General features: G+C 35.0%; 1 protein-coding gene across 7 annotated transcripts; it reads right to left on the bottom strand.

Annotated features, from left to right (window-relative positions):
* Positions 1 to 110,865: 110,865 nt before the first annotated feature.
* On the bottom strand, positions 110,866 to 247,425 carry TTC39B (tetratricopeptide repeat domain 39B). Of its 7 annotated transcripts, XM_051987159.1 has the most exons (22): positions 246,987 to 247,425; positions 246,604 to 246,666; positions 241,004 to 241,079; positions 191,793 to 191,827; positions 161,583 to 161,687; positions 159,056 to 159,187; positions 158,131 to 158,207; positions 153,903 to 153,970; positions 151,140 to 151,204; positions 148,865 to 148,970; positions 148,000 to 148,065; positions 146,908 to 147,016; positions 145,830 to 145,897; positions 145,674 to 145,733; positions 144,568 to 144,729; positions 144,079 to 144,170; positions 140,661 to 140,784; positions 137,659 to 137,770; positions 134,379 to 134,465; positions 129,641 to 129,758; positions 123,034 to 123,150; positions 110,866 to 119,494 (listed from the first exon to the last, which is right to left on the bottom strand). In XM_051987159.1, exons 5-22 carry the CDS (start codon positions 161,675 to 161,677, stop codon positions 119,398 to 119,400), a joined length of 1,755 nt encoding a protein of 584 aa, XP_051843119.1. In that variant the 5' UTR covers positions 161,678 to 161,687; positions 191,793 to 191,827; positions 241,004 to 241,079; positions 246,604 to 246,666; positions 246,987 to 247,425; the 3' UTR covers positions 110,866 to 119,397. The 7 variants fall into 7 exon arrangements, with proteins under 7 accessions (XP_051843119.1, XP_051843129.1, XP_051843099.1 ...); XM_051987169.1 differs by lacking the exon at positions 241,004 to 241,079; XM_051987139.1 differs by lacking the exons at positions 241,004 to 241,079; positions 246,604 to 246,666; positions 246,987 to 247,425 and adding an exon at positions 230,790 to 231,689.
* Between the last annotated feature and the right edge of the window lie 40,933 nt (positions 247,426 to 288,358).

Raw genomic sequence — 288,358 nt, 5'->3', positions numbered from 1 at the left:
CATGACATTCTTTTTAACCTCAAATTAGTAGCACTTTTACAGCCACTAACCTTGTTTTACAATGGGACTCTGGAGTGGGAGGAACATACTTTTATTATAACCCTTTGAAGTAGGCCAGTGCCCTATGGAAGGAAGATGGGGAAAGGGGAAGAAGGGGAACTGAGAAGGCAGAGATAATAGCTAAATGTTAATGCCTTTTTCATAGCAGAATTGATTAGGAGACATTTCAAATTTTTGATCAAGGATCAAATATAAAGTCCTCTGTGCTCCATATAAAGCCTTTCATAATCTGCCTCCTCCATACCTTTTCCATTTTTTGTATATTTTAATCCCCTAACTACACACTTTCCTATTCAACTTTAATGCCTTAAATGATGTTCCTCACACATGATATTCTATTTGTTGATCCCACGCATTTGTACTAGCCGGCTGTCTCCCATAACTGGACTGTTTCACCTCCTCAGATCTGACACTATTTTCCTTGGTTTCCTTCAAGACTCAGGTAAATCCTACATTCTGCAAGTTTTTCCCAGTCTCTGCTCTCTCACCATCTTGGTTGAAAGAGCCCTCCCCTTGAAATTATCTTCTATTTACACTGTTTATATATTGTATATACAGTTATAAGCAGGTTCTCCCCTTCATTAGAATGTGAACTCTTTGAAGACAGGGACTGTGGGTTTTTGCCTTTTTTATATTCCAAGCACTTAGCACAATGCCTGGCATATAGTAATTATAGACTAGCTTTCATTCTGACTGGTGTTTATTTCAATCATTTAGCAAAAACATATTAAGCTCCTATAAGCCACCATGCTACTCAGTGGGGATACAAAAATAAATGGGTCTTAAGTCTTTAAGACATGACCTGTATGAAGATTTATTAAAATAGAATGAAAAAAGAGCTGGCAAACAAGTAAAAAAAGAACCAGGTTAGTGTAGTCAAAACTTAGAGTAAAAAGACTATCAAGAAAAGGTTGGTTAACAGGACTGAAGACTACAAAGATGTCAAGCTGGATGAGAACTAAAAAAAAAAAAGTCTTGAGATTTAACAATTACAAGATCATTGGTTCTATAAGAAGTGTTGAAGGGAATGGTTTCAGAAAAACACGGTAAGACTTATATGAACTGGTACAAAGTGAAGTGAGAAGAACCAGAACAATTTTGCACAATAACAGCAATATTTAATGATGATAACTTGTGAGAGATGTGGCTATTCTGATCAATCCAATGAGAGAAGACAATTACAAAGAATTCATGATGAAAAAAAAAATGCTATCTATCTTCACAGAGAGGACTAATGAATTCTAAATACAAATTGAAGTATTAATTTTCTTACTTTGTTTTTCTTGTTCTTTTTGAAATATGGCTAAAATGAAAATATATTTTGCATGAATAGTTGATATTGTTTTGCTTGAATTCTCAGTGGTAAGGGAAGGATGAGAGGGAGGGAGAGAATCTGGAATTCAAAAACATTTAAACAGAAAAGAGTTTTTAAAATAAATAATAAATTACTTTTTTAAGTCATTGGTAACTTTGGATAGAACAATTTCAGTTGAATGATAAAGTCAGAAGCCAGAGTGTGGAAGCAAGGAAGCCATGGTAAGTTTGAGAAAGGATAAAATAGGGTTTGGAAGCAATGCTGTGATGAGTGTGATAGTGAATCAATTAGAGGGGTGAAAAAGAATTGCCTTGCCACAATCCGTTCAACTGAGATTATGTACCAGAAAATTGTAATAGACCCAGGCCTTATGGATCATTATAATTTGATATGACTGATTGGATCAGTTAATTCCTAAACGATAGAAACTCATGTGAGCTTTTATTTTTCTTCTGCCCTGAGGTTACTGCCTGAAATCTCATCCTGGAATAGCAGGATATTCTGGAAATATCACTATATTTGTGATTCATGTTTCCATCTCTCAGGATTCGAATCTGGAACTATATCATTGATATAGTGCACTTTAGGATAAAGAAACTCAATGGAAAATTCAATACCTTTTCTTCAACGTACAGCCTTGGCTTTCTAGAGCATTCAGAGCATAAACAGCGTAATTCTATAGGCAGTGATCATCTGCAGATAAGGAAGTCAGGGTAGTTTAGTGTATAAAGCACTACACTTGGAATCAGGAAAACCTGAGTTCAAGAACTGCCATAGATACTTACTGTGTAATGTAATGACCGCGTGTTTAAAGTCAGCCGGAGTCAGGAATTCAGGTTAAGGGAAAAATCTTCAATATTTATTGAAGTGAAGAGGTGAATAAAGATTGCTATAGCAAATATAGGCAAGAAAGATTGCGATAGCAAATATAGGCAGTTGCGACAGGAAGCCAGCTAAGAGAGAGCGACGGGAGCCGAGCCAACAGTGGAGCCAACAGTGGAGGCAACCGTGGCAATGGCCGTCCCAAAGGTCTCTCCTCCCCTTCCTTCTCCACTCCCCTGCCTCCACCCACCAAAATCGTCATTTCCTATACAACACATCAGGACTTGCACAAAGAGTGGGTGGGGGCCATTCTCTCTCCAAGCTTATCTATTAATAGAGTATGGTCCAATTACTATTTAGCCTCATGTGCTTGGGACCTCAGTGCATCAACTCAAGCCTCAGCCCATTACATCTCCCGCTTTCTTTTGTTTTAGAACACAGGTGATCATGCCATCCCTGACTCTTCAGGGAGGTCAGAGCCCCCAAGGGGAGGTGATCACACCCTCCCTGATTTCTCAGGAAAGGAGGTGAAAGCACCGAAAAGGAAGTGATCACGACCCCCCTGACTTCTCAGGAAGGGAGGTGAAAGCACTAAAAAGGAGATAATCACGCCCTCCCTGACATCTCAGGAAGGGAGATGAAAAGCACCAAAGGGAAGTGGGGGTTGCTAGCAGGTTTCTGGGCTCAAGGGTCTTATTATGCACAAACCCATCAGCATGGGAACACATAGCACATAGCAACAACGCAGAGACTATTAGTGATGACTCTCCCCACAGTCAGTGCAGGCTTGATGTGGTGTAACAAACATGAATTATGCACCCAAGTAACGGTATAACAAACAATATAAATCAACAGTATGATGTAAAAGATTGCCAGAAGTCCTAGAAGGAGAGTATGTAAACAGCAGTCACACATACACCTCTTCAGCAGCCAAGAGATAGTCCAAAACCAGTCTAATGTCCATTGCTTCACATATCAGGGAATCCAATGATCCCCCCAAGTTTTTGAAGTCCAGCAAAAGTCTTTTTATGTCTTAGGGAATCCAATGATTCCAGCAGATTTTGAAGTCCTGTAACAGTCTTATCATTTCTCAGAAAATCCAATGATTCCTGAGGGCTTTAAAGTCCTACAACAATCTTATGTCTCAGAGAATCCAATGATTTCTGAGGGTTTTGAAGTCCAATGATTTTCTATGTCCATGAGTCAAACGCCGTAACTGCCACACTCTTTCAGTGGTGGGCACAATCAGCAACAGAACCACCCGATGTTTCTTGGGTCTTCTCCTTCGTTTCAAGGGTCTGCTCCGTCTCTCTGCGATGGACAAGGCGAATACGGCTCGTTGGCACCCATCTGATTCCTTCTCCACCTGTAGAGATACAAGCAAACCCTCTCCCCCAAGCAGTTAGCCTATCTGGTCCCTTCCATTCACCACTTTCTGGGTCTCTCCACATCACCTGGCGATTATCTAAAGATAGTGGAGCTGCTCGCACTGGACATTGCCCTTCCGGTGGGTTATAAAACCTGTCTGCCGGAGCCAGTGCATCTTTGTCAAAAATCAAGAAGTTAATAGTATAAAGAGCTAGATTTAGTAGTTCTCTAGGGTTACCTGTGGCTCCCCCTTTCTTTTGTTTTTGGAGCAGCGTCTTAATATCTCTGTTTCTCCTCTCTACTATTGCCTGTCCTTGAGGATTAAAGGGTATGCCAGTGGTGTGTAAAATCTTATACTGTGCACAAAAGTGTGCAAAATGTTTGGAGGTGTATGCAGGACCATTGTCTGTTTTTATTGCTTGTGGCACACCCATAATGGCAAATGCTTGCATGAGAAATTCAGTGACCACTCGGGCTGTCTCTTTTGCTGCTGGTATGGCAAAAGTGAATCCTGAAAAGGTGTCTACCACAACATGGATAAAAGACAGACGACCGAAAGATTTATAATGGGTCACATCCATTTGCCAGATTTCATTGGGTCTCAAACCACGAGGGTTCTTCCCTGGAGGCAGTGTAGGAGCATGGAAAGGAAGGCAAGCTGTACAGCTTTTTACTATGCTCCTAGCTTCCTCTTTTGTAATCCCAAATTGTAAACGCAAAGCTCGAGCAGCCTGATGGTATTTAGAATGGGATTCCTGGGCCTCCTGAAATAAAGGTGTACTGGCTAACATAGTTAAAAGGCTATCTGCCTTTGAATTCCCATCAAAAATAGGGCCTGGGAGCCCACTATGTGAGTGGACATGCAAGATATAAATCTTACCTGGATGTTTTCTCACTTGCTCCTGAAGTTCCTTAAAGAGCTGATATATATTAGAAGCTGCAAATTTTATTTGGGCTGTGGCAATTCTTTGTACCACACCTACTGAATAAGCTGAATCAGATATTATATTTATGTCTCCTGGGTAATAAGTGAGAGCTAACATGATTGCATACAATTCGTTCTGCTGAGTGGACTGAAAAGGAGTTCTGACTACTCTCTTTATGGTTAAATCATGAGAGTATACAGCACAAATATTGTGTTTGGATGCATCTGTAAAGATAGTTGGTCCTTTAAGAGGAACTTTAGAAACTTTTTCTTCAAGAATCCATCGCCAATTATGTAAAAGTCTGGTTATCTTTAATGGAGACCCATGTATAAAATTAGGAGCCATGGCTAATAAAATTTGCCACTCTGGGATGGTCTCACAACACACATTAATTTGTGTATTGGTGTAAAAGGTGTATATCTTATCAGGTCTTGTCCCAGATAATTGTACTGCTCGCTTAATGGCCTTTAACAAAATTCTAGCCACAAGCACTGGGTAAGGAGTAAGGCTTTGTTCTGGTTGTGCCGGGAGGTTCACCCACTCTATCACACTGTCTCCTTGATGAAGGACTGCTGTGGGTGCCTCTTGTGTGGCAAAACTGTTATTTCCAAGGGTTTTTGAGTGACTCTCTCAACCACATTGGATAAAGCCAGTTCAACTTCTCTCAAAGCCTCTTGAGCTTCTTTTGTAAGCTGGCGTGGTGAATTTAAAGCACTGTCTCCCCTTAAAATATCATATAATGGTTGTAACTGATAGGTAGTCAAGCCTAACACTGGTCGCATCCATTGGATATCTCCTATCAATTTCTGAAAATCATTTAAGGTGTTTAGCTTCTCTGTTCTTAAGGACAGTTTTTGTACTGTAAGCACCTTAGGGTATACTTCATATCCTAAATATTGAAAAGGAGCATGTCTTTGAATTTTCTCTTCAGCTATATATAATTTGTAGTATCTTAGTGTTTCTATGGTCTTTTGTAGACATGCTTCTAACATTTGTTCCTCAGGTGCACATCCCAATATATCATCCATATAATGTAATAATATAACTTTTGGAAATTCTTTTCTTATTGGAGCAAGAGCAGCAGCAACATACATTTGACACATAGTGGGGCTGTTTTTCATTCCCTGTGGCAAAACTGTCCATTCATATCTTTTATAAGGCTCAGCTAAGTTAACGCTGGGCACTGAAAAGGCAAATCTTTTCATATCTTCCTTATCCAGAGGGATAGAATAGAAACAATCCTTAATATCGATGACCCAAAGAGGCCACTCTCTAGGCAATTGAGTAGGAGATGGAAGTCCAGGCTGAAGAGTTCCCATAGTTTCCATCTGTTCATTTACTTTTCTTAAATCAGTGAGCATCCTCCATTTTCCTGATTTCTTTTTTACAACGAACACTGGGGAATTCCAAGGACTTAGAGAAGGTTGTAAATGTCCTTGTTCAAGCTGTTCCTGTACTATATCTAATAAGGCCTGAATTTTATCACTACCCAAGGGCCACTGTTCTATCCACACTGGTGTATCAGTTTTCCATTGGATAGGAACAGGTGAAAGTGTTGGCAGGCCTTCAACAGCAGCCCTGCTTAAAAAACCGAAGTACTCATTTTTAACCCTAATTGTTGTAAAACATCTCTTCCCCACAGATTGATGGGGAGTTTTTCAACTATAAAAGGAGTAAAAACTCCTGTTTTGCCTTCAAAAGTCCATCTCATAGGGGCAGCACTAACTTCAGCTGCTATTGATCCTCCTACTCCAGACATATAGGTGTCTGCTTTAATCTTTGGCCAGTGACTGGGCCAATTGGCACCTCTAATAACTGTACGATCTGCACCTGTGTCTACCAATCCTTCCAATGGTAGGCCATTTATATAGATCGTGAGCATAGGTCGGTCAGCTGTTACAGCTGCTGTCCAGTAAATTCCTGGATTTTGTGGTCTGGAGTCAGAACCTGGGTGACTATCACCAGGTTGCTTATTAGGATTCTGTATGAGTAAACCTGATGCTACTACTTCTCCTGGGTGATAAGTCACACATTGTCTACCTGTATTAGTGACTGGGATATTATCTACACATTCCCCAGTTTCCCACATCAGTGTGTGGATGGACACTGTTTTGTACGTACAAAAAGGAGGTGAAATGGTCAAGCCTACTGTGCCTGGAGGTAAGGGATCCATAGGCTGGAGAGGAACAGATTTCACCTCTCCAGGGGGTATCTCAGTTGTCCCAGCTGCGTACAGCTCTATTCTCCCCAATTGTAATTCCCTTCTGCCATCAGGTTGCTTCCTGGCTGGTTGACTGTGTAATCCCCTTCTCCCATCATATGGCTTTCTGGCTGATTGGTCATGTCTGGATACTGGACTTCTAGGCCCTCCCTGGGTGCACCATTGGCTGCCATCATGCCCCAAGTGTTTTTTGCCTTGGGCCCTGGGGCTGGGCCCCTCATCCCGTTTCCCTGAATCTGTCTGCATTCTGAGGCCCAATGGAAGCCTCTGTTGCATTTTGGACATGGGGTTTGGGGTCTTGTTCTCCCACCTTGTTTTCCCATTCTATCTCTATACCAACATTGAGCTTTCAGATGCCCTACTTTTCCACACTGAAAGCATCTACGAGTCTCTCTGGAAGTCCCTTGCCAAGAGGGATTCTGTCTTCCCATGTTTGAATTTTGGGAAGTCTGCACCATAGCCTGGGTATAAAAGGCACCTGTGTCCACTGTGGCACAGCGTCTTATGAGTTCCTCTAAAGGAGCATCCCTGCGCAGTCCTAGTATAATTCTTCTGCAAACCTCATTAGCATTTTCCTTAGCAAGTTGCCTTATCAAAACATCTGTTATTGGATTTTCTCCATTTGTTCTTGTGATAGCTGTCTGCAAGCGTCCCACAAAGTCAGCAAAGGGTTCATTTGGCCCTTGTGTTATTTTTGTGAAGGCCCCCCTCTTGTCGTCTTTATTGTGGAGGGAAGCCCACGCTTTGATAGCATTAACAGCAATTTGCTCATATGCTGCTACAGAATAATTAATTTGTGCTGCGACATTTGCATAAGGACCTGTACCTGTAAGTAGGTCATAGGTGATTGCAGCATGAACTCCACTTTGACTATTTTGTTGGGCTTGTATCCTACAGAGCTCACTATATTCAGAAAGCCACAAGTAGTTTTGTCCAGGTTCTAGGCATATCTTTGCTATAGATTTCCAGTCATTAGGGGTCAAGATTTCAAAAGACAAATTTTGTAATAGCATCTTAACATAAGCTGATGTAGCCCCATAAAGAGTGCAAGCTTTTTTCAGGTCTTTGAGGATATCTATATCAAAAGGAGAGTATCTTCTACTTTCTTGACCTGAAGAATCAAACTGTTGAATAACTGGAAAAATGTGGTGTTGGATTTCCAATACATTTCTCCCTTCTTCTTTGGCCTTAATTAGCCCCTTTTGCAACCTACTCAAAGGAGCAGCTGGACGCTGTGGGGGAGGGGCTGGATGCTGGGGGGGAGGTGCTGATGCTGTCACTGCCCCCCCCACTACCCCTCCTCCCTCCATCCCGGAGGGTGGAGTTGATGGAGGAGAGTCAATTACCTGCTCCTCAGGTGGGGCTAAAGCTGCCTCAGATTCACCCCGCCCTTGAGCCTCACTTAAGTCCTGTGTCGGCAACTGAGGCAATGGCCGTCCCAAAGGTCTCTCCTCCCCTTCCTTCTCCACTCCCCTGCCTCCACCCACCAAAATCGTCATTTCCTATACAACACATCAGGACTTGCACAAAGAGTGGGTGGGGGCCATTCTCTCTCCAAGCTTATCTATTAATAGAGTATGGTCCAATTACTATTTAGCCTCATGTGCTTGGGACCTCAGTGCATCAACTCAAGCCTCAGCCCATTACAGTGTAACCCTCGGCAATTGACTTAAGCTCTCACCGTCTCAGTTTTCCCATCTATAAAATGGGGATAATAGTGGCACCTATCTCAAGGGGTTTGTTGGGAGAATTGAATGATAACATAATTGAAGTACTTTGGAAACCATAAAACACTATATAAATGTTCTCTCTTACTAGGGCCAAAACTGAAATGCCAGATTGAATTTGGACTTTCTTTATAGACTACAGAGCATCATTGAAGATGCAATCATGCCAGAAGGCACTGGAAACCTAGCAGCTACTTGGTCCCAAGAATTCAGCAGAGCAGGCCAATAGGTCTGGCAGGAGAGCCAGATTGTTGTCTGGTGGCTATTTTAGGATGAGGTTTACCCAACATAGAATGGAATGATCTTAAAACTTCAAGCAAAAAAGATAAATGGGGGAAAATATAGATATATAGATATATATTTTGTTTCTTTCTTGAAAACCAGCTGCTCCTTAAGTCACAACAACTTTCAACAGTCTGCCAAGGCAATCTGCACCACTAAGGTAGGAGCACCCAAGCCAGCCTGTTGGCAGCTGCTAGAGGCTTCAGAAGTTTGCAAGTGTTTGTGTTTATTTTAAGTGGGAGAAGAAAAACAGTGGGGAAAACAGGAAGCAAATATTGAAAAGGTGACATTTTAGAAGTGCCATCGTGCATGCCGAAACCAAGAGACAATTTTGGAAAACATAGACCTTCTCGGGGTATCTCCTTCTGAAGATTCTGCCTGGTAACTTACTGAGGGACTGGTCATCACTAGGGTTGGGATGTCTGGGTGCTGAGACGGCTGCGGGACCTTAGCTCAGCTCTAAGGAGAGAGTTGCCCAACATAGTTCTAGAGGTCCCAGAAGAACTGCCACATCAGGGTGATATTATCCCAGCAAATGACCGAAGGGGAGAGTCTTTGCAAATGGCTTGTTTTGGTATTTACTTAAAGGGGATAAAAGTGGCCATGTAACAATGGTTAGTGTATATGGTGACTTAATCATAAAGTTAAAACCAGGAAGGATCCTAAAGATAATCTGGTTCGTCCCCTTGATTTTACAGAGCTGAGACCCAGAAATGGGTGATTGCAAGCATCTGTTAGCACCAGGCACTGTGCTAAGTGCTGTACAAATATTATCTCATTTGATCCTCACAATACCCCTGAAATATAGGTCCTTTGAGGCTATTATTATCCACATTTTATAGCTGAGAAAACTGGAACAGACAGGTTAAATGAGTTGTCCAATGGCTCAACTAGATGTATCTGAAATGTGATGTCACTCATGTCTTCCTGATTCCAGGGCCAAAACTTTACTCACTATACCACCTAGATTCCCAAGGATTAAATAACTTCCTGAAGGTCATATAGTTAATAAGTAGTAGAATATGGGTTTGAATACATCTTTTTCTTTTTTCTTTCTTTTTCTTTTTTTGCAAGGCAATTTGGATTATGTGACTTGCCCGGGTCACATAGTATTAAGTGTCTGGGATCAGATTTAAACTCAGACCCTCCTCACTCCAGGGCCAGGATTGTATCTACTGCTCCATCAAGCTGCCGCCATATTATTTTTCCAAATTCAGTACTCTTAGCTCACTGGACCTCCCTTTCCTCCTCCTCCTCCTCCTCCTCCTCCTCCTCCTTCTCCTCCTCCTCTTCCTCCTCTTCCTCCTCCTCCTCCTCTTCTACTACTTATAAAACCTAATAGTCTTACTTCACAGAGATGTTGTAAGATTCAAATGTATGTAAAGCTCTATGAAAATGCTAGTTAACAGGATTATTGACAGATTCCCTCTAGGTAGTAATCTTGTCCTATGTACCCTCCTCAAATTTTCCCAATGTACTTTGTCATACTCTACTCTTCTTTACACCATCGCATTCTATCTTATATCATTCTTATCTACAAATAGTTTCAGTGTAAGAAATATAAATCATCAAAAGCCATATGAAAAAAGCCTTCAATCACTTATCCCTAATAATTAGATAAATTAAATTTAAAGCAACTCTGAGATTCTAATTCACATCTATCATATTGCCAAAGATGAAAAAAATAAAATGACAAATGTTGGAAGAAATATGAACGTATATATCAATGCATTGTAAATGGAGCTGTGATAAGTACAAATATTTTGGAAAGCAGTTTTGAACTGTATGTCCAAAAAGTGATCAAACTATGCATATCCTTTGACCCAGCAATACCAGTAGTAGCCTATACCCCAAAGAAATCAAAGAAAGAGGAAAAGGATATATATATATATATATATATATGTATTCTTTTTTTATGTTAGCAAGGTACCAAAAAATAAAAGGGATCAATTAAGTGGGGAATCACTGAAAACTTATGGTATAAGAAGGTACTGGAATAGCATTGTCCTAGAAGAAATGATGAAGAAAACTGTTTGAGAGAAATCTGGTAAGATTGATATGAACTAATGCAAAGTGAAGAATAATCCATATGTTACCAAAGCATTGCAATGACTAACAATCTTGAAATATTTAAGAACTCTGATCAATGTGATAACCAGTCACAACTGCAGAAGACCCATGATGAAACATTCTGCCTACATGTTCACAGAGAAGTGAAGGACTAGGGGTATAGACTAAGACATATTTTTGGATATAAACAATATAGGAATTTGATTTGCCTGACTAAATATTTGTTACAAAGATTTTGTTTTTTCTCTTTCTTTTTCTTAGGATGAGAGAATTGAGAAAAAGAAAAAAATTATTAATTTTTAAAATTACATATGAATCATTTCCTACTCTTCATAGTAAATTATGCTATGCTAGCAAGAATTATGTAGTTTTCCATCTTTGTATCCCTAGTGACTAAGATGATTCTTATGGACTTTAAGAAGAGTATTACCACTGTACACTATAGACAATGCCAGTCCTGGACAATGCTATGCTAGAATCTTTTAATAACTTAGGATTTAAAGATAGAATATTAAAGTTTCCCAAATGTTTCTCTGAATTACAAATGATGTTCTTCTGTCTTGAACTGGAAAAGGAAAACTTGCCAAGTATGTATCAAGTTAAGAGATAACAGAAAAGAATATCAAGATTCCTCAGCTGATGTGAGCCAGAACTATACAAAACAACAGGAGTAGGAAAAGGAAAGAAAGTTATAGGCAAAGAAAATGTGCATTCAAGAAAAAAAAGAGAATGTAGAGTCAAAAATGTCTCCTGCACTCTTTCCATGAAAATGCAATAACTCAAAAGATTTACCAATTGGTTGATTGCTATTTGGTCCCCAAGCCAGTGTTCATTAATTCAACCTGATCTTTACAAATATAAAAAACCTCAGAAAAAGTCTTACCAAATAATCTACTGTGATCCTCTTAAATTGTAGTCTCACTGAAGGAAATTACATTGACATATCAAAGACCTCTGGATTCAAATTTAAAACACTATTTACAAGAAAGTAAGTTTTGCTACTTTAAGTCAGTGTACTCCAGTTAATTACTCTTGCCTTTTATGAAGAAGGGTAAAAATGGCTTCAAACAAAATAATTAAAGGAAGCTGGACCAAAGTTACAATTTACTGAGAAGTATGTGCAAAACTGTAACTAGGAATTATTTAATGAGGAATAAAAATAATTATGGTAGACAATATTGCCATTGAAAAAGGAAAAGGAATACTCTAGAGAGTCTTGCCTATATACTCCAATGCCAGTGCTCAATAACAAACCCCTTTATTGCCCCATTTTTATTATCTGAGTGTTTCTTTTTTCTTACAAATGTCTTTTGTGTTATTTGGCATGTTAAATAACTCAAGAGTATCAGGATATATTGGAGGGTAGAAAAACTTTCTAAGTCAAAATAAAGAATGGCAGGTTTACTAGAAAGCCAGCTGCAAAACTGAGTCAGATTATTTCCTATGAATTGTCTGAACTTTCTACTCCCAAAATCAAGAATTCAAATTGTGAATTATATAACCCTTGGAGAGAGAGTTCGATTAATATTTTCTCCAACTTACATGAACTGATGCTAAGTGAAATGAGCAGAATCAGGAGATCATTATATACTTCAACAACAATATTGTATGAGGATGTATTTTGAAGTAAGTGGATATCTTCGACAAAGAGAAGATCTAACTCAGTTTCAATTGATCAATGATGGACAGAAGCAGCTACACCCAAAGAAAGAACACTGGGAAATGAGTGTAAACTGTTTGCATTTTTGTTTCTCTTTCCAGGTTATTTTTACCTTCTGAATCCAATTCTTCCTGTGCGACAAGAGAACTGTTCAGTTCTGCACACATATATTGTATCTAGTATATACTATAACATATTTAACATGTATAAGACCACCTGCCATCTAGGGGAAGGGGTGGAGGGAAGGAAGGGAACAGTCGGAACAGAAGTGAATGCAAGGGATAATGTTGTAAAAAAATTACCCAGGCATATGTTCTGTTGATAAAAAGTTACAAAAATAGTAAAAAAAAATTAATATTCTCTTCAAGTAGAGTACAAGCTCTGACTTGAATGTAAATTTCAATAAAACTTTCCTTAAGGCTGAGTTATTTCCCTGTTTCATCTGACCCTTATAAAATATAGTTTAATTAGCACTCCCATTAAGGAGTTTCATACTCTGACAGGAAAACAGTGATGGGGTGCTTTCATATTAATCTTTCCTAGGCCTGGACCTTGGCAAAATTGTACTGAAGATATGCACAAATAAAAGTATCCAAATCTCAAGAGTTGTGATTTCCTTGTTACTTGTGAGCAAGATAAAGGGAGAGATTCAGAACAAGGTAATATTGAGAAAGATTTATAAGCACACCCTAATGTTTCCACATTATTATTTTATTGTGTCTACCTGGATATTCAGACAACAGTTGACACAATTTATTAACGGTATTCATTCTAATCACTTGTTATTTCTTGCCTAGAATTCCAATAACCTGACTTCCTTAAGTTAGTGGAATACTGTCTCATGCAACCTGTGCCCTCTACCTGTCAATAACAAAATCCAGTTTCCTCCCAGCATCCAGTGTTTGTTCATAGAATATCAGGGTGAACTGATTTATAGTATATGATAAGAGCAAGGTAAGAGTAATGCTTCCATGAATTTAAGGAAGATAAATTATAAATTCTTGCTTAAAGTAATTAAAAATAAAAGAGAAATTAAGCGTCACTAATAATGAAAATTGGAGAAGAAAATGGCAAACCATTCCAGTATCTTTGTCAAGAAAACCCCATAGACAATATGATCTATGAGAGTGGTCCACAGAGTTGGACACAACTGAATAACAGACCAACAACATCAATATTGAAAATACAAATAGTTACTGATAAACCTTAGTTGGTCCTTTTGATAGAGGAAAGTATATATTTTATATTGTCTGTAAGGTATTCTGAGAGAAAAATAGTTCCATAAGCAGGGGACTAATTAGTGCCCTCATCAGTTCATTTACTTTCAACACCTTGCAAAGTATTAAGGATCTTGAAAAATAGCAAAGCTTATTCAATCATACTTGCATCATTAAAAATTATTGATGATATTTTCATGAGAGCAAAAAAGGGTTTTGAACTATTAACTTAAAGTTAGAAATATTTTAAGACATTGTTTCTTTTTATCTTTATCTTTTTATGACTTATAATATGTACATAATATTAATGTAGAAATACATGTAAATAATTTATAAATATATGTGATAATGTCCATTTTTGTTTTGTTTTTTTTTACTGATAAGGATTCACAGTCAGAAACATTTGGAGACCACTGCCCTAGAACACTGTTCTCTTAGCTATCCTCCTTTATTCATTCCTTCCCACAACTAGTTTTTCTTTGATTCTATGTCTTCCTGGACTCGCAATTCTGCCCCTTTCAGGTCTGGTTCATCTTCTCACAGATATATCCCTGGTTACAATAACATTTTCCAAATGGCATACATTCTAAATGCCAAGAACATATTACTAATTACATATACATTACAATTGGAAATGTTAAATAAGGTTACAAAAATGTTTAGTCAAATACTCTAAGATATGTTGATAACTACATAATAGAGATGTCAAAGTCAGAAAAGGATAAGATGAACACTTTGGAAAATCAAGTGTTTGATGATTATAAGAATAAATATGGGTAATAACAATACAGAAGAAACTAGTTCAATTCTCAAAGTATAATTAAAAAAAGAAAATGATTATGGAAAAGGCTATTATATAGATATCCCTTGCATTATAGAATAAATGCATTTATTCAAAGTACATTATAAAGTTAAGAGGATGAATGGTATACAGAGAATGAGCTAGCATTGGAGGCAGGAACATCTATGACTATGAGATTTGGGGCAAGTCACTTAACCTTTCATTCTGTTCTACCTCACGTCCCTACAGTGGAACACCAGACAGTTCTCTAAGGCCCTAAACTGAAGACAAAGTGATGATCTACCTGGTAAAAGGAATTCCTCACTTGAAATTCCCAATAATAATGAATCACTAATACAAGTTGTTTTTTTTTTTTTAATGCTATAAAATACACACCCATCTCTAGGTCTGTCTCTATGTGTGTGTGTATGTTATCTTTAAACTATATTAAGAATTATATATATATATATGTAGCAAAAGCTCTGAAGTCAGAAGCACCTAAGTTCGAATCTAGCCTCAGATACTTAACACTTCCTTGCTGTGTGACCCTAGGCAAGTCACTAACCCCAATTGCCTCAGGGGAGGAAAAAATACACTCTGACATAAGTAATGGGGATATTTTTATCTCCATTCATTAGAGGAGAAAACAATCTCAAGTTGAGTGCAAGATCACATTACATATTACATATTAGATTACATATTAGAGCTGCACATTCATTAGACCACAAGATGCCTCTTTAAAGAAAAGTTTGCTGTTCCTTTGACTTGTATCAGAAAATCAGAAGTATTTTTCATAGAGAAAAAAAGTACCCTGGATTAATATAAAAACTTTTGATTAATAAACTTCTAAATTATTTATTAACAAAATAATTAAGACATGACAATACTACTAAAATTAATTTATAGATTTAGTGCTATATCAGTCAAACTACAAATAGGATTCTTTAAAGAGGAAGACAAAATTCATTTGGAAAAACAAAGAATAGAATATTAAGGGAAATAATTTTTAAAGTAGGAACAAAAGAAGAATAGCACTATTTTCAGACCTTAAATTATTTTATAAAGAAGTAATTGTTGAAACTGTTTGATACTGTTTTTTAAAAAGTAGATCAATGGAAAAGTAAATTCTAGATAAGGAAAAATCAGAGATAATTGAATTCCATGTTTTATAAACCTGAAAACATAAATTACCTAAGAAAGATTTTCCTTTGATAAGAATTACAAGGAAAATTAAAAACTCAATTTGACAGAAATTAGATTTAAACAAAAATTTTACAACAAAATACTATAACAAATCCAAAATAGATATGTCTTAAATATTAAAAATAATACAATAAAATTGAAAGAAAACCAAGTCATATCACTTTTATAGATATAGCTAGGAATTGAATTATTTTTTAATAATACTATTTTCCCTCATATGCAACAAAGTTTTTAGCTTTCATTTCTACAATATTTTGAGTTCCAAATTTTTCTCTCTTCCTTCTTCCTTCCCTCTTCTCCCTCTCCTTCCAGTTAAAAAAAGGTAGGCAGTTTGATCTAGTTTGTGCTATTATGTAAAATGTATTTCCTTATTAGTCACAGTTGTGAAAGAAGAACCAGATCAAAAGGAGGAAAAAAACACAAAAAACAATAAAAATAATAATAAGTGAAAAAAATATGCTTTGATCTGCATTCAGAGTTTATCAGTTTTTTATCTGGTTATAGACATCATTTTTCATCATAAATCCTTCAGAGTTGTCTTTGATCATTGTATTGCTGAGAGTAGTTATGTCATTTGCAGATAATCATTTTAAAAATATTGCTGTTATTTTGTATACAATACATTTCACTTTGCATCAGCTCATGAAAATATTTCCAAGTTTTCTGAAAGCTTACTGCTCATCATTTTTATAGCACAATAGTATTCCATCATAATTACATACCACAATTTATTCAGCCATAGAAATTGAATTCTTCACCAAACAAGTGATAGAGGAAAGTGAAAAGGTAAAATAGATCATTTTAATTTGATGAAATTAAAAGACTTTTAAAATTTAATTTAATTTAAAGATTTTTGCATGAACAAAGCTAATATAACCAGGAAAAAGAAGGGAGTGATGAAATGGGGAAAAAAATTTTGTATCAAATATCTCTGATAATGGTGTTCTGTCCAAAATATGTAAACAATGTAAATATTTAATACTAGAAATTATTCCCCAGTAGAGAAGCAGTCAAAGTATATATAAATATAGAGTTTTCAAAAGAAGAATTGCAAATTATTAACAATAATGGTATGGGAGAATGTTCCAAATCACTAATAATAAAAGAGCTGCAGATCAAAACAACTCTGAGACTTTACCTCTCACACAGAAAATTGGCAAAGATGACAAAAGGTTGAAACAATGAACCTTGGAGAAGCTACAGAAAGATGGGCACATAAATACCCATTCTGAGAAACAAATTATGCAAAGAGAATAACTAAACTATCCATACCCTTTGACCCATAAATTGTTCTGCTAATATATACCACAAAGTGGTCAATGATAAAGACAAAAAAAGGTCTCATATACACTCAAATTTTAATAGCAGCACATTTTAATAACAAAGAACTGGAAAGAGTAGATGCCCATCTATTGAAACAGGGCTAAATTGTGGCATATAAATCTAATGGAATAATACTATGCCATAAAATGACATATATGTTTCATATAGAAAAGCATGGAAAACATATATAAACTAATACAAGGCAAAGTAAGCAGAAAAAGAAAATCATCTGGCCCCAAAGAGATAGGAGAAACTAATTCCCGATCTATTTCTGCTTTTTTGAAATAATGAGGACTATGACTGTGGAATACTGTATAATAATAATCAAGTTTTCTAATATGTTGGTCAGTTTTGTTGAAGGGGAAGAGATATATTAGTAAATATAGGTGATATGAAAACATATGGTATAAGTACCATTAAGGTGTTGACCAACTATCAAATGCTGAGAACATTATAATATAACAGTAATCTGCTAGACATCATAGACATCACCTAGTGTTTCCTTTTCCTTAATAGTACTCAGAATTTACAGTATGTTAGCACTCTCTAACACTTTCCAGACTTCAGTATCTTCCCTAACTCATACCCCATCATTCCAAGATATCCAATAAATATTTTTTCTTGTGTCTGAGAAAATCTAGGATGTCAGTCTAATCAGGGCTGTAGTAAACAGTCAGCAAAGATCTGAGCAAACAAATACTCCATTTATCTTCAACATTCAAATCATAAGAATTCACAAAATTCCCAATGATCAGGCAAGTTCCCCTTATCTTCTCATTGGAAATCTTTTGGTTTGTCTTTAGAAATTTATTGTTGACAGAACTAAGCCAGTAGTAGAATTGAAAATATTTGAGCTAACCCCCATAATCCTATAGCAACTGGAGCTGTTGTATGCCAAGATACTGTGGAGCAGATCTAAGGCAACAAGATCACTTTGCCCCTGATTAAAGTTATATAGAATCTAACTGTGGGTCTTTTGGTTAAGGCTAATATAATAAGGATTTTAGCAAGGAGCTTCTGAGGCCCCAGGAAACTTCCTTCAATCTGTTTTTAATTTATCTATCAGTGACTCTTACTTGTTCCTATCTACCTTTTGGATTGCTGATCTTAGGGATGCTTTTATTTATGGATTGCTGAATATGTTTTTTTTATCAAAATAATATCTGAATATCTAAATATTTGAATATCTGAACCTCAGGCTCTATGTGATCCATAGTACCAGAAATGGTACCATACCCAACATACCATCCCTCCTGAACTCATTTTCCCTACTGGAGTTTAGGCCATGGGATCCTGTTGATCATTTCTCAGATCGCTTTGAAATCTGGTCTCCCAAAATCTAGAACCAATGCATTTTACAAAGTAAAAAAAAAAAAAAGAAAAAAAGAAAAATGGGTAGAAGTTGCAAAAGCAAATTTAGGTTTAAATTAAGTTAGGATTTCTTAGCAACTAAAGCCATTCCAAAGTAGGATGGGATGCCTCTGATAATACACAATGGGTTTCCTTTTGCTGGAAACCTTGTTGTATATGTTATATAGAGGATTCTTGTTCATATGGTTGATTCCTGTTATCCATTCTAATTCTCAGATTCTCTGATGATGCCTGGCTTTCCTCTTTTTCTTTATCTCAAAATTTAAGACTAATCCCATCATTCCCCCTCCTCACCCCAAAAGGCTACCAGTTCTCCTTCAGCAATCATTTTCTTCTTTTTTTGTCAGAATCAGGAATAAAATAGCAATTCCTTTCATTGCTTCCTTCATCTTTTTCAGGATAAAATCATATATTAAAACTATTATTACATATTTTAAAATTGTTATCTAATATATCAAAATATTATTATATATTTTAAATGTATTATTAAAACAAGGCAAGAAATAATAACTGCTCTATCTTTGGCAGAGTGTGTTCTATCAGATGTCTGAATAATTGAAGTTCTTCCATCACTCCTATATGATGATCCTATGCCAGGTTTGTGATATTTTCTAAAGGTGACATCTGTTTCTTCCTTCCGTCCAGACAGACTGTAGTATACTATCTTAGTGATGTGCATGATATGAATGTCAGTGAATGTATATGTACACAAACACTCACATACACAACTTTCTCTCTCTCTCTCTCTCTCTCTCTTTCTCTCTCTCTCTCTCTCTCTCTCTCTCTCTCTCTCACACACACACACACACACACACACACACACACACAAACACACACAGAGATTTATTTACTCCCTCCTATTCATTTTCAGTTTTAAACCCTTCTCATTAGATATATAATACTCCAGACTAATGTATTTTTACCAGTTTTTATTAAATGCTTCAATTTCTTGTCTAGGATTTCATAATCTATAGCAATTCTTTCTAGATGCTTTCTAGTACTATCTTTGACTTCTGTGTGAATTGCCAAAAATTGTGATGATTACTAGGTTAAAAATGTCATCAACTTTAGAAGATCAAAGACCAAGGGACAGAAGGGACATTAGAAAGAACAATCCAACCTCCTCCATTTTATGAGTTTGGAGCTCCTCCATTGTCATTGGGATGTAAGTTCCTGAAAGAGAGAAAGCTGCATTATTTTTAGGTAGGACTGCTAGCCTGCTCTCTGATACTCTTTCAGCAAATGAAGATGCAATTCATCTCTTCTTTTTTTGACTTATACAAGATGGTCTGTTCCCTAAAGTCCCTGTGGAACCACATCTTCAATCCTTGGACCCTTCCTCAGCACTTCTAGCTCCTCACTCTATAAAAGGAACCTGCTAATTATCACTTAACTCTGAAACCAACTACCACACCAGAAGAGACAATAATAACAATAAATCATACAAGAGGTAGTCAGTGTCAAAATGAGGGATGACAGCAAATCAGATGATTCAATTCAATTCAGTAAATATTTTTAAAAGAACTACTATAAAGATATATGCTAGCTGGTTGGGGCTCTGAAACTGAAAAAAAGGCAGTCCTTGACTTCAGGACTCTTACAATTTCATGAGGAAAAATACTGAAATCTGTTTCTTTATGTTCCTAAAGTTAAGAGTGATCTCAGAGAAAGTAGGTAGCACACACACCACCCAGAATTGGCATGTAAATTAGGAGATTCTAGAAGATCACTACACTTACCACAATAACAAATATTTGCAAACATGATTCTTACTCATTTTAAAAAATTCTTTTTTTAGAAGGCAGGAAAAATATGGAATATGTTTTACAATGACTTTCGTCTCAAATGAAAATCAGAGGCACTTTAATTGTTCTAGTTTCCATTATCCAAAAAATCAATCTTTGTGTTGGTGATCTAGAATTAATGGGATCATCCAATAAAGAACTAAAAAGGAATTTGAAATATAGTTCTATGGTAATGAAAATGAAATTATTCAGAAAAGTTAAATGCTTTGTCCATCATACAGAAATTAAATAATCAGGGTTAGATTTTTTTAACCCAATTCTGTTTATTCTAAATCTAAGGCTTTTCCTATTATATCACATATATGTAGCTGCATTTTTACATTCAAATTCTAAAACTCCCCTTAAGAAAGAAAAGCTGAGACAGACCAGGCTGATTAAATCTGACAGCCTCAGTCTGGTTTTTAATCTGGTTCTCTCTACAAAGCAAGCCAGGAAAATGTCCAGGTTGTCATGACACTAGTCAGTGTTTCTAAGGATGGACAGAAAATCTGATTGAATCTTCCCTTCCTGGCAAAGGGTCAAAGGAACCCGGATTATGGAACCTATACCCAATTACCCTTGGAGAGGGAGCCCCCCAAATCTTCTTTGGTGTTATAGAGAAAAGATTCTGCATAGGCTAGGCTACATAATCATGATAAACACCTGAGAAACAAGACAAAAGAGAATAGTACTTCCAACTAAGTTAAAAACTTGGAAAGGATTTGTGCATATGTGCTTAAAATATTAATGAGAGCAGGGTGGCTGCTCTGAGTTGGAGAGGAAGAAAGAGGCAGAGAGGAGTGTAATGAGGTTTGAAGAATTCTGAAAGGAAGTCTGATAAATAAGGTCAAATTGAAAGGGATAAAGCAGCTCTACAAAAAAGAGGGAAATAAAAAGCAGCCTTCTTCATCCACTCTCCATCTACACACAAATTAGTCTGAGCAAGGCTTCTGTGGGAAAAGCCAATTAATGAACTCAAAATGAACTGTTCACAAAATATGGGAAATTTCAAGCAATGATAATGAAACAAATAGCCAAGAGTTTTATAAAAATCATTCTAAAATTAGGGTCAGAGAAAGAATTTTTAAGATAACAAAAGGTATAGTATTGAAAGGATACTGTGAACTAAAAGCCAGCAAGGAATGTGAAAGAACTTTGAAAGTAGCAAGTTATAAGCATTCTTATTTCTTTCTTCCAGCTTCTCATTCTACAAGCCAATAACAAAGACAATTTCTAAGCAGCACTTAGTCAAATATCTCAAAGAAAAAAGAAAAATAAGAAAAATGAAATTAAATGGATGTCTCTAGATTCTTTCCCTCTCCTAGTCTCAGTTGGTTCAAAAAGGGAAATGAAAACCGATGTTTTAATAAAAGTATGCCTGAGCTTCTCAAGTCTTAAAAGTCTGGTGACCTTTACCAGTACTTAAAGTGCACCATACACTCCCACCCCAACATTTGGCCTTCATAAAAGATTCAGATGGATGATAAAGCAAAACATGTGTTCCATCTTCTAACCAACCATAGTTTATATAGTCCTTTCAATATGCTCTAAATCAAAGGAGCTACAAAATTTAAGACCAAAAACTTTATTAGGACATTGATTCTTTAGCATGGGGACAATGTACCTTTTTGCTACTAGCCTACTTTGGTTTAAAATTATGAGAAATGTATCATCGCCAACTAGATCATTATAATTAATATTATTACCACCATACATTTTCCTCACATTTCACTGTATTTTGGAAATCATTTATCCTGCTCATAGAGAATAAGTATACTCATTATAAAATAGCAGAGGAGAAAAAAACAGATACAAAACTCAAATTAGTCAATAGCTGAAGCTAGCATGCACTAGGATATAAGAGAGCAAAAATTTGAATTAACTTTTGTTTTCATACTACCCTTTCTCAGCACAGTGACATAGGTGCTTCATAAATGTTGGCTTTATTTATTTGAATTAACTGAAGGTTTGAGATCTTTGATCTTTGATTAGCTAAATCAAATTAACAAATTAAAATCTTGGTGCAAAAAACACTCTCTTCCATTTGTCCATTTGTCCGACTAAGACATGCCTGTAAATTTATCAGTACCTGAAAGGACTTGCACAGACCCTCCTCTATCAGCTATCTAGTACTTCAGCCATTCGTTCATCTCATTTAGGATCCTCACCCAGATGATGCTAATAATAATAAATGCCTTACATATTACTTCAAGATTTGCAAAATACCATTTGTATATAGATATAAACTCACTAACTCACACAACCTTGTCAGGTAGTTGCTATTATTATCTGCATTTTACAAATGAAGAATATTAGTCTGAGCAGTTAAATGACTGGCCCAGAGTCACACAACTAGTAAGCATTTGAAGCTAAGTAGAAATAATGGAATTCTTGACTCCATTATACTAGTTAGCTGTCGTGACATCTGAATATCCACACACCAACAGTTTTCGTGGGCTCAGAAGAACTCAACAGAGGAATAAGAAGAGGCCAATAAGAAAACAAAATACAGTTACCAGAACTATAATTGATTTTCAAGGTCTTTCTTAAGTTATTTCCAAGATTCTATGGCTACATATACATATATGTATATGTATATATGGGTGTGTGTATGTGTGTGTGTGTATATATATATATACATATATGTGTGTGTGTGTATATATACACACACATACACACATACACACACACATATATAGTGCATACCAGTGTCATAATATGGCTTAATGCCCTTATCTGTATGCAGACATTCAATATCTAGGCAGGCAGATGATTAGAGGTAGGAGATATGCCTATTTTTTTTAATAGAATGAGCATTGGAGATAATCTATAAACTTTACTCCCTCTATCAAGAGCAACTTCTTTATTAAAGTCCTCCTCCTTATAACATGGAGATGACCATGGGCTTTCAAAAACAAATCCTAATCAAGCTAAAAAAGCTGTGTATGTAGCCCCAGCAGTAAAATATATGTCTCTTATCCAAGCTAAGTTTAGAGAGGGTCATATCAAGTAGTGAAATAGTCTGCTATGAAATGGATTGGTAGGTGTAGTATATTCTTGAATAAAATCATTAATTCTCAAAGGATTGTATATCTATGCTATTTATAAATAAGAATTATTGTGGTATAGTGGATAGAATTGCCAGTATTAGAGTCAAGGAAACCTGCATTTCAATCTGACTGACACAGTCATAACTTTAGCATAGTCTTGGTTATGAAAAAGTCACTTAACTTCTCAATATCTCAAGCAACAATTTAAGACTAGAAGTTAGAGTCGATGGTTTGTTTCAAGGTTCCCCATGCAAATAAAACCACAGATATAGGCTCAAATATATTATCTAAATCCATAGAAAAGTTACTTAACCTAGAGTTCATGAAATTATTTTAATATTTTGATAACTGTATTTAAGCATAGTTTGTTTCCTTTGTAATCCTTTGAACTTTATATCAATCATTTGAAAACATTATTCTGAAAAGAGTTCAATAGGCTTCACCAAATTGCCAAAGAGGTATGTGACAAAAAAATAGATTTAATGACCTCTAATCCAAAAATATATAGAAAAAAAAATTTTTCAATTACATATATATGCGTATATGTATACATATAAATGTACATTAAAAAAGAAATTTGAGGCTCAAGAAGACAGAAAAAAAACTTAAAAAACTAATTCTGGTAGATTATTTCCATTCATTTGACAAGAAATATTTATTGAATGCCTACTGTGTGCAATGGCTTGAGATTCCAAGATAAAAATGAAAATTGACTCTTAAGGAGTTTATAATTTAATGGGGGGGAGGGAAACAGACATAAATATCTCTGATAACTTCTTAAAGTGCTGAAAAATGACCCTGGCTCCATTCCTGAACTTTTGATAACTTTAGGCCAGACTAACCAAACAATTCCACATCCTATTTCTGGGAGGAAATTAATTCTCTAATGAATGCACTGTTAGGCAGAGAGCCACCAAAAATATTAAAACTTTCAATGCTGTTTGAGTTGACTTGGTCTAAGTCGATGGTAGAACAGGTAAAATCCCATCACTTGAAAAGCCGCCAGGCAAGGAGAGGTAGGCACAGATGGCAATAATTAGAAGCCTGGGTGACATGGGTGAGCACTGATGTTTACATTCTCAGCATCCTCTGATGCTATCTGATGTAACCACAAGTAAATTGCATCTAACAAATGCTTTTCAAAGGGTTTATGAGTGTTCAAAGTTCCTTCCCCAGGGCTATGACTTCAGCATCTTGAATATCCATATTAATAAGGATCCCTGGCTTTAATTCTCCTGGATTAACCACATTGTTTCCTGTGCATAGACCAGCTGAATGTCATGAACAAGAATTCAGAATGAGGCCCTGATTTTTTTCTAAACAATAGGTCTTATGTGCTGACTGACCTATCCATGTAGATAAATTCAAAGCTGAAAACCCCCTTTTTGCAACAGAAATAAAACTTTTTAAAACACACAAATGTGGTGACCACAATCCAAGACTATGAATTCCCCTAAGGACTTCCAGGTGAATTGTATGAAACAATATTACAAAATGATTAAAATTTGAACTTTTAGCTATATAGTTTTACTTTTGACAGGTGGGAGAGGAGGCAGGTAGGTGGCAGCTAGGTGGCAAAATGGACAGAACACTAGACCTAGATTCAGAAATCTTGAGTTCAAATTTAGCTTCACACACAAGTCACCCAATCTCAATCTGCTTCAATTTCCTTAAATGTAAAACATACATAATAGTAGCATCTATCTGCCATGGTTGTTATGAGGAACAAATGAAAAAATATCTGTAAAACAGTTAGCACAGAACCTAACATAGTAAGTGCTTAATAAATGTTTTTTTTTTCCCCTTTCCTTTCCCCTACCTGAGAGCTAGAAGACTTCACAACAATCATCAAGTACAACTTTCTGGCTTCAAATAAAGTATAAGTAAACTGAAACCTAGGAAGACTGATTAAGATGTACATGAAGAATGGCTGAATGCTAGGCATTTTTTTGGTTTTGAAATTCTATTGGTCTTCCACATTGAAAGTTTTCCAAATAGCTGTTGTACAACCTACAAACATAAGTAATGTTCTAACGTCTATGCTAAAGAAAATCTGGATGCTGGAGTTCTGGTTTAAAACTATCCCTGAGGTCGATCTGTAGTTTTATAAGTAAAAAAATTAACTTCACAAGTATAAGATGAGGGAATGAAGTCATATTCTTAAAGTTTTAGTGGACTACAAGTTCAATATAGTTTAATAATGTCAAATGGCAGGTGAAAAAAACTAATGTATTCTTGGATTGAATTCAGGGACAGTACTCAGGGTGATCATTCCACTATACTCTTTCCTAGTCAAATGACATCTGGAGTATTGTATTCAATTCCAGGTGCCACATTTTAGGAAATACATTGATACACTAGCAAGCTTCCAAAGAAAGGCAAGCAGAATGGTGAAGAGCGCCAAGAATATACCATATAAAGTTAACTTGAAGAAAATGACAATGTTTCATCTGAAGAAAGCAAGCCTTGGTGGGAAGTGGGAGGTAGTAGAGAATGAAAGTTATAATGTTACCTTCAAGAATTTGAACGTTTGTAACATAAGAGATCTGTCCTTTTTGTTGTTATTTTCTCCCCAAAGAATAGAACCAAGAACATGGTTAAAAATTACCCCAAAATATCTTACTTAGGTTTGAAGTAAGGAATGCAAAAATTCCCAACACTTAGAACTATCCAAAAGTGTGCTAAACTGCCTCAGGAAGTAGAGAGTCCCGCTTTGTTGGAGATCTTAAAGAAAAAGCTGAATGGATGCCCCTCAGTTAAGTGGTAAAGGAAACTCTTGTTCTTGTACAGACAATACTAGGCAATACTCTGAATAGCAACTCTGAACTTCTATGATTCTGTAAACCTGTGAGGCAACTAAGACAAGTATTAGCATTTTCATTGAATAGATGAAGGAACCAACTCAGAGAGATTAAGTGACTTTTCCATAGTCATACAACTAGTAAATGTCTGTCATGGCTTAAAACTTCCTTTAAAAGCATCTATATACAATGTCCTCTAATACCATCATACCAAAGTCAGTTTTTCTTTCCCATATAGAACAAAAACAACTTTATAACTTCATAAGAAAGTTAGCTCATTTTGTGTGGGTATTCTTTCATTGTTTCTAGTTGTGTGCCCAACACGCATCACAGTACCTGGTTCACAGGAGGTATTTAATTAATACTTGTTGATTGATTAATAAGAAATTGCATTTCGATGAAGCTGAAGAAAGCCAAGTATTCCATGAAAAGATATTCCTTACTCAGAGACATAGTTGTTGTTTACAGAATTTCAAATCCTAATAAATGTCATTATCAAGATATTTTTCCTGTATTTAAATATAATTTTGGTCATTTGATATTTCTACCAAAACATATAAAAGATAAGAAGTGCTTTATTTAGGAGTAAGCAGGGACAGGTGACAAAAAAAGGGGGTACTATTACAGAGAATAGAGAATAGGACCAGAGAAGTCAGCTAATCTAATAGCCTCATTTTACAGTTAAAGAAATTGTGATTTAGTTATTTAGATTAGAGATTTAGAGATTAGGTGACTTGCCTAAAGTAGCATAGGTAATAAGCAAAAGAGGTACTATCTGAATTCAGATTGTCTGAACCCAAATCCAAGACTTTTCCCTTTACCATATGGTCTCAAGATGGAAGAAGAAGATAAAAAGAGAAGGGCTCAATTCCAAAAGGATACCCAATTCACCATTATAACACTTCCCAATCCCCAAATCCATTCTGTTCAAATCCATTTGTTCAGTTACCCTTTTTATAGAAACCATGACAGAAAAAAGAGAGATTTCACCAAGTAGATTAAAAAAAAAAAAAAGGCAGATGAAGTCTGCCTGGAATCATGTTTATGATTCCATCTTATATCCTCGAACCAATGAAACAGACTATTCAAAAAACAAGTGACTTCTGAACCCAAGGCCACTTCCAGTCATCCTGATTGGTATCTTACCACTGAAGGGGAAAGTGAGACAGGTGACACACAGCCTTCCTTCACTTAAATCCAATTCACTTGCCTTTCATGACATCACTGCCTGATGTTATGATCCTCTTGGACAATGAAGGACAAACAACAACATACATTTTCAAACTGCCATGTTCCAACCAGCCAGGGTCAAAGGTATTGAAAATTCTTAGGGGACAGAGTCAACTTGGATTCCTAGCCAATCTCCCTGCAGCTGCTACAAAATGGATTTGGACATGTGAGGATTTGAAGTTTAGAAGAATGAGAATACAAAGCCACCTTTTTCCTGCAACGTCTTGTTCTCCCTTCCCCCAAGTAGAGGGAAAACAGCCAAACAATCGACCTGACCAAGGCCACAGAAAACATCCATCATTTCCAGTGCACTGCACTTTTAATTAAAAGCTCTGCATTTGGCAAGGAAAGCATTTAAGTCCTTTAAGAAACCAGGGATATTTGAAAATAGGCCTCAGTGGCATTTACATTGAATTTTACACAGGGTCATAAAGTTTAAATAAAGGCCAACAGTTAATAAAACACATACTGTACTACCCAGCAAGACTAAAATGTAGGCGTCTACATCATCTTGTAATCCAATGTTAATAAAGCCAGAGGGAAAAGACTAATACTACCTTCAAAAAAATGTTGCTCCCCTGACACAGCAAATAACTCTAAAAACAGATTACTGGGTTATTTTTAATGGCAAATTATATCTCTTATCCTTGGCTCCCTTCCACTTAAGGCATCCTCTGAAGCCTCATTGTGGTATGGAAGTGACTTCAGGTTCTAGAAAGCTATATCAGCAAAGTGCAGATGCTTTCAGGTTCTACCATTCTGGAAAGGTTTGGGGAAAGCAGTGTAAAAAGACTGTGTGGTCTAAATATCAGTGTAGCTATCACACAGAGGCTAATCACCATAAAGCAATGAATTTTTCAACCACAGGATCTCTTGAAGATTGTGGACCAAGTCATAAAGAGGCCAGCATCTGTATCAGTGAAGGAACACACACATTAAGTAAATCACTGATACTTGGACTGGTAATGTGACCCTGACATCAAGAATAACAAAGCTATACCTCCTAGCTGTGTGATAATAGGAAAATAATTTCACCCCTTGAGCCTCAAGTTCATCCATAAAATAGGCCTGATAATATTTATTTTGGTACTACTTACATCACAGGGTGATTGTGATGAAAGTGATTTGTAATCATAAAGCAGTATCTGCCTGGGAGCTGTTATTGTTCTGATAGCTTCCTAAGCAAGGGCACAATCCTTTGTGATGATGAAAATTTTAATAGCAATCAAGATTTTTGTTTCTTGGGATATGAAACTTAGGCATTTTATCTCTGAGGCCATTGCTTTATTCACTGTTCTAAACTGACTCCCATTCAATATCATAAACAATTCTCTAAGACATAAGTTAATATGAGTGGCTGATCTACGTTAATAGTTTCCTCACCAATGAAATCACAGATCTAGACCAAAAATCATAACTGACATTTCTATAGAGTTTAAAGGTTTATAAACCTTTATAAAGGTTTTCATTGTATCATTTTTTTCCTTCTATGATCTTTTGGAATGAGTACTATGGTAATATTTGATAGATACAGAAATGGGCTCACTTGCTGAGGGCTACACAAAACAAGTAGAATTTGAACTTCGGTCTTACTGCCACCAACCAGCAGATAAACAATAAAGCGCTGGGAGTAGAAGTGCCTTCTACAAGCCCAATCCTGTTTTTTCAGAAAAGTTCTCATAGCTGAGAAAGTACTGCTGCTGTTTGTCCTTTGTTCTCAAAGAGAACCAGGACATTAGGGAGGTGATGCCATGATGTGCAAGTGAATTGGATTTAAGTGAGGGAGGGCTGTGCAAGGTCACCAGGTTCATTTTCCTCTCCAGAGCCATCTGGGTCCAGTGGCAAGATATAACTCCAGACAACTGGAGATGACTCTGGATGAAGTAGGAGACCTTAGACATTTTTTAAGCTAAGGTCTTTAACAGGTCTCAGTTTTCCTGAGGCTGTACCCATTCAGTGATTAAGGCTAGGTAGTAATTGAAGGAAAAATCTCTTCTTTCACCTAGTTCAAAAATAACTCCTATTGAGAAGAGTCCAGCCCTCCCCATCAACTGCGAACCAATTGCTGTTCATGGAAAAGAGGAAGATAGAGGAGAAAGTATGATCAAGCAGATCGGACATCCACAAATATCTCCTCTAAGACCCAAACAGCTTAGGATCATGAATCTAACAGCCATGGGAGTGGCTATACTTTCAGCCTGGTACCCAAAAGTCATCTTCTTGATAAGCAATCCCTTGGAGACTCAACCTGGTAACTACTTCTACAAGTGCTCTAGACACATGTATCAAAATGCCAGGGGAAAAAAAAAGTTCTTGCTACCAAAGTTTTTGGCACTGTCAAATGAATTAACATCAGAAATATGAAAAATTGGGATTTGATCAGTGATGACATTAAAAATGTATTCTTCAAGGTCAGTGATCTATTCCCTGTGCCATCTAAGTGCTCCAAGAAGATACTTCCAAGAAAAAGTACTCAATGTATAAAGGAGGTATCAGATAACAGTCAAGGATGTTGTGATAAATGTTCAACAATAAACTTTCCAGGGGGGGAAATATTATAATACACTTTTATGTTTTATTTGCATTAACATTTTTAATGTCAGTTTTGTAATTTTAGAAAAATATATAAAACAATAAAAATGAAGAGATTAGCATCTGTTTTACTCTTACACCCAAAGGCTAAGGTCTTTCTATCTGAAACACTTCCAATGTGTTATCTCCCTCATTTTGAATATCAATCCCTTAAGAGCAGAGATTGTCTTACTTCCACATAACTCGAGTTTTTACCAGAGAGCTTCATTCTTTCATTTATTTTTTACTCTAAGACTAGTACTTTATTTACTGTCTAATACTTCCTTTCTAAGCTGCTTTATAACATAATATTCTCTAGAATTTTATGATATTTATCCATATAATTTCATGCTGAAGGTCAGAAGACTCAGAGTTAAAAAGCTTGATATTTAACTCTGACAATTTTGAAGTCATGCATAATTCAGCTACATAATCTGGGAAGGCATTCCAAAGCCAGTCACTTGCTAAATTGTTTGAGCTCCTTCATGGAAAATCTCTCAGATGAGGAATAGGATTCAGTCTTTATGGAGTTACAAAAAAGGTAACTTTAATAGTGTTTCAAGATGTTTTCAATAAAGAAATCTCTGGTAACTGGACAAGCTCTTTTCACATCAGAAAAGACCTTTTGTATTTTTGTTGATTGTGTGGGTCACCATAGCCACAAAATACATTATTTGATGACTTACCTATAAAAAGGCAAACCTCTTTTTACTCAATCAAGCTGACAGGCCCAAGTCATTGCTGGGCCTGTCCTCAAAGTCTTTAAAGTTTGGTGGGACCTATCAGAGCTGGCACTCCATTGATATAACCTTATAGAAGACAGAAGCAAAAAAGGGTATTATCAAATATGCTGGAATATAAAAATTAAGGTTCCATATTCTCTGATTTACTTCACTTTGGCAGTAATTTCTCAAATGTTTCCAAGAAAGTTGACAGCTACTCTCTCTGTTTAATATCTTAGCTTTAAAATTTTCTAGCCCAAGTGGGTGAAAAATTAAAATAAGAAAAAGAGAAAATTATTATTCGTATTTCAGAATTTTCAACAGCAGTATGCACTATCCTATAGAAAAGGGGTGAGAAAGTATTAGGAGGAAGAGATTCATATTTGAATAAAATCTATTACCCTGTCAGGTTTTCTGTTGAGAGAGCTCAGTGAGAAGTTCAGGATAATGATACCCAGAGCAAAACTGAGCAGCTGCTATGAGGATCACATTGAGTCCAATTATCCTAATTGCTTCCAGGTCTGGCCTAGCAAGCGGAGATTTTTCCAGTCTCAGGATGGATGAGACTGGAAAAAAAGCCCTAATACATGAAAAGGAAAAGGAAGAAAACCAGTATACCAGAAAAAGTATTTTCAAAGCATTCATGGAGAATATGATGATTCACATAGGCAGCTAGAAGCACAGTGGAAAGAACATTTGACCTGGAACCAAGATTTGAGTTCAAATACAGCCTCATATACTAACTGCATGTTTTTAGGTGAATCAGCTAAACTCTGTCTCAGTTTTGCCTGTTATAAAGTGGGGATCATAACACCCACTTCACAGGGCTGTTGCAAGGCTCAAATGAAATAATATTTACAAAGTGCTTACATAATGTCTGGAATATAGAGGTGCTTAATAAATGCTTGTTTTCTATTCCCCTTCCCCTTTTAAGTTTTGAGTTTCATTTAATCCTAGGCTCATAGAATCTCAGAAATGGAATAGACCTCAGAGATAATCTCATCTAGCTCCTAAACTGATCATGAATCACATCCATAGAAATCATTCCAATAGCTCTTGCACCTTCTATTTTCAGAACTAGCAGAAACATGTACCTTTTAATTCCATTCAAATCAATAAACATATATTAAATAACTACAATACTTTATACTGGTCATTAGGGATCAAAAGTGAAAAAAAAGTCTCTGAAATAGTTTTCTGCTCTCCCAAAACTTACATTCTATGAAGTGGTTTACAATATATATAAAAATACATAAGTATTTACAAGTTAATATTACATAATACTGAAGTAAAACACGCTGAGAAATGATGAGATCAAGGAAGGTCTCCTTCTCTAGGAGATTGTACCTGAACTTTGAGAAGTTTGCAGGAGGCATAATTGTAATAACCATTCTTGGCTTAAGAAAAGAGATGAGAAAATGTGCCTCTCTTCTTTCTCCAAGATATGAGGTATGCCTAGTCAGTTAAATTTACTGTGTCATTTGGTTTTGCTTAACTACTTTATTACATACAGAGGCTCCATGGGTGGGTTTGTGGTGGGGAAGGAAAAAGAACAATGAGGAATTTTCAAAATGATTATGATATAAAAACTAAATATATTAATAAAATTTAAAAATAAAATATAATTTTTAAATAACTAGAGATGTAACCACGGTGGTTTAATTTTTCCCACCCAGTTACCCTTAGTGCTGCTTTATGAAGTCCTGAATGCTATGTCTGTGAGTAAGGCAGTCAGAAACTCATGTGACAGACCAACTGTTATCACCAGGAGCCTTGTGTGAACCAAGGATGGGCTTTCAGCTCTTTTGGAGGCAAGACACAGGGAATATTCAAGAAGGATTCTAACTGGTAATGACATAAGAAGCCAGACATGATCCTATACAACTGAGCTTAGAGTTGAACTAGAAGCATAGACAGATCTGATCCTCCTCAACTGAACTGTGTTCCCTATCACTGAAGAAGACTTCTAGAGATGAACATTTTCAAGACTTAATAAAACTCATGCTCCACCAAAAGAGACAGTCATGTAGCATTTATTCATTCATTCAAAAAGTGTTTATTAAGAGCCTACTTTGGATATAAAAACAAAAAATAATAGTCTTTGACCTTAAGCAACCTTAAATCTATTAGGAGAATAAAATACATAAATACGTGATTAGAACACAAAGTAGGTTGTGGTAGGCACAAAGGAAAGTCAAAGCAGATGTGTGAATGTGGATGTATGTTTGGAAGTCTCAGAGAAGTGACATAAACATCAGGTTCCAGGTAGAATAAATCAAAAGGTCACCTATCAAAACCCAGAATGGTTTCGGGGCAGAGTTCTAGATATGGGTAGAAGAAGAATGAGATGGATGGCTGAAAGGCAGGCAGCATGGTTTGGGAATGAAACAGAATATATGATAAATAAATATATATATTTCATTCCCAAACAGAATATATGATAAATATATATATATATATATACACACCCAAAATGACTATAAAACTATGTATGTCCTTTGTCTCAGCAATAATACTAGTAACCCTATATCCCAAGAAGATCAAAGATAAAGGGGAAAAACCTACATGAACAAAAATATTTAGAGCAGTTCTTATTATTGTGGCAAAAAGTTGAAACTGAAGGAATGACCATCAATTGGAGAGTGATTAGACAATTGTGGTGTATGATTGTGACAAAATACATTGTGCTATAAGAAATGACAAGCAGGATGATTTCAGAAAAACCTGAAAAAATTCATATGAACTGAGGCAAAGTGAAGTGAGCAGAACCTGAATAGCATTGTCCACAGAAATAGCAAAATTCTAAGGATGATGAACTGTGAAAAACAACTACTCTGATTAAAACTATAATCCAAGACTATTCCAAAAGACTCATGATAAAAGCATTTCATTATCCACCTCCAGAAAGAGAACAGATGAACTACAAATGCAAACTGGAAGCATACTTTTCTTAATTTATTTGCTTGGTTTTTTTTTTTTTTAATCTGTGTTTTCTTTTGCAATATGGCTAATAGGGAAATATGTTTTGCATGATTTCACATATATAATTGATATCAAATTGATGCATTCCCCAGGGGTGGGGAGGGTAAGAAGGAGGGAAAAGATTTGGAATTCAAAAAAATTGTTTAAAAGAATGTTTTAAAAATTTTTTTTGCATGTAATGAAAAATGAAAAAAAATTAAAACAACTTTTTAAAATCCCATAACTATCCAATTAACTATCCAATTACACAATGAAATAGCCGCTAAAGTTAGTTCATTCTTTTTGGTCAGGACCTTTTTTTTCTCTCTGTAAAGAACAGAATCTGCAGATAAACTGAAGCTTTTCAAAGAGTCACAAAGTCATGACTCAAAAAACCAGTTGTATTTAAAAGAAAAATAGGTCTTTACTCCTGAGAGCAACTGAAGCAGGAATGAGGTGGGAGGCTCCATCCCTATCACCATTCCATCCAAAGCAATGAGTGGGAAAGCAATTTGTTCTGTTAGGGAAATCATCTCATAGCCTACGATCCATGAGGAGTCTTGGGCATCATTTTTATTTATTCCTAAAGGAATGAAGTTGATATATCTCCCCTGTTCTGCCCTTTCCATGGACAATTGGTAAATTCCAAAGTTAACTCCCCAACTGGACCAGCTGGAAATCATGCTGAGAGCTTTAAAGTAATAGGAAAAACAACCACAACAAAGAACAGTGAGGTCTTCAGAGGACCCCAGCGCAAATGTTTCTCCAGAGTAGTGCCCAGGAGAGGGAAGAGGCAGTCTGTGCCGCAGGCTTCTTGGCAAGCATATCAGTTGACTGTCTTTTCCATGACAAAAGCCAGGCAGTTCTCAGCACGGAAATGTCTATGAAACCAGCAGCAGGAGACTAACGTGCTTCTAGCCACTGAAAAGTTAGGGAGATAGGAATGGGGGGAAGGGATCTTGAAAGTATGAAATATAGAAATAGGAGATAAAATTTAATTCTGGGTCAGCTCAAGCTGGGCACTGTCACACAACTGTACATAAATAAAGCCCAACTCTGGCAGCAGGGAATCCAAAGGGAGGGGAGGTCTGATGCTTCCAAATGATGAATGGTAATCCTCATCATAGTTTAATTTATAGAACACTTCAAGATTTTCAAAAGTCTTTGCAACTGTTATCTTACTTGCTTTTCAAAAAAAAGCAACCTTGGGTAATACAAATATTCTCCCCATTTTATAGAAAAGGAGGCTGAGGTTGGAGAGGGTAAGCAACTGGAAAAGATCATAGCAAGCATATATGGCAGAGCTCAGCTCTATATCCCCCTGAGGCAAAATTGTGAGGTAGGCAAAGTCTATTTTCTGTAAACTTTTTGGACTTTTTGGATGCCTACTAGGCAAATCCTTATATCAGCAGTTACGATGAAGAAAGAGATTGAGGCACTCCAAACATGTGTGATTCATAAGGCTTAATATGTTATTCTTCTTACTATTAGTATTAATCATCTCTAGGATTTTTTGTCTTTGTTTTTGTTTGGGGGTTGTTGGATTTCTTTTTTATTTTGTTTTGTTTTTATTTTTTTAATGCCAGACAGCAAACAGATAGGTGAAGAGAACCAAGGAACTATGAGTGAGTTGAAAAAGCTGGAGATGGGAGAAGAAAGAACCTCTTCATTAATTCTGTTGTATGACCTTCCTAGGATTAGTCATGGTGTTTGAAGTCAAAGTCGGAGGATTGTGGAGAGAACAGGAAGAGTTCCCTTATCCCACATTATTCTATAGAAGAGAAAATGAAAAAAGTTCAGAAGAAATGAAGAAGTAAAAGGGGGAGGAAATTGAAAAATTAGGCCAGGATACCATACTATACAACACAAAAACACAATATAGTACAATATTTCCAGGAATCTTTGACTTCCTCCAACATCAATTTAGGTGTTCCTCTCCTAAGTAGCATGTGTAATTATTTTTCACATTCTTCCAATAAGAGACCTTCTTCAAGGATCTTTTTAGATATCAGTACAATTCTTTTATGTTCGTTCTCACTGAGTGACAAGCTTACTTGCTTTTCCAACCATACACTTTTCTCTATTTCCAACAATACTTGTTGTATATAAATCATCATTAGAAATTTGACAAATCTATTAAGGCCCACAGAGGTCTTTTCACTGTCCTTTGAGTCACCAACAACCTTGAATCATCACAGATAATCCTCTTAACAAGATGTAATACCAGATAACATAATAGGGAGAACACTTGTATTTTTTTTAATGAGTCTTTGCTCTATGGAGGAACTTTGGAACAAGGCTATATCCCGAAATTAAATCCACCCAACTCTCTTCTATTATTTCTAGGCTCTATTTACTGTCTAATTTCAGTATCTGGTGAATTTCCACATTTTGTATTCTCAATACCTTACACAGAGTTTTGCATATGTAGGTATTTAATAAGTCTTTGTTGAATAGAATTGAATCAAATTTGACAAACTGTATACCCACAATGCACATCACAGTCTGTACAATACAATTTGTTCATCTTTTTTTCAATAATCATTCATTTATGAGGATGATTAATACTGTTATGGGTTTGATTGGCCAGCAAAAATCATTTTTAGACAGTTGCATATTGAAGAACCCACTAGTTATAGAGAACCTCCCTTCTATTGTACTATATGTAAAATGATCATATTTTGTGAGAAAACATATCCCTGTTTTATGCCTCACTTGATATTAATAATCAGAGGCTTATTGAACAGAATTATTATCTTTAGAGTTGCATCTATTAACAAATTATTTCAGGTCAGAATGTTGATGGAACTGGGGAGGCCTGACTTAATCCTCCTCACCTAATACCCTGTACCCCTATCTTAATACTAACTAGGAATATTGTGAGAAAAGAATGGTATAAATCTGGTACAGTTTGAATTAACTTTACCCCCAGATGGCTTAATCTGAGATCCAGCTATGACCTATTGGGGTCCAAAGAATATAAAACTGGTTTCTAAGACTCTGATGGTGAATTTCCTGAGATCCTAGGGAACCTCGTAGTCAATTGCTTTAAATGTCTTCACCTGCCACTTAGGCCTGCTCCTACTTTCATGAACTTTCCTTTAATTTTCTGGGGAATCAATTTTATCTGAAGCTATGAATTTATATTTTATTAAAGGTTTTGATTATTTGGATCCTTGGGCTCCAAGTGATCTTCTGTACCAGATACATAATCTACTACCTGGACCAAAATCTTCAATAATGTTATATATTCAAATGTCACGAAGTTTTCAATCTGCTCTCCCAAAGCAGGTATGGTTTCTTTCTTTCTTTCTTTCTTTCTTTCTTTCTTTCTTTCTTTCTTTCTTTCTTTCTTTCTTTTTCTTTCTTTCTTTCTTTCTTTCTTTCTTTCTTTCTTTCTTTCTTCTTTCTTTCTTTCTTTCTTTCTTTCTTTCTTTCTTTCTTTCTTTCTTTCTTTCTTTCTTTCTTCTTTCTTTCTTTCTTTCTTTCTTTCTGCCTAATAGTCAACAAAAAGAGTGAGATCTTATATTCTCTGAATCTTTCCATCTATTGTGTGGCTGTAAGGATGTCCTCCATTAGAGAACTTTTTTTTATCAGACCTTATCTGTATCTTTCTCATATTTCCATCAAGGATGCACCCCATACATATGTAGAGTCTCACAGAGATTTTTATAAAGGTCTAAAAGGCAGTAATTATCCATTTTGAGTGTAGAGATCTCATCCCATTATTTTTCTCTTCTCATTTATTTGTTGTTATTTTCTCCTTCTTGAGATATCTTGTAAATACTTTCTAGATTATATGATTTACAACACAGATTATCTCATTATGTATGTGGTCTCATTTAGCCATTTGGTCCAATTTAGACATTCATATAAATACTCACATACACATAAAACACACACTCACAAATTGTATTAAGTCCTACTTTGTGAAGAGCTCTGTGCTGGGCATTGGAGAAGAAATAATATTTATAAAAGACATGGTTGCTATCCTTATGAAACTTTGAGTAAAAGGCTAAGATAACAGCAACAGTGGGAAGACAATATATAGATGCCTCTTTTTAATGGGACCTACAACTTCATTGAAAGAGAAAATTTCTCATGAAAACTATTCTTGACTTCTCTATAATCTACAATTGCAGAGAGTTATTGAGAGAAGAGAGCACTGAAAGGTGCTGTGAATTGTCAGGAGCACATAGCCAGTATACATCTTAAGATTCAAAAGAACCTTTCCTCATTGAGAATCCAGCTCTCTATCCACTAGACCACTTTCCTTCAACAAATGAATTTTAAAGTAAATTTTAAATTTTTTAAATTTAATCTTTAAAGATTTGCAATTGCTTGGATTTAACATATATTTTTAACATGTATAACATATATTGGATTGCTTGCCATCTAAGGGAGGGGGTGGGAGAAGAAGGGGAAAATCTGAAACACAAGGCTATGCAAGGGTCAGTGTTGAAAAATTATTCATGCATATGTCTTGAAAATAAAAAGCTTAAAAAAAGATTTACAATTATAGAATTTAAAAATGTATAAGTATTCTCTGAGGGGTGTGGATAGTTTCCTGAATGTCTCTGACATACATCTGAGACCGCTGTTCTGGAAAGCAATATGATGCTGTGGAAAGAGGCTAATTGAGGAGTCAGGAGACCTACATTTAAATCGTAGCTGAGTTACCTACTGCCTATGTGACCTTAGACAAGTTATTTCACTGTTCTTGGAATGAGTTTCCTCATCTGTAAAATGGGATTAGCCAGAACAAGAGTCAGCAGACTTTTTCTATAAAGGAACAAGATAGTAAACAGTTTAGCCTTCATGAAACAAGAGGCAAAATTGAAAATATTGTGTAGGTACTGAAGAAACAACAGGAAAAACAAATTTCCACAAATTTTAATTGACAAAATTCTAAAAATAATCATAATAATTGAATATAATTATAGCACAGGTCTAATAAGAAAGAAAATATAATTCTTTGGGGGAATGATGTGACACAAAATTAAGGTTCCAACTTAGTCATCAAAACTGACAGTCAATGTTCACCTGTTAATGCTTAATTGTATTTTACAATTTTTTGTAAATTTTACATATTTTAACTTTAAAATATCTTTTCACACATGTAGATACTGCTAAATATTGATACCAGACCCTTAATGTAATTTAAATTAAGCATATTCATAGCTTGACAGGCATTTACAATTAGGCATTTAGGTTCTCTCAATAGTTACTTGTTAGCATGTCATTACATTGTATGTAATCACTTGTAGCTGAAGGTTAGATAAAAGTTCTTCAACTGCACAGTTAAAAGGTTTTGAAATTTGGAAATTTCTTTTCTTTTGTACTTGCATCAATGTCCAAAGTATTCTATTGCAAATTGTAGTTTGAGCTCAGAAAATATATCTTCTGCAAATCTGTGTAAGAATGGAAATCATACTTCTTGTTTTAACTTTTTGATAGCATGAGTGTCAAAGATGACAGAAAAAAGTAATAATGAATGGTGGAGGGCATATGGGAAAACTAAGACACTAAGGCATTGTTAATGGAGTTGTAAACTGATCCAGCCATTCTGTAGAGCAATTTGGAACTAGGTCCAAAGGGCTATAAAATTGTGCATACCCTTTGAACCAGCAGTGTCACTACTGGGTCTGTACCCAAAGAGGGATAAAAGAGGGAGGAAAGGTCCACATATGCAAAAATGTTTGAAGCAGCAACTTTTTGTACTCACAAAGAACTGGAAATTGAGCGAATGTTGGGTAATGGCTGAATAAGTTATGATATATGAATATAATGGGTTATTACTGTTCTATAAGAAATGATGAGCAGGATGATTTTAGAAAAACCTAAAAAGATTTATGTGAACTAATGCTTAGTGAAGTGAACAGAACCAAGAGAAAATTGTACATAGTAACAACAAGATTATTTGATGATCAATTGTGATGGACTTGGCTCTTTTCAACAATGAAGGTGATTCAAGGCAATTTTAATAGACTTATAATAGAAAGTTCCATCCACATCCAGAGAGAGAAATATGGAGACTGAATATGAATCAAAGCATAGTTTTCACTTTTGCGATTATTATTTGTTTGCTTGTTTTTTTTCTTTCTCATTTTATCCCTTTTGAGCTGATGTTTTCTTGCACAGCATGATAAATATGGAAATATATTCAGAAGAACTGCACATGTTTAACCTGTATCAGACTGGGGGAGAGGGATGAGGAAAAAAATTGGAACATAAGGTTTTGTAAAGGTAAATGTTGAAAACTATTTTTGCATGTATTTGGGAAAAAACATACTAAAAACATTTTAAAGAAAAGCTCAATTTTAAAAAATCATGAGAAAAAAACCCTTTTGACAGCATGGGAAGTGTACAAGGCAGTCTGATATTACATGTGGTTCAGTGTTGATGATCAAATGACTTTACTGCAATATGTTGCACACATAAACACAATTTTGTCTTGTCATTTTAGGTTAAATTCATTTTAAAAAATCATCATGACTGTACCAATAGCTAATTTCCAAAACTATTCAGCGTTCAATAGTAGTAATTGAAAAGAATTCTCATTCAGAAAAATTTCAATTTTATCTCTGATCTCTAAGAGCATAATAAAACAATTTTTCATATCTTTTTTTTGGTTTCGATGTGATAGTAGTAATGCACTAATAATTTTTAAAAGTGATAGTAGAGAGATAGACATTACATGTGAAAAACTATCAAGTTATAATTTCATTACTGCAAATAGATGAAAGTATTACATAGGATCTCTATCCCAACTATTTTGCTCTGCTATTGTAACATGAAAACATCCATAGACAATATGTAAGTGAATGAGCATGTCTATATTTCAAAAAAACTTTAATTATGAACATGAAATTTGGATTTCATATAATTTTCATGTGTCAATGAGCATTATCTTTAATTTTGATTTTTTATTTTGTTTGGTCTTTTAATTATTTTTTTCAGCCACTTATAAAGGTAAACATTGTTCTTTGTTTGGGGCAGCACAAAAACAGATAGTGGCCTGGATTGGACGTATCCACCATATCTGGCATGTGCCAGCTTCTGGACAAGTATCCTATGATCATTTATGTGGGAAGACAGAGTTGAAAATCACAGTGTTATATCCTTTGGAGCTTCTGCCCCTCAAGAACTAGGGTCACCAAAGAGCCAGTATCTTGTGTATTAATATATTTCCAGACCCCCAGCTCTTCTGAGCATGTCCCTCTACCCTTGAGCAAGCCACAGGGTAACTGTGACTAAAAATAGTGACTACTTTTAACACAATTGTCCACCCCGTCTTTTACCAGGGTTTTTCTTCTCCTGGAGATGGGAAAGTGTCGGGGTTCAAATGTTGGAGTTCTTGTTCTTCTCAAAACACAGCCGGTTTAGCTTAGAGCCCTCCGAATGTCTCCAAATCCAAAGGTTCTGTCCTTCAGCCTCTGCCTCTGCTTTCTTCAGCCTCCGACCAACACAGAGATGGAATGAATCTCTTGTTTCCTTCACTTGGGGCTCGGCTAGCTTTCTGGTGAGTCTTTCAGACCAGCTTGGTCTCAGAGGGGGAAGTGCAGAAGCCCAGCCACCTACCACAGTGGTGTAAGATGAAGATGAATCTGGTTGTCCATTGAACTCTCGACTCGTAGCTTCTTCCTCTGAAAACTCTTCTTCTGCCACCAGCCAGCCAAGTGGAAAATATTCTCTCTTGCCTCGGAGAGAGGGCTTCTGGCATAATTCTGCTGAAATCTCCCAAAGTGCTCTGTGTCTGCACCAGAGTGCTGCTCTCCAATCCAGCTGAACTCTCTTCTGCCACCAGCCAGCCAAGTGGAAAATATTCTCCTGAATAGCTCTCTCTTCACTGGCCTTATATGTGAATCTTCTGAGAGAATGGGATTATGGGTTTTCTCCCATAGTGCTCTCTGGCCCAAAGAGCTTCAAGGGAGGTGTGAACTCACAAAGTTACAAAGTTTACTTTGTGAAGCTGGCATACTTGTGAACTCCAATGAGTAAAGGTGCAAACGCAAGCATTGTACTAATTAGTTCTACTTAGTGCCTTGTTTCAGGTTCTGCCCAAAATATCTTCTTGTAAGATCAGATCAACTCTAATTAGTTAGCAGTTTGTAAGGATTCCAACAGGAAAGAAAGAGAAACAGGGCTGTGGTATATAATCTCTTAGAAAACATAATTACTATCAAGTTCAGTGAAACAAATTTATAAAAATTCCTAAGCCCCCCTAATTTAGACCATTTTAACATCTATTGAAACTCAGTTGTTTGTGTAATTAAACCTTTAATGTAACTCCCTCCACCAAACAAAAGAAATGAATGAAAATAATGGGAATTACATAAGATTTATCAAATAAGTTGAAATAATGTGGAAAGGTAAGAAGAAAGTTAGAAGATTAAGTGAGGGCAGCTTGAGAAGATAGTCACAATAACACTGTTCATTTTGTGAGGTATGGACCGTGAACTTATCACTACTATATACCAGCAAATTATGAGTACTCTGAGGGGAGAGTTTAAATTAACCAAAAGCCATTTACACAAGGCATGATTTACAGCTGCAAAGATGACCCAGCTTTTACAGGGTTTGCCAACTGGCAAAATGCAAATCAGTCCTCATAAATGCTAAGAAACACCTAGTGAACTCAAGTAGGAATATTAAATGAAACTCCTTGAAATCCCCAACCTTAATGGCTTTATGTTGGAGAATGATTAATAACTCACACTTAGTACTTTAAAACTGTTGACCTCCCTTGTAATAAACATCCCAGTAAGGCAGGTTCCATGAAAATTATTCACCCCATTTTGCAGAGATAGAAATGAAAGGTGACTTACCTATCATCCCAAGATAAAATTTGAGACCAGGTTTTCTCACTCTAAAGCTCGCTATCCTATGCTGCTTTTCAACTAAGCAAGATGCATTCTTCAATGGAAGAAACTTTTATGTGAAATAATAAGCAAACATTGATCTGACCACTAAAACCATAGGTAAAGCCATGCTCAAAGGCGAATTTAGATCATTAACTTTGTCCCCAAGCTTTTTGTGTGTTTTCCAAATGTTTCCCAGCCACACTAAGGCAAGTATTTGGTCAACTTCATTGCTTCATGAAAAATGGGAGTGAAAATACTTGATTTTTCTATAACACTGTGATGAAACAGTGATCCTTTAATTTTTCCCCAACACCACCACTGTTACCCTCTTTTTAATAATTTTTAACTTGTTTTACATGACTATGTATAAAAATTACAGTAAAGAGGAGAAAGTGATCTTCTTATGTCTAACACTATATGAAATAATTGCACATTTTGTGGTTTTTTAATAAAAAATAACATTTTTTATTTAAAATTTTCAAAAGATTTTCCTTTCAGCAACAAAGTAGGAAGCAAGAAGATTCTTATCCCAAGCAACCAATGAATCAACATTTATAAAGCACCTACTGCATGAACACAATGTGCAAGGTACTGGGGATACAAAGACAAATAATGAAACAAGCTCTGTTTCCCAAATGGAGCACTGAGGTTCAGTGGGGTTAAATTACTTATCTGATGTGGCATAGTCAGAACCAGAATTCAACTAATTTCAAAGCCACTGCTTTTTCCAGAATACCTGTTTTATTTCTTTCATTTTTCTTTTCTTTAGTTTTCAAGAAATCTACAAACTAATAAATAATTCAGAATAATAGAATTAAAGGGGCTTCAAAGTATCTTTATTTTATAGATAAGGAAATTGAAGTCTAGAGCTATTAACTGGCCTGCCCAAGGTCACAGTTAATTAGCAACAGATCTAAGAATTCCTATCACAGTGCTTTTCCCATAGTGCCACAATAAATGAATGTTATGTACTTTTTTCCTTGTCTGCTATGATTTTATTATCTGTAGTAGATGAAGAGGAAAGTGGGGGAGTCAAATCTAGGGCTAGCCCCTGTGGTCTCAAAAGAAAAAAGCCTACAGAGGAGCAGGTGAGGAGGAGGAGGGAAAGACTGAAAGGGAGAGGAAGGAAAGATGAGGTCATCTTTAATGATAAAAGGGGTTTACATTGATGAAGATTTCTATGAACGAAGAGAGATGATGAATGAAAAGAGATGCATGTCTTCTCTAACACCTGTAATAACTGGCATTGTTCTAGGTATGAGGCATAATGGAATAGGATAATCCATGAGGTAAGTTTTATAAGAACTGCCTAGAAAGGAGTGCATAGAATGATATCTTAGAAAATTTGATTTCATGAAGGATAGAGAGAGTTAAAAGGGTAATAAAGCAGAGAATGAGGGCACAGAAAAAACAGAGAGGATTGATATAAAAAGAATGAGAGAAATCACTTTTGGAAAGGGTAAAATAATTAAATTTTAAAAACTAATTGGAGAGGAGAAGAAGAGGTAATCTACTTTAAAGTGAGGTACAATTATATAATCACATAAAAGCAGGAAAGAAAAAAAGGTGCTAATAAGCAAAACCCCAAAGGGAAGGGGGCAACAAATGAGAGAAAATGATCAGGAGTACAAGGAAGAGAGTCAGTGGCAATAGGACCTCTTGAAAAAAAATTAAGGTAAAGTAGCTAAAAGAACATGCTATTATATTTGCAACAGAAGAGAGGGAAAAATCATAATTTTTAAAAAAGACACAGATGGATGAAAATATAAACCTAACTCTCATAATTTTAAATGTGAATTGATTGAATGATCCAATAAAATAAAAAAGAGTGACAGATTGGATAAGAAAACAAAACTACAATCTGTTGCTTATATTAAACACATTTAAAAAACAAAGATATATACAACATAAATCTGAAGGGAAGAAAAAAATGTACTATGTGTCAAGTGAATCCAAAAAAGCTGGCATTGCAATCATGCTATCTGACAAAGCAAAAACAAATATTTGAAAAATAAGAAAGATAAACAAAAAAAACTGTATTCTGCTGAAAGGAACCATAGACCAAAAAAAAAAAAAAAAAAAAAAAAACCAATCAGATATAAACTTAAATGCAGCAAATGCCTTAGCTTCCACGTTTGTAAAAGAAATATTTTCCGAGCTATAAGAAGACATAAGCACTAGCATAACAGTGACAGGAGACTTCAATATCCTTCTCTCAGTTTTAGATAAGCCCAACAGAAAAGTAAGTAAAAGTGAAAAATATAGAACTGAAGAAAATACATCTTTCACAATACCACATGGATTTTTTTTAAAAAATTAACCACATACAGAGATTTTGCAAATAGTCATCATATATCCATCTATTGCTCATAATCCTCATTCTATGATTGACTCATCTTCTTTTCTGTTCATATATCTCTACCATGACATCCTTTAATCTATTTCTATAAAGTTCCTCACAAGTGGTATTTTGCAGCCTGTTGTCAAAAATCACCTACCTCTCCATTATTTTCTAGGTGTCCTTGAACTTTAATCCTTCAGCGACTATAACTCATAGCCATGAAGCATTGCCATAAAAATGTTGTCATTAAAAGGATCTTTGTTTTAGGAAGAAGCTTGAGGTCACTAAAAGCTCTACATTTTCCAAAGGCAATACATCCAATCTCCTCTTTTCTCCTTTTATTCTATTCTGGGGCCTTAGTTATTATCCATTTACAGTATTAACTTCAAGGCACAAGAGCTGATCACTCACATCAAAGAAATAATGAAATCACTTCTTGATCATTATTCCACATACCACCTCACTAAATCAGGAAAGTGTCAGAAAGTGAGCTTGGGGCAGTATTTAGATAACACAATCTAGAGATGGAAGGCAACTTAAGAAATTAGCCAATTGGGTCAAGTGGATAGAATAATGGATTTGAAATCAGAAAGGAATTCCACCTACGATATTTTTTATGTAACCCTAGACAAGTCATTTAGCCACTCTAAAACTCAATTTCCCCATTTGTAAAAATGGGAATTAATAGTAGCATTTACCTCACAAATTAGTTGTAATAATTGTAAAGTGCTGACTAAACACAGTGTCTAGGACGTAACAAATGCTCTAAGTGTTGTGATTATTAGAATCAAATAAGATAATAAATATTTATACAGCACTTTACAAACATTATCCCATTTGACTCTCACAAAAAAACTGGGAGATATAGTATTATTATCCCTATTTAATAGAAAAGGAAAATGAGGCCAGCAGAAATTAAGTGATTTTCCCAGGCTAGTTAGTAAGCATCTGAGGCTGGATTTGAACTCAAATCATCCCAAGTCTGGTGCACTATCTATCCTGCCACCTTTAGACAAGATATATAAAACACTTTTCAGATTTTGATAGCACAATATAAATGTGAGGTACAATAATATCTAACTCAACTACATCATGAAACTGAAGGCCAGGGAATATCACTCAGTGACAACTTCAAAACTTTTCTAAATATTTTAGATCAACATTCCCTAAGGCCCTAGTCACTTTCAAGCAATCAATAAAACCCTTGCTAATCATAATTACTAAGTTTACTTCCAGGAAACAAGAGGTTAAATACTCCAAAGTAAATGCTCACATCCTATTTAAATATTGTTTTATTGTGTACCAATAGAAGTCTGACAACTTTGGCCAGAACAAATTAAAGATATACTGACTTAGGAAAGTTTGATTCATTCCCATGTTGTAAAAATACCATATTTAATTTTCTTGTAGCCATGTAAATTTTAATTAGATTTAACTATGATTTAACTAGATTTAACTATGATTAGGAGAATAGAATTGATTTTATTCATGCTTTCAAGTGGCAATGATCAGCTCCAAGCAAAGTTAATGACCAGTCTTGAACAGGAAAAGTGGAGCTGCTTCTTACAGTTAAATAGGTGCCCTACAGGCAGCTCCTTGTTCCTTTGATTGGTAAAGGGAGATACAGTAAAATGGAAAGAAAACTAGATTTGGAGTCAGAAGCATTCAAAACCCCAGACCTGCCTGCATTTACTTCTGTTACTTAACTCTCCAGGCTTCTTTTCTAAAATATAAACTAGTATGCTACACCAGACAACTGTGGCATAAGGTATAGATTAATGTGACTTGAAGTGAGAAAGGCTTGGATTCAACTTTGTCACTCAGTCATACAACTAACTAAAAGGTATAGAGAATAAAAGATTCTGACTGTTTTTAAAAGCATTTGATTTTTTAAGAGCAAAATTAAACATTAAAGGTTCTCATCTAACATAGAGTCACAAATGCATATATACAAAAATTTCCTTAAAAGTTGCATTAACATAAATGATTTTGTTTGACAGTTCCTTGTTCAATATTACATGAGGCATAAGCTTACCAGAAGGGTTTACCACCATCATGGATGATGTCCAATGTTGACTCCAAATGGAAGAGATATTTCCTAAGTATGGTGAAGTTCACTAGATACTTTTGTTTATAGAGGACACTGTGCTAATTACATCCAGCACTGAATTTGCAGAATCTTTTAAATGAGATGAATGTGAAAACTCAAAAGAGTTTGGCTTAAAAAGAAAAGATGGACAATTCAGAACACAATGTGTAGTGTTCATTACATACATTTACTTGAAATGGAAATTTATTGTTTTATATTTTGAATCCTTTCTTATGCTCTGCTGTGCACAAGACAATGCTTTTTTCCCTATTTTGTATTCAAGTTTTAAACTAACTAATTAAATTAACTAATAAAAATACAAAAAAAAAAAAAAGAGTTTGGCTTAACTATCCATATTGAAAAAATAAAAGTAGAAGAAGAAGTCCAAATTTCTAAATTATGCCTTGTGATTGAATTGATCTTCCATACTTCTGATCAATAAGTGAGCATAGATACCTTAGACAGATACTGTCAAAGAACAATAATTGGACTTACAATCAAAAAAGAAGAAAGCTATCTTGCTTTGGAAAGGTGAATAATGTTTTTAATAACTGGACCCCAAGTTTCATTCTGCAATAAAATCCCATTCTTTTAACACTAACATTCTTCAAGCAATGCTATCTTATCTGTAACAACATTACAGAGTACAACATTAAAGTTGCCTGTCAATCAAAGATCAAAGAAGAAATGAATAGTAAGTATAAGTAGGGCTTGAAGTATTAAAATAAGGAACTATGAAGTACAAGTAGACTAAAAGATATGATCAGAGAAATATCAAACCAAAAAAGGAGATGAATTAACCAAATGGAAAGCAAGACATGACTAATACACCACCTATGTATTCCATTGGTATCCAGAGCATGTCAAGAGATTTAAGGAATAAAAATATTAAGTGGATTCCCTGTTGAGGACAGGAAGATGTAGACAAGAAATTAAAAATTCTGGATGGATTATGATTGGTACCAATAAACAAAGTATACATATTGGTAAGATCACAGATTCATCAATTCATGGAAGTATTTAATTATCATCATCATTAACCAGAGAGGCAGCTTTATCAGATTAGTGGGAAAAGCCTCAGACTTGGATTCATAAGAAATTCCCACAATTGCCAATTCCATACTAATAATGGGCAGTATTAAGAAGTGATATCAGTAACTTTTACTTCTTTTTAACTGTGACCTAGACAAATCATTTAATCTCTCTTCACTTCAATTTATTTGTTTGTAGGGTTGTTGTTGAAATCAAATGAGATTCTTTTTGTGAATTTTGTCAAGTGTTATACAAATTTAAGGTGGTATTATTATTATTAATAATATTTATTTACTATTCACATACCATTTCTGGGAGAGACCAAGAGACAGGGAGAAAGATAGAGACAGAGAAAGGTACAGTGAGAGAAAGAGAAAGAGAGAGAGAGAGACACAGAGAGAGACAGATGGGAGAATAAAGAGGGAGAAGGGGAGAGGGAAAGATGGAGAATGAAAACACAGGGAGCTTAGACAAGTTTCTCTTTATCTTTCATTTAATTTTAATTCTTGCAGTAAATCTTTCTGTAAGGTGAATAACCAGCTCTAATTGATTTTTTCTTTTGAATTAGCATTTCCTTTTATTGAAATTTCTTAAACTGAGGCATGTATATATTTTTCTAATAACTTTAAAAAGTGATTCATATTCAAGTATAGCCTAGATTAGATGATCACTGGGGCTCATCCAACCTTTGAGATTTTAAGACTTCATGATTCAGAAACATAGTGAAAGAATTCCTTCTTACAACCAAATCCCCTTGGTAAGCCTAATAATCCAAGGATTTAGTGAGCAGTTTAATCACTTTGGATTAATTATCAACAGGATGAAGAATATATTTGGAAATAATTCAGATAAAGAATTTAATACAGCTCTAATCCATGAAACCCCAGTTTGTGCCTTTTGTAGGTTTTAAAGGCAGGTGGTAATGGCAAAAGGAAGAATTCCAATACCTATATTTGTATATATTATTATTATTATTAAATAAAATGTAAAATGAGTATATCAGGCTTTTTATTAGGTAGTAAGATCATTCATAGGTGAACAGAATAAATCTGTGTTTCTGCTTTACTGAATGACTCAGAATTATTTTTCCAAATACATTAGTCTTAGAAAAGCCTCGCAGATTATTTCTTCCATCTTCTTAAGTCCACATTAATTTTCAAGGAAATTTAATTCATATGTCTTTGTCTAATTTTCACATAAGTCGAAATGTTCTCCAGTAGAGGATTTATTTATATTTAAGAAAAGATTCGGTTAGTTGGTTGGTTTTTACCAGACTAGTTGTAAAGAGGATTTTTTCAGATCAGGGACAGGAATATAAAAATAGAGAAAGGGCCATAATGAGGAAAGAAAATGAGAAAGATCATAGAATCATAGAATTTAAAACTAAAAAGGATTTCAGACAGTGACATTTAACCCAATGACATGATAAAGTGGAAAGAGTCCTAGATTTAAGGTGAAAGAACATAATTCAGATCTAGTGCAATCATTTATTGTCAGTGTCACTTAATATCTCTGGGTCTCAGTGTCCTCATCTGTAAATGAAAAAGTCGAACTAAATGGCTTCTCAGGTTGCTTCCTGATTATCCTTAAATACTACAATGTGAGAAGGGGGCAAGCCACTAAATGCCTGTCTGCCTCAATTTTTTCAGCTGAAAAAAATAAGGATAATAGTAACTACCTTCCTTCCAGGGTTTTTTGTAAGATAAAATAAGATAATATTTACAAGGTGTTTTGTAAACCTAAAGCTCTATATAAACAATAGTTGTCATTATCATTATTATTATTTCATAATTCCCCTCATTTTAGGGATGGAGAATACTGAAGCCCAAAGATATAAAATAACATGCCTGAACTCACAGAACCTTTACAAAAATTTATCATTCACCAAGGCATTTAAAAAAGCTCATGAACAAATACAGAAAAAATACATCAGTTACAGGTTACAATGTAATAAAATTAAAATTAATAAGTGGTATATGAATTAAGTATTTCTATTTAAAGGCAAGCAAATCAAGGAAACAATTTATAATTATAACAAAGAAAATAATATGGAAATAAACCAAACTTTTAGGGTGCAACCAAATCAATCATTAGGAGAAAACTTCTATCTCTAAACATTTTCCAACAAATTACATAAATGAAATTAATTCATTTGGATAAGCAACTAAAAGTAGAAAATAACAAATATAAAAATGAATGAACATAAAAATGAAAATTCTAAAAATAAAAGTTATTGAAAACATTATAATTGAAAACAAAAAACTGCCAGTTTGATAAAGAAAACAAAAATCTTCTTTATTGAAAAAATTAATAAAGTAGTTAAACTATTAGTTTAATTTAATCAATGAAAAGAGAGGAAAACCAAATGAACAAAAGAAAAAATTAAAAGCAGAATTTGCAATCAATGAAAAAAAAATGCCAACAGAAATTGAAATTTCAATGAAAGGTTTAAATAATTTTAAAAAATGTAAAAGTTAGATTGAAAAAATAAGATGTTTGAAAATATTTAAACAACCAAATAACAGAAGTAGAAATAGAACAACTTGAAACAAACTCCCAAAAGGAAAAAAAAGGCCGGGGGAAGTAGGGGAGGAGTTGAGAGCAATAGACTTACAACTGAATTAAATAATCAACTGCAATATTACATAAATTATTTGTAAAACAGAACAAATTTTACCAAACTTTTTTTTTCTAATTCACATATGGTCCTAATAACCATGCCAGGAAAAGATAAAGCAGAAAAAACTATAAATAAGTATTGTGGTGTTCTCTTCTTTTGTATAATATATAATATATAATAATATATAGCATTATTATATTATATTATTATGTATTATATTATAATTAATATTATATATAATATATTATTTATATGTAATATATAATATATTATATTAATTACATGTAATAATATATAATATATTATATAATATATACTTTGTATAATATATAATGGTTCTCTCTGGGATCTGCATGTCTAATTAATATTGATAAAAATTATAGCAAAGAAACTAAAACAATATATTCAAATTTTATTTACTGTATGTGGGTTGTATTTATATCAGGAATTAAAAGTTGAAATCAGTGGTAAGGAAACTGTAGACAAAATAGACCTTATTAACATAACAATAAAAATCATATGATTATATCAATAAATTCAAGAAAAACATTTGACAATATACAATTCATTTAATTTAATATTAGAAATTCCATAACTAAACAGATCTTTCATTAATAGGATAAATAGGATAAACCCTACCTAAACCCAGAACTATCATGATCTATAATGAAGAAATACTAAAGGTCTTTCCAATAAGATCAGAGGTAAAACAAGAGCATCCATTGTCACCTTTACAATTTGATATTGTACTCTGAGTGCTGTATAAAGCAGAAAAAAGTAAGGGAAAATCAAAGAGAAAACAAAATTAACACTTTGCATATGATAAACTGATTTACTTAACAAATCTTAGTGATTCAACCAAAAATTACTTGAAACCATAACCTCAGTTAAGTAATAAGATATCAAATAAATATAGAACTCACCCATTCTAATATCTATTATTAAAAAATCCAGAAGATAGGGCCTAAAAATAACCACAAAATATATAACATCCCTAACAGTCAATCAACAAAGATACAATTAGAAATTAGATGAATACAACTACAAAACATTATTTGCTGAAATAAAGAAACATTATGAAATTAGACAAAATAGTAACAAATTTCACCTAAAGATATAAAATATCAAGGATCTAAAGGAAATTATGAAAAAAGTAGAAATAAAGCTTAGCATTAGCAGATCTCAAACTTGAATACTAATTCATAATAAACAAAACTATTTGACACTGGATTAAAGCTAGAAAATCTGGCACTGACAAGTGAGGTCAATGGAGGAATGGCTGCTAGTAATTACAAGTGTAATTGATAATCCTAGCACTAGCTCACAAACCCCACCAGTGTGTGCCCTAATAAGTCAGACAGTGATTTCAATTCTCTAGCAGAGTCATTTATTCAAATTGTTTACAAAGCAATATCCCTTAAAACCCAGGGCACACCTTCTGGCAAATATAAACCATCAAGGTAAGATGGGGCACCAATTTAAAATAATATGGAAATGACATATGGTCAAGGCAACTTAATATCATAAAACTGCAGAGCCTTAATTTTGGGAGATTGGAGTTTTGTGGGTCATGATGTTTGTGATGGATGAGTTGTTTTGCTACCTGGTTTGGACTGGTTCTTCAGAGGGTGTGGTATATTGACTGGGTAGAAAAAGTTGATTATTTGACCTACTATCTTGGCTCTTCCCAGACTCAATTACTGTTGGGTGGGCCATGTTTTTTCATCACTGGACTTGGTTGCTTCCAGGATGTGGGATGGTTATTCAGCTGCTGAGGGTATACTGGATTGTTTTAAACAAGGTACTTTGTTATCTTTATCACTGGCTTGGATGGTATTTTGCCCTCTTTAATAGCTCTTTCAATTAAGGCAACCAGTTTTTGTTATCTATGTGTCTTAATCCATGATTAAGAAGGCTTTGATTCTCTTGAAGTTTGAATCTGAGTTTTTCACTTCTTTTCATTTCTAAGCTAAAAATCTAATCTCACCTATTCTTTGGTCCTCTTCTGTCCAAAAACTCTTGCCCTAAATAAGGCACCCCACTTTGCCATGGAGTGTTCATTCTCTAATTCAGTCAGTTCCACTTCCCATCCTCTTTCTAGGATCTTATACATATGAATGACTAGAAAGAAAGGCAAGAATGCATTCTGGACCCTATTCAAAAAATCAATCCATATTTATTAAGTGCTCACTATGTTCCAGGCACTGCTAAACACAAGAGATACAAAAAAGAGGCAAAAGATAGCCCCTCCCTTCAAGGAGCTTATAATCTAATGGGGGAGGCAACATGTGAAAAAAAATATATATATATACAAAGCAAACTATATGTAGGATAAATAATAAATAATTAACAGTGGGAAGATGAAGTAAAAGGCATTGGGAATGTGTCTGATAGAAAGTAATCTTAAAGGAAGCCAAGGAGATAAGTAGTTAGAGGAATGAAAATATTCCAGGCATAAAAAAGAGACAAAGAGAATTCCTAGAGTTGAAAGGACTATCTTTTTGTGGAACAGCCCAGGAAGCTAGTGCCAACAGATCCAAAAAATACATGTTGAAGCATAAGATCCAAAAATATTGGAAAAGTAGGAGGGGGTAGGTTATAAAGAACTTTGCCAAGCAGAGCATTTTTATATTTGTTCTTGGAGACAATAAAAAGCCACTTGAGTTTATTGAGTAGGAGAGTAATGTGATTAGATCTGAATTTTAGGAAAGTCATTTTATGTCTGAATAGGGGATGAATTGGAGGGCAGAAAGATTTGAGGCAGACTGACCCACCAGCAGGTTCCAAAAATACTCAGGATTTGAGGTTATGAAAGTCTGCCCAGAGATGGTGACAGCACCAAAGGTGAGGAGGGGATGTATTAGAGAGATGTTGCAAAGGGGAAGTCAATGAGCCTTAGCAATGGCTTAGATAATATAAGGAAAACGAAATGACTTTTAGTTATTGGGAAATTGGTGTTGCCCTCTATAATAATCAAGATGATAACTGGTGGGGTGAGAGATCTGGGGGAAAATAAAAGGATTCTAGGCAAGTTCATTGTCTCACTACCTTTAGTCAGTATAATTGTACTAAAATTGTACAACTTCTCTTTTCTAGAATAGATATCTATTTAAACTTGAAAGCCTTCATTTTATATTTAAATATTTATGTTGTTTAGTCTTACCAGACCCACAGCTTTTACTGAAATCACATAGGGCAAACGTCTTACACAAGGAAATGATAGAAATATATAAGAACAGGAACTATTCCCCATTAGGTGAATTGTCAAAAAATATTAACAGAGAGTCTTGAAACTAAGGCATGAAACTATTAATAATCATATGGAGTAATGCTCCAAATACGCATAATAAAAATTGTGAATTTAAAAACTAAGTTTTCACCTTCCATCCATCAAATTAGCAAAGATTGAAATGGTAAATGTTGGAAGGGTTATAGGATAGCTACAATAATGCACTGTTGGTAAACTTATGGATGGGTATAATATTTTAGAAAATAATCTGGAATTCTATTTTTAAAAAGTCACTAATTTGTGAAGAGCTGGAAATAAAATGAATCTCCATAATTTAGTAATGACTGAACAAACTGTACTATATCAATTTCGTGAAATAATAACTGCTTTCTAAGAAATAACCAACATGAAGAATTCAAAGAAAAATTAAAAGGCTTGCATGAATTAATGCATAGTAAAATGAGCAGAACCAAGATAATGATTCACATGATGACAACAATGTAAAGAAAATAGAGAAAGACTTCAGAACTTGGATCAATTCAATTGCTAGTGATGATTTTAGAACTGATGTTGATGTGTGCCTCTAGTCTTTTGTCTGAGAATTAATGGATTAAAAATGCAGAATGAGAAATGTATTTTTGAGAAATAGCCAATGGTTTGATTTGTTTTGCTTAATTGTACCTATTTGTTACAAGAAAGGTCTGCTATGATAGGGGCAGAGAGATTGTGAATTAGTGGGACAATGATGGGGAGAGAAAGAGACAGAGACAGAGACAGACAGAGGGAGGGAGAGAGAGACAGAGAGACAGAGAGAGAGAAAGACAGAGAGAGAGAGAGACAGAGACAGAGACAGAGACAGAGATAGAAAGAGAGAAAGAAAGAGAGACAGACAGAGAGAGACAGAGAGAAACAGAGACAGAGGCAGAAAGAGAGAAAGAAAGAGAGAGAGAGACAGAGACAGAAAGAGAGAGAGAGAGAAAGAGAGAGAGAGAGAGAGATAGAAAGAGAGAGACAGAGACAGAGACAGAGACAGGGACAGGGACAGACAGGGAGAGAAACAGAGACCGACAGAGACAGACAGACAGACAGGCAGGCAGAGACAGAGACAGAGACAGAGAGACAGAGACAGACAGAGACAGACAGACAGAGATCACTAACAAAATATTTAAAATAGAGAAGAAAACAGCCAATAGTTCTGAAGATGACACAAACAAGAAGGACATTTTGTTACTACCTTGCTAAATTTAACATGTAATTTTTAAATTATAAAATAGAAATGGAAGGTTTCATACGCAATTCTCTTTTTGGTCCTTTATTCATCAAAATTCTGTTTGCTGATGATCCTTTCAGTTCATCATAAAAAAGTAAAACATTTATTAAGTACTTACTATAAATATTACAAATGCAAGCACATAAAAGTCTCTGCTTTAAATGAGCTTATGTTCTAATAGGGGAGGAAAAACACACAAAAGGGAACTGGAAAAGAGAGGTTTAAAAAAGGATACAGAAAGCTTAGTCAGGAATGAAGTGAACATTGCTAGGGCCTCCCATGAAATGATGGGAAGGGAGTCACCAGTTATGAGTGTGCTGAGGGCACAAATGTCTCCAGAGAGGAAAAGCTGAGTGTAAATATTTGTCTGGCATCTCTGTTAAAAAATGTGAGGTAAACATTGGTTTCTCATCACCCCCTCATATACATGCCATTCATATATCTTTTGTAGTATTATAATCTTAGATATAAAGGTACAATTTAAAAATAATTTACTCTAATCCTTTCACTTATAGATGGAAAAAGTTGAAGACTTAAGAAGTGATGTGGTCTACCTAAGGTCCTAGATTAATAATATTTTTTAAAAACAGCACAACCAAAAAAGGTAGTTTTTCAAAACTAGGTCTAATATGCAATGTCTATTACTACTAGATGTCAGATACAGTTGAAGACATAACAAAAATCCTAAACTCTTTTTCATTCCTTCTTTACATCTGAGACACAGAAAATAATTTTTCTTTCAGTATAAGAAAATATGCTTTAACCAAAAGAAATATTAAATTGGAATTGTCATATAAACTTTGTTGGGTTTTTTTTTAACATTTCATGCTCTTAATCACAAATGTTATGATGCTATTTCTGCATTATTTCTTAAGAATGAGCCAGCTGCAGGGGAAGCATGTGGCAGCTGTACAGTCCTATCCAGCTACATTTAGATTCTCAGAATAAGAGTCACTGAGTAGTGGAGTGGATTACTACATAAAATTAGAAGGCTGCCTTCTCAAACCAGCACAAGAAGAAAATAAGCCTTGGAGTCAGACAGACCTAAGTGGCTTAACTTCTCAGAGCTCCAGGCAACTCTCTATAACTATAAGTAACAGAGGAGAAATAATCTGCACTGGGGCAAATTTCCACACTGGGAGTTTCCCACAAAAATTAATTCAAGAGTCTAACAAAAAAAAAAAAAAACACAGGCAAACGCTATTGAAAATGATATTTTAACTGATCTTTGCATTGTCAATTACTTTATTTAATCAAATAATCGTGTTTTAGAATCACAGTACCTTTAGATTCAGGAAAAGTAACGTTGTACTCCTAAAACACACACAATTTCTCTCTCTCTCTCTCTCTCTCTCTCTCTCTCTCTCTCTCTCTCTCTCTCTCTCTCTCTCCCCCCCTCTGTGTGTCTCTGTCTCTCTTTCCATCTCTCTCCCTCTCCTTTTTCTGTCTCTCTCTGTCTCTCTCTGTCTCTCTCTCTCTCTCCCTCTCTCTCCCTCTCTCTCCCCTCCTCTCTCTTTCTCTGTGTGTGTGATCTTGACCAAGTCATTTAACTTAGTGCCCTCAGGCAAATAACTAAGACTATATAAGATGAGAGCACTTAGTCCCTCTGGAATTTCCAAACACCCATGAAATCACAGTTCCTCACCACCTCCTCCAAAAAGAATAAATAAATAAATAAGGAGTCACAGTATAACCCACAATGCTCTTCCACATCTCCTCTACAAGACTAGATTGATCTACAAATAGGGAGGCAAAGTGGCACAATGGGAAAAACCCTCCTTCTCTGATCATAGAATTTGCCTGTAAAATCCTCCCTCTGATTTTCCTATCTGTTTTAGTAAGTCATGTAACTTCCTCTGTTTCCTTCTCTATAAAGTGAGAGCCTTTGACTTTGGGGTTTCTAAAGTCCCTTCAAGCGCTGGTTCTGTAATCCTGATTCCCTTCCCTCTCCTAGTTGTTAGTGCTCTCTTCAAAAGCACTTCATATTTATCTTGGATTTACTTATCTATGTTTATGTTGTTTCCTATCAAGATAATATAAGCTTCTTGAAGACAATGATCATTTCATTTTTTTCCTCTGGCTCTCCCATGCCTAGCAATTGCCTGGCACATAGTAAACATTTAATAAATGCTTGTTTGATTGCATCAAATTGAATTGCTTAGGAACCTTCAACAACTTCAGTTTTTTAATCTGCAAAATGGGAATAAGTATATAAGAATATAGCTAATTGTACCTATTTGTTACAAGAGAGGTCCGCTATGATAGGGGCAGGGAGATTGTGAATTAGTGGGACATGGTAAAGATGGTGGGGGGAGACAGAGACAGAGAGAGAGAGAGAGAGAGAGAGAGAGAGAGAGAGAGAGAGAGAGAGAGACAAAGAGAGAGAGAGAGAGAGAGAGAGAGAGAGAGAGAGAGAGAGAGAGAGAGAGAGAGAGAGAGGGAGGGGAGGGTGGAGGAAAAGGGAGAAGAGAGGACAGGGGAGGGAAGGGGAGGAGAGGAGAAGGAAGAAAAGGGAAGGGAAGCGAGGGGATCGGAGGGGAGGGGAAGAGAAGAGAACAGAGGATGGGAGAGGAAAGGAGAGGAGAAGGGGCAGGAGGGGAGGGGAGTAGAAAGGAGAAGAGTGCAGTGAGGTCTCTTTCAGAGAAACCAAGCTTGTCTCAACACCCACCAAAGGCAGAGAGGAAGTGCTGTAAACTGCAGCAAAAAGAATTTGGTTTAAGTAAAAAAAAAAAAAAAAAAAGAAACCTCTGAGAATGGAAATTGGTGGACTTAGGAATGTGGGAAGCTGGAGAAGTTCCTTCTTGTGGAGGAGGAAGAAACTTATTCTGACCAATCTAATTTAAGTGTAGCCTGAGGCTGGGAGGATAGGGGGAGTCTGTGATGCTTCCAAGTGCCTAACCAAAGAGAGCATCTCATGAGGTATACTGCAGGGCTGAGTTCCCACCATCTTTCAGTGCATCTTGGAAAAAATACAGGAAGTTCACTAGTTCCACAGATCAAAATTAAGCAATCCAAGAATTCCACAGCATTGCCAAGAACCTTTTGAGTTTATTAATGAATGTTAAGGATGAATGAACAAGCTACAGGAGGAGGGGAAAAGAAAACAAGCTGGTCAAAAGCTTAACCACGTTTCCAAAAAGTTCACTTCTTCTCCTCTCTCTAATCATACCTTCTTCTAGCCTTCTTTCTTCTGTTGCAGTAGCATCTTGAGAAATAATGGTATCATGATGTGTGATGGCTTGTCTTTGCCTCCATGCTTTTACATCCATCTCCCACTCTTTATTTCTACTGACACCATCTTGGCAGAGTTCCTTATCATCATCCTCTTAGACTCTCAGCCTTTCTCTGTCTCTCTGTCTCCCTCTGTATTTGTTTTCTCCTCTCTTACCATATTAACCCAGAAAAGGTTTCCTCCTCCACCCACCATTTTCAACTCCCTTTTGGGTATTCTCTGTGTAAGCTTCTTGAGGGTACGGACAGTCTTGCTAACTTATAATTATATCCCAACAGGTTGGCACAGTAAATGATAGTAAATGTTTAAATTGTGTTTATTCTCCATTTTCTCCCTTTCTTCCTTCTTTTTCTGCCCGTTCTCCTTTTCTGTCTGTGCTTTTTCTCCTTGCTAAGTCTCCCCTGTGCTATCTCTCTCTCTCCTATGTGCTACCAGACTAATCTTCACATATAAGGCTGGTAATACCTGTCCTCCACTCAAAGTCCTTCAAAAGGTCATTTGTTGTAGGTGTCATAAAGAGCCAATTCTGAGCAGGGATGAGATGGACTAAATGACATATTAGGTCCAAACTAATTCTAATATCTTTTGAGTCTTTGTGAATCTATAAGACTGGAAAAAAGATTCTATTCATTATAGCTAGTTAAAGAAAAAAGCAAGAGGAAAATTATAAGGAGAGAGCAGAGAGCGGAAAGAGGAAAAGAGAGAGTGAGAAGGAAAGGGAGAGAGAGAAGCACACTCACACAGAGAGGAAGAAAGACAGTTAACAAAGGAGAACTGAAAGGCAAATGTACAGACGTAAAGAGCTAAGAGAGAAGAAGAGACAGAAGTAGAGGGCAAAGTGGACAGAATCGTGGTAGTTTCTGAGATGGGTGTTCACAGATTGCTCTTGTCATACTCTGTTGTTCACTTGGGCTCTAGGCTTTGTAGAATTTTATTAATACTTTTTTTAAGTTGTAGAGGTGGTAGGTTGAAGGATGTCTAGAATTGCGATTTCTCCAGTTAAGGGAACTCTCACTTTAGAAATTCCCATCTCCGTTGCAGAGCAACAACTCCCCATAATGTATGATCTTACAGAGTAGGATGTGATTATAGAGAGATTATGCCTTTGAACTCAGGTCTTCCTAGCTCCAATATCAACTCTTTATTCCCTAGATCACATTTCCTATTATTAATTTTCTTAAAGCTTTCTTTGACAAGACTAATATCGTTCATAGTTCTTGAACTCCCTTTAATGTTCATTGATTTTGTTCAGACTCCATCCATATCTTCTCAATTCTGTAGCACATGAAGCTATTTGATTTTTCAATTCAATCAATATCTATTAAGTACTCACTAGATACTTACTAGCTATGTGATCTTGTGTAAGTCATTTACTCTTGACTGCCTCAGTTTCTTTGTTGATAAAATGGACTGGAGAAAGACATGGCAAGTCACTCTAGCATCTTCCTCAAGAAAATCCCAAATAGGGTCACAAAGAATCAGATGTGAATGAAACAAACAAACAAGAACTTAGGTAGTGTCTATAAGAATAGAGTCCAATTCATCCTTGAAAGAAAATAATTGACAAAGGTATTGCTTTTCTTTAAGGAAAATGTTAAGAAATAGCATTATTCAAAGTCCTTGGTCTCACATGAATATAGAGTTTTATCTATACGAGACATAAGAGGCAGTATTAGCCAAGCAAGTTAAATCCACCATCAGCACATTGACCACCATCTCCCCTTAGTCTCTGATAGAGACATCCAGGAACTCAAGAGCCTTGAGAATCCTTATATTAGTCATAGTTTCAGGCTCAAAACTGTCATCCCAGAAAGTAACATTTATGGACACACAGCCTGTCAACTGCTTCTACCAGTGCCATAGCCACCCCTACTAAAGATCTAGAAAAGAAAGTTTCTTCCACTAACGTCCTAAGTACTATCAAATGGTTCAACATTAGAAACTGATTGTCAGTGGAAACGGCACTGCCATTTGCTTTACTGTTCTACCTTAAGGACCATGGGACATGTCTATATAATTTTTACCTGAAACCTTTTCTACCTCTTGTCTCTTTGAGAGCAGGAGCTATCTTTCTTCTTCCTTTTGTATTCCCAACCCATAACCCAGAGCTTTGTTGATGGTAACTCTGACATCTTTCATTAATTCTTTCCAATTTTCCATCTCAGTTCATGGTAGGGTGATGGCATGCTACCCAAGGGAAGGAGAGAATTTTCCAACCTCTCTTAGTCTCTACAGGCAACTTCACAGATTTGTATCACAGGAAATAGGCTTTCCAAAGCATGGTTTAGTTGCTGTTGAATTGTCAGAAAGTCACCAGATGTTGCTATTACAGTGAATATAAAACATTTTATCTAAATGTGTATGTGATTAGATCTGGGGGAAATACTCTATCATTACAGTAATGGGGAGAAATTTTTTTTCCCTATAAAGTTTAGTTTTTTTCTACTCAAATCTTCTTTGAATGGAATAATTTCCCATGTGTAACCAAAATATTGTTGGTGTCATTGTGCTTGAAGCTATTTTTGCTCAAATTTACCCACATGGAAATTTCACCAAAAATGTTCCTTGACAACAATTTTTGTGAGTAAGATAAAAGCACTTGTTTTAAATAGAACCACTTGCTCCTTCATCTTCAGTACTTTTCTTGAAGCAAATAAGCATCCCCAGCTGCAAGATGTTTAAAGACACATTTCCTATGGAGGACTGGAATCCCTTGTTCACTCTGATGTAATGAGCTGATGTTCTATTTTGCAATATAGGAAAACTAAAGCCCACTTCCAGGCAGCAAACAAGCTAACATTAAAGGAAACAAAATTTAAAATGCATTATATTTTTTGTGAGGCAGCTAAGTGGTGCACTGTATTGAGTACTGCGCTTGGAATCAGGAATCATATTCATAAGTTCAAATCCATCTTCATACTCTTACTAACTGTGTGACTCTGAGCAAGTCACTTAACTCTGTTGGCCTGTTTCCCCATTTGTAAAAATGAGCTAGAGAAGAAAATAGTATTTCTGCCACAAAACCCCTATGAAGTTATAATCAATCCAATTTGACTAAAATGACTGAACAACAACAATTTTTTTTTTGCATTTACCTGCCACTGTTCCCTTTCCTTATTCTACTACAAGTATCATATTTCAGTTCAGTCTAGCAGACAATTATTAAGCATTTACTGTTTGCAGGATATTGTATAAGATATAAGGAAGCTATCAAATCTGCACAAAACACAATTCCTGCCCTAATAGCATTTTATCCAAAAGTGGGTTAATCTAATAAATTGACATTTAATGAGGGTCTCAAAACTTGGGTTGTATCTTCCCCATAAGGGCAAATTGAAGGAGGCAGAATATGAAAAAAATGTAATTTAACATTTGGAGATTTAGAGGAATGCAAAGTTAACATAAATCAACAGTATAATATGTGAACGAAAAAACCCTAATCCAATAAGATCTGCATTAAGAGAGGAACAGCTTACACAAATAAAGTAATAGTAGTTTCGTTATATTCTGCCTTGGTCAGACCACATCTGAAAGGTTGTGTTGAACTCAGAACATTACATTTTAGAAAGGAAATTAATATGCTAACGATTGTTCAAAGAAAGGTAAACAAGAAGACAGAAGGCCTTGAGACCATCAAATAATTGTGTCTGAAAAAGAGAAGACTTAGAAGAATGTATATTTAAGCATTTAAACAATTTTTTACATGGAAGGGAAATTAGCCATTGACCCCAGAAGCCAGAAACAAGAGCAGTGGGTAGAAGTTGCAAAGAGGTAGCAAAATGTTAGGAGAAACTTCCTAATAACTGGAGCTTTCCCAAAGTAGAATAGGTCACACCTCAAGGGATAGAGAGGTCTCTTTTACTGTAGGTGTATAAGCAATATTTAGATGAGATTCTTTTTTAAGGTACAGGTGGACTGAATGACCACTGAAGTCTTTCAACAATGGATTTCTGTGATTCTGACCATCCATCCTCAGCTTAAAGACTTCCAGTGAAAGGAAACCCATTACCTACAGAAATAGGTCCCTTTACTTTGGAGTAGTTTTAATAATTAAGAATCTTTTCCTCATATAAAATCAAAATCAGTTTATTTGCAAGTTCTACCCATTATCCCTAATTCTGTCTTCTGGGGCAAAGCTATATATAAAATTCCAAATCTTCACCAATACATCAGACTTTATAGTTGAAGAAATTTATCACATATCCCTTCTATCTTCTCTTCTCCATGCGAAACTTTCCCAATCCTTTAATCAATTCAATTTAATTCAACGTGGTTTCCAAACCTCTCCTCCTCCTGGTCTGCATCTGATACAGTTTATCATTGACATTCCCAAAATTTGATAGTTTATCATTGTCATTCCCAAAAAATAGAACTGGATAGTATTCCCCAGATTCAGGCTGCTCAGAACAGAGTACAGATAAGCCATTCACTATCCATGTTCTCAATACTATGCTTCTATTATTTTATTAAATTTCTTCTTATTAGATTTAGCCCATTTTTCTACTCTGTATTTATCCTAATCAGTTATCTGGTATGTTAACCATGTCTTGCAGCTTTGTGTCAGCTGCAAAATAGTTAAGTATGACATCTGTGCTCTCATCCATGTGTGACAGAGATGCTAGACCATCTCAAATGGAGATACCCATATGGGAGAGACAAGGGATGTGGTTCATGTGGAGTTGGTGTTTTGAACTCATTAAATGCTGCCTTACCAACTCATTTTTACTTAGGGTTCCAATTCACTTTGAAACATTTTTGTTATACCTTTCCTTGGTTCTGCAGTAGTTAACTGTGTTTCTCTGTGCTTTACCACAGTGCCAGGAATATATTAGTTGTTGTATTCTGTGCTGGCCCAAAAGTGTCATCACTATGTTGGGATCATTGTATCATGTGTCTGATTATTGTTGATCAGATGAGCTCAGAAGGTTCTATCACAGATCAGGTACAGGTAGGAGGAAGTGGAGGAGGAAGAAGAGGAAGAAAAGAAGAAGGAAGAGGTAGGGAAAGAGAGAGACACATGATATATCACTGATTTGGATATGATTCAACCCATAAGATCACCAATGAGTCAAGGTTTGCTGTTTTTTAAAGTTTCATTAGAGTTTTGTTAGGTTGCTCTTTATTAATGGTACTGGGTACAATGTGTGATTAGCTCTTATTTCAAATTTAATCCCATCTTAACATACATATTACAAAATCTTTAAAGATTCAAGGTAGTTTCATGATAGGTAGGGTCTGCCCAATTCAGATTAATTAAATTCAATAGACATTTACTATTCACCTACTATGTACAAGGAAAGCACTGTACAAAATGTTAAGAATATTGTTGAAAATGTTGAAAACCATTGTTCCTGTCCACAAGGTATTTATGATCAAATGGAAGTGGCTAAATAACATATCTACAATTAAATACAAATTAGAACATCATTCAGTGCATAGGATTAACCAAAGTACAATGAAGGATTTGAAGAAATTGGGATCAATTCTGGCTAAGGGGATCAGGAAAGTGTTTATGGTGGAGAGACTTAAAAGGAGAGAAATTCAATAGGTGAAATTGTAAGTATATCCTTAATATAAAAGTATCCTGCGTGTAATTAATAATAATAACAATAATATCCAACATTTATATACCACTTTTATGGGCTGGGCACTAAAAGCTATTCAACATCTTTAAATTATTATCTCATTTGATCCTCAAAAGCCTGGGAAATATGTGATATAATTATATCTTCATTTTACAGATGAGGAACTTGAGGCAAACCACAGCTATGTGGTTTCTTGCCAGAAGTTAAGTGTAACTGTCTGAATATGGAAACATGCAGAATTTTAAAATAGGAAAACACTATTAAATCAGTATGGCCCAACCATACATGTGTGAAAGGTTATAAAATAAGACAATTCTACATAAATAAATTGTGAAAATATGGAAGAGAGCTTTGAATGCCAAGATAAAAAATTTATATTTTTTTCAGAAGGTACTGAAGAGCTACTAAACATTTTAGATTGACTTGAATAGACAATTTGGGGGAAATGAATCAATGCAAAGGATTAATATTAGAGGAAAGAAACTACAGGTGAGGAAATTAGTTAGGAGTGTCTTTAACTGTCTAAAAGTATACTTCATTAGACACTAAGATGATAGCAGTAAACATGGAGAAAGTATAAAAAAGGAGACAGATACACAAAGTATTACAAAGATAAAAATAACCATAATGGTATAAAAATGACTGAATTAAGCAACAACAACAAAGATCTCCATTCTAATGCTGCTTCTTGATAATGTTTCTTACTGTTTAGATGCTCGGTATCATGTGCCCCAAATATGCTGAGAATATGTTGAATTTTCACTTTTTAGATGGATCTTGCATTATATAGCCATACCCTCCCTATTCTTCCCATTCATTTTAAAGCAGTTCATTTATTTGCTAATTCTAAACTAATGAACCTATAAATGAGCATGTTTTCTTAATGTAATTTCATTTCATATCATCTGAAACTGTGTTCAAAGATATTGAACAATCTTTGGTCTGACTTTAGCTGACTTTGTGTGCCTAATATGTGGCTGGCATATGGTAATCCAATCTAGATGAATGGTTCTTGGGAACCATTTTTAAAGCCATTAGGGAGAAATAAAGTATTAAAAGGGTAGATTGTTGTTGTTTGTCCTTGGTTCTCAAAGAGGACTATGACATCAGGGAGTTGATGCAATGACATGAGAGTGAATCGGATTTAAGTAAGGAAACTACTTAGATTTGACCCAAATTGCCCTAAGGTTAAGCAGGGGGGATTTGAAGTATATAAGAATGGTGGGACCCAGACCCACATTAGACATTATAAGAAACAAAGAGCCTCTGTGAGCTTATGGATTAATTATGGAAAATTGATTGTGAAGTAATTTTGATTCTTTTAAAAATTACCCAAAATTGCTGTTGAATATTTTCCTTTAGTATGAGTCTCACCCCCAGCTACATATATATTCACACAAACATGCAAATTCATTTGCATGCCTTTAAAATCCTGTCATAGGGTCATTCTGAAGAAATAAAAAGAAAAAACATTGAATTTGTCATAGGAGTGACCAAGTTAAAAATAAGTGTTCAATTTGAAAATATACCCAGCCAGTGGCTTTTGGGAGACTCACAGATTTAACCCCTCTGGGCCTTGGTTTTACTCATCTATAAAATGACGGTATTGGAACAAATGTCCTTTGAGGTTTCTTCTAACTAAATCTAAGGCCCTGTGATCCCATGATTACTCAACAAATGTCTTTTAACATGAATTCAGAACATCATATGAACTCTTCAAAGGGTTATGCTCAGGAGACTTTTGAGAGGAGGTTAGTGTTCCTGCCCCAATCTCAACTGAAAGAAACCAGAGCCTGACATGATTTTTTCACTAAATTTTCCTCTTGAACCTTAGCCTGTGGAAAGAGCACTTGAAATCAGAAGTCTTAATTTTGGATCCTGTCTCTTGATTTAGAATCAGTAGGTCCAAGTTTTAATCTAGGCTCTGCTACTTGTTCCTTATAGGTTCCTCTCTAAATTCATGGTCCCACTTATACTTCTGTGATCTAAGACATTAATCCCTTAGGTTTCCTCACCTCATCCTTGGGTTACTAGATGGTCTTTAAAGTCTTGCATAATTCTAAGCCTACTGTTTTAATAATCAGGCTGTCTAAAAGTAATGTATGGTAAATGAAAGTGAGATTGTCTTAAAATCCTGGGTATCCTCAGAAATGGATATTTTGTTAATCAGAACTCAATTTGACTGAAACAAAAAACTTATTTTGTCTTAAAAAATACAATGATAAACAGGGTATTCCAACATATGCAACTTTAGACAACTTTTAGAGTTGTGGTATAACAGTGCTGATGACTTAACAGAAACTCAAGAAAGCAGAGTCTGATAGATGGATCCACCAATTGGTGCTAAAACAAACAAACAAACAAACAAACTTATGATCTTATTGTTTTAATCAACTATTGAAACACTATACCCAAGTTAGAAGCGTTCCCAATAAGATCAGGAGTGAAACAAGAATGTACATTATCATCACTATTATTCAATATTGTACTAGAAATGTTAGCTTTAGCAATGAAAGAAAAAAAATTGAAGGAATTAGAGTAGGTAATAAGGAAACAAAACTATTACTCTTTGTAGATGATATAATAGTATATTTTTTCTTTTTTATTGAAGCTTTTTTATTTTCAAAACATATGCAAGGATAATTTTTCAACATTGACCCTTGTAAAACTCTGTATTCCAATTACCCCCCTTTCCCCTATCCCCTCCCCTAGATGGCAAATAATACAATATATGTTAAACATGGCAAAATATACGTAATATCACACGTATAAGCATACATATTTTTACAATTATCTTGCTGCAGAAGAAAAATCAGATCAAAAAGTAAAAAGAAATGAGAAAGAAAATAAAATTCAAGCAAACAACAACAAAAGAAGTAAAAATGCTGTGTTGTGATCCAGATTCAGTTCCTACAGTCCTCTGTCTGAATGTAGATGGCTCTCATCACCACAAGATCATTGGAACTGGTCTGAATCATCTCATTGTTGAGAAGAACAATATAATGGTGGTATATTTAAAGAATTCTAGAGAATCAACTAAAAACTACTGGAAACAATTAACTTTAGCAACATTGTAGGATATAAAATAAACTCAAACAAATGATCAACATTTCTATATGTTAGCAACAAAGCCAAGCAGCAAGAGATAGAGAAATCCCATTTGAAATAACTGTAGATAACATAAAATATTCGGAAGTTTACCTTTCAAGAAAAACCCAGGAGCTATATGAACACAATTACAATACAATTTTAACACAAATAAAGTTTATTGAAAGAGTATCAAATACTCATGAGTAGGCCATGTTAATATAATAAAAAATAAGTAAATATATAATAAACAATTTAAAATATAATAAAAAAATACAATTCTACCTAAATTAATTTACTTAATCAGTACCATACCAATCAAACTGCTAAAATATTAAAATTATAGAGCTAGAAAAAATAATAATAAACTTCATCTGGAAGAACAAAAGGTCAAGAATTTCAAGGAAATAGTGAAACATTATACCCAAGGCAAAGAAGGTAGGATGTATTTGTTTCTTCCATTTTCTTCTATTCTCTCAATACCCATGACATTAATCTTAACTTGACTTCATCTTTACAAAAAAACAGGATAGCAGGGTATACCTTATGTATACATACTGTGATTTGTTTCTGACCCCATATTACCTTAGGATCATAGTGTCACAGACCCTGAGAGTTAGAAAGACCCTTGGAGGCTATTTAATTTAATTACTTTATTTTACAGAAGAAAAAACTGAGGAGACCCAAATAAATTGACTTCCTATGGATCACACAAATAGTCAATGGAGAACTGGAATTCAAACATAAGGCCTTCGGACTCCAAATAAAGCCCTCTTTTAGGAAAGATGGAAGGAAGATAACTACAATTCTTTAAGAAATCTACTAAAAGTGTTGATTGAAATATAATGTAAACATCATTTGTACACATCCAATATTGTATTTCAATAATAAATAAAAATTAAATCTCTTCATTAATAAAAAAAATTTTAAAAATTAGGTATCACCTCATTTAAGAAGTCTTTTGTGATTCCCCTCCCACACCCCAACTCAAAAGGATCTTTCCATCTTCAGTTTTCTTCAGAGAACTTTGCCTGGATTTCTTTGGGCCCCTGTTCTATCTTGTGGAATGGGCGAAACATAATCTTAGTTTTAGATTGTACATGAGTAGCTAGGTGTCTCAAAACATATGCAGCCTATAAGTATCTGAGACAAGGTTCCCTCTCAGAGTCCTCTTAATTCCAAAACCAGCACTTTATCCATGGTATCACTTATCATTATTAGATTGTATATTCCTTAGTAAAAGGACTGAGCTGTTTTTCATCTTCCTATCTCCAGCACCTATCCCCATGCTGAACTCAACAACCATCCAACTGCTAGAAAGGTAGACAGGTTAGGTAAGAGTTATTATTAACTATGTTACTATATTATAGGAGAAGTGCAAAGTCCTCTTTGAGGTTTGGGGGACCATAAATGATTTTTGTATTTTTCCCCCAACATTTATCCTCACTTCAAGATCTGCTTGGCTTGATTTTTTTAAATTCAAGATTTTAAATGAAAGAAAACAACTTTTCTAAATGTTTAAGTTAGGATATAAATTACAGGTAACTCCCCCTATAAACACAGCTGCAGCATCTCTTTGCATGACATTGAAGACAAACACTCCTGCTCTGGCTCTCAGGAAATGCAGCAGATTCCTGCCTTTGTGAGAGCGGAATTAAGCCTGTCCTTCTGCCACCCCCCACGCTCAATTCTTTTTGAAGATGTGGGCAAACAAACTCCTTCCTCCCTTCCACCCACCCCCATCTCTCTTAGGGTGGGAGATAAGTGGGAACATTTCCTCTAAACAGTTTCTACATGAAAGGAAAGGGTTTCCAGCTGGAATGAGAGACTGTATGTCAATTATAAACACATGAGCTAAATGGCAACAGCACAACAGAAAGGAACAGGGCAGAAAGAGCCTGCCATGAGTGTAATGCTGGTTTCTTGTTTTGTTGAAACATATTTTACAAAAGTCAGAGAGTACACTTTTCAGGAACTGCAAACCAGATAAAAAAGGGTTAATAGATATGGTCTTTATAGGAGACTGGGCAGTGAATAGAGTAACAGACCTGAAATCAGGAAGACTCATCTACCTGAATTTTAAAATAGTCTCAGATATTTTCTAGCAATGTGACTCTAGGCAGGACACTTAATGCTGTTTGTCTCAGCTTCCTGGACTATAAAATGAACTAGAGAAGGAAATGATCAACTACTCCAGTATCTTTGCCATGAAAACACCAAATAGGGTCATGAAAAACAACCAAACAACAAAAGGAGAGTAGCCTTTGTTACTATAAATTATAAACTAGGGGAAAACCATTTTTTAAAAAGGTAAATGATTTATCATTGGCATTTATGAATGAGTGATCTTATTTTCACGGATATTGTGTATTCCCTATAGTGATACAGTTTTTAATCCATTCATTCTTGGCTATTCTGTTTCTCTTGTTCATCATCAACAAGTGTTTATTAAGCATTAAGTGACTAAGCTAAGTATTTATGATGGAAAACAAAGGAAGGTATATATATTATATATGCATATATAATATATATACCTCCATATATATGTGATAGTTCATATACATTCATATACATATGCTGTAAAATGAAGGTAATCTCAGAGGGAAAGGAATATGTTCATGTGTTCCCATAAATTGGTTTGCAAACTATGAAAAAAATGATTCATTATAAATTCAAAATCAACCAGTATAACTAGTTAAACATATTTTGTTACAACTTACATTTAAATAAATTAATTTCAACACAAAATGTCAGGAAATTTCAGTCATTCCCTTCAAAACTCTATTAAGATTCTTTGACTGTTGCTCAATTGTGGGAATTCTGTTCTTCTGGTTGTGCTTTTTTTGTTTTGTAGTGTTTCATAAAGGGTCTTTCCAGGTTTCATTGTATTCCTCATACTTGTCTTAATTTCACTATGTATTCCATTTGCATTAATGTGCTATAATTTATTTAATCTTTCCCCCCATTGTTGGACATTTAGGTTACTTTTAACTTTTTTCTCTCAATTACAAATAATGCTGTTATAAAAATATTTTGACAGCACTTTTTTTCTTTTAATAATACTTTCAGGACATAGTCCCAAAACCAGATTTTATTAGGTCATACGATTTAACTGTTTTCCTAATTTTGATGTTGGCAAGTGATTAGGAAAGTTCCCTTAATGAACTTAATGATCTCATAGGAAGGTGAACATTTGTTTGGGACATTAAGTTTTTATGTAATTGGGGATAAATTATTTGGCTCAGATTGTCACCCTTTGGGCTATAAGAATTGGTATAAGAAACAACAGAACAGCTACTCCTATTGCCTTTTTTATCCTGAGGATGGATCTGGTCTGTGAAAGAACCATGGTATTTCTGCACATACACACACACACACACACACACACACTCCAAGGAACTAACTAATGGTCCATATTCAGCCCATTGAGATAACAACAGCTGGTACAATGATGGAATATTGAACGACTTTGAGTTCCTGGACTAAATCCTGAAATATCAGAGGCAGAATCACTCAAGCTTTTATGTAAGTGTTCCCAACAGAGGAAAAGCAAGAAGTGGTCTAAAATCTATAATCCAGCCTTCTATTCTGAAAAGGAGTGTTATCAGCCTCTTAAAGAGAAAAGACGATGGTGCAGGTTGCCCCCATAGAAGGGAGAATCATAAGGCACTAATGCCATAATATAGGTCAAGGAGAAAGAATTAAAAGACCTGAAATTTGCTCTGTGTTAAACTTGAGTTATTCCAATAGCACAGGTTTGATGGGAAGGGGATTGCCACCCACAAGTTAATGTCTCTCCTAAAGGAAAGTCCAAGACTTCAAAATAGTGAATACCATAAGGATGGAAGTATATGTAAGTATCTAGGTTGTGAAAGCAAGACTCACCAGAGTGTCAAGAATTGCCCTACTAACCTGAATTTGTTTTTCATTAGTACCACAGGATAGTACTAGACATCAAGAAGAAATGTAAAGCTCTGGGTAAAGTTTAGACATACTGGAGGAAGAGAAATGGATGGATTGTTTATGGGCTACTGAGTTCTTTTTGTCTTTCCCACATTTTTTTTCACAGTGAAATAAAGTTTTGTCCTGTACTTTGGACTGTCCAATCCAAAACTGAGCTTTTAAATTTGTGCTTATGTAGAAAGTGAGACCCTTTTACTCACATTTATGGAGAACTTGACACAAACTTTATTTTGAGATTTCCCAAAGTAAACTATGGACAATGGCAAAGTGAATCAAAGACTCAACCCAGTCTACATAAACCCAGAGTTTGAAATACTGAGCCATAAGTTATTTATAACAAACAGATTTTTGAAAAGACCCATGTGATCTTTTTTTGAGGCAGTTGGGCTAAATGAGCATATGATCTTAATATCGGTGAATTCCCTTCTAACAATTCTATTGAATTTGGAATAAAAACAAGACAGTAATTGAACACACTCATATTACAGAAAGGACTAAATCTTTAGTGTCTAAGAAGGAGTTAGCCAAGAAAATTATAATAATAGTAATAATAGCTCAGAAACACAGATTTTGAGAATTGGAAGGAACCTCAGAAGCCATGTCAATCCACACACCAAAGGAGTCCTTAATGTAATGTACCTTACAAGTGATCATCTAGCCTCTACTTAAAGACCTCCAAGGAAGGAAAATACCTTACCTCTGCCAACAATCCATTCCACTTTGGACCCTTCTGATTGTTAGGAAGATTTTCCCAACATTGAAGCTAAATGGACTTTTTTGAAACTCCTCCTCTGCTCCTGGTTCTAATAGTCCTTCAATGAATACTTAAGACAACCATCATTCTCTCCCCACCAGCCACTTTTTCTTTTTTTTCACCAGTGATCGATCAACAGAGATCGATCAATCAACTGACTGACAGATCGATCAACAGTTCTTTTAACTGTTCCTGCATCATGAATTCAAAGACACCTTCTTGATTATCTTCCCCCGGGGCACTCTTCAGTGCTTCAGTGTCCTAGATCATTAAGCCATGATGGCCAGAACTGAAAACAGACTCCAGATGAGGTCAGCAAGGGCAAAGTACAGTTAGACCATCCCTAATCCAAGAAACTATGTCTCTCTTAATGTAGCTAAGATTGCATTTGCTTTTGACTTCCATATCATGGCAGTTGAAACCAGATCCTCTGGGAGGAATTTTCCTCATCTGTAAAATAAGAAAATTAAACTAGATAAAGTCATAGATCCCATGATCCATTGGGATTATTTTTTGTGATTTTTTTTCAAGGTTATAGATATTTGCAGGGAAAACAATATGATTTTAGCAGAAACGGGCATCTAAACCCTAAGATATATTAGTGGACAATCTCAGTAGCATTTACCCTTGTGACATAACTGTACACAATTGTACTTTACTAACATTCTACAATACCCACATAAATTAGCCAATGCAATTATGGAGACTTCAACAACAAAGCATTCAAGAGGGATCTACTGTCTCAAATACAATAAGCCAAATATAAAAGAAATTGGAAGAAAGAGCCTACCCAGCAGCAAGGAACTCATCTGCTATTCTCTCATGAATTCAGGGATGTCTAATTTCTGACCTACCACTATGTTGGGACCGTAGAGGACAGAAGGGAAGATACAGAAGTAGGGGGTAGGGAATGACAGAACCACTTTTTGCTGGCTGGTCTAAGAGGGCATATTTCTTATTATCCTGCTCAGCCCACTCTGGCCATAGGCAGAAGGACAGTACCAGAAGCTGCCATGCTTTTAACAGCTGTGTGTCACTTCTTAGCTCTACTAGGTTCTCTGTGCATCCTAGTGGATTTTCTTATTCACCTTTCTTGGAGATCACTGTTGTAAAACATCTTAAAAAGCTTCTGGAAAACAGTGAAAAGAATCTTGAATGGGGAATCAAGACCATTACCTCTGTGACCTAGAATAAGGTGTATTTCTTTTCTGAGTCTCAGTTCCTTCTTCTGTAAAATGAGAGAATAATATTAGGTCATTTCCAAAGTAATTTCCAACACTAACATCACCTAATTCTAATTCCTTGGTTCATTTTAGAGAACCATAATGGTGCAGGAATACTAGAGTATGGTATCATAATCATATATTGAAACCAAAAAGGCTTAAGTTAAATAATTTTCTTACTTTGACTGGTAGTCACAGAGTTGTAGAATTTTAAAACAAGTACCTTAGTCTCCAATCCCCTTGTTTTACAGTTGAGAAAAGTAAGGCACAGAGAGATACAGACTTTCTTAAGGAAAGAGGCATTTTTGAAATTAGAATTAAGACTAAAATCCTGATCATCCAAGTTTCAGACAAGTTTTTCTTTCTTCTTACTATGCCTATTTCTCAATATTTGGGGTCAGGAGTGGGGAGATCCTCTCTAGAGGAAGAGAAGATAAAATCACTCTATCATCTGCCCTCTCATCTCAGATTTCTCAGAACACATTGCCTCATCTCCTTTGTCCTTCTCACATTTTTATTTTTATCATATTAATTTATATATATATTTCACACCCTTTCCCTTTCCCAGGAGATTATACATTCCTTAAAATTAGGGACTATATAACTTTTCAACTTTTATCTTGAAATATGGTCCCTGGGACCAAACACAGGACATGATACATGGCAGGCACAATAAATGGTTCATGGGCTTACATTTTTTAATCAAGTCTCATATCTTTAAAGTAATATTTAACACTTTATTGTCTCTCCTTCCCACTTCTTAAAGAAGTAATAAACCATCACATTATCCAAAGTCAAGCAAATACAGCTGCTATATTGCAAACAAGGCAGAGGAAGCCTTTAAACACTGACCTTGACAAAAATGGGGAAGCCCAATCCAGAAATGAGCCTCCAGGGAATCCCAACTATAATGGAGTACGATTGATCGACAGAGCTGTGCACTGATTCGTACTATAGCACATCCATTTGTCATACAAATTATAATGAATCCTTATTTCTTGATTTACATTTAGGTCTTCACACAATTTGCTGCTCCTGCCATGTTTACATGGACCATCTGGAAGAACTAATGAGCCAAGCCTCACTAGAAATTAGAGGTGCTTTGACCAAACCTAGAAGAGTTTTACTGGCAGGAAATGGTTTGCTTTTCTCTGGAATTACAAAGAGTTTAAAACACGAGTTTCACTAAATGCAGAAAGAGAATACACAAGCTGAACCCAGGGTCACCGGCATCACCAATTAGCTCTCAAATCTTTTGGTCACGGAAAAGAACATGTTTAGACATTAGAATTCACCGGCTGAACTGGAAAGGACCTTCATCCAAGCATATAGGACCTAAATTGTCATTCATGTCCTTCTTACTGTTAAATGAGAAGCAGTTTCTCCTTCTAGATTTATTAAGTCAAAACAATTCTAATTTAATCCAACCCTTTCATTTTACAGATGAGACAAATGGGACCCAGAAAGGTTAATGAAACTATTCAAAATCACCAGGTAGAGAAATGGAATTTAAATCCAGTTTTTCTTATTTGAAATCCAGAGCTTTTTCTATTACCTACATTTTTTAAGAGAATCAACAACAAAGGCATGAATGACAATTTTGATACTTTATGCTTGCTTAGCCACCACCATGGCAACTGACCTACTGCCAAAGAATCTTGGTACAGGTAAACAGTCATTTTTTTTTAACCTTTCTCCCATCAATCTTTTAGCAGATCCAAACCCACTCATGCCTTTCCCACTAACATTTATTGAAAAACCTTGCAAAAAAAGATTCATAGAAAGGAGACGAAAAAATGTTAAATATTACTTTAAAGCCATGAGAACTGATTGAAAAATCAATAAACCATTTATTATCACTATCATTTATCATGCCCTGTCCTTTAGAAGCATTATGATTATGAAAAAAGGACTCAACTGCAGTCTCAGATCTGCTTCTAATATTCAATTCACTTCATCTCACTGAGTTTCAATTTCTTCATCTATAAAATGTAGTTCAATTAGAATTTCTCTAAGATCTCAAAGAAGAAGTGAAAATTAACTATGATTTTCAGATTCCCTGAGATCACACTGAGCTAAGTGTGGTCCATCTCTTGGAGAAGAAATATCCATAATAGGGAATCTTGGGCCCAGTAACTAGGAAGTTCATTACAGCCTCATCAAAATGTAAGAAAGATCAAACAGAAGAACTAGAATCATTTACATAGAGAAAGAGCCAGTACAACAAAAGCAAATGTCTCTTTAGGCACAAGCAATCCCATTCTACTCCATCTTTTCCATCAGATTGCTTCTTTTATCATTCCCTCTCTTTTACTGATCTTCAGTTTCTCCCTGCCTATGTAGTTACTTCCCCAGATAGATTGATGTTTCCTCCAGCCTCAAAAAAACCCCAGTTCATCCTTACTACCTCTCATCCTATAGCTCTCCTCCTTTTCATAGCTAATCTTGAGAAAGTTTTCTATAATTTGCCTCTGCTTCCTTTCCTCTCATTATTCTTAACTTTCTCTAATCAGACTTCCAATTTTATTATTTCAATTCTCCTAAGTTACCAATGATCTTTTAATTGTCAAATTTAATGACATTTTTCTCAGTCCTCATCCTTTTCGATCTCTCTGTCCTTGCTTTTTGATTCTGTTAATCATCTTCTCTTTAATACTCTCCTCTCTTTAGGTTGTAATGATACTGCTCCCTCCTGGTTCTATCTGATCACCACTTTTCAGTCTTCTTTACTAAGTCTTTATCCAGATCATGACTCTTAACTGTGAGTGTTCCCCACAGTTTTTCCTCTCTATCTCGAGTTTTCCTCTCTTCTCTAACACTTATATATACTTAATATATATTTTAAAAATACTTAACTGTCACTATTTAACATTTCAAATGAAAAAGGAATTAAAAATTAACTTCACAAGCATAACACTGAGGACTTAAGGTTAAATAATTTTGTCTGGAAAAGACCTAAGGATTTTATTGGATTGTTAACCTCATTTAAAAAAAAAAAAAACTAATGAAATCTTTGAGTGCATTGAGAGGAATTTGAATATAATATGCTGCTTCCTCTATTGCCTGAACACACTGAGAATTATATTCCATTCTAGCAATCACAATTTAGGGAAAATATTGAATAAATAGAGGGAGTCCAAAGGTGGGCAAACAAATAGTGAAGAGCCTTGAGTTCATATAATTTGAGGATCTATTGAGGAAAATGGGAATATTTAATTCAGAGGAAAAAAGACTCAAAGGCCACAGAATAACTGTGTTCAAATATCTGAAGGACCACCACATGAAAAAAGGATTGAACTTGCCCAGTTTGGACCCAGATGTCACAGCTAGAAGGAATGGGTGGAAGTTTCAGAGACAAATATAGACTCAACATCAGCTAAAACTTCCTTAGTAGTAAGAACTGTTCCAAAGTGGAATGCATCTTGAAAGGGAGTATATTCTTAATTCTTGGAGGTCTTCAAGAGGAAAATATAGGAGAACGGAGGTATATTGCATTAGGGATTCTTTTTAGAGTATGAGGTAAACTAAATGTCTACTTGTATCACTTACAGCTCTAAAATTCTATGATTTATTCTGTTTGGCTCCATGGGAAGAGAGCTGGGTGGCTCTGAAAAAGTCACTTAAACCACTCTCCTTCTATTTCCTATATGTAAATAATGGGGATAGTAATAACACTGACCTCCCAGCTTTGTTGTGGGGTTCAATGAGATAGCATAAAGTTCTTTGCATACTTTAAAGTGATATATAAGTACTAATTATTATTATTATGGAGTATTAGCAAAAAAAAAAAGGGGGGGGGTCATAAACCAATTAAGTAAAAGCTCTCCCAGTTTTCTCCTCCGCAAGCTTGAAAATGTAGCAATGCATTGCATAACACTCTTACCCTACACACATAAAGCATAAAAGTGAAGAATTTGTGTTAATCACTCATTCCCAACAAGACGATGCTAACATAGAGAAGAGTCTCTCATTCAAAAATGAGGTAATATGTAAGGCTCTTTGCAAACCTTAAAATGTTCAATAAGTGCTAACTACTTTTATTATTCAATGTGCACTTGGTATCAAAACAAGTACTGCTTGAAGGAACCAAAGATGTTTAACCTAGAAAAGAAAAGGCTTGGAGATGAGAGCATGATAGATTTGATGGGTTGTCATATGGGAGGAAAGATAGACTTGTCCCATTTAACTTCTAAGGAAAGAACTAGGAATAACATGTGAATGTTGAGCAAATTTAGGCTTAAGTAAAAAAAAAAAAAAATTTCTAATCATTAGAGAGAACAATTCAGAAGAAGAATGGGCTGCCCCAAAACCAAAGGGCTTTCAAGCAAAGGCTGGATGAACATGTCAGCTTTATTGTAGAGAAGATTCTTAGTCATGCAAGTTAGATATGGAATACTTTATGACCTTCCTCCTCAACTCTGCAGTTCTATGATTCTGATCTAGGATCCAGTCTCAATTCTAACATTGCCTTGTTTGGTTTTTTTTGTTTTTTTTTTTATCATGGATGATTTATTTCTCTCCTCTGAGCCTCAGTTTCCATATCTGTAAAATAGGAACCATTAATATTTGCTTCATATGAATATTGTGAAGAAAGAACTTCATATATTTTGAAACAATTTTCCTCCTTATAGGAGAAGATAGAGGAGGAGAAGGAAAAGAAGAAGAAGAAAAGGAGAAGGAAGAAAAGGAGAAGAAAATGAGGAGAGAAAGAGGAGGAGGAGGAAAAGGAGGAAGAGAAGAAGAAAGAAGAGGAGAAAGAGGGGGAAGAGGAGGAGGAGAAAGAGAAGGAGAAGGAAGAGGAGAAGGAGGAGGAAGAAGAGGAAGAGGAGGATTTATACAGGACATTAAGGTTTACAAAGTGCTTCACAAATATTAACTCATTTTAGCCTCACAACTAGGGGTGGTAGGTGCTGTTGACATAGGATCATAGATTTAGAGCTGGCATTCAGTCAGCCAATAAATATGAAGTGCCTACTATGTGCCAGGCATTGTGCTAAGCACTGGGAATACAAATAAAGGCAGAAATAGCTCCTACCCTTGAGGAGCTCACAGAAAAATACAGGGACAGCAGGTAAACATCAATATCCAGGCAGATATCCAAATAGATACAGGATGAACTGAAATGATGGCAAAGAAAAAGCAGTAAAAAGGCTCAGGAATGACTTCTTACAGAACTTGGAACTTTAGCTGACATGAGAAGGAAGTCAGAGAGTTTAGGTGAGGTGGGAGAGGATTCTAGGCATTAGGAAAGTCAGTGAAATTATTTGGATTGGAAACTTGGAATATTTTGACTAAAAAAAAAGGCAAGGAGGCCAGTGTTACTGGATAACAAAAGAGTGGAGGAGAGTTAGAATACTGGACATGTAGAAAGGAGGTAGGATATTAAGGACTTTAAAAGCCAAACATGATTTTACATTTGATCCTGCAGGTAATAGGGAGCCACTAGGATGTAGGAGCATGACATTTACTTTAGAAAGATCATTCTTATGACTGAGTTGAGGATAGACTGGAATAAGGAGAGATGAGGCAAGGAGACCACTTTTTAGATGAAGACACTGAAAATCTAGATGGTTAAGTGTCTTGCCTAGGTCACAAACACAATAAGGGGAAGAGGCATAATTTGAATCCAAGTGCTCTGAGTCGAGAGCCCATGCTCTTTCTCCTGTATTCTCCTGCTCTTGCTCTTCCATCCTCTTTTTTCCCCTTATTCTCTTCTTTCTTACTGTCCTCCCCCTTCCTTTTCATATTTTCATTATTATTACACATAATTTAGATTTTAAAACAAACACCCTAACAAAGCACTAGGAAACCAAATGGGAATTTCAGAAGAAAATAAAAGTAAACAAAGCAGAAGAAGAGCACAAATCACCAAAAAAAGATCATATTTAGATGATTTTTCCTTATCTCTTAGCAGCCTCCAGACTGGCTGGGATCAATAGGTTTCATGGGACTGAGTGAAATACAACAAAAACATCTGGATGGAGCATTCCACAAACTCTCACTCTGTTGGAGGGAGGGATGTGAATAATCTCGACAACAGAGCACAGAGAGGAATGGAATTCAGGTTTGCCTTGGGGCTTAGATAACAACAACAGCCTCTCTGATAAGCCTTTCTCCTAGATGACTCCCAGCTGAAGTCTGGACATCTCTTCCAGACTGGGATTTCAGCACAGAACCCTTTTATTTCCCATAACTAACCACCTACTTTTCAGCCAAAGTCACTCATGTTATCCTAAATTAACAAGATTTTCATTAAGGTCCTAGAGTCTGGTAGGCAATTGACTATCCAAAAAGCCCCAAACAACAGTCAGTAATTCCCTGACCCTGCTCCCAACCTCCTTCTATTCTATTTCTTATGGTCAATTTAGGATTCTAGATCTAAAGATAAAAGTGATCTTAGAGTCATTCAGACTTTAGCTGATGTAGAGTTAGTTTGAGACTCTTCAATCCAAGCCCCTTGCTTTAGAAAAGAAGAAAATAAAGTCCAAGGAGGTTGAGTTACAGGTCCCATAAGTTGTTTAGAAGTATAGTCAGGATCTGAAATCAGGTATTTAGATTTCAAAATGTAGTGCTTGATCCTGGAAAATGCTGTCCACATTGATTTTGAGTGTTGTACAAAAGGGTTAACTAATCAAAAACTTTTATGAAAAAAAAGTACTGGATACAATTGTTAAGCATAACAATTCCACATATGTACATATTTAAATTATAAACATGAGTGTAATATATTTATTTATAAAAGTAGTGAAGTGGTATAATGGGTAGAGTGTCAGGCCTGGAATCAGGAAGACTCCTCTTCCCAAGTTCAAATCTGGCCTCTCAGACACTTAGTAGCTGACGCTGAGCCAGTTACTAAACTTTATTTGCCTTAGTTTCCTCATCAGTAAAATGAACTGGAGAACAAAATGGCAAACCATTTCAGTATCTTTGCCAAGAAAATCCCCAATGGAGTCACAAAGAATTGAACACAGCTGAAAAATATATTTATATACATATTCCTCCTTGTGTCTCTAATGTACATTTTAAGGTTTCTTCCATTTAAAATCATGGATCTAAAAGCCAAGGCTTCCCAGTAGTCTGACTTCTGATATATATATATATATATATATATATATATATATATATATATATGCTAAGAAGATTAAAAACAGAAAGAAAAATCCAATATATCAAAATAGTTGTAGCTCTATGTATGTGTGTATGTGTTGTAGTAGTAGCAGCAGCAGCAGCAGCAGCAGCAGCAGCAAAAAACTGGAAGCAAAATAGGCAACTGGGAATGGCAAACTATGATATATAAATATTATAGAATATATTGTACATAAGAGAACTTGGAAGACCTATAAGAACTGATGCAGAATAAAGCAAGCAGAATCAGAAAAACAGTAAAGTAACTGAAAAGATCTTGAAAAGGAAAGTCAGTCTGAGTAATTAAGAAATGCATAATACTACTAAAGAACAGATAAAGAAATATATCTCTCTTTCTACAGCAGAAAAGAAAGAGACTATGGGGAAGAAGAGAGAATCGTACTTGCCTTATCCAGTTAAGATCATTGCATTGATTGTTTTTCCTAATTCCTTTTTTTTTCCTTTTTTACAAAGGAGGATTCAATTCAAGGGCAAAAGATGTATATAACCATACTGTTATAAGGGGGATGGGGTAAAAGCCCTAATAAAATATGATGCCTTTAAGCTTTTTTGTTTGTTTGTTTCCCAAAGCTTTCTCTTTCCCTGGGGATACTTAGAGAATTTGTTGAGAATACCATTTTAACTTGGCAGGCAAAAATGATAGCTCACTTCATATATTCATACTTGGTGATAAAGGGATAGCCAAACCATACTGCCACAGCCCTATCTCTCTTAATAGAAGAAGGGACACTGTTAACACTTTCCAGTTTTCCTAGGGAAGGAAACAAAGAGCCAACACCCAAAAGCAAGCCCTAGTTCACTGCAACATAGAATCGTTGATCAGAACCTCTGAATTTTTGTACTATTATATTCCAAGTATGTCAATCGCACCGAACATATTTAGCTTCACCACCTGTTCTGGAAATGAAATATCCAGGCCAAAATCCCCCCAAAAAAGTGTATAGATATTTTCAGTGTGGATTCACTGGGAATCTTTTCAAGTACGTTCCATATTAGAGTTCTTAAATTGCATTAAACACTATATGCCACACAGTTTCTGGGTAAGGCTTTTTTATGCTTTGGGTCTGGGCCCTGAGAAAGCAGGACTCTGCTTCCCCCAGGTTTTTAGATTTATTAAAATGATAAAATCTCTTGGCAAGTCCCTCCTCTCCCCTCTCCGCCAAAAACCTCAACAACTGATAAATATTGAGTATCTACCATGTGTTTAAGGCAACAGAGTTCAGGATCTCCAAGTCAGGCAAACCTGGATCCCAATTCTACCTAAGAAGTCTCATTTGTATATAATTGTTTGCATGTTATCTCCCTCATGAGACCATATATGCTCTTGGGGAGCAGAGGCTGTCTTTCACCTTTCTTCATGTCCCCAGCACTCAGCACAGTGTCTGGAATATAGGAGTCACTTAACAAATGCTTATTGACTGACTGACTGACCTCTGCCAGTTACTAATAGCTGTATAACAGGCAAATCACTCAGGCTCTTTGGTGAAATTAGGGAACTGGACAAGATAATCTCTAAGATTCCTTCCAGCTCCAAATCTGCGATCCTCAGTTATGAAGGATTTTGTGGATCTTTGTGATTGGAGGTTGTTGCCATAGCGATCTCAATAAATTGACCTACTTACACAATAACAGGAATTGTGGGAACTTTAAAAGACATGTTCTACCTTTGTGGAGTTTACAGTATAGTTGGGCTAATGAGACAGGCACATGTGAGCAGGTAAGGCTCACACAATCCTACAGGATTTCCAGTGTATTCTCCTTTCAAAAAGCCTATAAATAGGTATTAAGCATTATTATCATTATTTTAAAGATGCAACAATGAAGACTTAGAGAAATAAAGATACCCAAATACCCCACCTAACAAGTATCAGAACCAGAATTCAAACCTAAACAAATTGGTATTTCTGCCTCCTGGATCGCTCAGAGAGTGTGACTTGCCCATCACCATAAAACTAGCATTTGTCAAGGGTGGAACTTGAACCTAAAATTTCTCATTCTTAAGGCTTTCCCCTTGCATCTAGCACAGTACTTTAAGAACTTTCAGTCACTATTTGTTAAATGAATGAAATTGAATGATATCAACATAATTGAAATTCTATAAACACTTCTATAGTGCTTTAAAGTCTACAAAGCACTTTCTTCATTGTAATCTTGTAAAATAGGGAGATTTATAATCAACCACTTAAATATTCCAAAAGGTCTAATGTTTTATCAATCATGAGCATTCTCTCCAAGGACTGAGTTCACAATCCATCCATACCAGCTCCAGATAACTCTAGCCCTATAGTGACAAACCCAAATAGAACTAATCCATGCATAAGGAATTCTTCAAGCTACATATTAACTTAATTTTAAAATGTAATGTTCTATGTTACAATAAGGTAATGTAATATCACAATTTTATTGGTTTTTTATTTATTTTGTTAAATATTTCCATCCATTTCCCATAGTCCTCAGGAGTGTTGGTGATAGAATATAGCCATGTTTAATATCTCTGCTCTAATCTGTATTCTCCCATGATATTGCCTCAGAGAGTCTATCAAAAATGTTGGGTTATTCTCTCCTGTCCTCTTAATATCTTTGGGTCCAGATCTGAATAGGAGAACAAAGAAAAGAAGCAGGAAAGTCAGCCCAATTGCCTTTGGGAACTTTCAAATTTCATTTAAGGACTCCAACCTATGGAGATAAGTAATAGCTGAAATGTCTGATGATTTATAAAGCACTTTATCTTCATCATCTGATCTTCAACTACCCTCTTAAGGTAAGTAGCAGAGTATTATTAATTCTATTTTGCAAATAGAAAAGCAAAGAGACGGAGCCTAAGGTTGTAGAGCTAAAGATGGTAGAGTTAAGACTTCAACTCACTTTTTCTGACAAGTCCAGTGAGTGTTCTTTCCACCACATCATCTGGTTCCAGATGCATAAGGAAATATAAAAGGAACTTGAATCATTACAAGAGTGGGATAGAAGATAAGACACATACATATATCAACACAAGAGGAAATAAGAAGCATATATAAATTGATATAATACAAAGCAGAATAAAAGTTTATGAAGTCAAAAAGAGGTCATATTTTTTCAGAACAGAGCAGATCAGGCACCTTAGTGGGGTTATGTCTATGAGGCAAATTCTTAATCAAATAAGGGACCATGGTGATCACAAAAGATAAAAGAGATGGTTTTACTTTTATGAAAATGAAAAGTGTTTGTGTGAACAAAATTAATGCAAATAAGAGAAAAGGGGAAACAGCGGACTGAGAAAAAGATTATCACATATTTCTAATAAAGATCTGATAATCAATATATAGAGAAATATATGTTTATGAAACCAAAAGCCAATCCTCAATATATAACTATTCAAAAAATACAAACAATTCTCAAAATAAGACATAAATTTAACAATCATAAAAAGGAATACTTCAAATCATGAAAAGTGCAAATGAGCAAAAAATGCAAACCAAAACAACTTGGAGTTTTCATCTCACACCAGGCAAATGTGTAAAGATGAAAAAAGATAGGAAAAGTCAATGGTGGTGAGGTAATGGGCAGGAACAATAATTCACTGTTGACAGAGCTGATCCCACCATTCTAGAAAGCAATTTGTCATGAAATGTTATGCAAAAAAGCAAGATGTCACGAAAGAGACTGCAATATTCATAACCTTTGACCCAAGAATAGGTTCCAAAGAGGTCAATTGTAAAAGAGAAAGCCCTCATATGGAGTCAGATATTTATGGTAGCACATTTTGTAGTAGCACATAATGAAAACAAAGCAGATGTTTGGGAAATTGCTAAATAAGTTGTGATATACGACCATAAGGAAACATCTCTGCACTATGAGAAACAATGGCTATGACAAAGCCAGAGAAAGATGGGGAAAATGCTTATATGAACTAATGGAAAAGGAAGTAAACAGAACCAGGACCACCACATACAGAGTTCCGCAATGTAAGTGGAAAGAACATCTACAAAATCATCAAATTTGAATTTTGTAAAACTTTAGTGACAAAATTTTGGCCCCCAAAGAAGAGGAGGAGATAAGAAGGAACTTCTTACCTACTCCAATTCATCTTAATTTTTGAAGAAGGGTGGGGGAGTTTCAACAGATAGAAATTTGGGGGGAAGGTATAACAGGCATCTTTCTTTGGTACCCAACATAGTGTCTTACACAGAACAGGCATTTGGTGAATGTTTGATAAGGAATAGAAAGGACAAAGGCACAAAAAAATAAACTGTGAGAATAGCAACTGGGACATAAGGTTTTTCTAGTCAGCAGTTGTGGATTCAAATCCTTTGTTTCTGCCATTAATTATGTAATCTTAAACTAATCTAGAAATCCTTGGAAAGTTTTTTCATCTATAAAATGAGAAGGTTGGACAAGACAACTTCAGATAATGTGACTCGTGTGAGATATTAGTACTCTCTAATTTTTAGTGCCTAACGGACAAAGCCCTAATTTTCCCACCCTACTTACAATTTTGACTTTGACCAATTTTTAAAATTTATCTTCCAAACTGGATACAATATACCTGGTCATAACAAATTTATCATTTCCCAATATCAATTAATCAATAAATATTTATTAAGTGCCTAATTTGTGCCAGGCACAATGGTAAGAGTAAATGTTGCCAGATCTTGGTATCTTTCTAATTAAGTGAAGAAATCATATAAGTTTAACCTACCAAACAAGATGTTCAAAGTATTTCTCATTATATCCTATTTCTGTACAGAATAACTGCAGTACCACACTGACTCCTATAGGTTCCAATCTCACCCCAGACATTTTATAACACTGGGCAACTCATTCATTCTTTAAGCTTCAGTTTTCCTTTCTGTAAATGGGGCTAATAATTACACTTCCCTCAGAAAATTGTTATAAAAACCTACTGAGAGTGTATGTAAAATGCTTTTTAAAATATCATAATTGTTATTATATTATTTGTTATTATATTATATTTATATATATGTTATTATATTATTATTTTTACTTTGGGAAACTTACTTTGTCTCTCCAAGACCTCAGAGGTAGATAATAAAGGAAGAGGCAGATAGTGGAGGTCTTTGAATGTCAGAATGAGAATGTGGATTTTAATCCACCTATTGTGATCACTGAAGGATTTCAAACAGAGAAATTATATGTTCAATGTTTTCCATGAAAAAGACTAATCTGGCCACTTAACAGATTAGAGAAGGAAGAGGAAAATTGCCTTCAGAAACAATTCATGAAAAGTTAGTCTCTGAACTTTATAATCATTTCTAGCATTTGATTCAAAGTAGTGTTATCTCAGCTTCATCACATTCTGTATTAACCAGATTCTATTCCAAATGACTTTTCACTGCTTCCAAAAATCAAATCTGTCCTCAAATAAGGAAGATTTGCCCACCACTGAGGATATTCAAAAGAATGTGCCTCTGAAAAAAAATTCCAAAAGAAGTGATTTTGAGCAAAGACAGTATCATCGAATGTTTTAATAAGGAAAGGAAGACTCCAGCATCTAATCTGCCAAAGAAACTCCTTTGAAAGGGACAGCAGTCATTAGGATAGGTGAATTTTTGCAAAGCTATAACTGGCATGGAGCAAATCGGGGATTGCTCCAAGACAGCAACATCTGAGGGAGTAAATCTTATTGGAGGGGAATAGTGCATTTCATTTATGGTCCTCATACCTCATTTCAAGATGTTCATCTGGCCTAAGCTATATACAGCAAAAACAATACCAGACCAAACCCCAAAATTCTATCACTATGGTCTCCAGACCCTCTTTTGGGTCTACAGATATTAGCGTTATAACCCTCCCTCTTCTGGCCCCAATTACAAGCTGGCACAGAGAAAATATTCCTAATTACTGCTTTGAATTCTGATACATTTCTTTAATATTACTACTTAGTGTTTCTCACATATAATATTACATTTTCCATTTTCATTTTTTGTTTATATTATTTCTCATGGTGAGAGCTACTCCTTGACCATTACTTCTTAGAATGTCTAGTTTCCCTTCAAGGCACAAGTGAGACGCTACCTCCAATGGCCTTCTGGTGATCCTCCAGTGATTGGTTACCCTAAAATTACTTGGGTTTTTCTTTATATTTACTTATCTGTGTAGATATTGTATTCTCATCCCTCAGTAGAAAATAAGATCCTTAAGGGCAGAGAGTATTTCTTTCTTATCTTTGTAACCTTCCTCTAACATCTATTGTAATTGTTGTTAGGTCATTCAATTGTGTCAATTCTTCTGTAACTCCATGGACCATAGTACACCAGTATTGTCCAAGGGGTTTTCTTGGCAAAGATACTAGAATGATTTGCCATTTCCTTTTCTAGTGCATTGAAGAAAACAGGTTGTCATTTGCCCAAGATCATGCAACTAGGGGGTGTCAGAGGCTGGACTTAAATTCAGATTCTTCTGGTGCTGAGTGAAATGAGCAGGACCAGAAGATCATTATATACCTCAACAACAATACTATATGATGATCATTTCTGATGGACCTGGCCCTCTTCAACAATGAGATGAACCAAATCAGCTCCAATAGAGCAGTAATGAACTGAACCAGCTACACCCAGTGAAAAGACTCTGGGAGATGACTAAGAACCACTACATAGAATTCCCAATCCCTTTATTTTTGTCTGCCTGCATTTTTGATTTCCCTCACAGGCTAATAGTACACTATTTCAAAGTCCAACTCTTTTTGTACAGCAAAATAACTCTTAGGACATATATGCTTTAACATACTTAACATGTATTGATCAACCTGCCATCAGGGGGAGGGGATGAGGAGGGAGGGGAAGGAGGAGAAAAACTGGAACAAAAGGTTTGGCAATTGTCAATGCTGTAAAATTACCCATGCATATGACTTATAAATAAAAAACTATAATTAAAAAAATAGAAAATAAAAAAAATTCAGATTCTTCATGACTCCAGTTCAGAGCTTTAGCCACTAAGCCAACTAACCTCTCCATATTGTACCTAGTTAAGGACAAAATAAATGCTCTTTAAAATTAATTGAAAAATCAATCTGATTTTTTTGCAATCAAAATTCTCATGGCCATGAAAGTAAAGTGACACTTTAGTAGATCATTCTAGATTATACATGTGTAAACTATGAGACATTTACAAAATATAGTCCATATTCAGAGATTGTGCAGTTTGAAGACTGGCTATATCTAGTATTTATTTTCCCAGGTAGAAAACAGAACTCGGATTTAAGACCCACACTAAAAAAGACTTCTTTTTTCCTATTGTGTCCTCATGTTGTAAACAAAGGGACATCTGGCAACATAAGGACAGCTCAGCCATAGGTGTGCATGAAAAATGATATTAAATCCTACCAATATATTCTTTAACAGAATAATATTTCTAATTAAGTGCAAATAAAGCTAGGACAAGTTAGGGTCCAGTCGTGACTAATGTGACAATACCTACAATTAAAATAAAATTGCACACACTTCCTAGACGTCATCTCTCATAGTCTAAAGAGAAGAACTATATCTATGACAGGCACTAGCTGCTGCCACAGTCAAAGTATTATGATGGGATGACCATCATCTCTCCCTTTTCTCCTCATGAATCCCAAAACTCCCTTTGTCAAAATATGTGGAAAATCTCCCTTTACTATCACCATTTCTGAGGTTCTGGTCTTATGTTAGTTTCTTCTCTTCCCAAACTGGAGACAGTACTAAACATTGTATTTGTGTCCGGCAACCCCTTGGGCAACGTTGTTATTCATAGAAGAAGATAGATTGTGAATTGTATCCTAAAAATCCCAGATCAGCACAGATTGGGTGGCAGGAGACAAAGGCATCAATGACTAAAGGAGCAAGAAGTTGAAAAACTTTGTTCCTGTGAGTGAAATATTTGGATTCTACCCCAACCCAAAGGAACAAGAGGCTAAAAAAACAATCCTTGTGTTGGAAAATAAAACAGTCAAATCTAGATTATTTATGCAAAAAGAGGGAAAGAGAGAAAAGCAGAGGAAAAGGGAGTACAGACATAAATAATATTTCAGGTCAACATTATAAATCATTCTTTTCTTTTAAAGAGTGAGTTTTTCTGTTCTGTCCATTTTTCTTTATTGCAAGGGAAGTTTGGAAGAATGAGAAAAGGTTATACCAAGAAATGACATATATGCTTTCAGATGTGCCCCATTTCATTTGCATTACTTAATTCTTAAATTGAATTTCTTAAACAAAAGGAAGAGTTTGTCATGTGTTGGGGTAGGAGTAGAGAGGTGGCTGTCAAATCAAGAAATCAGCATTTATTAAGCACCTGCTATGTGCCAAGTACTTTGCTAGTGGGTAGTCTTGGGTAAATAAAAAATTATATGTATTTCTTCATCAATTATGAAAAAGTCATAAATTCCGGCAGCAAAATGTGGGGTGTTTGGGGATTTTTCAAGCATCAGTGAAACAAAATAATCATGAGTCATTTAAATAAGACCTAAAAGGGCCCTTGTATATTAGACATAGCTGGAATTAGCAATATTTGAGCCTGAGGCCGATGAGTTACTAGGAGAGATGAGGGATACTAGAAAGTCCCTGATGGAGGGGAAACAGAATGAAACAGGAGGATGCAAAGGAGCATAGAGTACAACTATCTTACTAATTCAGTGCTTAGCTCAGTTGTTTCTCTACTGTATATCACTATTACAACTCTATAAATTTGGGAAACCCTGGTCTACAAAGCCTAGCAACTTTATCCTAGTTATAGCTCTGACTAAATAAATTTTAGTGGTAATCTTTAGAGCCCTTCCCCTCCAAAAAAAAGGAAAATCTCTCAATTGAATTCAATAAGACTAGCTCCAGCAAATTCAACATTTTTACATATGCACTCTCCAAGAGAAGCAAATGCTGTCAAAATTTCAGAATTTATGACTTCTTCCTGATCAAAGACAAATATGTAACTTTTACCAAATAAGTATTTCTCATGCTTTTTGATATGTTAGGTTTGGGGTTCTATCTTTGGGCATAGCTTAATGATGAAAGCAGATTCAAACCTCACCTTGGACACTTCTCAATTGTATGCCTGAATCAAAGCAAGTCTTCCTATAATTTGCAAAATTGAGATAATAATTTACATTTACAGATCAAATGAAGCAAAATAAGTAACATCTCTCAACCTCAGTTTCCTTATTTGTAAACAAGTATAGAACTAAATTATTTTTAAAGGACCTTCCAGTTCTGACATCCTGTTAATCTACAAATCTCTCTTTTAATACCTTCTATCCTCAGCCCTGGAGAAGGGAAAGATTTCAAAAACAGCAAAGGGAATGATTTCAAAAACAGAATTATTAAAATAATAATAATTTAGAGGAGGAAAAAAGGAAAAAATAGTCAGATTTTTCCAGAGACAGAAAGCAAGAATAATTGTGGGAAATTTTTTGTGACTCCAAGGAAGCAAATGTTTCTGATTAATAAACAAGATCAGCTGAGGTGGTTTGCCCTGCTGCATCTGTGGCTCCCATTATAGAGGCTGAATTATTGACATTCAAAACAGCCCAATGATGGTGAGATTGTTTGTGAAGGCTGCCATCTAACGAGGATTGGAAGGAAGAACAGTCACACTTCAAGTCGGTAGGAAAAAGCTAGAGAAGGGGAAAAAGGCAAGCTTACATTGCTTAGGACTCAAGGCTTTAACATTCATAAAACAGAGACTGAGGCAAAAGGATAGTTTTTATTTTTGTTGTTTATTTGGTTGGTTATTTTTGTTTGTTTGTTTATCTGGACCTGAGTGTATGATTTGATCAGGTTCAGGAAATCCCAGTAAGAATGTTTTCCTCTGCAATTTAGAATTGCCTCTGGCATTGCTTGCCTAAGGTCACACAACTAGTATGTGTCTGAGGATGATTTGAATTCAGGTCTTCCTGGGTCTCACCCATACTTGAATGAGATTTCCTCTACAACCCACTTGACTCAGCTCTCCCTCACTCAAATCAAATTCACTGATGTCATAATCATCTTCAAGAATGAAGGACAAACAACAACAATCTGACAAGTGGTCATCCAACCTCAGCTTGAATACCTGCAGTGATGGAGAACCAATTAGCTTTTGTGGCATCCAACTCCATATTGGATAGATCTAATTGTTAGAAAGTCTTTCCTTATATTAAGCCTTAATTCTATTACTTCTGCCCATTTACTTAGTTCTGTTTTTTTAGGTCAACAAATACAATTTTAATTACACTCTTTTATATAAGAGCCCTTACAAACTACCTTTCCTTTTCCAAGCTAAATATTCCCAATTTTTTAAATCAATCTTCATTTGTCATGAACTCAAGATCAAAGATATTTGGGCAACAAGTATTTTTCAGCAAATATATTACATGGAGCTTAAGCCTCAACCTGAATATGAAATTGTTACTTCTAAAATTAACTCAGGTCTAGATAAACTCAGTTTTTAACGTACTGATAAAAACCTAGGCAAATATTAGCATAGAAATAAGGTTTTAAATCATTCAATTAACATAGCAATGGAAAAAATATATATTATATACATTCTTAGCAAACACTTTCCCTTTTCTACAACAAAGAGAGTAAATTCCCCCTTATTTAGATTCTCAACTGTATGATCTATAGAAAATTATGTAATACTCCCATGAGTCTTATTGTTTATAGCTCTTGGTTGTGCTTTCATACTACCTTCCAGTTGCCATGCCATTCCCTTAGCTAAGAGTTTACATAATCTCTATATACCTCCTAGAATTCCCCATCACTTTGCTGCCTCACCTCCTCAGAGCTTTGCCTCCATCCTAATAAGAAGCTCACCTATTCCTGCAAAATCTATTATTTAGGACCCTTGCTGTCTCTACCAAGTTACTTTACTTTCCTCTCCTTCAACAAATATAGTCAGCAATGCAGTGTTTCATGATGTCAGATTGCTAGAGCTCAACTTTATAGGCACCTCAGAATTCCCTAGATGCCCTATTTCATGCTCATCTATACTTTATTCTTCTTGAGTTGGTCTTCCCCCCCCCCATTCAAGATTTCCGTAATTTTCCTAAAAGAAATGTTCTCTGTGGCCAAATATTAATATTCTGGAAGGAAAAATCTTGATTTTTGTCTTTCTTGAAGCCCCAGAATTATATACAGTACCTAAGACATAATAGGAACTTAATAAATGCTGGTTAGCTATTGATTAGTCAGAGGGACTTGTTTCTACCACTTAGCATAGAGAAAATTGTGATACATTATCTCATTTATTTTTCACAATGGCCTTCTGAGAGTAGTATTACAATCATGCCCATCTTGGAGATGAAAAAGAAACTGAGGCTCAGAGAGATTAAGTGATGCCTTAATATTATTTTTCTTTTTTCTTTTATTTTATATCTCTTTTATCTTTTTTATTCTGCTTTTTCTTTTAATAACTTTTTATTTTCAAAATATATGCAAAGATAGTTTTCAACATTCATTCTTACAATATCTTGTGTTACAAATTTTTCTCCCTCTTCTCCCCATCCTCTCCCCTAGACAATGAGTAATCCGATATGTTAATTTATCTATACATATTTCCACATTTATCATGCTGCACAAGAAAAACCAGAAAAAATGAGAAAGAAAACCAAAAAAAGCAAAAACAACAACAACAACAAGATTAAAAATACTATGTTGTGATCCACATTCAGTCCCCACAGTCCTTCTTCTGGATACAGATGGTTCTCTCCATCACAAGTCTATTTGAATTGATGTCTTAATATTAAACAAGGACCTCAGAACAAAAAAATCAAACACCCCTTACACACAAAGCCAAAGGATAACAGTCTCAAAGAGTCATGATTCAAATTTCAGGTCTCTTTTAACTACATTTTTACTCTTTCTGCCATATTGCTTCTCTTACTCAGTTGTTTCATAATTTCTTTGGAATTCAGTTTCCAACATTCCTCCATCTTTCAATTAAAAGATAATAGTTACTAAGAATCCACCATCATTCTGTCTTTAAGAACTTTACAATCTAAATGGAAGAAGAAAAAGCATATAATATAAATATAAGAAGTACAAATAAAAGAGCCAAGCAGAGTATCACAAGAAATTAAAAGAAGACAATTGATGAATGATTAAAAGATATGAACTATGCCCAAAGGATTATAAAACCACGAATGTCCTTTAACATAAAAATACCTTTACTAAGTATGAATCCCCCCCAAAAAAAAGATTTTTAAAAAAGGAAAAGGAAAATGATCTATATGTATAAAAATATTTATAGCTTTTCTCAGGACAAAGAATTAGAAATTGAGGGGATGCCCATCAATTGGGGAGTGACTGAATAAATTATGGTATGTGATTATGATAAAATATTATTGTTCTATGGGAAATGATGAGAAGGATGCTTTCAGAAAAACCTGAAAAGTCTTCCATGAATTCAAGTAAAATGTACATAGTAATAGCAATGTCACAGCAGTGAATGACTTTGCTATTCTCAGCAATACAATGATCTGCAACTACTCTAAAGGATTTACGATGAAAAATGCTATACATACCCAGAGGAAAAACTGATTGTGTCTAAATACAAAAAAGAAAGAAATTAAAGGAAGAGATCAATTGACTTCAGGGAGTACTTTCTAGAATGTTTCCCATTCTTACCTTTGACTCTTGGAATTCCTAGGTCTCTTTAAAGTACAACATAACTATAAACTCTTTCATGAGGCCTTTCCTAATTTCTCTGGGACAGGGTTTCTTAATTTTTTGGTGTCATGGACATTTTTGGCTGTGTGTAAAGCCTATGGAAACTTTCTCCAAATAATTTATTATAAATGTATAAAATAAATATGTAAGATTACAAAAGAAAACAATGATACTGAAATACATTTCAGTCAACTAACATTTATTAAGTACCAACATGTGTCAGGCATTGTGCTAAATACTAGGGATATAAAGACAAAAAATAGTCTCTGAACTCAAGAAGCTCACAGTCCAGTGGGAGAAACCATATTTGAACAAATAGGTTTTGATTTTGCTTTCCTGTTATTTCAGTCCTGTCCAGCTCTTAGGGAACCCATTTGGAATTTTCTTGGCAAGAATAAGGGAATGGTTTCCCATTTTCTTCTCTAGTTCATTTTACAGATGATGAAAGCGAGACACAGGATTAAGTTACTTGCTCACAGTCACAAAACTGTACATGTCTGAGGTCAGATTTTTACTCAGGAAGATGAGTCTTCCTGACTCCAAGGCCAGAACTTTATCCACTGTGCTACTAGCTGACAATCTATGTTCAAACTAGATTGATGATAGATAGATGCATCGATGTTATATATGAATGTATGCATAAATGTATTAAGTTGGAGGTAGCCTCAAATGGAAGGAACTAAGATTAAAGAGGACTGAGACATTTATCAAAATACTAAAAAAAAATTTAGGGACACCATTTTAAGAACTTCTACCCTAGGATATTAGTATTCTTTTTCACCCTTTCTCCCAAATCATTTTTAGATACTTTAGACACGAGATAATAATACCTATTTCTGAGGGTTGTTGTAACTATAACATGAGATATTTTTAAGTGCTTTGCAAACCTTAAAGCATTATTTAAACGTACTTACTTCATATTTACTTATATGTGTACATATGTTGTCCCATAAGAACATAAACTCCCTCAGGGGAAAAAGGCTGTTTTGTTTTTGTATCCACAATATCTAGTACAGTTATAAGATGCTTATTATGGAAAGGAAGCAGAAAGGCATTTGGAATTATGGACAGACAAGAGGGCACTATTCCAGATACTGATATGAGGAAATGCTGGGATATGTGAGAGAAGAGAACAAGGATGGAACACAGAACAGTTTCTTCATTTGGAAAACAGAGGAAATAAATCTTGTCCCTCTTTCCTCCAAGAGTTTCTGTATAAATCAAATGAAATCATGTATTTAAAGTGCTTTGTACATCTTGAAAATGTCAGATGTCATTCTTTGGTTGCCTTCTAAGGATTATGACCTTGATTCCCATCTACCTCTACCGATGAAAGGAACAACAATTAAATACCTTTGTTTCTGATTCAATTCTGTCCAGTTTTTAAAATCTTTCCCACACCTTCCTTTTCTCTTTCTTCATAATAAAAAAAGTCTTCTCAAGATCCTCCATTTCATGAGAGAAAGTCCTTAAAGCTTGATGGTACAGCTCTCTGTCTGGTAATAATAATTAATCCTACCACAGGAATGGTTTCTAAAAATCAGATCTGTTTGATTGAAGTAAAGGCTGCCCTCAGAGATTCTCCAGTCTCATAACTGAGTGTCACTGTTATTGGGATTAATTATATATATATATATATAGAAGTACACGTTTCTTTATTGTTTTTCTTTCCTAGTGAAGTTAAAATAAGAAGAAGCTTCTTTGCTTCCTGAGCATGTTTATAAACCTCTTCTAAAATTGGAAGTAATTTATGACTGAATGTTCTGTAAAATTCAGCTGTGTATCCATCTGGTCCTGGTGCTTTATTACCTGATATGTCTTGTAGGGCATGTTTTAATTTCTTTTCATCCAAAGAACTTATTTAATTTTCCTTTGCGTCTGGCTTCAATAGTGCCAAAAGCTCTATTTCATTCCTTCCTCCAGATCCTCTCTAATCACCTCCTTCATGCAAACGCATCCAAACCAAAGCTATCCCATAACCCTAGCATTCTATCTTCCAGAGTACCTATTTGGAAGTGATAAATCAACTCAGAGTTACACATATATTGAGAGTGGTATAGCGGAAAGAGCACTAGTCTTGGGAAGATCTGGTTTAGTCTTGGTTCTGACACTTAATAGCCATGTGACCTTGGGCAGCTCAGGTCATATCTGAGCCTCTTTTGTTTTTCATCTGCAAAATGAAGATAAGAAAACTTGAATTTCCTCCCTGTAAAGCAGGGATTCTAATCATATAGATAGATAGATAAATAGATAGATAGGTAGATAGATAGATATCTCTGTGTATCTATAATAACCATCTTATTAAATGTTATAATTAAAAGAACTATATGTAAGAACTGTCCAGAATTTTTTTTCCTTTTTCTTTTCCTTTTTCTTTCTTTTTATTGGCAATTCTTCAAGAAGAAAGTATATTTTCTATGAACATATCAAACAAAATGTCAAGAATGAACACCATCCCTTCCTCTCTTGGTTGGGGTGGGAGGGAATGGAATCCTCTGTGCAGACTCTGTAATGAGGAGAGGATATATGGAGACCCCGACAAGTTTAACAGCAGAGTTTTGTTTCTCATTAGCTCAGGGCACAGCCCCTGGAATTGTGCCATGGGGCTTCTCCCAGGAGCCCCCACCTTTGCCCTATAATATAATCCTATTTGTTGGGGATTTTTTGCATATGGATATGTTTGGGCTTGTTGATGATTGTGAAGTTCATAAATAAAAATGAAGATTTTTTTAAAACACTACTATCAAAATCAGATGCAATTCAGGAAATTTCACTATGCCTGCAAGAGTGACATCTGGTGGGGTCCAAGAAAAATTGCAGTTCCTTCTGAGGAAGGAGAGGGCAGGAGTATAGATAAAATTTAAACAAAAATGAAATCATTCTACCAATAGCTCTGGTATAGATATGACCAAAACAGAGATAGCCAGGATCTACAAATTAGTTGGGTCTGTGGAGTAAAGCAGAGGGGCTGGGAACAAACAAGGGCTGGACAATGAGAAAAAGCATAGACAGAAGGATGGAAGGTCAGAGTAATTTGGCATCCTAAACTCAACACATTCCAAATTGAACTTATTTATTTTTTCTCTAACCTGACCCCTTCTCCAGGCTTCCCTTTTGATTAATGGCACTACTATCTTTTTAGTCACCAATGTTTGCAATCTCTAAGTTATCATTGACTTTTCACTGTCTTATCATCATAGCATCATTTTGTTCTTCAGATTCAAATGCTTTTCTCATCATTCACAAACAATATGCACAGTGAGATTGTCTTGTCCTCTATGCCTTGGGTAAATGCAATGCTATGGTCCAAAAGTCTAAATATTCCCTTTTTATATCTGCATTAAGTATTCACAGTGCATATGCAAATGATTCTCATAAAATCTTGTTAAAGGTGGAAAAATAGTATATAGATCAGTTGTTGATATTGTCTAGTTTGAAGTCCAAGTTTTTTATGGTTTATTTCCCTCTTTCCCATAGAATCCTATCAGATCCTATGGGAATCAGTTCTTCAATTATCCCCAAAAGATATTTATTATCTTCAATTCAGTTACCTTTTTTTTTTTTGTACACTTGGTCTCATCTAGATTTTCTTTTCTAATTTGTTTTCTTCAGCACCATTTCTCATTCTTCTAGAAACCCTTCTAAGACTGTGATATTAATATATAAATAGGTTAGCTCCATTGTTCTTGACAGTGAAATGCATTATAATAATCTTTACAGATCTTTCCCATTTTCCAGCTGTGTATTGTCCTTCACCAAATTTCATTCTTAAATGATTTTGCAATGACTTTTAGTTGTGTTTCTCTTCAGTTTTTTCTGAAACTTTTTACCTCCATTAATTTTTTTTCAGTAGACATATTGCTCGAAATCTTCCAACATACTCCTGTTAAATTTTACAATAAGTTTATATTCTAAACTTGGCTGCCTTTTCTTTATTAAACAGAAAAAAATGTCTGAGATGGCTTCTAGGTTATTTTATTTTTCTCGTTGTGGTAAATGACCCATTAAGCTTCTTTAAGAAATGGTTATTATCAGTGATACTGTCTACTCCTTCATCCATTCCTCTTTTTTGGTGTTATTTGCCTCAAACAAATCACGTTATAGTTCTTTTGGCTGCATATAGTCATACTACATACACAATAATATTCTCATATTTATGTATGGCAATTTTTTCAGTCATTTCCAAATTGATGGGCACCCCACTTTGACCCATCCTACGATCTCTGTGTTAGCATTTTATAATGAGTGCTGCTATAACTATTTTGGCACATATGAGACCTTTCTTCCTGTCTTTGACTTCCTTGGGACCCTTAAACACTAATAGAATTAATGGATCAAATGGTATAAGTAACTTAGTACTTTTTCTTGCAAGTTGTTTTTCAAAATAGTTGAACTACTCAAAGTTGAATTGAATATTGAAAATTGCAATATTGAATTGTTCAAAGCTTACCAATAGTATGTTGTTTGCCTGCTCTTCTATACTCCCAATAGGATTGTTTCTACTTTTCAACATTTTGCCAGTTTGATGGGCATGAAATGATACCTCAGAGTTGCTTAAATTTATATTCCTATTATTAATGAGTTGGAAAGTTTTCATATGGTTGTTGAAGGTCTAATTCTTTTTTTTAATGGTGTTAATGTCCTTTTATCACTTGCTATATTTGTATCAATTTGCTATATACTTTAGACATTAGGCTTTTTGTTGGATTATTTTTAACAAGGTGACAAAATGTTGGGTTGTTTTTTTTTTTCTTTTTTCATTGACATCTGCCCTCCATGTCTTTTTGTGATTTTAATTTCTTCAAAGGCCAAGACCATGTGTAACACTATCCTTATTTGAATCATACAATCTTAAAGTTGGAAGGGACCTAAGTCCATTTAGTCCAACTTCCTTATTGCTTCATGAATTCCCTCTACAACAAATGGAAGCTCCCATTTTCACACCTCTCATAAAATGCCTAAATAACAATCACCACAAGTAATAACAACTCCAGTGTCTGTTCCACATTATTGTCCAGAAGCCCAGGCTCACATGCCAAATGCCAGCTAACTCAGTCTTGCTGTGAACTATCCATCTCGTTCTGTAACTAGTCCTGCCAGGGTACCAAGGGAAGATGCTAAACTGTAACAAGCTTCAGCTTTGTCTCCAGGTCCTCACCATGGCTCCTCTGGCAATCACACATTCTAAGATACAAAGGGACATGGGGCCAGGCACAGAGAGGCTGGTGAGTCTAGGAATGTTATCAGCATTCAAGGAGAAGCCAATACAAAGCAGCAATAAAGAGACAGTTAGTAGCTGGCTGGGCTCTAGAAGCCATCTGGAGTAAGAAATCTGTTAACAGCCTTGGAGTGGGAGAGTTTGGAGTTTGGAACAAGCTATACTGCCCCTCCCTCACAGAGCAGATTATTTCCCAAACACATCAAGAGACAGAGGAGTACAATGAAGAAAGAGCTGGACTTGAAATCTGGAGACATCAGGACTCAGATCTCATCTCTGACACTAGTTGGTAAGCATCTTGTTGCATGGGAATCATTCAACTTGAAGACAGAAGACCTGGATTTGAATCTTAGCTCTTTCACCTACCACCTCCAAGTCACCCGACCTCTCTGGGCTTTGGTTCCTGAGAGAATTGGACTAAATAACCTATAAGATTCCTTCCAACTCTAAATCGATTAACAGACTCACAAAAAGTTCTGTGATCATGGACACATCAAAATGTGTCATTTTCCTCATTCTTAGAATGGTATCTATATCACTTACTTCAAAGGGTTGGGGAGAACAAATGGGAAAATATATATAAGTTCTCTGGAAATTTTAAAGGCACAAAAATATGTCAGATATCAAAAGAATAACCTTGCATTGAGGTAAGAGAAGGGGGAATAAACTATTGAAACAGGATAGCCATTTTGGCAACGCTCTAATACGTATTCAAGAAGTTCTGACTTCTTAAATAAGAATCTTTATTTAAATAAAAGGAAATTTCATAGATATGCAAACTAGAAATGCATGGAACCTTGAACTATGTTCAACAGACAGGAACATAAGGAAATGTTCGTTTGACTGCTACAGAAATATAATCACTTGCCAGGATTGGAGTCTATCTCTTTCTCTATTCTAGTTAAAAAACGTGATGGCCTTTTGTTAGTATGTACATCTTTCTCCATCAATTATCATGTCCCACTAGTTTCTTTCATATGGAACCAGGTGGATCACAAGTAACAAAAGGAAGGCATTTCATACATGATTGTGGAGTCCCTGGAGGGTCAGTCAGTTAAAAAACATGTGTTAATGATTTATTGGGTGCCAGGCAGTGTGTTAAATGCCAAGGATATGAAGAAATGCAAAAATAGTCCCTGTCTTCAAGGAGTTCTCATTCTAATGGGGAAGATAATTTATTTAAAAAAAAACTGTACATTCAAGATACATGTGTGAAACACTGGAAGCCAATCTCAGAGAGTAGACACTGCAGGAGGTACAATTCAGGAAAGCCAGAGAAGCCAGGAGGTGGAGATGAAGAAGGAAGATATTCCAGGTATGGGGATTAGCCAATAAAAGGCATGGAAGATGGCAACTGGGTATTATATATGAGAAGACCAGTGTCACTGGACTGTGTAAATACATGGAAAGTAATTTTTAAAAAAGATGGGATAAGTTCAATATGGGCTTTTAATGAAAAACAGAGGATTTTATATATCATCCTGGAGGTAATAGGGAGTTTACTGGGAGAAGGGTAAGATCTACATTTTAGGAAATTACAAATAAATTTTCCTGCCCGGTACGATAAGATTGGGTTCATTCTACCATAAGGTACTTCTCTAGGACATATCTGTATAAGATCTAATATCCGCTATTTCAGAGAGAAATAACTAAATTGTTGTTTTCAGTTTTGTTGGTTGTGTGGTGTGTGTTTTGATCAATTTTCCATAACCTAGCCTGATTCTTTGTATCTTTCCAAGCGGGAATTGTGTTCCACTGAGTTCAGAATAATCAAAATTACACATGATCTATGATAAAAAAAAAAGACATCATACACAGTAAAATGCTGAGAACAGAACTTTTATGGTAGCAAAGAACTAGAAACAAAATAGAAGCCAATTAATTGAGAAAAGGCTTAACAAGTTATGGAACATGAATAGAATGTTACTGTTCTGTAAAAAATAATCAATACTAATAAATAAGAATTGGAAGATTTACACAAATTTATTGATTACAATGGTGTATTTATAATAAGCGTTTGTTGATGATACAAAATGAAGACAATATATAAATGGCTACAATAATGAAAATGGAAAGAACAGCAGCAAAACAATTGATAATGAGTAATTGTGAAATTTTAATGACCAAGTTTAACGGCAAAAGAGAAACCTCTTTCCCTTCTTTGTAGATTTTGGGGATGATGGATGTATGCTTTTTCAATGTGATGTTAGTTTTATTAAACTGGCTTCTTTTCATTTTTTTTCTGAGGTATTTGGGGTTAAGTGACTTGCCCAGAGTCACAGAGCTAAAAAGTGTATAGTATTTGAGGTCACATTTAAACTCAGGTCCTCCTGACTTCAGGGCTGGTTCTCTATTCACTGCACCACCCAACTGTCCCTCATTCTCTCTCTCTTTTTTTAATTATTTTATTTTTTGACCAGCAGGATGATTTCTGAAAGGCCTGGAGAGACTTACATGAACTGATGCTGAGTGAAATGAGCAGGGCCAGGAGATGATTATATACTTTAACAACAATACTATATGATGATCTATTCTGACGGACGTGGCCCTCTGCAACAATGAGATGAACCAAATCAGTTCCATTTGTTCAATAATGAAGAGAACCAGTAATCCCAGTGAAAGAACTATGGGAAATGAGTGTGAACACAACATTGCATTTCCAATCCCTCTATTTTTGTATGCTTGCATTTTTTATTTCCTTCTCAGGTTAATTTTATCTTATTTCTAAGTCTGATTTTTCTTGTGCAGCAAAATAACTGTATGGATGTATATATACATATATTGTATTTAACATATACTTTAACATATTTAACATGTATTGGTCTATCTGCCATCTGGGGGAGGGGATGGAGGGAAGGAGGGGAAAAGTTGGAACAGAAGGTTTTGCAAGAGTCATTGCTGAAAAATCAACCATACATATATCTTGAAAATAAAAAGCTATAATAAAAAATTTATTTTATTTTTATAGTAGGCTCTCTGAGAGATAGCTCAGGAGGTTACATTGAGAAATATCAGTGACATAAAGCAAAAGGTGTCAAAAATTTTATTTTAAAAAAGGAAACATGATTAAAGATAAAAACAAATTATAGGTTAACCAGAGAGTAATGGGAAAATACATGATCTATACAATAATGACTTAGAAAACATCAAATATATGTATTAATTAGAAAAAATATGGTTAGTCACATATCAAAGAATATGGAACTGGAAGGAACTTTAGTGTCCAATTAGACCAACCAATACATGAAAAAAAATCTACAACATATCTGACCTGAAGTCAGTCTTTGCCCAAACACCTCCAGTATAATGGAATCCTCTATCCTCAAAATAGCCATTTTACTTCCAGATAATTCTAATTGTTAAGTTTTTTCTTATTTTAGCATGATTTAATCCATTTACAACTTTTTGTGTAAATGTATGATAGATCTTTCCTCTGGAAGCAAACAGATTAACAGATTAATAATGTCTTCCGTGAAACACCCTTCAAACATCACTGGAAGCTCCTTCAACTGACCCTTCTATTCTGCAGACCAGGTAAGTAGCCAGACTTTAGAAGCCCCTCCAGATCTGATCTGACTAGGACAATGCATAGCAGGATCATTTTCTTCTTGTTTCAGGATTCCATGTTTTTCTTAATGCAGCCTGATTAGCTTTCTTGGCAATCATGTACCCCATTATTGACACACATCAGGATCACAGTACATCCACTAAAGCCTCCAGAACTATTTTTCCCCTAAACAAATTGTTATCTGACCACATCTCCCCCATCTGATAATTGTAAAGCCGACTTTTTTGAGCCAAGTTTATCTTTAATATTTAGTTAATTTTGAATTCAGAAGGGCAAATCACTGAATTACCACGTGCCTCAGATAATTCTACTTAATTACTAATGAAATCACAGAGCCTAACACAATTTCATAGTGCAATGGGTAGAGAGCTAGCACCGAAGTCAGTCTGGAAGGTTTAATTTAGCTCCAAACATTTATCATATAACCCTGGGAAAAGAAAAGACTACTTCAGTCTGCTTCAACTGTAAAATGGGGATAACAACAGCATTCACCTCCCAGAGTCATTGTGAAAATCAAATGAGAGAATATTTGGTAAGCACTTGGTACAATACCTGGCACATAGTAGGCACTTGAAAAATGCTTGTTTCTTTTTTCCTATAAAGTTGTCCTACTATATTTAATCTAACATTTTAATTGGATGAGCGAGCCTATGGTCAACTTGGTGATGAACCTCTTTGAACTTATCTGTTCTGATTCTTAGATAACAGATTTGTATTCAGTCCATCACCAGCCTCATATGTGAAGGTTTTTCAGCTTGGTAATCTGCTCCAGCACAGTCACCTTCATGAGATAATGAGACACTGAAGTAGGGCCTTAATGGAGAAGAATTTGCTTTTAGGACATTCAGCTGTGGGAGATAACTATATTTCCTTAGTTTAAACCACAAGATTTAAATGGACAAGGAACCTTAGACATTATGTGCAGATGGGGAAATAGAGTCAGAGAGCAACAGGGAATTGCCTAAATCACACACCCATACGTGCACGCACAACTTTTAAGGGATATTGCCAGGATTATAATTCAAACCTAAAAACTCACAATATAAAGTTCTGCCTTCTCTATAACTTTCTAGGAAATGTGAGAGATGGTCTATGTTTTATCAGCTCCAAAAATCAGAGGGTTATTCAATGAATATTCAGAATGTCAAAATGTAAAATCATGAATGAATTGGTTTCCAATTTGGGGCTTAAAAGATACATGATATTTTTAAAGACCATAGCTGGTTAGTGAATTATATCATCTCTGCCTAATACAGACTTCTAGAAAAGTTCTAGAAAAACTAATCGATATTCCAGTAGAAAAAGACGCAGACAAAATTTCAGACTTTATTACTTTCTGTTCAATGTAAAGAACATGAACAACTAACTCATGTTTCTAGTTTCCTATATTTATAAAATATGAAAATAATCTTTGCACACATTAGAAACATGCTCTAGAATATTAGAAAGGACCAGTTAAGGTTCACATGTGATATCTCATAGTAGTTTTACCATCACACGAATAACTAACAATGCAGTGAATATAAGATCTCATCATACATATAAATTGACCATTTAAAAATATTTATTTTGGTATTGATGATGATTAGCTAGCATTTCTATAGTCTGTTAAGGTTTGCAATGACAACACTTGCCATTTCATTTGATCTTCACAACTTTGTAAAGAAGATACTAGAATTACCTTCATTTTACAGGAAACAGATTGAGGGATAACTCACCTAGAGTTACACAATTAGTATATATCTGAGTTAAGATTCAAGCTCAAGCCTTCTTAATTCCAAGATCTACTTGCTACCTTAAAGGTTCTTATACAACAAAAATCTCCCATAGGAAAAATTATTTAAGATTCTTTGAATGATGTAAGAACAGAGATAAATTTTGTTCATAATCTTCTGATCATTAAAATCAAAAGAGACACATTCACCAAAGGCGTCAGCTATTATCATGGAGAAAATATAGCACAAAATCTAAGTAAAAGAGAAATTCTTTATAGATGATTAAGAGTTCATCCAAATGTTTGCAGGTTAGCACCAGTTTGACTTTGGTGCTAGCCCTCTTTATCATTATTATGCTACCTACAACAAATCTAAAACATTGAAGTCTCCAGGAAAAAATCCATACCCCATTTCAAATCCAAGAGTTTGCATTAACTAACATTTGAAAAATACCTATAATGCAGATCATAATAAAACTAGATGGAAAAATTATAGAATTTGTCCAACAGCACCTATCTTGAAAAGCCACTGCAAATGATCAATGAATTAAGCCCAAAATTAATAGAATGACCCTGGGGTTGGATTGCCTGTAAATTCTTTAAATGACCCCAGACTTATCCTTAAAGTCCAATTTTTAATGCTAAAATTCTACTGGTAAAGTTATATGGTAACAAGTCATTGAACACTATAGTCCCTAGAGAACTGAAAATAAAATTCATACAGCAAACAATAGAGAACACAGGCAGCTTGCAATATATAAAAACAAGGAATCAAGGAGAAGAAACAATAAAGAATGTCCAAAAAATATCTAGAAGAGAGTCTGATCAAACAGAAAGAGTGAAATATAACCAACAAACAGTTTCACTGGTATCCTTGCAATTAGAAGAAGCAAAAGAAACCCTCAGAAAGTTGGATGGACATCTGATATGAATTTATGGGACATGGATGAGAATGACAGGGTGGTTAAGCAGGAATGGACTGCAATCTGCATACCCACATCAATGAGATCACAGATCCAATTTGAGTGTTTAAGTAAGGAAGTGGGAGATATTATAAACAAGAGAAAAGAATCAGAGGAAAGCCAGGAAGAGGTTTGAATGTTATTGGAGTATTTTAGTTCTGCAATATCCTGAATATCTTAGACATGAAATAAAGGAAAATTTGAACAAATTATAAATTTCTTTATAAAAATGGCAAGTATCCCAGCTGTTGTGTGGCTAATATCCAGAACTACAGATATGATTCACCTAGTTAGTTCAAATTCAAAACATCTTTTAGGTTTTTTTTTCAGTCATTTCTCCATTTGGAATTTTCTTGGCAGATAGAGTGGTTTACCATTTTCTTCTCCAGCTCATTTTAAAGATGAGGAAACTGAGGCAAACAAGGTTAAGTGTTCAGAGTCACACAATTGGGACTTGAGTCTGAGACCAAATTTGAACACAGGACATGAGAATTCCTGACTCCAGTCCTGATACTCTATCCACTGCACCACTCAACTATTCTTCAAATACATTAGGTATCCTAAATTTCATGTGCTTTGGCCAGTAGCAAAAATAATTTAAGGTGTTTCATCCACCTTCTTACAAGTCTTTCAATGCTGTTCACTTGCATGAGTGAATTTTCCTTACTCAGGATATTTCCTAATAGACAGCCTAACCTATTTGTAGGTAGAAAGTTGTATATTTAATGAGACTCTTTAACATTCATGGAAATTGATCTTCTATACTGTTCAAGTTATATATCCTAAAATTTAATCTAAAATTACATATATCACATAGAGAGCAATGTGATATAATGGAAAGAGCAGTGGACTTGAAGGGAACTGGGTTCCAGTGCCATTATCTCTGATACTGTGATTTGTGTGCAGAAAGGAATGTTAACACCATGATTATCCGAAGAACATCAAATTTCATTGTATCATTCCAGAGAAGCTATTTTGTGAACAAAATAAGGATAAAGTTTAATCAACTTAACCTACTTTATCTTGATGAGTATACATTTTCTTTTTTATTACCAAATCATTGCATGCTGTCTAGAATCTCTCCTCTCCTCCATGATCAGCAGAAATCTAAGTGTTTTATTTGGTTTTAGAGATTTTTTATTGATTTTTTTTTTAAGGAAAGAGGAAGTCAACAGAAAAAAGCCAAAATCAAATCTCTAGGTAGACATCTACAATGAGCTTCTAGAAACTTTACTGTGATGAATCAATGTTTTTTATCTCCAGGATGCATTCTTATTTTTCTATGTAAGCTGTCTCTTCACCAGCATATATTGTAGCTCATCCATACATTCTTATCCTGGGCCATTAATGATCATATCTTTCCTATGTTCTCCACAGAGCATCCCTATGACAAAATAGAGGTATTCCTCTCATTCAGGTAAGGTTTTATGACTCCTGTTGTCCCATTTAGTGTCCATCTTAGTCAGCTAGATGGCAAGGTCACTTGCTTTTTCTGTTATGTACTTCTTTGATGTCTTTATCACATCTCACGAACAGTATTTTTAACATCTTAAAATTTTGAGATGGGGAGGTAGAAGAAAATTCTTCCTATTTGTTAGTAAAATAAATCTAAAAATTCTCAATTATTTTATCATCCTTGTTTAAAATAACTATCAATTTCAAAATGTTTAAAAATCTATTAATAGTGAAGAAAAGTAGAAAAGTTTCTGGGGCTAAAATACTTTAGTACAAAGTTTATGGATTGCATAGTACTCAGTTTATCTGGGAAATTTCTTTTCTTCTGTAGATTATTTTGCTAGAAACAATCCTTGGAGATGATTGCAAATGCAATAATTACTGAGTTAAATGAAAATAGATTTTTGAACTAATTCCTTTTCATGTTATTTTTGGCATGCTTGTTGGAGCAGTGGCATGGTGTAATGTTGACATAACTGGTTTCTTGGAAAACAAAATTTGTGACAATTTGCTCCATTCTGTTCCAGAGACAATCTGAGGCTTTTAAAGTGGGGCTAAAAATGCACATAAATCTGCCCACACACAGCTGCTTCTTGTTTGACATTGTCAAATTTTCTTAATTAAAATTTGAGGTTTTATGCTCAGCCTTTTTTTTTCCTTTTGTAAATTCCAAATGATGATAAGCTTCTTTTAGATTTCTGGAAGCCTGTGAAAAGTCAGATTACAAAGGTCTTAATTGTTTTATCTGAACTTCTGATTCTTAAGTTTATATTTAGTGCAATTATGTAAATTTTTTCCCATTCCATCTGAGCCCGATCAAGCTCAACTAATCCTTGGTAGGGAAGAGTACTAATTCATAGCATAGACAAGGGAGTGTTGGACCTGAAATCAGAAAGAGTTGGGTTGGAATCTCATCTTAGATATTCACTGTGTAGTCTTGGGCAAAACACAACCTATTGGACCTCAGTTTCCTCATCTGCAAAATGGAAATTAAAGCACTTCCTTCAGTAAGATTGAATAAAACTCAAATAAGACAATGTACACAAAATACTTTGTAAAAATTAAAATGATATATAAATGTGAGCCATTATTAAATTTTAATAACATTACTTGCAGATACTACATAAAATATCCACAAATAAAACACGGCTTAATAGTAAAATTATTTAAATTAATCCAAACTTAGAACTCCTGAATTATTCTGCATATTATGCAACTTGTCTAACTAGCAGAACATAGGGTAGAACTAAAGATTAAAAACCGAACTGGAGGCTAAGATTTTCATGTCTAAGTTTGAATTTACTTCAGTTGATTGTACCAAGTTCTTGACAACGGAATCAAGTAGTAGTCTAACAATGGAAACTTGTTTCTGGGTTACTCTAAGAAGAGACTCCTGGCTTTATAGACAAGAGGAGTCGATTCCAAGAGTCCTTCACATAACTGGAGTAATATGGATTACAATTGATTATTTCCTCCCTTTTCAAATTTTTTCAGCCTTTGTAATCTTGTTTCCAGCCTCATCCCTCTACTGAAAATGTTTTCTCTGAAGTTAAAATGATTCTTACTTGCCAAATCTCTGATGTCTTTTCTCAGTCATCATCCATTTCAACCTCCCTAAATTTGACAATGCCAAGAACCCTCTTCAAGATATTCTTTCTCTTCTGGGTTACTGTGACAAGGCTTTATTTTATTTTGTTTTTCCCCCCTCACTGGCTATAACCAGACTTCTTCAGTTTTTTTTCTCTGGATTACTATCCATATTTTGGGGTGTACTTGATAGTTCTGTCCTGGATTATCCTCTTCTCCTTCCCTTTCCTCGCCCTCCCCCCATCATGCTGCCCTTAACAGTCTCCCTCCCCCAGGATTTTATTAGCATCTCTGTGCAGTTGACCTCAAAATCTAACTGTCCAACCTGTTCTCTCTTGAGCTCCAATCCCACATCACCAATTGCCCATCTAAAATTCAATATGCTCAGAATATAATTTATTATCTTTTCCCCAAAACCCAGTTTCTGGACTTCTCTATTTCTAAAGGGGTTACCATCATCCTTAAGGTTTGAAATTTTTGTGTCATCCCTGGCACCTCACTTCCTAACCCTATATATTCAATAGATTGCCAAACCTTGCCATTTTAACCTACACATCTCTTGTACCTGTCCTCTCCATAATGTCAGCACTCTATTTTAGATTATCACTTCTCACCTAGATTATTGCAATAGCTTCCTATGTGCCCCACATCTCGCTCCACTTTGGTCTATCCTCCAGGAAGCTGATTTTCCTAAAACAAATGTATTATATTTATTCCCACTCAATAACATCCTGTGAAAACTTCTAACCTTTTTGTTGCTCAATCATTTCAGTTGCATCCCAACTCTTCATGATCCCATTTGGGGTTTTCTTGGCAAATATAGAGGAATGCTTTGCCATTTCCTTCTCCAGCTCATTTTACAAATGAGGAAAGCAAGGCAAACAGGATTAAGTGACTTGCCCAGGGTCACACTGGTAATGTGTCTGAAACTCAATTTGAACTTAGGAACACATCTTCCTGACTCAAGGTCTGGCAGTTTATCACTTCTCCACCCAGCTGTCCACACAGAACACCTTGGTAGACTATAAATTCCTCAAAGGCAAGGACCATTTCATTTTTTATCTGTCTATATTCCATTTCACTTACTTTCCCTTGAGGCTGATCTTACTTTGACATTCATTTTCAATTATCTGGCCCCTCTCACTGAAGACATAACCTATGACCATATATCTGAACTGCCAGGTTCATCCTTGGGGACTTTTTTTTTAAGCAGCATTTTATTTTTCCCCAAATTACATGTAAAAATTTTTCAATGTTCATTTTTTTAAAGTTTTGAGTTCCAAATTGTCTCACTTCTTCCCTTCCATCTCCCCTTCCTGAGAAGAACTGATACAGGTTATTACATGTACAATCACTTAAAACTTATTTCCACATTAGTCATTTTATAGAAGAAAACAAAAAAAATAATAAAGTGAAAAATAGTACACTTCAGTTTGCATTCAAATCCCATTAGTTATTTCTCTGGAGGTAGATAGCACTTATCATAAGGAGTTCTTTGGGAATGTCTTAGAATAGCCAAGGCATTCAATTACTCCTCATACAATGTTGCTGGTACTCTGTACCTCCACCTGCTCACTTCAGGTGATGTCCTGGGTTTTTCTGAAATCATCCTACTTGTCATTTCTTATAGTACAATTGTATTCCATTACAATAATATGCCACAGCTTGTTCAGCCATGTCCCAATTGATAAACATATTTTCAATTTCCAATTTTTTGCAACCATAAAAAAGAGCTGCTATAAATGCTCCTGTATAAATAGGTCCTTCCCCCATCCTTTTAAAAAAAAACCTTTAGATTACAGACCTAGTAATAATATTACTAGGTCAAAGATTATACAGTTTTATACCTCTTTGGACTTAATTCCAAATTGCTCTGTAAAATGGTTCAATCAAGTTCACAACTCCATTAACAATGCATTAATGCCCCAATTTTCCCCTCATCATTTTCCTTATTAACCAATCCAACAGTTTTGAGGTAATAGCTTAGAGTTGTTATAATTTGCATTTATCCAATCAACAGTGACTTAGAGGATTTTTTTCTTGACTAAAGAAAGCTTTGATTTCTTTGTCTGAAAACTCCTTGTTCATAGTCTTTACCAATTTATCATTTGGGGAATGACTTGTATTCTTATAAATTTGATTCAGTTTTCTATGTATTTGAAAAATTAGAACTTTATCAGAAATACTTTTCCCCAACTTTCTGCTTTTCTCCAGAGCTCTTCCAGATTACCTATTGCACAACCTTGTTGATGTCCCATGTAAGAGACTTCCTCCAGCTGTTATACAGGTGACAGACTAGAAATACTGCCATATATTGGGGGGTAAAGGGTGCAATTGGAATCAGTGATTCTGAGTTCAAATCTCAACTCTGCTTCTTACCAGGGAGGTGATGCCAGACAAGCTGTTTTACCTCTGCAGTTCAGTTTTTCTCTTTAGAATGAGGAGACTGTAACAAAGGATACCCAAGTCTCCTAACAGCTCTAAAATTCTATGAGTAAATAAGCAAATCAAAAAGAATTTAGCAATAGCCTTCTATGTTCCAGACATTGTGCTAAGTACTGAAAATACAAATAAAGGGGGGGAAAGCAAACATTTTTGCTCTCAAACAGTCCATAGTCTAATGGGGCTGTGATAAATTAGATAAACCAGAATTCTGGGAGGGAAGGCACTAAGGCTGAGAAGGACCAGGAAAAACTTCTTGCAGAAGCCAGACTTTAATGGAGACTTGGAAGCCAGGGAAACCAGGAGGCAGAGATGAGGACAGAGTTCTAAGCATGGAGGATAACCAGCAAAATTGTCTAGAATTGGAAGATGGTGCAAGGAATGGCAAAGACAACAGGGTCATTGAATTGTGGTGCATGTGGAAGGAAAGAAAGGATAAGAAGAATGGAATAGGATGGGGATAGATTATGAAGGGCCTTTAAAGCAAAGCAGAGAAAAGCTAATAAACCCAGGCAAAATGAGTCACAAAGGAAACTGTTTCCTAAGATATATTAAGTATTAAAAAGATCTATTTAGGTATGTATCCTTTTCCCTAACCAAGAAAACTCAAGTTTCTCTTTATTAAACAGGTGAAGTTTTTTAATCTGAGAAATGAAGGTTAAAAATAAGATTTAAGTCTCATCTAGAAATACAACTTGAAATTCTTATCATGCAGCATGTAAAGCACAACAAAGTTAAAGTGTTAATTGGCTCATGTGACCCTAGACTAATTATTCTCAAAGTGTGACCTAGGACCCACAGAGAATCAAGTCCCCAAGATACTTTCAGGGAGTGTATAAGGTCAAAACTACTTTCAAAATGATACCAAATGTTTTCATTTCTAATATGGTAAATATCAGTAGATATAACTGACAACAAAAACATTTTGGGGGCCCTTCAATAATTTTTAAGAGAGTAAAGCGGTTCCAGGACGAAAAGGTTTTGAGACAGAATCAGATGGTAGGACTTTTCACTTTTACTTCTGCAGGAACTTAAGTCAAAAGAACATAGCTGTAGGCCCAACCCCTAATCTAATAACCCCCTTCATTTTACAGATGAGAAAACAGACCCCCAAAGTGATTAGGGTGTTAAGTCAAAATGGCCTTTAAGGCTCTAAAGTTATGAATCTGTGTTTTACCCTAAGGTCATACAAGAAGTAGGTAGCAGGATTGATAGTTGAACCCAGATCAGTTCACTCCAATGAATTGTTTCCAATGTGTCCGTCTGTCTGTGGTGTGCTTGATGGAAAGTCATAATGGAGTCAAATGGCCTGTGAAACTGAAAATGAAGAAAATATCTAAAAACCAGAGTGGACTTCTACAAATTTCAACCCGAAACACCAAAACAGAAATAAAAAGTTAAAAGCAAGTTTGGAGATGAGATGGTTTATTAGGTGCTTTAAAAATACAGCTTTGTATGATATCTCAATGTTAAAAATCAAACCACAGGAAACTGTTGTATTCATCTTAAAGGTCAGAGCCCATATAAGTGTCTGCTTACAAATAACATAGAACATGAAACAAAATACTCTGAGAAGAATATAGGCTTAAATAGTATAGAATACTCACTGGAAATATATTTAACTTTAAATATTAAAAAATATCTGAGATTCATATTTTTCTTTTCTGGATTAAAGACATAGAAAATTTTAATATCTGTAATTTTTTTTTTGGTAACTGGATTTCTCTCTTATTTCATCAATAAAGGATGTTACTCATTTACACTCACAGTTGTCTTCCAAAGAACTCAAACATCTTCAATGCCTTAATTTATTTTGCTCAGCAAAACTAATCTTTGGGGTTCAGAGAAACAGGAGAGAGAAGAGGAGGAGCGTGGGAAGGATAAGATATTGACATTTGTCTAACATAACATTTCATTATAAAGTGCATCCATGTGATTTAATGATTCATCAGCAAAGAACTAAGTTAATACAGCAGCCTGTTATATAAATTCCATGCAGTGCCACATGGATCCTTTTATTCCATAATCTAGATTTATATTTTAGTATATTAATTCAGAGAATGCAACAGCAAAGAATAAAAATACATGGCTTGACAGTACTCTCAAAAATCTCTCAACATCAAGTTAGAACACTGGTTTAAATAAAAAACCAAGAATAAAAACAAATAACCAATTCATGAAATATCAAAAATGTGCTTTTAAAAAAAAGCAAGTCAGAGTTTCCCAGGTAAAGATACTACAAAAATAACTGAAAAAAATAATTTTACTCTGAAAATGAATTGCAGTTAACAAAATAATACTTTTCACTTATAAATTTTGTGTTTTGCCTCTAAATGGACTCTAGCAAACATCCAGAAGTCTCAAAGTGTTCTATGAGCATTAGCAAATGACGATTCAAAACACTGGCATACAAGTGAATCATTTGGTATTCATTAAGGGGCTGGGATACCATCTGTCAATGAAAGGGGGAAAATTGTACAAAAAATAAACCTAAATATAAAAATATCACCTAAAACTTTGAAAGAATACAGCATATAGTTAGAAATTAACTGATTTTTCTGGACAGCACAGATCAGTGAAACATTCACATGAACTTCCCTACTAAAAATCTTATTTGTACAGAGGACTGAACAGCTCCCTGAAGCCTCTACATTTTTAGAGTTATACAATATTAAAATATTACATATGCCATAATCTCTTTTCATGTAAACCAGTTTCTTAAAGAAACACACTGATAAGTAAAAAGTATCTGACAGCCACAAGAAAAAATGGTATTGTAATATACATTTTTCTAAATCTATTGAACCAAAAACATCGCCATCTGGACATTTGACTCCATTAAAGAATTTTTTTTTTGAGTTATAACTATAATGTCTACATTACTTCCAAAGATCATCTTATTACATTCAATTTGGGCAAAATTTCTTGCATTTCAAAGGACAACATAACTTTCTCTAAATGTTAAACTAATGTTAAATTTAATTTTCCAAATATTCTCAAGATTGAATTCTTCCATCTCTACAACATGTACTTTTAGAAAATAATCTGCTATTAATTTAAGAAAATTTACTAATAACTACTGAGGAGTAGTGAATGAACAGCTCTTGAGGAAACATCAAACTTCCTCAAGCTCTCATATTTCAAGTGAGGTATGTCTAATAACTGTATTGGAAAAGGCAAACTTATGTATTAAGAAAAACTTACTTAATAAAGCTTGGCATTAAAATCCTTTGACTTATACTAAAGTGTACAATTTATAAGCATTCTTTAAAATCTAAATACAATAAGCCTGCTGATTTGATTTTTTCTAATAAACAAGCCTGTTAAGTGTTATTCTGTGAAACAGAAGCAAATTTACAGATTGTAAACACAATGAAAAGGCCTACTAGAATTCCTCAGAAGGGAAGGGTTATTGGCCTTACTCTGAGATAGGTCTATATAGTCAACCTAGACAAAGACAAACCCATCTCTGTCCAACAAATCAGTAGTGACCTTTATGTTCAGTGGTTTATTTATTACTATTACAGAAAAATAAGAATAGCCCTGGAAGAGAATTAAAGAGATCATCTGAACCAGGCCTCTGTTATTAGCAAAAAGCCTATAACCTCCATGGATATTTACATGGATTTCTAAATCTCTAGAGTTCAAAAGAGTTAGTTTTTTCCTATGTCTCTGTGAATTAAATAATAGTAAACATAGCAGTTATTTTCCATGCTACAAATTCTTACAAATCATTCTCTCTCAATCTTTCATCCAGTAATTTAAAACAAAAGAATAATTGCTCACATTTCCATACAACCCAAGAATTTATGAAGCACTTTTCTCATAGCTCTCTATCTATAGGGAAGGTAATAATCTTAATACTAAAAAATTAGACAAAATCTAACTACAAAAAACGAAAGGCAAATGTACTGAAAGTTATTTCCCTTCCCTCTCCATTCCCACCTTTTTTGGTGGTTGTAGGAACAGAAATAAAGAATGGTTTGGTATGCATATCTTAGTCTAAACAGATACTATAATGAAATTGTATGTGAAATTTGGAAAAATAAAATGGGGTAGAACTTAACATTTTTTAAAGATCAGAATTAGATATTGGTCTTTACTTTTTGCATGTGATATGTCAAAGATCTGCCCAAAGAGGAAAACTCACATTCTAAATAATATCTGTGAAAAACATATAGTTCCCACACACAAGCACAAAAGCTAATAATAAAGAAAAGCAAAAAGCAGGAAATTTATATTTAAATAAACAGCCTATCAAATTATATTCTAGTTTGACTACTGTATAAATATTTTGCAGAAAAACTATGAAATATTGTCACTGAAATGCTGAAAGTCTAAAATTAACAAAGTAAAACTTTCCCCAAAAAATCTATTGAATTAAATGCTTTTATTTAAATAAGATTTTTAGAGACTATTTTGCCTAACCTTCTTTGAAAGATGAATAAAAAAGTCCAGAGGTGAAAGGAATCTACACTTCTTGATCCTTTCATTGTAGTGCTTATGTGCTATCATTAAATCCATTTCACAAGTAAGGCAAATGAATTCCATAACTAATTTGTAGATGACAGCCTGCTTTGATGGGAACAACATGGGCTTAAGAGTGACAGGACCCACATTTAAATTCCACTTATTTGCTACTAACTACCAGAGTCATTTTGGTCAATTCCCTTTCCTTTTTTTAGGACTCAGTTTCTTTCTCTGTAAAAGGTAGGAGTTAATTAAAGTTTATAATCCTAGCCCATTAATATTAGTGAGTGGTTCGGGCTAACAAGTCATAATCATGATGGTCATGATTAATTGACAACTGTTTAGAAGATATTTAAATACTCTGAAAACCCTATAACAATGGTCCAGAACTCTCTGCCACAAGTGAAATTATGGTGGACAGGGACAGGTAGGTTATAATGACATCCATTTAGCAATTCTGGTAATTGAACTTCAATGAAAGGTTTCTAGGTAAAGGCTTGTTATGTTGATCTCCACATCACAGATTATATTATAGTGAAATTCCAGTTTACATGGTTTAGTTGGTGCACTTTTTGACTTATTCCCGAATGCCATGGCAAAAACTTGCCATAAAGAAAAAGAAATTTCCCCTAACCCGCAAAAAATGAGGCTACAAATAAAGTTTCCAAGAGTGAATTTACAATTGTTCAGTGACATTTATAAACTGGGACTAAGAGAGAAATAACAAATGGAAAACATATAAGTACAGGACACAATTTAAGAGAGGAAAAAGTAAGCAATACAAATACAGTCTGAAGCAAATGTACATGGTACCAAAAAATGGGAAACATCTAGTAATCTTATATAATAAACTATAGAGCAGAGATGTCAAACACTCAGTGCAGCAGATTATCATGGAACCAGATTAAAATGTGACAGCAAAATAAAAATACAATATAAAATAGAAAATGTTAATGTGTTTTTCAAGTCAATATGAGGCCTCCAGAAATCCTTACGATGGTATAATAGGCCCATTTCTCCTTGAGTTTGGTACCACTGGGCTTTGAGAGCAGTACTGAAATAGAAGTAAACAGTACTCTAAGAAAGATTATACTAAATTCTGTCCAAAACCAGGGGTAGTAACTAGATGTCTTAAATGCTCTTTCAGGCTTTATGGTTCATGAAATATTATCAAGTACCATGAGAATAAATTGTAACCTTACTAGACTTTCACCTGGAATAAACAGCAAAGAGAGGTAGTAAATTCAAGGATAAATTAATAAGCATAATTCCAAGACAACCTCAAATTTTGTCAAGAAGAAACTATTTTATACCAATGAGTAAAATCATTAACTTGTATGCATATAGTAACAGACATCAAGAAATTAATTTGAAAAGGAAAAAGTGTTCAAAAATGAACAATTGTGACTACTATATGAGCCATAATATAACTGTCAGAAGATAACTTCTAAAATTAAAAAAAATTTTTTTAAATCACAACTAACTAGAGATTGCTAGGACCCATAAAAAACATACAAGATTAGGAATGTGAGAATTAACATGGATTTTTTTCCATTAATTGTCAAGTATTACTGGACAGTTTCCCTGTCAAAATGTTTAACAGAATACAACTTCTTTATATCTCTATTTAAAGACTGTTATCACTGCTGTCCTGTCACCAAAAAAAGAAGGTATGTTAGGTATCCTACAAGCTCTCAAACATCCTGATAAAACATACTGTATAATCACAAGTCTTGACCAATATGGCTCTCATTTCAAACACAGTACAATCAATAAGAGGATTCAGTAAGTCATACTGAGGGGGTTGATATTCAATTCAACTTATTTATTATGTTCCTGCTGCCACTAATAAAGATCTTAGGAGTTACAAAGATCAGGAAAGCATGAGTCCCTACCTTCAAGGAGCTCACAGTTTAATCAGGAAGATAAGATTTACACAAAAATGAATAAAATACAAGAGATAAAATATTAACAAAGAGCAATGGAAGATATGAAGAAGAATAAAGTAGAACCTGAACTTTCTTTGAAGTGGAATTTGATCTGGGTTTTGAGGATGGGTAGACTTTTAACAGGTAGAGAACAGGGTCTTAGAGGGAGGGAAAGGTATAGTAGATGGTACACACACACAAATTTACATTCATATGGTGCTTTAAGGTATATATAAAATACTTTACTCCCAGTATCCCTATAAGGGAGTCAAAGGCAAAGACTAGGATGGTTTGAACAACAAGGAAAAACATCAAATATGTGAAATAAGGCTGAAAAGATAGGGTGAACTTGTGGACTCTCTTGAATATCAGGATAAGGAGTCTGCACTTTATTCAGGAGAAAGTGGGAACCCAATGATGGCTTCTAAGTAGGAGAGAGACAACATGATTAGAACTGTACTTTAGAAAGAACACTCTGGGACATCCTATTGGAAATTGGAGACAAAGAGCTAAGTAAGAATATCAAAGCAATAATCTAGACAAGACAGATGAGACTGAACTAGGATAAATATAATGGGAATGAAGGAACAAATGTGTGAGTTAATTTTACCAGCTGAGAGGGTATATGAAATTATTCAATATGGAGGAAAAAGGGAAGGGTAAAAGAAATACCTAAATTTTAAGTTTGAGTTATAGGGAGATAATGAACAGAAATGAAGAGGGGAAATTCAGATTCAAGCAGGATACAAAAGTAATTTTAGACATAAATTAGAAGTTCTACCTGCAGTATGAGATGGGGTATGCAGTAGAGATAGTTAAAGATCAAGTCTGAATATATATTGAGTCATCTACACAATGGTAATTATGGTGACAGTCACAGAAGTAAAAGAGAATCCCAAAAGAGAGACTACAGAAAGAGAAAAGGACCAAGGGTAGTCTCAGAGAATTCCTATATCTAAGAGATAGGAAGAGTCTATGAAAAAGAAAAAATGGTCAGAGAGGTAGGGAGAAAACTATGAGAGTACTGTATCACCGAACAGGAGAAAGGAAAAAGTTTTAAGGAGAGGTGGTCAACAATGTCAAAAGTTGCAAAAGTGTAAAGGAGAATGAAGATGGAGAAAAGGCCATTGGATTTGATAGTTAAGAAATTCATTGTTGACCACTAAAATAATAATTTCAGTCAAGTAACAGAAATGGAAACTAGACTGCTGGACTTGAGGAATAAGTGGTTGTGAATAAGGAGAAACAATTAGTATAGACATTACTACTGGAAGAAATTCGTGTCTAAAAGAGTACCTTATAAAAAGATGATGCTTAACAAATACTTAAAGACTGAATGAATGAATGAACCATATTAAGGCCTCTAAAATTAGTCTGGCAGATTTATATATTGCTTAGCATTTTAGAAAATAAAAGCTGACAGTAAATATAAACATCAATTACTATGAAATTTTGGAATGGAAAATATTTTTAATGTGGTTGGCAATTTATAAATAAAAGTTTCTAAAAACTACAGCATAGAATTTAACAATTGGTTTCTATAAGGCAGTTTACCTTTTTTTAAAAAATATTTTATTGACTATGCAGTTCTGAATACTGCCTGTAAATAATGAACAAGGATGCTCAGTTTAAAATAATTTAACCAAAACAATTCCAAGCAAGGCCACAGAGTTTTGTTTTAAATGATGCCATCCCAGAAAAGTAGCTTCAAACATGTAAAATTTTGGATTTACTGCACTTTTCCAAGCTACTTGCCACAGATGAATTTTAAAAAATCTTTTTTCTGAATTTCTTTCTTCTATAATTAGATATATATAGCAAGTACATTCATTATATTAGTAGACTAATGAAAATTTATCAATATAGTATTTTAAGTGTCCCTGTTAAATATCATGTACATGCTGAACATGAGTTAATAACTAGAAGATTTCTGTTCCCTACATGTCTTATTGTCTATTCTAATTTGGAGATGTTAAGTACATATCTTTTGAATGAACAAAATGGTAAATACTAAGACAATATATTTTTTAACTTTAGTTCCATGAATCAATGTAACATGTTTGGATTTTCATATCTTGCAATTCATAAAAGGACCATTTGGACCAGCTAATAATCATGTGCCAATACCATACCAAAAAAGGGCATACTATTTTACTTAAAGTAACAAATAATACCTCATATAAATATAAATAAAAGAACTCTGCTAAATACATGAACTATCTGATGTTCCCTAATGTGGCTATTAACAGCTGATATTTGGTCCTAAGTCAGAATTACCCCTTTTCTTAAAAAAAAAAAAATGTGATGGCAATTATGAAATATATCTTTTAAGGATTAATTTTTGAATATTTGAAATTCCATGTCTGATGTATTATAATATCAGCAATTTTTTATTCCATGTCTTATGTATTTTAAAATCAACTAAAAAAATGATTATTAATTTAAGTGTGCCATGGCTTTAATTTTCAAATAAAGGACTGGCCATATTACTAATGTATAAAGCAGAACTTTAAAAAAAATTAAAAGCAATAAGAGCTCGTAAAATCAGACACTAATCACCAAAACATAATGAACTATTTAAATAAAATTATACTATAAACAATGTTAATTGTGCTTTACTTCCTGAGGAGGGGAAAAAAAAACAATCTAGACTTATACTTTCAGGCCTTCCTTTCTCACTACTGAAAGCCTAGGAATTCCATGGCCTTTTTTTTTCTCATTAGAAAGACATACAACATGATCTGGGAAATACAAATGATTTCAATACATTCAAGTAGAGGCCAACATCTCTCCCTCTCCAAAAAAAAAAAAAAAATGGTTGCTTCCTCTTATCAGATGGAAGAAAAAGGCAATACTCTGGTTTCAATTCAAGTGAGGGTGCCTTTAAGCCTGCAAAATCAATGCAACAATTGTTCCTGTCCTTTGCTAGTTTTGTACCATACTCTTCAGAAGAGTGTATATCTATAAAAAAAATTTTGTTATTTCTACATGAAGATGATTTCTATTTTTGTATGAAAAGGAAACTATCAGGTCATAAAATGCTCATGGAGACTAACTAGCTGATAAGAGATTCAGCTCTGGAACCCAAAGCACGTGAAATACCATAGTACAGAAACACAGCCTCTCCTGAATCCTCTAGTTGTAATCCAGGATCATAAGATTTCATTCTGCTACTTCAATGATACCAATCTGCACATAGAAAAAAAAATTATCTAAAGTAGACTTTATTGCAGGCGAAAGTCTTAAAATAACCCCCCCACACACACCTTAATTCAAATGTAACATTAAACTTCTTGTGAGACAAAATAAAGACTTTCCAATAATGGACTGGACAAAGCTATGACAAAATTCCATAGGAAAACATGGAAAACAAGAAGACAACATCAAAACAGAGACAGATGAAAGAAAATATTGATAATAAAATCAATTTGCTTTTTCCTTCTCTATCATATACATGATCACTTATTGATTTTAATACAAGGATTTCTCTAGAGGAGAAGCTCCTGCCAGTTTAGAAAACTCTTCCACCCATGTGGCTTCCATCAAGGAGTAGAAGCAGGAGAGCCTTTCAAACTGCTGAGTGCTGCGTGGATCCTAAAGTGCAGTCTGGACTCCATGGAGTAATCTTTGTAGTTGGTTCTAAAAGGCAATAAGAACAAACTGTCAACAGGAAATTAAAGCCTTTCAAACTCTGACTAGCCTTCTTTTTGAATTTGAGTTATCTTTCATGAACACTAAATACATAAACTATTCCTAAACTGTATCAAACAACTGTGTCAAACTATTCCTAACTTAGATGGAAAAATCTAGGGCAGACTAGTTCTTTTTTAAACATATCACAGGATCAAAATAAACAAATCGACATTAAATTGGCACAAATCAGCATGGTTAGAATTAAGAAAACTGTATTTTAAGAAATGATAGGCTATATTCAAAATTCAGGTTGCTGTGTGATAAAGCCGATAGAGTCCTGGGCCTGGAATTAGGAAAACTTTCTTCAAAATTCAAATTTTCAGAATTCAAATCTGGCCTCAGAAAGAAAATAATGTAAACTATAACAATTCTATTTGTGTGGTCCTCAGTAAGTTACTCAATCCTGTATGCCTCAGTTTCCTCATCTGTAAAATAGGCTGACAAAGGAAATGATAAATCATTTTACTATCTTTATCAAGAAAAATCCAAATGGGGTCATGAAGAATCAGACAAGATTGAAACAACTGAACAACAATTCCAAATTCATCTGAATTCAGCACATTTTTACTAAGTGCCTTCTACGGAACATGTCTTAACAGTAAGCCTTTAGCATAAAAAAAAAAAAAACAAAAACAAAAACAAAACAATTACTGTCACCAAAAAATTCTATCCTAACTTCCAGAATACAGCAAAGACCTCAGCTATTAATTAGGTGCTCTCATTCTTCTCCTTTAACTAGCTGAGAGTCATCAAAAAGGGGTGAAAAAGAAATTTGTACACAGTCATATTAAGAGGCAGGAAAAGGAGGGATTATTTTCAAGTATCCCAGCCAATAATTCTATTGTTCCTGATCATAACAGCTCTTCTTTCAAAATTATCATAACTCCAGACTGGAAGGGATCTTACAAATCACCTAATTTAGGTCTCAACCTGAAGTATGATTGCTTTAAACCCAGGTCACCTATGATTTTACTACCTGGAGCTCATCTCAAGAATTCATCCTTCATATAAACCAGATATGTCTTGTTTACTGATGTAATACCACTTCTCATAAAATCTTCATGGGTATATCCTCCTGAGGAAAGAGCTAATTCTCTTCTTTATCATTTAAAAGCTTTCACAATCTGCCACCACCCTCCCTTTCCTGTCTCATATTACTCTCTTCCACATACTCTTCAGGGAAATTGGAGACTCCCTGAACCCTCTCTGTCATACACTTGGAGTGTTCGCCCTTCCTTTTCTTGACTACTAAACTGTTCAGGCTTGCCTCCAAAGCCAAATCCTCCAAGAGACCTTCTCCTTCAGCCTACCTTGGTAATGGCCATCAAGCACTTTCCCCTTGACCCTCTCAGTGATATTTCTCACTCTTCCCCCACCCAGGACTCTCAGCAAAGGAGGAGTTTTAACAAGTAAATAAAGTGTCCTATTACCTAGATCACTACTTAAGGGGGATGATATTAAGAAATCTCAAAGAAAAAATGGAAAGGCAGTTCATACTTCACTTCTACCTAAGTGGCAAGACATATACACTCTGCCCTGAATAGAGTATCCACTTGATAAATGCTTGTGCTCTGTGGTTGAACTGAGCAGAAATGATCTTCCAATTGGAAAAAAAAATTTATGAATAAGGAAATGAAGGACAAAAGAGACATGAAGCTGTTTGGTGGGAGGGAGTCATTGTGGTATATATGAAAGAACTCTGCACTTGAATTCAAGAATGCTAGACCTTGGTCCAAGCTGTCATTAACTAGATATGTAACCAAGTGTAAATCATTTATTTCTTCTAGGTAACAGTGTTCCAAGAGAATTTATGTTACTCAGAAGATCATTTCCTTTTTGTCTTTGTACTCCTCAGTGCCTAGGTGACTAGTAGGTGCTTAAATGACTACTGAATTTAATTGGAATGTAGTTTTCTTGTCTATAAAAAGGGTGAATTTTATCTATATGATCTCAAAGTCTTCTTTCACTTCAGAAATTCTGATTCAATGATTTTATAACAGTAAGACAATCTTATTTATCTAAATGACTTTAAATATCCTAGTCTAAATGAATCAAAATCAATGCACCAAAATAATCTCTAGGTATTTCAACTGTCACACCATTAGTGATCTTTTTATAAAAACCTGTAAGACTTAAAAGAGCCAAATTTCCTATTTTTTTAAAGGGCAAATACATTCTTCCAAACTATGGACTGGTGACCTGGAAATTCATTCCCAACAAAAATCTAGAATGCATCGTTTTTAAAAAAAATAACTGTGAGTGCTAAGAAAAAATAGCAATAATAGACATCAACATAGGTTCAATAAAAAACAACTCATGACATTTCCTTTAGACAATATAGCAGAGAGGACCAAGGTCTAGACTTGTACTTAAAGTTGGTTGAAATCCTATTTCTGACACTAGTATTGTGATCACAGCCAAGTCATATAATATAACTAAGCCTCAAGTACCTTTCTAAGACATATCCTTACTACATTACACACAAGCTGCGATACCTGATAACTTGATCTCCTAGGATCAAGCGAATGCTAAGAGTTAAAATATTTGGCAATATAACTGTCATATCTGAATTTAAGTCAGACAGATCTAGGCTGAATGTTAGAATAATCAGTAAATTCATAGCTGGCTAAATAACTGTAAAAAATGTCAATTAATTTGGACTGATGACTACTATTTGTTGATATGTCTTCAATAGTAATAGTCTACTAACACTCTATCCTCCTTTATATTGGTCTTAACATTTTTATCAATGCTTGGGATGAAGACATAACTGGTATGCTTATCAAATTTGTGAATAACAGGCAACTGGAAATAATAGCAAATATAGTAAATGTCAGGATCTGGATTTTAAAAGATTCTAATATCCTGGAACAATGGGATGAATTTTATATGATTAAATTTAGTAAAATGATGCAAAAAATCTTTCAATTAGATTTTTAAAAATCAATTGTGCAAGTAGAATAGTGACAAAATGTAGTTTGGAGTAGAGGAAGTTACAAAGAGGGAAAGTTGGTGCAAACAACCGATTCATTTCACCATCTTCCTCAGCATACCCAAAGCTGGAGTTTACTTAAGTACGAGTATAGAAAGAAGCTCTAGTGAAAATAGAAGCATACATAAAAGCCCAACTGTAGCAGCAATCATGATCCAATCTTGCATATTTCTGGGATTTTGTTGACTTCAAGCACTTGAGGCTGATGGTAATAAGAGTTCCCTTCAAGTCAAATACATATAAGATAGAGAACATACTTGAAAAACAATATAGTTCCTCACTCTCAAGAAGCAAAAATACTTGACAATGGGATATGGCACATATGTAAATAACTTAAGATTTAAGGAAGAATATGATGAGACAAAAAAGAGACTTGAATACCCACAGAAATGTTTAGAGAAAAATCACTGTAAAATGCAATAATCTGGGAATGCTTCAAACACCTGTCCAGTGACTCTCCAATTAGCAATGTGAAAAGCTTAGCACAACTTACTTTGCAGTTTCTATTATTCGTAAGGCCTTCTCTGTGTCTCCTTGTAGTTGATATAAAAGTCCCAGTTCATACAGAGTAAATGGCACAAGGTAGTGATCAAATTTTAGTTGTTTCTCACTAGAAATAAAATAAATAAATTAGTTTTGACAATGGAAGAGGTTATACATACACTGATATTTTATTCACCCTTCACTAAAACAGATAAAAAAAAAAGCCTATTTTCTGAGCAAATATAATTTTTAAATTGACATATAATGATACACATAGATGAAAAGCTTTTCACATGAAAAAAAAATTGTTGTGTTTTTATTTTAGGCAAAACATTATTACGGGTATGTACATATGTAGCTTCAAGATTTATTCCAGGAATACAAATTTCCATTTTGAATAAAAATATAATAGATATTCAGGAAAAGACTTCCTTTTAATCCCTAAAGATGAATTTCAGGGATCAAAACTTATTTTGCTTTATTCGGCAAAAATAAGGCAATTGAGAAAGGCAGTATCAGTTCCCAACAATCTAGCAACCATGTACAGATTACAAAGAAAAGCTCATTTCTTTCAGATATTAGACTACGCAATCAAAAAGGGGATATACATTTCAATCTATTTTCCTAAAATATTTTGGTTTTAGAATTCCCAATTCTAACATTTACTTTTTTATACTATCTAATACTGATTCCTGATGTAGGCTCACAATTCTTATGTATCTTATCTTTATATGGATGCCAGATCTCATTTTAAGCACTTCTATCAGAGTTTTATTTTTTATATTTTCATTCTTTCAAACAATCCACATATGCATTATTGAAGTTTAAAAAAAAAAACTCTGAAGCTTTTTGCCTCTTCAGAAACAATTTTAACCAGTGCCTCACTTCTCTAATAGATAGAAAAAGCATTACTGCCACCCAAAGAAGACAACTGAAATCACACTTGTATTTTAATGCTGAAGCTTTTTTTCCTAAAAGAAGATCATTCCTTTTTCCAACAATGAGATGATTGAGACCAGTTTCAATGATCTTGTGATGAAGAGAGCCATCTACACCCAGAGAAAAGACTGTAACAACTGAATGTGGATCACAACATAATATCCTCACTCTTTTTGATGTTGTCCACTTGCATTTTGTATTCTTTTTCATTTTCTTTCCTTTCTGATCTGATTTTTCTTGTGCAACAAGATAATTGTATAAATATTTACATATGTTCGATTTAACATATATTTTTAACATGGCTAATATACATTGGATTACTTGCTATCTAGGGGAATGGTTGGGGGGAAGGAGGGGAAAGGTTTTTTTAAGGGTTTTTTTGTTTGTTTTTTATTAAACCTTTTTATTTTTCAAAACATATGCGTGGACAATTCTTCAACATTAGCCCTTGCAAAACACTGTGTTCCAATTTTTCCTCCTCCCCCCACACCCTCCCCTAGATGGCAAGTAATCCAATATATGTTAAGCATGGTAGAGATATATGTTAAATCCAATATATGCATACATATTTATACAATTATTGTGCCACTCAAGAGAAAAAGAGAAGCAAATAAAATTTGTTATGATGAGCTAAGGAGAAGTTCTCTAGCATACATGGACAAGTTTTCTCCTCCTGGAAGTCAGCTTATATGGGTGTTCCAAAAGTGGTGTAGTTTTAAGGTTTAATAGCTTCAAAGTGCACTAAGATTTTTGGGATGCGCCAGAAAGCTCTAAACTACAGCCTTCAGTTGGAGCAGCGCCTTGTTCATCTATATTGGTAGGTACAAAAGTGAAATACAGTTTACAATGAGTAAAATTGGCATTCAAGTCAGACATACCTCTGGCAGATAAGATGTGTGATCCTTGGCAAAACATGGAACTTCTCAGTACCCCAAGCATCTGATTAAGGTTCTAAGTTTTTGAACTCCTAAATCTTTCTATTGCTATTACTGTATATAACTTCATTTTGCTTGAGTTCATTTAAGTCTTCCCAGGATTTTCTAAAACTATCTTCTTCATCCTTTCTTATAGCTCAACAGTATTCCATTGCATTCATATACCAAAACTTTTGGTATATTTCCCATCTGATGGGGATGATGCACATGCAAAGCACAGCACATTAATCACATTATGAGAAACGGCAGCAAAATGTAAGAGAATGGCAAGAAAATGACTAGGATTACCGTCACTGGTCCCAAGGTTCCTGTCCCAGCACCTACTCCTACCTGGGTCCTCCTCAGTGGAACCTGAAAGTTAATTATCGAGTCCAGAGTCCCCTACGGGAGTAAATTAGACCTCCCCAACCTGGAATGTCCTGATACAATGGAGAGTGCACTTAGTGTTCCCATCTCACCAAAATCTATGAGAAAATCAACACTACTTAAAGTCTCAGAAATCATGAAGGGCCCAAATAACAGAACCTCTTGTCAGCAGGACTTTATCCAGGGCCAGAACATGGCTGAAACCAGACTCAACCAGGAGCCAATTACATGTTGTCTTTTGGGTCCATTCTGTCCCCCAGTTTCTCGGCATGAGACAAAGAAACCAAATACTAATTCACTCTTATTGCTGAAATGGTTTTTTTCAATTCCTTCTGCCCTGGCCATGCCAGGAAATGAGGGTGGGAAAAAGAGGAGACAGGTAAATATCCTAGCCTATTGTCAGCACTCTCTCTGCCCCCCTCTAAGTTCTCTGTGAATCACTATACATGGAGGTAAAAGGCCCATTCTTTAACTTCTCCCAGAGGTAGTATTCTCATAAACATCAGCTCTGTCCCTCCCTAGTTCCTTTTTTGCTCCATTCTCTCCTCTCCCATTGTGTGTCTCAAACCTGGAAAACACCTTGTCTAGTTCTGGATGGAACTTCTCTCTAATGCACTTAGAGCATAAGGAAAAGAACAGATATCCACCTTGCTTTTCACTGCTACTTTGAGATCCTCCCACTGACATTATTAAGAAGCTCCTCCTTCTCTGCAGTTCATCACATCCCACCATATTCCCCCCACACACACACACCTCAAGCCTTATGGTATTTATCTACCAGTTCAATTCAGCAAACCTTTATGAAATGCCAATGTCAGCTGATGTTGATGCAAGGACAAAAAAGAAACAGACCCTGTCTTGAAAGACCTCTAATAGCCCCAAGTCATTCTCCTATCTTTCCTGAATTTGGTGTTTGGCTCACAGTCTTCCTTTCTATTCCAATCCCTAATCTTATACCGAGGGACTTCGGTCTTGCTGCCGTCTCCCTGAATTACCCAGGCCACTCAATTCTTCAACCTTATTAGCTCCTAGGATCTGCACTTTCTTTCTATCTCAACCACACTAGTCCATGTCTCAGATCTCACCTTTGTCATCAATAACCATGCAAACACCAAGAATCTGAATTCTGAAGTTCTTTTTTCTGATCACACCTTCCTAGTTGCTGTCTCTCTGCCACAATCTTTCCTAAATTTACTAACCATCTTCATTACAACTTTTCTGTCCTTCCCAATATATCATCCTTCTTCTTTCTTCTGGACTCAGTTTTTGTTTTGGCCCCAGAGTAACTAGTTCAGCCATATCCTTGCTCCTTTGTTGTATTGCTACTCATGTCTTTGGTACACATCTGGGCCAGGTACATCCACCAGATTTATGCCATATACTCTTAACTAAATCCTCACTATTTATTGCACAGCAGTATTTTATATATCCTTTTGATTATCACATGACTCACATCAACTATTCCAAACCTTCTCTTTACTCAATTCCCTCACTCAAGATTATTCCCTGCTTCTTCCCTCTTAGCAGAAAATTTTACCCTCTTCTTTCCTATGTCTATATCTAAAAATTCTCAAAATTATTTCTCATTCTCTCTTCCTTTGATCCAGTCTTTGAAGAAGTAGCTCTTTTCCTTGTAAAGGCCAATCTCTTCTATTTGAATTCATTTCCATCCTTCTCCCCTCCGTTATCTCCTGAAGTTTGCCCTTTCAGTCATTCCCTTTCACATTTATTATCAATCTCTTCTTACCTAATGACTCCTCTCTCTAAAATCAGTCCTATAAATTACACTCTCCTACTGCCAACTTCTTAATGGATATCGCTGATTGGATGGATGATCTATTAGCATCTAATCAACAAGCCCAAAATGGAATTCTATATTTATCATCAGCCAGCAAGTCTTATTTTCTTATTCCTCACTACATCTCTTTCATCCTTTTCTTTCAATTCATGCTGATATTTTAGTTCAGATTCTTCTTACTAATTTGGACTACAGAAAAACTCAGCACTGCATCTAAACAACTACAAACCCTATAAATAAGTCCCCCAATTCCAGTTTCTCCCCTCTTTAAACCATCCTTCACATAAACACCAAAATAGTATATGCAAGGCTCTGCTCTATGACACTTACCTATTCAAAAATCTTACATAGTTTCCTGATGCTTCTGGAATAAAATGGAATCCAGCATTTAACATGTAAAGCCATCAGCACTCTGACTCCAACCTATACTTTCTAACCCATCGCCCATCACTGATGCTCCTGTCGAACAGGCCATAAGCTGTCCCCCGACCCTGGAATCCCATATGCCATTTCTGTGTCTCAGTTAAAGCCATTCCCCAGATCTAGAGGCCCCGGCCTCCCTCATTGCAGCCTCTCCTCCAAGGCACAGCTCAAGTCCCTCTCCGCCAGGAACCCTTCCATGATCCTCATTCTCCCCTACAGCGAGGAGTGCTCACTCCTGCTCATCTAGGTCCCTGTATGAGCTCCTGGAGAACAAGGACTGCTCTCATTCCTATTTTTGAGTCCCTAGGACTGAGCACAGTCTCTTATATCTGGGGGAGGAGGGTGATGGTGCTGAACCGTTCTCAGTCATGTCCCAATGATCTTCATGACCCAACAAGGGATTTCTTGCCAAAGACTCTGGAGAGGTTTGCCATTTCCTTCTCTAGCTCACATGACAGATGAGGAAACCAAGGCACACAGGATAAAGTGGTTTCTCCAGGATCACAAAGCTAGTATCTAAGGCCAGATTTGAAATAATGAAGATAATAAGCCTTTCAATACAACGGCCTAATATCAGTATCACTTATATCATTTGCCTGCCCATTCATCTAATAGATACAAAGTATCTACTAATATTGGTTAAATACAAGGTGGATTTAAAAAGAGCTATATTTGCCTATTATTCCTCACAATGTGCTTTTCATCATATTTTCCCAATCCCACCCAAAATGAATTTAATATGGACATTCCTTAAGTGTCCGAAAGTCTATGACCACATGAAACAGATCTCATCCAAACAACCATGTCACTTCTTAAAGCAATTCTCAACTCAAATAAATATCAGATTCTAAGATTTTAAAATAGAATTGTCTGTCTTACCTTTTGTCCAGAATTAAAATACCTAAAAGGACAATAATTGTAATATTCTCTCTAAAATGTAATTTTCTCTGTTGAGGTTTTCTTGGGGTCTCTGGGAGCAGCCCATAACATATCCTTGTAGGATTAAATCAATCATACTGAACCATGCTAAATTAGATAACTATTGTCTCTATCAATTCCACTGACTTAGTACCTTGTAAGAATCCTTTGTTTCAAGTTCAGAGTTCTGTCCTATAACAAATAATGAGCAAAGAATCCTGTTTCTTTCTAATAAATTCTACATCTACATACTATAGATCTTCAGCCAGGAAGAATTTACTCCTCTTTCTCCACTCTTTCTTCCTCTCATTGTATGGAGACAGTATGCTATAGTTAGTTAAAATGAAAAGGAATATTCCTTTTTTTTTTTTTTTTTTTTTGCTGTGGCAATTGGGGTTAAGTGACTTGCCCAGGGTCACATAGCCAGGAAATGTTAAGTATCTGAGGCCACATTTGAACTCAGGTCCTCCTGACTTCAGGGCTGGTGCTCTATTCACTGCACCACCTAGCTGCCCCTCTTTTGATTTTTGACTCTCAGTAAAAATGGTAATAGGAATAAAGTGGCCATTGGTAAAGAGACCTAAGCATAGGGATAAGTGAGATCTAGGAAATTGTCAACATATTTATCCATATTAATAGAAAGAATATTTCTTTTCAAAGAAGATGGAAATGTTCTACAAAAAAATAAGCAGATGCTGAGAAAATTTGTCACCTGGAATTCTAAACTAGTCTGGAAATATATTACTTAAGTAGGTCAGAAATTAACTCTCCAAATGTAAACCTCCAATATCAAAGGCAGAATACCTCTATTTAAGTGTCCATTATCCAAAGACTAACCCTAGCTAAGTTTGGAAATACTTATACCCTGAATACTGAACAGCTCTAAAGAAATATTTTCTTATTCTTCTTTTTTTTTGGAGGAGAAGTGGCGCATACCAACTTGAGAAACTGTACATTAAAACATGTAAGGATGGAATTGCAACTGGCATAAGTAGGATGAAAAGCTATACTAAAGAATTCATGGATCTTTTCAAGTAAATTCAAGGCATTAAGGAAAACTCAAAATGAAATCCAACCAATATAAAGGTTCTCAGGAAAATTAAACAAATAATATAGGCCATCAATTTGAATTATCAAAAAGCAAAAAGATAGTAACAAGAGGTCAGAGTACATTCATCTCTCAGAGCAGTTTTCAAAAAACCAACAACAGGATGTACTTGTATGGCTTTTTATTTTACCTTTGAATAACCTGATTGAAACACAGTTCAGCTTGCAAGAGTCGTCCTAAGTGCTTCAGACAGAGACCTTTCAGTAACTGCACCAAACACTGGTCATCCGTGAAGTAATCATTGCACTCTTAAAATACAAACGGAAAAAAAAAGTATTTTAAAATTAAAGTTAAAATCAAAAGTTAGAGCTGTCAATTTGTGAAATTTCTAATAAAGAGCCTGCTTAAAATTATGGGAAATGTTTGTCATTTCAAATTATGAAAACTTATGCTGTTTCTCTCAATACAGTACTTAGGATACTCTTGGAAAGAATGTCAATCATATTGCAAAAACAAATGTTTGTTCTTACAGGATGTTATACCTTATGCATTAGCACTTTTGAGTTTTATTTATCAAGAATTTAAATTTTTACCTTCTTTAAAAGGGATTTGAGACATCTGCATCCCAAATTTCAAGGGCCCAAATGCAATGCTGGGGAATCAAAAAGGCTACAAAAGCCTGGAGATCTAAGAAAAGGCTCCAGGAAGTCTATCAGAAGCAGAGCAATAACAAGGGGGCTGTCTTAGATTGTTGTTGTGCCTCATAACAGTGTTGGCTGCAACGGGAGGAGAGGGTAACACACACATATGGAGAGACAGATGGCTTCATACCCATTAAAAATTCAGGAAGTAAAATACCCTCTTCAGATCATCATGTTTACAACTCATTATCAATTCTCCTAGGTTCCATTCTTTTTGAAAAAGAACTACCAAATAAAATTAGACAAAACAGTGCTAAGGCAGATGAAAGACATTTTAGGATTCGATCAAACTCCTGGCTCCTTGACTAAAAATATTAAGATTTTCCTTTCTCTTTTAAAGAAGATTTATCTTAAATGAAAATTGATTTTACTACTTAGTAAGGTATGAAAGCAATATATAAATATTTATTATTGTTGTTATGATTAGAGAACCTTCACCTTGAATAAATTTTAGTATCCTAAAATCAAAAGCTGGAAAAGATCCTAGAAATCATTTAGTTTAACTCACATATTTTATACATAAGAAAATTTAGAATCAGAAAGGGGAAGTGATTTGTGCTAAAGATTAGACAAAATAATCAGCATAGCCAGGATACTTCCTGATGTCTTCCAACCTCAAATCAAATGTTCTCTCCCCTCAATTGTATGACCTCTATATTATTTCATGCTGTCAAGAGTTGTGATAACATTTTGTTAATAGTGCTATTAAAGCTGGTTGGACACTAAAAGATGGATTTCATCAAATCAATGAGTAGCAGAAACATTCTAAGCATGACAATTAGAAACACAGGCCTTCCTCTGGTTTTTAATATAAGAGCAGAGATTATTAAAAAAAAAAAAAAAGGTTGGCTCAGATACCCCATTTCTCCAAAATTCTTACTAAAATAACTGTCTCTCTTTAGCTTGCACAACTTTGTGACAAACATAATAGTTATTTAGTTCAAAACATAAATCATGACATCATGGAACTCAGAGTTAAAAAGAAAAACCCTTAGGAGGTTTTACAGATAAGAAAACTGAATCTGGGTAAGTGATTTTTTTCATACTCACATTAGCAGTCAGATTTTAAACTCAGATCATCTGATTCCAAATGTAATTTTTTTCCCCACTATACCAAATAACCTCTAAGATTAGAAAACATTTATTTCTGATGCTTAAGAACAAATTGCTAATGGACTAGGTATTTGGGGAAGTCAGAAAATAATAATGAGATCGGCTGACACTGGTATTATATTCAACTAAAGGTCATTTTGTTGTTGTTCAGTCATTTTTCAATCATTTCCAACCTGTGACCTCACTTAGGATTTTCTTGGCAAAGATATTGGAGAAGTCTGCCACTTCCTTCTCTAGCTCATTTTACAGATGAAAAACTGAGGCAAATCAGATTTATTTGTACAAGGACACACAACAAAAGTGTATGAAGCAAAATTTGAACTCAGCTCTTCCTGATTCCAGGCCTAACTCTCTATCCATTGCCCTACCAGGACACTTCACATATATAAGTCTATATCAGTAAATATCAGTATCATAAAATGGGATTATAATTTGTATAAAAAATTCATTTTTAGGGGCACTGGATAGAGAATCAGCCCTGTAGTCAGGAGGACTTAAGTTCAAATTTAACCTCAGACACTTAACATTTGCTGGCTGTGTGACCCTGGACAAGTCACTTAACTCCAATAGCCTCACCAAAAAAATAAATTCATTTTAAAAAATATAAAATAGTTGTAGCAAATGAAAAATGAGAAGCAACAAAGGAAAACAAAAGATTCCTTCTCTAACTCAGGTAACCTTATCAAACTGAGCTTGCTTTAGTGTCAGGAAGACTTAGTCCCAGGCTTACCTCTGATGCATAGTAAATGAGTGACTATCAGGGCTCCAAATAAATGGTAAAGACTATAAATTACAGGAAAGTTGTGAAGATGCATAAATGGATGTAGTGCTCAAACCAGGAATTCCCTATACTGATAATATCATAGCTTAATATATGTATTCCATTTTTTTCATTGTCAATTAAGCTCAACAAACCATAAGATAACTCAGCTCCCATGTAAGATTTGTTTGAAATTTTAAAACAGACCTCTAATGGAAATGATTACAGCATACTAACACTAAGCTAGCTAAAATCCCAATTTTTATAAAATATTTGGAAAATCAATCTTCATATCTTCCAGGGAGAACACTAAATGCCTCCACCATCATCTTTGACTTAAGTTATTTCTCTTATTTCCTTTAAAGGTCAGAGACATAACAAACAAATCACTCACAAAGTACAGGAAATGGTGAGGCTGAACTAGTCAGCTTCATAATTCCATTCTTATTTTGCAAGAAGTGATTTCTGCTTCTAAGATCAGCTAACACGGATAAAAGGTCAATGCTGTCTCTTGATTAACTGGAGGAAAAAATGCAAAAGCCTAACCAAGGAGCTACTATCATCCTTGTCAGTGTGCTAAATTGTGAGAAGAACACAGCCGGACTTAGGAAATCTAGATTCAAGTCAAGATCATGCAATTTACTGACTGGATAACCATGGATAAGACCCAAATTCTGAGCTTCAACTTACTCCTCCAAAATGGGGATAATAATACCTGCATTATTAATAATTACATCTCTCCAGAATTGTTTTCAGGAAAGCATTTCATAAACCTTGAAGTCCTTCCATAAATATCAGGAATAATAATAAATGTCACTTAAAGCATGTGGAAAGTGAACTTTAGCAAAAGGAAAATGCTCTTACCCAATGTCCATTGCCTTTTCTTCGTTTTTAACCACATTCATATCCTTGAAATAATTTCCTAAACCTATTGCATCTATCATACCAATGATGTCATATAAGAACAAGGGGAAACAGAGGGAGTCATTCTTAATTGTAAATGTGTATTCTACTCTAAGAAACTACTTTTAAATTATCTTTTTGGTTCACATTTTAATATCATGTATTCTTGCTTGTAATTAACTATTTTTCAAACAATTAGAGGGCACACTAGCATGTACAGAGAAAACCCATTTTATTTGGTAAGGTCATGGTTCTCTCTGGTAGGAGTTCCTGATGCGCAAAGTTTGAAAGATTCTCAATTAGCTGGACAGTAGGTCCACTGAAAGAAACGAGGAATGTTCCTCAAGCCTTGAACAGAAAATTCACAATTCAGAAAATTTATGAATATATATTTTGTTGAACACAATTGTAAGAAGAAAGAAAAAAAGAGCTACATTAGTTGCTATATTTCCAGAAAAACTTAAGTGATGTTTTGTGGAGAAGATATTAGGATGAAGGACACTTCTCACTTAAGGGTAATTTCTCTACCCTTAAGCCCCACCATGGACATTCATTCATTTGGCAAACATTATTATTAAGTGCCTTAGAAGTAGCTAACTACATGGCTAATAGATAAAGTGTTGGGCTTGAAGTAAAAAAGACTAATATTTGAAGCCAATTTCACTTAACCTCTCAAATTTAATGGTAATAATAATAGTTCCTACCTGATAAAACTGTAGTAAAATACTTTGCATATATTAAAGTATATAATTGTTAGCTCTTGATAATATTTATGTAAATGCTAATTACATAAAGTATGTAATAAATAAGGAGTCGAATATGGGCCACATTATATTAAATATTGAAGGATAGGGGATTTGGAACTGAGAACTAAAGATACAAGTCAGGAGTTTTATTTATTGTCTCTAACCTCAGTTTTGTCTATAAAATTTAAAGGATAATATCAGTAACTCATGGGGGTAGTAATAAAATACAGCACTTTAAACCTTAAACAACTATAAAAATGCGAGTAGTTGTTAGCAGTAATATTAGTAGTAGGGATACCTGCACATATATAATTGACTACTGGTTGTATCTGAATATTTTAATTAGCTTATAATGGCCAAGGACAAATGCCTTGTTATTTGTGATTTATTTCTGCTTTGTAAAACTGTATATTCAAAAATTAATAAATATGACCAAATTAGGTGAATAAAAAGTTAATTTATTCAAGAGACTGCACAAATTGTGTAAAACCAATTTTTAAAAAACTTAAGGTCATTTATTTGTTCTTTGAAATGTCATGCATTTAGATTATTTTTGCATTTATGCCAAGGGGAACTCTTTTAATTTGGCATTTACATCAATATGGCAGGTCTGTCAGATTAGTATGGTTACAGAACTATAAAACTGAAGACAACACAAAGGAAGAAATGTCATCTTCACAGAATCTAATCTACACTTATACATACTTTCACGTGACTCTTTTCCAAACCGTGAAAATCTTTCCCTCCTCTTTGTATGCTCCCATCTTGTTGCATTCTCTTCTTCGTGCTTTCCTGTAGCCCAGAATTCAAAGGGATTGTTTTTATGTCCACTGCTCAATCCCTGCAGATGAACAATTCAAATTTTTTGGCTATTCTACCTAAGCTCCAGCCCAGCTATGGTACTGAAGTTTTATAACTTTTCTGTGAAAAGGGGGTGGGAAAAAAAGAAAAAAAGGAACTTCTTTTAGTTGTATAATTTTTTTTTTATAATTTCGCTGTCCTTCATATACAAAGTGACATTAATGATATATTTATCAGTAGAGTTATTTTGAAATTTTTCAGTAAAAGAATTGAGTCATCAATTATCTCTTACCTGTGACCAATGATTCTAGTTGTGAGATGACTGGATGGGTTTAAAAGCTCAGCAGTGATACTTTTTCTTTGTGGCCCATTTGGGGTCTATAGAATCATATAATCTTAAAGGAGTTGGGGCCTTTAGATTACATCTAGTTCAGGATCTTAATCTGGGATCCATGGACCCATAAGAGATCTATAGACAACAAAGTCCATGAACTTGAAGGGAAAAATACATCTTTAATATAATTGATTTCTGGGGTAATAATATGTACTTTATCTTATATATTTAAAAAATATTATATCTATGGGCTTCAACATACTGCCATAAAGATCCATGATGCAAAAAAGGTTAAAAATGCTGATCTTGTTAAATGTTAAATGGTTTAGACTCCACTTAAATAACTCCAGTAATAATGAGCTTCCTAATTTGTTGATCTGTTGAACAGTTCTAAATATTAGAAAAAATTCTTAAGATAAACCTTTATCTGTCTTCCTTTGAATTTTACCTCTGCCTTCCGGGAATAACACTGAATTAATATATTCCCACTTTCCCATTATAGACTTTCAAATAATTAAAAGATTACTATGCCAATCCTCAGTCTTCTTTTTCAAATTAAAAAGGCCCAAATCCATCAAACATTCTTCATTTAGCATGATTTCCAGATAATTCAATCTTCTGCTTACTTTTATATTGATACACTCCAGATTAACAAGACTTTCTCTTAAAAATATGGTTCCCAAAACTAATAATAGTATTCCAGATTGGTTCTGACTACAGAGTGGTCCTAATACATGTGAATAATGCGTCCTAGGAATAGTCCTATGTATTCAAAAGTACATTATAGGAAGTTCTATTTGTGTAAATATGGTGAAGAGTTCCAACTCAATGGAAATATGCAATGCATATTTAAATGATTCATAAATGGTTCAGGGTTATTATCACTAATTGGTAGTAACCTATAGTGCAGAATATGACAGGACAAGGTCCTCTTCTTTTGATGTCTTATAATGAAAGTTTGCATCAACTTTTATTAGCTGTTTTATCACACTGGTGGCACATTCTGTAACCAACTAAATGCAGCACATCTTTTTATCATTAACTCCTATTCAAGTCTTTTTTTCATCCTATAACTGTATAATTAATTTTTAAAAACTAATTTCAAGACCTTCTATTTATCCCTGCTAAATCTCATGTTGTTTGTTTCAACCCAGAATTCCAGCCAAAGAACTTTGATTCTGTTATCCAATATATTAATTATTCTCTACACCTATAAACTTGATAACCATGCCTTATTTGTCTTCATCCAAATTGCTGGATTTAACATTGACTAGAAGATAACCAAATATAAAGCTTTGGGCCTACATCACTAGAAAATTTAGAATCACTACAAATTTCATTCCAGTTTAATATCAATACATTAATCAGCATTTTTTTCAGCCCTCTTATTCAACTAGCTTCAAATTCACTTAATTGAATATAGTCTGTATTTATCCATCTTGTTCACAAGGATACAATAAACGACAAAACCAAATGCCTTGCTGAAACTAAATAATATACATCTCTATAAAGGTCCTCTTTTCTAACAAATATACGATGTTATAAAAAAAGGAAATGACATTTTGGTTTAATGTTCTTTGTGAACTTATATTAATTCTGATCATCACTAATTTTTTCTTTAGTGTTTATGATTCATTCTAGAATTTTCCTAAGCATCAATATTAATTTCACCAGTCTATCACATAATTTTTAATTTATTAATAGCATATATTAACCAAGGTAAATGATTCATTTGTATTATTTTTACCATCAATGGAGGGAAAATGTAATTTATGATCAAGTAACAGTAAGTTTAGGAATGTTGAGAGCTTTTTCATATCTGACATGGCTCCCTATCTCTCTTTCCAGCATTTTTACACCTTACTCATCCCTATAGTCTGTGACTCAGTGATACCTAAATCTCTTTTCTATACTTCAAACAAGTATTATATATATCAATATATATATATATATATATATATATCAATAAGGATATGAACTACAGACATTTTCACTGGTTGACCCCCAACCTTGTCTCTTGGCTTCCATCATCCAAAAAGCCACATTTATTACTATCAAAATAGAATCATATCTAATTAATGGGTAACTTTTTCCATTCAAAAAATTTATAAACTGAAATTTGGACCAAATCAAACTGTTGCTTTAGAAATCCTCAAGTGCCTTATTTCTCTTTACCATCTAAGAAGCTGAACTTGATAGAATACAGTTCAGCTCTAATCTATAAATCAGATTTTTTCAACTTATTGAATTTTGGGGTTTTTAACTATTTTTGATATTGAACATCTTAAATGAATTTTATTCCTAAATGATATAGCCACTTTCAAAGTAATTATATTGTTAGATTAGCTTTAGTATTTATGGTAAGCCCTTTACTTTGGTAACATTCCCAAAATAATGTGGAGGCTCTTGTAATATGAAGGCAATAACCCATGGAATTTATCAAAGACAACTTAAGACAATGAACTAGTTTAAAATAGATAAATCTTCTTCCAAAGTGAGGAAACATTTAATTTTTGATAAAATCTCAGTTTGGAAACAAAGAGTTTCCCTATCGCATTTCAGAAATCCAAGATTCTTTAAGAGGCCTCAAGAAGATCTCATGGAAATCACAAACAAAAAGAATCCAAGTTAAAGCAAATTTCCCTGGTGGTACTTTAGCACAGTTAACAATTGCTCCCTGTGACTCATATGAAACAGAATCTTGTGGAGAACTTCAGTTTTATCTCTTCTCTCACAAAGTTTGTCTATAGCACACATGAATTAAAATCACTGAAAAATGATCTAGAAGGACAAATGGGAAAGATATAAAGAAAGAGGTACAGCTTTCATGTTCTTACCTTTCATACTTACTTGTTTCATTTTGTAAAGTTGTTTCTGCTTTTTCAATAGTGATTAAGAGATTTTCTGTGAGATCAGGTCTTTTGCCTACTACAGTAAAACCATTCCAGATGTACATCATTTCCTAGAGTGGGGGAAAAGGAAAGGAGGCAAGAATCATATTTAACTGATCTTATATAACAAATGATTCTGTTTAATCTGGATTCTGTTGATGATTTTTAACACATTTTTTAAAATGTATGCCTGTTGTTTATATAAAATGTTTCCAAGAAATTCACTGAAATGAACATTAGGAATATTTTATTGGGCTCGTGTTCTTTTATATCATTAAAACATGTTGCAGCCCAGTAATGTAATCCAATATGGGGAAAACTAGTTTATTTAAAGACCATATGGCTAAATGACAGCTCCTGAAAATGTAAACTAATGCTCTCTCACTGCAGGTTACATTTAATAGGCCAAGAAATTAGAATTTTTTCTGACAAAGAACAAATGAGTTTTTTCCTGGAAATATCTCCCTTTTCTATCTGAGAGTACATTAGACAGGGAAAAAAACTAAAGAAAAATGTAACATTCTCTGAAAAGATTTAAAACTAAGAAGCAGTGAATTAATACAGGTCTTTGAGGAAAACAAAAGAGGAAAAATCATCTTCACTTAAAGTACTAAAAACTAAACTGAATCTAAGTCAGAAAATTATTTTATAGACAAGAATTATGATATTTAATATAACAAGTAATGCCTCATATGATGTGGCTGGTGCACTCTAATTTTATAAAATGAAGAAAGTTACAAATAAATAGCTTTCATCAGAAAATGAAAAAAACACCTTTCATGGAATGCCCTGAATGTCAGAACACATTCATTCCAATCTCCTACACTATTTCCTCTCCAGACGTGAGCTGAATGTCTGAGGTGTTAAATTTAAGCAGATTGTTACCTCAATCAATCAATTAACAAGTATCCATTAAATCTTAATTGCAATAAGAACACATTTTACAAACATAAAACAAAAAACACTGAAATAAATGTACAGATTGGTAATTAACATACAGGTAAACAGCATGCTCTGTACAAATCAATTAACTTTTTGGTGCACATGGGAAACCTGAGACAATAAATTACAAAGGGGTCCTCCACTCCAGGGCAAAATCTGAATTTTAAATTAAACAAAATGTCCAGTATTTTGTATATGTTACCTGAGAATCTCATGTTTTCACTGTAAAATAAGGGGATTAAACTAGAAGACCTCTGAAATCCCTTCATTTTTGAATTCTATCATTTAACTCAGACCTCAAGCATTGTGGATAACTGAGATTTTTCTATAATTTCTTTCTAGTCATAATTAGTGATCAAGCCACATGTACATGGGAGAATATGAAAGCAACAGTCAAGCGATTTTGTAAACATTAAAAGTCAAAACTTTTGGGATGAGCTCATACCCTTAATTCAGTTATATAAGATCAAGGGCAGGGGGAGGGGGAGAGTTGGGAATCTCCTATCTGGCAACTGTGAACAGCCACAGTGGTACAATAGCTAAAGAAACAATCGAAGAAATCTGGTATAAGAGAGAAGTATTTCCCATTCTTGCCCCCAGGTCTGGCAAGGACAGCCCCTAACATGAACTAAAAAAGAAAGGAAACCATAAATGGAACAAAGGTAACTTATTACTTATACCTTAAGGCCTGGGTAAAAGGATCACAGAGTTCAAGCTGGAAGAGACTTAGGTCAGAGGTCACCTCATTTAACCCTGCTAATTCTACAATGAACACCTGCTAGCCAGAAGCCAAGTGAGCTTCCCAAGTCATCCATCCAAACAAAGCCAGGATCTGAACCCAATTTTTAGGACTCCATGTACAAAACTCTTGAGCATTCTGGTTAATTTTATATTTCAAATTCAGTCTTCAGCATTTTATTGTCTAAGGACATTTTATTTATTTTACATTTATTTTAGCATTTTATTGCTGGAATCATGAAAAGGTTAAGTAAGAAAGCAGCTGGTTTCAAATGCAGAGCTGTCCCTGTCACAACATCCTCATCTTTTTACATAGTTGGGAAGGGATAGTGTTACTATATGGTGAAGTCCTTAGGAATATTATAGTAAGAGCCCCTAAGCTCTCTGGCCTTGAGAATGATGGAATCACCTGAATGATGTGGCTGTGGGGAAGAACGAGGCCCAACCTTAGAGACCGTATGTGAAAGAAGGGGAGCTGGGTATGACATCTTTATTCCACTAAGCCAATCTTAAAGGATGTCTGGTTTGTCATCCAAAAGTCTGGGCTCCTTGCTTAATAATGAGTACTTCTTAGTTTCATGAAAGAAAAAGGGGAGGGGGTCTTTGTTAGCCTCCATTACCAAACTCCCTACCAATCATGTGAATCCCAATCCCATGATATCATTTACTTTACTCTGTTCTTTGTCATATACTCCCAAATCCCTATAAATTTACCTGCTTGCTCCTTGCTATCTTCCTCTCTTGGAATTCACCCAATTTACTGACAATACAATTATAATAAAAATTTGCCTTGACTCAGAAATGCCACTTTTTTATAAAATTCTACCAGCCAGATAAACTCTTTACATATAAATTCAATTGAAAGGATAATCCAGATACTTATAACTAAACTCAGGAAGAAAAGATTTCCCACTGCAATTGCCAGGTAAAAATTAAAAAAAATTAAAAATTGAAAAAAGGCCACAGAGCTTAAACTCAGTACTACTGTTGATGTCTGGCATTTAACTCCTTACAAAAACTAAAGCTTTAAAGGTACAAGTGATAATTTTGTGAAGAGAAACTTCTTTTGAAGAGCAGCTTCCATTAAGAAAATCCTTACTTTTTTTTTTAATATAAAAACAATTAAAACTTAAAGATGCAAGTTACAGAAATTCTTTATAAATGTATCAAATTGAATAAAATTGCTAGACAAAAATTAGATGTAAAGTAGTTTTCACTTCTGCTAAAATACAAGTTTATTCTAGTCTTCAAATATATGTGAAAAGAAAGAATGGTGGCTACCAGAGCAGGTAAGATCAGCTTAACAGGAAAGGCTGCACTGGAATAACGCCGGGACTTCCTCACTGCAAACTTCTCCGTTGGGATAGATTTGCCAGCAATTCTCTGCTTCAAGCCCTCCACCTGTCTATAATAATTCCCGACCAACAAACAAAACAAAAAAGAAAGGACAATTAAAAAACAAATATTTGCTAGTCTACATGCTATGATTTTACTTACTTTGTGTTAAGGTATCTGATATTAAGAACAATCCACTTATGACCCTACAAACAGCAACAATTTCTACAAGATTCAGAAATTATTCTGAATTTTCTTTATTTTTACCACCTATGTGTCAGGAAAAGAGAGGGAAATAGCATGCTAACAGATCCTCTGTATTCACCTGCAAAGTTGATAAAGATCTGTAGAATAAAGCAGCTCAAAAGAGTTAACTGTGAAGTAATTTAAGGGCAAATGATTTATTATCTAGTTATCTATTTGATCCACATTAATCAATCTGAAGGAAATGAGAGCCTTTGGAAAGGTAGGATGTACATACTTAACCTCTCAAAGTGACAAATCATTTTCTCAGGTTATAAAAGATGTCCCAGAATTAAAAAGATCACTCAAATGGAGACAGACAGAATGGTCCTGGGAGATCTTTTTTATTTTGCAGTTTCTCTCTCACATTACCATCATCTCCTCAGCATAGCCTTCTCCTTGAGCAAGGGCTCTCCTTGAGGGCACAGCCTGCTTTCTGCAGTTCTCACTACCTTGCTAGTACTAAGCAGGGGGTCTGGCCCAGAGGAAGGCTGGGCTTGTGGGTGTCAGTAATTCCTGCAGTAGGTACTTCCTCCATTGTGGCAAGTCCTCTCTAGTCTAGTATCTGCTCTGAGAGTTTCTGTGGCTACAAGATTCATTTTCCCAAAGCCGTTCTGGTAATAAGCTCTTAACTACAAGGCAAACCCATGGTCAGAATAGAGGGGCTGAAGGGAAAACAGGAATGATGGCATATTGTTGGTAGAGGGATGAATCTGTCCAGTCATTCTAGAGAGAAATTTGGAACAATGCCCTTTGACCCAGAAATATCACTATTAGACCTAGATGCCAAGGTGATCAAAGAAAGATTGTTCTACATCACAAAAATAACAACTACTCTTATAATAGCAAAGACCCAGAAACTAAGGGAAGTGGGGAGAAGTGGTAGGGGGAAAGGGCTATCCATCAATGGAGGGGCTGAACAAATTAGGCTATAGCAATGTAATGGAATACTATGGTCTTTTAAGAAATTCAGTAAGAGAATTTCAAAGAAGCCTTAGAAGATCTGCTGAACCCATAGAGAGTGAAATGAGCAGAACCAGGACAATCATTAATCCTATAACATTAATATTATAAAAATGAACAATTCTGAAAGACTGTCTTTAAGAATTGTTAACAACATAATAATCATGAATGAATGAAGACTGCTGACTACCTCATAACAGAGAAGTAAGAGATTAATATGCAGAATGAGACACACATTTTCAGATGTTTGCTTGACTATATTACACTTACATAGTACAAGAGATTATTTTACAGAGAATTCACATAAGGCAAGCGCTTGAGTGGAGATCAAAAGAAGGATATAAGGATACTTTCAAGATCTTTCTGAAAAAGTTTGGGATTGATTTTGTGACAAAGGAGACACTGACAAAGGACTGCCCATCATGCTCTCATTAAAGAAGGCGCCATGTTCTATAAGCAAAGCAGAACTGCAAGGTCAAAAGAAACATGAGATGTGCAAATGGAGACATCTCTACTCAAATGTTCATGTGGGCTATTTGTGCTTGACCTGTGTCAGAACCTCCTGAGCTCATACTGGTCTAATCAACTACAACTGGACATACTGTGCCTTGATTTCAACAAAAGGATGTCATTTTGGTCCTCTTCAAGAGGTTCAAGAAGAACCAATGTTCTGTATTATGATAAGGCCCTAGAAACAGTATCCTATGGTTTTAAAAAATAATCATAAAAACCTTTTTTTTTTTTTTTTAATGCTTAACCTGGAGCAACATAAGGCCCAATATAAGCATCAATTTCCTTCTACTGATCTGAGTCCCTAGTGGCCAGCTGTGTGTACAAGAAGCCATAAGCAAGCTCCCACAATTCCTATCAGGCAGGAAAAGATTTGAGAGAGAGTCCAGGATTGGATTCCAAGTGCATAGAGACTATCTTCAGCTAAATTTAGAGAGGCTCATAACCAGATTAGATGGAGGAGAATGAATTTTCCAGTACAATAATTCTCATACACTATCTAAAATATCTAGTAAGGGTATGTGATCTGTATAAGCAGAAAGATGATGCAATAACAAATTCCCAAAATATTTAAGTAAAAATGCAATAACCTGGGAAACAATCTGTTAATAATCACATAATCTGAGAAATGTAAATCAAAACAACCTTAGGATATCATCATACACATGACAAGGGCAAAAATAATAATGATGATCAATGCTAATGTCATCAGTACTGCAGAGAAACAAGCAATAGAATTTGTTTAAGAGCATGGATTTAAATCAGACCAATATGGTTTAAATTCTGGCTCTGTCATTTTCTGCCCATGTGATTTTGAGCAAGTTACTTAACTTCTCATTTGTAAAATGAAATGGAGTTTGGGCAACATTACTTGTCAAGTTCTGTAAAATTCTAAATCTATAATCCCATAAAGTGCTATTGGAGAAATAGCAATTAAGAATCACAAAACTGATAGATCTAGACCTAGCAATTTCATTTCTGAGATTCTACTGCAAAAAACAAGTCAAAAAAGAAAAAGAAAAAAGGATTCATGTGTACAAACATTAATAAGTACTCTCTTTGATAGCAAAAATAGCTGAATAATACAATGGATTATGATGATGATATAAATTACTAGTTATCTGACGCTGGACAAGTCACTTAACTCAGCTTGTCTCAGCTTCCTTCTCTGTACAATGATCTGGAAAAGGAAATGGCACTCATTCCAGTATCTTTGTCAAGAAAATCCCAAATGGAATCTTGAAGAGTGAGACATGAGTAAAATGACAACAATAAAATAAAAATGATAAGCTTTATGGTTTACAAGGAAACAGAAAGATGTCTATGATGTAAAGTAAAACCAGCCTAACTAGAACTCTATATATGCCTTGACAACCATATACAGTAGTAAAAAAAAGAAAGAAGGAAAACAAGGCAGGAAGATAATCCAGCAGCCCAATACGAAGACAGAATACAAACATTCTGATTCTTTAAATTTCTTTGGTTTTGCCTTGATCAAATAAGATTCTGCTTGTTTATGCTAAAGAAGTTTGAAGTTCCTGCTCCAAATAAAGTTCTGTCTTAGGAAAGGAGAAAAGAAAATGCTAGGGTAATGATAGGACCTGCCCCTATAAGTGGTCTCCTGTTGCCAGGATAATATCCTCTTTACCTAAACAAAGATACAATATTCTCTCCAGTTGGCTTCACCTCTTCATCTGGGAGCATACTCAGAATTGCAGCTTTCTGAAACACATATATTGCCTTTAAAGAAAAGAAAAAGAAGACAATTTTAATGCAACCCTAAATTTCTGGCATTTCAAGAATGATGCACAAATTTTCCAGAAACTACATGGAAATAATACTAAGACTACCATGATGCTCCCAACCATCCATAATGTTTCTTTGAAAGGCAATCAACTCATTCTTTAATGATGAGAAAATATAGCGGTAGAGCTATGACAAATACCCAGATATTTTGACTTCATGGCCACTAAGTACTTCTTCTACCATTCCACGCTGGTGCTCACTAATTACTTGCTGATTTTAACAATTCCAAGTGTGGGACCTGTGAACTTACACACTACTCAACTTAATGATGTTCATCCAAAACAAAAACACACTGTGATTCCTGAGAGATAAACACATTCATTCTTCTTACCTTGGACCATCTACTCTCTTTGCAAAGCAGATCTGCATAATGATATGCCTTAAGCCATTCTTGCTGGAATGTATAACACCACATCAGTTCCCAGTAACAGAGGTGATGAATCTGTTTCCATTCTTCCTGAGACTTAATACAGTTTTGGAATATCACCTGTGCCTACAATTCAATGTTAGATATCAGTGAAGAACATACATAACAAATAGAAAATTCATGTTTTGTACAAAAAGAACAAAACTACCACTCATTTAATCATTCAATAATATAATAACTTCTTTTCCTTAAACAATATGGCAAAGTATTTTTTCAATCAAACTTTACTTTTTCAATCAGCAAAAATTTGCCTTTTTTCCCTCTCACCCTCTAACCACAATTGAGAAGAAAAATAAAATCTCTACTACAAACAGATATAGAGAAGTAAAAGTAAATTTCCACATTGATCATATCCAAAAAAAAAAAACCTATATTGTGTCTCATTCTGCACTTGGAGTCTCTCAGAGAACTCATGAACTTTATGGAATTGTAGATGGCCACTACAGGGATCAGATTCTTTCCCTAATTCTTTCAAAGTTGTTTGTCTTTATAATGTTACTGTTACTGTATAAATTGTTCTCCTAATTGGACTCACTTCACTCTGAACTTATTCATACTTGTTTTTCATACCAGATTTTTCCAAAATCATCTTTTTTTTTCATTATTTTTCACAGTATATTAGATACCATAACAATCATCTGCCCTGACTTTTTCAATCATTCAACAATTGATGGACACTCCCTCAGTTTCCAATTTTTTGTCACCACAAAAATAGCCATCAATATTTTTGTACATTTTTAGTCAAGAGTTTATTTTGCTTAGGACTAATCCCTTTTTAATATAACCTCCCTCTTTTTTCCTTATCCCTTTTCCATTTACTTCCTGTCTCCCTGTTAAGTGAAATGCATTTTTATACCTGAGTGCATGTACATCTATGCTTCTTACTCTGGGATGCTTATCAAAAGTGTCACATACACACACACACACACTTTTCCTTTTTACAGAATGGCAAAAATAGTCAAGGAAAAACTAACATCAAAAGTAATGATGTAGAATCTGAAATTAATTACCTTTTCAAAATTTCCTTTGAGTAATTCTATTCTTGCAGAATAAAATAAAATTAGAGAGCCCTAGGAAAAAAAAAAAAGAAAAAAATTTTTGTTTAATAATCCCAGGCTTTGTTGACTAATTGTGACTAGAAAGTACACTGAAAGTAAATAGCATACATTTGGAAACTTCTGGAGATAGGGTTCAAGGAGAGTCTCAGCTTCCTCAATATTGGCTTCTCCCGTGCCTAGAAAATTTACAACAAACACAAAAATAATCCTCAGTCTGTAAGGAACACAGTATGAGCTTAGAACCTACCCCTCAAACTTCATAACTGCAAAGATGTTGAACTGGTAATTTCATATGAAAGAAGAAAAATGTTGAATTATCAACAATCCCATCTCCTTATTTTCAACCAGAAAAACTTTATTATTATATCATACTGATTTATATTTAGAAAATAAGGTAAATATAACTGGACTTTAGTGCAAGATTTTCTCAGGGCAGAATGAGTAAACATAAAGGAAGATGCTGTTCTTAAATTCTAAAACAAAATTTTTTTAATGGCAATCAAGACCATCATCTTCTACTTTATGCTTACACTTCTAGTTTAAAAATTAAAAACAAAACAAAACAAAACAGGGGACGACTAGATGGAGCAATGGATAGAGCATCAGCCCTGAAATCAGGAGAGTCTACGTTCAAATTCAGCTCAGACACTTAATACTTATTACCTGTGAGATCCTGGGCAAATTACATAATCCCAACTACCTCATCACAATAACAACAACAACAAAACAAGAAATGAAGTGACTAGAAGCAAGCACATTATAGAATTCCTTACAAGAAAAAGCCAGGCATTTATTATTACAAATAAGAGTATACCAATCAAATCACTTAGTACACATTAATCACCTATTCTGTGCCACATACAATGCTAGGCCCTGGGGACACAAAATCGAAAACCATAAAGACCCTAACCCCGACTTCCTGTCTGGGGCCCCAAATTTAGCCAAGTTCCTCAGAACCGGTCCACGGACCAACTCTCGAATTCCCAGACTACATGTGATTACACACACATCTGATTAAAACTTAACTGCTTGCTCCCTTGATGCTTTCTTGGTCTTAGTACAAATACAGATCTAACAAGACATTTTTATCTGTTGTTATTTCTCCTTATTGACTTTTCTCAATGATTTATTTATTCATGAAAAATAGCTGACTTTCAGTGAAGTCAAAATGCAATTTAATCCTTACCAAGGACTAGGGAGACATAAGTATGAAATAAGAGTAAAGTTAAACTACATAATGTAGACCGCAAACTGGATCCAGATGCACCTTCTCGCAATTGTATGAGGCCCAATTCCTGTAAAGAACAAAAATCTGATTATCTGCTATATAAAGAGAAGACCATCATTATAAATCTTTACAAGTTACTTTTATTCAAAAAAATCTATATCAATCCCTTCCTTTCTATTACTTACACAGTTTGCCTCTCTAAGATAATTTATAGCTTCCAGGGCTGTTTTTTATGCTGATGATGTAATTTTTTTGGTCATTCTCTGACACAAAGAAAATATTCTTTGTTGGTTTTTCAAAGTGTAAAGGAAGTGTAAAAAATATTTTATACTAATTGATTTAGCAGATTCAGGGGAGAAAGCCAATATTTATTTCCGAAGAATATTGTGTGTCAGACAGATATAAATAGTACCATATAAAAGACTTTTGATGTGTCCTTTTCTACCTCTCACAATAGATACCAAACAATACTACTAAAGTGATGGAAAAAAATAAGATTTATTTAAATAAGTTTATGCTTTCTTTCTTGAATATAAATTTTGTAATGTGGCAACTGTTTTTAATACTTGGATAAGGAATGTAATGTATAAATCAATTACACCTTATAACAGCTGTACCTACAATAGAAAAAACACAATAACCATTAATAAAATTCAGAAGAAAGGAGATTTTCTCATTTAGTGTTACAACATATAAGAACAAGGGTAAGTTAAATAATGTCGCCACATTTATCAACTAATGTTTGAAACTTATAAGCATTTTAAAAATTATTTAATACCTAGAATCGTCTGAAATCAGCATGTTGCCAAATAAGAAATATTATTTTTATGTAGAAATTTAGCTTTAAAAGGGTATTTAATCAATCAAAAAAACTTACTCTATTATATGCTGGGCATTGTGCTGTGTCATATTGATAACCGTGTATTAACTACTTAAAATATAAACAACAAATGATATCATTTTGACTGATCTTAAAAACAAAGTGCTAAGTTGATAAGCCCTGAAAAGAAAGGATTTATCTTCTCTTTGAGAATAAAGTTAAGTTTATACCCTGTTGCCTGAAAACCCAATAAATTCTAGTAGTCGGAGAACTCTTGCTGGTAAAAGAGATAACATCTGAAAGAAAGAAAAACAAAATGGATTTTAAAAATTAGACAATAGGAAAATGTCAACTAGGTTTCAAAGCCTTTTTATTAAAATGAAAAATTTAAATTAAGTAAAGAATAGTGAATGCCACCAAGAGATAAAGCACAGGCAATCAATTACATAAGCAATTCTTTCACTGCAACAGATGTACAACTAAGAACCTCAGAAAAAGAAATAACAAGATCATAAACTGCAAGGAAATGCTTCTTCTCCAACTAGCCTGAATGATGTTTAACTCCCCTCCATCTCATTCGAAGCCTATGCTGCTGCAAAGACTTAGTAAAGATAAATAGTAAGTGGTCTATGCTTTAATAGTTTCAGAGATATCCCATTAACTTAAAAGCAAAAGTAATATACAGAGTGTCCCAAAAGTCTTAGTGCAGTTTTATGTTTTAATAGCTTTGAACGGTATTAAACTTTCTTACTACTTATTCAGTTCCAATCAACTCTCCTGAGTTCTTCTCACCCTTCTTAACTCTCTCACCTGTATCATTAGTAAAGCAACAACCATACTTAAGAGAATACTAATCTTTTGTTTCTTGAAAAGTTACCCTCAAACTTTCATATCCAATAGGGTTTTTTTTAAATTTTGAACTATACAGAGGCAACAATTAAAGCACTGTGAGTCTCTGAAATGTCTAATGATGCAAAGTTTTCAGGACAGCTCTGTGGGCTCACTTGAACTATTTGTGCACTGAAGTCTAGATTGAATCAAAGAGAAAGAATGGCATAAATATGGTAATAAATATATATACAAATAATATCTTACCAAATTAAATGCTCCTATTCCAAGCTTCACTCCCCCTTCAAATTGAAAATAGGTTTCTTTCTGTTTTTTGTTGCCCTGAGTCATCTGCAGAACAGAATAACATTCCCTGGATTGAAGAAAAGAAATATTTCATTTGTGTGACACTTTTAAACAAACAATTTTAAATCAAATTTTGCATTTGTATACAACATAACAAAATCTACCCTCTTAAAAATATTAGGGGAAATTTCAAACTGCTGAATTTATACTAAAACTTAACCAACTACTGCTAAACTATAATCATCAAAGAAGGACAACATCAGCTTTTTAAAATAACAGATACATATACCATCAGCTCAAGACAAGACTTTTTATCAAGCACCCTTTATCAAGTAACATTTTAGCTGTAAATAGATGGGCAGTGTTATTGTGAAAGCTCCATATATAGGTCACCTAGGACTACCACTGTCACTAACAGGTAGTTTTATGAAAGGTAGAAAGAGAAAGGTTTTTCATTTCTACAGATACAGAGTTTGGCAAAACCACTCTACTGATGTGAAATCATATTCCTCTCATAAATGGCCAAAGACATTATCAGTAAGTTCTGAAGTTCAGTATGTAAGTGTTTTCATCCTTAGGTGTGACTCAATCAAGTTATTCTATTTTCATTTGGTTTGGCTTACAGAAATTGTAAATGGAAGAAAAGTGGTTATTTCCACAATTGTCTTTCATCTATAATCTCATTTTGTTCTTTTCCACAAGACATTATCTCCCTAACTTTTCCTTTCAATTTTTAAATATTTTCTTATTTTTCCCCTACAAACTTCAAAAGAAAAAAAGACACCTTGAAAAGTGAGGTTTTACAAGGCTTTACTATCTGAAATTAAAAAGATGAGGGAGAGGAAGGATATGGACTCTATCACTAGCTTCCTTCAAAGATTCAGGTGTCACCTCCAACATGAGACTTTTTCTGACTTCCTTCCTCCATTCTATCAATTATTAGTCTCTTTGTTTTGCAATTACTTTACTATCTTTATTGTTCTTTACTTTTGTCTTATGTATATATTATCTTCTTATCCACCCTTCAATCCCAAAAGAATGGTAAATGTTTTGAAGACAAATACTGTTTCATTTTTGGTTTTTGCATATTAAGCACCTCGCATTGTGTCTTGAACACAAAATGTTTATTGAACTGAAATATCATGAGCAATTTCTGAGAAGATCTAAGAGGATATAGTGATATCTGAGCTGTTGGATGACAGTCATCAGCTGACTCTAGATTAATGTACTTCACATATACAAAGTAATGCTGACAAACTAACAGCAAGAAATACACTTTGAATTGTTATCCTAGTGATGTGCTTCTCCTCCAGTTTGGTGACACTTTTACCTAGTCCTCTTGTCTAGACAATCAGTCAAGACTGGAGGTATAAACTATGCTACAAAATGAAGCAAAGAAAATTGCTCCTTGTAGAAAATAAGTCTTAAGATCATGACTTCATTAGCACTGACCTTCAAAAAGTTTAGCTTAAGGGAAGTAATAACCAACCTGGAGACTGATACAATATAACCATCACTACCAGGACAATGACAGGTAATTAATATACAAGTCTTATGAGCAGGGCTACCATGTTATGTATGAACATGGATAAATGTGATTAACCTACATTGTATCCTTCAGCCCAAATATAATTTCATAAGATTCTTAACACTTTTATAATTGAATAAATAATAGCAATTATTCATTAGTAATAATGCTATTAATGTTGCTAACATAAATTGCTTAATTTTTGGACTTCCCTTCCGCACAATGTTGACATACTGGCTTAGGACTGACTATCAGTGGCAATTAGATCAATCTTGAATTCCTAAACATCAGGCAAGATGCATTATTACTTCAATATTTTTCAAGGATTCCAACGTTGAGTATTCCCTCTACTGATACAGTTGTAATCCCTCTACCATTTTAAGTGGTCGGAAAAGGTTACATGGCCAAAAAAGCATTATCCTAAGCCCACCTGATGATAAGTCTTTTTGACCTTGCTTTCCCAGACTGGTCATCAGATAGACAAAAAACATTCAGATGGCTGTTGAGCTAGTACTCAAAGCCTTTCCAGTTACAATCAATGCTTTTGTACACTAGCCCATATCAAAAATTCTCAAGGCTTTTATGAAAGAAAAATAAATTTTTGAATGAAAATTTGAATAAACAAAGATTATGAGTGCTATAGGGACTAAATTTTTTAATGGCCCAAATAATACCAGTTTATTCAAAATATTTTAATTATTAACTTACTTATATATTTGGTAACTTGTTCTAATTTTGAGTCCGCCTTTGATGAAGTTGATCATATTTTCATCCTGAAAGCCATTTAATGAATAATTAGGACATTATATTACATACAAAATACACATACACACAATCCTTATACTGTACCCACTACTGTGCCTAGCACAACAAAATTTTAACTTTGGAGACAAAGTTTTTCAAGAAAGCATCTTTTCCATGTATTTTTTTAAAGTTTCTTTACTATTTTTCCCTAAACTAGAAAAGAGTGAAATGAATTTTTACAGGTCCATTTCAACATTAATTACTCACAAATTATAAAATTGTAATCTCTATGATTTATGTTTGTGAATCTTTTTAGACAGAATATGAATTTAAAATTGATCCCAATTGGATAAAAATGTCTATGTTCTCAATAGTCCTTTAATTTTAACATATAATTGATGAAAGGAAGTTCATTACCAGTAGATGGTGCTATAGGAGATTTTTCACACTGGTATACTCAGAAATGTCAGAATTGAAAGGAACTTTAGAGATCAACTAGTACACCTCATTCATAAACAAAAGTAGGCTAGAGCCAATTAATACTGCATGTGAGAGCCAAGTTAAATTTTCAGTATGATTATTTGTATCTCAGGGATCAGCAAACTACAAATCAAAGCTTGATTTATTATTTTCCTGATTTTAAGAAGTGATGAAGAAATGTTAATAATGCAAATTAAACTTAAAGGTGTGTGAGGCATATGTTTTATTTTCTTGAAGAGCCAGTTATTAAACATCTATCAGCACACCATTGTCCATAAAAAAAATACTCAATGGAATTAAAATTCAAGTATTCTGACTCTTTATATTTTAATTATAATTTTCTAAAAGCCATAATTTTATTTTATAATAATGTTGGGAAAACTCCAGCATTTAATTTCTTGTATGCCCAAATGTTCCTGTAAAGGTAAAAGCATCCAATTTAATTCTACCATCTTTATTTAAATGAGTAACATTTCAAACTACAGTATTAATAATCTGCTGTATTATTGTACATTTAAAAGTCTGAGAGCTTCAACTAAACAAATACAATTTTTGGCCAGGAAAGAATTTTTTAAACTCTACAAGAATTTCTTTCAATACTCACATTTCACATTACGATTTAGCTTATGAGTCCCTAAATAGATATCAAGATCTAGTTATAAAAATCTGAACCTCCAATTTTGAAAATATATTAAGAACAATTTTTAAGGATTCTATGGTAAATGCTATGTCAGCATTGTTCATTCAATAACACCCCAAGTCCCACTCCCTCACCCTTCCATCCCCATTATTTTCAACAACCTGATAATATACTACAACCAAGGCTCAGAGATTTCCTGCAAGATGCCAGAGACCTGGTCATTTAGATCACTGAGTCAAGTTTTGAAGAACATCTTCATCAAACACAGAGAAGTAACTAGTATGTTAGAAAAATTTTTATATTTTAAGGGTAGATTTTAAATTGTACAATGCCCTGTTTAAGGATTCTGGTCTCAAGTTCCTTTTCTTTATATTCAGAAAATTTGTTATATGTCCAATTTACTTCCATCTCCTTCCTATATCTCTTCTCATCTGTCTCACCTCATTCTGCTACAATTCTGCAAAGTATCAAAGATTTGTTTTTTAAAAGAACAGGAAAATAGGAGTGGACTTGCGAGAGTATTGCAAACTACTACTTCTATAGCAGAAATAAGAATGCACCAAAGTAGAGATCCTTTTTCCAGATCAAGGGCATCATAGTGAGCTGAATTGTATTCAAATCATCTCCCTAAAGGAAAGGCAATGTGAACAATGAGTCCACAGGAAAATCAGGAAAACCTGAGTTCAAGTTCTACCCCTGACACAAGCTGGCTGTGTAACCCTGAGCAAGTGACAGGTTTCAGTACCCTTAAGCAAACTACCTGTATTTTATATTTTTGTATTTGTATTGGCAAAAGGAACTTTTTTACAGAGAGTCCAATACAACTAAATTACATTCTCTCAAAATAGGAATAAAACAAGTATGAAGAAATAAAAATATGTAAACATGAAAATAAATATCAGAAATGCAGAAATTAGAACTACAGTTTATGCAAATAAAATTTAAAAGAGCATGAGTGAAGGCAAATTCAAACGGTACTAGATCTAAACAATTATTTATTTCTAATCTTTTCTTAAAATAAATTGAGAAGAAACATTTTAAACTCACCATGATATGGGCAACTTGCTAATTAGCCAATCTAAAAAAAGTTTCTATTCAACACTTTGAACTTAAAATAATAATGACTAATTCCCATTCCACTCAAAAATGATCCCCAAGAACTTCTAAAAAACTAGGACTGCTCGCATCTAATTATAACATTCATTCTCCATCAAACATAAGGAAGACTTAACCAGCTTCACATAGGTATGGAAAAGAATGAAAAATTAATAATGAGCCAGAGTAACTACTCCACTATTTTCATGCATGAAAAAAGTCTACAAACTGGAGTAGTTATAGGCGAGTAATTAACACCAGAAAGAGTTTAAAATCAGACTAAAGACAAGGAATGTGAATAAGAAAACTAACTCTGGGTATTTGTTGATAGAAGAGGTTAGGAAAGTGGTAATCCAACAAAAATGAGAATATCAAAGCCTTCACATCATCCATTAAAATATTCAAATGGTCAAAAAGAATGTTCATTCAAACATATTATTATAGTTCTAGCTGCATTTTGCTGTTAAAATGAAAAACAACAAATGGTCACTGAACCCCACAATATTCATTACCTGTAAAAATGTCAATGCTGCTTTCTGTAGTAGACATTCCGCATAACAGATTTCAGCATGCATTTCCTCTATTAATAATAAACAAAATATATTAAAGAAAATCCCTAAAACATCACATGCAATTTGTCATAAGATGCTCAAAAGAGATATTACTGTAGACAGTAATATAAGATCTCAAATAAGCCTCTGATACCTTGAGAAGCAACACTGCCTTAGGAAGTTTAAACATTATTTGTGGCACCTGGAAAGTAGGAGACCATGGACAAGTCATTTAATTTTTCTAAAGATAGGCTTCCTCATCTGTGAGGAATGAGGAGACTAGGTCAATAAAGACCCAGTCTTTAGAGAATAGGAAATTTGTTCTGTCTGTAAATAAACCCACATGGAGGATCAGTAAAACTTATTTTCAAGAATGGTCCTCCCTTTCTGTCCTCCCCCATCTCCTCCTCCTCAGCCTCCCTTAAAAAACACTCTTCCATATCTTCAGCATGGTAACAAATAGCCTTGAAACTGATTAATGGGCTGAACTTACAGTTTGTGAAGAAGATTCCTTTCTCCTTCTCTCAAGGAAAAAGTAAAAATAATGACAAGAATTTGAGGAAGGAGAAAAAAGAAATCCTGGGAGGTAAAATTCAGCAGCAGCCAGTGTCCCTGAAGATATTTCTATTTTTCTAGTCTCTTATGTTTATTCTTTCCTGATTTCAGGTAAGAGAGCAGACCATACCACAACTCTGGGAGCTTTTGACAGCAGAGACACCAGAGTATAGTTACAGGAGTTCATTGCAATCTGACAGGATTTTCCTTTGCATCTTTGATGTAAAATTTCTAATAAAAAAACTGTAATATCTTCAATAAAGTTTCTTCTTGCCGAGCTATCAAGGCAGGCTCTTATAATCTATTTATCTATTCTTCTTTTTGGCCCACTACTCTCTGATTTAAATACTCTATATTCACTACAACATTTTAATCCTTTCCATCCCCTTTCTTTCTCTCTCTCCTTTCTTACATCTTACCCCACACTTACTCACCTATTATCAAAGTTTGATTATTCCTAAAGGCTTAGTTTAAGTCCTCCCTCCTTTCTTGATATGGGTCTTTTTTTTGTCAAAGAATTTATCAATCATAAAAGTCTTGGGCTCATAAAAGAAAATTAACATACATTTGTTTCTTGATTAAGACTCTGAAAAATGAACATTTTTTACCTTCCTTCTTCATTTAAGAACTATAGTGACATGCCATATTTAAACTAGTACAAAATTGAAAAAAAATACTTTAACTAAAAATAATCAGAAATCATGATTGAGAGCCAAAATGTAAAAATTCTTTATATTAAATGTCTAATTCTAACATCTCCTTAAAACCAGTTCAAGGCAATATGCCTGCTAGTTAAAGTAGAATTGGAAACTTTTATCAAATGTGGAAATGATGAGTGGGTGTATGATATGTTAAGCCCATGGAAACTTTAATTAAATGTATGCTCTGCTACAAACTACCAGCCATTCAAGAATGTAAATGAAAATTACCAAGTAGAAAAATAAATCACATACAAATGCTACATTGTTTTGATTCACCCTGTTGGAAAAAAGAAAGACTGTTTGGATTGTAATGGTAGACAAACATATAAACTGGAAATAAAATGAAACAATTCCTAAGAAGGTTGGACTAGTCTTCGATTTGTTTTTACTGTTTGTACTGCTTTACTGTGCACATCAGGATAAAGAGGACAAATCATTTTACTTGTTCCAAAGGCAGAAATCAGGCAGGGATCTACAGCTGCCAGGTGCTAGACCCAGGTGCTTCAAGAGACAGGGCCACCTAAATGACTTGCCCAACATTATACAGAACAGACTCAAACAGCCTTCTGTCCAGCATCCTAGCCACTACATAGCAGACCACTTTTTGTACAAATGACTAATCAATAATCATTTATGTAGCCCTTTAAGGTGTACACAGTGCTCTCTTCACAATGCTAGATGGTAAAAATAATATTATTTTATACATAAGGAAACTGAGGTAGTGAGAAGGTGAGTGACTTGCTCTAAGTTATACAGTAAATGCTAAACCCAAAAATTAAAACCAACCTCCTGACTCCAAGACCAGGACTCTTTACATGATAACAAATCCTAACAAGCTAAAACTCCAGTGCTCACTGAGTAGGGAACAAAAAATAAAAATGTTCATTACAAACAGTACTCAGTAGATGAGTACTTATTGACCAATTTGTTTTTGTTTGGTAAAATAACATATCCCAAGGATAACACAAAATACACAACCAACCTTCATCTATGTTCTCATGCCTACAATCTCTTTGTTGTTACCCTGAACAAGTCATTTAACCTGTCTGCCTCTAAGTCCAAAAATGTAAAGTAGGATAATGACAGCGTATCATTCAGGGTTGTTGGGAGGCTCAAACAAGATTATATTTGTAAAGCACTCAGTAGCATCTAGTACATACTAGGTGCTTAAAAGTACTTATTCCTTCCCTCCTTCCTACTATTACCCCCCAAACTACTCATGGTTTCTCAATATACCTAAAGTAAAAGAATTTGAATTATTCTATACTATAGGAAGACTATACTTAAGGGACAAATTTCTAATAAAAAGGAGAGAGTAAGATGGAATAAAGAAAAAAAATTTACATTTATCTTGGACCTAACGCCCACTTTCCTACAATTGTAATAATGGCAGCCATGATGGCTGGAAAGCATGACATAAGAAATCATATGAATAAATAAGGGATGTTTAATCTACAGAATGGAAAATTTGGAGATATGGAAATGGAAAATAGAGATACACAATAACTTTGTTCAAGTATTTGAAGGGATGTGAAGTAGAAGAGATTTGTTCCACTTGGCTCCATAAAGAACTGAGAATAATTAAAGAAAGCTGCAAAGAGAGTTAGGCTTGAAATAAGAAAAAAAAATTCCCAAACAATCTGAGTTGTACAAAGATGATATAGACTGCCTAAGGAAATACTCCCCCCACCACTGGAGTTCAAATAAAGGCTGAATAAGCACTTGTCAAGGGATATAATTTAGGAGATTTCTGTCCTAGGTTCAGTTTTGACCAGATGATTACTAGGTTCAGTTTTGACCAGATGGTTACTAATTCTTCTGAAATTCTGCTTTAAAATTGTTCCATGTGAATTCGATGACTGGGAATGATTAAGTTCCTAGTGGAAGTAGCATACAAAGCTATTCTTATTTTAAAAAACTATCATGACTACTGCTCCTCAATGTTCTCAGACAACAGGATTCTCAAGACAGGTGAAAATAGCACAATTTTCTCTTCATGGCAAGTCCTTTGTTCATAAAGTATATGTTATTGCTCATTTTTCATTTTTAAAAGCTGTAGAGAACAAGATGAAAGAGTAAGAAGAGTACTTTCTCTGAGAAAAAAGATAATGTTCAAGTCCTACTGTTGATGCTTATTACCTGTTTGACTTTGAACAAATCACTTAATCTCTCTGGCTTGTTTCCTCACCTATAAAATGAGGGGTTTGGACTAGCCTCTGAGGTGATGATTTATTCTCTGACTGGGTCATCTCAGTAACTCCACCAGCAACACCATCACCATCATCACCACTACCAGTAAGTCGTTATTCCCTGAACATATTGCTAGAAAAACTCATCTGCTCAAACGATTGAAACATCTCCCAGACCTACCATGGTAGCACCTCAAACTAAGGCAACATAAGCTAAGAATTGTGGAGGTTTGGACTAGCCTCTGAGGTGATGATTTATTCTCTGACTGGGTCATCTCAGTAACTCCACCAGCAACACCATCACCATCATCACCACTACCAGTAAGTCGTTATTCTCTGAACATATTGCTAGAAAAACTCATCTGCTCAAACGATTGAAACATCTCCCAGACCTACCATGGTAGCACCTCAAACTAAGGCAACATAAGCTAAGAATTGTGGAGTCTCCTGCCCATCATTACTCTTATCAATGTTATGTAAAACTACATGGGTTCTTGAAAATTCATAAAAGTATACATTTCAATTATCACACCTACCACCCAATGTCAACATAGTTTTCAAGAAAACCCTCCAGGTATTTGAGAGAGGCAGTCTACTACAGTATACTTAAAAATCAAGAAGACCTGGGTACAAATCCTGCTTACTTACTATCTAGGTGACCCTGAATAAATCACATAAAGGTAAAACTGATGAACTTTCAAGTACTTTCTATAATTTTAAATCTTACAACCCTCTGAGACTCACCTTCACTCAGCTGATCCATTGATGATTTGGAAACAAGACTTGACAGAGATTCTACCATTGTGTTTCTTTTTCTGAATCTATATCAAATAAGGGGGGGGGGAGAGAAAGAAAGAATAAAATCATACAAAATGAGAAATTCATTTCACTTTTATTTAGTATTACTCTCAGATGTAAAGCCTAGAAATACAAAATAGAATTCCTGCTAAAATACATAAAAGAATGATCAAGGTAAGACCCTGCACCTTTTAGGCTGTTTCCTTTAATCCCACAAGCCAAAAACGAAATTTCTGTGATAAAAAAACAAGCAACAGAAAAATCTCAAAAGCCTCAGAAGTTTGGAAAAAGTTAGATATTGGGAAGTTTTCTGAATTTGGAGTGGACAACAGTGTGAGGGAAGAAAGAAAGCTTGAAACAGTGAGATCAAACTTTTTATGAATTTTGAAACTAAAAGAACAGTTCCTCCTGAGATATTCCTTCTATTCTTATACATCAAAGATAGAGGCATGAGTTTTAAATCCATCTAATTTTCAGCTCAATAAATAAACATGTAAACCATAAACCAAAAATAATGCATTACTGGTTAGGCTTGACTACATTTCTTGAATATTAAAATAACAGAAATGAGACTTATTTGCATAACCCAGTAAGTTGTCAGAACTGTGGATCAAAATAAAGAATGAAAGTAGCATTTAATCAATTATAGCTGCCCTTTAGCCTACCTGGAATTTTTTTTTTAATCTTAACACTGAAAATACAGAGAATAAGGGAACATAGAAGCTGAAATCCACGTTTATTTTCCTATTTTCTAAAGTAACCCATTACAAGGAAGAATACAATTCTTTGATTTTGCAGTTATCTTGTTTTGTCACACAAAATTTAAGGCTGGTATTCACTCTTCTCCCATAGTTAAATTACTCAGGCCTACTTTTGACAGGTTTGTAAAGCTTCCTTCATTGTGGAAATGCCATTTTGGATGTCCTGGTGCTCAAAGGTCATTGCTGCCTGCATTACTAAAATAGTGCTATAGCCCAGAGCATGATACATACTCTCCTTTGACCTGAAAAAGACATAAGAAAACATAAGAAAATTTAAATTAGACTGATCCAGAACTTTTTAAAAACAGTGTCGTCTCAAATTGAGACTACACATAAAATTATAAAGGTATTTATCTATTAAACTTCTCATAACTGCAGTAATATATAACACATCATCTAGATTACTGATTTGCTGAGCACTGCAGACTAGGTACATTGCATTCTAAAAATTCAGCTACTTAAAAACTATTTTGCGGACTTTTATATTTAGACTTAAAATAACTGTCAAATTTCTGCTTCAATTTGTATAATCTGATTTTTCCTTCACCACAAGAGGGCAGATTCATTATGAACTTATTTTTTTTAAAAAGATATCAAGCAATACATTTGCCCCTGCATCTCTTACCTTTCCATCAACCAAAAATTAAGCAAACAGTTCGTGGGATTTAATTTTTGAAAAAGAATTTAGCACAAAACTCCCCTATGCTAAAAACATGATCATTTTTCATAGCAGGCACAGGCTCTTCCTCTCCCTCCCTCTCCTCCCCTCCCTATTTACCTGCCCCCCCCCTTCTCTTTCAGCCCCTTTGTGTTTCCCTCATACCCCCCCAAAAAAAAAGACATAGGAAGATCTGTGTAAATAAAAATATTTATAGCAGTACTTTTTTTGTAGTTAAGTATTGGAAACAAAATGGATGCCCATCAATTAGGAAAAGTCTAAAGAATTTGTGGTATATGAGTGTAATGTTCTTGTTATAAAGAAAGGGAAAGAGAAAATAGATTTTTTTGTTCATTTAAAAACACATTTTTTAAAAACTATATATTAAAGTAATGGAATGCAATAAAATTTAAAAAAAAAAGATAAATGGAATTACTTCAAAGAAATCTAAGGTTATATGAACAGATAAGAAGTAAGCCAACTCTTGGTAGCAATTAATGATTCTAATCAATCTAAAAATGAATTACAAATTCAGAAAATGATGAACCATGGCTTTCCACTTCTTGAGATATAAGGGATTTTAAATAAAGGATAAAATATTTGTTTCTTTGTTTATGGGAGATATATATACATATATATATACATATCTATAATCCTCTTTTTTGTTCTTTGCTGATATATAAATGCTTATTTTTGTTGATATTTCAAATCTGCATATATTCAAATCTGCAACGGTTAAGTACTTACTCAATGCCCTCCTATAGCTGAGTCATAAGAACATTCCTGTCCCTCCTAGATCAGGAGATTGCCCCCAAAACCCCACAAATCTTACAATCAGTCAGTGCAGATAAGAAGAACACCAAACCACAAGTATATCTATCATGAAGATAAAAGGGGGAAAAGTTATGATAGAAAAGGTGAGTCAACCATGACCCAGAACATAAACAGAAATGGTCAGAGTAATCCTCGAAGTCTTTTAAATAAAGTGCCCATGACAAACTTGCAACTTATTTATTTTGGTAAGAAAAAGGCTAAAGCTAAAAGACAGAATTGCAATGAGAGTTCTTGATGTGATGGGACTGGCATCAATCAAGAAGCCTGCTTATCCCAGAGTTGGACCAACAGCCTGGCAGAAAAGCAAGGTGGCATTAGGAGGTAGGAGGATGGGGAAAAGCAGTTACCCAGAGGGAAAGGAGAGGTATCGAAATGGAACAACTGAAGGCTTCCCATTAAAACCGTTCATCAACTCTTAATGAGACCTAGCCACTTAAAAGCTATCTGCGGTTAGCAAGTCACTTGACTTTATCCTCTTAGCGCACAGCTGCAACATCCCTGGATTCTGTGTCTATTTCTTAGCTAGAAGCAAATTTTGGAAACACTTTTCATTTTATTTTCCATTTGGATATTAATACCAAATCAAGCTTCTTGGGAAAATAAACCTAAAACACATCACTCCTTCCTGAACAGGAACACTCAATCTGCTTCTTAGTTTATATGCAAAAAGTAAAGGTTGCTCATAAACACTGCTAGGACCAAAAAGAGTAGCACTGAGAATAAGGCTTTACAGAACATTAACTGTGGCCCCAATACCTTAAATTTGTGACCTACAAAACTATACTTTAGCAGAAAGTTGTTTTATTAATTACTGTTTTTCCAAGCAACAATACTTTTTTTCAGTTAAAAAGCAAACATTCCCATTGTTTTTGTACCTCAACATCTAATCACGCTTCCCAATACATATAGAAAATCTTTGTAGATAGATAGATATATATATGTCAAAAGATAGTAATTCACACAAATAAAATGAATCAAAAAGAAAATGAGCTATTAATTCAAGGAATAGTAAGCACACAACTCCATCATGAAAGAAAACAAACAAAAGTAGGAACATAAACAAGTAAAAGGCAACAATGTTCTAAAAACTCTGCCTGACAACTATTTGCACTACCTATAATTATAAGTAACTAAATTAAACTTACCATGGCCGAAGTAATTCCAAAGCTTCTGAGAATCTATTATTTAGAAATAAGTTTAATGCCATTGTACACTCCTCCAGGGAACACCTTAGATCCATCTTGTTTGCCCTAAAGATCAAGAAACATAACATATGAATTTACTATTTGTATTAATTAGCTAATGGTTTTTACTTACACTTTTGAACATAAAATCTGTACAAATTAGTCCCTCTCATCAATCACATAAGACATGAAATTGGTTTTAAAAGAAAAAACCACCTGCAGAATTTTGATTTTGCATAGTGCTTTATAATAGATAAATATTTAAATAAACAGGTGGGCAAACTAAGTAATTTGAGAAACAAAGCTGCTATTGAGAATATGTTTCAAGCTTAATAATCAACACTAGAAAGCATTTTAAATAGAACCTCTAAGTCAGAAGCTTATAAATTACACCAAACTATACATCTGAAAAGCAAGTAAAATTAAACAGTGCTTAACGACCTCTACAATTCAAAGTATTTAGAATTGAAAAGTGTCTAAGAGATCATCTAATCTGGAGTTTTCAAAATTAAGTGGCATGCCTCAGTGGGGGAAGGTAAAGAGGGGACATTCCTCTCGTGTGTAATGCAATGATCAAAATTATTGCTTATTTTCAAATATAACTTCCATATAAATATACTTTTTGCCAATTAAAATATTTCAAATCTGCAATGGTTAAGTACTTACTCAATGCTCTCCTATAGCTGAGTCATAGGAACATTAACAAAAGCATACTCAACATAGCAATTTCTCTCCAACTGGAAGTTAGTGCTACTTAAAGACTATTTAATACAGCCTGCACAAAGGAACATTCTATCAGTAGTTTGAAGCTGATGACAGATAATTTCATCATGCTGCCTCCTCAATTTAAAAAAAAATTAACCTTATAATACCTGAAATGATACCTAAAAACAGATAACTTTTTCAGTAATTCAGTTTAATTTGTTTTAAATTTATCTCTATTTTTATAAATGAAATAATATCCCATCACAACATAAAACTGGAAGAAAAAATCTAACTGAGTAGCTCAAAATACTACAAGCAAGGATAAGAGTTCAAATAATAGAAATAAAGAAAAACAAAGTAAAAAGTCTAAATTAAGGTATAATTCACTTTAGGGGCAGGCCAAGCCAACGTAATAAAAATGACAATTCTACCTGTGAGAAATAGTGGGATATTTGATGTTTGTAACTTGGCTGTAAAGATAAGGAGGAATCAATTCAATGGTCTATAGTCCAGGGGTCCTCAAACTTTTTAAATAGGGGGCCAATTCACTGTCCCTCAGACTGTTGGAGGGCCGGACTGGGTAAAAACAAAGTGGGCCTTTAAATAAAGAAACTTCATAGCCCTAGTTGAGGGGGATAATTGTCCTCAGCTGCCGCATCTGGCCCACGGACTGTACTGTGAGGACCCCTGGTACTATCTTGGTCAGCAGTAGTGCTTGTGGTCACAATATTCCAACACAAAGTCAGGAGGAAGGGAAGAGTGAAGTATCCTGTTAAGATATCTCCAACCAATCACCTTGTGAGTCAAAGAAACTGGCAAAATATAAAGTCTCTGAAAAAAGGGCCCAGGCCTAAAACTGGCTAAAACCATCTCAGGTCAATGAAGGGACACAAGCTTTTTGTAAATGCTCAAGCTTGATGAACCTCATACAAATTAACTGACATCCCCGAGGGCGGGATTAGTCATCATCTTTGAATATAAAATATATGATCAAGGAGAGGACATATTAAGGAGTGGATGTAGTGGGAGTGGAATGGCATGTGACACTTCTGAAAGGTCTCAGTGGAAACTCAGAGAAGGAGGAGGCAGGATTAGGGGAGGATTACAAGGTGTAATTGTCGGCTCTGATACCCGTGTATTAAAAAGTGTAATTGTTCATCTACTACACTCTTTTGGGGGTTCATCCCTAAATAAATCAACTTAATTTAGTGCCAGACCTATTAAACTACAAAAAATTATTTTATTGAGTTAGAATAGATAATAACAAAAGGTTAAGAATGTCAAAGAACTAATTTAAAAATTAAGAAAATACAGTTCTTAAACTGTATTATAAGACATTAATCAAAATCATGTGGTACTGGCAAGGAAAAGAATGATGGATGAGTGGAATGAAGTGGGTAAACAATGCACAACTGTTAATGTTTGAACTTAATGATAGGAATACCATGGCCAAAGAATAGCTGATGTCATAATGATATAGTATAGCTTCTAGGGAAATATAGCAGTGATTTTGGGTCCCCTAATCTTGAGGGGCTTCTGTTCTGGCAATCTATCTTTGGAATCTGATCCAAAGGCTCCCCCATCCCCAATCTAAGAATATTATTGTTCTAACAATGTCTGTCAACAAACATTACTGTCTATTGGTCAGTGATAACCAAATTCCAGAGACTACTCCTTGATCCCTACCTCTGGGCCATAAAATTAATCTATCAATAACATGTAGAACTAGATAATTGTGTCTCCTAACTTGCTTCTGTTCCTTTGCTAAATTCTTTTGGAATTTAGACAGCTTCAATAAGCATTACAATTATAATAAACTTTGCCCCTTGACTTGGAGATAAGTTCAAGCCTATAAATTCTTTTGAGACACTTTATGGGGGTCAATCTGTGACCCCCAATCTTTTGGAGTCCCTTCCCAAACCTCAACAATAACAAGATATAGGTCTATAATTTATAGCAAGGGTAGGGAACCTTTTTTCTTCCAAGTGCCATTTGGATATTTACAGCATCATTTAAATTATCCAAAATTATCAACTTAGAGAACTCAAACAGTGGGAGACTATTCTACCTAGCTTGCAGCCCACCATCCTTGATGATTGATTAGACAAATGATTTGATTTCCTGCCTGTGGGCCAAAGATTCCCCACCTCTGAGTAAAAGAAAAAAAATATGGGGGAAGGGGAGAAAAGAAGAACATTCTTCAATTTGGATACCATTTAATAAGCATGCAATCATTTATATGGGGAAATGAAGTAAGGAACTTGTCTTTCAAGTTGTTAACCAAAAAAAAAGGTTAATTAAAAAATATAAATTTATTAAAAAGAAGACTCCAAAATTATGAGGATAGAGATACAGCTTTCAATATCATTATGAAACATTGACTTTCTCTGTACTTGACAGAATTCAATTTTAAGATTCTAGCAGCATAGGGTATTTGCTATCTAAATTCTCTGAAGTTTCAGGTGAACTATGGGATCCTAATTTGATGATCCCTTATAGCTTTATTTTGAATAAAGTCAGAACTGTAAGGTTTCAGCTGGTTTTCACAACATGAACTAGTCATAGGAGAAGCAAATTTTGAGTCTGTGCCAACTTTTACTGAAATTACTGTTTTGTAAGAAATTCTAGCAGGAACATATGAGGGACCTCTACAAATAATTTGGAAGCAGAATGGAAAATCCAATGGAACAATATCCTTGAGAATATGATGTTTTTCAAAATACCCCAAGGAAAGTTATAACTGCATGAGGATAACTATAATGGAAGAAGGATTGTACATCTGAAAAGGTTACCAAATTGCAGGGAGATTTTAGGTTTGTTGATATTGGTGTTCATTTTCAAACCCCTTTGATTTTTATTTTCTTTATCTGTAGATTGTTTTCTTGCTTTTCCTCATTTTGATTTTTCTCTTTGGATAAGTCCCAGATTTTAGACATTCACTTTGTAACTGGAGCTGGATAGTATCTACAGTAATGTTTTACCAAGTGTGCTTTCTGTGTACACTTTTGACCAACAGCAGGGGAATATTAAGGAATGTTAAGGGATATTCTGAATTTGTCTTTTTGAGTTGCCATATATTCCAGAAACAATGGACCGCGAGTATATAGAAAGTCCTGAATATATATCAAAGACAAAATTCTGCATCCCCCCTACTTTGAGCTAATATAATTTGTCATTTGTATTGTAAACTCAATTACCTGTGTGTCCTTGGGAGTCAGGACAAATACCAGGCAGTCTGCACTAGACTGAGAATCTGCTTATGCAGCTCGTACCCTTGTAGGTAAGCAGACCATCATATCTTCATGGTCCAGCAGTTCCCAAGGAAAAAGAATGCAGATTTTACCAGCATCTTATTCCTCTTCTGGGAAAACGCTTTGTCCTTTTCTTTACGTTCCCTTCTCCCATGTCATACCCCATTAGGTAGAGATTTGTTTCCTCCTCCATATTTTGCTTTCCTGTCATGAATATCCAAACTTCTCTATGGATTGTGAACTCTTTCTGTTCCACAAGCATGTTCATTCCTCTTATAATAAACTTAGTTCCATGAATATATGACTGTCCACAGACATCCTCCTTCTGGGACAATTCTGGTCTTTTTCTATGATTGCTATCATACATGAACTAGTTCACTTTTAATGCCATAAACCTGAAACTTTTTATCCACTAGGTAAGATCTCTCAACTTTAAGGATTAGGTATAACTTTCACCTCCTCTACAAAGTTTTTTGTGACCCTAACACACCCCCTTCTTATCCCACAAGGCACTCTGTATCTCTCCTCTTGAATTTACCACATTTTGCCTTGTGTCACATTTATTTGTATATGTGTATGAATGAATACACACAAACACACACACACACACACACACACACACACACACACACATTATCCCTCTGATGCAAAAGTCTAAAACGTAGTCCTCAAAACTTTATGTTTGCAGCTTCCCCAAGCCTACCACAATGATTTATACATGCTATATATCCAATAAACATATATTGGATGAACAATCAAACCTGGAACCTACTGATGACACTAAATTCCTGGCCCTCCTCTTCCCCACATCACTCCTTACTCTCCATTGCCACTTGTAGACTTCCCTTTACCACTGTCACTCTATATTCTTATCTTCTTTGAAATTCATAGTATCAAATTTTTCTATCCAATTTAGATCAGAGCTGCTGTTATACATCAGTTATCAAGTCATTATCCCTCCAATTCAAGGAGCTCAGAACTTGATTCACCATTTCCCCCTTCTTCCTAACTCTTATTCTTAGACTAGGAGATTTCAACATCTCTATTGATGCTCCCTCCTGCTGTCAAATTCCTTAACTTCTCAATTCTTTAGTTTTCTTAAATCCTATGACTCAATTCTTTCACTCCTCTTCCGCCACATATAGGAAATGTTACATACAGGAATTTACCATTACCCTCAAATATTCTCCTTCCCTAACTGAAAACTAGGATATTTCTTTGACCATAGCTTCCTGTCATTCTCTCCTATTGGTCACCCCCACTCATGATTCCTTTTTCTCATGGAAACTTCAAATCACTCTACCCCTCAATACTTTATCTGGTCATTCATTACCCCCCCCAAGACCCTTACTCTCCTTTTTCAAAAGTGACCTTGAATTTAGGCAATACAACTCTACACAGCTATCTATACGGAAATTTCTTTTTCCCTCCCCTTTGTTTTATTTTTATTTCTTACTGAATCTCAGTCCTGGATTACTCTTACCATCTTCTTCCTCTGCTGCTAACTTATGAGCTGCTGAATGCAGTTAGAAAAAGTCACATACAGATTAACTGATTCCACTGTAAATTATGCTACCTATCCAACCTTAAATGTGCCTTCACTGCAGGATGGCAATCCTTTTATTAAACCTAATTGAATTTTTTAAAAATTTTACTCTCTCTCAGAACTTTTCCAAAACTCTGCACCTCCCATTTTACCCTCTCTCATTTAAGCACCTTGTCTCTTATTTCACTGAGAAAACTGAGGTGATTTGACATAAGTCCCTTTTCTCTTCTTCTTTTGATATCAAATTTTTTAATATCATCCCTCCAATGTTTCCCTCTTCTCCAATCTTTCCTCCTTTTAGCTAGTCACTGACCATAAAGGGCTGAAACTCTTGAGTTCATGCACAGAGGTTTGGACATGCAAGCACTTAAGACTAATTACCAATTGGACAATACTCTATTAGCATTTGCTTGGAAAATGGCTTGCCCCACCCATTCTGTGCTGGCTCCATAAGTTGGTGTGTTGAGAGATTGGGAAGAGGGGAAAAGAGTGGAGTAGGACAAGTGAGGGTGACTCCTGGTGGTAGAAGAAAGAGGAGATTCCTGTGTCCACTCTCTTTCTCCTCTCCCTTTGATAAAGAATAAAGATCAAGGACTTTTGTTTATCCTGACTCCATCTGATTCTAAAGTATCCTGGTCCTAACACTGTCATCACAACTGACAAATAGGTTATTATCCTTCTCAAAACTTGGGCAGCATTTAATCCCATCCCTCAAACTATCATCCTATATAATCTCTCCTGTTCTTAGACCAAATCATTCAACTGAAATTGATCTCTCTAAAATAACAATGACTGCTTAATTATCAAATCTAGTGATCTATTTTCAGTCTTTTTTTAAATTTTCAGTTTAACTATTTGAAACTTAAGAGATAAAAACTTTTCAAACCTTAGAAGTATTATATAAATGCTTCTATGTCACATCGGCTACAGTTCAAAATGCCCATTACCTATTCTACTTGCCTTCTGTTATTACCCTCCCATAGTGAACAGACTTCCCTTAATCCTGAAGCTCTTTCTTTCACACACTCCTACTTACCTATTTTTTAGTTTACACATACAAACTTAATTCCTTCTCTTCTTAATGCTGCTAATATAAAACACCATCACAAATAATAAATAACAAGTATATATATATGTATGTATGTATGTATGTGTATATATACATATATATACATATATATATATATATATCCAAGAAATACTGCAAACTAAACCTGGTAAAGTTCTATATATTAAAAATATGCCCAGAAAATACAAAAAAATAAATATATTCTTTTTTTTTATTCTTTTGTGAGGCAATTGAGATTAAGTGACTTGTCCAGAGTCACACAGTTTGGAAGTGTAACATGTAACAGATTGGGGCCAGATTTGAACTCAGTTACTCCTGATTTCAGGGCCAATGCTCTATCCACTGTGCCATCTAGCTGCCCCAATATGTTCTTAACTGGAAGATGGAATGGAGAATGAGATCTCAATTCAAACCAAGAGAAAGAGTGGGAGAGGCGTCTTTTTGCTTTTGTTTCAGAGCATAGTTGAAAAACCCTATATTTATCATATGCAACCAAAACTTCTTCCTGACACCTTCCAAAATGCCACTTCAAACAGATGTCCAGGATATCCCATCTTTGTTGCTGATTTCTATCAATATCAAGAGCACATATTGGCACCTGTCCAGTTAGGGAACAGTTTGTCCTATCAATGTTCTCACTATTTTTGCAAATTGCCTGTTTCTAGGTCATTTTGACTAGTCTGCAGCATTTGGATATTTGTGTGTGCTATGGAAGGATAATCTCAGTTTTCCCAAGTCACAGCTACCACACTAGTTTAAGACTTCCTCTAGCTTGTGGTCTATAAGATTAGTCTACTTACCTAAAATGTTCTCTCCAAACTGTCTTCCACAGAGAGCTAGTCAGTCCTGATGCCCAGATCTGATCCTATGGCTCCCCTATGTAGTCAACTCCTGAGATTCTTTGTTAGACTGGGGATCAACTACAATGCCTTTTAGTATTTAACCCCTTCATGACCCTGCTCTGAGCTGCATTTCCAGGCTTTCTCTTTACACCCTTTTATATGATCTCCACTATCTATTGCTTTTGGACAAGCATTCCTCAGGACTGTAGTACATTTCCAAGTAAACTTTTGTCTCTTAGAGTCCTTGGTTTCCTTCAAAACTTAGATCAGATGCCGTAATTTATGTGAGTTGATCTTTTTACCCTACCCAGTTTCCTCATCTTTATAAAAGAGGGATTGTACCTTAGTATTATTTTGCCCATCTCTAGACAGCAAAAAAAAAAAAAAAAAAAAAAAAAAAATACAAAAGAATTCCTACAAAACAAAAAGATTTCTAAGTTCTAGTCAGTTGACTTATTTCTCGGAATATGTTACAAGTAACAAAAATACATTACGAAGAAATCCAAGGCGACTATAGAGCTTAAAGAAATTGGAAAGATCCTACAGTTTATACTCCTGATTCTACACTTACAGGAATTGATACTTGAGAGATTATTATGTAGTTACTAAAAAGAGAAGCAGGCCTTGAACTTGGGTCCACTGACTTTCAGATTCACTGTACTTTTCTCACTGGTTTTGACTTTTCTAATGAAGTCATATCTGATGATGACTATTGGCAATTATCTCAAAAATTTTTGTTTGCATTGTTTAATTGTAAATCTTCTTTCTTAATACACTTTTAGATTTTGAAGTTTCAGTTCAAAAAAACAAATTAGGAAACTACAGTTGTGTGAAGATGATAATGAAATTTTATTAATTTCTTAAATTTGATTTAATGCAGATGTTTTATGTTACAAGAAATAAATATTAAGAAATGGAAATTCAAGGATCTATAATCTTATTAGTAAGGGATTTTATCTTGTCACTTAGGAGCTATTTAATGAATTGCTACAGATAGCCAGTCTTCTAAGTTTAAGTGAAATTAACAAAGCAAATCCTTGGATAACAGCCACACTGACCAGCAGCTCTTCTAGAACCTCTTTCCGAGGTTGCTTCCTGTTGGCAAAACTTTTGAGAGCCTTGGGTCACACTTACTGTGAAGTACTCAAGTAGGATGTTAGTGTGACTGTTGTTCAGTTATTTAAATTGTGTTCTACTCTCTGGGATCCCATTTGAAGTTTTCTTGGCAAAGGTGCTGGAGTTTGCCATTTCCAAATGAAGGAAACAGGGTCAAGTGACTTGCCCAGGGTCACACAGCTAGTGTCTGAAGCCGGATTTGACTTCAGGGAGTTTTCCCAACTCCAGGCCCGGCCTCTATCCACTGTGCCATCCAGCTGCCAGGATTTTAGTAGAGGGAATTAATTATTTTGATTGACTTAAACTGGACTTTCACTCATATTTTTATTTATTTATTGCTACTTTGGGGAGACTGGAATGGTGGAGACCATACTAATTGGAGCCCATGGTCCTGTAGGAAGGGCAGAATTGGTGCTAGAGTTTGGGGAGGGAGATGTTCTTGGTTCAACCTATTCTTTAGACACTTGTGCTACAAGTGGGGAAGGAAGCTACATACATATAGGACATTAATTCCTCGACATGTTTCTAATTCAGCTTATCTTACTTACATTGAAGATACAGCCCTTCAGTGAGATAAGGCAAAGAGAAAGAAAAAAACTATGTAAACTTTAAGCCAAAAGATATTACAAAACAAAAAGAACCAATGAAAATTTCTCTCAAGATTTTGCAAAACCAAAGTTGAAGATATTTTACACAAGATCAAGCCTCCCTTTTACCTCATCTATGTAATCTCCATTTGAAAACCTTTATTAAAGAATTTTCAAAAACAAGGGAGATAATAACATTAAAATTAATTTATTTTTAGAAGCCTATTATAACAAAGTATAAAATTATTGAGAAAATACACAATGAAAAAACCTGTGAGAAATTTAGTAGATAAGAGTGCTGGGCTGGAGACAGGAACATTTGAGTTCAAATATAGCTTCTGACACTTACTTGCTATGTGATTTTGAACAAGTCACTTAACTTCTCTCAACTCAAATTTCCTCAACAGTAGGACAGCCATTTACCTTTCAGTGTTATTGAAAGGATAATAAATTATGATAAGGTCTGAGGAGCAACTATTTTTAAAACATTAGAAATGATGCTCTGCTACAGATATCAAGCCTGATTTGTATATGTATTAGTGAGTTAATCACATTTAGAAACTTGATAGAACCTCTGAAACCCAAATCTCCTGTTCACAGCAAAAAGATAGAGAACAGCAGATTAACTCTGATATCCCTCAATTAAATCCTGATTACCAAAACACAAAAATTAGAAGAAGCAACTGCATTTTTCAGAGGCAGTGTAGTATACTAAAAAGATGTGAAACGAGATTAAAGTTAATTTCCTGGCTCCAGCACCTACTATGCATATGATCACAAAAAAAGAGGAGATAGTGTAGAACAGTAGAAGGCACACACAACAACTTGGATCAGAGGACCAATATTCAAAACCCAGTTCTACTATTTAATAGTGAAAGACCAACTAGTCAACAAGTACTTCTTTACAGTTTCTCCCTATGCTATTGTTGATTATCACAGAAACTTTACTCTGCTGTTTTTTAAAATGGCTCAACATTCCTTAGAATGCATCTTGCTCAGAGACTCACAACATTGGAGCTAGATTTAGTGCAGAACACACCCAATCAACTTTAGCCCTACTGCATTCAAAACTCCCAAATTTAAGCCACTCACTAGCCTCAGACTCAGCAATGGCAGGGATTACAGATGTATGTGGGTACCATCACATCTAGCTCACCAAGCACTTTTAACGTATCTACTATGTACCAAAAAATGGAGATACAAATATGAAGAATGAAGCCATATCTATTCTCAGAGTTTACATGGGGAGACATCTGAATATTTGCAGAATAAATGTAAAGAAAATATAAATATACCCAAAGTGATTATGTAGAATAAATGGGGAAGAACTCCACAAAGTCCTACTCCAATGTTTCATAGCCTATGAACACTTTTCCTATGTTCTTAAAGGCTAAGACAATGTAGTTCAAGTTCTGGCAGGTTTTACCATATTAGAAGGGCCTTATGACTCTGGTCACACATGGCAGTCTAGTTACTGAGGACCCAGAAAGCTGATTATAGAAAAGCATAGTGTCAAGTGAAAAGCCACCTGGTAATAGGGTTATTGTTTTGTTTTTAAAACCATAGCAACCTACATTACATGTGAGGAGGTTGCAACATATAACCAATGGTGAACTCTGAACAACAAAAATAAAAGACATCAAGGAAGAAAAAATGGAAATCACATTCCAAAAACAAAGGAAATTATAAGTAGACAGTCAATATGCTCCACTGGTTTCCTTTGCAATTGGGGGAAAAGAGAGGAAGGCTTCCACCACGTTGGATGGAAACCTTAAGAGCCAACTTTTGGGAAAACCTGGATAAAAATCACATAGGATGGGAGGCACGAATGATTGCAACTTGCATTACTGTGGGAACTTCCAAATAAATGATATCCTGGATTCATATGAATATGACAGCTAAGGAGAAGTACTAGCAGTTGTGAGAAAGGCTTCAAGCAGAAGATGGCCCTGGAGCTGCGCTTCTAAAGTAATTCTCTGAGGTAGAAGTGAGGAAAGAATGCACAGTGCCCTCTGAGGAGCAAAAAGAAGGTCAATTTGTTTAGAGCCCAGCTTTTTTAAACTGTGGTTTACAACCTCATGTGGGGTCCTTGTGACAATGCAGTAGCAGCAAAATTATGACTGATTACCAATAACTCTTTGATTTGTATATCTATTTTATGTACCTTTATATTCAGAGTCACATAAAAATTTTGGGGGTGAAAAGAGGTCACAAGTAGAATAATTTTAAGAAACCCTGGTCTAAATCATAGAGTACACAGGGAAGGAAGTAGGAAGAATACTGTACAAAGAAGGTTTAAAGCTAAAGCTGATGTTTCTAATTGAGGCATACACTTTGAGGAGATATTAAGCTCGGTTAATACTTAAGTGTTATATTGGTTTCTCAAAGATGTTTGCATTATATGCGACCAGTTTTCAAAATATTTTAGGGTTGATATTTCTAGTACAATGGGCATGAAGCTGTGGTTGGAACCACAAATTTCTGAACATTGACCATAGTAAACTCCAGGGCGAGTGGAAGTTAGTGTGGCTTGATTCAGTCGCCCTGGAGTTTCTATTTTATCCTGAAAGCCAGAGTGTACTTGAATGGGGAAGTAACATGGTCAGATCTGTGTTCAAGTAAACTCTCCTTGGAAGTTGTGTGGAAAATAAAAGGGAGCAGAGAGAGACACGCAGGAGCAACAATCAGGAGGCTTTTGCAATAAATAATCTAAGTGAGGTGTGCTGATGGGGGCCTGAACTAAAGTGACTGACCTGTAGAAAAGGTGAAAGGAATGTTGGGAGATGAAGAGGTAGAAATAGCAGGTTCTGACAAGTGATGTGAACTGAAGGAGAGAGGAGTCATAGATAATAAACAAAGGAGACTGGTAGACTTGTAGTCTACCACAGAAAGAAGTCAGTTTGAAAGAGATGTAGTTTTGAGGTGTAAAAATTAGAATTTTTTTTTTAGACTAGTCAAGTTCGAGATGTCTCTGAGACTTCTACGTAGAAATGTCCAATAGATAGTTAGCTGGCAATGTAAGCCTGAAACTCAGAAAAGAGAATGGAATTGGAATGAACAAATCATTGCACTTCTCTGGGCCTTAGTTTCCTTTCTATTGAATTGGGGGGAAGGGCTATATACACAAGGAGGTTATTGTGAGAAAAGCACTTTTTAAATCTTTTAAGTGCTATTACAAACATTTTGTATAAAATGTTAATTCCCTAAAATTTTAAAATATCCTAAGATATATAAACCATTCATATTAGTAATAATGAAAGTCTATCCTGGAAAAACCTTCATTGTGTGAAAATATAATAAAAACCTCCTTTTTAGAAAAAGACAAATGTTAAGAAATATTTTTATCTGGTCTAGAAGTCCTTTTACAAGGGCTTCGTTATACCCACAAAAGACCTTCAGAAACATAGTTAATGATCTGAGAACAAAGGGTGTTTCTTCAGGAAATGAATAAAGGATAAACTTTGAAGAAAGAGTACTTCTTGTCTGGTTCATACCATTGTACTCACTACTCCAACACCACCATCCTCAAGTGGTCAACCATAGACAGTTTCCTCTTTTCCTATCCCTGAAAGTAATGGCAACAATATTCACCTTTCTCTGTTCAAGAAAGATGATACAAATATAGATATGTAGGGAAAAGACCTTTTTCAATTCCTGAAGTGAACTGTTCAGTATTCAGCACAGGGTAGGCTAGGGAAGCTGACCCTCATGGCAGAGTCCCAGGAAAGGAAACTGATTACTTCTTCAAATTTTCCTAAGGATTGTTTAAATTTTTTTCCCACTCATTTTTTTTTGGGGGGGATTATAGTGGTAAAATTCAGCTAATATACAGATTCCTTGGGGATTAACTGGTATTCCCTTTTACAAATTCAAATGGCCTGAGAGGTTTAAGGAGTTAAGAAGAATTAGTTGAAGATTATTTTGTCTAACACATAAGTAGGATTGACTGTACTGTGGTAAGTGGGGTGTTAAAAATGGTTAATTTTGGAATATGTGGAACACCTTAGGAGGGAAATAGGGTATACTTGAGTAGGATGTTAAGAGTGTAATGAACAATAAGGTTCTGGGCCTCTGGAAGGGATCAAGCAACACATACCATAGCTAAATTTAATTTTTTTTTCAGAATTTTGCTAGGGTCACTCTACCCAGGAAATGGGGAACAACTTTGTCTCTGTCTCTGTCCTTCTTCCCCCTTCCCTTCTCTCCCTCCCATCTCTTTCTTTCTCTCCCCTTTTATCTTCTTTTCTCATTATCAACACCCAGATGTCAGGCTAGTATTATAAAGTTCAGTTATATTCTGGATTAAATTGACACTTGCAAGTGGTCCTGGGAAAATTACCTTTTGAAACATTGCTTCAATGAGGAAATTTGTTCTGGTGTTCCAAATGATTAATTTGCATTGGAAGATAAGCTTCTTGAAGGCAAGGGTTAATTTTTGCCCCAAAATAGCTGGAAGGAGTAAAGCAGAGGAATCCACAGGGATAGGAAATAATGATCAAAAGTAGAATGCTAAATTCAAACTGGCAGCATTTAAGATATGACAAAACTGTTTTAAAAATAAAAACAGTAGCTGCTTTAAGAGGAGAGGGAGTAAGGGGAACCCCCCCCAAAAAAAAATTTACTGTTAAGGAAACAAAAAAAAAAAAAAAAAAAAACCACTAGCACCAAAAAACTAGCAAAATATGTGCAAGTCAAAAGAATTTGTCACTAACAATGCTACAAGGTGGTATTTTTAATGCATTTCGACCACTGAAATTTCAATAGGGCAACTTTTGTAAGCAGTTTTAACTGACTTTTTTCTAAAAAAGATAAAAAAGACTAGTAAGATCACCCATTTTTTTATATATCTGGTTCTCTACTCATCACAAAAAGAGAAGCCAGAGCAAAAATATTTTAATAAAGACAAGGGTAGGGAGGATAGGAAGTCAACATCATATCACAGACCTCAGAAGATACAAGGCAGTCCTTAAGAAATCATAGTCCCAACCCTGCTATGCTACATAAGAAGGAACAGAAATACAGGGAAAGGAGCTGACTTTTCCAAGGTCACACAGTGGTAATATGAAGCAAGACTAGAGCCTGGGCCCCTGACTTCAAAATCTTTCTTCTTCATGAGGGCTCATTTCCTACAAAGCATTAATGATTCAATAACAATTCACATATAATACATAGTTATTTTCCCACAAATTCCTCTAAAGTAAAAAGATGGCTGCAACCCCCATGCCAGCACGAAGGACACAATGAATCAGGCCAAGTGTCCGACTGTAGGAATGCGCCACAGAAAGCTGGCACTGATTCAGACACAATTAGAAAGAAGTAAGGCAAAGACCCACTTTTTCTAAAACTCCAATTCACAAGAATCTGCTAAAAAGGAGAACAGCAACTGATGGTGCATTTTCCAAAATGAGGCTCCTACTAGTAGCAAAGCTACTAATGGGGACACTACTTTTGCTTGTTTTTTCTTTCATGAAGATTTTAATTGCCCAAACACAACAATCCAACAACACAAAGGACAAAATACCTGAGCTAGTCACAGGAAATGTGCAGTGAGACATCCTTATGCTGCTATTGTTCTACAGCCAAAGTCTCAGCATCCCTAAAAGCATACCTTGCAGTGGCTAAAACCCCAGCCTCAGCATCCTGGAGGATTAAATCAGACAGCAAGAGGCAAGAAATTCTGTTAGCTCAGAGCTCAAGACCTGCCCTTAGTAAAAAATAAAAATAAGTGCACAAGGAAAAGGGTCTAGATGTATGTTCCAAATTAAAATGCAATCCTAAAATCACAAATTTAAAAGGACATTAAATTATTTTTTAAAGAGTCTGCCACAGACACAATAATGATTTCAGATGCTGCTAAAATATACTTACAGATTTTCAGTAGCAATAACTTTAAAGGAATGAATACAGTCCCACAATGAAGATAAGTCTTTCTTCCCCTCTGACTTAGCAAATATTTTCAAGCCAGCAAAAAGACAAAGAAAATTCAGTTTCTGCTTTGTCCATTGATGTCCATGAGGTTCAATGATTTTCAAGCAAAATATCAAAATAACATTGAAGAGTTTATAAGGCAGAAGCAGCTTGCAGCATCACAGGACGCTCCATATCAAAATTTTAAAGAAATGTCAGCTGTAGTGGAAGCTACGTTCCTGCTGTAGCTGATGCCTCAGCAGGAAGAGGATGCTGGGAGATTTTTTTCCAATCTGTACTGCAACCTAATTCTAATCCATCACTGCTTAACTACCAAGAGGGAAATGCAGAAGAAAAAATATGAATGACTTAGATTTTTAAAACTAAAGTTCAATTTAAAGCATTTTAAGTAACTAATTAGAAATTATCACAAAGGAAAGAATTTAGGTAAAATTAGAGAGCAAAAAAGGTAAGTAGGCAGATATGATGATAGTAGCTTATACATAACTCATTTATTTTTAAAATCTAAATGAGCAAATACCACCAAAAAAATGCATGTTTACTGATTAGAAAGATTTTCAGAAACATGAAAATTTTTCTTCCCCAGTAGATGGTGAGTCGGATCACAAGTAGAGTGAGAGAACACTAGAGCCAGTGCCAGAAGAGAGGGAAATAGAATGATCATTAAACAAAGGATTTGGAGTCAAAAAGTTCCTTTAGAATTCATCCAGTTTAACACCCTCATTTTTCAGATAAGAAAATCAACTAAGACCAAGGAGATTCAAAGACCATGCTATTTAGTAGTGAATTAGAGATCTTAGTACTGTTATTCCCTACAGTCCCAAAATCCAGTTAAGTATCACATTAGTATTTTACAATTTTACAATTTTTACAAATTATAAATTACAAAATTTTACAAATTTTACAAATTTACAAGAGTTTACAAACCTTAAGAAAGCAGAACAGATAGATGGACGTGATGAAAGGGGGAAAGAAATCACATATATGCAGTTATTGATTTCCTATTAAGTTTAAAGCTCCACCTGTACTGAAATCCTTCTTTACTAACATGATTTTGCATGAGACCCTTATGGGTCTCAAGTTTCTTCATCTTTAAAATGTACATGTGGGGCTGGATTATTTCTAAGGTCCTGCTATTCTAAACTACAATATCTCAGGATCTTACAAAACGTATTTTAATTTTATTGACATCAAAGCCAATATAAAATATATTTGTTTCAAATTACTCTTTCAAAACTAATTTAAAAGTAACATTTTACTACAAACTAAATAACTAGAGTAGAATATAAAGAGTTAGGTTTAAATCCTAGCTCTGCCATTTATTATCTTTGACTTTTGGCAGGTCACTTAATTTCTGTAGATATTTATAATAGTAATGACATTTACATAATGCTTTAAGGTATACAAACATCTTACATATTTTTGTAATTTTAATAGATTCTTGCATGCATTTAATCAAGTACAACAATGATTCTTTGAGCAGATACATGTACATATTTTCCAAGGGTAGAGGTGTGGGGCAGTAGGAAATGGCAAAAATTAAGGCTTAAACTATCATGGTATAGTTAATAGAGCATCAACTCTGGTGTTAGGAAGAGGCAAGTTCAAATCCAACCCCAGACAGGCAATAGTTGTGTTACCTTCATCAAGTCATTTAACTCTGTTTGCTTCAGTTCCTCATTTGTAAAATAAACTGGAGAAGGAAATGACAAATCACTCCAATATTCTTGCCAAGAAAACCCCAAATAGAGTCAAGAGAATAGGGTAAGACAGAAAGGACTCAATAACAAGAAAGCTCAAAAAATATGCTGCCTTAAAATAATGAAACATTTTAAGCAGTCCAAGGGAAATTTGACTAACATATACTGATCTGAATTAATAATAAGGACAAATAATGATTTTTTGGATTTTCTGGATTTTTCCTCCTTATAAAAGTGCTGGAAGGAGGCAGGAGACAATGCCCATTTAGAAATTCAACCAAGAACAACTAACCAAAGGTAAGGCAGCAAGGATCCTCCAGAGTAAACAAACTGCTTTTCCCTATTCTGTTTACTCGGTATTTTTCAACGAGTTTTCTGACTTGATTACTACTTCTAGAATTCAGATAACAATATCAGGTGCAAAAATCTGGTAAAAATTCCACTTCCATACCCAAACATCATGCCTAACACTAAAGAACAAAACAGGGTTAAAATAGAAGCACTGGAAATAATAATGATAGCCAGGACACTCCATTGCTAATAACTTCTTACAATTTTATCCACTTCATTGTTTTTACATCTAACTTCAATTTAAACAAAACCAATTTTAAAAATTTTATAACTTGAGTAAACTTAGCTATAAAATGTGGGTAATTCTTTTTAAATTCTTTTTATGTCCCTTTTAATTTTCGTTCGTGCTATTCACTTCTATATATTTATATTCCCTTCAGTACAGTTGGAGTCTGTATATATCGATTTGTTTATATTCTCTTTGTTTCATATGATTTCATTTTTTTATTTTGAGAATTTATAACTGGATGAACCAATCTCCTGTTGTCTTCTTCCCAGGTGGGGGAAGAGGAAGGGAGAGGAGGATCTACAATAAAAAATAAGGCTGATAAAAACACTTTTGCCTATATCTAGCTTTTACTTTTTTCCTCCCACAGTGAAAGGCAAAGATATCATAAATACTTGATATAAATCTTTTAAAATTCACTCTCCTAGCTTCAAATCACCTCACAAATTTCTGTTGATACAACCTCTAAGATTAAGGGAAAATTCATATCCCACAAAGTATCAAGAAAATGCCACAAATGGAAAAAGGTGAATACTTTTTTTGCATGCATTTAATCAACTACAACAATGATTCTTTGAGTAGTTATATATACATATTTTCCAAGAGCAGGGGTGTGGGACAGTGGGAAATTGCAAAAATTAAGGCTTAACATATCATGATAGAGTTACCTAGCTCCAGTGATTTCAGGAACAAAATCTTACACATTTATAGGGTTTCCATTCATGTTCTATACTGAAATGTTCCTGCAGCACTTTAAATTCAATATTTCCAAAATCTGACTCATCTTCCCTGGCAAAGAACTAATATTTCCTCCTACCTTTCTTAATTCTACAAGTGATACCTACAAACTCCTAGTCCAAGGTTTGAGTTTCCAAGTTATCTTTGGTTTTCCAATCTTTTACATCCCAACGAGTCATTGCCTTAACCTTTTGATTCTCTCTATAAATTTCCCACCCTCACCAACACTACCACCCTAGACCAGGCCCTCATTCCATCTTTAATGGCTAAAAAAAATGAATTTCTGTCAGGAGACTTGAGTTTAAATCGTAAAAAGTAGTTGCTAATCATTGTATCGTTGAGAGTAACAAAGTCATTCACAGCTGGTCATCCTAGAACACATAATTAATATTTAAAAAAAAATGAACCTTCCTCAAGTCTCTCCTCTCTCTAAACACAACTGCCAAAAGTAATAGTTATCGTACTAGTCAAACCCACAAATTCCAACCACTGTTGATAAAGATTAAATATTTGACAAAAAATTCTTAGGAAAGCTGGGAAACAGTCTGGCAGAAGCTAAATTTAAATAAAGATCTCACAATATAAAATACAATGAGCTCCAAACTGACATGTAATAAAATATAAAAGGCATATAAACAAATTTGAGAAACAAGGAAAAAGTCTTTCATATGTGAAAAGTTCTAGGAGAATCACAAGAGAGGAAAAGGGCAATTTTGATTACATAAAATTGTAATGTTTCTGCACAAAGTCAATACTAAGAATCAGAAAGAGAATAGTTAACTGGGGGAAAAAATTGCAGCAATAAGGCAAGGCTTTAATTGAGAAGCTAAAGAAACTATAAAATTAGATCATTCTAGAGAGAAGATTCTGTAATCTATTGTTAATAATAACAACAAAAGCAACAATTCTTTCAATTCATGGAATTTTTCTCCACTAATATAAAAGCCATCATTATTTGGAGTCAATAAATATAGAAATTTTAACCTATGTCAAGGAAAGAGAGAGACTGAGACTTCAAGCATTAGTCCTGATTTTAAACTGAATCAGTGGAAATAATAATATTTATAAAAACATTGGTCTCCACATTTCTCAACAACAAAACTATCAAGGAGAACAACCATTAACATATGATTAATATGTTAAAAAAAACTTAACTAATATCTGGAAATCAAAGCTAAATGGAACACATTTAAAGCAATAATATCTATACCAATTTCAACATATACTTTCTGAACAATAAAATGAACAATTTGAAAATTGTCTTAACAAAAACCCATACAACATTAACAATATAAATACTTTTTAAACTTGCAAAAGAAAGAAAAAAATGAACACTTCCTTGTCAAAAATGAGTTAAAAGATTGATAAACATTGTCAGAAAACATCACAAACAAGTCAAAAACCTACAAAAATATTTTTGGAACAAGCATACATCACTTCACCAGGCAATGGTAAAGACTGCCAACAGGTGTTTGTCAACAGGAGCATGCTACTGGATTTATCAAATATAACCTAAAGTATTTTAACCCCAGACAGAGCATACAAAGCAACTAAAATCTACAAAATTTATAAATGGATTGCCCTTATAGCTATCCATATGAATGTAACCAACAATGCTGATAAAATATCAAAAAAAAAAGATTGTCAGTATGAGAATTTTTTTTTAAATCTGCCAAGCATTATACAAAGCACTGGGACTATAAAAGACAGTTTTCACTCTCAAGGATGTGACAATATGCAAACAATTATGGGGGAAACAATATGTAATCGTCAATGTACAAGATATATTCAGGATAAATTGGAGTTAATCAAGAGCTTGTCGTGTAGATTTATTCGTGGAAAAGAAAAAGTTACAAAATTAATTCAAGATGAAATCACTCCCACTAGATTTTACAGAAGAGTTTTATGTAAGGAAAAAAGTAAAAGTTATGTAAAACTGGAGGCCGCAAAATATTAGCAATTATTAAAATACCTAACAAAGATAGGAACTAGTGGCTAGAATAAAACATCATAAGCAAACCATCTTGTCATGGACTGACAGCAAATTCCCAGACCACAAAAAAAGCTGAAAATATCCTGGAGAACCCAACCAACAAAGTAAACTGGAATTGCACCATTATCACAGACCAAATTGATGCCAACAATCACTTACCTACACATAGCATTGATCCATAAAAACTTAAGGAGGTATGGCTATGCCAAATATTCAATCTCCAAATATGGAATAAAAAGTTGTCAGCATATAGGGAGGGCACAGAAGGAGGAAATCAAAATCATGTAGGAATAAGATGAGGTGCATATTATTCTTTCTGCTTTTGGAGTTGTACTAACTAAAATTTGATATTTTCAGTATACCTACAGAGAATGAACTTATATTCTAATAATTTTATTCAACTACTGAAATTAGTCATCTTAGCAACCTATGTAAAAATCTACTTCCTTCCAGAACTATTTCTATGTCATTATCAAAAACAGATGAGCTCTCATGAGAATGAAATGATAATGATTATAGTGATAATAGTAACAATAACAATAGTTCACATTTCTATAGAGCTAAAATTAGTACTTTGCAAAAGCACTTTCACCACAACACCACCAGCGTGTGAGATATATAATAGAGTACTATTACTCCCATTTTATAGATAAGAAAACAAATTCAGAAGCCATGACTTGTGCAAATCCATATAAATGCACTATAAGCTTCTCGAGGGCAGAGATTCATTTTTGCCAGCAATCCCTTCACATCTGGAATGCACTCCCTTCTCACACCTGATCTTAGATAATTGCCCTTTTCCTTCAAGATACTGCTCAAGCAGCACCTTCCCAAAAAAAAAGGCTTTTCCTGATTTTCTCAACTACCTTATATTAACAACTACATATTTATACTCTTTTTTATTTATTCTATCTATTTACATATGTAATTACTGGTTCTATCATTAAAATATACACTCTTTCAAATGCTATACTGTTACAGTAACTATTTCTGCTTGAGATTTTTATCTTTAAATATAAAAAGTTATTTTCAGAAAAAGAGAAGACAAAAGCAAAGTTGCATATTAAATCACATTTATCAAAGAAGAATGAGCATTTCAATGGGGTTTGTGGAAAATATTTTAGGTTGAGTTCTCGTTACATATTAAATCTTTAAGCCCAGCCTTTTGATGATTAAAAAAAAAAATTCTAGATAAGTTTGGTACCTTTCATTCCTGCTCTAAGACAAGTTCTCAAAGAATTTATAGGGCTTTCCTTCTCCCTAGTTACTCCTTGACACATACCTGTCAGTGTTTACTAGGGCATACAAGAGGATGAAGTATAAAACTAAAACAGAGAACAAATGGACTGACTTAGAAACACAAGTAATGATACTATTTTCTGGGACGGCTCTCTTGATCTAAAGTTTACTGGTTTTGAATTCTCAATACCTAATAGTGCCTTACCACTCTCCTATTAAGATTTAAGCTTCTAGTCCTAGACAATTCATTGCAAAGAATAACAATCTTTCCCACACAGCCTTATTCCTATGCTGCATCCTGCTTGTGAGACCTCATATGGCTTTAGCAGCAAACAGCTGATTCTACCCTTACCACAACCAGAGCTCATGAAGACGAGTCGTGAAAAATGGTTTACAATAGAGGTGTTGAAACCAAATCAGATTAAAATATAATTGAAAAATATTTAATAAAATAAATAAAAATACAACAAAACTTAAATAACATAGCATTTTGAAACTAAATCAGTATGCAGATTAGTGGTTGCCGTTTCTGTTTGGGTTTGATACCATTGGCTTACAGATTGAGACTGGAGAAAACAAGTATATCTGATATTGGGCCAACATAGGATCACATAATAGCTTGGAGCTAAATGGGATTCTTTAGAGATCATCTGGTCCAATTGTCTTATTTTTAAAATTAGATGAAGTAACATACAAGTGGTAGGTAAGATCCTGCCTCTAAATCTAGGGCTTTTGCCAATATGCTGCTTCCTTGATCAACTAAACCATGGTGGATTCCAATTTCCTTTTGAAACCAGGTTAGAAGCCAAAACCTCTCCATCCATGGCTCCAGAATGTTCTTCTTAGTCTCTAAAATTCTCTGATATCAAAATACCCACATTAGAATCCTGACTTTCTTTGTCTCTGGGATATTTTAACTCCTTCATCTATTCTCTACATTTTTTTTCCTCTTCTACCATTGCCACCATAAATTGATGTCAATTATGTCATATGGAATAAAAACATATAAATTCAGAAATAATACAAGAGGGAATGAAAACCAGAAGTGTGTATAAAATACTATTACTTAGGCTTATTGAGGGAGTGCCTAAACTTTCAAACCTCAACTTTAATAAAAGTTTCCTAAATCCAGATGAGTTTTCATGATCCTCAAACTAAAGCATACTCTATAATACCCAAATATAAAAGGGGATAAAAAGAATTATCATATACAAATAAAGTTGTCCCCAGAACGCAGAAAATAGAATTTAAACTATTTCTCTCCCTATCTCCAAAACTACACACACACACACACACACACACACACACACACACACACACACACATTCTCTCTCTCTCTCTCTTTTTCTCGTACATACATACATATATGTACTCATGCATTTCCCATAATATCAAATGCTCTATTCCTTGGAATGTCTATTTCAGGAAATAGTCTATATTAACTAAAAATTTATTTAAAACCAGCCATACAAGTTGCAACATAAAATTAGTTCCCTATTTAATAATCATATAATTTCAAAAATCTGTTTTTAGAGGTATCATATCATAAAATACAATACACTTCATTCAAAGAATTCACTAACAAATGGCCAGCCTATATTATTCATGGTGATGCGCTTCTTTATTCTTAGCTAAAATGATGCTTAGAAAACATGTAAAGATTTCTGCTGAAATTAATATATGAAGTCTTTCCAGCACAACAGAATTTATCAGAGATCAGGCTCCACTGTGTTCTTTGAAAATCAATGGAAACCCACTAATGCATTGTTGGGTGAGTGGGGAACTGATCCAACCATTTTGGAGAGCCATTTGGAACTATGCCCAAAGTGCTATAAAATCATGCATACCTTTTGCTCCAGCAGTGTCACTACTAAGCTTGTATGCCAGAAAGATCATAAAAAAGAGGAAAGTACCCATATGTGCAAAAAATCTTTGTATCAGGTCTTTTTGTTGTGGCAAGAAACTGGAAATTGAGGGGATGCCCATCAATTGGGGAATGGTTGAATAAGTTGAAGTTTATGAATGTAATGGAATGCTATTGTTGTATAAGAAATGATGAGCAGACAGATTTCAGAAAAGCCTGGAAAGATCTACATGAACTAATGCTGAATGAAGTGAACAAAACCAAGAGAATATTGTACACAGTAACAGCAAGACTGAATGATAATCACTATGATAGATTTAGCTCTTCTCAGCAATATTGTGATTCAGTCAATAGACTGAAGTGAAAAATGCTATTCAGATCCACAGAAAGAACTATGAAGATTGAAAGCAGATTGAAGAATACTCTTTTCACTTTTTTGGGTTGTTTTTTCTTTTTTGTGGTTTTCCTCTTTTGTTCTGATTTTTCTTTCACAACATGACTAATATTAAAATATGTTTTAAATGATTGCACATGTATACCTATGTCAGATTGTGTTTTCTTGGGGTTGGGAAAATTATGGAACTCAGAATCTTACAAAAATGAATGCTGAAAACTATCTCTGCACGTAATTAGAAAAGTAAAGAGTAAAAAAAAAAAGTAAGTAAAAAAAGAGAGAGAGAGAATCAATGTTCACCTCCACAGCTACTATAACACATTAGAATTTATGGATATATAGGATAGGCAAATATGTGTGTGTATATATATGTGCACATATACAAGTGTATATGTAAGCATGTATAAATTGGCAAGCTTGTATAAATTAGCATGGATGAGTTGCAATCTGCATTGTTGGAGAAAACTCCTAAGTCAATGAGATCACAGATCCATATAAATATGAGTACAGTTTTCAAAGCACTATTATAATGTAAATTATCATGTTTGAACCTCACAATAATCTAGGCTTTTTGTACTTTGTAGGCAATCCTCATTGCATAAATAAGAAAATATATATGAATGAGACTCTGGAAGAGCTAAATCATGTGACACTATGTTCAATTAAAATAAAATAGTAATGAAATTAGTTAGAAGCAACTGAATAAAAATTAGTCTTTTTCACTTTTGGTGACAGAAAGAGAAAAAAGGAGAGAGAAAAGTAATAGAAAGTGCAACAAATCCGGTATCCAATGACAATAGTTCAAATCCCATGCTGCCACTATACCACGCTGTGGGACCACAAGGAATACATTCAAAGCTGAAATTTTAATTCACACATCAATAAAGGAAAATATATAGCATCAAAGGAAGTAATTCTTTCCCAATAATAGGAAAAGAAAGTTAATTGAGGAATAACTGTTACTTTTGAAGAAGCTCAAAGATACATAAGGCACAAAATGACAAAAAGTAGAAAGAAGAATGGCTTGGGAGGTAAAGGACTTGAGTCTAAATTTCATCTCTGTCACTTTTTATATTAGGCAAGTCACTTAACTTCCCTCGGTCTTTATCTATCAGATGAAGAAGTTTAAACTAGATGATCTCTAAGAGGCCATACAGCTCCAAAATCTATGACCTGTTTACTTGTTCTCAATTATCACTTCTTTCTGCTTGTCAGACATCTACCTCTAGTAGGCCTCAACCTTTTAATTTGCTATATCTAATCTGTTATAACCTGAAAAAAAGTACTACCAGTAATAGAAGTATGTTCAAATTAAGACCAAAGGATCTGAGTAAGAACCTCGGTTATAAGTAAAATGCATGAACTGCAACCTTTCTTTTGACTGTTCAGGTCTTTTCTGTTTTGTTTTGTTTTGTTTATGTTTCATTCTTCAAAATAAGAATATAAATCATGAAAACAGACTGAGTTTTAGCAAAAGTAAAGAAATATAGTTTCTGGGATAAGAATGCATTATTTGACAAAAATTGCTGGGAAAATTGGAAATCAGTATGGCAGAAACTAGGCATTGACCCACACTTAACACCGTACACCAAGATAAGGTCAAAATGGATTCATGACCTAGGCATAAAGAATGAGATTATAAATAAATTGGAAAAGCATAGGATAGTTTACCTGTCAGACCTGTGGAAGAGGGAGGAATTTATGACCAAAGAAGAACTAGAGATCACTATTGACCACAACATAGAAAATTTTGATTATATCAAATTGAAAAGTTTTTGTACAAACAAAACAAATGCAAACAAGATTAGAAGGGAAACAATAAACTGGGAAAACATTTTTACAATCAAAGGTTCTGATAAAGGCCTCATTTCCAAAATATATAGAGAACTGACCCTAATCTATAAGAAATCAAACCATTCTCCAATTGATAAATGGTCAAAGGATATGAACAGACAATTCTCAGACGAAGAAATTGAAACTATTTATAGACATATGAAAATATGCTCCAAATCATTATTAATCAGAGAAATGCAAATTAAGACAACTCTGAGATACCACTACACACTAGTCAGATTGGCTAGAATGACAGGGAAAGATAATGGGGAATGTTGGAGGGGATGTGGGAAAACAGGGACACTGATACATTGGTGGTGGAATTGTGAACACATCCAGCCATTCTGGAGAGCAATTTGGAACTATGCTCAAAAAGTTATCAAACTGTGCATACCCTTTGATCCAGCAGTGTTTCTACTGGGCTTATACCCCAAAGAGATACTAAAGAAAGGAAAGGGACCTGTATGTGCCAAAATGTTTGTGGCAGCCCTGTTTGTAGTGGCTAGAAGCTGGAAAATGAAAGGATGTCCATCAATTGGAGAATGGTTGAGTAAATTGTGGTATATGAACGTTATGGAATATTATTGTTCTGTAAGGAACGACCAGCAGGATGAATACAGAGAGGACTGGCGAGACTTACATGAACTGATGCTGAGTGAAATGAGCAGAACCAGAAGATCATTATATACCTCAACAATGATACTTTTTGAGGATGTATTCTGATGGAAGTGGACCTCTTTGATAAAGAGAGCCTTAATTGAGCAAAGATGGACAGAAGCAGCTACACCCAGAGAAAGAACACTGGAAATGAATATAAACTGCTTGCATTTATGTTTTTCCTCCCGGGTTATTTATACCTTCTGAATTCAATTCTCCCTGTGCAACAAGAAAACTGTTTGGTTCTGCACACATATATTGTACCTAGGATATACTGCAACCTATTCAACATGTAAAGGACTCTTGCCATCTGGGGGAAGGGGTGGAGGGAGGGAGGGGAAAAATCGGAACAGAAATGAATGCAAGGGATAATGCTGTAAAAAATTACCCTGGCATGTGTTCTATCAATAAAAAATTATTTAAAAAAAAAAGAAATATATATATACTTTAATGAATTCATGATCTTGCTAATTTAGGTATCCACTTTACTAATCTAGATCACACACATTTTTAATGGTTCTTGTTTGACTTTCCATAAATTCTCCATAAAGAATCTATGAAATACAATAAAAACCTTTCTCCAGCCCTTTTTAATATTTCAAACAAATTTCAAGTTTTCTGTATGTTTTCCCTTAATTTTTCCTATATGAGCAGTCTATCTTTTCTTGTAATTATTTATACCTTTGTGTGTGATAAAACTATGGTCAGGTGTCAAGGAATGGTCAAAATTTGAAGAGAAAAAGTTGCTAGGCTTCTTTGTTGAATACAAAATTTCAGATGGGAAGTTTCTAGCCTGCAAAGTAGATAGGATTATAAGTAACAGAGAATAAAACAATGCTGATCAACAGCACCCTTTTTTCATCCACTTAGGCCATCAAGAACATAAAAGGTTTATTTATTTCATATGTAACCTAAGGCTTGGTGACATAGTATCTAGCAGTGCCTCTGACATGTGAAACCACCAGCAGAGAGGACTCTGTACCTCCTTGCACTTAATACTTTTACCACAGCTTTACAGCCTTATACACACCACGAGCTACCACTGTAAATGTTACCTAAGTGGGGGAAAAATAGATGAAGGAGGAATTGGCATTCAACTAAACAAGATCAAAATATATATTTTTACACACACACACACACACACACACACACACACACACACACACACATATATATATATATATATATATATATATATATATATATATATATACTTTTCCATATTTAGCCCTATAGCTAAGTAAACCTATACTTTTATAACCTGTCCTATTGTCCTATCAGGACAAGCATTTGTACAATCTGGACACCTGTATTTCTGAGCTGCCTAGGACAGCAGGTATTTTATATACCACCTTACCCTCAAGTCATCATCAGAAATATTCTCCAGACCTACACACACCCACAAATGTGTGGTCTTAGGAAGGGATTTAGGGATGCAAGAGACTTTAAACACCTAACCTAGTTCTTAACCTTTTTGTGAAATATACCACCCCTTGGTAGTCTAATGAAGCCTAGAGACCCCTTCTCAGAATCATGTTGGTTGGTTTAATTGAAGAAACGTTATGGTTCAGTTAGAGGTGGTAAAAATGAATTAATTTTCTTCTCATCCAATTTCAGCCCCACCCCCTGAAACTCATACACAAACCTCTCAGAGGATTGATGGACCTCAAATTAAGCATTTCTGTTTCAGCCCCACCCCTTTATTTCATGCAAATAAAGAACCAATCCAAGGTCCAGAAAGGATATACTTTTTCAAAGTCACAATGTGGCACAGAGAACAGGGACATGATCTCAGGTCTCTTAGGATTTTATATACCACCTTATACTCAAGTCTTCATTGGTCTCCTGGTGAGAACTCAAAAAGAAAATTAACCAAAGATGATTCCATTTACTTAAGAGATAAATTTCATCAAGGATAGATATTTATATTAGCTATCTATTAGAAGACAAAGTCACAGCTAATTTGGGAAGAAATATGGAAAGTTGTACTCAACACACTTCAAGCTAATGGAAATGAGAAAATATTAAAATAAAAGACAAAAAGAAAGGACAGTATTTTTCAAGAGTTTTTCTCTTTCCCTGTAGACAAGCACGTATATTCTCAAATACATAATAAATCCCAGTCATACAAGAGTGACTTTTCTTCTTTCTTAAAAGTATACCCAATATTTCTCAAAAAATCTCTCACACAGCTGATACTGTACTTTAAAACAATTCTTTAATTACCACTACTCATAAAGAATTTGGTCAAACTGTGGATTAGTGAATATTCCTTCCCAGGTCTACTTATGCCACAACAGCAATCATCATCATGAGCAAAGGTGGGAATAAAAGTTTTTAAATTTTTTAATTTCTGATTTAAATTTTAAATTATTTAAATTTGTTTAAATAATTAAATTATTTAAATTAATTTCTTATTTAAAGAATGTTGGAATTTTTACAAACCGTTAAGTCATTAGATTGATAGGGACAATAATTATCTAATTTAGCATGGTTCAGTATCCTTGATCTAATCTTACAAGGAGATGTTTTACCAGACCTGAAACAAGGTACTAAGTAGAACTAATTGATACAATGCTTGTGTTCACACCTTTAATCACTGGAGTTCACACATTTGGAAGATTTCAGGGTTTAGTATGAGATATCCGAATTCACACCTCCCTTAAAGCTCTTAGGGCCAGAGAGCACTCTGGGAAGAAACTCATAATCCCTCTCTCTCACATCCCACAATCCCTCTCTCTAGAAGGAGCATAAATAGAGCTTCAGTGAGCCCAGTCAAGAGAGTTCAGCTGAATTTAGATTGAGAGGGGAGCGTCAAGTGAGTTCAGCCAGAAGCCCTCTCTGAATGAGGAGTTTTACTTCGGAACATTGACTGGGGTCAGAGAGGAGCACTCTGGGAGATTGAGAGCCAGAAGCCCTCTCTCAGAGGCAAGACAGATTCAACTTGGTGCTGGCTGGGCTGAAGGACAAACTTTTGGATTTGGAGACATTGGAGGGAGCTCTTGGAACCAAGCAGAGAGATAGGCCTCTAAGCTAACCAGACTGTATTGGAGACAATAAAAGATCTGGACTTTTATCACCTGGCTGCATTTGGGGTAATTATTGATCTGAACTGCAACTAAGACTGCCTCCAGAAAACCTTCTCAAGAAACCTGCTTTCTCCCAGAGAGAACGATTATATTATAAAGAAGAAAATCACCACAAAAGAATCATCACAAAATTCACTTTTTAAGAAATATGATGTACTCAGTAAAGATAATGACAAATGTTGGAGGGGATATGGAAAAGCTGAGACACTGATGCCTTGGTGGTGGAACTTATGAACAGATACAATCATTATGAACAGCAATTTGGAACTATACTCAAAAAGCTATCAAATTGTACATACCCTTTGATTCAGCAGTATTACTGCTGGGCTTTTATCCCAAAGAGATCTTAAATGAGGGGAAAGGGACCCACATGTGCAAAACTGTTTGTGGCAGCGTTTTTTGTAGTGGTAAGAAAGTGGAAACTGAATGGATGTACATCAATTGGAGAATGGCTGAATAAGCTATTGTATATGAATATTATGGAATATTATTGTTCTGTAAGAAATGATCAGCAGGATGATTTTAGAGAGGCCTGGAGAGACTTACGTGAACTGATGCTAAGTGAATAAGCAGAACCAGGCGATCATTGTATATGGCAACAGTAAGACTATACAATGATCAATACTGACAGACGTGGCTCTCTTCAATAATGAGATGACTCAAATCAGTTCCACTTGTTCAGTGATGAAGAGAGCCATCTACACCCAGAGGAAGGACTGTGGGAACTGAATGTGGTTCACAAGATAGCATTTTCACTCTTTTTGTTGTTGTTTGCTTGCATTTTATTCTGCTGCTTCTTTTTTTTACTGGTTTTATTTGATTTTTCTTGTGCAGCACAATAACTGCATAAATATGTATGCATATATAGGACTTAATATATATATATTGGACTACTTTCCATCTAGGGGAGGGCATGGGGGAAGAGAGGGAAAACTGGAACAAAAGATTTTGTTAGGGCTGACATTAAAGAATTGTTTATGCATATGTCTTGAAAAATAAAAGGCTTTAATTTAAATAAAAAGAAAGAAATATGATGTACTTACAATGGGAGGTTTTCAAAGGCATCTTCAAAAGTTTCCTAGAAAAAAAAATACAGTGAGTTTTCCATAATAAGTGAACGTTGGTATTTAATAATGTGGGGGAGGGAAAAATCACTTATTGAATAAAACACTCTAAGTCACATTTTAATACAAATCATGTTATTGATTATTCAGTATCATGACTCTTCAACATTTTTTTCATGTAACCTTACTGGTCAAATTCTAGAAAATACTAATATCACATGCATGTATTTAATATAAAGTCACTGCCTAGTCATAATTATGAATGGGCACATTTCTCTTACATTTTTTTAATACCGTGACATGCATTTTAGATATTCAGAGACCAAATTTCAAAGCACTGAGAAAAATAGGTACAAAATGTCAACCCAAGAAAGATAGAAAACTCAGTAAGACTAAAATTCTGACAATATAAAAGAAAACACAAATGAAAAGCAAAAAATCAAGAGTTATCTTCCATTTAAAGTTCACAACAATGAAATATAGTATAGTAGATAGACAGAAAGACAGATAGATGGCAATCATTTTTCACACACACACACACACACACACACACACCCTGGCTATATGACCCTCAGCAAGTCAGAAATCTTGGGCAATTCTCTGCAATTGTAAATTGCTAAGAAGCTATCTATTTGCATTGGTTGAGGGAGCTCAAGATTCTGATGCCAGCCTGATCTCTCAAGGAAGATGTAGAGAACCTCCTGTGCAAAGAGAATCAAACATCCCTTTGATCTCAAGTTTTCCACCACCTGCTGCACCTGTCCCTTCAGGGAAGAAATGGGGAGTGGAATTTCCATCTCCTGCTGTACAGTTTCCTACCTAGCCTTTGGAATAGTGAAATGGAATCTCCCATTTCACCATCTGCCTTCCATCTTGTGCTCTACCTTGTCTCCAGACTAATCTCCAGCATCCTTTGGGAAAAAGAATGGCATCTTTTACTCAGTGATGAACATTCTCATACTTGGTCATACTCAATATATCCCAGTGATTTAGAAACCCTGTAGGTCAAGACCCAAATTGCATCAATCTTCCCACCCCAAAGTGTGAACCAAATGCAACTCATTCCTTCTACTGTATCTTCGGGAATGCCTATTCCATAGACAACAAATTTGCCTTCATCTTAAATCTTTTCCTTTTCTTCTTCTATCTTCTAGTTATTACTGAACCTGACCCTCCACTAATGACACAAGCCACCCTTTTCTCATTCCCCTCTGCTTACTGAGGCAGGGGAGCTGGAAAAATCCTTTAGTCCCCCATTACTCCTTCTAGGTTTTCCCCTTACTTCCATTACTCAGTCACCTCTCCTTCTTTGAGGCTCATGCAATTCATATATTCCTGCTAGCTATTGACTACAGACCTCCAAATCATTTTTTTTCTCTTCATCAATGAGTCTGGTACCTAGCAATTCATTATCTGGCTAAAAAAAATTCTGTCTTCTGTAACTCTTACCCTCATATTTGATTTCAGCATTCATATTGACTCTCCTTTAAACATCCTAACCACTCAGTTCTCCAACCACATTGTTTTCCATGATCTACTTGCTGCATGTTACCTCAGCTACACACGAAATTAATCATACCTCAAAAGGTACCACACCTCCAAGTTCAAGAATTACAATATCCTCCTCTGCCCATAATCTATTCGCTTTTCACTTTTTCAACCTTCCTTTCTCAAATCCTCTCTTCACCCACACTATGACTTTCAATTCCTTGACCTTTCAGTTCTTTCTCAAACCCTCAGAACTTTGTATCCCCAAGGGCAGCCTGTGAGTCATCTTTCTATTTAGCTGCAACTTCCCTTTATTTTCTTTTCTATCTATCCAATAATTTCAGTCCATTCACCATTGACAAAAACATCACACGTACCATATTAATTAAGCTGACAGACAACTATTTCTCTGACCATTTCTTTTATTTGAAAATATTTTATTCCCACACACACACTATACATAAAACAATTATCATTTTTAAAATTTCCTTTACATTTTAAGTTCCCTCTCTTCCCTCCCACATCATGAGTTATCAAGCAATTTATTATGCATTATACATGCACAATCATGTAAAACTTTTCCATATTAGTCACATAATGACTTGTGTCATTAGTGGAGAGTCAAGTTTCAGTCACTGTGTGTGTATGTGGGGAGCGGGGGAGAGGGGAAGAGAGAGGGAGAAAGAGAAGGAAAGAGAGAGGGAAAGAAGACTATGCTTCAGTCTATATTCAGACAGCGTAAGTTCTTTCTCTAGAGGCAGATGGCATTTTTCATCTTGAGTCCTTTGGAATTGTCTTAGGTCACTGTATTGCTAAGAATAGCCAAGTCACTCACAGTTATTCATTGTACAATAATGTGGTTACTGTAAACAATGTTCTCCTGATTCTGCTCACTTCATTATATATCATTCAGGTATGTATTTCCAAATTTTTCTGAAATCATTCTGCTTGTCATTTCCTATAATTAATATCCCATTACAATCATAAACAACTTGGTCAGCCATTCCCATCAGCAATACCTCTACTCACTCCCACTTGGGAGTAAGAGATTACTCCAGATAAGATTCAAAGAAAAGTTAGTAAAAACTGTTATTTTCCTAATTGTTGTTTTTGACTAATTTCCATATTCATAATCAATTTTCTCAAAATTTTGAAATTTTGCTAAAGCATTCTGCTTACAAAACTTTTGAGAATCTGTAAGATATTCTTTTAATTTTATTTTCTAACTACTTTTTCTGTGCATTTTTTCAACCTTTGGACAGAGGCTTTAAATTCACAGAAAAAAAGATTAGGCCCTTTTTCAGGAAATTTTACAGCATACAAACTACAGCACAGAGGTTTTTTTTTCTGGCTGGTTGCCTATGACTATTTCCAGGTAACAAAGTCTAGATTACATACATATATGATATTTGTTTCTGCACAGAATGTCCATACATCCTATGTATTGTTCCAACTTTTTTACAACACCATAAACTTGAATAAAAAACATCTTATCCAATTAGTACCATTTGCACAAGCATCAATCATTCTTTTACACACTCAAATATTTGTAGGGAGATTTAATCCCTGATTAAAACAGGAAAACAAGAATTAAAGTGCTCAAAAGGAATTCTGATTACCCAGGCCAAACCCATCATTTTACAGGTGAAACAGATGGCACCGCCTAAGATTCACTGACTGCCCAAGGTCACACAGTAAGCAGAGTCAGGACTATAATTCAGATTGTACAATCAATGTTAGTTCCCTTTATACCACATAGTAAGTCCTCACTAACTGATTTCCTGTCAGACTGCCTCTCATCCTTCCTCATCCTCCTCACTTCTTACCTGTTCCTTATCCCAATTTCTTAAAGGGCCTATAAGTCTTTTAGATAACTTAATGCATTTCTAACTCTAGCAAAAGAAACAAAGAATAAGAGAAGGAATTCCTAAGCAAAACAAACTAAAGATATACAGAAATATTCATAACTCTTTTTGAAGTAGCAAAGAATGGGAATCTGAGTAAGTGCTCATCAATTGGGGAATGGATGTTACAGTATATAAAGTAGAATCCTATGGTGCTGTAGGAAATGATGATGGGAATGATTTTAGAAAAATCTGGAAGATTTATATGTACTGATACAGAACAAAGTAACAGAACCAAAGAAAATTTATGCATTAGTATCATAGTACAAACAATGCTAAAAGAATTAAGGATAAACATAATGACCAATCAGAATTCCAAAAGTGCTCTACATATACTGATAGAAAAGTAAGAAACCAAGAGTGCAGAATGACATATTTTTCTTAATATGAACAATGTGGGAAATTTTTTTCCTTGACTGCATGTCTGTAACAAAGGTATTGTTTTCCTTTCATTCTCAAGGTGGAAGTGGGGTGGGAGTGTGCACAATATTCAGGGAGAGAAGGAAGATTTTTAGTAATTGAAAAAAATATTTATTATTTTAAAAAAAGAAAAAAAGATGAGGGATGATTGGATGGGAAAGACCACAGAGAAAACAAGAAGAAATGGGATTCTAAGTACAGATTAGCTTCAATAAGAAGGAAGACTGTCTCTTCCTCAAAAATAAGTGAGAAGGAAAATATTTAGAGGTGTGGAAGAAGAATAGAAGTTCACAAATGATTTAGATTATGATCAGCTGTCATTGGTTGCTGTATAATTCTGGATTAGCCATTTATTATTTAGGAAACATGACTGAGGACCTCAGAAATAAATACTTGGGGAAGTTACCTCCCAAAAAAAAATCAAGTTGCATATGTTTATATCATTCTAGACCTGTTTTAGAGGATAAAAGTATAGTGGAGGAGGTAAGATTACAAAAGCAACGATTCCCTGCCTAGTTTTATTCTATACAAATGGGTTCAAATGATAACCAAAAGTTCACATTAATTTGCTTAATTTATTCCAAGTTCATGGCATATAGTACTTTTAGGGGGAAAAAAGAAAGAAAAAAAAATGTTTGGTGCAAAAGTCAAATAAAAGCCACAAATTCCAAATGACAGCAATTCCATTAGGAAGTAATTATTTATGGCCTTTTCTCCTACAACTTACCTCTAGTACATTATTCTCTTCAACAGCTAACTCAATAAAATCTTGTGATGAGCAGCCACGTGGATCTTTACAGTTGTTCATTTTATAAAATCAATCAACTAGAAGATGTGTTAAAGTTTTCCACAGACCCTTTTACTTGAATATCCCTAACCTGATGTCCCTCAGCCTTCTACTCCAGCTTTCACTAAACATTCCGCTTGTCTCTTCACTGTTTAGAATAATAGAATCAAAGAACCCTAAGGTCGTAAAGAATGTTGAAAGGTCACAGAGTCCACCAATCACTTTGGCATTAGGCCACACCTGAACTATACTGGAACTAAACTTGTCTATTTACTAATCAAAAGTCAGAGGACATCCTATCATTTCTCTCAGAATTAAAAGCAGCATGAATTTCTGAGAAGCAGCCTGCTTTCTGCCACGTCCTGGCTAAATGATCCAAGTAAAGTGCCTCTCAGTGCTCCAGCCACCTCTCAAACCGTAAGTGATTTAAAATAAAATTAAAAAAAAAAAAAAAAGGCATCTGCTTGTCCTAGTAGAGAAGAGTGCTTCATTTGTCTGAGTCCTACTCTTACTTGCAACTACATCAAGATATAGACATTTAATCTATAGACTATTAAGAAGTATCATTAAATGTGATGCTGGAAATGTAAGTAAATAAATAATCTCTACTTTTAAGGAACTGGCATTCCTTTGGGGAAAACAAGATGTATATGCTAACACATACACTAAATGTGTTTATACAAAATAAATACAGTTCCAACCAACCATCTATGAATCTAAACCTTCATTTTCTCTTCACCTTAACTAATTTGTTCCCAAAAAAGTACAATGGATAACTATCATTGCTGAGCTGACATGCCAGATGCAGAGCTGCCAAATAAAAATACTTCCATCTTTTTTCACAAAAAAGTTAAAAAAAAAAAAAAAAGCCTGTTCCAAAATATTACTGGAAGGTATTAATCACCATGTGGCTAAAATATGAAAGTAACTTCTCAATGTGATTTCTTAAAATCACAGGATTTAGAGTTGAAGGCACAAAGGCATTTTGCATTATTCATACTGTAATCAAACACCACACATATCAAAATGGAGCTGAAGTTGATGAATATATCTTTTCCCCAAAAACTAATTGCAGATTAGTATGAAGAAGAATCTTAAAGGCTGATCTAGTTAAGGTTGATGAAACAGCTACAGAGTTAAATTCAGCCAGGGAAGTCCTTGCAAGGTCATACTTTAATATCTGTGTTACTTTTATAGTTCCTTTTGCCCCTTTCCAACAAGTAGTCCTTTATCTTTCATGTATCACACACCACATCCTCAACAACAGTTTCCACTTGTGACTTAAACTAATAACAACCTTCAATATTCTCTGAATATTAAAATAAACACAGCACATTCTAATTTGTAGTTGTAGAAGGTCTAGAATATCAATTAGTACACCAAAGTTCATTTTATACAAACAGCAGAATATACATTATATGAGTAATATTTTGTGGTTAGTTTGTTTACATTTATTTGGAGAAAAGAGTAATATTTTTCTAAAATCTAATATTTTAGCCATCTATATTTGAGCAATTATTTTCATAGGATTTATTCCTAATTTTTCCTAAATGCTTACTCTCTTTCTCCGAAAACAGTAAATACTCCAACCCTGATTTGCACAATGAACAACAATAATATCCATAATACCTCATCTCTAGGGAGCATAAACTTATAAGAAGGATGGTGTCTGGGCAAGTACCAGCGACTAAATATCAAAAGAGAAAAGCACAACAAAGGCTATTCTGAGGAGACATACTAAGTCCTAAGCAAGTAATACCTTATTTTTCAGGTGTCAAACAATGGAAAACTGTGGCATCTTTCAACACAACCAAAACCACTTTTCCCCTGAAAATGTTGTGATAAAAGACTCAACCACTAGACCTATCTAGTAAACTTAGGGATCATAGAATCACAAATTAGATCTGGAAGGGGAACCCCCCTCCCCCCAGGGAGGCATCAAGGGTAAGTGGTTTGTTCAGAATCATATAGATTAACTACTAAGTATCCGAGGCAGGACTGAAATTTGTCTTTCTTAGGCTAAACCCAGTATTCAATTGTAACCTAACTTGCTTGATTGACTTTCTGCAAGGAGCTGACTTCTGTAAGGAGCTGAAAGATACAGATTCCTAGAGAACTACCACTTAGGGGCTACAATTCAAACTCATTCAAAATCCCAGGGGAGCTGTGTTATTAAAAGTATATTCTTCCTCTATTCAACACTACAGAAAATGCACTTCCAGTTATATATAACCAGCTACTACTCACCAGGATAACACAAAATGACACAACAGGAAATGTAACCACTAACATAACCATAAGGGGAAAACAATAATCACAGGTCCTCGATTAAAAGCAAATAAAGGAATAATCAAAACATCATAGTTCAAATACAAAACTAGTTCACATTCTCTTTCCAATGCACCAAGTAACTGTGGAGAGAGTGAGCACATACTTATAGATACCTGGAAAGAGATACATGTTAAAGAAAAACCATGTGCTCAGGCTAACTCACAACTCTGGACTGAAGGCCTTGAGATCACTGGTCCATTCTATAACACCAACACCACAAAGCTGTTTCTCTTTGAACTAATCTAATCTTCACATACTTTTGTAAATTCTTTTGGATTCTATTTACTGAAGCACAAACTCTTTTAACTCCTAGTCCCCATTAGAAGGACACAGAGGAAGTGTTTTATAGTCTAGTTATTCCTCAGGCTAATTATTTCCATAAACCAGAGAATGGCAAAGCTCATCAAGCAGACAAACCCAGCCACTTGTTCATGAATCAGAATTCTTCTGTTGTCCAATCAGATGTCAGTAAATCAATCCAACAGCAATCAGCTCCAAAGTCTCTGTTGCTTCTTTCTACTTTTTTCTTTCCCTGCGGTGGTATTCACAGGACAAAAAGCACCTAGGAGAGGTATTACCTTTCCCCAATTATAGATGATACTAAAGGGCACCAATCAACCACTAGAAACTGAAGCCTTCTTATCGTCTGAGTTTCCTACTAAGGTTTCCATTGAAGCTGCCTTTTTTCTATTCCCTTTTCAGATCTCTTTCCCCCTCAATTCTTCATTTTAACCTATTTCTTCACCATTCCAAACCATAACTCAAATCAGAACTTCTAATTTAACTCAGTGACTTTCCTTTTTTTATGTTTATATCCATTTTGAACTTAATTACGAAAAAGGCCAAAAACAAAAATTCCCATGTACATCATACAACATAAAAAGGTTTCAATATAAAATAATTTATATATATTTATATATATATATATATATATATGTGTGTGTGTGTATATATGCATATATATACAGATATGATATTAAAACCAATGTGAATTTCCATTTCACATAGTATACTTTTTTATAAACTATGTAATAAATACTATACATTATTTTTAAAGATAACTCTGCTTTTTTGTGTTTCCTTCTAAGTTTTATTTTATTCTCTATTATGTATGTTTCCCTCCCTCCCTTCCCACTCCCCCAGAGAAGAATACCATTAGACACAAATGTGTGTGTGTGTGTGTGTGTGTGTGTGTGTGTAAAACCATACAATACATACTTCTATTTATCTGTTCTTTTTCTGTATGTGAATAGCATTTTCCTTCATAGGTTCTAATGGCTGATGTGAACATTTATAAAGCTCAAAATGATTTCATCTTTCAAAATTCTTCCTAAAATATTGTTGCTGTTACTGTGTACAAAGTTCTCTTGGTTCTACTTTTATTTCATGCAAGTCTTTCCATGTTTTTCTAAAAATAAACCAGTTCCTCATTTCTTATAACACATAGTATTCCTTCACAATCATATACCACAGCTTATTCAGTTATTCCCCAATTGATGAGTATACCATCAATTTCCAGCTCTTTGCTACCACAAAGAGATCTGCTATAAATATTTTACAACATGTAAGTATTTTCCTTTTTTCCCTGATCACTTTGGGGAAAAGATCTAATAGTGGGATTGGTGGGTCAAAGGGCATACCAAGTTTTATATCTCATTGGGCATAATTCCAAATTGCTCTCCAAAATTCCACTAAAAGTTAATTAGTGTTCTAATTTTTCTACTTCCAACATTACATGCTTTCTTCTCTATTATTTTAAACAATGATAGGTCTAAGATATCTCAAAGTTGTTTCGATTTGCCTTTCTTTAATCAATAATGATTTAAAGCATTTTATATGACTATATAGGGTTTTGATTTTTTTCATCAAAAGACTAAAAGATTATTAGTTAGGGAATGACTCCTTTTAAATTTGACAAATTTCTTTATCTATCTAATATGCAGACAGAACCAAGATATTAGAGAAAAGGCAAGAAAACTCAATCAACATCTCCCCTCAAAACTCCTCAAAACTTTAAATAATGCTTGAAAATAAATCCTGCAATGGCAAAACCAATAAAAGAAAAGGGCAAAATAATTTTCCAACCCAAGACAACTTAGAAGGTCAACAGAAAAGATCTGTTGCAATGGGATGAGAGCAGAGCACAGATCATACAACTACATCCCAAAAACCATTAACAGGCCTTTTGAGCAACTGGATCAGTGGTATCAGTAGCCATTTCTGGACCTCTTTGTTCACAGCCAGAAAGGAAGATCCAAACAACTGCTCAGAAGGAAATTACAGAAGTCCCTTTTGCTAGCACCAGAAGCAGGGCAGGACTCTGGACAATGCAATATACTTGTCCATATTTGGATCTAGGTCACAGACCTGGGTGGCAGTCCCAGAGCAATAAGGACTACTACCTTACTGGAGTCACTCAATTATTTTAAAGGGAGTACCTCATATCTTCTTGAATAGTTTTGGTGATAAATAAACACTGATAATGTGTGTAGGTTTATTTTATATGCCACTATTTTGCTAAAATTATTGTTTCTACTAACTTTAATTTTAATTTTTAGGATTTTCCCAAGTATATCATCATATTGTCTGCAGAAAAAGGTAATTTTATTACCTCAATGCACATTCTGATTTCTTCAATTTTTCTTTCTTCTCTTAATACTATTGCTAACATTTCTAGTAAATGCTAAATTCTGGTGACTCTGGAATGAGTATCCTTGCTTTACTTTTGACCTTACTGGGAAGGTTTTTAACTTATCCCCAGTACAAATAATGTTTGCTGATGGTTTTACATAGATGCTTTTAACACAAGGAAAAATCCATTTATATCTATGTTTTTAAGTGTTTTTGATAGGGATAAGAATTGTATTTTATCAAAAGCTTTTTCTGCATCTCTTAATGTCATCATATGACTTTTGTTACTTTTATTATTGATAAGTATATTATGTTAATAGTTAAACTTATGTTAAAGCATCCCTGAATTCCTGGTATAAATCACACCTGGTCACACCTGGTCATACTTAGAATTTTTAAATGCATATTCATTAATGAAATTAATCTATAACTTTTTTTCTCTAATTTTGCTCTTCCTAGGTTTAGGATATCAGTACCATATTTGTTTCATATAAAAGGAGTTTGGTAGGACTTCTTTGCTTACTATTCCAGAATTAGATGATTTTGGTGTACAGACCAGAATAGCAGTAACCATTTCTCTCCCCAGATCACATCACCTTGGAAGTGTCAAAAACTCACAGACTCCCAAAACTAACTCTGAAAAAGACAGCAAAAAAAAAAAAAAAAAGCCTGAAGACTGGGACACTTGCCTCTTCAACCTAAGTTGAGCAGAACCCAACTTTAACTTAAAGTTCAAACTCAAGAAATAGACTACAAAAATAAGTAAACAACAACAAAAAAAAAGATGATAAAATCTATTACAATGGAAGGGAAAATGAAATTAAAACTCAGAAGAAAATATGAAAACAGCTACAAACAAAGCTTCAAAGAAAAAGGGTAACTGGACTCAAGTCCAACAAGAACTTCAGGAAATGTTAATGAAAACGATAATAGTGGTAAAGAAAAAAATAGTAAAAGAATTTAGAGATGAAAGAAAATTATAAAAAGAAAATAATAGCTTGATAAAAAAGTACAAAAAACACTAAAAAAATTAACACCTTAAAAAATAGAACTGAACTGAAGAGAATAATTCCTTAAAAATTAGAATTGGACTTCAGGAGATAATTAAGACACTATTGTGTGTGTGTGTAAATACATTTACACACACACGTATATCTGTATATACACACAGAGAAAGAGGTTAAAAAGTAGAAAAGAAGGATAAATAGAAGAAAAAACACTGGAAGAGAATATAAAATTATAATTGAATGTGAATGGGATAAACTCACCCATAAAACAGACATAGAAAGCATAATGGATTAGAAATCAGAATCCAACAACAACAAAAAAAAAAAAAAAAAAAAGGACAAATATGGAAAATTTAAATAAGAAACTAGAGAAGAAACTATCATGCTTCAGCTGAAGTTAAAAAAAAAAAAAAAAGAAGAAGGGATAGCAGTCTCAGACAAAGCAAAAGTAAAAAAAAATTAAAAAGAAATCAAGGAAATTACAATTTGCTAAAAGGTACCACAAACAATGAAGTAATGTAAAAAAAGTTTCTCTGATAAAGGCCTCATTTCCCAAATATATAAAATCGAGTCAAATTTATAAAAATGATAGTCATTCCCTAAATGATAAATGGTCAATGGATATAAATAAGCAGTTTTCAGAAGAAGGAAGCAAATCTATCAAAATTCATAAGAAAAATGTTCTAAATCACCACTGATTAGAGAAATACAAATTAAATCCCTCTGATGGTGATTATCCTCATTTCATAAAAATAAAAGACAGTGATAAAATGCTGTATATGCTATTAGATCTGATCTCTTTTGATCTAGGTTACTCTACTATTGTAGAGTTCTGTACAATTTAAAAGTTACATAAACTATTTCCAAAATGAATATATAATGCCAGGAAGTAGAACGGAATTGCTCACAATCACCACTGTTCATATTATAGATGACCTATCAATCTATCATTTTCTTATTCCAACCTCAGACTAAGAGAAGTTTCTCTGTATGACCTCTTTGATCTTTTATACTGCCTCAAACTCACTTCTGCCTGGCATAACTGAGTCTATAGACAGAAAAACAGCACAGGATCATGAGAAAAAAAAGAAATATCACCCTATCAAGCTCTCTCATTGTTAAAAGCAATGGTTCTGAAAATGTGACTAGAGGATATCCTTTCAAATGGTCTTTGAAGTCACAACTACTTTGATAAGATATTTTAATTTATAATAACATATATACATATGAGGGGAAGAGACAGAGAGAGACAGAAAGAGAGACAGAGAGAAAGAGACACAGAGAGAGAGAGAGAGAGACAAAGACAGATAGAGAAAGAGAGACACAGAGAGAGAGAGACAAAGGCAGATAGAGAAAGAGAGACAGAGACAGAGAGAGAGAAGGCATACCTAAAAAAAAGTTCTTTGGGCATATTTCAATAATTTTATGACAGTTAAAGGGATACTGAGACCAAAATATTTGTAGCTGGTTTAAAAGAATTTTTTAAAAATCAATAAAGCCTCCCCCTGACCTCTAATATGACACTACAAGTCAAATTACACTAAATGATCTCTAATTCTTTTTTTTGTTGCTCATATTCTGTCACCCCTTTTTCAGTTTTCTTAGCAAAGATATTAGAACTATTTGCTACTTCCTTCTTAGCTCCTTTTACAGATATGATTAAGTCATCGTGCAAAGTAGGGTCACATAGTTAGATAGTGTCAGGCCAGATTTAAACTCAAGACGATGAGTCTTTGCCTTAGTTCTTAACATTTTTGTGTCCTGGATTATTCTGGCAGTTTGGTAACACTGATGGTTGCTTTATCAGAATAGGATTTTTAAATAATTGAGAAAAGTATGATCTGGAGAACTAAAACTTTTTTAAAGTCAGGAATAATTGCAAAACATCTTCCCCTACGAATTCAGCTACCTAGTTTATTTAGGCATCTATCCATTTATATCAATCTTAACCTTTTTGTGTCATGAACACCTCTGGCAATCTGGGAAAGTCTATGGACACCTACTCAGAGAGTAAGGTTGATAAATAATTGAAAGAAATACTAAATTTCAGCTAGAGAGTAGTGAAAAAAAGATGCAATTTTTTTTCTCATCCAAGTTCATGGCCTATAGACCTCAGAATAAGAATCCCTCTTCCAGCATAATTATCTCCTTTTTTTAAGAAGACAAACTTCTTAAAGACCAGAGAACTACATTTAACCTCAAAATACATAAGGACTACCTAATAAATAACTTTATCCTGAAATGACATTGGGCTATTTTGTGAACTCTGCACAACTAAAGGCATACAAAGCAGATGACTATATCTGGGCATATTTCAATAATTTATGACAGTTAAAGGGGTACTGAGACCAAAATATTTGCAGCTGGTTTAAAAGAATTTTTTAAAAATTAATAAAGCCTCCCCCTGACCTCACACTACAAGTCAAATTACACTACATGATCTCTAAACCATTTGTGCTAAATTGTAAATTGGTGCTAAATGTTAAAAAAACTAACATCAAGAAGGGGTTGGCCAAGGTGACTAAGATCTCTTCTAATTTTAAGAATATGTGATTTTTATTCATATGTCATATGATGGCTCCCTGTGAAGGGGAAGTGTGAGAAACGGAGAAATTTAGACAATGTATAAACAAAAGTTATCAATAAAAAATTATTCTTTAAAAATAACATGAGTCTAATTTTTATTTAAAAAAAAAAAAAAAGATTGGGGATTTGAGCACAGCTTTCCCAAAAGTCCCTTACAGCTTGAAAATCTGATCATATGTATGAAAACATCAACTTGCTTTTGGCAGAATCCATATGCATACCCTTTTAGATTTTAAATCAATATGAAACTGGTAGGAAATTGGAAATATACTTTCTTAATATTAATTTTACTAATTCCAAATAAAACTTTAATATACAAATTGAATATTTAAACTATAATTTTTGTTATAAAATAAACAGAGAGAGTACAAACTTAAAGCAAAAGAAAACTGCTGGCAATCATAAGTGATTTGTTTCCTAATTCAAATCAGATAAGCTTGATTTCAGAGCCTCCAAACTCTCATCCTTCTATAAGAAATAATTATAAAACTCCCCTTTTTAGACATACCAACAGGATATATGCAATTTTACTTCAGTTACATATATATAAACTATCTTGACGATTTTAGAATAGGTTCACACAGAGCTTTGTTAGTTCCTATGTGATGGGCAGCTAATGGCAGAGGGCAAAAAAGCAGGATGCTGTTGCTACTGTCAGGTGCAAGAAGCTTGGGTCAAGCTAAATGTTTGAAACCTGGGTCCCCAGCAGAGTCTTGTTAGTTTCTAAATGTTTCAAAATCTAGGTCTCCAGCAGAGCCTTGTTAGTTTCAAAGTCTTGATAAATCCCAACAAATCGTTGAAGACTAACCTTCCCTAGGAGAGAACCACTGCCTTATTCTATAAATACCCATTACAAATTGCCTCCTCTGACCAACCAGTTCTTTTACGCTATTTTGTTTTACCTGCTGTTATGACAATAAAGCCCCTTCCTTTGAGAAATTAGTCTGGCCTCATTGGAACCTTAAATCCCACTGAAGTTTAGACTCTGAAAAATTAGAAGTCATCTTTTTGTACTACACTAATTACAACAGTCTGATCCTCTGAGGTTTTGTTTTCTTTGATTAAAAGTGTTTTGTGATAAATATGGAAAATACAACAACCTAATAGTTTATGCAAAATCTATAAAACACATCAATGATGATAAAGTGTGCTTTAAAAAAAAAAGGCACAACTGTCAAATCCAAACTATTCTTTAAAAAATATGTAATGATGACATCTCTTAGAAATTAGGTAGCCACAAGATTAGGTTTGGGTACTAAATCTTTGATTTCATAGTTAAAAGAAATTTCCTTAAGAGAAAACTCCCTCTAATAATGCATATCAACACCTCCTTGCAATTTACAATCTTGGAAGAATTCTTAGAGCAAGAAATCTAGTGACTTATTTGCCCAAGGTCACACAGATAGTATATGTTAGAAACAAGCCAGGTCATCTAGGATTTCAGACAAGCTCTCATTCTACTACACACCAAGGTACAAGGTACAAAACAACCAAAAATAGGTCACTGGAATAATCACTTGGAGCTTTATTATTTCATAACAAGAAAACTTCCTGTTAAAAATATCATATGTTCTAAAATTATCTGGGAAAATGAGTTCTAAAATTACTTGGGAAAATAATGAGTTCATTTATTTGTAGTAACTTGTTGGTTTTTCCTGCTTGTAATATCAATTTAGCACAATTTAAATATTTTAAATATTTAAATATTTGTAACTTTAAATAAACATTTTAATATTACAGATAATATATTTGCAAAACAGTTATTCCCTAAATGAATCATAAATTTAGGAATGATGACCCACCTCATTTTACAAGTGTACCATATTAATAGAATACAAAGATACCAAGCATTTGCAACTGTTTCAATCTAGGAATATCAGGTAAAAGCACTAGGAGGAAAAAAAAAAAAAACACCAGGAAAAGGACAAACTCATCCATTCTCCTACCTGGGGAGTAATGACACACTGAACCTTATAGAAGCAAGGTATTTCTCCTGCTCTGTTTATTTTAAACGTCTATAATCACTTATTTCATTTGATCAATGTCCAAAAGGTTAAATTTTAATAATTAAAGCTAAGTTAAACTATACTCTGTAAGAGAAGCTAAGGTATTATGAGATCTATATGTAAATAACTGCAAAAAAGCATTAAGAAATATTCAAGGAAAAAGAATTGTGATTTTCCAAGATGAATTTGGGGAAAATCTATACCTTCACGTAAATTTTGCAAGTTATTATTTCCAAGGAGTTTTAAAAAAAACTTAATTTTAGAACTAGACCAAAAATGTAAACTATTCATCCCCTATATTCATATGAAATGAACACATTTCAGTAATGAAATATATTCTTTAAAATCCTTGGAAATTTAGGCATCATTTGTCCCATCAGACTAAGGTGACTTGCCACTAATTCAGTGCAGCTCAGTGGAAAAAACACTAGCTATAAAGTTCTAGAACCTGTGTTCAATCCTGCATTTCATATTCCCTGATGTAAATTTTACCTCATCCAGATTTTCAGGGATCCCAGTCATCAGGGAACCAAAGATGCAGTTAGTGGAAATTCAGAGAGTTGAGGTCCACAACAAGTCCAATGTGAAAGAATTCATGAACCCAAAATATTAGATGGCAAAAGGAAGTTTATTGTTAGCACTGAAAAGTCAGTTTTTGCTAGGAAGACTGAGTTCTGAGTGACAAAGTCCTGGTAGAGAGATAAAGGTCCTAGCAGAGAAATCCTGGCAGAGAAATAAAAAAGGGTTATCACTGAGAAGAGAATGTCTTCACAGTGGGCAGGGCTCCTGACAGGCAGCTATGCCAAGGAGAGAGAGAGGTTCCTTCACAAGGCATGGTCCTGCTTTGAACATTCTGCAAAGAAATGAGCCCCAAAACTGCCCTTTAATAAGAAATCTAGGACTGAAGTTTCAATTGAATGAAATTACTTCAATGTTGTCACTGCCCCCAGGCCTAGATCCCCAGTTGAATAAAATCATTGAAGTTCCAGCTAAGTAGGAGTGTCCTGCACTAATTTTCAGCTCACTAGAGGATGCAGCTGCTCAATAGAAATATCAGGTCCAGATATCTAGCTAAATGAGACCACTTAAGTTCCAGCTAAGTAGGGAGTGGTCCTGGGCCAATCTTAATGAAACTACTTTACTGCCCCAAAGGATGGGTCCCTGTCAGCAGAGTTTCAAGACTCACCTCAAAAGTTTCAGGATTCCCCCCCATCAACACTATGGCCCAAAACACAGCAACACCTACTAAATGAGAATCATTCAAATCAATTTAACCTAACTAAATATATAGTAAAAAAAAAAAAAATATATGAAAAAATCCATTGTCCCTATTGTATTCAGTTAAATGAACATACAGAATTCACTGATACAACTACGTATCTGTGTAAGTCTGTCATAAATATACATCATAAATTTAAAGCTGTTAAAAAAAAAAAAATTAAGGCTGAATGAGATATACTGAGTGACCACCTCTCCTAAGAATGTGGCCCAAATCTATAACCTAATTATAACTTAAAACTTTGCAATAGTGCTACAGTTAAAAGGTACAGGTGTATGCTTATCTTAAATAAATAGCATTAAGTTCCTAATATGGTAAAGAGTGAGTCATTTGCTATTATTTTTTGTCTCTGGGTAAATTTTCTGTCTCTAGATCAATTTCCCATTTTAGAGTTAAGCCTTTTTTCCCCTATTTTTCATGGTGTGTGGAATAGAGAGATAAGGTGAAGAACTTTTTTTTTTTAGCTTTTTTTTTTAATTTTTTTTTTTTAATAATAACTTCTTATTGACAGAACCCATGCCAGGGTAATTTTTTTTACAACATTATCCCTTGCACTCACTTCTGTTCTGATTTTTCCCTTCCCTCCCTCCACCCACTCCCCTAGATGGCAAGCAGTCCTATATGTGTTAAATATGTTGCAGTATATCCTAGATACAATATATGTTTGCAGATAAGGTGAAGAACTTACAGGAATGTGTGAATTCTTTTTCTGTATATTATTTTCATTATTTCTGTGTTTCCCCTATGACCTGCATAAGTATAATATGTGCAGGCCCATATTTACTTGAGCCTTACATGGCAATAGCAGCTGAGCTACTGCCATGGTCCTATATGCTTGGAGAAAGAATGGCACCCCGCAGCTGCGACAGGAAGCCAGCTAGCAGAGGGGGATTGGAGATGAAGGGCCGTCACAATCGCAATGCGAGCAGCTGTGTCAAGACACCAGCCAGCAATCTCTCCTTCCACTTCCCTTTCCACTCCCTTGCCTCCACCCACCAAAATCGTCATTTCCTATACAACACATCAGGACTTGCACAAAGAGTGCATGCATATATTTCTCCAAGCATATATATTAATAGAGTATGGTCCAATTACTATTTAGCCTCCCGTGCTTGGGACCTCAGTGCATCAACTCAAGCCTCAGCCCATTACAAGCCTTGGTCAGCTATAAACATATTTACTTAATCTGAGCTGATGACATTTATCAGTATTTGATATTTATTGATATTTAGTCTATTAGCCTGACCACTGTCTTGCTTGATTATCTAAAGCCTGAAGGCCTGATTTTCTGTTTCCTAGAAATCAGGTGACCTTGGAGAAACAGAAACCTTCTATTCCAATCTCTCTGGATAGCAATAACCAATTAGATGCCTCCCCCTACCCTTCTCAATGCTCTCTTACTTGTGATATAATCTCTTGTATAAAAACTGTGTATCTTTACTACTTCTTTAGCTCTCCTACCCAAGCTTTCTCTTTCCCTTATCTCATGGTAGAACTGCTCATACTTGTGAGGATTAATAAACAATCTTTCTGCATTCTACTTTGAGTGATCTCCGAGTAGTCATTTTGGGTAACGATCTTCTACATCCCACACAATGCCCAAACATTTTTTAGTTTAATACTATATTAACTTTGATTTCATGCAGATACAATTCTTAGAAAACAAAAAATATAAAATGCACACTGATAAAAGGAACTGTTCACTACAGATAAGGATAAAAACAAAATCTTATCAGGAAGTGTAAGTTTTAGATATGCCATCTGTTTTTTAAAATCTGAATGATAAAAGTATTTTGAATGCTGAAAAATTATTAGTTCATATAATTTTTTATTAGAATTTCCTACAACTTCCAAGCAAAAATTGAATTTACAAATATCAGAATTACAAAGGAACCACCAGATGTCACTATTCGTATTAACTTTTAACCTCAATATCACACATGAAAAAATTTTTCTAAAATAATAGTCTTATATAACTCCTGAGTTAACTGTAATTATAAACTGATCCAACTATTCTGTAAAGCAAATTTAAAATTATACTGCAAAAATTACTATATTTTATATGACCTTTTTTTTAAAATGTGTGCTACTCTATTTTATTTTTTTTAATTTTATTACTAATATTCTTTTTATATCACAAATGCTTTCTAACAAATAGTAAAATGATACTCCTTACAGGTTTTGTAGCATCTTCAGAAGATTAAAAAAGTTCAAGAAAAATAATTTCTGGGTAATTTAATCATCTTATCAATAATGCATTTTAATAAAAGGATGGTTATTTGGCACTCTCTTAGACCAAAGACCATCCTCTTAGCATATGTCCTTTTGGGAGAGAAATGTTCCCAGGTTGGTAATCAACTCTGATAGGCTAATAACTAATGAGAGAATGAATATTACAATGAGGAGCTGAATCTGAACTTTGATTATTATGTCATTTAATTCTTAAATTAAGCCCAGCCTTGGGCAATCTTGGCTCCACCCAAATCAGATTAGAACACAGTAGCTACCCCACCCTAGTATCTGAACCAGAAAATAAGTCCCATCTCATTATCAGCAATGTCCTTCATAAGACTTTTAAAGTTAGGACTTTAGAAAAGGGGGGTAAGGAGGACAGGACTCTGGTTCTCCCCAAATCACTGATTATTAATAATCATTTTTCTCACTCTCCACATTGACTTTATATTGTTGTGATCCTTATGTCTTTTTTTTTTAAGTTATCTGCCCCAATGAATAATTTTTTTTAATTTCTTTATTCAATGCTTATAATGGAACAGTACTGTGCTATAAGAAATGATGAGCAGAGTAATTTTGGAAAATCCTGGAAAGATTTACATAAACTGATGTAAAGTGAAGTAAGCAAAACCAGGATTATAGCAATGCTGTACAATGATCAGCTTGAATTATTTAACTTTTCTCAACAATGCAAAGATTCAAGAGAATTTCAAAGCACTCATGATGAAAAATGATACTTCTAGAAAAAGAACTGATAGGAATCTGAATGCTTATCATAGGTCATATTTTTTTCATGGGTTTTTTCCTTTGGGTCTCTGTCTTCTTTCACAAAATGACTAATATGGTAATAAGTTTTGCATGGTTACATTTGTATAACCTTAATCAGATTGCTTACCATCATAGGAAAGGTGGAAGTGAGAGAGAAAAGGAGAGAATTTGGAACTTGAAACTTTTAAATTGTATATTAAAAACTTGAAAAAAAATAAAATATACAAAATATTTAAAATAAATTTCTCAGTATATATCAAAATACAATAATCAATTCACATATTTTCCCTGCCTAAAAATGTCTTTTTCTGTATGTTAAAGTCTTATCACCTCTATCAGAAAGGGAGGAGAATGTTTCATTCTTTTGGATTGCTGTTTTATCACTGTGTTGAATACTGTTTTAAAATATTTCAAAGTTGTTTTCCTCTATAATGGTACCATTATATTAACACTGTTCAAGCTCTGCTCACTTTACTCTGCATCAATTCACAAAACTCTTTTCAGATTGCTCCAAAATTATCCATTTCATCATTTCTTAGGACACAATAAGACCTCCATTACACTTACACATCACTGTTTTGACATTTCTTCAATGTGGCCACCATAAAAAGAACTAATATAAAAATTTTTGTACATACAAGTAATCTCCACTTTCTTTGATCTGGGTCAAAGGGTGTACAGACAATGATTAATTTTCTGGGCATTATTCCAAACTGTTTTTCAGTGTGGCTGGATTAATTCACAGATGCACCAACAATGCACTAACATAACCTGTTTTTCCCACAGCCTCTGCAATATTTGCAATCTTCCTGTTTTGTCATCTTGTATGCATGCAAGCACACATCTACCCACAACATGCATTCTATTATACACTGATCTCCAGGATGTCTTATGAATAAGCTCAGACAACATTGTGTTAAACATCTTGCCCTATTTTGGCTGCTTCAGCAGAAAGAGAAGGCGGACCTAAATCACTGTTAAAACCCTTCACTTTTTTAGCTCATGAGTTAAACACCACAGAAAAATAATCAGAACTATATCTAACAATAGATTTTCCTATTCCAAAAAAAAATTTTTTTTGGTAATTTACTATTGGTAATATTACTCTTAAAATACAAAGGCCTCCACTGGCATCTAAAGTCTTCCAAAATATGGTTTTCCACATACCTTTCTTAAATTAGTTCATATTATTATTCTCCATTCCAGTTAAACTAGCTTAATCTCCATTCCCTACAACCTTCTATCTCTCATGCCCATACATTTGCACAGGTTGCTCCCAACATCTGAAAGGCACTCTCCTCACTTCTACCTTTTGGCAATCCTATTTTCCCTTCAAAGCACACCTTTAAAACATCACCTACACAGAATCATAGGATTAAGACAGTACAATGCAATGGGCACAGTATTTGGAAAACCTGGTTTTGAATTAGAGGTATGCTATCACATAGAGACTTTCCCCTGGGGTATTGTATATTGTAACTTGGCATAAGAAATTAAATGGGAATTTTGGAGGGAGTTTTGTAGAAGCTGCAGACAACATTAAGGTCAGATGACATAGAAAAAGTTTAAAAAATTCAGAAATGTATATTGTTAACCCAAATTTTATAATACTGCACTGTAAACATCCCATTAAAAAAAAGAAAAAGAAAAATTCAGACTTCTTCTCTGGTAGAGAGGGCCAAAACATTTTATGTGGATTTTTGGATCACAAGGATATTTACATCCTTGTAGAATGTGGAAGGGATAACTGTATGAAGTGACCATAGGCAAATCACTTACATTTCTGTAGGCCTCAGTTTCTTTATCTACAAAAAGGAGGGGAATGGACTAGATGAACTGTAAGAGTTCCTCAATCCAACAATCATAATACTAAATGGCACACAGACAATATAATTCTGAAATCAAGAAGACTTGGATTCAAATCCTGTCTCAGACATCTACTAGCTTTGTGACCCTAAATAACTCAACTTCCCAGAGCTTCACTTTCCCCAAATGTAAAATGAGGAGGATAATAACATATATCTCCCAGATATGTTAAGAATAAAGCAGGTTAATATCTATAAAGCACTTGGCAATCCTTCAAGGACTATGCAATGCTAGTTATTAATGATGCAGGCCCTCCTCCTTCACTCCCTTTACTCAGCTGCCACTACAGTCAATTTCTCTGAAGCTCTGAGTATGTCTACTCCTAGATATACATTGTAGGGCGGCCTTCCCACTGTGCCCCATTTCAAAGCAAAGTCAGATAACCTCTGACTGCTTTCTCTCAGCCATAAGGCCTCATTTCCCTAATTGCTGAGGCATTCTAACCCTGAAGTGTAAAGATACTGAACCCCAAAAGGGGATGGGAAAGTCTTCCCCACACCAAGCCACAAGCCATTAGCTTATAACTCTTAGGTTATCTGGGATGGATCCAATTCTTGTTTTTTGTCTTTTTTCCTTTGGTACAAGTCCTCTTCATAAGCTATCCAAAGAGAGCCAGCACCTTCCCTAAGCATCAGCATCATTAAACACTGAAACAGTGGTGGCAGAAACGGTGCTCCAAGGCAGTTTGATAAAGAACAATGAAGAAGAAGGCACCCACTCATTATCGATTAAATTGTACAAGGTATTAGAGAAATGCAAAAGAGCTTATAAGGCTACACAGGTCTCAACAAGACATAGAGACTAACCACTCAGCTGGCTGTAGTCACTGATTAATGTCATCCTGTGTGAGAATAAAGCTGACTTTCTATACCTGATACACATTAGTACTTGAAGCACTTTTTGCATTGTTCTCCTATTAGAAAAGACCCCTTAGATTAAAGCCAAAAAAAACAGGATTGTTCCTCTGCAATCTGAAAAGGCTAGGGGGAACTGAAGTATTGAGAGCCTGACTCCCCTCCTGAGGAGACCGATACTTCAGAGCAAGGAACCTAGGGAAAATAGGCACAGCCAGAAAACAGGATTGTAGAAGGCTGCCAAACGACTGGTGTCTGGCTGGACACTGAGCCAGAAAAATATCACAAATTTATATCTGAAAGAGATCTTAGAAGCCATCCAGTCCAATCTCCTTGTTTTAAAGATAGGAATACTTGAGGCTTTTCCTGATTCTCCCATTTGTTAGTACTTTATATTATTTAATGAATATATTTACATATCTATATTTTTATTGTATGCTGCCTCCCAAAAAAAAAAAAAAATCTAAACTCCTTAAGGGAAGTGACCATTTGTTTTTGTCTATATTCCTAGTCTTATCAAAGTACCTTGCACAGTAAGTAGGTCTTTAACAAATGTTAAATGTTGAATTTGTTAAACTGAACAAGCATACTTAAAAAGTGAGTGATTACAAGTTGCTTTTCTCTTAAGTGGACATATGTATAGCCAACAATAGGTATTCGAAGGAAGTGTCTCAAGTAATAGAATGAAAATTCTAATACAATATTCCCCAGCTTTTTCATATAAAAGATTCCTTGTAGCATCATAAATTTTCAAGGACCATTTCACACTCAAAACCATCTTACCACCAGTATATGATTGAATATCATGAATCAGAATAGCTTTCATATAAATCTGAAAAAGACCTAATAGATAGTTGGGCAAAAAAATCATTTATTCAGGTTACAGAAGATATATACAATTATATATTAATTGGGTCATTCGATGATCTGACCAGTACTATTCTATAGCTTCTAGAAAATGGAAATCATTGACAGAATAAAAGCCTCAATTTTAAATCTAACACTAAAAATTTGTTTTGGCATTCAGATTTCAGTGCAACAAGTACAGAAAATTTTTTCACAAACATCTTCTGGGGAAGTAGAATTCAGCATCTCAACTTTATCAAACAAGTCTGGGTATGCAGAATTATATATCTGGATAAGCTAAGTGTTTTTGTGCGAAGATTAATTGTTTTCCTATAAGGCCAAAAATATAAAATCATCAACGTACAAACCATTATGCATGTCACGTCATTTATTAGACTAAGAATAGATCAAAATGGCACTGACTGGTGCCTATATGAATTTATGAGCCCAATACACTAAGTTCCATAGCTCCCAACTGGTTCAGTGGTTAAGAAATATTAATCTAATCTAGTAAAAAAGTAATTGGCATGATAGACAAGGAAGTCTGAGTTCCAGTTACTGATTCAGTCATCAGTGAGTTCTGAGCGGTCAAAATGTGACTATAACTCCATTTCTTTATTAGTAAATAAAGAAAATAGTACTAAGACTATTGTGAAGATAGATAAAATATATGTAAACATACTTTGAAATTTTTTTATAATTTTACATAAAGAAAGATTATTCTTTACTCAAAAAAAAAAAAAATCTTTTTCTCCAGCTTCTATTTCATGTGAAAAGGCATCGTTTCCCAATACTTACCACCCAAGCTGCGTATCATCTCTTATAACATCCTGTGCTTTAAAAAAAAAAAAAAAAAAAAAACAGAAGACAGGTCTGTAACAAGGATTGTTAAAGATCATTCATGCTGAAAAACCCAATCCTTCAGGTTGTATGTAGAAAAAAACTGATCCTATTTCAATGAGCAGGTTCATAGTGTTAAAAACTAAGCTATGAAAATAAGCTTCCTTAAAAAAATTCAACATTAATCACTTGAGAATGGGGAAAAAGAAGAATGGAAAGAACCTATTTTATCCCATGATACTATTTATCAAATTGTTATATCTCATCACAATAGATCAGGGATTCCTAATCTGGAGTACATATAAAACCAGAAGGTGGGAGAAGCTTGTCAAGCCATGTGAGGGACAGAGAATGGGGGAAGACTTGGTTAATAATAATGTTTCAGGAAATAGTTTTCCTTATGGAAATTTTTTTTTGTTTCTGTGAGGTCACATAACACAGAAGATGGAAAGTTGGCCTCAAAAACAAGCATTTAAGTTCAAGTCACATCCCTAAAACCTATTAGCACATCACTTAACCCCTCAGTGTTATATGTGGCTCTAAAAGACCATACATAGTAAAGTGCCAAATTCTACTGGGGATTTCTTCATCAGGGAAATACATAATTAAATCATAAGTCCAATTTTTATCCCAATCCTATTTTAATTCATGTGTGAATGTATCAAGTAAAATCTATAATTTATTTCCTTTCAAATTTAATAGGATATACAAAAATATTCACTAAAAGCCAATGGATACAGAAAAAGAAAAAGGGATTCTTAACATGGAGTCCATAAAGTAGGTCTGTTTTTTAATATTTTGGTCACCATTTCTTACATTTGGTTTTCTTTGTAATTTTTTTTAATATATGTGAAAGAACAAGTTTAATGAAGTTCCAATTAACATACTAATGGAAAGTAATTTTTACCATAAACATTTTTTGTTCTTCTATATTTTTTATAAAAACAAAATTAAGCTGGTAATTTGGTGGGATATTCTAATTTTTTTTATCCATGAGATTTTTTTAATAAAAGCTTTTTATTTTCAAAATACATGCAAAAACAGTTTTCAGCATTCATCCTCACAAAACCTTGTGTTTCAAATTTTTCACCCTTCCCCCCCCCCATAGAGAGCAAACAATCCAACATAGGTTAAACATGTAAAATTCTTCTAAACATATTTCCACATTCATCATGCTACACAAGAAAAATCAAATCAAAAAGGGGAAAAAATGAGAAAAAAAGCCAGCAAGCAATCAACAACAAAAAAGATGAAAATACTATGTTGTGATCCACATTCAGTCCCCATGGTCCTCTCTAAAGATGCAGATATCTCTCTATCACAAGTCTTTTGGAATTAGCCTGAATCACCTCATTGTTAAAAAAGAGCCAAGTCTATCACAACTGATCATCACATAATCTTGTTGGGATTCTTAGTTCTCTTAGTTCTACTCATTTCATTTACCATCAGTTCATGTAAGTCTCTTCAGAGCTCTTTGAAATCATCCTGCTTATCATTTCTTATAGAAAAATAATATTCCATAAAATTCATATACTACAACTTATTCAGCCATTCCCAACTGATGGACATCCACAGTTTCCAGTTTCTTGCCATTACAAAACTGGCTACCACAAACATTTTTGCACATGCGGGTCCTTTTTCACCCCTTAAGATCTCTCTGGGATATAAACCCAGTAGAAACACTGTTGGATCCAAGGATATGGACAGTTTGATAGCCCTTTGAGCACTGTAATGGGCTGAAACTTGAGTTGATGCGCTGAGGTCCCAAGCACGTGAGGCTAAATAGTAATTGGACCACACTCTATTAATATATATGCTTGGAGAAAGAAAGGCCCCCACCCACTCTTTGTGCAAGTCCTGATGTGTTGTATAGGAAATGACGATTTTGGTGGGTGGAGGCAGAGGGGCAGGGAGAAAGGCAGAAAGAAGCTGCTGGCTGATTTCTGTCGCAGCTTCTCACATGGCTATTGCGATCCCCCTTCACCTCTGCTGCTGGCTTCTTGTTGCAGCTGCTCACATTGTGACTGCGATCCTTCTTCACCTCCAAAAAGAATAAAGATTGAAGATTTTCCCCTAACCTGAATTCCTGACGGCTGATTTTAAAATACACGGTCATCACAGAGCATAGTTCCAAATTGCTCTCCAGAATGGATGAATCAGTTCACAATTCCACCACAATGTATCAGTGTCCGAGTTTTCCAACAATCCCTTATTTATCATTATCTTTTCCTATCATCTTAGCCAGTCTGAGAGGTATAAAATGGTACCCTGGAGTTGTTTTAATTTGCATTTCTCTAATCAATAGTGATTTAGAGCATGTTTTCATGAAAATTGTTAATCTTATTTGACTATTTGTCAATTGGAAAACGGCTTATATTCTTATAAATTTGAGTCGGTCTCTATATATTTTAGAAATAAGGTGTTTGGGGTAGCTAGGTGGTACATTGGATAGAGCACCAGTCCTGAAGTCAGAAGGACCTGAGTTCAACTCTGAGCCTCAGACACTTAACACTTCCTAGCTGTGTGACCCTGGACAAGTCACTTAACCCAATTGCCTCAGCAAAAACAAAAACAAACAAACAAAAAAAAAAAAAACCGGCATTTATCAGAACTCTTGTATGTAAAAATTTTACCACAGTTTTCTGCTTCCCTTCTAATCTTGTCTGCATTGGTTTTGTTTGTACAAAAACTTTTTAATATAATCAAAATTATCCATTTTTCATTTCATAATATTCTCTAGTTTTTCTTTGGCCATACATTTTTTCCTTCACAGATCTGAGAGGTAGATTATCCCTTAATCTCCTAATTTACTTATAGTATTGCCCTTTATGTCTAAATCATGAACCCATTTCGACCTTATCTTAGTATAGGGTGTTCTTTATAATATTCTGAATTTTATGAATAGAAATTCACCAGTCTACCAAAGGGGCCCATGACAAAAGAAAGTTTAATAACCCCTATACCCAGCCTATTCAGACACTTAAACATAGCTTCTTATTTCCTTGTTTCCCAATAGTTTTTGTTTATGTGGGTTGTATTTATAGCTATTTACCATGCCAGAAACAAAAACTAATTTTGAATTTGTAGATCTTCTGAAAGGGTTTCAGAACCCCCTGGATTTTCTGGATCACACTTTAAGAAACACAAAGGTACCACAAAAGTATGTATTCAGATAGTTGAAGAATGGTCTTTTCTCAATCTTCATTCTTCTCTGCAACCTCTGATATCAATCATTCTTTTCTCTCTAGGTTCTTGAAACATCATTCTTTCCTAATTCTCCAAACTATGTGACTAATCCTTTTCAGTATGCTTTGCTGTGTCTTCATCCAGGTCAAGACTACTAATAATGGATGTCCTTGAAGACTCCATCCTGGGCAGTCATCTCTTTATCATCTTTATGATGATGGCTTTGAAACCTACCTCTCTTGTCCCAACCTCTCTGTTCCCCTCTCATCTCCAAATGTCTTTCCAACATTTCTAACTAGATGTCCAGTAGACATCTTAAATTCAGCATGTGCAAAAACTCAACTCATTATCTTTCTCCCTAAACCCTCTACCCTCTTCCTAGAATCCCTAATACTGTTAAAGGCAGCCTTCTAATCCTTCAGGTTTACAATCTAAGCATCATCCTTGACTCCTCCCCATCTCTCACCTCCCTTCCCCCCACACACACACACAATCTAAATCCCCATACAATGCTAAAACCTATCCATCTCAGCTTTGCATATCTCTTCAATATATCCCCCCTCTCTTACAAAGCCACCCTCCTGGGGCACCTTCATCTCTCACCTAGACTACAACAACAACCTCCTGGTGGTTCTCCCTGTCATAACCTTCTCCCTACTCTCCCAAAAATATCTTTCCCCGCTCCAGTCCACTGTCCATTGAGTCTCCAAAGTGATTTTTCTTATAGTTCAGACCATGTCACTCCACACTCAGTAAACTCTAGTGGTTTCCTATCACTTCCAGAATCAAATATAAATTCCTTTTTGGTGTTCAATACCCTTCACTGAACTCTCCCTTTCTTACATTTTTAAAATTCTCATAAAATGTTTCCCATCACATGTAAAAAAGTTCTAAAATTCTTTTTTTTTAATTTAGAATTCCAAATTCTCCCCATCCCTCGATAAGGCAAGTAATATGACAGCAGTTAAACAATGACTACATAATTTTCAAACCAATGCCACTACTCTCCTTTGCTATTTCACATTTGACCTAGTCATAAAGTCTTAAAAGTTGGGACTTAAAAGTTGGAACTGGGTAGCAAAGAAATGAGGGCAAAAGAAGGGTAGAAAAAAGCTTTGTAAACAAATTTTTAAAAAGCTTGGGAAATAGTAACCAGACCTGTTTGGCTAATACATATATAGGATACATCAAGAGTAATCATAGGAGACAATTTAGAAAGGCTGGATGAAGATAGGCCTTGAATGCTAAACTTAGAAGTCTGGACTTGATTTACTATGCAATAAGAAGCCTGTAAAAGAAGGTTTTTGAGCAGGGAACTGACATAAACAGACATTAAACAAAGACCAATAAATGTATTTATATATGTTTTAAAGTGTAAAGATGCTGGCTTACAAAACTTTCCATTTTCTAAAATTCTGTTCCAACAACCATAAGGTGGCAATAATGTTTAAAAACAGATTTTTCCAATTTTAAATTGATTTTGTATAGTAATATACTAAGTAATTCCATATGAAGGTGAGGTCCCACCTTATTTCCCCAACACAAACATGTAAGAATTGATGAGGTCTTTTATTTGTTTGGTGAGTTGTTGGCCAATCTTAGTTTTCATAGACTTTCATAGACACACATGTGTCAAAGACTTAGAGAATCAAAATGGTACAGGATAAGATTGTTCTGTAAGGAAATGGTTGTAAAGAGATCCCTTTGATGTAATGTGGCTGTTAAGTGCTGAATCTCTCAAAAGTTCTTAAAAGTCGATACTCCAAAAAAGCTTTTTTCATTGCTTTGGGTAAGGATTCAAATACCAATAAATTTCTACCTGAGCAGATCTTTGGTCTTTACCAATTGCTGTAGTTAAAAAAATATCACCACCAGATGATAAATCCTCTGATCATAAGTCCCTCTAACCTTAACTAGGCAAGACACATAGCACAAGGGGCCATAATCAAAAGGCATGATATGTTGACATAGTTTTGAAGAAACCAGGCCCACCAAAATATTTATAGTGGAACTTTTAGTAGTACCAAAGAACAAGAAGGGCTAAACAAATTGGGGTACATAAATGTCACTGTCAGTCAACCATTTAAATCTGACAAGCTGGGATAGAACTTGAAATCAGGAAGACTCAATTTGGAATTCCACCTGACTTACTAGATGAAACTCAGTTTCATCAGTAAAATGAATATAAAGTACCTACTCCAGAAAATTGTTGTGAAGATCAATGAGTTAATTAATATATATTAAGTACTTTTGCAAACTTTAAAGTGCTATGTAAATGCTAGCTATTATTATTGTTGTTGGTTTATGTATATTATTAATATTATATCATGTCCCAAGATACTAAGAGCTGAAAATACAAAGTGGAAAAAAAAAGTATCTGCCCTCAAGAACTATGCATTCTAAAAGATAAGGAAGGAATAAATATGTAAATTACTAGGTATATATAAGATATATACAGATTAAATGGAAGATAATCAGATATGGGAGGCATTAATAGCTGAGAACATAAGTCTCCTTCAGAGGGTGAGATTTGAGTTGAGTTTCAAAAACAGAGGAAATTTCTAAAAAAGTATTAACAGGCATTTGGGACAACCAGTGAAAATGCACAACTAAGGGAAATGGAATAACAGAGTAAAGTAACAACAAGTAGGTCATGAAAGGCAAAAAAAATGGGAAAAGACCGGAAAGGTAGGAAGGAGTTAGATTATGAAACAGGCTTAAATGTCCAAGGGCTTTATCTGATCCTAGAAAAGAGAGACACTGGAGTTCTTTGATCAAAAGGAAGGGTTTGGGTGCCATGGTCATGCTTTCTTGCTTTAGAAAAATCATCATCTGGTTTCAGAAAAACCTGAGTACTTTTGTGAACTGATACAAAGTGGAATGGGCATATTGAGGAGAATATTATGTCCAATAACAGCAATATTGTTAAGAATGATCAACTTCGATCAGCTACCCTGAACCAAGCCAATGATCCAAGATGATTTGAAAGAACCAATGAAGAAAAATGCATTCCATCTCCAGAAAGAGAATCTTTTGGACTCAATGCAAATTGAAGCATATTTTTTCAACTTTTTTTTTGGGGGGGGGTTCCTTGTCTGTATTTTCTTTTGCAACACAGCTAATATGTTTTATATGACTTCACACATATAACTGACATTAAACTACCTTCTTATGGAGGGAGGAGAGACAACAGAGAGGGACGGAATTTAGAACTCATTTTTTAAAAGATTGTTTTTAAATATATATAACAAAATAAGTAAAAATCTATTTTTAAAAAAGAAAAAAGATAAATCATCTTCATTGAATGGAAAATATATGAACTGAAATGACTCTAAGAAAATGCAGCAAGACAAATTGGAAGGCTATCTACAGTAGTCCAACAAAGTGGTCAACAGGGTAAAACCAGAGTTATAATTGTATGAGCGAAGAAAAAAGATACTAGAGATTCTATAAAAGTAGAAAGGGCGAGATTTTACAACATGTGGAATGAGATTAAAATGTGAGGATAACATTGACGTTAACAATGCAGATAATCCTCAATAGTAATAGAGAAGCTTAAAAAAGGGAAAGAACTTGGGGAAAAAAATAATAAATTCTGGTTTATATTTGAGATGTGGAGATACTTGCAAAACATACAATTAGAGATGTCCAGTCATATAGCCAAGAAGCAGTTGCAAAGGAAAAAGATTAGAGTTAGACATACAGATCAGGGAATCATATGCATAGAGATGATAACTGAACCCATGGAAACTGATGAGATCACTAAGGTAACACAGAATGAAAAGAGGCCTTGGGGAGCCTTGAGGAACTCCCATAGTTAGTAATGGAATGAAATGGAATATCACATTGCTAATAAACTATTAATGCAATGAATATAGCAAAACATGCTAAGATTTAACAACTAAGGCAAAGTAAAGTTAAAAACAATATATACAATACAAATGAAAAAAAAATTAAACTATCCAAACTGAATGCTGTGAAAATGACCAATCACAACTTTAAAAAAGAGATGTGGGAAATTGCCTGTTACTTCTTAGCAGAAGAGGTTCTATGTGTGAAAAACAATAATCATTTCAGACTTTTCGCTGGGCTGATTAGCTTTACTAAACTTTTTTTTTTCTTCCAAAGAATGGCTCTCTGGGGAAGAGGAGGGTAGGGGGGAATATAGTGGGAAGCATAGGTAAGATAATAGCAAAAGATACCAATTTAAAAAAAAAAAGGAATCCAGTCACTCACAGATTCAAGATAAACGAAGCTATTTCTGTATTTCAGGTGCTAAGTGTAAGAGGGTTTGTAATGAAAAATGAAACATAAACCTAAGTAATTCCTGAAATATGTCTGTTTTTTCTAAATATTTTAGTACAGTTTGCAAAATCATCACTTTAAAACTTCAAAGATGAATTTTCCCACTAGATTCTATTCTGATTATTTCAAACTAGATATATTTAAAGGGGAGAGGCAGAGACAGATGGAAAAGTTACTACATATTTCCTGTTCGCTTAACTCTGTCCTACTTAAGACAGGTTTAGCAATTATAAGTTCCCTTTCTAGTAAAATATTTTTTAAAAAGATATGGAACTACATGGAAGGCAGATCCACAAATAAGTTGTCAGTGCAACTGAAATGGTCTAATCATTATGAAAATCACATCACTTCTCATTTCCTCCAAGATGACTCTCTAAGTCACAGCATCTTCATTGGAAGAAAAATTATTTCCTGAGCATTTCCTACACTGAAAAAAACACAGGTCTAGTATATTAAAAAAAAGTCTAAGAGAATAGAAAACGAGACAATACAACTCCTTTCTTAACAAGGGGAATAGTCAGCATACATTGAGTCATTGTACAAGCACAGGCAGGAAGATCTAGAAGGTAGGAGTTCTACTAACCAATGAAAGAATGATGATATTTATTTAAAAAGTAAGGACATGGTAAGAAGATAAAAGTTTATGTTCTAAGGAATTCAGTATCTCTTCTATAAATGTCCAGAAATTTCAGGACACTCCCTGAAATGATCATTCTCACTGAGAATGATGAAGTAATCAATTAGCAGGGTTAAATCACAGAAAACCAAAAGTCCAAAAGAATCCAGATTCATTAACCAAATACATTTGTTCAACAAATATATATTGAGAATTCACTACATGTAGCCAAGAGAAGGTATTATACAGACCCTAGGTAATCTTTAAAAATCAGAACCCTAGGGACAGCTAGGTAGCACAGTGGATAGAGTACTAGCCCTGAAGTCAGGAGGATCTGAGTATAATTCTGTTCTCAGACACTTAACCCTTCCCAACTGTGTGACCTTGGGCAAGTCACTTAACCCCAATTGCCTCAACAACAGCAACAAAAAACAATCAGAACCCTTGTCTACACTAATAGACTTCAATGTAAAACATGCTAGGTGTTGCATTCTAAGGTTTGCAAAGTACTTTCCTTAAAACAACAATTTGAGGTTTATAGTTATAAGAATTATTCTTGAGGAAAGAATTATTCTTAAAGAGACTAAATTATCTTCCCAGAATCAACAAGTAATAAGTACCTGAGTCTGGGTCTTAGGCTTTGAAGATAGTGCTCCTTCTACCATTACATATCTACATGACACAGAGCATGTAATATGCTGACACTTAAAATACATACTTCATTAAAAATAGCCAAAAGTCTCTCTTTGTGCTCTCCTTTGTGTTGTGTCTCCCCTAACTTAGGGCAGAGGTATCTTGTTTAGCTCTATGGAAGATAAAAAGATAAATAAGACATGAGCCCTTTCCTCAAACAAACAAAAAAAAATCTTTTACCTTTTGGTTGGGAAGACAGGTATATCAAAATACAACCAAAAAGCAAGACTATGGTTAATGCTGTAAGAAAGGTTAAAAAAAAAAAAGGTATAAATAAAATGTTATAATAAATGTATTCTAAAGAGAGGCAGTTCTCATCTTGTAAGGATCTAAGAATTCTTTATAATATCATAGTAAGATATAATATCATAGAAAGATAAATAAATATAAACATATAAATGTGTGAATTGTCCCATATTTGAAATTGAAAGAGACCTCAGAGACTAATTAATCCAATTCCCTCATTTTACAGATAAGGAAACTGAGGCATGGAGACATTAAATGACTTCTCCAAATAATAAGACACTAGAGATTAAAACCTATGCCATGACTTGGAAGGAGGCTTGGGGGTCTAATGGAATTCAAAATCTATCCTCATTATTTAATTTTCAAGTAATCTTGTCATTCAACATCTTAGTTTTAGTCTTAGTTTCTTTATCTGTAAAAACTGAGATTATTTGACTAGATGATCTTTAAGATCTCTCTCTGTTCTAAATAAAGGATTCTATGACCCTAGAATCATCAAAATTTCTACCACATCATATTCCATGAGGTAACAATAAGCTGGATTTTTAAGAATATACTGTTGTTCAAGATTAAAAGAGAAGCAGAAAACTGGGGGAAAAAATCTTAACATCCAAGGGTTCTTATAAAGGCCTCATTTCTAAAATATATAGAGAATTGACTCAAATTTATAAGAATACAAGTCATTCTTCAATTGACAAATGGTCAAAGGATATGAATAGACACTTTTCAGATGAAAAAATTAAAAACATTTCTACTTAAATGAAAAAAATGCTCTAAATTACTATTGATCAGAGAAATGAAAATTAAGACAACTCTGAGATGCCACTACACATCTTTCAGATTGGCTAAGATGATAGGAAAAGATAATGACGAATGTTGGAAAGGATGTGGGAAAACTGATACATTGCTGGTGGAGTTGTGAACCGATCCAACCATTTTGGAGAACAATTTGGAACTATGCTCAAAAAGTTATCAAACTATGCCTACCCTTTTACTGGGCCTGTATCCCAAAGAGATTATAAAAAGAGAAAAAGACCCACATGTACAAAAATGTTTTTAACAGCCCTTTTTGTAATTGCAAAGAACTGGAAACTGAGTGGATGTCCATCAGTTAGGGAATGGCTGAATAAGTTATGGTATATGAATGTTATGGAATATTATTATTCTGTAAGAAATGATCAAGAGGATAATTTTAGAGAAGCCTAGAGAGACTTTCATGAACTGATATTAAGTGGAATGAGCAGAACAAGGAAAACTGTACACGGCAAAAACAAGATTATATGATGATCAATTCTGATGGACGTGGCTCTCAACAATGAGACAATTCAGACCAGTTCCAATGATCTTGTGATGAAGATAGCCATCTACACCCAGACGACTGTGGTAACTGAGTGTGGATCACTACATAGTTTTTTCACTTTTTTGTTGTTGTTTGCTTTTTTTGTTTTCTTTCTCATTTTTTCCCTTTTTCATCTGATTTTTCTTGTGCAGCATGATAAATGTGAAAATACATTTAGAAGAATTGCACATTTAACATACAATGGATTACTTGCTGTCTGAGGGGAGAGGGAGAAAAATTTGGAAAAAAGGTTTTATAAGAGTGAATGCTTAAAAACTATATTTGTATGTATTTTGAAAATAAAAAATTATTAAAAAAAAAAAACAAAGAATGAGTTGTTTTTATTGTTTGTCTTTCAATCTTAAAGAGGATCATGACATCAAGGAGATGATGCAATGACATGCAAATAAGCTGGATTTAAGTGAAGTAGGATTTAGAGAGATTAAAGCAGAAAATATTGGTGGAAAGGCATGTTTGTTAACCTGGGATTGAGTTGAGGCGCTTGCATTTTTCTATTAGTAACTTACATTACCAATTTACAAATATAGGGTTATATATTTTTACTCTCAACAGAAGAAAGTTAGTCATGGGGGTTAATTTTATATTATTTTTAAGACTGTTACATTCAATTTTATCTAAGCTTAATTAAGCTAAGTGGGGGGGAAGGGGAGTCTGAATTAAACTAGGATCAATCTGTCAACATTATGCTTTCTAAACAAAGTCTGGCTTGAATCACACAGGCCTTCTTTCTTCACCTTTTACCTTTTCTAGTATTGACAATTTTAACACACTCCATTATATCAAGCTATACATTTCCCCTATTAACTTCTCAATTAAAAAAGACAAACACATGATTAGAAAACCTTCCCAAAATTTACAGCAGCATCATAATTTTTATTTAACACTTACATACATTAAAATTTCAACAAGAGCAAAGGGAAAAATTCTTCTAACCATTTTCAAAACTATAAACATTCTATCTAGGAATAAATTTATATTCTGTGGCTTTAGAACTATTCTCTAGATATTTCATTTACTTATTTTTTTCTCCCCAACTAGGAGAAATCAGGAGTTACTTGAGGGAAGATATTATTTCTTTTACTTATACAACACTTAATGAAGAACTGTTAGAGGCTTTGTTAAATGTTCTTCAATACGATTCAGTGAAAAAGTCATGAGGTGTGCTCAAGGAGACACCTTTTTCTTTCCTATTTTAAACTTACCCATTATATTCCCCAATTTAAAAATTCACCTAATACAGATCCTGTGTCTTGGCTTCTCTTGAAGTTAGTATGCCATGACTACATAGATTTCCTCACATAGAACTGTGAACAAGTAGGCAAAGGGCAGAAATTATAATAGAGAAAATAGCTAGGGTGAGACAAAGATAGAGAAAATATGGATGAAGTGAAGTAAATAACCACAGAACTAGAGACCCACAAACTTCCAAAGAATTCACAGCCAGATTTGGGGGAGTACATAAACTTGGAATGAGAAAAAAAATTACACCTTTATTTTCACTAACCTCTAACTGAAGTGTACTATTTTCTTCAATTATTTGAAAACACAATTCAAAAAAGGACTTTACTGCACTGCCAAAGAAGTTCCTGACAGAAAATGTTAAGAATAGCAAATATAGATGTAGATGGATGGATGGATATATATATAGGATAGCTGAACTTGAGGAAATTTTCACAAATATGTCATAGACTTTTAAAAGTTTTAAAGACACTAATAAAAAAAGCATAGAGGACTCGGTTTTCTGAAATGACTTTGTACCACCAACTTTTATTCATGGATTGACAATTTAGTCTGTGGATTATCTAGACCTTTTCTTTGTAGATCATCCTACTAGCCTAGTCACTGTTTAGTTGAAAAGGCAAGGAAGCTTCCCCAAAAATAATAGGAAAAGAAAAGGTGGTCAAGCTAAAGTAAGTTACATTAGCTACCTGCTGGCAAAAATGATTTACAAAAAAGGAATGCCAACTTGACTAAATGAAATTTCCGAATTTTGTGCATTTTACTTACACATATTTTCAAACTTGCTCCCATTACATTACATGAATAAAAATTAGGAAAACTCTCTTTTCTGTGCATTTAAAATAACAAGTCATTCACCCTACCCGTCATCCTAACTGTGCATTTAAGTTGCCCTTGTTTTCTACATATTTGCTCTTGAACTGCATATTCTTCAAATATTCTTACTGTCTAACAATATTGCATTTTACTCTTTTGTCTGTATGTCTTTTATGTGGCCATAGAAATAGATTGTCTTTTACAGATTTTAATTTTCAGAGGGCAAGTATAATTCTGTGATTCCTTTTGTCCTAATAATGTCAGATTAGGTATTCAGTCTATTTTTCTGACAGAAAGACTGAAGATGATGAAAATGATAATGTAGATATCTTAAGAAAATACTAGAAGAAATCAATTTAGGAAGAAAAGTAAAAGAGAGATAGAATGGTATTTTTCAGATATGAGTGGAAGTTAAAACAAATCAAGTTATGAGGCTCATAAACATTCATTTTAAGAAGATAGATTCTTCTCTATTTCCCAAAGTATCTTTCTTCCAAGAATTTATCTATCCAACACAGTATACCATTTCTCACAGTAGTGCAGGGAGGAAGTTAAGTATCAACCTAATTGCAGAGAAAAATTAACCAAGGCATAAAAGGAACTTGCTAGCCCGATATGATACCAAAAAGATAGCCAAAAGCTATGAATAATAAAAAGGTATAATTTCTAAATACAGACTTGAATGACAATAAAGAATCCGTTTAAATAATTTATTTCATCCTTCATCTTTATGTGTGGTTTACAAGTTTCATAAGCAATGAAGAGCTTCAGTTAATCACAAGGCTATGCGATTATAATTTTGGCATTCCTAGATTATTGGGCAACATAATTAAAAGTATTCTCAAAGATGGGTTCAGGCTAGAAAGCTCTCTAACCTATCAAAATGAGAATAACGATGACACCTACCTTACAAGGCTGTTGAGAGGAATTAGTCAACAAACTTTTATTAAATGCTTACTAGGTGCAAGCAAAGAGCAGCTTACGTGGTGAGGGAGTCAGAGAGGTCAAAGCTAGCCTTAAATATTTGTCGTGTGACCCTAGACAAGTCACATAATCCTTTGTGCCTCAGTTTCCTCATCTGTATGAGCTGGAGAAGGAAATGGCAAACCACTCCAATATCTTTGCCAAGAAAATTCCAAATGGAGTCAAATGACAGTCATACCCTGACTGAAGAACAAAAGTGCAAAGACTGAGGATCAAACCTTAATGAGCTATATAAATAATAGATAATCAAACAACAAGCATTTATTAAACCCTTACTATCGTGGGAGGTATTTCCTTGGTATTTTCTCTGTTTTGCAAGAAATTTTTATTTGGGAAACAGGAAACAGTGGAGATGTCTCCCCCTACCCTTCTAACTCTCTGGATGTTCAACATTTAGGCCCTAATGAAACTAAATATGAAATTGAAAGCTTGAAATATAGTGAATAAAACGGTGGGCAGTTAGAAAGCTCCCTATTCAAACCTCCATCTCTTGTCACTTTGTCGTTCTGAAGCTATTAGGGAACTGCTTAAATTCTAGTCTCAGATAAATGTCTCACGTGTAAAAAGTAAACAAAACATTAAGAATACTCATAATGCCTACCTCACAGGATTATGAAGCTCAAATGAAATGATGTACCCAAAAGTGTTTTGCAACCTTTGAAGCATTATAAAACCTCAAGCAGTGCTTATTATTAAACCTACTTCCTCCTATTTAGTTATTCGATCGCTGGAAAAGAACCCGTAATCAGCAAAACTCAAATGGTTTTCCTAATCTATCACAATTTGCATTAAGAATTATACCTTCTCCCTTAACTGCCTAAAGCAAGGATTAAGCAAATAAATCAACAGGTCGGGAGTGTGGAGCCAGAAGGTGCTCCGACAGAATCACGAAAGAGGAAGTGGGTAGGAGTTGGGGTGTATCCCTTACACTGACAGCTCACGAACCTCCTTTTCCTCACTCTGAGCCCAGAGTGACAAGGAGAGAAAGAAAGAAGCAGGAACCGCTCTCCAGCCGGCCTCCCTCCTTTGCTCTTCCCTTCCTCCCTCCTCCTCCATCCTAAGGTGGCTGGGGACTCTGGGCTGCTGTCTTTCCCCGGCTAAGGGCAGGCTGGGCAGAGAGGTGAGTGATCCCAGAGGTGCAGTTTAGGGGAGAGGGGGATAGAGGGAGGGGAGACAGGACTTTCCTCCCTCGGGATTCTTCCCCAAATGCTCCCCTTTCCTCATCTCCTAACATGGAAAAACAAACCCCCTCCTTTCCCCAGACGTGCACAAGGGCCAGGCGCAAGTAGAGCCCCGAAGCACTGAGCCCAGAAGCTCCCCCTTTCTCTTCTCCTCCAGCTTCTTCTCCATGTCTTTTCCACCTCTTTTTCCCTCCCCTCCTTCCTTTTCTCCTTCTCCTCCTCTTCTTCCCTCTCCATTCCCCTTCTCCTTTCTTTCTCTCTTTCTCTGTTCTCTCCGCTCCTAAGTTTCTCTCCCCCGCCCTCCCACCCCCCTCCCCGCTCTCACACAACTTGCCGCCCTGCCAGTGCTCGCACCCCGGCTTCGGGGTCACCTGCCCGTCCTTTTCCACCTTTCCGGCCCGGGCAGCTCGGCTCCCATGGCCCCGGCCCCAGCTGCCGAGTTTCATCCCCCCGGTCGGCCCCCGGGTCTTCCCGCCCCGCTGCGTACCCCTCCCCGGCCCAGCACCTCGTCCGCTTCGTGCTCCGCTCCATTGCCTACGAGCGCCATGTTCCCGCTGGTTTTCCTCCCGTGGCTATTGCTGCCGCCCCCGAGCCGCCCGGAGCCCCAGTCCCTCAACTCCGGGCTGTGGCCGGCGGACACGAGCGCGGCGTCCTAGCTCCCCAGTCAGCCCCGCGCAGCGGCTCTGCTGCTCGCGCCGTCCTGGGGGCGGGGCGAGGGGAAGGGAATAGGGGGGAGCGGCCCTCCCCATCCTCCAGCCCCAGGCTCCGCCCCTTCTCTCCATCCATTTCCCTCTTGGGTTCATTCAGTGGAACCCGTGCAGGCCCCACCCCCGCTCCTTCCTGCGCGGCAAACCAGGTTACAGATCCAGTCCCCGCCCCCGCCCTTAAGCCCTCCCACTCCGCCAGGCTCTTACCGGGTCTTAACCTCGACGCCTTAAACCGTAATTTGTTTCCCCTTCGTCTCCACCTGCAGCGAAGTTTTGACCCGCAGCTAAAATTCGGAGTCTTTTACCGGCTTCGTGTTTGTTTAGATTCCCAGTTACACTGCAGCCTAACTTCCCTCCCCTACAGCTGTCCTCCCCTCCGCCCCTTCTACGCTCCAAGGCTGAAAAGGGTGGGGAGGATTGCTCCATCCCGGGTTGCTTGATCTTTCCGGATGGAAAAGATTGGGCTGTGTTTAATGAGGGATAATGAGAGTCCAGGGCTAGTCGGATCACTGCGCTGACAATTCCAAGGTCATAGGTCCGGTCCATCTAGGCCCGTTTGAAGGCAACTTAGGGAGGTAGAAAAACTGCTGAAATAGAATCCAAGAAGCTGGTTTCGATTCTGCCACTTAATCACTGTATAAGCACGAATGAGTCATTTTACCCGCAGAACCTCAGTTTCTTCCTCTTTGAAATGGATGGGTTGAAAGTGCTAGCTGGCTTGAGAAACAGAAAACCTTCGTTTCGTTTACAACTTGTGTCACCTTGGACAACTTTTCTAAACTTAAATTTCTTCATTCTTGAAATGAAATGGTGAAACTGGGTGAACTGGGTTTGAGGCACTTGCAAGTCTAGACCTATGATTCAGCTCCAAATCTTATTTGGAAATAGAGAGGAAAGCCAAATGGAGAAATGAAATCCAATTTAATAAACAAACATTCTTATTTTCAAATGTCCTATTTGTATTATGTGTGTTACACACATAATTTTCCTTGAAATTCCTTTTGTTAAGCCAAACCCTTAAAGACAAGAAAAATAGTGATTGCTCAGAAATTACTCAGAAAAAGAAAAATGAACTCAATTTATGCATGATAGTGAGGCAAGATTTAGTCAGGCATAAAGGTTCTCATTTATAGGTTTCATTTGCAACCCGAATTCCTTGGTATATAACTTTCCTTAATGATAGCATCTTTAACTTATCCATAACTATGTATTTCTCTCTTGTTTATAATTTTCACCGCTTTAAATTCTGAAAGGATACAAAAAGAACTCGGGTTTTGTGATTTTTTTAAATAAAGATGCAGTCTTATTTTTTTTTTAAAATCTATTCCTAATCAAAAAGATACCTAATTCTCCCAATAGATCTTTGACATAAAGAATCAAATCCAAAATTAATTATTTTTTGTGGATAAAACTTATTTTTGTTACATTCTTTGCTACATAAATCCATAAGAACTTTTCTGATGTTGGGGAGTCATCTAGAATTGAGTACAAAAGTTCTCTGACAAGAGTGACTTCTGGATCTCCCATTTCCAGTCTCTATTCTAACTACAATTCAAAGTTCAAAGAAGACCAAGGATTGGACAAAGTCACCTATCCCAGATATCTAATCCTCTTTCTTTCTAGCAAAGCAATTCCATGCCCTTGAACACACATCTCTATCATGCTCATTCCTTCCAGTTCCCTCCAATCCCTCATACTTTTTCCTGCCCACTCTTCCTGTCCATATATAACCCCACCTTTTCTAAGACTATATCAATTTACTTTACAAATACTCATTTCTGTCTACATAATAACTCTGATCCTGGGCAATTGTTCATGTCCCTACCTATTATTGCTGTGGGAGTTGACAGACACACCTACAACACACACAAACATACACCCTTTGGTAACCAGAAGTGTTGAACAATCTTCATTCATAAATACTTTAAATAAATTAATCTGAAACATGAAATAAGGAAATAAGGGAAACACTATACTAAAAAATATTTAAGGGGCAGCTAGGTGGTGCTGTGGAGAGAGTACCAATCCTCAAGTCAAGAAGATCTGAGTTCAAAGATGACCTCAGACATTTCATGAGTATTAGCTGAATGTCCCTAAGCAAATCATTTAACCCCATTGCCTTGCAAAAAAAAAAAAAAGAAGTAATGAAAAACCAAAAAAAAAAATTTTAAGAAAGCCAATAATAATCGATTATGAATCAATCATGTTTGAACTCAAGCACCTAACATAACTTGCCCTGAAAAAATGTCAGTTTCTTTTTTCTATATAAAAGTGATTTTTCAAGTTCATGAATTACAATATAAATTAGTCCTCATTCCATAAAAGAATAAACTCATCTTGATAATGGATTTCTGTTGTACACAGTATTTCCTGGCCAGAATGATGTTTTATCTCCCTCTAATAGACAAGGGAGATTACTTGGATATTCCATTTCAAAAGAGTAATTGCCATAAGAATTCTGTATTTACTGTAACTGAATTATTTTGATGGCCCTTCTACCAAAAGTCATTTGTGATCATAGTTATATAATCCTACATGACTAAGAGAACTTGATCTTTCCTGTTTATTCCTGATGAGAGTCACAATCAGGATGTGGTTTTTTTTATTGTTGTTGTTGTTTCACTTTAAAATTATGGTATAATGGAAACAGTATGTATTGGATTTCTAGTCAAAGGCTCTGGGTTTTAATTCCTCTTTTCCTAATTCTTATCTGTGCAGGGTACCATATGAGAGATAGTTTTTTTTTTTTAACATTTGGTTTTTAAGATTTTTTTTATTATAGCTTTTTATATACAAAGCATATCCATGGGTAATTTTTCAGCATTGACCCTTGCAAAAATTTCTGTTTCAACTTTTCCCCTCCTTCTCTCTAACCCCTCCCCTAGATAGCAGGTAGTCCCATACATGTTAAATATGTTAAAATATATGTTAAATACAATATGTATACATATTTATAGAGTTATCTTGTTGCACAAGAAAGATCAGATTTAGAAAGAAGATAAAAATAACCTGAGAAGAAAAAACAAAAATGCAAGCCAACAACAGAAAGAGTGGAAATGTTATATTGTGGTCCATACTCATTTCCCAGTGTTCTTTCTCTGGGTATAGCTAGTTCTGTTCATTACAGATCAATTGGAACTGATTTGGATCCTCTCACTGTTGAAGATAGCCACTTCCATCAGAATTGATCCTTATATAGTATTGTTGAAGTGTATAATGATCTCCTGGTTCTGCTCATTTCACTTAGCATCAGTTCATGTAAGTCTCTCCAAGCCTCTCTGTATTCATCCTGCTGGTCATTTCTTACAGAACAATAATATTCTATAACATTCATATACCCTAACTTATTCAGCCATTCTCTAATTGATGGGCATCCCTTCAATTTCCAGTTTCTAGCCCCACTATGAAAAGGGCTGCCACAAACATTTTTGCACATATGGGTCCCTTTCCCTTCTTTAATGTCTCTTCAGGATATAACTTTTTGAGTATAGTTCCAAATTGCTCCATATGAGAGATACTTTCCCTCAATTTCCTTACATATAAAAGAAAAGTTATATAGTCCAATCTCTAAAATTCCTTTCAGCTTTAAGATATATGATCCTAAATCTGTACTTCTGAAAAGAAATTGGAATTATGTGACATTTGGATGCATCAATGAAGATGACCCAAATAGTGATATCCAGCTCTCATTTCTCTCCTGAGCTTTAGCCCTGTGTCACTATGCTCACTGGGCATTTCAAACTGGATATTCTGGACCCAGAACTTAAATTAAACATGTCCAAAACATAATTCTTTATCTTTACAGCCATTCTTTAAACTTGTTCATTTCTGTCCAGGATACCACTATTACTCTAATTCCTAAAGTTCATAACTTCAGTGTTTTATTCAATTCCTATTCCTGAAATTCTCTCCCACCTTATCACCATCTCCTGGGGTCCTGGCTTCTTTCAATTCACAGCTAAAATCCCACCTTCTAGGAGACTTTCCTAATCCCCCTTAATATTAATCTCTTCTCTCTGAAATTACTCCTAATTTATCCTATGTCTGTCTTGTTTGTACATAGTTATTTGCATACCATCTCCCCCATTAGCCTGAGAATTCCTTTCTATGAATCCACCCACAGCTTAGCACAGTGCCCATCATACAGCAGTCAGTTAATAAATGCTTAGTTATTCTCTCCCTCATCTTTCATATCCCCCATATTCTCCTTTCTGCCTCTCCAATATCTACCAATCCATTCCCCTTCCTCTATTCACACAACCATCACCTTAATTTAAGCCATCATCACTTCCCCGCATCTGTTGGAAAAGCCTCATAATCACCTGCCTCAAGTCTTTCCCCATTCCATTCCATTCTCCATGCTCCAGCTGGGAAATATCTGAGGCTGTATTTGAACTCAGGTCTTCCCAACTCCAGAAATGGAACTCTCTCCATTGTTCTACTTAGCTGCACACAGCTCCAAGTACCATTTTCTTACAAGGGATTTTTACTGATCCCTCCAACTACCAGTGTCCCACTCACCCTCAAACTTCCTTGTATTTATTTGGCATATATTCGTCCTGTGTGTGTTCCTATGTGTACATGACAACTTTGCTGATAAAATGTATACATCTTGAAAAAGGGAATGTTTCATATTTTTGCCCTCATATCTTCAATGTCTAGATTATTATCTGGCATAAAAAGGCACTTAATAAATCCTTGTTGAATGAACAATACAATAATGGATACAGAAAATATATATAAGATAAAAAAGAAAATAGATATAAGATAAAAAAAGATATAAGATAAAAAAACTCAATTCTAGAAAGAGTGCTTCTTGAAGTGGTTTGAAACTTTACCTTCAAAATATATTCATTTTACCAAAATAAATGAGTACATAAAAACTAAAGATAATATCTTTGGGCCTTGGTTTTCTCATCTGTAAAATGAGGGTTTTTAGATTAAATGATCTCTAAATTCCTTTCCAGCTCTGGATCTTTGGTTCTGCAATGCTATCATAAAACCAGCAAAATTATGTCACCTGGATTAGGACAAACAGATCAACATCCAATGCATAGTGTTAGTCTACCAGGCCCTGCTAATGGAAAATGGAACTTGATCCAAGGAAGAGATCTGGTTTACACCCATTTGGAAAATTGTACAGCAACTGCAAGCTATTCCTTGTCTCTAGGAGTTAATGCCTTAATTGATAAATAGAAAAGGTGTAATGAAAATCTTTCCATTTTCCAGCCATAATTCCTTAAAGCTAATTGCACTAAGCTTTTTGGGACATCCTATATTTTCTAAATGGTGCTACATAGAGGCTGAATGTGAAATACTATGATGTCAAAAGCATAAAAATTATTGCTGACTAAAAGGACTAGTGGAAGATGTCTGGAGTACTAAATTGAAATAATAAAACATAGAACATTAAAAAAAATTCAGAAGAAGGCTTCAAGCAGGTTGAATAGCACCACTACAGAAAGTTTACAAAAAGAGATGGACATAAATAGCATAAAATGAGAGGTATAAATGGATTCACATCTATATTAACAGAAGTAATGCTCACTTTGATGAGATTGAAGAATGTTAAAATATGTTCTCCAGCATCAATGATAATATTATATATATATATATATGTATATATATACATACGTATGTATATATATACATATATATGTATATATATACATACGTATGTATATATATACATATATATATATGACTTTTGCTTCTTTTTGTTTTTTAAGTCTAATCCACAAGATTGATGTAGGGAGCTTCTAGTGAGGAAACTTCTTCCAAGACAGAGTAGCAACAGCTCTATAGCTTAAACAGAAATTCAATAGAAATGAGCACATTAAATAGTTTGTCTAGGATTACACAGCCATTGTATATAAAAGACTAGCCTTGAATCCAACTCTTCCTTACTCTGGAACTGATTTTTTGTTCACTAGGCCAAGCTACCTTAATATCTAATATCACAATCTAAATTTCAACAATAAGAAGCATTTATTAGGCTCACATGTGCATTTTGCAAAACAATAGAAATACCAAAAAAAAAAAAAAAGGCAAAAAATAGGAGCTACCCTTAGGCAGCTCACATTCTAATGAAAGAGAATATGAAAACAATTATAATCTTATATATATACAAGATATGTATATATGTACATATATATGCATGTATATATGCATATATATATATATATATATACAAGATACATAGAGGAGAAGCTAGAGAAAATTTCAGAAGGAAGGCATTAGCAGCTGGGGAGAGTAAAAGGAGCAGGAGAGATCTCTTGCAGAATGTAGGGTTTGAGCAGAGTGAGTAAAGAAAGCCATTGAAACCTGGGAGATAACAAGAGAGCATTTCAGGCATGGTTGGGAAGTAAAGAAGTCAATGAAAAAGCATGGAGTCAAAAAGTCTAATGTCAGGATTGGGAGGATGTTGGTGAGTTCAACAGCAACAGGGAAGTTTGGAAAAGAGGAAGGTGTGGGGGGAAAGATAATAAGCTCTGTTTTGCCCATGTTATGTTTAAAACATCTATAGAATGTCCAGTTTAAGATATCCAATAGTTACTTGGTGATATGACACTGAAGAGAGAGGTTATGTGATACAGGAGAGAAGTTGGAACTGGAAAGAGATTTTTTCAATGAATGATGAGACAAGGTTTTCACCTAAGTGGGTAGGGGAGGTTTGAGAAGAGGTACAAGGATTTGGAAAAGCCATTGTGGTGACTAGAATACTGAAACATTTAGGTCAAAGAATTTCCTTGCCTCTCTGAGATCTACTTAAGATCATATAACATAAATTTGTAGTGGACCCAATCAGGATGGCTTTATTATTTTTCTCAAGCTCTTTTTGGCTGCCTATGAAAAACTGCAAAAAAGCAGATGGTATCAGTTATACATGGCTGAGTCTTGCTAAGGCATGAATAGGGAAATCAGATAAGGGAGCAAGAGACTTAAGTTTAGAAGATAGTATAAAGATGAACTCCCTTACCAAAGTGTGGACAAAGGGAAAGGAAATTCAATCCAAGTCTGAAGTTCAACAGACACAAATCCGAGAATCATTTGACTAACCAGGGCCCAGCAAAGGAGAGGGTATAAAGAGATAAAGAAAGAAGACAACCATAGTTAGGAGTCAGGATCTTAATTCAGAAAAGAAAAATGAGAAGTAGTTAGACAGGTAGAAAATGAGAAAGAAGTCTTAAAAACAATGAGAGCATAGAGGAAGAAAGAGTCTTCAACAGAGTTTGACACTGTAGAGAGATCAAATAGGGTGAAAAGAGAAGAGTCCACAAGATATAAAGTCGTTAGTAAGCTTGGAGAGATCAGTTCTAATTAAGAAATGAGACGTAAAACCAAATATCAGCAGTTATGAAGTTAATTGAGGAATTTAAAGCAATTAGTGTTGATTGTCAATGGAGGCGATCAGTATTTTTTCCAGAAATTTGACTTTGACAGGGAGAAGAAATATAGAACAATGCTTGACGGGATGGTTGGGTCCAGTGAATTTATTTTGTTTTGTTTTTAATAATTAAAAGAGACCTGTTTATAAGCAGCAAACAAAGAGTCAGTGGATAAAGAGATATTGAACACTGGAGGAAAAGGGGGATGATTGAAGAAGCAAGCTCTCAGTGGAAGTAGAAAAGGATGAGATGGGAGGGAAAAAAGGAGAAAAAGTTTTACAAAAATGAATGTTGAAAACTCTTTACATGAATTTGGAAACATAAAATAGTATAAAGGGGGAAAAAAGGGTAGGATGATAAGAAGATTGAATTAGGAATTCAGACAACTGGGTTTTATTCCTGCCTCTGCTTCTCTATGAACTTGAAGAAACAAGATCATCTTTCCGAGCTCCTCTTTCCTCACCTATTAAACTAAGGACTTTGGACTAAATATTCCCTCTAAGTGCTAAATCCTAGGGGCCCACCTGATCCCCTCAATAAGTTGTTTCATTAGAATTACACAATTAATCCTAGCTTAACTCTAGTGAAATTATGTTAGTTAATTTTTAATCAGATGCATTGTTTTAAAGAAGTAATGAGGCATGCAAAAATGTAACCTAAGATGTTTCCTTTTAATATTTAAAACCTGTTTTGGACCTTTCCTTTGGCTTAACTCTTTTCTTTGATTCCACAGTGAGAAATTATTAATAATCCAGAACATAGATAAATTCTTCAGTTTGGGGGCTTATATCTCAAAGAGATCTTAAAGGAGGGAAAGGGACCCACATGTGCAAAAATATTTGTGGCAGCCCTTTTTGTAGTGTCAAGAAGCTGGAAACTGAGTGGCTGCCCATCAGTTGGGGAATGGCTGAATAAATTATGGTATATGAATATTATGGAATATTATTGTTCTAGAAGAAACAATCAGCAGGCTGATTTTAGAGAGACCTGGGAAGACTTACACGAACTGATGCTAAGTAAAATGAGCAGAACCAGATCACTGAACATGGCAACAACAACAATTCTGATGGATGTGACTCTTTCCAACAATGAGATGATTCAGGTCAGTTCCAATGATCTTGTGATAAAGAGAGCCATCTACACCCAGAGAGAGGACTGTGGGAACTGAGTGTGGATTGCAACATAGCATTTTCACTCTTTTTGTTGTTTTTTGCTTGCATTTTATTTTTTCTCATTTTTATCCTTTTTTGTTTGATTTTTCTTGTGCAAGATAGTTGTATAAATATGTATGCATATGTTGGATTTAACATATTTTTACCATGTTTAACATATGTTAGATTACTTGCTATTTACAGGAAGGAGTGGAGGGAAGGAAGGGTAAAATTGGAACACAAGGTTTTACAAGGGTTAATGTTGAAAAGTTGTCCATGCAAATTTTTTGAAAATTAAAAAGTTTTAATAATAAAAAAATTAAATTATTTAGTTTTAGGGTTCAGGATAATGTTTTTGATATCTTTTATATCCAATATGTGGGGAAAAAAACTAATTTGTGGGAATGTAAGAATATCTTGTGATCAATAATAGTATTTCTCACTGTGAGGATTTTCATAATTCTTTAAATTCCCTAGGATTAGAAGAAACAGCATGGGACCATGTAGGTCATGGGATTTATAGAAGAAAGAGAATTTAGAGAGCCTCTAATTCAATCCTCTCAGTTTACAGCTGAGGAAACCAACTCCATTTAAGTAAGGGGATTTACCAAAGGCCACATAATTCTCAAGTAGTAAAGACAGGATTATAAATTAGGTGTACTAGCTCCAAACTGGGGAACTTTCTAGGACACCATGCAGATGTCTTTCAATAATTAGTCATCAATCAACAGTATATATTTGTACATATACAAATAAAGATATATAAGCTATAGGGGAAATAATGGAAAGCTTCTTGAAGATGGATTTTAGCTGAGACTCGAAGGAAGTCAGAGAAACAAAGAGACAGAGATAAAAAGACAGCTCCAAGCATAAGGGAACAGCAAAATGACCAGTGACAAAGAGGACTTGGAGGGAAGGAAGAGGTAAAATGATTGGAAACTCTAGAAAGGAATCAGGGTATAAAGAACTTTGAAGGCCAAAAAGAGATTTTATTTTTCATCCTAGAAGTAGTGGGGGAGAGGGAATGGGTGGAAAGGAAGGGTAAAGAAGGAAAGAAGGGGGATGGAACTAGCTCCAACCAGCTCAAAGTGAGCATTTACACCTTAGAAATCTCAAATGGTAAAATCAGGGCTTGATTTATTGTTTTGTTGATTGTATAGAATTTAATAAAATTTAAAGTGATAGAGAAAATGTTAATAATGCAGATTAAATTTTAAAACATTTTTCTTTCTACATTACTCCTCTCCCAATTCCTCAATCCATCTTCCTCTCCCAGCCACCTCCACTTTCCACCTATCCAGTTGTTACACATTTATCTTCAAACCTCTCCCTGGTGGTGATGGGGAGCCACTGGAGGTTTTTGAATACAGACAGGGTGACAATTAAGAACTGTAAAGCCTGGGAAAGATTTTAAGAACTATGTATTGGAAACTTTATAGCAGAGAATAAAAGGGCTTACACAAGGCTGCTTACCTAAATAGAGCCAGCATTCCAGGGAGGTTTCTGTAAGGCAGCATCATTCCCTCCAATAAAGATCTCTTTATTTTCTCTGTAAGAAAGAGGGTTTATAAGAAAATTCTTTCTTAGGGAACATAGATTAAATTTATTCCATTTTTAGGAACTAAAGATATCGTGAAGGTAATGAAATATAGGCTATAACTGATAATAATAATACTTCATATTTGTAAAGTATTTAGAATTTCTGAAACACTTGCATGCTTAGTCTCATCCAATCCTCACAATAAACCTATGAAGCCTTTTTCAATTCTTGAATTTTAGTGCTTTCCTAGCATTAATTATTTCCTATTTTTCTGTACATAGCTTGTTGTATATATATTTGCTCATTGTATCCTTTATTGAACTGTAACCCTTGAGTGAGGATAGAGATTTCCTTCGCCTCTTTTTGTATGTATTCCCAGTAGTTAGTACAATGCCTGACACTATAGGTGCTTTAAAAATATTGATTGATAGGAAAAGACGTCTCTATTTACATAAATACATGAAACTGATACCCTCTATTTAGAACTAAGTCTGAATTCCATAACCATTAATTTATCTGTATGATCCAAATGAAGTCCTTTACTCTCTGTGTACCTCATTTTCCCCATTAATATAATGAAGAAATTTGCTTAAATCATCCATTCCAGTTCTAAATCCTATATTTTTTCCACTGTATCAGGTTGCCTCTTCTACAAAGAATTTTAGGATCATAGGCTTTTAAACCCAAAAGGTATCTTAAAGGTGAGCAATGAAGTTTTATCAAAACCCAAAAGGATTCCCAAGTAGAAAAATTTCAGAACTGCTAGCTTACATGAAAGAGATAGGATGTTTTCCAGTGTTTTGAGAAAAATCACTAGGCAACTTTCTTCTATACATAATGTCAATTGCAAGAACAGTGCTAAGACTCAACATGAATAATAGCTGAGTAGTTTCTCTAGTATATATTGAAGGCTTCCCAGATGGACTATAAGGAGCTCCTAAAAAGCTTTGGGGCAGACCTGTGTCTTAATAAATTTTCTATTCCTGAACTAGGGGCAGATAGTGGTAAAGTAAACAGAGTATCTGAATTGGAGGCAGAAAAACTCATCTTGAATTCAAATCTAGCTTCAGCCACTTACTATTTGTGTGACCCTGGGCTAATCACTTAATTATGTTTGCCTTCAGTTCCTCATCTGTAAAATGAGCTGGAGAAGGAATCTTTGACAAGAAAATCCCAAAAGGGATCTTAAGGACTCAGACACAACTGAAAAAAAAACAATTGAACAACAATTTCAGAACTACATTTCCAGAAACTTTTGGGAGCAAAGAATGTACTTATTGGGAGGGGATACCTCCCAGGTGGCTCTGTATAAGGCACAGGGGAGCTTTTAAAAGACAGGATAAATGAACAGGCCTATGGCAGAAATGGAAAGGAACAAAGGACACTGAACAAGGAGGTTCGGCCATATTTTACTGCATGGGTTGCTCTGTAATCTGATTTTTTTAATGCCTTGGCCAACATTCAACTGATACAGCACTCCAGCACACAACCCCCCATCTCTAACCTACTCACTGGTTTTCATGAGAACAGATGATACCAAGTTGGGACAAGCACTGCCTGCTTTTCAGAAATTAATGACCATGTGGACAAAATGGTTATTTTGACTTGAAATGAAGAGGTATTATTAGATCATAAGCGTTCTGCCAAGACTTAGCAAGTATGACTTTGGCTGAATGCCTTATAACCTACCATATGAGAATTTTGTTCTTCCAATCAAAAGATTGGGATGCAAAGAGTGAATCTGAAAAGGTATAATTTGCAGCCTAGCTAGATTGTAGCTTAGCTAGTATTGAGAGCCTTAAATTTGCTATGTTCAGTCCAATTGCTTTATACTATGCTACCGGCCATGAGAGATACAAATGTATTTAAAAAAAAAAAAAACTTCACTAATCAAGAAATTTATAGTACTTTTAGATAGACAAGATGGACACACAGGAAATAATACAAGACTGCCAACTATAGAGAGTTGTGTGACTGAAACTATTAGGACTGAAAGACTTCTAAGAAAGGGGAATTCAAGGAATTTAAGTTTATCCTGAGAAGTTTTCATGAAGCACTTGAGATTTCAGTTCTAGATATTACAGAAGCTTCAAAAGCTTTTAGGTATAGAATAGGGAGGGAAGTAGTCACGTAAGGAAAGTCTTTGCACCAAATATCTCTTGTAAAGATCTAGTATAAAGAATATAGAAGTTAGGAAGATCCAGAGCAACTTCTCCAAAGGATAAGTGACTATAGTATATAAATAAACAGTCCCAAAAGAAGAACTACAAAGATTGCTTGAAATTAGCAAGAATAAGAGAAAAACAAATCAAAACACATCAGGTTTCACCGCACATTCAGCAAATTGATAAAGATACTAGATGGTAAGAGTCAACATTGGAGGATCTATGAAAAGATGGACACACCAATGTACTGTTGGTAGAATTATAAATTGATTCGACCATTTGAGAAAACAGTTTGGAATTATACTAATAAAGTGACCAAAATTTCTATTTCCCTTTGACTGACTGTAAGATTATATTCCATGAAAATGAAAAACAGAAGAAAAAAAAGACTCCTTATGCTTCAAAATATTCACAGCAGCACCTTTTTCTGTCATAGTCAAGAACTAGAAACAAAAGTAGATGTCCATCCTTAGGGAAGGGCTAAACAAATTATGATACATGAAAGGTAATAAAATATTAGTAAATCATAAGAAACAATGATTATGCAGAATTCAGAGAATCATTGAGGAAGACTTCTATGAACTAATGTAGACTGAAGTAAGCAGAACCAAGAAAACACTACAAATAGACTTCAACAACATAAATGAGAAAAGCAACAACAAAAATACTAAATAGGAATAGCATCTAATCAAAATGGCCAAATTTGGTCCTCAAAAAGAAATAATAAAATGTACCTCCCTCCCTTCTTTGCAGAGATGGGAAATCATGAGTACAGAACATTGAATATACTTACTGATTCAATGTGTTGGTTAACTTGATGAACTGCTCTTTTTTTCCCCTCTATTTCTTAAGTCTTTGTTACAATGGATGGTAGGGAAATTTATTTGGAAATAAAAATTGATATTAAAAAAACAAAAGATATCAATACTTTTTCATTTTAAAAATTCATTATTTCAGTTGTAACACAAAAACAATATTATATAAGGAGAGTAAACTTCCGTCTAATTTCCAAATGTATGCGGTGACTATGAACAATTTTTTAATCAATTTTTAAAATGGCTTTATTAATACATATTTAAAGTACTACTTTCTAGAATATCAATAAGAGATTCCCATAATTTCTAGGAATAAAATACTTTAATATGTGATAACACAACAATGTCATATCATTATATTATTCAGATTTCAAGCAATAAAGAGCCAGACAAAGAGGCCATTCCTCAAAGTCTAATTCCCTCATTTAACACATGAAGAAAATGAGGTACCGAGAGATAAAGTGATTTGGCCAATATATTTTACAACATTAGAGGATTAATTTCTAAGTAAATTGTATAACAAGTACTATGAATTCAGAGAAGGCATAAATTATTATGAATTGAAGTAGTACTAAAAGACAACATGAAGGTGAAAAGATTAATCTGAACCATCAAGAATGAGTTAAATTTTTGCTCATGAGAAGGCACAGAGACTTTTTAGATGGGGAACACCATGTGAGCAAAGGCCTGGGAACAGTAAAGCGCAAGGCATCTTCTGGGAAAAATATATAGACCTGTTGGCTGGATGGGCAAAGTTTTCAGTGGGAAAGATTAAAAATAAAACTAGAAAGATGTATTTGGATCAAATTGAACACAGTAATAATTAAATAATGCTGAGATCTTCGTTCTATAGCTTAGTGTTAATTTTTTATTTTATTCAGTTTAGTGTTAATTATTGGTTTTCTGACTGTCATATCCAAAGTCATGAAAAGAAGACAATCTATCATGTCCCCCACCATATGTCTGAAGAAATCCCACCTTCTGGAAGAAACGTTTCCTAGTCCTTCTTCTCTTAATTCCTTCTCTTTGACATTACACCCAGTTTTTCTTGTATACATGTATATATATTCTCTTGTATAGCTTGTTTGTATATTTGTTTGCAAAGTGTCTTTCCCATTAGATTATAAGCTCCCTGAGAGCAAGCACAGGATATTATGTTTAGGATTTTAGTTGGGTTTTTTTTTGGGGGGGGGAAGGATTAGTCTTTCTTTATAGTAAATACTTAATAAATGCAAATAGACTGTTCTCTTCTAGCTCAAAATCCTGTGATTCTACTAACAGTGAGTTGATTTCCCCCCATTCTACAGATTAAGATTTCAGGTTATTAAGTGGCCTGCCTAGTTTCTCAATCCCAAGATTTCTCTCACCAAAATTTCAGGGATTTTGAAACATATTGTGCCATGCTTCTCCATGCATTTCTCTTTCCCAGATATAACGGAAAAAGAATATCATTCACATTGGAAAATTAATATATTTTGACAATTGAGACCTTCCCACTATAAAGGACAGCTTCTCTCAGGACCTGTGCCTTCTCAGTTTTTCTAATGGGCTACAAACCATGGTAAATTGCTATAACACTCCAGAATATGACACAAAGATTTTTGTTTTTCTTTAATTCTATTTCTGTACTGTTTTCTTTGGCAAGACTTTGCCTCTCAATCTGTATGCCTAGAACTAAAATGAGTTTAACCTCCAATTAGCCCAAACTCATATTTCTCAGGATTTCTCATTTCATCTTCCAAAAGAAGCTAAATTATAGACAGGGACATGATATTCAATTACAGCAGCAAAAACTGGGCTAGCATAGCAGAGAGCAGAGCCTAGTGAATTGCCAATTAATCTTTGAACTCTATATAGTAGAGAGACAATAACTTTCAAGCTAGAGCAATCTCTCTCAGGGTTAGATATGCCTTATCCTCACCTTTGCTTCCTTAAAGAGACACCATAGGCTAGACTTGCCCAAATGTAACTCTCTTAATGAAGAGGTATCTGACCTGATTTTTCAGAGAGACTGGATGAATTGGTACATGGGGCTTGACTATAATCTCATTATTTTTGATGTAGCTTTTCATAGATTTGGTTGAAAACTCACAAAGAGAGTCATTAACAACTTCTTTTGTGGCTTTTGCTAAGAAATGCTGAAGGGTAAAATGAAATGGCTGAGAAAATCTTTATCATTTATCTTATCTTGCTGGAGCCCAGACTTCCATATCCTACCCATCCCCTTTCCAGTTGTCCCTTACGTTAGAATGTGTCTGATAACACAACCTGTCTTGTTGGCTTGTATTTATATCCCCAGTGCTTAATACAGTTCCTGGCACATAATAAGCAATTAATGGTTATCTTTCTATGTCTCCATCCATTCATCTCTATCTGTCTACCTAATCAGTCAACAAGCATATTTATTAAGCACTTTCTATGTGCCAGACACTAGGACTACAAATTAAAACATAAAGCCAGTTCCTGCTCTCAAGTAACTTATATTACAACGAGGGAAAACAAGATATTTTTAAAAAGTTTAAAAGGAACAAGAGGGAAGATAAAGATACTCACAGCAAGGCCATGGTAGAGAGACAGGAGCTGCTTAGGAATGAAGATCTGGCTGGCCTGGGTATCCTGAAAAAAAAAGGGGGTTCTTGAAGGAACCAGCCAATCAGAGGAGAGACAGAAGAAACTTCCAATTTTAAAGGCCAAGAATGGAATGAACGTCCATGTTGAAGAGTTTTCCTAACATAGGAAAGACAGTCCAGAGAATTAGGACTGCCATTCTATTGAAATCTATTACAGGGGCTGAAGAAAGAAAACTAAGGTAGACTTTTAGAGCAGGAGGACTTCAAAGATAAAAGAAGTTGACTAATAAAGGAAAACAAACATTTCCTATATTTACTCTCTTCAGTTCTCTCTTTTATTAGCCATTCTCTTATTTACTCTCCTACCTCACACAAGTGCCCTGGGGCCTTGATGGGGCTCCATTTCCTTTCCCTCCCAGCTGCCAAGGTCAGAACATCCAATAGTTGACATAGGCCTATAGGCCCTTAAGGTTAGCAGAAGTAATGCTAACCTATCTCCTCTACCTGTAGCTAAAGAATTGTTCCTTCTGTGGCTCCCTTCAACAATGAGAGGATTCAAACCAGTTCCAATTGTTCAGTAATAAAGAGAATCGGCTACACCCAGAGAGAGAACACTGGGAAATGAGTGTGGACCACGACATAATATTTCCACTCTTTCTGTTGTTTGCTTGCATTTTTGTTTTCCTTCTCAGTTTTTTTCCTTCTTTCTAGATCCAATTTTTCTTGTGCAGCAAGATAAATGTATAAATATATATACACATATTGGATTTAACATATATTTTTAACATATTTAACATGTATTGGACTACTTGCCAACTAGGGGAGGGGAGGGGGGGAAAGAGGGGAAAATTTGGAACAGAAGGTTTTGCAAGGGTCAATGTTGGAAAAATTGCCCATGCATATATCTTGTAAATAAAAAACTATAATTAAAAAAATAAAAAAAAAGAATTTTTCCTTCAATAGTACATGTTCTGTCAATATAAAGTTATTATTAAATAAAATTTTTTAAAAATAGTACATGTTCCACAGAACCCAGAAAAGCAGCTCCCTGTTCTGCCCAGGATCACGAAAAATATCTGAACACTTGGGCCCGTGGGAAGGGAGACATGGATACTCCAAAACATTCACAAGAGCCAGGACTAGGGAAAATATGTCAGAGAAGGAAAAACAGGAACATCCCATCTCCTTGTCCCCATAACATAACTGATAGAATCCAAATTATATGGCCAGTTAGCAAATTGGTTACATACTATTACATATGTTCCTTCTACAAATTTGTCTTGTAAATTCATTAATAATCAATGTTAATATTCAGTGATATATATATTTCTGTTTCATCATCATGATTTGATTGGAATTGGACTTAAAAGTTGGTACATGGTACTAAACTTAGGCTTTCATATTTTCCTGACATTTGTGCTACTTTTTGGAGGCACAACTTGAACTAAAAATGCCTGCTTCTGCCAAGCATTTGTAGGATTAGAATTTGGATCCTCCTGACTTTGGGTCCAGTTCTTTATCTCCTCTGGCATCTAAGGCATCATTTCTAAAAATAATACTCTAAATGCAAATTTGAAATAAAAGAGCCATTTGAAGAGCAGCAAAGTTGAAAAAAAATAATGAAATGTAAAGCATTAGAATTCAAGGCCATTGTTGTTTTCTTATTCTCATCGGAAAATATACTCTTTTTGTTTTTATTCTCAGTGTTTGAGACCCAGTTTTATTTACTTTTTTATGTCCTACATCCTTTTGTGGATCTTGGGGGCCAATTCTGTTTATATATATATATATGTATATATATATATATATTACTTTGGACTCAGGTTTTAGGATTTTAATTTTTTCAGCCACATTTCTAAGGGTTTTTTGTTGTTATTGTTGTTTTTGCTTTTGCCTAACTTTATTTTTTCTTCTTCTTTTTCACATTTCAATAGTATTTTATTTTACTCCAATTATTTCATATAGGTGAGTGCCTGTATAGGTGAGAATAGAATACTGTTCTATTCCCAATAGAAACTGCACAATTGAAAACGAAGGAGTTACTGACACTAACTATTCTAAAATACTATCTACATTTTTTTTCTTTCCTCTTGGATTTGCCCACTTATTCAAATAGTTTTTTTTAACATTTACCTTTGCAAGACCTTGTATTCCAAATTTTTCTTCCTCTCTTCCCCATGGCAAGCAATTTCATATAGGTTAACACATGTTTAAGTCTTAAAAGTTCTGAGGCACTGCGTCATTATGTTAAGAGGAAGGATGTTAGATTTGCTAGGATAGCAACCTGTCAGGCTAAGAGTGCATGCTCTGTTCAAGAGTGTTCCACCCAGACTAAAAGAGAAAATCCTTAAACTCATCTTATCTAAAACTTGAACTCATTATCTTCCCCTAAAAACTCCCTCCAAACTTCTCTGTTATTCTCAAGGGCTTACAGCCAAGATGTCCTTCTGGACTCCCTACTCATACTCACTCCCTGTATTTGATCTGTTGTTGATTCTTGTTGTCTGTACTTATGCAATCTCTCTCCTCTGCCACAACTCTGGTACAGATCCTTATCACCAGGACTATTGCAAGTCTTCTACTTAGTCTCCTTGCCTCAATCTCTCCCTATTGCAGTTCATCCTCCATTCAGCTGTCAAAGTGATCTTCCTAAAGGGCAGGTCTAATCTTGTCCCTCCTATTTTATAAATTCCCCTGGTTCCTTGATTGATGAAATAGCAAATCCTCTCTTTGGCTTCAAAAGTCCTTCATAACTTGAACCTTTTTTTCATTTCTGATGTTCTTACTCTTCTGACCTCCTTTTTCCTTAAAAAAAAAAAAAAAAAAAAACTCCAAACTCTGCATTTGCATCTGCACTGCAGAATGCACTCCCTCCTCATCTCTGCCTTCTAGCTTTCCTGGATTTCACTTTCTCCCAGAAGTTTTTCCCAATCTCCTCCCCACCCCCCAAAGCTAGTGCATTCCTTCTGAAATGAATTCCAATTTATTTTATAATTTTTTTTGCATGTACATGATTGCATGTTGTCTCTTCCATTAGGATAAGAGCTACTTTAGAGCAGGAGCTGTTTTTTCCTTTCTTTATATATCCAGCATTGAGCATAATGCCTGACCCAGAGTAAGCACTTAAATGCTTGTTGACTGATGGACCACAGAGTACTTCTAATAAAGCTCCAGGAAGCTGGAATGCTTCCCATCTCACAGGGCCTAACAGTTAATTCTCAATGCCTAAGAGGACCTATTACCACCCAGTGCCTCCTTGAAGTAGCCCACACCCTTAACACTGGCTTTATAATTGTGGGGTAAATTATGTATCACATATTTTAACCTTCTTGCTTGAAAAATAATGGAATTTACTTTCTTTCTTTCTTATCTCTCTCTCCTTCCTTCTTCCTTCCTTCCCTCCCTCCTCTCTCTCTTTCTCTCTCTCTCTCTCTCTCTCTCTCTCTCTCTCTCTCTCTCTCTCTCTCTCTCTCTCTCTTTCTGTTTCTCTCTCTCTCTCTCGCTTTCTCTCTCTCTCTCCTGACTCTAGGATTAGTACAACTTCTCAAATGATTAAGTGACTTACCCAAAGTCACACACCTAAGCAAAGAGCAGAGTTGGGACTTGAACATCTGGCTAAAACTCTAATACTCATTAGATTGTGAGCTCCTCAAAGTGAAGCTCTGTGTTTTTGTCTTTTTTAGCATCCCCTGAGCTTTGCACAGTGCTTGGTACATTCTAGGATGCTTGCTGACTTACTGACTTGCCACTACTTCCTTCTGATGAGGTCCTGAATGGTGTGCTATTGATCCCTAAGGCAAGCAGGAAGAAGACACTGATAAATATCAATTTAGCTTCATGGTCCCATCCTTTGGGGAGGTGATCTGCTCTGAAATCCGAATTATGTCAAACCCCTGACATCTTCCTCCTGTAGAAAGTCTCACCTTGCCATGTCCTGTCAGAAATCCCAGTCTTGTCCCTTAGGTTAAAATTTTCCTATAAAATCTACTTAGGGGCCATCCCATGGCTGCTGCCTTCCTTTGGTCAGTCTGCCATGGCACTGAACCTCGTGGTGTTTTTCTCCTTAACCCTTCCCCCCATGCCACATGGTACCTCCACTAACTCCACTAAGCTTCTCAGGCCCACTTCTCCTCCTTATTGCTAACTAACTTTCAAGAGGCTAAATGCTTTTCGTGATTTAGCCTGCCAGCCAAGGGCAGGCCCCAGCCTCATGGAGAGCTCCTTTTCTACTGGGTAATTGTGAGTCACTCTGAGGAACTTGTCTTTCATATGCTCTCCCACTCTATTTCTTACTTACCAATCCTAGTGTCTTTTGTACCCCTTCATTTTGTCTGTGACCTCTTCCCTAAAGAAATCTACCTTTTGCCAAAGAGAATGTGAATTCTTCACATGATTGAACCCCAACTTTTGGTACCTACCATTATCTGGGGTCTATCTCACCCACACCATTTTAGTGCAGAACCTTCTCTTCTCTCATCATTTCTCTCCCTTCAAAATATTTCTGTTCTAAATCTCATTCCATCAAAAAATGCTTTCTGACAGAGAACTAAAAGATAAATGAATTTATGCTATTATATTTTTAAAAATCAACATTACTGTATGTTTGCATTGTAAAAGTGTTCCTCAGTATGTTAACTCAAAGGCACTATTCAGTGGAATTTCAAGTATCCTGAGAAAGTTTGGAGCAACATAGGGAAAGACCAGCAGGGAAACATTTCTTTGCGGGATAATTCCCATGAGGCAGCTTTGCATAGGGGTTAGAAAGCCAGCCCAGAAGACCTGGGTTCAACTCCTCCTCTGACACATACTAGTCATGTCACTTAATTTCTGAGTGCTCTCACCCCTGACAATTCACTAAGACTAAAAATTGCAGAGAATGGACTGAAGAGAAACTTTACAACACAATCTCTGATCTATTCCTTTCTCCTAATACTCCAATTATTTCACATAGGTGAGCGCCCACACAGCTGAAAACAAAGTTTACTGACACTCTAACCATTTTAAAATGCTATCTCAGAGAGACAGAGACATAGAGAAAGACAAAGACAGACAGAGAGAGAGAGAGAGCGACAGAGAGAGAGAGACAGAGGAGACAGAGAGAGAAAGAGACAGAGACAGAGGGAAAGGCAGAGACAGAGAGAAAGAGAGAGACAGAGAGAAAGACAGAGAGAGACAGAGAGAGAGAAAAAGAGACAGAGACAGAGGGAAAGGCAGAGACAGAGAGAAAGACAGAGAGAGACAGAGAGAAAGACAGAGAGAGACAGAGAGAGAGAGAAAAAGAGACAGAGACAGAGAGAAAGAGAAAAAGAGACAGAGACAGAGGGAAAGGCAGAGACAGAGAGAAGAGAGAGAGAGAGAGAGACAGAGGAGACAGAGAGAGAAAGAGACAGAGACAGAGGGAAAGGCAGAGACAGAGAGAAAGAGAGAGACAGAGAGAAAGACAGAGAGAGACAGAGAGAGAGAGAAAAAGAGACAGAGACAGAGAGAAAGAGAAAAAGAGACAGAGACAGAGGGAAAGGCAGAGATAGAGAGAAAGAGAGAGAGAAAGAGAGAGAGAGAGAGAGACAGAGGAGACAGAGAGAGAAAGAGACAGAGACAGAGGGAAAGGCAGAGACAGAGAGAAAGACAGAGAGAGACAGAGAGAGAGAGAAAAAGAGACAGAGACAGAGAGAAAGAGAAAAAGAGACAGAGACAGAGGGAAAGGCAGAGATAGAGAGAAAGAGAGAGAAAGAGAGAGAGAGAGAGAGAGAGAGAGGAAGAGAGGTGTATAGGTATTCCTGGTTCTGCTCACTTCACTCTGCATCACTTCACAAAAGTTTTCCCAGTTTTCTCACAGTCAAGCAAACATGCATGAAATTATTAAAAAGCCAAAGGTACATACAACAGGTAGACTACTGAAGAGAACAGAATTGTCTCATTGCCTCTGCTGGTTTCTTGCTTGTGCTAAGTGACTTATTATTCTGACCTCCCCCAGGGCTTTGCCTTAGCTATTTGGCTCTCTAGATTTCTTTCTTTTTTGGTGTGTATTTTGAGCCCAGCCCAACGTTCAGCTCATAACTTGGGTCACAGCTTGAACCATGCCCTTTCCCTCCCAGATCTGATCTCTCCAGGATCATGAATATAAATTTTCCCTAATGGATACAGGAACCTAACAGTCTTTCCTCACAAAATGATGATTGTTGGCATATTGGAACTAAAAGGGAACCCACATCATTTTGTCCCATCTGTTCATGTTATGGAGTTGGAATTGGAGGTCCAGAGAGGGGCATGTAGCTAATAAAGAACAAAGTCAGCACTTGTGACTTCCAGTCCTGGGCTTTCTCCATGAAGAGTCCTGGAACCCTATATCATTTTGATTCCTTTTAAATAGGTAGACTGAGTCTATTACCTTACCTTCAAGAAAATTTAAGGAGCCCAAAGCTAGGGTTTATTAATATGACAATCCCCAGACTTAATCAAATCTAATATGACTTTAAGCGAGACTATGAATGGACCTGCCTTTCATCCCTGTAATTACAGTGTGTCCTAAATAGAACTTTGCCTTTCAAACACTGTTTTCTGTCAACATGGACATTCAGCTGGAACTCTTGTTGTCATGGAGACAGAGGCATGAAGCCCTCTCTGTCAGATGTGTTCCACTTTTTTAATGGATTTCTGGTGCCAGAACTATTATTTGGCAAACACATGGCTTTACTTTGATCTTCATCTGCATCAGCTTTAAACTGACATCCCATTTCCTGTCAGATTACAAATTCAAAATTATCTCTTTGTGTGTGTGTGTGTGTGTTTGTGAATTTGTCTATTTAAAATATCAATATGTTTGAGAAGCAGTTCAGATAGAAAAGAAAGGCTGGAAGTCAGGAAGGACAGAATTCAAGTCCTATCCTTCAAGTACCCTCCCTACCTCTACCCCCTGCCATTTAATTTCTCATTGCATCTGGGAATCCTCTAATATAAGAAATTGCAGAAAAGATACAGGCTTATATTATTGGAGGAAGCTCCTCTCCTAGAAACTTTTCTAAAATGATGAAACCATGGGTCTAATGTAAAAGAAAATCAATCCTAGATGTTCCCAATTTCTTCCAAATTAATATTGCTGTTGGAGTAAGGAAGGCTCTGGTTTAGTTGCCACCTTTAACATTTGGTAGCTTGTAATCATGGGCAGGTCACTTTTAAGCTTCAGATAACTTTTTTTCAATGATATTTTTATAAACATCAAATATCAGTACAACCAGTTAAACTTGTTTAGCAACTATTTGCATTTAAATACGTGGATTTGTATTCATAAAACATCATAAAGCATTTTCAGTTACTCTTTCCAATTCTCTATTAATAGATTTATGCATATATTTTGTTTATCCATTCATTCCTCTTGCTTTTTAAAAACCTTTACATATATGATCTCATTTGATTTCATCATACCACCTTAAATTTGTAGTTTTACATATTAAAAAAAATTTTTTATCATTCTGTCTTCACAATATAATGATTAAAAAAAGATTCAAAGCAAAACACTCAGAAATAGTGATTTAACAAAATAAATTTTTTTTTGTTCAAATATATACACTTCAATTCCTATTTTAAATATGCCATCTATCCGTCATGAGACATTTTCATTTTTGAGAACTTATGGTTTACTATTGTGTTGACCAGAGTTCTGAAGTTTTTCCAAGTTATTTTTCTCTGTAATACCAATATATGCATTGTTCTGGGTCTGTACACTTTACTCAGAATCGGTTCTTAAGGCTTTTCCCGGTTTTCTCTGAAATTGCCCATTTCATCATTGCTTATGACACAAAAGTATTATATTATATTCAGATACTATAAACTCTTCAGTGTCAACTGAATGGAACCAGTCTCTAATGTGGCTAGTGACAGGAGAGTCAGGAGTCAAAAAGCAGTTTAATTTCAAAGTGAGAAAAGCAGTTTGAGAGGCAAGGACACATACGGCTAGATCCTTGCTTGCAGAGGTAGGGCCCAAGGCAGTATGGGGAGATCTCAATACTTATAGTAATGGGGGCAGTGGATAGAGCACCAGCCCAGGAGGACCTGAGTTCAAATCTGCCCTCAGACACTTAACACTGCCTAGCTGTGTGACCTTGGACAAGTCATTTAACCCCAATTGCCTCAGCAAAAAAAAAAAAAATGTATACTAATGACTACACAGTGAGCTGTGGCTCAGACAATGAGAGGTAATAGCAACAATAAGACAAATTTAATTCAAAGCAGGGCTTCATGACCGGAACACAGCTGCTTGACCAAGCTCAGAGAACACCTGGTACAGGTCAAAGCAATACAATTATTATGTGATTTTGCCTGAGGGTGAGATCATCCAGAGGGTGAGCACAAAGTACTACTGTTACACCAAGCCCAGGGGCAGCTTGCTCGCTGGGCCTTAGCTCTGGAAAATTAGTATCTCCTAATATCTTGACATTCCTCAAAGGGAGGGTCCCCCTTTAGTCTTCAAATCATGGCTATCTCAAAAAAAAAGCTGCTCTAAATATTCTTATGCATGCACGAGCTTTTCTTTTTTCTTCCATCTCTTTTAGGTATAGCCCTTGTAGTGATATAATTGGGTCTAAACATATGTACACTTTGATAACTTTTGGGGTAAAGTTCCAAATTTCATTCCAGAATGATCAGACTGATTCACACCTCCACCAACAATGTATTAATATGCCTGTTTTCCCACAGTCTGCCAGCACTTGTCATTTTGCTCTTTCATCATCTTTGCTGATCCAATAAATATAAGGCATAGTCTCCTAGTGGTTTTAATATGCATTTCTTTCATTATTAGTGACTTAGAACACTTTTATATGATTGCTAATAACTTAGATTTCTTCTTTTGAAGACATTCTGTTGATGTCCTTTGACCACTGGGAACTCAGGTAACTTTCTTTTTCTTTTTCTTTTTGGTTTGTTTTCCAGTTTTTAAACATTTTTGTTTAAAGATTTGAGTTTCAAATTCTATTCTTTCCTCCCTCTTCGCCCTCTGTGAGATTGTAAGCAATCAGATATAGATTATACATGTGCAAATAGGTAAAACATTTCTATATCACTCACTTTATATAAAAAGACTCAAATAAAGGAAAAAATGAAAGAGGGAAAGTGAAAAATAGCATACTTCAGTCTGTATTCAATCAATATCAGCAATTAAGTAACTTACCCAGGGTCATGCAGCTAGTATATATCTGAGAACAAATTTGAATTCAGGTCTTCCTAATTCAAGATTCAGTGTTCTACGAGATTATAAATAAATTAGAGGAACATAGGATAGTTTATCTCTCAGACTTGTGGAGGAGAAAGAAATTTGTGACCAAAGATGAACTAGAGACCATTACCAATCACAAAATAGAAAATTTTGATTATATCAAATTAAAAAGCCTTTGTACAAACAGAACGAATGCAAACAAGATTAGTAGGGAAGCAACAAACTGGGAAAACATCTTTACAATTAAAGGTTCTGATAAAGGCCTCATTTCCAAAATATATAGAGAACTGACTCAAATTTATAAAAAATCAAGCCATTCTCCAATTGATAAATGGTCAAAGGATATGAACAGACAATTTTCAGATGAAGAAATTGAAACTATTACCACTCACATGAAAGAGTGTTCCAAATCACTATTGATCAGAGAAATGCAAATTAAGACAACTCTGAGATATCACTACACACCTGTCAGATTGGCTAAGATGACAGGAAAAAATAATGATGAATGTTGGAGGGGATGCGGGAAAACTGGGACACTGATGCATTGTTGGTGGAGTTGTGAACGAATCCAGCCAATTTGGAGAGCAATCTGGAATTATGCCCAAAAAGTTATCAAACTGTGCATACCCTTTGATCCAGCAGTGTTTCTTGTGGTGAGCTTTTTCTTATACCCTAAAGAGATACTAAAAAAGGGAAAGGGACCGGTATGTGCCAAAATGTTTGTAGCAGCCCTGTTTGTAGTGGCTAGAAACTGGAAAATGAATGGATGCCCATCAATTGGAGAATGGCTGGGTAAATTGTGGTATATGAATGTTATGGAATATTATTGCTCTGTAAGGAATGACCAGCAGGATGAATACAGAGAGGCTTGGAGAGACCTACATGGACTGATGCTAAGTGAGATGAGCAGAACCAGGAGATCATTATACACTTCGACAACGATATTGTATGAGGATGTATTCTGATGGAAGTGGATTTCTCTGACAAAGAGACCTAACTGAGTTTCAATGGATAAATGATGGACAGAAACAGCTACACCCAAAGAAGGAATACTGGGAAATGAATGTGAACTATTTGATTTTTGATTTTCTTCCCGAGTTATTTTTACCTTCTGAATTCAACTCTCTCTGTGCAGTGGGAGAACTGTTCGGTTCTGCAAATATGTATTGTATCTAGGATATACTGCAACATATTTAACATATATAGGACTGCTTGCCATCTTGGGGGGGGGGGAAGAGGGAGGGAGGGGAAAAAAAGAAACATAAGTGATTGCAAGGGATAATGCTGTGTAAAAATTATCCTGGCATGGATTCTGTCAATACAAAGTTATTATTAAATAAAAAAAAAAAGATTCAGTGTTCTATTCTCTTGGGCATCTAGCTGCTATTTAAATAATTTGTGTAATAAAAATTATGTAAGCTTTCTATAGGGGCAAGTAGAGGAAGCTAAGGCATTGTAATAGATAGAATCTTAAACTTAGGGTCAAGAAGACCTGGGAAAGAGACTTAAAATTAAAAATAATCACTCCTCCCAATCAGCAATATTTAGGAGGCAAAATATAAAATATTCTATTTCTTTATCCCTTTCTCTAAAAGTACAGTATCCCCACTGAAATACTCTTCTCTGATCACCATATTCCTATATGTTTTGTCTTCTTAAAATGGAAGGAAATCAATTGTTTCTGGTTCTTCTCTCTAAGTTTAAACAACAACAAAAAGGAGAATTTAATTTCTCTTCCACATGTTGTCATTTCAAAAACGCAAAAAAAACCCCATCATGTCCTCTGAATGTGGTGACCTTTCTAGCTGTTTCCTTGTACATGTATGACAGAGTCTCTATCTCCCCTAAGTTGAGAGCCAGTTTCATGTTACAGCCCATGGGATAAAAATACACCTGATTGAGCTCTGGAGTTTATAGGCTAAGAGGAAGACATGACAGCCACACAGAAAACTATAGTCAATCTATAAGCATTTATTAAAAACTTACTCTGTGCAATATATTTTGCTTTGAAGCCAAGGACCGACTTTACTTTTGTATTTGTATCCCCTAGGACACTATATGTGCTTTTTTTTTTTTCTTAAGATTTTTATTAGTTGTATTGTGTTTCCTGTTATCTAAGTTTTTTTTTTTTTTAACTTAATTACATGGAAATTACACGGAAAGAGAGTTTTCAATATTTTGAGTTTCAAATTTTTTTCTCCCTTCCTAACTGCCCTCCTCTTCAAGACTGCAAGCAATATGATCTAGTTATACATATACAATCGTTTTAAACATATTTTCATATTAGTCATGTTGTTAAATAAAAATCAGGACAAAAGGGGGAGAATGCAAGAAAGAAAAAACAACAACAACAAAAAGTGAAAATAGTATGCATTCAGTCTTCACAGTTCTTTTCATCACAGATGGCATTTTTTATCCTATCTATTGGAATTGTCTTGGATCGCAGTATTGCTGAGAAGACTATCATAGCTGATTATCACAAAATGTTGCTGTTACTGTGTACATGTTCTCCTTGTTTTACTCATTTAATTTAGCATCAGTCCATGTAAATCTTCCCAGGCTTTTCTGAAATTAGCCTGCTTATCATTTCTTGTGGAACAATAATATTTCATTGCATTTGTATACCACAGCCTATTTACTCATTCCTAATCGATGGGCATCCCCTCAATTTCCAATTCCTTGCCACCACAATAAAAGCTGTTACATTTTTGTACATGTGAGTCCTTTTCCTTTTTTATTATCTCTTTGGGATTGTATGTGCTTTTAAATAAATGCTTTTTCATTATTGATTCATAGTCAATGAAAACAGCTTATTAGAGTTAATTGCATTATGAAGTTACATAATAGGAATCAAGGTGACATAAGAATAGAAAAGGTTGCTCCATCATGTGACAAGATGAGCATGAACAACTTGCACACCTAGGTCATGAATAATTTATGGAAGACATGAATAAAAGGCATATGATGAGAAAGTATGAGTTGGTTGTGTTCTGCAACATTGGAGAGAATACCAACACTGATAAGGTCATGGGTTCATTGAAGTAAGAAATTATGAATTTGTAGGCTTTAAAGAAACACAGCAAGACATAGATGGGGCAGAAAGTCGGGAGAATAAAATCAAAAGAATAATATATACATTGACTACAGCTAAGTAGTAAACTTAAAACGGCAACAAATTCATGTTTCATTTACAGTATAGAAGGTTAAAAAATGAAAAACATAATTTATAATAATTTAATATATAACTTTGGTATGGGGGTTTTGATCCAGATCTATGATATAGATTTAACAATAAATACTAGACATTTGTAGACACATTTATAGTCATTTAGTCATTTATAATGTTAATTTTTGTTTCATTTTTCATGTTTATGTTCTTTTTAAATTGAATTCAATAGGTATTTATCGTGTCCATGTGTATAATAGAATGGCTGAATTGTTAAGTTAGAAAAGACTTTAGTGATCATGTATTTTAATACATATTTGAAAAGAGTTCCCTATTATAACATGTCCAATAAGTGTTTATTCAGCCTTTATCTGAAGACCTCCAGTGAGAGAATACATGCTTCTTCCCAAGGTTGCTGATTCTACTTTCAAAAGAAATATCTTCCTGACATCAGGCCTATATTTATTTCTTTATATCTTCCATCCATTATTTTTAATTCCTCCCTTGAGGACAAACAGAAAAAGTTTTATTCCTCTTCCACAATGTTTCATATATTTGAAAGTGGCCATTTTATCCCATGAACATGGTGGTCTCTCCATGGTATTCGTATTAGTGTCTTAGAATTGCTTTTCCTTTCCATCTCAGCTGTTTCATGTTTCTTTTCAGTCTGTTTCATGTTGCTGGACCAGGCACAAAAAACCTCATCATTGATGAGTATCAATAAAGATCCATTGGATCTCAGGAAAAGAATTTCAGGGAGCAGGCCAGTTCTCAGTCAAGGCAGACTTTATAGCCAACAGCAAGGTGGGCTTAGTCTTTAAGGGACCAGCAGCAAGCTAGAAAAAGGATTCCATATTTAGAGAAATTTCTGGGCCAGGTATCAAGAGCTGAATCAGTTCCCATATGGACAATCAACCACAAAGAGCAGAAAAACAGGATGTGGCTGCCCACCTGGCCAGGTGCAGGAGGTTTGGGTCATGCTACATGTTTCCAAGATCTCAGTAAAAAGGTCAGTCACATCTGCCCCCCAAAACAGCCTTTGTCATTGGGCAAGGTTTCCCACAGGGCCGGGTACAAGACAAGGCTGAAGCCAATCCATCAATCACAAAAATATCTGGCCCTGGAACTCATATCTAGTAGGAGGACAAGATAACAACATAATTATAATCAATCGGTAAGTTTTTATTGTGTACTTAAAGTGTGCCGTGCACTTTGCTTACCACTAGGGTTCAAGGAAGATGCAAAACATATAATATGCTTTGTTATATATTTTAATACTATGATAAATACTATTATATAAATGTGTCAGGTGAGGATGAAACAAAGTGCTATATGTTGTCTAAAAGTAGAAGATCATTAACAATAAGAACAGTGAATAAGGGGCCATGTAACTAAGAAGATCTCCCTAAAATCTTTCAGCTCAAACATTAAATTTTGGCACCTGACAAACTTGTTTCCCAGTAGAAGGCAAATTTCCTGAAGGCAGGACCTGTTTTGGTTCTGGAATACAGTGCCTGTTACATCGAAGAAATAAATGTGTATTGAATTGTTTGCTGTGATTAATAAAATTTGCAAAGAACTCATGCTAGGAAGGAAAGCAGATCAATAAATTATGCCACAGAAGGCTTGTGTATGATATCATTTTCTCCAATACTTCAGACAGCACACCATTCTCCACTGAAGTGACTTTTAACAGGTTCTCCCAAAAAAGCTAATAAAAGTTATAAAGAGAAAGGTATTTTATAGACTTCTTGCTCAAAGCCACCTGACTGTTTATGTGATATACAACATGTGAAGGAAAACTGAATAAACATATATTGGTTTTTATCTAGAAGGTAGGGATGAAAAGGATATTTACAAGACACAATCTCTAAGATTTCTTTCCTTAAAAGATTAAAGAACTTTTCTAGGAGCAACTAGGTGGTGCAGTGCATAGAGCATCAGACCTGAAGTCAGGACAACCTGAATTCAAATCTGGTCTCAGACACTTAACACTTCCTAGTGTGACCCTATGCAAGTCATTTAACCCTAATTGCCTCCGGGGGCTGGGGGGGAGGGATGGGGGAGGGAGAAAGGGGGGGAAAGGGAGGAAGAATTTTTCTAGTGACTAATTTTTTTTTTTAATTGCCTAGCACCTAGTACAATGTCTTGCCTATTATGTGCTTAATACTCATTTGTTGGCTTTCTGGAGAACAATTTGGAACTATGCCCAAAGATCTATAAAATTGTTTATCTTCAGCTCTAACAATACTACACGGTCTATATTCCAAAAAGATCAAAGAAAAGGGAAAATGATAACTCTATACAAAAATATGTATACCAGCTTTTTTTTGTGATTTCAAAGAATTGGAAATGAAGGGCATTTGTGGTATATTATTGTGATAGAATATAATTGTGTTAAAAGAAATGACAAGCAGAATGGTTTCAGAAAAACCTGAGTAGACATATATGAATTGATGCAAAGTAAAGTGAACAGAACCAGGAGAAAATTGCAGATAGTAACAACAGTATCATAAGGATGATCAACTGTGAACGACTTAAATCCAAGAGAGTTCCAAAGAACCCATGAAGAAAAATGCTATGCACTTTCAGAGAGAGAACTGATGAACTTTAAATGCAGACTAAAGTATATAGGTTTTTTTGCTTTTTATTGTTATTTTTCTTTTCTTTTTTTTTTTTTTTGCAAATTGACTCATATAGAAATATGTTTTATATGACTTCATATGAATAAATGATATCATCTTGTGTGTTTTCTCATGAGATGGGAAGGGGTGGGAAAAGGGAGAAAATTTGGAACTTAAAAAAAATGTTAAAAATAAATTTAATATTTAAAAAAAGCATTTATGGGATTGAATTGTTTGAATTGATGATAATCCAAACCTTCCTGCTTGGCAAGGAGGAAAATGGCAAAGAGGTATAGCAAAAGAGAAAGTAAGAGATTTTGCAACATTCCAATAAAACTTTTTAGACTTTAGTGTTTACTTAAGGAAGCTGAACTGACATAGATAAGGAAATATAAATAATAAATGCTTATTGACTAATTAATCGCCAATTAGCTGCTAGTAGGGAGAATCAAACAGTAGTTTAAAAGTAAATTCATCTCTTCCCATTACACGCACACATGTACACACACACAGAGGAATCAGGAGCAAACATTGAAACATGACAATTTTCAAGACAAATTTCAACAGGGAACCATGTAAAACTATTTCACTGAGACTTGCGATGACTTGTAAGCTATGTAAGATATTGATCACCCTGTCATATTCATACTGGAAAAGCATCTGGTCTTCTGGCTTAATATAAGAGAATTTACTTCTTACTCAGACATAAGCAAGGCACTTAACTCGCCTGCCTCAGATTCCTTTCCTGTCGAAGGAGATAATAATAGCAGCTATCTCTCAGGGTTGTCGTGAGTATAAATGAGATAATATTTGTAAAATGCTTCATAAACATTAAAGCCATTTATAAATTCTAGCTGTTATTATTATTGTAGGTAAGAATAGCAGTTACAGCAGCAGCAGTAATAGTGTAGGAGCAGTGGCCATCACCATCATAGTAGTAAATGTTGTTGTTCAGTTATTTGTGACCCCATTTGGGGTTTTTCTGGCAAAGATACAGGAGTGATTTGCTTTCTCCAGCTCATTTTACAGATGAGGAAACTGAGGCAAACAGGATTAAGTGACTGGCCCAAGGCCATATAGCTAGTAAGTATCTGAGACTAGGTTTGAACTCAGGAAGAGGAGGAAATGGAGGAGGAGGAAGAAAAACAGAAGAAGGAATAATAAAAGGAGGAGGAGGAGGAGAAGGAATAACAAGAGGAGGAGGAGAAAAAGGAGGAGGGAGGAGGAAGAGGAACAGGAGGAGAAATAACAAAAGGAGGAGAAACAGGAGGAAGAGTAACAAGAGGAGGAGGAACAAGAGGAGGAGGAGAAAGGGGAAAAGGAGGAGGAGGAGGAAGAGGAAGAGGAGAAGGGACAAGAGGAGGAGTAACAAGAGGAGAAGGAGGAAGGGGAAGAGGAGGAAGAGGAAGAGGAATAACAGAAGGAGGAGGAGGAAAATGAATTTTAGTAACAGGACTAGCAATATTAAAGGAGTAGAAACAGACAGAAAGCATCTCAGGGACATACTTTCAGATAAAAAAAAAAAAAAAAAAACTGAGATTGAGCCTAGTATGGGATCAGTTCTTATTGGCAATGATTTCCATCCACATCAGGCTACCTGAGGCTAGCTTCTCAATTCTCCCCATTACCCATACAGAGATAATAACCAGCTGTTCTGATGCAAAGAATTACAGATTTGAAATCCAAAGGGACCTTAAAGATCATCTGGTACAAATCCCTCATTTTACAGATGGGAAAACATAGGCCCCAAAAGAGCAAGTGGCTTGCTCAAAAACATACAGCCAGCAAGTGACAGAGCCTGGATTTGAACCCAGGTCCTCCAATTCCAATTCCAACATTTTATTTTTTCTATGTTGTCTCAGGTAACAAAAGCAAGGATATCACTGAATAACAGGGTACCTTGTAAGGGAGGAAGGTCTAAGAAGATTGGAGAGGTAGGGAAGGACCGGATTTGGGAGAGCTTTAATGTCAGACAATTTCATATGTGATCCTGCAGGCAATAGGGGACCACTGTGATGGGGGCAAAAGACCATGTCCCTGGAAGCAGTATGGGAGGGAGCCCCAGCGAGGAACAAGCTGGCCCTGTGGAGTTATATTGTTCAGGCAGAGCTATTCTGTACAGTTACTTTGTACAATCTGGAGGTTAAGCCATGGACGTCAACTCCCGAGGCTTTCCCGTATAAAGAGCCGGCCATAGCCACCAGTTGGTTTATTGACCCATACTATTAGTATAATTAGCACACTTGCTCTGGATTCTTTCCTTTAAAAGGTCCCCCCTCTCCCATGTTAATTATGAGTTCATTAGGAATTTTGCCTGCTTGCTAAGCGTTATGATAAAGCTTTGCTCCTTGACCTGGAGACCCATTCTGGATGATTCCCCATCTTCATCACTTGTTGGACCTCATCAACTAGAAATTATTGTAAAAGGACATGATGAGCCGGTCAGACTTGGACTTTAGGGATCAATATGTCAACTAAGTATTAAAGAGACACTTAGCATAGAAACAATTAGACGGGTATTGATAAAGTGATAAAGGCCTACATCGTAGAGTTTGGGGCAAGACAGATTTAAAAATCATATCCATGGAGATGATAATTGAATCCATGGGAACTGAAGAGATTATCAAACAAAATAGACTATAGAGAGAGGGGGAAAGGGCTCAGGATACAAAGCGTCCAGAGATATCCACAGTTAGTGGATAAATGGGTTTGACTTAGAGGAAGACCCAACAAAAGCAACTAAGGATTGACCTTGTCAATGGAAGGAGATGAACCAGGAAAAAGTAGTATCAGAAAAAAAAAAAAAAAAAAAAAACTAGAAAGAAAGTGATTAATGATGTCATTGACTACAGGGGTTCAAAAAGGATGAGAATCATTTTTAGTAGTTATTAGTTTTCATTAATGGTTATTAGATTTGATCATTTAGAAGTCATTGATAACTTGGTTAGAACAGGTCAGGTCCAGAAGCCAAAATATAGAAAAGAAATGACAGCACCAATTGTAGAATTATAGAATGTAGTTATTCTATTGAGTTCTGGGTGCCATGTTTTAGAAATAATATTGACAATGTGGAAAGTGTTCAAAGGAATGCTGAAAGGTTTTGTGCTAGATGAAGATTAGTTAAAGGAGCTATTGTTTAAACTGGAGAAGACTTAGGTGAGGATACAGATTAGCAGTCATTTAGTATTTGAAGGGCCATCTTATGGAAGAGCCATTTGACTTATTCGCCCCATTCTCAGAACTAGAAATAACAAATAGGAGAGGTAGAAAGACAGATTCTAGTTTGAGATTCCAAACAACTTCCTAACAATTAGAACTACTTAAAAATAGAATGAGCTGGCCTTGTTAAGTGATACTGAGTTATCTTCCATTTCAAATGGGAGTGATAGTACCTAATAAGCTGCCCCACCCCCTACTGACCACTGCAGACGTTTTCAATGAGTCATATAAGTAGAATGAAGAAGTGACTTTCTGTTAGTAGGGGAAGACCCAAGCTAAACAAAACTGACTCATCTCAACCAAAGGAGAGAGAGCAGAAAGTCTTACTTTTCTATTTGTATCCCCAGAAGTTGTTTTGCATATAGTAAGCACTTGATAAGTGCTTTTTTTTTCCCATTTATTCAAAAGGAAACATTGAACTTCAGAGATGGTATCAAATTTGGAATCTAAAACCCAAACCCCTAAAAAAAGGAACTGAGAAGCAGGCCTAGACCTTAGCAAAAATAAACATGACTAGGAACACATGGTCTTGCATAAAACAGAATTAGTAAGCAAACCTGGAATGTACTCCTTCAAATTCAAGTACTTCTTGAAATCTTTCTCCAGACCATGGAGATCCATGGAACCCAGAGGCAAGTTCTCTGCCTTTTTTTTAACCTATTCATAGGCAATTGAGCTATTTAAACCTCAGATCCTTTCTAAGGCTTGAAACTTATTTTTCACCTGAAAGTTTTTCCTTTACATTCCAATGTCTTTATCAACATCCCTGAAGTCTCAAATGACTCTGTCTCTTCAAGCAATAAGACATGAAAAAAAGATATCAAAGAGATAAGCACTGCAGATTAAAAGGTTAAAAATTACTATTTGTAGATGACCATTATAAACCAAAGGAAAAATTTAAAAACCTTGAAAATTAAAAAATTAAATTCCAGAATAGCAGATAAACCCCTAGAAATCACTCAGATTCCTACATATCAATATAAATATTGAGAAGTATTTATGATCATGATTTTAAAAAAGTGGGTTATTAATCCACCAAGGCAATGCAAAAAAATTTTTAATAAAATTTTGTCGATAGATTTAAGGAAAGTCTGGGCAACTTTGGCAGAAAGTATTGAGAATACTAAAGAGCATAAAATGTTTTTATTAGTTCTTATATAATAATAACTTATATAATAATTACATTCATTAGTTTTACATAATAAAAATCCCAATGAGTTGAATTATATAAAAGGAGAGCAAAATTTATAGGGAAAGAGAAGTAGGTACTCTGAATTAAAAAAAGAAAGTTAAACAAGATAGTGAACTTTTCATGATATACTTTAATATTTAAGATGGAATAACTATTTTAAAAGCGAGCATTCTCACAATAGTGAGAGTCATAGAGCATGTCAAAAAATTCAAAATCGCCAATGATGCAAAAGACTGTGAAAAGACACATGGTGGGTGTAAATAAGCTACTAACAAAATCTGTTGACTGAAGCTGCCTTGGTCTCCATTCCCAAACCAACGAATTGCCTGGGGCAAAACAGGCTCATTTCCAGTTTTCAGATTATTTTGTGAATCTCCCACACTTTCTGCTTCAGAGATTCCTAAACTTTCTTTAAGGACTTTTGCTTGTCATGCAAAACAATTTACCTTATGAAACTGTGAGATACCCCCAACCCTCCCCACCTGCAATCTGGCTCTTTCTTTTGCCTGATTCCTCTCACCTGAAGCTTGATCAGTCCCTCTGCCTTAGTGCCCTTCTCCACACACCAGCACTTGTGTGGTACCCTGCATTGCAGTTTACTTGCCCTGATTAAAGACCTCCATTTTTTGTTGTTTTGACTATTTTTCCATTAAAATTCAGATTGATACTGGCATAATAATACTAGCTCATACTGATTATAATTCCTTAAGATTTGCAAAACTCTTAGAAATATTATTTCTTTTATTCTCACAACAACCCTGGGAGGTATTATTATTATTATCCCCATTCTAAAGATGAGGAAACGGAGACTGAGAGAGAGTAAACGGCTTTCCCAGCTAAAAAGGAGCATCTGAACTCAGGAATTCCCAACTCTAGGTTAGACACTCTATCCACTGTGCTATCACCTGCTCCTAAGGATAAGGCTGCTGCTGCTGCTGATGTAGTCTATGCTATCTGCCAGGTTTTTTTGATGAGATTATTGGAGTAGTTCACCATTTTCTTCTCCAGTGGATTAAGGCAAACAGAAGTCAAATGATTTGCACAATGTCTCACAGCTAGTGAGTTATTGAGGTTGGATTTGATGTCAGATATTCCTGACTCCCAGACCAGAGATGTTTCCACTAAGCCAAATAACTGCCTCCAATTTATCCAGCAGATAATGTTAGTAGACATCATGAGAGAGAGATATGACTGGCAAAGGAACTAGGCCAACAAGAATGAGGACAATTGACACAATTATTAAACACAGTCTAAATAAAAATAACCTTGAAATAATTAAAAACTCTTAATGGGGCATGGGGGTAGAGAATTGCTGAACCCCCAAATATATTGGGGTTCCTGGACTCTCCCCATACAGTCCACCAAATGTTGGGGGTTCGAACCCCAAAACTTTAATGCAGTTTGGGGTCAGCGAACTGAGGTGTCTCAAAAGAATTTGGTGGCTTAGATCAGCTCTAAATTGAGACAAAGACTTTTATTATGTTGCTGGATTCCAAAGGCAGTTTTAGCCATTAACAAGGGGAAGACAATTAAGAAAGGGGAAGATTCTATAAAACAAACAAACCTCCTAGAGAACTTGCTGCCTTAAAGCAGAATCCACAATCCATAAGGCAGATTAAATTCCTAAAAAGGAGTTTAGCAAAGAAGGAGGGTACCAGTAGGTTCTTTTATAGGAGAAAAATAACCTAGGGAGTTGACATCATAACTTAGCCTTCCATTGTGTAGAATAGCAATAGGGTCATGTCAACCTAAGGAATTGAACAACCAGGGCCTATTCTATAAAGGTCCACTTAAGACCACAAAAGGCCCACTTAAGGACCAAGGTAATCCCCTCAGTGCTCCTCTCAGAAGTAACTTAAACAATAAAATTCAGGCCCTCTCCTGTGACTGCCCTTCCCTATGGCTCACACAGCTTCCAAACACATGGAGTCTTTTTCTTGGGGTCTTCTTCACCTTCTCATTCTGATCAATGCAATAATGAGAAATACTTCCCATTTCCTGACTGAGATAATGGGCTTGAAGTACAGAATGAGACATAATTTTTTTGAAATGGCAAATGTGTGGCAAAAAAAAAATGTTGTTTTACTTAACCAAACGTATTTATTACATGGAGGAATTTAGAAAAAAATTATTGGGAGGAGAGATAAACATAAAGAGTTGGTAATACCAGCACCAGAAAGAAAAAGAGGGTCTTGAAGCTTTTTTTTAATTCACTGAAGAGAGCTAATGGAGGCCCAGATAAGGCAGTTTTGAAACTGATATGTTGAATTTATCATATACTTTATTGCTTACAACTTGCCTTTTTTTTTTTTGTGGTGATCTCTGGTTTCATATAAAATTCCCCTTTTCTGTTCTTTTCATATATATACACATATTCACACATTATATATACACATATATGTTTATGTTTATTAGTATTTGTCAAATTCATAATAAAAATTATCAAAAGGCCATAGAGAAAATGAGGGCAAGCAAATATGAACTATTAAGAGAACCAAAGAAAGATCTCCAGAATCTTCATCTCCATTTAGAAGACATGGACAAGAACTGAGAAGCATGAGAAGGCATGTCCACTTCTGAGGCTACAGATCCACTGAAATATTGAATAAAAACTTGCTTTTTTTGTTCTTCTACACCATTCTTTGCTTCTCACATTAAGCAACTATCTCTGTTAATGAAGAAAGTATCAGAACCCACTTGGTTATTTAATCATGATTCCATTTGGAATTGTTTTTAGCAAAGTTATTGAATGGTTTGCCATTTCCTTTTCCACCTCATTTTATCTATGAGGGAAACTAACACAATTATTAAAACAGTCTAAATAAACACGATTTTAAAAGAATTAAAAGTTCTTGATAGGACATGAGCATACAAAAGTGCTGAACTCCAAAATAAATAGGGGTTCCTAACTCTCCCCATAAGTCCACCAAAATGTTGGAGATTTGAACAGCAGACAGGATTAAGGGACCTGCCTAGGGTTACATAGCTCATCAGTGTCTGAAGCCAGATTTGAACTCAGGAAAATGAGTCCTCCTGGCTCTACTTTAGCCACTAGACCACCTAGAGACCCCACAGCCAAAGGGTATACCTTGGTAGGGAGGAGGGGAGGTCAGGTCACTTAAAATAACAAGAACTAATAGAACTTCATTTAAAGGGACTGCCACAAATGAAATAGAGTAAAATGTCATTATTAAAGTTGTGATATCTGTAAAAAGGTTATACAGCTGAAAAAGTTGTAAATACTGACACCTTTTTCAGTGACCTCCTTGTGTAGACTGGTAGAATGGTATGCCCACTGATGAACTAACAAATGAAAACAATATATTTATTTCAGTTGAACAGGATATATGGAGTATGTTTGTTGTCTGTCTGACTTTGAATAGAACTTTGATATAGAGACAATCAGCCCATTTTTCTTTGTAGTGGGCAGCTGGACTGGAGTGATTTTTGTGGAGTAGAACCATGAATTCTTTGTCTTCCATAGACTTGACATCCATCAGCTGAGCTCTTGATGAAGAACAAGCTCACAAGAGAACCTTAGCTCCATTAGCAACTATGACTGGTGATGGATCCAGGAAGAGTTGTTTATTCTGTGGACCTTAATGAATTAGGAAAAATAGCTTCTGGGATTTTTTTTTTTCAAGGCAACCTTTCAAAGAAATTTAAAGAAAAAATAACCTCTGTTTAGGAAAACAACCAAGGCCTGCTGTCCCTTAGACTTCCTGATAGAGGAAAGAGAATTTCTTTTCCTTCTGGGGAGCTATGGCAGCTACAAATACATGTGCTTCCTTGGATAAGCCTGGGCTACAGTACCTCTGTTACTGACTATTGCTTTTCCTTTGTGTCTCTTTCCCTCAGCTCTGGTAACCGAAGAGTGATTCTGAGAGATGGACATTTCTGGCTCTGGCAATAACCACAGAAGTCTGAGAGGTCCAGAGTTCCTGTGGACTTAATGACAGGAGCAGATAAGTCTTGTAACCAGAACACTTCTTTTTTTCATTTTAACATTTATTTTATTTGAGTAAACAGAGTAAGAAAAAAAGAAAAACAAAAAAGGAATACAAAACAAAATAGAACTTTGTCATGTACCCAGCAGAACATCAGAGAACATTCAAAATATATAGTTTTTTCCTCAATGTCTCTCATTTGATTTTTAAATTCTTTTTTCTGTTCTTCTATAAATTCTCTTGCAGCAGAGAGTCATTTCATGTTACTCTTTGGGGTAAATGCTTTTTTTGCTTTAGTGTCCTCCTCTGATCATGAACTCCAGTTTTCCCTGTTCCCATAATATGTTCCAATGGTTGGATTCTTTCTTCTTTACTAGTTCTTTTTTTTTTTTTAAATAAGAGGTATTAGTGTAAACACCTCTAATTGTGGGGTGGGAGGATGGTGCCTCAAGCTTTCTTTCAGCTCTCCCCTCTGAGCAGGAACCCAAAACAAGATTTCCATCCTCCTGCAAGTGCCCCCAGCTAGCAGCATCCCTGCCCTGCTGCTTCTGCACTCACAGGTGCTGATTCCTTCTCCCTGAGGACCAAGTCTCAGCAGCACAGCTGGACCTGAGTTCCCAGTCATCTGAGGTTCCCTCAGTCTTCCCAGACTCAGACCCTGACTCCCAAGTCTTCTTGATTTTTCACCAGTTTATATTTGTCCTAAAGCAGATTTGTTCTATTTGTGAGGGAAATTGGGGAATTTATGACCTACTTCTCCATCTTCCCAGAATCCTTTCCCCAACTACATGCTTCTTGACAAATATGATGACTACTATCAGGAATTGTTGTGCCCCCTGCCAACACGGAGCCCTGGCTGCCCACAAGTTCTGAACCTTGAGTTATTGCTCAATAAGCACAGAATAAAAAGAAAATGAATTCTGTTCCTCGGTCCCACAGGTCTCTCAACAGTCACTCTAATTTCCTAAATAAGTATAAAAGAAATGATGTGTTGACTAATTCTTTTAATTGTTTCCCTTAGTCCTTTGGGATGGGTGGCACAATAAACCAGACAAAACAAGAAAAAGAGTGGGGTAAGGAGCGCTTGTATCTTTTTAGAGTCAAGCTCCCTCAGGATTGGATCAAGTCAGAGGAACTGAAAGCTAGAATTCCTTTGAAATTGAGAAACATTGTCACATCCATGGGTAACACCTCATTAAGTATTCATATCTTTTATTATTTTATATTGAATTCTCTATATTCTGCTGTGTCAATGAAAATATTCTTTTTTTCCTTGTTTTATATTTAAGTTTAAAATAATCTTCTTTTTAATTTTTACATCTTTGATTGTAAACAATTTGGTTTTCTATTTAAACCAACAAAAATAGATATCAAAACACATAAAGTATATTTTTTCCTTTGTTTCCTTTTAAAAACTAATCAGTGTTCTTGTGCAGTAAGATAACTATATAAATATGTATACATATATTGGATATAACATATATTTTAATATATTTAACATGTATTGGACTACTTGCCATCTAGGGGAAGGGATGGGAGGAAGGAGGGGATGATTGGGAACAGAAGACTTTGCAAAGGTCAGTGTTGAAAAATTACCCATGTATATGTTTTGTAAATAAAAAGCTTTTTTAAAAAACCCAACAATGAGATGATTCAGGCCAATTCCAATGGTCTTGTGATGAAGAGAGCCATCTGCCACCAGAGAAAGGACTGTGGGAACTGAGTATCTATCACAACATAGTATTTTCACTCCATTTGTTGTTGTTTGCTTGCATTTTATTTTCTTTCTCATTTTATTTTTCTTTTTGATTTGATTTTTCTTGTGCAGCAAGATAATTGTATAAATATATATGCATATATTGGATTTAACATATATTTTCAATGTTTAATATGTATTGGATTATTTGCCATCTAGGGGAGGAGGTGGAAGAAGAAGGGGAAAATTGAAAGACAAGATTTTGCAAGGGCTAATTTTGAAAAATTATCCATGCATATGTTTTGAAAATTAAGAAGTTTTAATAAAAAAAAGTTAACCAGTGAATATTACCAGGATGTTCACTTAGCAGTGAAGCATAATTTCCTATTAATATACCTAAACAATCATTTCTAAAGTATAACTAAAAATATGTTCTTCAAACTCTGGGGCTCCTAAATCTAGAGATCTATTTTAAACTTATGCCAATTATTTTCCCATTATTTTATGTACTTCAGAGCTTTTGCAAAATGCTTTACTTACAACTCAGTAATAGAGGAAATAAGATTGTATTATCCTGTTTTATATATGACAAAACTGGAGCTCAAAGAGCTAAAAGGATACATGACTAATAAATGTGCTAAAGTTAGGTCTTACCTGATTCTCAAGAGCCACTTGTTAAATTTTCAATATGAACATTTATAACTCATTACAAATGAGGATTTGATTTATTGTTTTGTTGATTAGACTTTAAAAAATGATGGATAAAATGTTGATTTAGATTAAACTTAAAAGGAAGTCCTGTGTATATTTTTTCCAGAGGGCTAGTTGTTAAATATTTACCAGAATACCCCTGTCCACAGCTCAGTAGACCAAAGTATACCCACTGAAAACCATTTAAGTATTATAATAAAGAAAATAAAAACATTAATAAAATAGAATCTACCAAAGAGAAACATAATATGTGGACATGTTAGAGTTAGATATTAAACAATAGGGTAAGAAATTATTACTTAACAAATAACTTCACTATAAATTAAGAATCATATTAATTAAAATAAATTACAGGATTGAAGCATACTATTTTCACTTTTTTACATTTTTTTTTTTTTGCTTCTTCTTTCTTGTGCTTTTGCCCTTTTGTTTTGATTCTTCTTTTACAATATGACTAATAGGGAAATATGTTGAACATGATTGTACATTTATATCCCATTGATGAGGTTCAAGATATCAAGAAAGTTGGGAGTGCAGTCGTCTGGAAAGAATTCACAGCCTCAGGCCATCTCCAAGTCAAGGGACAAAAAGTTTTATTCTAATGCCATAAGGCAAGCAAAATTCCCAGCTGAACTTGCCATTCACAAGGAGGAAGGAGGATGCCCTTTGAGAAAGGACCCAGAACAAGGAGTGCTTGTTTCAGAAAGTAATAATCTCAGGGGCTGACAGCTGTAGTTTAGCCTCCTGATTGTATACAGTAACGGGGGAGTCCAGATTATCCTGCCAAGAAAAACATAATGGTAAACATTGGAGGGGATGTGGGAAAACTGGGACACTGATACACTGTTGGTGGAGTTGTGAACAGATCCAACCATTCTGTAGAACAGTTTGGAACTATGCCCAAAGAGCTACAAAACTGTGCGTCCCTCTGATCCAGCAGTGTCTCACTGCATTGTATCCCAAAGAGATCTTAAAGGAGGGAAAGGGATCCACATGTGCAAAAATGTTTGTGGCAGCCCTTTTTGTAGTGGCCAGAAACTGGAAACTGAGGGGATGCCCATCAGTTTGAGAATGGCTGAATAAATGATGGTCTATGAATGTCATGGAATATATTATTGTTGCATAAGAAATGATGAGCAGGAGGATTTCAGAGAAGCCTGGAAAGACTTACATGAACTGATGTTGAATGAGGTGAGCAGATCTGGGAAGAATACTCCATAGTAATGTTGTGCCACAGTTCCCTTTTATTGTCCTGACTCAGTTTCCCTAATTGTCCTGCCTCTGTTTCCCTGAATTGTTCTGTCTCAGTTCCTAATTGTTCTTCTCAATCCTGCAACACCACCCCCCCTTCTTAATCATCATGATCCAGATAAGGAGAAAGACCTTCTCTCTTAGACATCATGACCCCAGACCTTCCCTGCTTATCAGAATGTCCAGTGCCTCCTCCGACCCTGTCAGAACCGGATTGATAGTCCACCCGGCTCTGAGTCTGCTCCTGCCTCAGTCTACCCGGTAGCGTGGAGCCATGTGTATATCTGTACTTCATGGGAAGGACACATTAGCTGATGGATTCTTGGAGACCATAGTCTCATTCAGCTCTGGGACCAAACCATGGATCCATTTGGTCCCAGTAAATCTCTCCCTTTCAAATAAAATATTAAAACTCTCTAATCTCCATTTTGCCTCGGTTTCCCCGGCATTACAATAACAGCAAGAATATGTGATGACTAACTGTGATGGACTTAGCTCTTCTCAGCATATTTAACATATTTTTACAATGATCCAGGACAATTCCAATAGACTTGGGATGGAAAATGCCATCTGCATCCAGAGAGGGAGAACTATGGAGACTAAATGTGAATCAAAGCACAATATTTTCACCTTTTTTGTTTTGTTTTTTTATTAAGAAATGCTTGTCAATATATCAAATTTGGTCTTTTATTTTTTTTTATTTGGCTGAACAATTGGGGTTAAGTGACTTGCAGAGGGTCACACAGCTAGTTAAGTGTCTGAGACCAGATTTGAAGTCAGGTCCTTCTGACTACAGGGCTGGTGCTTTATCCACTGCACCACCTAGCCGCCCCAGATCCTCTCTTTTTAAAAGCTACTATTATTTTATTTTATTTTTTGCATTTAATAGTATTTTATTTTTCCACTTACATATAAAGATAGTTTTCAACATTATTTTTGTAAGATTTTAAGCTCCAAATTTTTCTTCCTCCCTTTCTCTCCCTCACCTCTCCCCAAGACAGCAAGCAATCCACGTCAGTGATAGTGTGAGTAAAACCCTAGCAAAAGGCCATGTCTGTGTTAGCAACTCAGTGTCCAGGTGAGCCACATGATAATCTTTTTTTTTTTCCCTCAATAGTATTTTATTTTTCCAAATACTTGTAAAAATAGTTTTCAACATTTATTCCTGTAAGATTTTGTGTTCTAATTTTTTTCTCCCTCTCTTCCCTTCCTTTCCCCAAAACAGCAAACAATCTGACATAGGTTAAACATGTTCAATCCTTCTAAATATATTTCTATGCCTGAAACCAATATATAAAAGTATAAAAATGTTCATTTTAATGATTCACCTCTTTAAGAAGAAAGCTCTCTTATTGGATGCACGTGAGGACTGACTTTTTCATTGCATTTCATTCTCTTGTATACTTGATAAGATGGACAATAGATAAGCAAAATTACTCAGTATTTAATGTTTGTCATTTAAATTTTTTTCTTTTTTGGTTTTGTTTTTGAAGGTGCATTCATTTTACATTTGCAAATTTATTATTGCTTTTAAATAAAGATTTGAAAAGAAACATATTTCTATATTTGTCATGTTGTATGAGAAAAATCAGAACAAAAGGGGAAAAAACCCTTTGGCAGTTGTGTGCAAGGTAGCTTGGAGTGGGGAGAGACTGAAAGCAGGAGGTAGAAACAACAAGATTTGACAACTGATTGCATATGTGATATAAAAGACTATGAGAAGTTAATGGTAACATGAGGTTACAAACCTGGGAGATGAGAAGAATAATGGTATCCTTGATGGAAAAAAAAAAAAAAAAAAAAAAAGGAAGTCAGTGGAGGGGAGAGATTGAAGAGAAAAGATAAAGGACATTTTGAGTTCAAGATGTCTCTGGGATATCTATTTTGAAATATACAATAGGCAACTAGTGATTCAGAACTGAAACTCAGAGAAAGACAGAGGCTGGGTTAAAGGCTCTGTGAGTCATCTGCAGAGAGATGATAATTGAACACATGTGAGCTGATGAGATCACTGAGAAAGAAAAGAGAGGAGGAAAGGGATCAGGACCAGTTTTTGAAGAATATCTAATCTTGGGGGTGTGTGACGAACCAGCAAAAGGGTCAAAGAAGTGGTCAAGACAGGTAGGAAAAACAAAAAAAACCAGAAACCTGGAGAAAAGAGAATATCCAGGAGGAGAAGGTTTCTAGTCAAACAGTGACAAATAGTGGAGAGAAGTAAAAAGTGACAACCCAAGAAAGAGAATTCGATTTGTTATTAAGGGATCACTACGAACTTTGGGAGAGAAATTTTGGTTGAGTAATGAGGTTTGAAGTCAGACAGAAAAGTGATTGAGTGGGTGAGAGAATTTAAAAGGTCCACGGCTGTCACCACTTCCAAGCCTCTGGGAACAGATATAAGAGCAGCCCAGATTGTACAATTCAGTCATTGATCTATCAAATCTGACATCATGAGACCACTAGATAATGGAGTGAGGTAGTATTATGACAGGGGAAGTGCTCTCTCAGTGAGTGGGCTTAGAACATTTGTATTTGAATTCTGCTCTGCTTCTTACCAGCTTTAGGATTTCAAATAGATAATTTCACCTCCCTGAGCCTCAATATTCCCATGTGCAAAATGGGATCAGTTCTTAAAAGTCCTCTCAGAGTTGTGAGATGATTGCTTCAGAGTAAACCAAGTGGAAATAAATTTACCGTCCTATTATTTACCTAATGTACAAGTCAAGAAAGGCCATTTTTCTCCCAAGAGTATGTAGTCTACCACTTATTGAAATCCACAGATGTTTATTAAATATTCACATTATCCACCCTAGGTCATTTTTAGGTCCTAAAAAATAAGGAAATGCCAACCCAAAATATTATGTATAACATCATGAGCTTATTCCACCTCTGATTTTTACCCTTTTTTTAGTTTCAAAACTAGGGACAATGTCTTTTATTGATACTCTACATACTGACAATCTCCAAATTAAGAAATAGAGAGAAAATGTCACACGTAACATTTGTTGTGGCAAGATTTCCACACTTGCTGGTGGGTGGTACTTGGAATGGTTGTGAAACAAATATTGCTTTGAGTAAGCCCCATTGGAGGAAAGAATACAATTATTTCTAAGTAAGAGTGGGAATGTGGCAGCTGACACAATTTTAGACATATCCAACGGTCAAAGAGTGGCTTACTTCAGGCAACTGAGAGGTGGGATATTTCCCCTGAACTGGGAAAAAAAATTGTTCCAGATCCCAAAAGAGTAGTAATCCATCAATAATCAAGTGCTGATTGAGGACCTAGGCTGTGTGAATCGCCGTGCGAAGTATTATGGGACACACAAAGAAGTCCTTGCCTTCAGAGAATTCTAATTAAATCATAGCAAGAGAAAAGGAAAGTAGGCTTATGACTGCTCCTTTGATGTGTGCTTTTGTTGTAGATAGAGAGATAATATTTAGAAAAAACGTAGAATCAAATCAGAACAAACCAGAATGTGGAGGAGCCCCTTTTTTCTTTAAAAGATTGGGTCTTCCTCTTTTGCCCAGGCTGGTAGTACAGGAGACATACACAAGCCTGATGTCACTATTGATCAGCATGGGAGCTTCAACCTGCTACATTTCCAACTTGGACTAGGTTATCTGTCCTGAGGGAGCTCGGTCTTTTCCACACATCCGCCCCTCACCCACTCTGGGAGCCCACCATATTGGTAGAGAACTTAGTGCCCCTACCTGACCGGCTTAGCTCACTGAGACTCAGAATTCCCAAACTCAAAACCCAATCAGCCCCAGCCTCCCTCAGAACCTAGAATTGAAAGCATGTGCTACTCTACCTGGCTAGAAGGGATTTCACAAAATCATAAAATTTCAAAATTGACAAGCATCTCAATAGTCATCTAGTTATATCTACATTCCAAAATAATCTTCACCTATGCTATATTCAACAAGTGATCATCCATTTTTAAATTTAATTTTTAATTTGTAGAATAAAGCATTTTCATCATTATAATTTTTAAAAAGATGAATCCACATGAAACTGCAAATTTATTATGTACCACTTGCTATCCATTTAAATATATAATAAAGCTATTATGTAAGGTTTTTTTTTTCCTCTTTTAAAATTTCTTCTTCCCTTTCTCTCCTAACCTTAGAGACGGTTACCATTAGACACAAATATATAAATATGTCATCTATTTTTGCTTAAAGCCTTTCAGAGAGGAGGGACTACTATTTTGGGTTTCTTATAATTATTAAAGTTTTCCCTTGTATCAAACCTAAATATTGCCATTCCTATTCAATAGTCCTGGTTCTGTCTTCTGGGGCCAAAAAATAAACTTAATTCAACCTCCATGTGACTGCTTTCCAAATACTTGAACTTTCTAGTTTTTTTCCAACACAAGGAGAGTTGCTATAAACATTTTAGAACATATGGATTCTTTTGCTTTTTCCTTAATCATCTTTGGAAACAGACCAAATAGTGATATTGTGGGGCAAAGCTACAGATAATTTAATAGCAGTTTGGTCGTAATTCCTAATTGCTGTTCAAAATGGTTGGATCATTACAATTCCCCAAACAATGGATTAGTGTCCCAATTTTTCCACATCCTCACCAACATTTGTTATTTCTCCCTTCAATTATTTTAAACAATCTGACAGGTGTAAAAAGATACTTCCAGGCTGTTTTAATCTGCATTTCTCTAATCAACAATGATTTAGAGTATTTTTTCTCACTATAAATTGTTTTGATTTGAACCTCAAGGGAAGGGGAAAGGGACAAGGCTTTACTAAAGTGCTTACTTATTTTGTGTTAGGCACTTTACAAAGAGTTTTACAAATATTATTTCATTTGATCCTCATAAAGATCCTGGGAAGTCGATATTATCTAATATCATCTAGCTACCTCTAAAACATTAATTTCTATAAACTAATTCTCATATGACAAGGAATAGAGATCTGAGACATTTTAAGTTCTTGAACCTGTGGATGATTATCAGCTTATCAAGGCCTTTTCTAAAATGTGGTGCCCAAAGTAAATATTCCAGATATTTTCTGATTTTGTTAGGTCAGAAACAGTGGAATTCTCACCTCTCTATCCTTGGAAACTAGATTTCTCTTTAAAAGGCCCAAGATCAGCTTAGCTATTTAGGCTTCCACACAAAACTACTAACCTATATTGAATTTTCAGTCTATACAAGCTCCTAGATATTGTGCAAATAAGCTAATATCTAATATTACATACCTCTCCCATCTTTTACCTGTGAAGTTTTGAGCCCAATTTTATACTAAGTCTAGTAATTTCCATCTTATTAGATTTGATTTAATGCCCTAGTCTATTAAAATCTTCTTAGAGACCATCATCCATTTTGTTAAGTTTTATTTCCATCCTTTTGTTATCTGTAAATTTGATAAGGATGTTATCTATCCCTACATCACAGGTAAATAGCAAACAGTTTGAGAACAAACACAAATCTTTGAGACATTCCTCAAAATAGCTCCTGTCAAGTTTATATCCACTCATTAATTGGTCCAGCTGTTCAACCAGATCTAAATTCATTTAACTATCCTATCATCTATATTTCTTCATCTTTCTGCCAACTATTACATGGAAATTTCACCAAATACTTTGCTAAAATCTAAACGAACTGTACCTACAGCATTCTGATGAAGTATCATTTTAGTAACCATGTCAAAAAAAAAAAAGTAAATGAGGTTCCTCTGGCATGACCTGTTCTTAATGAGGTCAGACTGACTCTTTTAAAAATTCCTTTCTAAATGTTCACTATTTTTAACATTCACCCTTGCAAAACCTTGTGTTACAATTTTTTTTCCTTCCCTTCCACCCACCTCCTCCCCTAGACAGCAAGTAATCCAATATATGTTAAACATATCTAATTCTTCTAAATATGTTTCCATAATAATCATGAAAAATCAGATCAAAAAGGAAAAAAAAACATGATAAAGAAAACAAAATGCCAGCAAAGAACAACAACAAAAAGGTGAAAACACTATGTTGTGACCCATATTCAGTCTTCATAATCCTCTCCCTAGATACAGAGGACTCTCTCCATCCCAAGTCTATTGGAATTAGCCTGAATCACCTCATTGTTGAAAAGAATCACAGTTGATCATCACATAATCTTGTTGCTGTGTGCAATGATCTCCTGGTTCTGCTCATTTCACTTAGCATTAGTTCATGTAAATCTCTCCAGGTTTTTCCGAAATTATCCTGCTAGTTGTTTTTTATAGAACAATAATATTCCAAAATATTCACTATTTTCTTAATACATTTTAGAATTCTGCCAGGAATTAAAGTCAAACTCATCCATCAACAATTTGAAGAATTTTATTTTTTAAAATTTTTTTTAAAAATCAGGAAATTTGCCTTTCTGTAATCATATGGTACATTTTCCTATTTTCCATGAATTTTCAAATGACTGACAATGTTTCAGCAATCACAGTTGCCAGTTTTTTGAGGACTCAAGGATGCAGTTGTTCTAATTTAAGTGGCTTTACTTCCATCAAGAGCATCTCAATGTTCTCACCTATCTTGAGTAAATGCTCCTTGCTGACCATTTTTGTTCTGTCATTTCCAGTGCAAAGGTCATTCACGCTCCTTGGCAAAAACAATAGAATCAAAATAAGACTTGAGCAGCTCTGCTCTACAATCATTCTCTCATCCACTCAAGAAAAGGTGCTGGTTTTTTTTTTATGTAATGCTCTCTTTTCCTCCAATATTGCTTTAAAAAAAACACAACTTTGTTGTACTTAGCTACCCTGGGCACCCTCAGCTCATGCTGAGCCCTAGCATTACTAATATTTTTATAAGATTATGCTACCCTTCTATTTTCTGTACATTTCTTTTTTCTAATTCTGTTTGTTTTCATACCATATACAATTCCTTCAGAAAAAATTTAATTTTTCTCCTCACTGAAATTTTTTCCTTTTGTGTTTTCAGAATTTAATTTCTGAAAATCCTTCATTTTGCAATGAGAGTTAAAAAACAAAAAAATAACAAAATATTTTGGTTTTGCTGTGACTTTCAATAATCTGCTACTACCCTCTTCAGACTTCAGTTTCTTCAACTATAAAAAGGGACTACATGATCTCTCAAGTTCTTTGGTAGCTCTGAATCCTGTTTTCTCTGATTTTCTCCACTGGTGTGGAGACCTTCACCAAAAGAGACTACAACTTCTTGATGTTTAGTACATAATTCTTTGAGAATTACAAATGACCAAAATGTCAAAATGACAATGAATGTCTCTATTCTCAATTAGGCTAGCCCTCAGAAATCCAATATAAACTCTACTTAAAGACGCTTCAAAATAGATCAGAGTTTTTGTTTGACTTGCAAAGCTTTTGAGAACTAAAGATCACTTTTTATGATGATGAGATCTTGGGATATTTTCATGTTAAATAAACACAACAAATAAATTGCAAGTGTTATTGATCTATCATTCTTGGTGATGAGACTGGCAATTAGCATTCTTAGGAAATATGATTTAGTGAATATGGTTATTTTCTATAATTCTATAATCATGGAGGCTGGGTCTAGTCTAGGGTTTGGAGTGCTAATGTACCTCATACTGTGGCAGGTTTTCTAGTGGCTTTTAATTATTCTGTATAACTTGGTAACTCTCTAAGGTTTCAGCTAGTGAGAATGGTACCTCCAGGGACAAGTCTGGTGTTTGTATGTTTCCTGAGGACAATGCCCCTCTGGGGAGTTCTGCTAGTCTTATCTAAAGGTAATCAAGTGATTAGGGACCTGCAGGGCTGGTAGGTAGAAGAGAGTGCAAAGGCTCCGTGAATGGCACAGGTAATGTTTACCTTGAATGTTGCTTCCACTATGGAGAAAAGACAGAAGAAGCCAAGTGGTGGATTCCACTAAAATTTCTTCAAGGATATTAAAGAATTATTAAATTCTTTATTATCTTTATTTATTCTTTATTAAAGGACACAAGGAGGCTGGTGGTTTCCTAAGTGATACTTGGAAACCTGTCTATACCTGAGTGATAGAAAACTTGGTAATGACAAAATGTGAGTCAACTGATGACAGTCCGTAAAGTGAAAAGATTGGTGGAGACTAAGGGCAGCATTTGGTTTCCTTGTGTGATCATGTGATAAGGAAATAGGGTATCAAGATGGTCTCAGAAAATATGACATTTTACATTTTTTTTACATTTTTTCGTTTTCCTTTGACAATATACATATGTATTTTAATTTTTTGTATTTACTTATATGAAACATGAAAAGGGTATACAAATTAAAAGGGATAGAATAAAATAAATTTATTGAGTCATAATGAACTTGTCTCGTATACATATTGGTTGCTTGACTTTGGGCAGTCACTTAACCTCTTAGTACTTTAAGAGATTCTTCAAGACTACAAGTTGAAGGGAAGGTGCCCACCTGGATTAGTAGTGGGAGTTTTCTCATCTAGATGTTTCCTATGACAATAATATCATAGGTCTTATAAAAATCATATCTTTACACCTTAAAAAACAAACTTTATAATTTTTCCACCTTTTAAAAACTTTTACTTCTGATCACTGCCTTCCTCAATATATTCTCCCTTTTATCAGTCTCTCCTCCCCCTTCTATTATCCCATCTCTTTTTACTTCCTTTCAGTGTACAATAGGTTTCTATATCCAACTGAGTATATATGTTATTCCCTCTTTGGACTAATTTTGATGAAAATAAGGTTTAAGCTTTGCCCCCATTTCCCCCTGCATTATAATATCTCTTTCATGCCTCTTTTATATGGGATAATTTATCCCATTCAATTTCCCTTCTCCTTCTTCTTCCAGCTCAATTTTCTTTCTCATCTCTTTATTTTGTTTTGTTGGGGGCATCATTCCAACAAAGTCCCCTCATATCCATACCCTCTGTCTACATATATCCCTTTTAATTGCTCTTAAGGATTCTTAAGAATTACAAATAACTAGCCATATAGAAATATAAAGTTTAACCTTATTGTATTTCTTTTTTTTTTTTTAATCTTTTTTTCTTTTGTGAGGCAATTAGGGTTAAGTGACTTATCCAGAGTCACTTTTAGGAAGTGTTAAGTGTTTGAGGTTGGATTTGAGTCTTCTCCTGACTCTAGGGCCATTTTTTTTTCTTATTTCTTAAATAGCTTTTTAAGTTTCCCTTGAGTCTTCTATTTAGAGGTCAATTTTTTTATTCAACTCTAGTCTTTTAATTAGGAATGCTTGAAAGTCCTTTTGTTAAACATCTATTTTTTTCCCTGAAAGATTATATTCAGTTTTGTTTGGTAGATGATTCTTGTTGTAAGCCAAAATTCTAGTATATCTATCGTATTCCAAGTCCTCCAGTTCTTTAATATAGAAGCTGCCAAATATTATGTAATCCTGACTGTTTCTCCATGATATTTGAATTGATTTTTTATGTCTGCTTGCAGTACTTTCTCTTTGATCTGTGAGCTCTGGCATTTGGCTATGAGGTTCCTGAGAATTTTCATTTGGGGATCTCTTTGAGGTGGTGAATTCTTGCAATTTCTATTTTGCCCTTTGATTCTAATATAGCAGGACAGTTTTCTTTTATAATTTCTTGAAAGATGATGTCCGGGCTTTTTTTTTTTAATCATAGCTTTCAGATAGTCTGATAATTCTGAGATTCTTTCTCCTAGATCTGTTTTCTAAATTAGTTGTTCTTCCTTTGAGAAATTTCATATTTTCTTCTGTTTTATTTTTACTTTTTTTGGTTTTATTTTATTGTATCTTAATGTCTCAAAGAGTCATTAGCTTCCTCTTGCTCATTCTAATTTTTAAAGAATTATTTTCTTCAATGAGCTTTTGTATTTCCTTTTCCATTTGGCTAATTATATTTGTAGGAAGTTCTTTTCCTCAGTAAATGTTTGTATATCTTTTCCTATGGTATTGACTTTTTTTTCATGATTCTCTTGCTTTACTCTCATTTCTTTTACCAATTTTTCTTCTACTTTTCTAGTTTGCTTTGAAAAATCCTTTTTAAGTTCTAGTAGACATTCTTTTCGGTCCTGTGACCAAATTACATTTTTCTTTGAGGTTTCTCATGTGGCCTTTTGACACTATTTATCTTCTAAGTTTATGTATTGAACTTCTCTGTCATCATAGTAACTTTTTATCACCAAATTCTTTGTTTTTGTTTTTATTCACTTTTTTCTGCCTTTTTGTGAGTTGTTCTTTTTATGTGAAAGTTGGCTCTGGTCCTTCACTGTCCCAAGTTTTTTGTGCTGGAGGTCAGGTCTTATCTCTGACTTTCACAGGGCTTCTTAGTTGCCTGCTTTTATTGTCTTGGACTGGACTGTGGGGCCTTCCTGTCAGCCTCCCCTGGGTTGGAATTTAGATACTGGCCTATTCCCAAGATGGGGCCTTTCTTCTAGGTTGCTGTTGTCACAAAGCCTTTCTGGTGGCTGGTCCTGGAGGAGGGATCCTGTTTTGAGAAAAGGGCTATTGCTCTTAGACCTCACTCCCTTGCCACCCCAGTGAGAAAAACCTTTCCTGCCAGGCTGGGAAGCTGCTTTGCTTCTCCTAGATCAATTCTGAGGTGCTTCTCTAAGTGCTTGGAGGGGAATCTGGGAGAGCTTCAGAGGATCCCTTCCTCACCCCGTCATCTTGGTGCTGAAGTCCAAGAGGATAATTCTTAGGAAACACATGTGGGAGCAGATCGATTTTTCTTGGATCCAGAGGACAAAATTATCCAGTACTGGGTAGAAACTGTCAGGGGGCAAATATCTTGTGAGCTTTTATTGTTGTTGTAAACTCATTTTTGGGTGTATCCTACTCTTTGCAACACTATTTGGAATTTTCTTGACAGAGATACTGGAGTGGTTTGCCATTTCATTCTCCAACTCATTTTACAGATGAGAAAACTGAGTCAAATAAGGCTAGAATCACACAGCTGGTGTCTAAGGCTGGATTTGGACTCGTGAAGATGACTTTTTCTGATTCCAACTACTTTGTCCATTGAGCCACCTAGCTGTCTATGCTCCTGTTCATATAAGAAATTCCTAATATTCACACTTGTACAAAAACCAGAATGCACTGCTTAGGGAGGTAGAGTGACCTTGAACATGCTACTTGGTGACTGAATGACCACTTATTGGATAAATTGTAGAAGGGATTCATTCTTCCAATAAGGATGGATCAGAACCACAGAATTTCAGAGCAGCCATCTATTTCTACACCAAAAAGAATCCCCTCTACAATATTCCCAACAAGTGGTCATCCAGCCTCTGCTTAAAGGTCTGCAGTGAGGGGAAAGCCAACATCTCTAGAGGAAGACTATTCCCCTCTGGGACAGCTCTAATCATGAGGAAGTTTTTCCTGATAAGTTTAAATTCATTTCCCCCTGTTGCTCTTGGTTCTGCCAGGTGAGATATGACAAGACTAGCTCTACATACACTTCCCTTGCCTTCCCTTTCCCCAAAACAGTGACTAGTTTTCCTTTAAAAAAATTAACATAGCTGTCCCTGGGAATTACTTCGGCCCCTGTTTCCCTCGATGTAGCTTACTGGTCTCTTAATAGCATAAAGAATCCCATCTACATAGGGCAGGGCTCCCTGTGGATGATTCTTGAGCCCTGCGGACCCCAACCCTTTTTGTATGGATACAAGTGAAGCCCCATGCAGTGAAATCCAAGTACCTTTGGATCACAAGATTCTTATGAGGGCAAAGTATATCTTTTGCTGTCCAGTGTAAAGTAAAATAAAATAAAGTAAAAAAAAAGGACTTTTAAGTGTCTTTTTTTTGTCACAAAATTGAATTTGAACCAATAAGCTATCAGCACCAAGCCCACCCTACCAAGGGTCAAACCAAGCAAATCCATTCTCTCTCCTATCAGTCCTCCAAATCATTGGCAGTTATCATGTGCCCTCCTGCAACTCCTCCAGACTGAACAAACACATTTCTTTCAATTGGCATAAATATAATGGCTCTTACCATGCCAGTTGCCCTTCTTTAGCATATACATATCTTTCTAAAATGCCATGTCCTGAACTGGACATGCTATTTCAGATATGATTTAACCAGGACACAGCACAAATGCTATTTTCTTCCTTAACCTTTTTTTAATAATAGTTTTTTTTTATTTTCAAAATACATGCAAAAACAGTTTTTAACATTCACCTTTGTAAAATGTACTCTAAATTTTTCTCCCTTCCTTCCCCTCACCCTCTTTCCCTGGACAGAAAGTAATCCAAATCTAAGTAAACATGCGCAATTCTTCTAAACATATTTCCACATTTATCATGCTGCACATATTTTTTTCCTTATTCTTAGACTTGCTCAATGGTCTTTTTTGAAACCTTCTCGGTTCTCCAAAATAAGCTGTCAGAGATCATGGGATCTTGACGATTAAAGGTCATTCTGACACAGATGTTTGAAAAAACTCAGGATTTCAACCTGTTCTTTCACTTCCATCCAAACTCCTACTTACTTACCATCTAGTTACCACAAAATTTCCAGGGGGAAACTGCTACACATACATACCCATATTCCCTCCAAATAACGATTTCTTATCTAGGTTCTTAGTAGGACAGAGAGAATTGGGATCATCTAGGAACTCCTGGGGGAGGGGGATAATTGATGCAAATGAATCAGGACTAGAGAGGAAACTAAACCCGAGACCATTTGGATACAGGAGTCTTGTCAAGCCAAAAAAAAGTCACAGGGAGCTTCACTTAGGACAACTCAAGTGGAGTAGGACTTGAATAAGCTATAAGAAATGATGTTCTACAATAAGGTGATTCAGGCCAGTTCCAACAGACTTGTGATGGAAAGAGCCATCTGCATCCAGAGAGAGGACTATGGATCACAACATATATTTTCACCTTTTTTGTTGTTATTTGCTTGCTTGTTTTTTTTCTTTCTCATTTTTTTCCCTTTTGAACTTTTTTTGTATGCAGCATGATAAATGTGGAAATATGTTTAGAAGAACTGCACATTTAACATATATTGGATTACTTGTCTAAAGAAGGGGATGGAGGCAGGGGAGGGAGAAAGAATTTGGAACATTAGGTTTTGTAAGGGTGAATGTTGAAAACTACATATATTTTTTAAATAAAAAGCTAAAAAAATTTTTTTAAAAAGAATAAAGTTTGGATTGTGCATGAAGAAATTTCCCACATTTTTTATACTTCTATGGATTCTGTTTCATGTATTTTCAGATGCTTAACAAGGGTTCAGCATTTTCTGAACACAGTACCATATTAAGATATGACTCTTAATCCTTCGAGTTTCTGCATTGTCAAGGCATTCAAATGTCATTTCTCCTAGGTTATCTTGTAGCATCCCTGGAATAAATTTCTCTAGGCTTCACACAAATATAATCCCTCTCTGTGAGGGATTTGAGAAAGAATTTGGAGCACAAGATTTTACAAAGATGAATGTTAAAAACTGTCTTTACATGTATTTTGAAAATAAAAAATACTATTATTTAAAAAAGGATAAGGAAGAAAATAGCATTGATGTGTTGTGTCTTGGTTAAATCATATCTGAAATATCATGTCCAGTTAAAGGCATGGCATTTTAGGAAGAGTATGTATATGCTAAAGAAGGGCAACTAGTATATAAGAGCCATCATATTTATGTCTTTGTATGAATCCCTATAAAAAGGATTCATGAAATTAAAACAAAGAAAGATATATGTGTAGAATGTAACTATGGTGAGGTGAACAGTACTTTGACACAGGGCACAGATATCCAAGAGGGAGCTCTTTGAAAGAGAAGGCTTCTCCATGGCAACCCCATCCTTTCTTTTACCCTCAAGGTCCTTCATCTAAAAGGTCACCATCCTTCCAGTCAGGGGAAGACAAGATTGCTCCTTCTCCAACATATCCCCTGAGCTCTTATCACCTGTCACCATCACCATCCTGTACCCTCCTACACGAAAAAAAAAATCTCTTCATGCAAAGCCACTGTAGTGATAACAAAAGAACCAACGGTTCAGAGGTTTTCTCAGATCAAATGTTATAATAGAACAGCTCTTATGAAAGCTATTCAGGACAGAAATGTCTTAAGAAAGGTAAGAAAATAAATGGCAATTCCTTTTTGCCCTTGAATGCTGCTTCAGGATTCTGTCTCCCCACCCCCACTGCACTTGTCTCCCCTTTCTAAATCATTTCTGTACCAGCTGAGGAGGTGGATGGAGACGGTACTTGCTCTGTTTACAGCCACTCCCCTGGTTACCATGGTATCAGCATCTCTCCTGTTTGGTAGTTGTTCTCCCCTGCCTGGGGCTGATGAGCTGGATAACCAATTCCCAGAAAGATCTTGGTGAGAGTACCAGTGGTTCTCAAAGTATGGTCTAGAGAATCCTGGGGACCTCTGAAACCCCTTTAGAGGGTCAACAAATTCAAAATTAGTTTTTATTTCCAATATGGTAAATGTCTATAAATATAATCCAGATAAACAAAAACGCTTTGGAGAGATCCTCAATAATTTTTCATAGGATAAAGATACTGAAAACAAAAGTTTGAGAACCACTGGTGAGAACGTTAACATCGGCAGCTACTGGGAGTCAGGGTATAGGGGTCGCTGAGCCCACATGTGACAGAGGTAGAGAGAAGGGGCTTAGCAGCAAGATCACTAGCATGCATTTCTGGCCCGGTTTTACCTTTTATCCTCACAGGAGAGGAATTATCCAAAGCCCTGAGAGCTCCCTGGAAATTACTCAGAGCCCTGAGAGCTCCCTGGAAATTATTCAGAGCCCTGAGAGCTCCCTGGAATAGGCAAGTGGCCACTTCACAG

This window comes from Antechinus flavipes, chromosome 1, assembly GCF_016432865.1.
Source record: "Antechinus flavipes isolate AdamAnt ecotype Samford, QLD, Australia chromosome 1, AdamAnt_v2, whole genome shotgun sequence".
NCBI lineage: Eukaryota > Metazoa > Chordata > Mammalia > Dasyuromorphia > Dasyuridae > Antechinus > Antechinus flavipes.
The sequence above is the reverse complement of the archived record's forward strand: the minus strand, read 5'-3'. Positions and strand labels throughout refer to the sequence as shown.

What these genes read in the sequence shown, in the direction of transcription:
- TTC39B (XM_051987130.1), bottom strand. Translation starts at nt 196,433, where the DNA reads ATGAACAACTGTAAAGATCCACGTGGCTGCTCATCACAAGATTTTATT. An exon ending in AAGAGAATAATGTACTAGAG is followed by an intron (nt 191,828 to 196,352) that starts GTAAGTTGTAGG and finishes TTTTTTTTCTAG; the next exon opens with GAAACTTTTGAAGATGCCTT. An exon ending in GCCTTTGAAAACCTCCCATT is followed by an intron (nt 161,688 to 191,792) that starts GTAAGTACATCA and finishes CTTGATCTTTAG; the next exon opens with GGCAAACAAGATGGATCTAA.